The sequence below is a fragment of the Acinonyx jubatus genome, chromosome B1 (genome assembly GCF_027475565.1).
Source record: "Acinonyx jubatus isolate Ajub_Pintada_27869175 chromosome B1, VMU_Ajub_asm_v1.0, whole genome shotgun sequence".
Classification (NCBI taxonomy): domain Eukaryota; kingdom Metazoa; phylum Chordata; class Mammalia; order Carnivora; family Felidae; genus Acinonyx; species Acinonyx jubatus.
In genome coordinates this window covers 6,235,862-6,521,368 of record NC_069382.1, presented here as the reverse complement: position 1 = coordinate 6,521,368, position 285,507 = coordinate 6,235,862, and the positions used below count along the sequence as shown (strand labels likewise).

Below are 285,507 nucleotides of genomic sequence, written 5' to 3'. Positions count from 1 at the left end.
TGATCTTAGATGTCTAAAGAGAGATAGTATCTACAGAATTTTAAGGGGATGAGGCCAGCTCCCATGTCACTATGTGGAGAACTCACCAGAACCCAGAGTTGGAGGAGAGAGGGTGAAGCCAAGCAGATTGTGTGGTGAGTTCCACAGGCAAGCAGCCGATTCCTCTTGTTCTCCTCTTCTTCCAGTGTCCCAGACTTCTCCGTTTCTTCTCAAGACAAATACCTGGTTGACTTCCCTTTTATACTGGGAAAAACCCTTAGTAAACCTATTCAAGGGCAACATTCCAGGGTCACACCCTGACTGACTAGATCCTAAACAGCTGCAGCCTGTGGGACACACCCTGTTCGATTTGATTGGATTCTCCACACTCATACAAAATTGCAGCCCTCACACTAAGTCAGAGAGACGAGACATAAGGACACCTTGAAATGGTGCTATTAGAGCATCCATTCATTCCTTGACTCATTCCTAAGTATTTTGGAGTGCATTCTGTGTACCGAGAAACACTGTATGTCTTGGAAATGAAGCACAGCATCAGACACAGTGGGATTCTACAGACACGAAACTGGGGGGGAATATGGACTGAAAAACAAAATTTTTAAAAATGATTCCTTGACTGCTGGCCGCTGGCCACATACTTTCAAGAGCATATTAACAATTTATTAATTATCCAAAGAAAATGGGGAACACAATTTTAGACATTGTTTCTTGGTTAGTGGGGAAATAAACAAGAGTGTTACTACATAATGGAATAGAGTAAATAATTTTGTTTCCATGTCATTCACAGTTGATTTACACATTTGAGTGGAATGCTTACAGTTGTAGAGATAAGCTCTTCTGGCTTAGAACTCCCTAAATTTCCAAGAGGAAATAATCAAACTGGAGGATACAGTAAGTATTCCATTGCATCTAAGGACATTTTGTCTCTTTCTCCAAAAATGCCCGGCAGTCCTGGTAAGCCACACACTCCAGTTCCTTCTTCCATGCTCACCGAAGAGCATGTCCCACCTCTGGCATTACCATGCAGTCTCCACTGACCCTCCTTTCACATTCTTCAGATGCTGTATAAACGAGCTCACAAATGAAACAGGTAATTTTACCACTAGATTTAACATTGTCCTACACTTTCGCTCCCCTCCCTCAGAACAGCAGAGGAATGACTTTTAATCTCAGGTAATTTATTCCTGCACTTGTGTTTGGTACCTATTCTTTCCTGCTGTGTCATGAATTTTGTGCTATAATTTAAAGCGTATACACTTTATTTGAAAGTACTCCTTCTCAATTCCATCCATTCTCTGAGCAATTCAACAACTTGTGGCATCATTCAGCCTGAAATTTCAATTGGAAAAAAAAAAAAAAAAAGAACAAGAACAACAAGCGCTCCTGGCTGGCTCAGTCAGTTAAGTGTCCAACTTTGGCTCAGGTCATGATCTCAGTTTGTGGGTTCGAGCCCCTCATCAGGCTCTGTGCTAACAGTTCAGAGCCTGGAGCCTGCTTCAGATCCTGTCTCCCTCTCTCTCTGCCCTTCCCTGCTTGCATGCTCTCTCTCTCTTTCTCCCTCTCTCTCTCAAAAAATAAATAAACATTAAAAAATTTAAAGAAGAAAACAAACAACAACAAAAATAAACTTCCAATTCCATTTACTTCCAACTGCTTCTCTCTCTCATCTTGTAATCCAAGGTGAGGAAGCATCTACTAACTGACTTTTCTCCTTGTCCCACACCAATCTGATTTTCTGTCCATATCAATTTATGGACATCTTTCTTGCTGACAATTCAAACGTTCTAATCAACAAAAAGGATGTCAAGGCATATCATCAGTCTTTATGTTATTTTCCTTTCTTTTTTTTTTAATTTTTGAATTTTATTTAAATCCACGTTAGTTAACATATATTGTAATAATGATTTCAGGAGTAGAATTTAGTGCTTCATCACTTACATACAACATCCAGTGCTCATCCCAACAAGTGCACTCCTTACGGCCCATCACCCATTTATCCCAACCCCCACCCACCTCCACAACAGCAACTCTCAGTTCTCTGTATTTGAAAGCCTCTTAGGGTTTCCCTCCCTCTGTTTTTCTTATTTTTCCTTCCCTTCCTCTATGTTCATCTGTTGTGTTTCTTAAATTCCACATATAAGTGAAATAATAGGATACTTATCTTTCTCTAAATGACTTATTTCACTTAGCATAATGCACTCTGGTTCCATCCGCATTGTTGCAAATGGCAAGATTCCATTCTTTTTCATCACCGAGTAGTTTTCCATTGTATATATACACGTCTTCTTTATCCATTTGTCAGTCGATGGACATTTGGGCTCTTTCCATAATTTGGCTATTGTTGATATTTATGTTATTTCCAACTTCAGCACAGTTGGATCCCTTCTGTGTGTAAGCCCTATCTTCCCTGGAATCGTTTTACTGTTGCCACAGGTTAGGTTCTCAGAGAACAGACAGGACAGAGTTCAATGTGCTGGGTGTTTACTAGGCAGTGATCTCGAGAGGAACATCTCTGGAAAGGCTGAGGAGAGAGAAGTCTAGCCTTACAGCATCAGCCCGACCGCACAGGTTGCTGTAGAACTAGCAGGGCCCTCATACTTGGCCTCAACTAAAACAAAGTGGCCAGACCTAGGTATTCCCCACCTCCATCATTCACCGCTGGTCAGTCACTCTGGGGGCTGGGGGACTTGAGGCAGGTGGCTCTTGGCAGCTGAGTAAACCCCCGCACCTGCCGATAGTTCAAGTCCTCCAGGATGCCTGCTCATGGCTCCTACCATCCCGTGTCACCCCTGCAGATCAGAGTAATAAGAATGATGCCCTACAATAACTGGTCCAGACAGGAAAATCTAGATGTCTGAGATCTATGGGTCTGGTAAGGACAGATATCAGGGATAGCAGCTAGAATACAAGGGTTGACAGGACCCTGGGAGATTAATCTCTGTCCTGGTGGTACTTCCACCAGCTGGGTGTGGACTAAGCCCCTGCGTTCCTGGCATGGAGGCACACCCTACCATCCAGCTGTCCTCGATCCTGAAAGGTGGTTTTTCAGGGTTCTGTACCAAGGCCCCTCTACATTTGCCCATAAGACTGTTCTTCCATGGTTGACACAGGATGACTCAAGCGCTCCCCTGGCTTGGCTCTCTATTGTGGCACATATTTCATTGTTAAATCTAGAGCGCTGACTCCAACTACCCCATGAGAACTGCTATCATTACCATGTCACTCAGAGAAAGCTGCCTTCTGATCTCCCCTCTCCTTAGGCTCATGATTATCATTAACATAATAATATAATCCCCTGGTTATGATCATTATCATGATTGTTATTGTCATTCATCATTACTTTCATTATTACTTTTCTTCCTGCGAATTATTTTTGTAGTTGTTAATATACAAGCTTCAACAGAGTTTCTCCACAGGAAAGCAATTCCTGCTATACCACATAGGATTTATTTTTCTGAGGAGCATCCTTAAATATTCCAAGTCAGCCTCCAGAAGTAGGATCAACCCTTGATACCATGGAAGCCTCTGGAAGGGCATCCTTGGCACACTTCTTCTGATAAAATTTAATATCCCCTCTACAGCCCACCGGCTGCTTGTGCCAGCGTAGAAGCCCCAGAACGTTGTTCTTGGACCAACAGAACTGCCACAAAATTCTTTTAGTCAAATCGGGGCCCCACAACCACTCTCACCTTCTGGGAAAGAAGGGAGATGGTGTCTCCACCCACGGGAACGTCCACAAAAGCTCCTATATCTGATCTAGAGCCCTGGAACCACCATAGGTAAACATGGAGGTGCAAGAATGGCTTCCTAGGCCAGACTGAGGCTCTGGATAACTTCTAAGTCCAGGATAGGCTGGTGCAGTACTGGAAGACACTTTGGAGACTGGGAGCTGCCATTCTGCACAACCCGCAAGTTTTCTAAGTCTTCATGGACAGTAATCTTTCCAAAAAAAAAAAACATTTGGTGGACCCACATAGATTCTGGCTGGTGACAAGAAAGGTCTTCCAACACGATACCTGAGCTCCCTTTGGAAAATGATCCTTCACATTCCAGAAAACTAAATGTCCCACATTCCTTGACTCACTTGATGTTACTCTGGAAGCAAAGTGGATACTTGGAAAGAATTTCATCTGAAGTTGGAAACTGTCAAGTCAATCTGTCCAGAAATGGAACAATGATAATGAGAGAGGAGGAGAAAGTGCTGAAATGTGTGTCTATCCAATAAGGAAGGGAGGGGGAGGGGGAAGGCTGTGCTGAGTGGTCTCTCTGAAGAAGAGTGACCACACCCTAAGACCTTTAAATGAATCTCAAGTTTGTAGCTAATTGGATGACCTGTTCCTAGTCGGCTGGGTGGGGCAAGCTGTAAAGGGCTAAAGAGAGGGCCACAGCTATCATTCAGAGACTGGCCTCTTTTTTTTAAAATTTTTTTAGTGTTTATTTTTGAGACAGAGAGACACAGAGCATGAACAGGGGAGGGTCAAAGAAAGAGAGAGGGAGACAAAGAATCCAAAACAACTCCAAGCTCCAAGCTGTCAGCACAGAGCTCGACGAGGGGCTCGAACTCACAGACAGTGAGATCATGACCTGAGCTGGAGCCAGAAGCTCAACTGACTGAGCCACCCAGGCGCCCCTGAGACTGGCCTCTTGATAGAACCATCGCTGTGCAATGTGAGGCTCCACATGGGAGATCTTGTAAAAGCTGTTTCTGGAGACATGGAGACTACCTCTTCCATGGAAACCTCATGTAAATGCTCAAGTCTGTCTGTCCAGAGAGGGAGCAATGGAAATGAGGGAGGTGGAGAAAGTGGTGAAACCTGTGTGTGCCTCTTGAGGGGGGAGGGGCAGGAGGAAGGCTGGGCTGAGTCGCCTGTCTGCAGAAGAGTGACCACACCCTAAGACCCCTCGTCCAACTCCAGCTGGTAGCTGATTGGATGACGTGGTCCTAGTCAGGTGGGTGGGGCGAGCTTTACGAGGGCTGAGGAGAGGGCCACAGCCATCATTCTGAGACTGGCCTCCTGAGAGAAGCATCGCTCTGCAACGTGAGGCTCCACGTTTCAGGAGACATGGAGACGCCCTCTTCCCACTGCCGAGAGGAGTCTCAGTTCCATGTCTTTCCAAACCTCAAACCTTGCGGATCAAAAACGGGTGGTGCTGAAGGCCACGGAGGACCCACTCTGCCTGAGAAGCCGTCACCGTCATCGCACACACCCTGCGACCTGCCTAACGGTTGGGCTCCCACGTCGACGGGTCTGCCCCCCGCAAAGAAACCTGTGAGTTGGAGGAGACCTTCTGTGGTTGGGGCTGGCCTGCAGAACCTGGGGAACACGTGCTATGCGAATGCGGCCCTGCAGTGTCTGACGTACACACCACCCCTCGCCAGCTACATGCTGTCCCAGGAGCACTCCCGAAGCTGTGGGAGGCAGCCATTCTGCGTGCTGTGTGCTCTGCAGGCTCACGTGACCCGGGCCCTCTGCCGTCCGGGAGACGTGATCCGGCCTCCGCCAAAACTGCTCGCTGCCTTCCACACACACAGGCAGGAGGATGCCCATGAGTTTCTGATGTTCACTCTGGATGCTATGCAGCAAGCGTGTTTGCGTGAGGACAAGCCTTCAGAGCCTCAGGCTCAGGACGCCACCCTCATCCGGCAAATCTTTGGGGGGTACTGGAGGTCTCAAATCCAGTGTCTCCACTGCCAGGGTGTCTCCAGCACTTTGGACCCTTACCTGGACATTAGCCTGGATATCAGGGCAGCTCAGAGTGTGAGCCAAGCTTTGCAACACTTGGTGAAGCCCGAACAGTTGGATGGTGAAAATGCCTATCGTTGTAGTACTTGTCTCGACAAGGTACCTGCTTCCAAGACGTTGACTTTGCACACTTGCTCCAAGGTCCTGATGCTGGTATTGAAACGATTCTGCCATTTCACGGGCAGCAAACTGGCTAAGGAAGTGCAATATCCTGAGCGCCTTGACATGCGACGCTACGCGTCTGGGCAGGACGGGGGGTCGCTGACTTATGTGCTCTATGCCGTGCTGGTGCACGCGGGCTGGAATTGTCACAGCGGACATTACTTCTGTTACATCAAAGCTGGGAACGGCCAGTGGTACAAAATGGACGATGCGAAGGTGACCGCCAGTGATGCGACGTCTGCCCTGAGCCAACACGCCTATGTCCTCTTTTACATCCAGAAGAGTGAATTGGAAAGAGAGCGTGCGAGTGAGCCAGGTGCTGGGGAATCCACATGCCTCCAGGCTGACCACGCAGGCACGGCTGCGGCCCAAGGGGGGCCTGAAACCGACCCCAACATCGAGGTGCCACAATTGGAGGATCACGTGGAAGAGACACCACTGCCAGCAACCACGTTAGACCAGTGGAGATTCCTCCAAGAAAGCCACCGTCCCAAGTCTGAATTCAACCTCAGGAAACTAGAATTTGCTCTTCCCCCCGACGCAGTCCTAATTCACCAGTCCAAATACAGAGATGAGATGGGAAAGGATCACCGTGAACCAAGCATCTACCGGCTCAACAGTTCAGCCAGGGACATCCCACCTCAGAGGGCAACGGCCATTCACCAAGTCCCTTGTCTCACCGGCAGAGCCAGAGCTACCAAGAGGAAGAACAAGAAGGGACAGAGGTCTCAGGAAGCAGTGCAGGGATCCCACTACAGGCTTTGAGATACATGCCTGCCCACGTGCACACTCACCCACCCTCACTACTCACTCACTCACTCACTCACAGTCCCTTTGTAGGCCATATTTTGTGTGTTGTAGGTGGGTGTGATCGGGACATGTGGAGGGACCATGAATCTGGCTGTATTCACAGGATATGGCATTCATTTTGGCCTGGAGATTCTTGAGCTCTAAGGCTGGCTTTCCATAATGATATTATTGGAGAGATTTGGAGGATTATGCTGGGTATTTGGAGGATTTCTCCCCTCCATGACACAGAGGAGAATTGGGGGCCAATCAGAGCTGAAAGGGATGTAGGGAGTGGTCAGTCAGGCCTGAAGAGTAGAAAAAAGGCTAAGCACCTGAAGTTCGTGAGAAAATGCCTGACATTCAAGTTCCCATCAATGAATTCCTTACTCTCTGTTTATTTTTAAAGCACATTTGTTCCTATGAGTTCCTATTAGTTCCTAGTGTGTAATATCTAGTATCTAGTACCTAGTGATGACTTCATAGGGTCTAGAATTGAGGAGCAACAAGGTGATAGGATAGATGGGATTAAAGTGCCTAAGAGGTCACATGACCTTGGCCAAGTATAACAGTCTGGGAAGGAAGGAAGTGTCCCTCACTGACCGGCCCTCGGGCATGCCGGATGCTGAGTCTCCTCCACTGGAGTCCGCCTGCCACACGCCATTCTGGATGTCTCCTGACACACAGGAGGAGCATATTTGCATTTCAGGTGGGTTGGGACGATTTGGGCCTCACACAAGCTGGCAGAGAAATAGGACAGGGAAGAAATGGGGGTTGTGGTGTGCCTCTACTCACGAAGTGAAGGACTCTTTAGTGTTGAAGAGGATTCTGAGGCAGAGACTGAGGAAAGGGATGGCTCTCAATGTTCCTGAGGACATGAGGTTCAGATTCCAAAGGAACTGGACCCCAGAGTCTGATTGGTGTGGGGGCATGCGGGAGCAGCGACAGCACCCTGCTCCATTTCACCATGGGGTCTGAAAGCCTAAAAAATTCACTCCGAGTTCACCAGAGTTTTGATATTCATTTCCCATGGTTTACAAGGAAATTCAGAGTGGGGACCTGGAAAGAAACCATAAATAAAAGAGTTCAGATATTCACTTTGGAAGATTCCAATCTAGCAGAAGGGATACTAGGTTTTTGGAATTGATTTTGTATTTGAAAATGGCTTCCTTTTATGTCAAATGGGCAGTTCCGTTTTTTGAGAGTCAAGCATACTTGTGTATGTTGGGGCAGTATTTCTCGTGTAAGTCAGGGCTGTATTTCCTGTGGTTTTCATACCAGAGTACATTTGAAAGACTTCATGAAAGTCTCTCCATGGAGTCACTCAAGACCATCTCCCCTGCCTTTCCTAAGGCTTTCCTGCTGGGGATGGGTCCTCAGTAGACTGTGTAGAACATGCAGGAAGGAGAGGTCATGCAGGCTGAAGACTGTATTTGACCTGGAGGTCATGACGCCCCCTCATGCCTGTTGGGAGAAGGGGTACATGAAAGAGTCAAGTATCTATGTGAATATGACTCTTCTTTCTCTTTTGACTCAGGAAATCCAAAAATCCCTATCCGTGGAAGGCTGACCTGACCCTCTAAGGAGTGGGGCAGATGGCAGGAGGTCACACCAAGCAAGAATTTTACAGACCCTTGAATGCCCCAAAATGGAAGAGGCAACACAGGGTATCCATGGTGTGCAGGACTCCCAGGCCAGTGGAGGAAGATCCTAGGGTAAGTGGATCCTTGGAGGTGTGGTGAAGCAGCGGGGCGGGGGGGGGGGGGTGAGCCACTATTCTGGAGATGGGGATTGCACATGACAAGCTCTGTGTCCTTCTGTCAGTTATCCTTTCCTAGCCAAGGATGGTCTGCATTGGAATTTCCCCAGCAGGCTCATTAGGATCTTCAGATCTGCGGATCAAACTTACTTGTACATAGGTCAGGTCTAGGCTGGTGTTTGTCCAAATCTTTCCATGTGGCTCATTTCTATTCAGTCTGAAATCTCCAATGGTCCCTCCCCCCACAGAGGTTCAGACATATTAAATATCCTGGAGCTCACGAGTCGTATATGATGTACCCTGTCCAAAACCCATCTCCCACTCCCAGAATATGTCCTTCTCTGTCACAGAGTCTAAGTCTAAAGTTCTCTTTTGTCCAGCAAAAAGAGGACACAGGATTAAACAAAGAGATGGCTAATCTCCGGGCAAAGATAAGAGCCCCAAATCAGGGTTCTTGCCGCTCATTTATTAAGATCAGAAGGCTTACAAACATGATGGGCATGCACAAAGAGACCAAGAAACTGTGAACATTAACTTGGGGATGTGAGGGAAAATGGGGGTTTTGAAGATATACAGTGTTTGGGGTTTGGGTCAGTATTAAACAAAATCCTGGCCCCGGGCAGATAGGCAGACGATTGTTAAGGGCAGACAGGAGGCGCTGTGCCTGTTTATCTTTGTCAGCTTAGGTGATGAGACAGGGAGAATAGCCTCAGGGTTAACAAGGCACCTTTTCTTTTTTTTTTTTTTTTTTTTTATCCATCTCCTCTCCAGGCTGCTTGGCCTACAGCGCAGCATCCATAGTCCAATTCACTAGTTTACCTAACTTGGCCCTTTCCTCCTGTGAAAGCAGCTTTTCTGCTATAGAACTAATTGGGGGGCATTTTTGCCCTGCATGCCTGATCTTGCTTACCTCATATAATTTTGTATTGGGAGCCTTTGCACCCGTTCCTAATTTGGGCCTTTGTCCCTCCCTCTCTATTCTGGGGACTCTGCACCCACTTTCTATTTTGGGTGCCTTTGCACCTCCCTATTCTTGGGGTGCCAATCTGGTTTACCCAAACTCAGGTGTTTGGGTGAGCATTCTATGGCTTTGAATTTCTTTATGCCTTGTTAACCCATTGGTGTAAGCCCAGGGGATTCCTAAGCTTATCCCCCACACTTCTCATGTTCTTTACACTTGGATTTTGGTTCCTGCTCATTCACTGAGTCTCTCCACCTTCCCTCACACAGGTAAAGTGTAAGAACTGCAGAGCCTTTGGGCACAAAGCATCAAGCAGCTGGTGCACCATGAGACACTGGGATGGGCCCCGGGCCCCCCAGGCCTGAGACTCCAGGAAAATGAGGGAGAATCTGGAACCAAGGAGAATGTGGAAGACAGGCAATGCAGCTCCTTCTACTTCCCAAGTTTTGTCGTGTAGACGAGAAGGTCAGTGGAGGAAGGTGCTGTTCCAGAGATTCCCCAGGAGACGCCCAGGAAGGCAGCAGCGAACCTGGAGGGAATCCACAGAACCCTGTGACTATGAGAGGGTGAGTGTCCCCTGTTCCTGCTCTTCTTTTTTCCCTGGGACAGGGGTGGGCTTCATTGCCCTCCTGGGAGCAGAGGGGTTTCAACACTGACCAAGGTGATTTCTCTGGGAGTCCTTTTCACCCAGTTCCCCTGGGTGTCCATGCTTTTGCAGGATCCCTTGTATGTGTGCTAACAGTGTGGCTAGTGGGGGAGGGCGGTGAGAACACTATATCAGGAAACTCTTGCAACACCCAGAGGCCTCTCTGGAAGACCATGTATCTTTCTTTGTGACACATACTCCCAAATTGGCCATGGAACTCAGTGGCCCCCACTGCAAACCTCCACCTGCAGGATGCCTGTACTTTCCTGGAAGCATGAATGGACGTGCTTGTCCACTTCGGGAGGCAGGCACGATGCACAACCTTTCTGGTCCATCGCTCCGGTGGAATCAAAGCATCAAGGGGCTACTGCCCAGTGTTTCTTCCTGATCAGCACTGAGCTGGAAGTCCTCATCCTTTGTCAGTAGAATCCTTTCCTGTCTCTCCCAGTTGTTTGCAATGGACTGAGGTCTTGGCGTTTCTGTTTCTTTGCTGTGCTTGTCGTGCATGTGTCCTTGGTGGGGAGGAAGGACTCATGGCCGTTGTCTGTGTGTTGTGTGTTCCCACAGCATCCGCACAGGCCAATGCCCGTGTACACCACCAAGAGGGTGTCCGTGCTGGAGCCGCACGTCCCGGCTGAGCCTCCTAGCAGGACGCCTGACACGACACAGCTGTCCCTGTCGGCTGCTCCTCTCGGGAGACCTGCGGCGAGCACCTTCCCGCCTGCAGGCCGACAGGATGCCCAGCAAGTGGGGACCCCTGCCCCACCTGCCCGGCCTGCCCCGGCACACCAACGCTCTGCCCGGGATCCAGGCCTCGGTGTCCAGCTGAGACAACACCGGCCCCGATGTGCCTCCCTTGAACGTCTCCAGACTGTCTCTAGGGGGCAGGGCACTGGCCATGCCCAGGCACCAGCCAAGCATCCTGAGGTGAGCTCTGATCCTCCTCCAACCCGTTTGGCTCCGAGTCCCCAGCCCCACATCCAGACATCAGGCAAGAGATGGGCCCCGCTTCCTGACGACACGTGCCAGAACCCTCGAAAGAAACCACGATGGACCCCCTTTCATCAACCCCACAAGAGCACAGGACGCCCCCGTGTGGGGCTTTGCCAGAGTCGGTGTCGTCCAGAAAGGAGAAGTGCATGTGGTCTCAAGGGGGCACCCCACGTGCTCAGGAAGTCACCTGCCTTGGTGCAAAGCATGAGCCTCCAGCCTCCCCGCCCCCAACCTCAATTGGACACTCTCCAGGCGTGCACCGTGGCCCTGTGTCCACGCTGTCCACAGGCACCCAGCCAGCCCATGGGAATGGTCTTCAGCCGCCTGGACAAAGGCAGCTGGAACTCCAGGTTCATAGCAGCTCCCTGTCTGGCACCTCCCGAGACGCCAGCCCCCACTGGTCAGGTCCCTCCCATCACACACCAGTCTGAAGAAGGCTGTGTGCATCCGATTGAGTGTCCTATTTGATCACCTGCCGCTTTCATCATCCTCAGATGAGTGTGATTGGCAGTGAGACACCTCATGGCCTTGGAATCTTGACCTCCAACTCAGTGACCCTGAGGAGATGACTGTTCAATTGAAAATAGGTTTCAGGTATGGCATATGGTGCATCAGCAATTCCCCTGTTGGGCTTGATGTACAAAATTGGAGCCCTGGTCATACTTGGATGTCACACTTGTGTCGTGTGTATACATACATCCCTTCTCCCAATGCAGAACACACTTTTTCTTTAGGTAATATATGTTATTTTTCACATGATACTTATCAACGTGGATGTAAAGTTTATTTTATGTAAATACATATTTAAGAAACTTAGTGAAATTAAATAATAAGTTATAAGCCTCACTGTAAATATAACCTATGAAATTACATGCGTTTGGTTTGCAAATGTGCAATTTGGGGATTCTGAATAAAGGATCCAACTGTTTCCTTTGCAAATTCAAAGCAGAGATTAATTCGGTAGACTCTGTGAGGTAGTTTTGTGCCAATTGTACTGGGGAATATATTACCCGCTTTCTTCATTTTCGTTATTAAATGTTATCATGAAGCTATGTTTCCTTTTTTCACATTTAATAAAATTTTTCCAAATAGGACATAAGGTGCATTAGTTTTTTTCTCAGCTTTGAACATTATTTTTAATTATTTACTTTGTCAAAGCTTAATTAACTGTCAGGAAAGAGGAGCTTGATAGGACCTAGGTCTGCTTCGACTTTCAGAACCTCAGGCAAACCCAGCTGTAGTGTGTAAATACATGCTTATTAGAATCATTTTTGTGTGATTGGGCACCTGGGTAGCTCAGCCAGTTAAGCGTCCGACTCCTGATTTCAGGTCATGATCTCAGAGCTCATGAATTCAAGCCCGGTGTCTGGCTCTGCACTGTCAGGGCAGAGCCTGCTTGGGATTCTCTCTCTCTCCTTCCCGCTCTGCCCCTCCCCCACTCCCCCCCCCCCCGGTCTCCCCGAAGATAAAATAAATGAACTATAAAAATATTTCTATGTGATCCTGTGTACCTCCAATATGCACTGGGCAGGCTCAGTCTGTCTTTGGCCCATAATGGGATCCGTTGGTGAGGCTTCATGTATGCATATGCCGGAACCCTATGACAAGAGATGCACATATTGGCTGCCTTTTGGAGGCCTGGCTTGTGATTTACTGCCCTCCATAGGATTTTGTGACACAGCAATATTTGACAGGCTGGGCAGGTGCTGGTCAAAATATCACCTTAGGAACAGGCTATCTTTCTTCTCTCCCTCAGGGCAAACTCTGAGGAGGACCCAGGGAAATCCCATAGGTGTGTAGAGAGGAATCCTCCCTTAGGAAGAGCATACACCTGCTCCTTCCCCCTACAGAGCGTTCTTTGGGGAATGCTCCCCTCTCTCTCTCTGCAGATCTGTGCAGCCAGAAGGCAGAGCAACTAGCTGTTGGCCATCCAATGTCACTTAAACCAGGAAGGAAGTACAGGAGTCACAGGGTGAGCCCCACCCAAAACACCATCCACGCAGACTCTGTGTGACTTGAGTCAGAGGCTGTTGTTCCCTTTCCCCGGCCCCTGACTCAGGCCCTGCCCACTGCCCCATTACTGTCTCATTCCTTCTGACAAAAGCATAATAATCGGGCTCTTTTTCTAATATTCATTTTATTCAGGTCATGCGGTTGCTCTTTTACATTGTTAACCTCACTCCCCTTTTGCAATGCATTTAACTGTGGATAATAGTATCAATGTTGTAAGTCTTCTCTGGGGGTTCTACATATGAAATGTCTAATATCTTCGGTAAGGCATCATGGAGGGTCAACTACTATGCCAAATATTTTTGACTTTATGACATGCACGGAAACTGTGTTAGATGATATTAATAGGTTATCTGATATCATCCATCACAAACAGATGCATTGAGAGGCATCAAGAATTCTCATTGGACTAGGGGGAGGGCCTCCAAGTGCAATGCCGTCGGCAGTCTGGATGGTTTCCCTCCTTGAAGATTGGCGTGTATTGGACGTCGTGTGCACTTTTCATTTGGCCTTTCCTATCTTCTCCAGGAGGCTGCTCCTGTGGCCTCTGCCCACTGCCCTCAAGGCATGGCCCTCTCCCAGCCTGGTGCCATCCAGCGCTGCCCACATCTTCCCCCGCCCCCAGCCTGGCCTCACCCAATGGCATGGGACCACTGCCCCACCCTTACTGGCAGCATTCTTACCCCTGCCCCACCCATCACCACACCCTTCCCAATTCTCATCCTCTCAACTCCCAGTTGGTCTCACCTCACAACCAGCCCATCCCTTCACCGTACCAGCCTGGCACCAGCCACTCTCAGGACCACTCCCCAAGGAGAATAGACCAGATTCTTGGGGGGGGGGTGGTTAGTGGGGGCCAGAGAAGAAGCACACCTTTCACTTTTCTTAAAATATCCATTGGCATGCACCAAGCTTGGACCTGTTTTTTCAATGATTATATATTCCATTGGGTTTTCACCTTTTCCTATAAAATTGTTGGGTTTTCAATGGAGTTTTAGACAGTACTATCTTTGGCATTATTAGAATGAGGTCACAGTTTGCTCTCCTCCGTGTAGTGACCTCAGCCAGTCTATCCCAGGCCTTCCTGGAGCACGAAGCTGACCCACCTCTGAGGACTAGACTTTTGCTCTGTCTGAATGCTTTGGTACTGACATGTGGGTGCTTCCTGGGGCTTGAGTCAGCCCGCCTCCGTACTTGAATGACACCCCAGCTTGTCTTGGTCTCCAGATCTCAGAATGGCCCAGAATCTTCCAAGTGGGTAGTCAGGATGGGGAATTGTCTCAAAAGGACCATTCTACCACCTGTTTCCTCATGTCTATGTGTCATCTATCTGTGTGTCTATCATGTATCTTCCTGTCTTCATCGGGTCTCTATTATCTATCTATGGAGTGTATTTCTGTTATTGAAATTGTATCTGTTATTTGCCATACTTTGTGCGTGATGTATAAATTCAAATGCCTTTGAGATGCAGGTGGGTGACATCCATAAATGTTTAGTTTTCTAAGTATATTCTACATATATTTTAATTTCATGTTTCTCATCATCTTTGTAGCCTGGACTCTTTGACAGATTATCTTCATTGTGAACATAGAATATAGCTTATTCTTTTACCCATTTTTGCTTTCTCCTTCAGAATATTTTGTTTCACCTATGGATTAGAGCCATGTCCAGGATCTACTGTGTAGTAAATACATGATTTCAATTTAAACTAATGAAAGATGAAGTGTTCGCCATTTTCAGGCATACTTTTAAGGACACCTGTGCTCTCACATGAACAGGTGAAAACACGGTCATACTGCCTTCTTTGGAGCCTCATTAATACCCTTATGAATTGGAGGGTGAAATCTGTGAATTAAGATTTCCTTGAGAAATCCAGTTTAGGTGGCAGGATTTGTCAAGACCAAATAACACTGTTCCTATTGCCAGAATTGCTCCAACATCACCCCACGTGAGGCCACCTACTGGTTTTCCCATATGCAATCTCATTTGCTAATTGTCAACATTTTAAAAAATTTAACATCTTGACTTAACTGGATTTATATTTTGAAATAAAAGTTCCTGGAATGTCTGGAAAACATATCATCACCAGTGGCCTGAGCAGCGCAGGTTCTCTATTTTAGCTCAGAGTCCAGGGTCCAGTACAGCCAAAATTAAGAGTCATAATGAGGGAATCTAGACCCACCCACCAGACCTTCTGTAAATGTTCATGGTCGCCTTTATGGCCCACGAAATGCTCAGGCTGCAGTGCAAGGCATGGAGACTCTGACCTGCCAGCCTGAGCAAGTGCCCAATGCCAGGTCCTCCTGAAGACTATGCAATGCCCGTGCTGGCCAGCGGCGCCCCCTGCTGGACAGAGAGCAGTGTGCAAGACTCCCTCTTGTGACCTCCCACACGGATTACAAAGCCAGGGGTGTGGACTTCCTCAGGTGTGGGTGGAACACGTGACACAAGGCCACCCAGGAAGAGCTGGTCCTAGTCATCTGGGGAGCTGACTGGATGCTTATGGAGGCCATCATGAGATCCAGATCAAATATTGTGTGTGTGTGTGTGTGTGTGTGTGTGTGTGTGGTTGCGTGTGTGATATACGGATTTTAATCCAGGAAGAGAAAGTTGGATCCCAAAATTTCTACAGGATGACCTAGCATGGTTACTTTCTGCGGCTTCCCTTCATGGCTCAGATGCACATACACTGTTTGTATTCTACCCATGATTCTGCCCAATCTAGAATCAAATCCACAGGAAAAATAGATTTCACGTGTTAATGTCTTTTGAGATCTAACATCCAGTTAGCCCTGTTGAGCTCTTTCAGTGAGAAAGTGCCATGTAATCACTTGTATGTGGAATAAAAAACAAAACAGAAGAACACAGGGCAAGGGAAGAATAAATAAAATAAGATAAAATCACAGAGGGAGGCAAGCCATAGGAGACTCTTCAAAAAATTTTGTTTTTTGTGTATTTGAGAGAGAGAGAGAGAGAGAGAGAGAGAGAGAGAGAGATACAGAGCATGACCAGGGGAGTGGCAGAGAGAGGCATGCACACAGAATCCAGAGCAGGCTCCAGGCTCTTAGCTGTCATCACAGCACCGGACACAGGGCTTGAAGTCTCAAACCCTGAGATCATGAGCTGACTGAATCAGAGTCCTAACCGACTGAGACACCTACGTGTCCCAGGAGAACCCTTAAGTGTAGAGAAGAAAGTGAGGGTTGCTAGAGGGGAGGAGTGGGTGCGCTCCATTTGCAACAGGTGTTATGGAGGGCCCCTGTGGGGGTTGGCAGTGGGTGTTACATGTAAGGGACGAAGCCCTAAATTCCACCCCTGAAACCAAGACTACACTCACTGTTAACTAAATTTGATTTAAATTTTGAAAATGGAGGGGGGACTGGGTGCCTCAGTCGGTTGAGTGTCCAACCTCAGCTCAGGTCAGGATCTCATGGTTCGTGGGGTTGAGCTCCACGTTAGGCTCTGTGCTGACAGCTCAGAGCCTGGAGCTGCTTTGGATTCTGTGTTTCTCTCTCTCTGCCCCTCCCATGCTCATACTCTGTCTCTGTTTTTGTGTGTATGTCTCTCTCTGTTTATTTAAACGTTTTATTTCACGTTTAAAACATGAAAACAACACACCAATAAATTTTAAAAGTAGATTAAGAAAAAGTATTTTTCCTCTATCGGCTCTGATATTTGAACATCCAGAATTCAATATGATTTGCTGTACAAAATTCACATACTGACATTAGTTCCCACTAAGTGTGGTGTGTATGTTTAATGCAGACTGGAAACAACAACAACAACAACAGCAACAACAGGCTTTACCCTGTCAGTGCCATTGGCAAACGACCAGAGATCTCCTATATGGCCCCCCTCCCCTAGGGGGAATTGAAGGATCATGCACTAATTCCCATTCAACAGTGTATTTAGTGAGTCTCGCTCCTAAGAAATACAGGTGTGACTGAGAGCATCCATCCATACCCTGACCTGAAATACCACATTGTTGCCTCGGTTTCCACTTGAGACTCTTTTCTGAGGTGTACAACCAAGGACCAAGATTGCAATGCAACTGAGCAGAAATCCCTGAGCCTCCTCCCTTGTGGAGGAGATTGTCCGATGGGGGGATGGTGGTCAACTCTGCGGAACAAGGTAGAGCTGCTTGGTGGCTCAGCAAGAAGAGGTGAAAGAAGGTTCCTTTCCCCCATTTGCTCTGCAGCCTCATGGGAGGGGGATTGTTAAGGGAACCTCATCTAATGAACATGGGCCAGGAAGGCTCCACCCACCCGTCTCCAGAGACATGAGCATTTATTTGCTCCTTGCCATTTCCAGGCAATTAGCCAATGTTCACATGAACATGTGGAGACTTTACAAAATACATTATGTATACAAGGAAACACTTTGCACAGTTATGAATTCGTGTTTCCTTCTGCTCCTCTCCTTCCGACACAAGACATTCCTGAAAAGGCTGTCTGCTCCCACGTAGAGCTAGAGTTCTTCCAGTTTCCTGGTCATTTGCCACTCCTCCGTGTGGAAGCCCTGAGATTGTTTCAAACTCCTTCCCCTGCCGGTGCATGTTTGGATATCACCGAGAGTCCCCACACGCACATGTTTGGGCACATGTACTTTACCAATACACAGAGTAGGGAATGGGACCGTGAGTCCCAGGCATTTTCACAGGGACTCCCGGTGCTCTGCCTTGTTTCCACCTTCATGCCTCATTGACCACTTCCTCTGACCCTTTCAGGCTCTGAGAGTGCCCAATGATCCTCGGTGCTGATGGAGGGGAGAAACCTTCCAAATAAATACCCAGCATAATCCACACCTCTCAAATAACATCATTACAGCCAGCCAGCCTTAAAGCTTAGGATTCTCCAGGTCAACTGGAACGCCATACCCCATGAATACAGCCAGATTAATGTCCCTCCACATGTCCCGATCACACCCACCTACAACACACAAAATGTGGCCTACAAGGGACTGTGAGTGAGTGAGTGAGTAGTGAGTGAGGGTGGGTGAATGTGCACGTGGGCAGGCGTGTATCTCAAAGCCCGTAGTGGGATCCCTGCACTGCTTCCTGAGACCTCTGTCCCTTCTTGTTCTTCCTCTTGGTAGCTCTGGCTCTGCCGGTGAGACAAGGGACTTGGTGAATGGCCGTTGCCCTCTGAGGTGGGATGTCCCTGGCTGAACTGTTGAGCCGGTAGATGCTTGGTTCACGGTGATCCTTTCCCATCTCATCTCTGTATTTGGACTGGTGAATTAGGACTGCGTCGGGGGGAAGAGCAAATTCTAGTTTCCTGAGGTTGAATTCAGACTTGGGACGGTGGCTTTCTTGGAGGAATCTCCACTGGTCTAACGTGGTTGCTGGCAGTGGTGTCTCTTCCACGTGATCCTCCAATTGTGGCACCTCGATGTTGGGGTCGGTTTCAGGCCCCCCTTGGGCCGCAGCCGTGCCTGCGTGGTCAGCCTGGAGGCATGTGGATTCCCCAGCACCTGGCTCACTCGCACGCTCTCTTTCCAATTCACTCTTCTGGATGTAAAAGAGGACATAGGCGTGTTGGCTCAGGGCAGACGTCGCATCACTGGCGGTCACCTTCGCATCATCCATTTTGTACCACTGGCCGTTCCCAGCTTTGATGTAACAGAAGTAATGTCCGCTGTGACAATTCCAGCCCGCGTGCACCAGCACGGCATAGAGCACATAAGTCAGCGACCCCCCGTCCTGCCCAGACGCGTAGCGTCGCATGTCAAGGCGCTCAGGATATTGCACTTCCTTAGCCAGTTTGCTGCCCGTGAAATGGCAGAATCGTTTCAATACCAGCATCAGGACCTTGGAGCAAGTGTGCAAAGTCAACGTCTTGGAAGCAGGTACCTTGTCGAGACAAGTACTACAACGATAGGCATTTTCACCATCCAACTGTTCGGGCTTCACCAAGTGTTGCAAAGCTTGGCTCACACTCTGAGCTGCCGTGATATCCAGGCTAATGTCCAGGTAAGGGTCCAAAGTGCTGGAGACACCCTGGCAGTGGAGACACTGGATTTGAGACCTCCAGTACCCCCCAAAGATTTGCTGGATGAGGGTGGCGTCCTGAGCCTGAGGCTCTGAAGGCTTGTCCTCACGCAAACACGCTTGCTGCATAGCATCCAGAGTGAACATCAGAAACTCATGGGCATCTTCCTGCTGTGTGTGTGTGGAAGACAGGAATTAAAACCCAAGTGAGGATAGTTTCCTAGGACGTTGGCTGTAAAGGCTATATGTGCTGGACTGTCGCTTAAATCACGATAGATTTCTATCTTTATTGTTTCGGTCAATGTCCTCTACTAGCTACTTAAATTACATAGTCGGGTAATTGCCCCTTGTAAAACTTTTCCAGTATTTTTCATGGGTTAAAAACAGTAGTTTCTTGGCCTTCTCAGCAAGGCAAATTTGGTCCATATGCTGGCATCCATTTGTAGGCAAGGTACAATGGGGAAGTGGGGACACGTTAGCATCCCTCCGTTACAGACCCTTAGTTGGCTGGTTGGTGATATTAGCGATTTTGTTTGAGGTATGCCTTGGGTTGCTTTGACATGTCAGGAACCTCTGTCATATCCTGCATGTGGGACAGCACTCAGGATTCAGGGGGGGATCTTTGAGGTAATGGAAACATGGGAGGAGCATGGGAGCTTCTCTTTGATCCCCAATGACTCTCCCTTGGGATGCCTTTTAACCCACTGGAAAAAATTTGACTGCAAAATTTAGGAAAGGATGGATCTTCTGTAACACTGCATGGCCTTAGCAGGATCTAGCAGTTAGATCTCTTCCACAGGAAACAGGGCAAATGGGCTGAGGTACCATCAGGCACCATCAGTTCAATCTCCCACTCTCACGGTAAGGGAGCAAAGAGCACCCCCTTGGACTGCCTATTTCCTATTTCCCCACCAATGTTCCAGGTAAAAAAATTGACAATGGGGGAAAATTTGTCTTAAGTGGACCCAAGGGAAACATATTCTGTATTTGAACTAATTTAAGTTTGTTGGTTTAATTAAGATAGACCTGTCTTTAGAGTTATGAGCATTAAATATGAAACTGTTATTCTACCTAGGTTTCCTGAAGGTCAAATAAGCTCATGTTATCTCTGTTCCAATTTTTTAGCAAAAAGGTGACTTAAAGTAATGGTTGGAGTGTCTGGGTCGCTCAGTCAGTTAAGCGTCTGACTTCGGCTTAGGTCATGATCTCATGGTTTGTGGGTTTGAGCCCCGTGTCAGGCTCTGTGCTGACAGCTCAGAGCCTGGAGCCTGCTTCAGATTCTGTGTCTCCCTCTCTCTCTGCCCCTCCCCCACTCATGCTCTATCTCTCTCTGTCTCAAAAATAAATAAGTAAAGATTAAAATAATGGTTAATTTTGTCTGTCTCAAACTTTTCATGGGTAATTGTTAAGATAGCTTTCAAAGTCTTTGGTAACCTGAAACTTTAAAGTTTTGTTTGGTTGATAAATTAGGATTAAATTCATTGGACATGTGGGTCTTTTCCAAACAGAATGGAACGCTAAAACATTAATTACTGAAAGTAGGTTTGTGCTTTTAACTTACTGATGAGAAACCAGGACTATTTGGGTCTGTTAGTAAGCATGTGTGCTTAAATGATTCATAAATTTGCCATCTAAAGAATTCTAGTAACAGTTCACAATTGGTTACTACTATGCTTTCATTGGAGACTCAGGTGTCTAAGAGTTAAAATTCTGCTAAATGTAGCTAAGACTGATGGAAATAAGGGAAACAGCTCTGTATGTAAAAAAGTAGGAGATGTGTAAGAAAGATATAAGGGATGGAAGTACATTTTTGTTGAAGGTAAAAGAAAGTAATTTTGTCCTAAATCAGACTGGTTGTTTGAAGAAAAATAGCTTGGGACAAAATCTGAAGGCAAAAGAAAGTTGTAGAAGGTTCATGAGTGAAAATCTTTGGAAAGGAGTGTTATGTGTGGTCAGGATGGACGAAGGTTGCAATGAATGGGTTTTAAAAGTACACTGGTGTAAGATCTGCTTTTCTCTCTGTTCAAAATACAAAGTTTTCTTGGACTGTTGATCTGCTCTTGATATGAATAATGGAAACAAAGTTTTTTTTTCTTTTTTGTCTGCCAGGAACACCAAAGCTTTATGTTTCCTTTTTATCAGGTCTTTTATTGCTTAGTTAAAATTCCTCAATGGTAAAGGAACTAAGTTTTGCTAACAACCGTATAACCCTACATATTTGCTTTTGAGATTTTTTTTCCATCTTGGTTAAATAAATAATTTAAAGTTTTAAGATGTGTAATGATCTATGATCCTTTTTAGGATGTGTTTTATAACTTTCTAAGGTTTAACAAATTTCCCAGGATTCACAATGTAAATGAAGTCTTTGACCAATTAGGCCTCTTTTGGTATGCTAAGTTACTCTGGAAACACTGTCAAACAAATACTGGTATTGCTTGGGCAAATGCTGTAACTGCTCAGATTTAAATGCAATTCCTAAAGTTTTAATATGCTTTGGTAACAAGGTCTTCACTTGATATTCTGATTATTGAAGTGTTATGTGTCACAGAAATAACCGAATTTCCTTATCGATTGCAACATAATGAACTCTCATCAGATTGTTAACCATCTCCATTTCTGAGATTTTGTCATTTATAATTATTCTGATGCTCTTACAAAATCATCTTCAAGATTTATAAAAAGGCCTTTTAGGACAAAGACAGGTATTTAACATCTTTAAAATACTAAAACTAAAATGGGTGAGAATTTCCAGAAGTAAACAGTTGCGTTGAAACTGAACAAGAATTAGTCACATGGGACTAAACGAACTGAAGAAGATGGTCTTAGTTTTGCAGCTCTTGTTTTGAAGTATTGCTAGTTCTCTAATGTTTGCTCTTCTGGATTAAGGAAACTTTCTCTTAAGATACCCATGGTATACAAAAATAGGATAAAGTATTCATTTGTCAACAAACTAAAGCATCTAACTTTTCTCTCTACCTGAACCCTCTGAAATCCACAAACCCAATGAGTGTTCTTTCTTCCATGGCAATCATACTTATTTGCATAAGTTCAATAAGAATCTGTTCCTCTTGTAACAGGACACCATTAGAAATACTAGTTATTTTACCAAGGCTTTGACTGGAATGTCATGTTTGAAAGCTACATGCCTAGACTCAGATATGACTATACAGCTCTAAAGAACTGATACTGACCTTAGGAAACATGGAGCCATATAGCCCCTCAGAAATGTTGGCCTGATAGCTTGCTTACAGAGTTCCCAGCAGCCTTACCGGCTGAGTAAAGAATGTCAATTCCTGGCAAGTGCAGGAACCTCAGCATATCTTGGGGACCTTGAAAAGAGGAATTCGCCCAAATCAAGAGGCATTGCGGGCATGCCTTATGGCAATGACTTGGCTTGGCTTCTGTCCTGGAGAACCTCTAATAGTTCAGTCTAGAGATTCCTTATAAAAAGTTCCAGCAAAGCAAATTTTAAAATATCTATATGACCAATCGCTGTTCTTGCTGAACTTATGTAAATAATTAGGCCAAATTTATTAAACTGAACTTGTTTAACAAGCGAATTAGCCTTAATTTGGTTATCTCTGGAGATGAGGGTTCTTAGGTAGAAAAAGACTGCCTCAATAATTGCATCTTTATGGATGTTAAATTCTAGTTCCGATTGTCTTTAAATGTTGTTTGCCTAAACTAGACAACTTGAGGTAAACTTCAGAAAAATTGTCACAAATAGCATAGGTATAGACAATCTTCTTGATGGTTATTCTGTGGGGATAGTAACAGGACCCCATGGGTATATTACTTAAACAACTGGAAAGGGGATGGATTCCCCCAACAATTGTATATAAAAAGACTTTTCTCACTGTAGTGAGATAGATAAAGACTATAGTGCTTTATTAAATCATTCACTTGAGGCTAGATTAATTCATAAATCTCTAAATATGCAAACCATATCCTCCCTAAACCTGAACTGACAGTTCCTAGAAACCCACTCCATAAAAACCCAAAGACTTCGTTTATTTAAAAGAGTGACATTCTAATACAGAAGGGAACTAACTCCAAAATGGAAGGGCCCCTACCGGGTCGTATTAAATACTCCCATTGCGGTAAAGATAGAGGGGCGCTCTTCATGGGTTCCTATATCTAAAATAAAACCTGTACCCCCTTCACAAAAAAAAAATCAATGAGCAGACAAATGTGCCTTCTCATTCTTGTGAGTGTCACACTTCTCTTATGATGGTGGTACCTTTCCTTTTCATTCTCCTTCCTCCAATTTATACTAACAATTCCTTTCTATAATGGACACAGCATTATGCCAAACTATAAAATCAGACAGCTTGCTGGAGATGTGCGGTTTTGCCCATGTCAAGCGCATCTGAATTATCCTGGTGCGTTTCCCTTTTACAAGGTACTGATTGGCAACCTCTAGGTACTTATATGTCAAAAATAATATATAAAGATAACATGTTTGGGGATAAGTCTATCACTCATCAAAATGTTTCTTCTTGGCCCGTGATCAATAAGACTTGGCATTTACCAGGACATAACTGGACTTTTTCATACCCTCAAACTGTTAAGATAAGAACTGATTTTACAAATCCACAAGTTAATACCTGCCAGTGAGTGCCTAAGTTACAAAACCCTACTTATCACTGTACTGAGGATGGGATGTATCAAATTGGGGATGCATATTTATGGTTCACACCCACCATTGGTCGGCTCAGTCAAAAAGGCAATTTTATGCTGGAAACAAAGAAATCATACATATGATACCTGGACATATATATGATACAATATCCAGGGTAGCTATAGAAACGTGCTCCCAAACGGGCATACTTCAGGCTACCGACTGGCTTGCTACTGATTGAATAAAGCAACCTGGAATCAGATGGCTAGCCCCAAACGGAACCCACTGGATATGTGAAACTAACCTATGGCCCTGGCTTTCTCTGGGATAGGTAGGTCACTACCCCTTAGGATTTGCCTGGATTCATGGGTGCATTATTAAAACAATCACTGCCCCAGCTAACTTCCCAAATGTAAAACAAACATAGACACGATCTGTTTTCCAATGGTATGATCGTTTGGCATCCATTTTTGCTCCATCCGTGGGGTTAAAAAGTGTAATTTGGCATGTGAAAGCCCTTAACAAATACATCATAAGGGCACTCAGTGACTCACAAAATAGCATCTCCTTACTCAACACTGAAGTCGCACAGATGCGCAAAACAGTTCTACAAAATAGAATGGCATTAGATGTTTTGGCTGCTGCACAAGGTGGCATTTGTGCTCTCATAAAAACAATGCTGTGCATACATTCCAGATTACCGTGAAAGTATTTCTGGATTTCTAACCGACATGAATACTCAAATTGGTGCTTTAAACAATCCCTCTCTTTCTTTTAGTGATTGGTTAAACTCTTGAGTGGAGGCTTTTGTCAACTACCAAAGACTTTTATTAGGGCTTCTTTCTAGTTATGCTAATTATGCTTTGCTGTTTTCTCCCATGTCTCTCTGCCTGGTGCAAAGACTCTATCACTACGATAACTTCAAGCCAACGGATGATCCTTTCTATTCAAGGAGGATCATGTATGTTGTCCATGTTGGATTCAGCTGCCTCCACTTTTTGTAACGCCTCTATATGTTCCCCAGCTGATCAGTATTGACCCGTAGGTAGGGACAACTCTACAGCCCTAGTCAGCAAGAAGAAGCTACAGAAGAAGAGACCTTCCACCTTCAGCAACCTTAAAGATTTAAGGGTCAAAATTGTTCAGGGCGGAGATGATGACGGACCATCAGGCAAGCTGAGGGGGGAGCAAAAGTTAGCAACCCCCCCTAACCCAGGTGGGATGTGTGTGACATTCCTCAGGCACTCCTGGCTGCCCAAGGACAAAGGGAAGGAAAGAAAACAAGTGGCTAACTGAGAGAGATCACAGTCATACACGACCTGAGTGTCCACCAGTTTACAAATGTCTTGGTAAATTACAACATCACCCCTCCATAGCGATATGGGGAACAAAGGCAAGAAGGAAATGGCAGGTAAAATTAAATTTCCTCATAACCCACAGCCCACTGACAAATACTTGAGACAAATAAAGAGTAGAACATTTCTCCAGGAACACCCTACTGGCCTGATGTTAATGCCTTACTAGAGAGAAAACAACCTTAGCTGGATACTAGCAAGGCCTCTGTTATCCTAGGAGTTCTCGTTAGCACATCAAAGTCTCACTGAAGGCCTCCTTTTGACTTTACCTTCCCAACTTCATAGTACCTAAGGAGCCACTCTTCATGACCCCAGGGCGGCTCTTTCTGCCCATGGGGCCTGTCTCTGTGCTTTAATAAAATCACATTTTGCACCAAAGGCTTCTTCATGAATTCTTTCATTGCCATCAGCTCTGAACCCCACAAACACCCTCCCGTCACCCCCAAAACCTCATCACTATTACCTCTTCCATCAGACCCCTGGAGGTCCAGGTAACTTTATTTGCATATCAAGACTCTGGGCTGTTGGAATGCGAGCCTCTGTCAACCTACCAGCAGAGGGTGACAAAGGCCAGCATGGGAGCCTTACACTGCTTTTGGGAGGACCTAGAAAATGCTGAAGTTTCTGGAGTAGGGGGGCAGTCACCAGCCTGTGCCTTCCAGTGCTGCACCAGCCTTTTTCTGGAGCAAATAATGAGGGAGCATGAGGCAGGTTGAGGGGCAAAGCACAAGCTAGCACCCCCCACCCCCACCCCAGGCAGGATCTGTGTAATATTCCTGGGACATTCCCAGCTACCCAAGAACAAAAGGAAAGGGTTTGAGTGTTTGCCATGGTAATGTGGGAAACTAAGGCAAATGAAAAATTTAATTCCCTTACTGCCTACAGCCCATTGACAAGTCCTTGAAACTGGCAGAGTGACCTCCCTCTAGGAGCTCAGCTGCCTTGATGATGGCACTTTGCTGGGGCAAAAGAGAAGCTTAGCTTAACATTATCCCAATCTCAAAGATCCTGTAAGTCTACTTCCTTTATCTCAACTGCTCCAAGATATATGCTGGCAATCAGACTCCAAGCTTATTGCCCCCCCCCCCCCCCCGTAGACATCTGGAGGGTCTCATGAGTGAGGTTTTATTAAATGGTAGTAAGTGACATTTCCCTAGAACCAGCTAGTCCCTCAAGGCCCTGGAAACTTTGCTTCCAAAATGCCTTACAGACTTACTCTATCCCTGACCCCCTCTCAACCTGAGGATGTATAATGGGTTACCCATCACAACCCCATGCGGCTCTTCCTGCCCATGAGTCTTGTCCCATGTTTAATAAAATCACCTTTTTGCACCAAAGATGTCTTCAAGAATTCTTTTTTGGCTGTCAGCTCCAGACCCCATGAACCCCCCATCACTCAAAAACTTAAATCAATGAGGGGGCTTCAAACATTTCCAGGGACTCAGGCTGGCTAAGATTGCCCAGTGGTGGTTCCCTGACTCTGAGTTGAGGTAGAAAATTCTAAGGATACTCAGGCAAGCATCAACTCTTTCTCCAACCTCTCCAGGAAGGCAAGAGCTGTTCCTTGGCCCCCAAGTAGACTTAGAAAACATTTTGATGACTCTGACCATCCAAGAACAAAATCCCTATGTCTTCCAGCTCATCACAAGACTTATCTGGGCCTTTGGGAAATCGGTGGGGGGCAGGAGGGGGGGCTCGTAAATTTTATTAGAGACTCCGCCAGGTAATGGGAATGCTGGTTGCATCTCAAGTTTTAGCACTGTCATTTCGCAGGGTCTGAACTGAAGTAGACAATTCTGACAATACTTCAGCAGTGGGAAACTCTTAATCGTTTTCAGGAAGACAAGAGTCATCCCTGGGCTCCCAAATATTCTTAGAAAACTTTTGGTGGTTCTAGTAGACCAAGGATGCCTGGAAATTGCCCCAGCTTGCTATGTGGAGAGGGTTTCTAGGAAAAGGTTCAGAGGGAACACCAGGCCCAGCCCAATGTGAGAAAATGGAGCAGGAGCCTGGAGTAGATGAAAAGAGAAGATAGAGGTAGGTGGGGAGGAAACCTGAGATCCGTGCACAGGGCCAGTCAGTCCTGACTCTCAGGGTACACAAGGACAGCCCTGCCCCTGTCCTTACACCCTCAGAGTTCTGGCACATCAGTAGTCAGTGCTTACTTTATGATGATCGTCACACTGTTCAGAAAGTGCTACGGAATTCCTTTCCTGCCCAACTTTATATTCTCCCCAGGGCTCATTATTTTCTCATTTTTCATGTATCTGATTTTAGATGTACTCCTTTCTAATTCAATCCTAAACTTTCTGCCCATTGCCTGAACCTCGTCTTTAAAAGTTTATTCTGATCAGGTATGTCTATCAATCTCATCATCTTGTAGAACTATCTCCTGGAGATGTCTGAGGTGTCCCAATCAACGTTGTTGCCAGCTGTGTGTGTTGCTCACTGCCACATTGAGGGGGCCCTTCATTCTCTTCCTGGGATTCCCACAGGAGTGCTCTCCTGAGTCTCCTGTTCCCACGTTGTGTTGGTTCCCTATTGTCGCTGTCACAAATTACCATCAACTTAGTGTCTGAAAACAACAGAAATGTATTTCTTTTTTTACAGGTTTGGAGGCCTGAAGTCCAAAATGAGCCATTTTGATGGTTTCAGAGTGGCATCTCACAGGGGACACCCCTATTAAGGGATCTGTTTCTTACACACTCCTTTGTCTTATCTGATAAAAACACTTCCCTGCAGTGTTCACAGTTGGCCTTAGCCCTTTATAAATCCAGTGACTTTGCTGAGTGAAATGATAAATGGAGAAAATAGAGAAGTGATTTGTCAGAGTTGTGTCATTGAAGATCTGGTAGGATCCTTGAGAACAGAGACTGTACCTCATTTGTCCATATGTTCTCAATGCCCGGTACATAATAAACATCACCAGCACCAGCCCCCTCTTCATCCTTGTCCTCCCCTCCCCCCCACCCCCATTTGGAGTTACTGCCCTTAGTAATTAGGCACTATTGTTACCTCTGTGTCCACTCCCTACCCTTCAGCAAATCCTAAGGTTCCTGTTCTTCAAAACAAACAAATATCCTACTTCAAGTGTAGTAATATTGCTTATTTCTCCTTGAATATACTTGGCCAGGAGTTTTAGGTACTGGCTCTTCTCTTTTATGCTTTTGGTCATTTCCTTGGCTAAAAGCTGGCGCAGGCTGCGGTAAGGCATGTCTGGGCAGGATGGTTAAGATCTCTAGTCCCTGTTTCTACCCTGAATGTAGAAGGGCACACTCTGTTTGGGAGTCAGCTGGAATCTCCGTGTGCAGGTTCTGTTCAAAGAGACCAGGGTTGAAAGGGAACAAGGAGAGCCAAGGGTGGAATAAAGCTCTAGGGACAGAGTTGAGCCCGAACAATCAGCAGTATGGAGCTAGTTTTCTTAGACTCAGTTATCCTTACAAGTAGGTCCCTATCACTCCCCTTTGCCTGCATCCAAGAGCTTTATCATGGCTCTGTCATGCCATTATCTTAGAATCCTTAACTCTTGGAGAACATAAGCAGAGGAGGCTTGGAGACAAAAAATGATTAGGAAAATGCCCCATTTTCTGTGACTCAGACCCTGTTCAGTTTCAGTGATGAGGCACAGATGGTTCTAGACACCGGGAAAGCCTTTGACCGCTCTTCATTTCTAAGTCCGTCTTTACACAACCTAGGATGTGGTGCACACAATCTGAAGAGGTTATTCAGAGGTGAGACAACCACAGTTCTCTCAGATATCCACTTTCCCACGGGGCCCCTTTTCGGTGTGCTCTGCATGTAGGTAGTGGGGCTTTTGTCCTGTGTGTAGGATTGTCTCAAGCACTCAGATTCTCAAACTTATCAGGTCTTACCTAAGTTTGTTTGATCCGTGGGGAGACTTGGTTGGAAAAAGAAGAGAATGGCATAAGAAAATGACAGTAGTCCTCATGGGTGAAGGTGTCCATACAGACAGTGGAAAATGGCTTCATTTCAGTCAGCAGCTCACTAGGACCAGTAGGACAGATCAGTTTGGATAATGAGGACATTTCAATACCTCCATGAGGACACCTAGGGACATAGGTGTCCCTTGAGAGCAGAATGGCCTTCAGAGGAGGACAGAGGGTCCTTGTTATTTTGGATGCTCAGTTACCCAGAATGATGAAAATGGGAATTATTGAATGGGGAAAAAAATGTCAAATGGGAACATAAGCTACCAATACATTGGCAATAGAATGGAACAAAAGTCCTTCAGTTCAGTCATAGTGATTTAGGCTAGATTGATGAAGCAATTGGTCTGAATAGTGACGACAGGGTATTTTGCCTGTGAACTTGTTCCAGACTCTACTAACTCAGGTCATACTCAATCATCCTACCCTGAGCTCTCCTCAGGCCTCCCATGAGGCACAGAAACTGCCATGTTGTATGTTACTTTGCTGGACATATATTCATCTTCCCATTAAAGCCTGACCTTCTGTTCCCCTAGTTGAGCAAGGAGGTGAAGATTTTGTTTAGTTCCTCTCAATGTCTCCTTTTCAAAAAGTACATCACAGTGAAATACCACTGGACCTGAAGGCAAGGCTTCTGGATTTGAGTTTTGAAGCTCCATCTTGGTTTCTAACTAGAGGTGTGGGACACAGAACAAGGGCCATCTTTGAATCTTGGATGCTCCTCTGGTCAATGATCTGTAGTTGCCAAACTTCACTACATAGCAGACTTGATTGGAAAAGTGATTTTAAAAATTCAAATTCTTAGCTTAAGAGTTCCCAATACGGGGGCACCTGGGTGGCTCAGTCAGTTAAGCGTCCAACTTCAGCTCAGGTCATGATCTCACAGTTTGTGAGTTCGAGCCCTGCATTGGGCTCTGTGCTGACAGCTCAGAGCCTAGAGCCTGCTTTGGATTCTGTGTCTCCCTCTCTGTCCCTCTCTCTCTCTTTCTCTCTCTCTCTCTCTCTCTCTCTCTCTCTCTCAAAAGTAAGTAAACATTAAAGAAAAAATTAAGAGTTCCCAATATGAAAGCATTAAAGTGAGGACAGACCTCTGAATATTCAAAAATATTCTAGGTAACTAGAATCAGTGTGGTTCTGGAAACATCGACTTACATTATCTCCAAGGGCACTTCTAGCTGTAATATTTTCATGCTCTCACAATTCAAGTGTGACACTTACACTTAGTTTTATGGTTGAATGACACAGCTGGGGTATGCGTGTGCACGTGTCTGCATGCATGCACACATATGCAGCAGGAAACATGGAACTACTCCTCATCCCGTGCAAAACCCAATCCCCAAATTCTAGGTAACTGAGAACAATGTCAGTGAAAAGACAGGGGTGAAGAAATGTCACAACACATTTGCACATATTAGTGAGTTATCTATGTAGATTTATGTAATGAGTAAATTGGGTGATTTGTGAGGGAACCTAAGTGCTCCCGAGGAAGCTGTTTTTAGCCTGAGTGTCTGGGTAAATGGTAACAATATTTACCAAGATCTAGAATAGTGAATGAAGATCAGTTTTGGGAAGAAAGTGATAAATTGCAACGAAAACAAGTTCCTTTGGGGTGCCTACCAGAAATCCAGTTGGGGAAAACCAATGCCCTAAAAAACTTTAGCAAGATGTTAGAGTTTGAAATATAGTGTAGGATTTTTGTCAGACAAGGCCCATTCGGACAACAGAAATCATACTGGATATTCAAAACAGGAAATTTAATGCAGGAAATTGGTTACACAGGTGGTGGGTGGCTGAAAAGGCACAGAGATTAACAACTACAGGCCCAGAAGAGCAGAAGGGAAAGGGGTTATAAGGGGCAGGAGCTGGAAATCCTGCGGTAAGCAGCCTACAGCTGGAGACCGGATGTGTGAGTACGGGACACCTACATCTGAGCTGGTGCTCAGACCTCTTAAGTGGGGAGCAGCACGTGGGTGTGGCTTAAGACTTGAGGAAGGAGGGCTCCGTGTTTGGGGCTCAGACAAACAGGGTGGAGGCAACCTGTAGCCAGGGTTCACACTTCTGAGAAGGAGACATAGCCAAACAGGGGCGTGGAGAGCCAGGGTACACGGCAAAGCTGGTCGTGGCTCAACTGGTCTTCTTAACTACCAAGGGGACAGACCCTGGGTGCTGCTGGTCCTTTCAAGAGATCTTGTCCGGCTGCTGAGAAAGCCGAAAGAAGCGGGCACCTGGAGCCAACCATCTGCTGCTGTTGGGGTGCAGGTGGCTGGAGCAGGAAATGGAAGCAGGTGTCTTCACCTTTCGCCTTCATTTCCCGTCTACTGCCAATGCGCTGACAGGAAGCCAGCTGGCCACGGGGTCTGGCAGATGCAGCGTGCAGGGTGTCCACACACTGCCCTAGAGTGCAACACAGAAGAGGGGCTTGGAGCCTGGAAATGCTGGTAAGCAGACGGTGCCGTGGCAGTAGGTGAGACCTTGAACCACGGGAGCATGTGGGATTATTTAGACAGAACGTATAACAAGGTGGATGAAACCAGGGTGCGTGCAAGCCCAGCAAAGAGGGAACAAAGGAGAGCCAGGGAGGAAGAGAAAGAAAACAGCCGAATGCTTAGGTCCTCATGGGCAGAGGAGACAGAAATGAAGGAGACAGACCTCATTGTGAAATGTTTGTGAAAGAACCCAGATTGAATGAATGCTGGCCGTGGGTCACTGGGGTTGGCCCTGGAATCTTTACTAAGAGGACGGTGGCCAGGACGTGTCTGAGAGGTCACTGGCTCCTTATTACGAGAAATCCCAGCGGCATGAAGATGGCAGAGGACATTTCTGTAAGTCGAGAAGCAAAGAGGGAGACCATATGCACACTACGGTTCATTTTGCAAGGAAAGGGAGAAAAAAGGAAGGAAAGGGGGAAGAGATCTAAGTACATTTAGGTCCTGAAAGGCAGTTAGTTTTATCTGAGACTGTGGGAAAGAATTTTGGGGAAAAGCCCAGGACCTGAGCAAGTTCCTCTGATTACAACAGACAGCTTTATCTGCCCGCTCGTCTCTTACGTAGCTTTCAGATAAAAAAATTCAGCCGATTAACCATAAAGGTATGTAGCAGCACCAGAACACTTTTTTTAAAAACACATTTTTATTTCTTATTTTACAGCTTTTTACAAATTGTCTTGTCCCAGGACATCGTGTTTTATTTTGCTCTCTTATTTGCGTCTCTGCAGGAAGCAGGCCTTCATCGAATAGGTAAGAAAACTCTCCAGAGCAGAGCTGAGGGGATTTGTTTCTTCTCTTCTGGAAGGGTGTGCTGTAAATCTGTGATGAAAACAACCTGTGAACTGTATCTTTCTCTGCCCGAAAGCGGGGACTCCAAATTTTGGCAAATCAGGGCAGAGGCAAACCTCAGTTTACCATTACCATCAGCCCCAAAAGCAAAGATCTCAGGGTCACAGAAGGAATTTTGCAAAGTGTCTAATTTTTCTGCAGCTGATTTCAGCTGCTTCCTCCACCAGCTGCTCACTGAGCTGCTAAAAGGTGTTCCAGCCGGGGCACCTGGGTAGCTCAGTGGGTTGAGCGTCCGACTTCAGCTCAGGTCATGATCTCACAATTGGTGGGTTCAAGCCCCGCGTCAGGCTCTGTACTGACAGCTCAGAGCCTAGAGCCTGCTTCAGATTCTGTGTCTCCCTCTCTCTCTGACCCTCCTCTGCTCATGCATGCACATGTGCTCGCTCTCTCTCTCAAGAATAAACATTTTAAAAAAGTTAAAAAAAAAAGATTTAAAAGCTGTTTCAGCCATAGGCTTCTGTCCTCATCTGGCACACCATTTAGTACACATGCTAAGAACACAGGACCAAAAAGCCAAAGTCTAGATATGGCTATAACTAACCTAGTACCTGTGGGATCTTCCTGGGCCTTTACCTCCTCATCTGTAATAAGAGCGTTGAATTAGATTATCTCTAGGCACCTGGGACTTGAATAGGCCACGACAGGATCAATTCTCGCGGCAAGTGGCCAGAAGGAAGATGCTACCCAATCTTTGGCCAACCTGAACTTTGACACGGGCCAGTTTCTTTGGGTCACTTCATGTCCCAGATTGGACAGAGTGTGGAGGACATTCTAGCAACTCTTACCTGTGAAGGAGACAGAGGGGTACTTGTCAGCAGTGCTGCGAAGGCAGCCATAATTGGTGTCCAGCAGGTGGTCTATTCACTAGGTGGTTGACTCTTCTTATAGCACGGATCCCAGAGTCTGAACAGCAAAAGCCAGGGTCACACATGTGTCTGAAGCCAGGACTGTCACTTCAGAACCCATCTGAACCATGGTCCCACCTTTCCATTCTATCTGTTTTACCTGTTCATTCACTCCCTCACTGACTTCATCAGTCAATAAAATAGTGAATGGGCCCTATGCCAGCAAGTGGGGGTGCAAAGGTGAACAAGACTCAGTGCCTTCCCTCAGGAAGCTCAGGGCCTAGGGCGGGCATTTCCCTGCAGTGTCAGAAGCAGGACTGATGGCTTCATTCAAAGAATGCAAACTTTAGAGGGCAAGAGAAAACCCAGAGCTTTGCCGCACGGAGCTCACAGCCAGAGTATCTTCGCCTCTCTTTTTTTGCAGCTGCGGCTTGGCTCGTACTTGTTCTTCCTTTTTCTTCAACAGAGTGGTGTCAGTTCAGTTCTACAGCCCCCAATCTTAACCTCAAAGGAAAGGCACTTGGCTTCACGGTGACCGTCCGGTTTCAGACAACGTGGCTCTCTGTGCATCCCTCCGCTAGCTAAGTGAAGAAAGCAAGACTTCAGTTATCCAGGAATCTGTGACCAGAAAGCAACATGACATCACCTGGGCCTCACCCACAATTCCCCATTAGTGAATCTCCTGCAGACACAAAGTATAAATCTAGAGGTCAGAAAAAACAGATGCCTCCTGAACGGCTTCATTGGAGTTCAGACTCGCTGCACAATACACACAGGGTCCTTACTTGATATTCACTTCCCTCTGCCACAATCATTTCTAGGATATCTAGAAGCAGAGTATTTCTTCCTGGGAGGGAGACAGTACACTTTCTAATCCCAATAAACAGTCCTTGCCAATAAATGATCTTTTTTCATGTCTCCAAAATCAATAGGCTCCGATATACAGTGAAAGGTAAAGACTGTGCTGTTTACACTGTAGGCAGACCGATGAGAGACCAAATGCACTGTTGTGCGGTTGTGGACAATTTTAGGTGCAAAGTTAAAGAAACATGGTGCTGGTCCACACTGTAAAAAACATCAATGGAATAATGGATTTAACTCTGGCAGGCAAATTTAGAGTGGCCTCAGCCGTGGCTTTTCCTTCGGAGCAAAGAGTAAGCTGAGGAGAGTAAAAATATTTTGAGAGGAATGAATGAAGAAATTTCTTGTGGTGTGGGTTCTCAGGAGAAGTGATAGAAGGAACTGGCAGTTGCTCTCAAAAGAACTTATTCTTGGAAAGTACAGCATTGGGAGAGGGGGAACAGACTACACATTAGCTGCCATACAACTGAGACACTGCCATGCGGAAGAGACACTGACACCATGCCCAGTTAGGATGCAGACCAATGGAAAGGAATTGCACGGCCTTAGATTTCTGTTCACAGTTAGAGGAAATTTTTTCAATAGTCCCATGCTGAACCGGGAATAGTCTGAGTTACAGAACAACTGAAATTATTCACGCTTCTGGGCAATCAACTAACATGGAATACATATCAGGGCAGATCATAAGAACAGGAATGATGATAAGAACAGTGACATCAAAACAATAGCAACAGTGAACTTTCTCAGAGAACAGAGGGCGTGCCTGGCTTTGTTTAAGCGGTTTATACGGAGGGATTGTTAAACTTTCCTCAAGCAGTTAGTTTTCTCCTTCAGACAATGAGTAATGGATCCTCTGGTTTTTAGCCGGACACGTGGATACTTAGCATAAGGAGTCAGCTCCTGGCCCTGTGTCCCTGTATGGCCACATGGATGAGTTTGGACCAATGGCTGGTTCTGTGCAATGTCTTTGACCATGCTCTTGACTTGCTTTTCAGCCCTTTCCATTAGAACATCTTTAGAACCAGATAAAACAGTCCCATGTTTAGGATGCAAGGTTGACCTTCCTCTCTGGTCTCAAAATGACTTAATAGAGAAGAACCTTCCTTCTACCCACACTGGTCAACTTACCTATTTTTGGACTTTTACATGAGAAACAAATAAACTATCCTTTTTCATTTACTATCTTTTTAAGTTTCTTTGTTAAAACAAGTTAGCCTCTACTCGAATATAACAAATGTCTTAATATTTTATATTTTTAAATATATTTTAAATGTTTATTTATTTATTGGGGGGGGGAGGAGAGAGAGCAAGCAGGGAGGGGTTGAGAGAGAGGGAGGGAGAGAATCCCAAGCAGGCTCTGCACTGTCAGCGCAGAGCCTGACATAGGACTTAAACCTAAGAACCATGAGATCATTACCTGAGCCAAGACCAAGAGTTGGACACTCAACCAACTTAGCCACCAAGGTGCCTTGAAAAATGCCTTAATCTTTAAAACCATCCTATTGTTATTACCATTTATAGAAAGAAAATTGAAGCACAAGAGTTCATACAGTTTATAAGGATTGGAACTGAGATCCAACCTCCAATGTCTTGGCATGATAGTCTGTTGTTACCTCTTGTATTGACCATTGAACTCACATCCAGCTCTAAGATTCTGTGTAGTTGTGATGGTGGTGGTGGTGGTCCCAACTGGAGCCCATCCTGTGCTTATTGTTAGGATTCAAATGTGTCTGAGCTGAATCTGAAGACAGGGAGCCCTTAATTAATGAGTCAGAGGCCTGATGATCGGGGATGGAGAAGACAGCTTAACATGTGTTTCTCTACTTAGATCCATTGTCTGACTTCTGAAGAAAGAGAGTGGGGCAGAAGCTAAGTAAGTGATTTGATTAAGTGAGACTTTGAAACATGAGGGCATGTTTTTATGCCTGTTTTCAAAAGTGCAATGTAAATACCACATCCCAGGAAGCCCCTCCTGATTCTCCAGTTAGAAAACCAAGCTTCTCTTTGTCATCTGTATCTCTTATGGCACTTATGAGAACTGTTTTGTACTATAGCTATTTGTGTATCTTCCTGTCTCATCCATTCACCTATTTACACATTTGAAATTTATCAAATCGCCTATTTATTATTCTGGACAACCTACTTTTGACCAACACAGAAATAATAAAATAATAAACTTCAAGCAAATTAAGGGTGAAGACCATGCTCTATTACATTTTTGATCTCCATTTTACTTACTTTTGATATAATGCCCAAACAATTTCTCATTAAGTGGTAGGAACACATTTCATATCTATTGGTTTGGTAGGCTTACTGAGGCCTGATTGTGTAATAGTTAAGTGTAGAAATCCAGGAACCATGAAGAACAGTGTTTCACAATACATAGGGAGTCCCCATTAGAAATGACTTCATAACAGGAGGAATGAAAGACAGTTGAGAAAGGATGGATATAAACATTTTTTAGGGAGAGTCTTGGCTGTACCTGAGCAAAAAGAAAATATTTCAAAGGTGTCAAAGATTGAAAAGCAAACTAATCAAGATGCTACTTGTTTAAATGATATATTTTCTCACATCAGTATGTGAGAACTAGAAAGAAATTCTAAATAATCTAAGATTAGGAGATTTGGACCAACTAGTAAGACATAAAAAAACAGACTAAGAACCTTTTGAGTTTAGTTGCATTTAGGTTACAAAAGCTATACTTCTCTAAATTAACAAATGTGTTTGGACTTTGCCTCTGAAATTTCCTCTCATTTTAGAGCAATCACTTTGACATATGCTAAAGCTGTGCTAAATATTACAGAAGAAGGAAAGATCTAAACATAAAGAGAAGTCTGAAACCCCTTGGTGGAGCTTTTAGGGAAATTAACCAGATACTTCTCTGTTTGGAGTTAGTCTGGCTCTGTATGGTCCCATTGTTTTTTTGTCTAAACTCAAGAAAAGATTTCCAGGGGTGCCTGAATGGTTCAGTCAGTTAAGCGTCTGCCTCTAGATTTTGGCTCAGGTCATAATCCCAGGGTCATATGATCGACCCCCGCCTCAGGCTCCATGCCGAGCATGTAGCCTGCTTACACTGTTGGTGGGAAAGCAAACTGGTGCAGTCGCTCTGGAAAACAGTGTGGAGGTTCCTCAAAAAATTAAAAATAGAACTACCCTACACCCAGCAATAGCATTACTAGGAATTTATCCAAAGGATACAGGAGTGCTGATGCACAGGGGCACATGTACCCCAATGTTTTTAGCAGCACTTTCAACAGTAGCCAAATCATGGAGAGTCCAAATGTCCATCAGCTGATGAACGGATAAAGAAGATGTGGTTTATATACACAAGGGAATACTACTTGGCAATGAGAAAGAATGAAATCCTGTCATTTGCAGCAACGTGGATGGAACTGGAGGGTATTATGCGAAGTGAAATAAGTCAGTCTGAGAAACACAGATAACATATGTTTCCACTCATATGTGGAACTTGAGAAACTTAACAGAAGACCATGGGGGAAGGGAAGGGGAAAAAGTAGTTTCAAACAGAGAGGGAGGCAAACCATAAGAGACTCTTAAATACAGAGAACAAACTGAGGGTTGATGGGGGGATGGAGGAGGGGGGAAGGGGAAAATGGATGATAGACATTGAGGAAGGCACTTGTTGGGATGAGCACTGGGTGTTGTATGTAAGTAATAAATCACAGGAATCTACCCCCGAAGCCAAGAGCACTGTATACATTGTATGCTAGCTAACTTGACAATAAACTATATTTAAAAGAAAAAAAAAAAGATTCTCTCTCTCCCTCTGCCCCGCTCCCCTACTCTCTCTCTCTCTCTGTCAAATAAAATAAAATAAAAATAAGAAATAAAATGAAAGATTTCCAATAACTGGTTTGTCCCGGGACCTTTTAAGAACACAGGAATGAGTCATACATATTTCTAAACCCTCAGCTTTCTTCTTAAAAGACAGATTGCCACCCTTACATCTATTAGGATTCCCTTTTACCTGAGAAAATGCCAGCAAGGAGAATGAGAGCAGCAAAAATTAAGAAAAAGATTCTCATGACTCCAGACATCAGTGGAGAGAGGACAAAGGAGGGACAGTTGGTAAAATCCAGCTCTTTTACCAAGAGAAGTTGATTAAACCAAGTTCTACAGCTCCGAAAGGGCTGGAAATCAACTTTGGTTTGTAATGTTCATTAGGAAGAAACTATTTTTTCATGCTCTACTGAATAGCGTGTGGGCCTCTGGGTCAGGTATTACCTAAATGAGGTTTACAGGAGAGTAAAGCAAACAACCTGTCCTCCAGCCCAGATCCCTCCAGCCTATGTCTCTGCCTAGATGTCTCTTTTTTCCCTCAAGCCCCATCTCGGGTACCTTCCCTTCCAGAAGATCTATAGTCCCCATTCCTTTTCTTCTTCTCTAAGATATTACACACAACTTACTCTCTTATAAGAGGACCTAGCTGTTATTAATGGGTGCCTGGTATAATTGCTTTTCCAAAATTATAGTACATGAAAATTTTTTTATCTGGCCAATTCAACTATAAACTCCACAGATGAAAACCACTCTCCCTCCATCCTTTCCTTTCCATTCACTCTTCATGACAGAGCTTTGTAGCAGTAGATATTCAAAATATATGTTCTTTGACTTATTAATAGCTGTCTAGTTAGAAGAACTCATGAATAGTCAACTAATTAATGTAGATATTATCAAATGTTCAAAGTTTTTCATCTTAAGATGATGATGATGATGATTTTAAGTAGGCCTCATACCCAACATGGAGCCCAACATGGGGCAGAAATCAAGACCTGAACTGAGATCAAGAGTCAGATACTTAACCAACTAAGCCACCCAGGGAACCCTGTAAGATATTATTAAGGATAAGGGCATTATGATTAAATATGACCATATCTCATATGTTATGGGAATAGCTTTCATTCAACAAATACGGGTTGGAGAACTACCAGGTATATTTATATGTTACTAAAAAATTTGAACTTTATCCTAAAATCAAAGGAAAGTTATTGAAGGATTTTAGGTAGGGGAGTTACTTGAAAGATTAAAACTCGAATGAGTAATTCCATTTTGAATAAAGCAGAGTGAGCTTCTAACAGGTGGACCCTCCCACCGATAACAAGTAAAACTCGGGGGGAACAAAACAAAACGAAATAAACCCACAAAAAAACTACCCAAAGAATATGAAAGTTGAAATAAATACAGGCATATTTTGGATAAAAGTCAAAAGTTGGAAATATGGAACAGCCCAGAGTATGTTCTCTCTGACTGCAGGGTGGCATGGAGAGGCTAAAACAAAACAAACAAGATATCCACCCTCTTTCTAAACTTAGAACACAAAGATAGAGCTAAGGGAGAAGCACCACAGCTTCTGGAAATGAAAACCCAGAAAAGGGAGCTTAGGTTCTATATGTGAACTCTGCCCATAACTCTTGCTAACCCCTGAACCACGCATTCACCTTGTTAAGATAAAATGAAACAAACACGCAAACACCCCTGAGATCTGAGCCGCTGCCCATTACAGATGAGGTGATATTTGCAAATTGAGTTTAATAGAGTCGCTTTCCTGTCAAATCAAAACATCAGCATTCTTCAGAAGATGTACCAGTCTTCAGATCCTTTTCAACACAACATTCACAGCGTCCTGGACATCAATCTTGTTGAAATAATCAGACAAGACCTTAATATATCCATTTTAACACACTCGAAGTAGTAAAGAAAACACACATGCAATCAATTTGAACTCAGGAAGTCTCATTAGAGAACAGAAAATATAAAAAAAAAATTTGATACTAAAAAATACAATATCTGAACAAAATTAACTGAATAGATTTGATAGCACCGAAAATATGACAGGATCAAGAGTCACTGAATCAATAAAAACTATGCAATCTGTAGATCAGAGAGAAAAAAAGATTGAGAGAAATAGGCCTTCAAGGGTCTGATGGATAACATCAAAATCTAAAGCAGACAGGTCATTGGAGTCCCAGAATGAGGAGAGAACCGTAATGGGGTAAAAAGTACTTCAAGGAAATAATGGCTGAAAATTCCCAAATGCGGTGAAAGACACAAAATGACAAAACCAGGAAGCTCAGCGAATTGCAAGTAACATAAAAACCATGCTTAGGCACAACACAGTCAAACTTCTGAAATCCAAAAAAAGGGAGAGAATCGTGAAAGCATCCAGAGAAAAGTAACACTTGAGTTCAGGGAAACCGCAATTGAATTACCATCAGCTTCTCCTCAGAAACGAAAGAGGTAAGTAAGGTGGGGGGGGGGGGGGCACACCCTGCTGTGCTGAAGGAAAACAAGCAGAAGCTGCCTGCCCCAAATTCCACCTGCAGGAAGAACTCCTTTAAAAGGGGAAGATAGAATAAACATATTTTCAGGGCGAAGAAAACTGAAAGTTTTCTCTACCAGAGATTCCCTAAAGGAAGTTCTTCAGGCTGAAGGTAAATGCAAGAAGGAAACTTGATTTTCAAGGAGAATAAAAAACATCAGAAATGATAAATATCAGAGGTGCCTGGGTGGTTCAGTCGGTGAAGCAGCTGACTCTTGATTCAGCTCAGGTCATGATTTCATGGTTTGTGAGTTCGAGCCCCGCGCTGAGCTCTGTGCTGACAGCTCGGAGCCTAGAGCCTGCTTTGGATTCTGTCTTCCTCTCTCTCTGCCCCTCCCCTGCTCACACTCTGTCTCTCTCTCTCTCTCTCTCAAAAATAAATAAACATTAAAAAATTTTTTTAATAAAAATAAATTGGAAGTTTATAACAATAACCCATTTAGGAAATTTCCTAATATTTGAAAATAAAAAAAACATAATTCTAAATTATGTATGCATCAAAGAACAAATTAGAAAACATTTCACATTGCACATAAAGAAATACCAATATATCTGAGTGCCTGGGTGGCTCAGTTGGTTAAGTGTCTGGCTCTTGATTTCAGCTCAAATCATGATCTCATAGTTCGTGAGTTCCCCACCCACATCTGGCTCTGCACTGGCAGTGTGGAGCCTGCTTGGAATTCTCTCTCTCTCCCTCTCTCTCTGCCCTTCCTCCACTCATACACTCTCTCTCTCAAAATAAATAAACTAAAAAAAAAAAAAAAACCCAAAAAACAATATGTCAAGTTTTGTGGGACCCAGCAAAAGAATCACAGAAATATGTGTCCAAATGCTTATTTTAAACAATGAAAAATGTCTACACTTATGACTTAAAATTTCATTTAAAAAATTTTAAAAATGGAGAACAAGGGGAGCCCAAGTACATAGAATGAATGAAAGAGCAAATCCTATAGACATTAAAATGTTTGGAACAGATCCAAGGAAACAGGGTACCCTTCGTGGGACTAGTCAGCTCTTGAAGTTTTAGCTTCCTAAATTGGAAGATTAGTTCACTGATTTGGGATCTTTCCTCTTTTTAAATGGAGACATTTGCAACTATAAATTTTCCTCTAAGCATTCCTTTAGCTGCATCCCCTAAGTCTTGTTTTGCTTTGTTTTCAATTTTCATTCACCTAATATTTTCTAATTTCTCTTTCGATTTCTTCTTTGACCCATTGCTGATGTAGGCGCATGTTGTTCATTTCCACATCTTTGTGACTTTCCCAAGTTTTCTCTTGTTATTCCTTTTTGGTCAGAGAGTATACTTGGTATGATTTCAATCCTTTGAAATCATTGAGGCTGGATTTTTGGCTTACCATATGGCCTATTCTGCAGATATTTTGGAAGAACGTCTACAGAACGTCTCATGGGACCTTGAGAAGAATGTGTATTTTGCTGTTGTTGGGTGGAGTGTGCCATAGATGTCCAACTGGTTCACAGTGTCTTCAGATCTATTTCCTTATTAAATATTAAAGTCCTCCAATATTTTTGTTGAATTATCGGTTTCTCCCTGCGATGTGTGAGTTCTCACTTCGTGTATTTTGTGACTCCTGTGAGGTTTATATACACTTATAATTGTCATGTTGACTCATGAGGCTTTGACTCATCTACCATTGTACAAAGTTCTCTTGCCTTTGGCTATATCTTTTTCCATCCGTTTTGATCTCTTTAGTTCCTTGAATCTAAACTGTGTCTCTGGCACACAGCATAGAGTTGCATCTTCTTTACATACTCCATTCTGCTAGGTTCTAACTGGAGTGTTTAGCCCATTTGCATTTAATGCCATAATTGATGAGGTAAGATTTACATCTGCCATTTGCTATTTGTTTTCTAAACGTTATGCCTCTTTCCCCCCTCTGTTCCTGCATTACTGACTACTTTTGTGTTAAACAGATATTTCCTGAGGTACCATTTGAATTCCCTGTCATTTATCTTGCAATCCATGTTTGAGTAATATTATAAATGACTTGGGGGTTGCAATTAATTTTAAACAATCTAGTTTGTTTACAACCACCCACCGCCTGGGTGGTTCAGTTGGTTAAGTGTCTGACTTCAGCTCAGGTCATGATCTCTGGGTTCATGGGTTGGAGTCCCACATCGGGCTCTCTGCTCAGAGCCTGGAGCCTGCTTGGATTCTGTGTCTCCCTCTCTTCCCCTACCCTGCTCACTCTCTCTCTCTTTCAAACATAAATAAACTTTAAACAATCTAGTTTGGATCAATACTAATTTGATTCCAATGGTGAACAAAAACGTTATTCTGTGAAGCTTGGTTTTCTCCCCCTTTCTTTTGTTCTGATTAGAAAGAAATTGGAGTTTTGAAGGATGAGAGCCTCTCACTGGCCTTGAAGGAGAAACTGCTGTTCTATGGGAAGAGCCATTGGGCAGGAAAAAGAAGGCGGCCTCGGCTCACTCAGGACAGCCTGATGCTGACAGCCTGCAAGACAACAGCCACCCACCCCAGGCCTAGGACCCCAAGTGACAGAATTTTCCCAGCAGCCCCAGGGGTGTGCGAGTAGATCTCTTGCCTTGGATTAGATCCAAATCTGGGCCAACACCATGCTGTCAGTCTTGTGAAACCCTGAGCAGGGAGTCTAGCTACCCTGTGCCCAGACTTTGGACCCATGGAAGCCTGAGAGATAACGTGTGCTATTTAAGCTGCTAACTTTTGTGGTGCTTTGTTGTACAGTGAAAGAAACGGATACCGCAATGTTCCAAGATAAATCTCCTTTTGGAAAGCATATTTCTGTGTTCTTTCAAGGCTCCCGTGTGGCCCACGGCATTCTACTGTGTCCTGAATGGTTGATATTGTTTCTGGTCCATCTTATGAACTTATCTTAAACCTAACCTCCCAGGTCTCTATCTTAAACCACTTACTACGGTTCCCTTGCTCTAGCAGGCCACATTAATTGGGAATTTTCCCTTTAGGATGGTTTCAGCCCAGTGACCTTGAGTAGCATTCACTGGGTCTGTGGAAGCCACGCCCCTTTGCCCTCCCTAATCTCGTGAGTGCAGTCCACTCCAGTGCTGACTTTTCTGTCCTGCCATGGTGCACAACTCCAGTCGGAGCTCTTTGCCTGTAGACACTTTGAAGTGTGGGCACCTGGGAGAGGCAGCCACTGCTGGAGAGGTGGGGGAGAGAACCCCTTCCTCCCATCCACCATTCTCCCACCAAGGAGAGACCAAAAGATGTACTGGAGTGCAAAATGACCAATCATACGATGGTAGCTCAAACATTAAGCAAAATACTGTTCGTCTCACATGTAAAAACTGAGTGATCAAATTTGAGTAGCTGCTCATAAGGATGAATAATTTTGACCTTTATTGTATGAAGCTACAAATTTTATTTCATGAGGCAAAAAGTTATATAGTCAAACATCCATGCTTAGTCTAGGCTAAGCATTTTAAGTCAATCTCTGGCATTTTCATTTATAGGCAAGAAAAGAAGTGAGAAGTTGGTGCCACAGACATTAATTGAGTAAGTATGAGTTGCCTAAAAAATACACCATAAGTTCTAGAAGTAAAGAATGACAATGTATTGATATACCAAGAAATGACGTGGATAATTTCTTGTATTCTATACAATTATAAGTCCACTGACACAAATGCGATGCCCTTTCTGTTTCTCTATTTTGTTAAAATTGGTACACATAGATAGATACACAGAACATGACGGGGGTATACACGTCCGTTTCTGGCTCCCAGGCTATGACCTTGAGGAAGTGACAGCTTCTCTGGGTCTCAATTTCTTCAAATATAAATAGAGATAATAAAATCTACTTCATAAGGTTATATTGAGTTCTCTGAGGAAAGTATGGGGGAAATACTCACAAATGACAAGGTACTCCACAAATTTGTAGTGGTAGTATCTGATTAGGCTCTTAGGAACCTTCGAATCTTGATTTTAAAATCAATAAAAAATAAGCAAAGAAACAAAACAAGGGGAGAAAGAAACCGGAATGATTCTGAGACTCACTCACGGTGTTACTTGGGTAAAGCCACCCAATTTCTCTTGCCCTTCTTTGAAAGTCCAGGCCCGCTTCCAAGACTGGAGGAGGGCCCATCGGGTTCAGCTGACCTTCCGTCGGCAACAGAAAAAGTTCAGCTTGCAATGTCCAACAGGCTTCTCATCCTCAGCACACATCTTCCTGCACTTGCCCCGGCCGAGCCTGCACGGCTCACAAGCAGCAAAGTCACCTACGCCAGAAAGATCTGCTGACACACCTGTCCAGGGACTCCCTGGACGTGGGGAGAACATCAAAGGCCACCCAAATAAGGGAGGGTTTATATGGTCATAAAGAGTGTTTTTAAGAGCCAGCCCTGATTTTTCAAAGAGCTCTGCTTTTCTCAGGATGGATATGGGGAGACTTAATTTTGAAGCAAGAGGTCGGCACATTCTTTGTTCTTTGTGTGTTTATAACCTGGCCTGTGTCACAAGTAAGCACAGTGGGGCCAAGTGTCGTGTATATTACAGAAGCATAAAAATACATACCTGATACTTCTGTAAAGGTTACAGGATAAAGATTAGAGGGTTATCTTGTGGTTTGAAAAGATCCTTGAAGGTAGAGGTGAAGTTCGGTGCGGTTTTTTTTGGGGGGTCTGGAAATGGTGTGTGTCCTCTGCAAACTGCCTGATCTCAACTTTCTCATTTGTCAAATGAACATTCTAGAAACACTGGTCTACACTGTAAATTCTTTTAGTGGTCAAATGGAGTAATTCATGTGAGAACATTTTGCCAAACACTATTTAGTCAATTAGCTGTTTTTTGCTGTTGTTACTTTAAGCAAAAGCTGTTTTACATGATCACAAAAAAAATTTTTCAGGATAACTTTCATGGACCAGGGAGGTAGTGCCTTAGCCAGCCAAGAGTCCTTTATTTGCTGGTCTGGTTCTCCAGTGGCAACCTTTATGTTGCAAACCCTTATTTTCCTTCCTGTTAACTACCTTCTTGTCAGTAACCCAGAGCTACATGGAACCTTACAGGTTGGTCTCACTACGACAACCACTCACTGGGCTCCTTGACAGCTTATTTCCCCATCCTCAGTGGCTATTTAGGATTTTATGTTCCCTGTCTCATCAAAGAAGACGTTTCCTCCCTCTCCTTCCCTCTCACATCATGGCTCAGTGACATGCCCAGAGTTGGTCCATTCCTGGACTGCGTTATATCACCTTGATGCTGGATCTCCTCAGGTTGCCCACCTAATTTCTGAACACCAACCCAAGAGCTGTTTGTGCTCATGCTAATTGCTGCTTGCTTTGTGCTGAAGCTTGCCAGGGGGCATGGGGATGGATGTGATTATTCAGTTGGTTCTACGAAGTCCACCATTAGAGTCAGATCTGTTCCTCAGGCTTCTCTCTAGTAAAGCCCAAGTCCGCATCACATGTCTCTTCTGCCAGACGTAGTGCACTCATCACAACTTGTGATAAGAATTCCTACTGGCTCTGAAACAAAGCCCCCGATGACTTTTATTCCAACCCGCTTTGATTGGGGGCAAGGGCAGACACAAGCTAACATTCTACTGAAGGCTTCCTGAGAACACTGAAAAACCAGTGCCCTGCTTCCTCGCCACACAATTCAACTCCTTGTTCATGTCTAGCTGCTGATTTTATCATTTTCTTCTTCTGAGTTCCGATCTTCTTCCTTACCTGGAAACTTCTGGGTGAGCAGCCATCCACCTTGTTTTCCCAGCTTATGTGAGTTCCACCCGTCTTCACTCAGATGATGCCCCAGCCCGTTTTACCTCCTGAGCCTTGCATTACCGAGGCAGGGAGGAATCAGCGTTTTCAGCCCTGGAACCAGGTAGGATATGGACTTATGTTGTGTTTCTAATCTGACCTACGCTTCGGAATGCCAGGGAGAGTCTCTAGATGCCCATTTGCTGCCAAATTAGAACACCCATTCTCCTGCTAACCTGCTCTGGCTGTGTTTATATGCAGGGCTTACAAGCAATGGGCGGAGTGATTATTTATGACAGCATCTGCTCTTTTCAGGCAGGGTGTGGTCTGACCATTCAGTGCCTTGCCGTCTGTTGAGGATTTTGTATGCCACCTCTGCTCAAGGCTATTGCTGGGTGCTTTCCTACCTGGTTGGGAATCACAGAATTCAGACTTTGTGACTCTGGCATCCTGAGTTGGAAGCCTAGCTTACCACTTGTCATTCTGTCACCCGGGGACAATTATTTAACGTCTCATTCATGTCCCAGCTTCATCGTCTTGTATAAGACAGCAGTTACAATATCACCCACATCCTAGGGACGTTTTGAAGGTTAAATGACATAATCCACATAAAGTTAATAGACTGCCTGGTGCACGGGAACTGCTCAGTGATGAGTAGAACCTTAATTGTTTCTCACTCCAAAATGCTGTCTAAACACTTTTAAATTCTGTTTGCAATTGTCTGGAGATATTTCTTTCGGTTCTGTTTATAATATGCATTCTTCCTGCAGAAGATAAGTATACAAAGAGATCAGGGGGTGCTTCAATGGGCACAGCTCTTCTGTATTGGCGGTGAGATTTCACCACTCCTTTATTTGATCCTTCTGAGACCAGTAGCATAGGCTGGGACACCTCTTACTGGGTTTAGGGGCAGAGCCTGTAAGACGTGGGTGAGCATGTTCTCAGAGCAGTGCTTCTTGGCCGGTACAAGCCTGATCCTGTAACCTCGCTTTCATTAGCACCACAAGCTAATGACAATAGGTCATTACCAGGTGCAAATCTCTGTAGCCAAAATTCCAATTCAGTAACTAAGAGATTTCCCTGCGAGATAACAAACCCAGATATGATGCTGGCTACAAGAGGCAGAAATCTGGGGTTTCAGGCAACTCGATTCTTCTGATTATTTCTATCACACCTTGCCTCCAGAAGTCAGAGGGAGCTGACAGGTCAGAGGTCTTAAAAGTAGAAATTACACACAGGGGATTCAACTTACCTCCTGGAAGTGGCTTGGAATACTCGAGTCCTGCCTGGCACCCTAAATTCAAAATAGCACATTTTGGATTTTAAAGTCAGTGCAGGAAATAACACTGTACAAAACAACATTCCTGGCTCCACACATCTGCTGTCAAAGGTCAGCAGATCACAGAGGCTGTATCTTTATTCTATTTCTGAAGGCTAGTACTCTGGGTAACCAGTAAGAAGTTTAATAAAAAGGTTGTGGGTAGGTGGGAGAGGGAATTGTAGTTTGCTGAGAAAATGCCACTGTAGATTCAAGAAATTCTCGTGAGGACCTCAGTGGGGAGCTGACTGTTAATCTCGATTTTACGGTGGCCCACAGAAGAACCATCAGGCTTTAAGAGCTGCCCCCATCACAATCCCATCCATTTGCAATTACCTGATGGAAACTGGGCGAAAATGAAGAAAAAGGCAAAGACAACATAAGACATCTTCCCGGTCAGGGTCATTTCTGGGGAAGACTCTTCGGAGCAGAGGTCTGGGACCTCTGCAAGAGGACAGGAGGCTCACTTATATTTGAAAGTAATGGGGAATACACTTGGTCAATGAAGTGAATCAATAAAGAAAGCACATTGACATGCTCCATTTCCTAGGATCAAGGACTGACATGATGGGAGGACCTGTATTCTGGGAATTCTGGCTGGGGCAGTGGAAGGAACACGAGGCCAGGAGCTGGAAAACCAGGAGCCACGCACTGATCCTACTGATGCAGGATGTAGGAGCCTGCTAGCCCCCCTTCTCTCTCCCAGCTCCATTGTCTCTTCCATTGACTAAGGAGCACCCATAGTGATTGACAGATGCAACATGCCCAGAGCTGGTCCTTTCCTGAGCTGCGTTCCATCATCTTGAGGCTGGATCTTCTCAGGTTGCCCACCTAACTTCTGAGCACCAACCCAAGAACTGTTTGTGTTCATGCTAATTGCTGCTTGCTTTGTGCTGAAGCTTGCTGGGGGGATGGGGATGGCTGTGCCTATCCACTTGGTTCTTTGAAGCCCATAGCTCCTCTGCCAGTCTCTTAGGGTTGTTGTCAAGCTGTAGGGATGAGGATATGGATGTGCTTGGAACATAGGGAAGTGCTTGGAAAGAAGCCTGGTGCCCTGTAAGAAAAGCCCAAGCAATGTGCACTGTTACTGCCCTGGTTTTCATTTGTACTACCTTCACACAAGAAAGGGGGGTGGTTAATCTCAATTTTATGGTGGTCTGGGAGAAAAGGGGGGGGTGGTAGTCATTTTACCAACTTAGCTCTGAATCCCCGAGCCTGTGACAATGTCAACTAGCAGCCCAAAGGCAGAATTTCCACATCCTTTTCATTCATCAAGAACACAGGTATCAAAATTACTACTTATATCCCTGCACCCCCAAATAAGTCCCATCCTGTTGTCCATGTTTCTGCAAGGCTCTGTTCTTCATCTTGGGAATGCAAAATAGGATAACTGAACGAGGCAGGCTGAGGTCAGACAGAGCGGGTTAGCAGATGTATGACCTTGGGCAGGTGGCTTACTTTGTTGAACTTGTCTCATCTTACAATGGGGATGGAATAAAGGTACCTACTTCATAGGATATTTAAAAGGACTCACTGAAATGAGTATTAAGTGGCTATCAGAGTGTCTGGCTATTATTACCAGCCTTACATTCACATGTCTGTCTATCCTGCTTTGTGTCCAACTTTTATGTAAATTCTTTTTCAACTACACCAACTCACAGTGAACTTTTTCTGGCCTGGAAAGTGCAGCCATGCTGATATCTGCACGTTTGTTTCTGTGGCCTTCAAACAAGGCAGCTTCATGAACATAAGGCAATACGTAGGTACTAGGGGATGAGAGCTGAGGCTAACAGCCTCAGCCTTCAGCTTCCAGGCATTTTTAATAACCTGGAGCCAGGCCAAGTGTGAGGAGGGCAGCTGCACACCCCTGTTCTCACCTTGGGGTTTAATGCTCAGCACTCACTGTATTACAATTCTTAATAATTTTATCTTTGAATATGTGCTCTGTAAATCAAATCTGGTCGGAATAGGAGCAAGTCTGGGAACTTAGAGCCTCAGTCCCCATATGATCTGCCTTCCTTCCCCTCCCTTCTTGGGGGTTCCTGGCCCCCGGCCCTGGGGGCCCCACCCAACCTCCTCCTTTCATATCCCTCCCAGAAACACTGCCACCACCGACCCCCAGCTCGTACTGAGTGGAGATGTATCTAGAGATGGGATGGCAGTGTCTTAGGGCCCAGCATGCCATCAAACCCTCCCGTGCCATGACCGTGTCGTGGTGTAGGTGGGCAACCTGGCAGGAGCAGACCTCTCTCCAGCCTCCAATTCAATAAGGATTGCTTGCAGAAGATATTGACATATCCTTGAGAGTTGCCCGGCCACCATGGATGGCAGTGGCAGGCTCATGGGGGAAACACCTGGCTTGACTCTCTCTGGAGCAAGACACGCCGGTCCAGCAGTGGCTGATTGTGGACCACACACGTATGCGCAGTGGCAATGTGGGCATCCCCAGGCAGTGTGAGCATCTGCAAGTGTCCTTCAAGTATCTTTGTGCCTGGGAGATTGTGACATTAAATAGCAAAGAAGCATTACTATAACAGATCGAGAGAACTAGATACCTTTAATGGCGCCTTTTTCCTACTTCTTGAACATGGGCCCTTGCACGTTATGTAGCTGATCTTGACCTGCAGTGAACTTCTAGTCTTAGGAAAACAAGATGACTCTAGAAACTTTCAAATTAAAGGGCTAGTCCTTGTCATGGGGATTGCATGGCCTCCTTGCTCCATCATGAGGCCAGAGATGCCCCTATAGAGTGGTCCCTACCATGCTCACTTCTGTAGCTCAAAGCCTCCTGCTCCAAACTCAAATCCTTCCATATCCAATTGCTTTGCATATGGTACAAATCATCATTTGTTTAGCCATTTAGAGCCTACCTGCTTTGCACACCCCCACAAAAGTGCCCCCAACATCTGCTAACATAGATAAGACAAATCCCAGAGCTGTAAGACTCCAAATTGCTGACAGCCTTCTAGGGCTTTGACCCCAAGACTTCTCACCTTGCTGGTGAGAGGTATCATCTAGACTCATGAGCCCCTTTCTGGCACCCCTCTCCCCTGGGAGTTCCATGGCCCTTTGGGGTGGGCGCCTCATGCTACCTTCTCTGGGAGGCCCATCCCCTCATGCAACCCTGTCCACGTACCACCTGATTAACACCTCTCATGATTCTACCTCTTCCCTGAGCAGCCCTCAAACCCTGGGACTCACCACATCCTTGGAATTCACCCACTCAAAGTTATCTGCCCTCCTCACAGTGAGGTGTGAGTAGGACACATCTTAGCTCTTACAACGTTGCACGTCCCTTGGGAGAGTTAGTTGGCTATTTGTGAGTGCTCAGACAAAATCACATATGCCATGCTCTGAATGTCTGTGCCCCCCCAACATTCATGTTGAAACCTAATCCTCACGGTGATGATGTTTGGAGATGAGCCTTTGGGATGTGATTAGGTCATGAGAACGGAGCCCTCATGAATGGAATTAACACCTTTATAAAAGGGGCCCCTGAGAGCTCCCTGTCCCCATCCCCCAAAGGAGGACACAGTGAGAAGTTAGCCATCTGCAACCCAGAAGAGGGTCCTCACCAGCACCCGGCCATGCTGGTGCCCGGTCTTGTATTGCAGCTTCCAGAACTGTGATAAATGTTGTTTATAAGCTACTGAGTCTGGGGTGTTTGGTTATAGCAGCTCAAAGAGACGGAGACACCATATGCTGAGAGGAAGACAAAGAATCCCAAGCAGGATCCGTGCTGCCAGCCCAGAGCCTGATGCAGGGCTCGATCTCACAAACCATGAGATCATGACCTGAGGAGAAATCAAGAGTCTGACACTTAACCAACTGAGCCACTCAGGCTCTCCTAAATTTTTTTAAGTGAGGATTGGAAGGGAATAGAAAAAATTTGTATATTCAGCCTATCATTCTTTTTTTTTTTAATGTTTTATTTATTTTTCAGAGCAAGAGAGAGACAGAGTATGAGAGGGGAGGGGCAGAGAGAGAGGGAGACACAGAATCCAAAGCAGACTCCAAGCTCTGAGCTGTCAGCACAGAGCCTGACGCAGGGCTTGAATCCACAAACTATGAGATCATGACCTGAGCCGAAGTCTGACACTTAACTGATGAGCCACCCAGGTGACTCTCAACCTATCATTCTTCACTGGATTTTTCATATAATATATAATCAACACACACACACACACACGTACCCATACATGCACACACCTCACAAAAATCTCATGGTGACTGAGGCTAAGGATACATGGAACATTCCCGCATAGTTATTTTAAGCAAATTGTTTAATTTAGAATAATTTAGAAAATGTGCACAGTGGAGAGTTCTCACATACCCCTCCCCCAGCTGCCGCTGATGTTAACATTCATGCTAATAATTATTAATAGTATGACCACGATGCGTTTGTCAAAACCAAGAAATTATCATTGGTATGTCATATTCCTACTGACTAACCTACAGATTTCAAGTTTGTCTGAGGTTTTCTCAACCAGACTGGGGTTTGGGGTCTGGGAGAAGAATAACACAGGGTTGAGGCTCCTCACCTTGTCCCTCGTGTCAGGGGAATGTGCTGGGGACATGCCTGGCCACCCCTGATGTTAAACCTGGCCACTCATTTAAGATGCCAGCTTTGTCCGCGCTAAAGGGACGCTCTTGCCTCCCCACATTCTTTGGAATTAATCGCCTTCATTCAAGTTGGAGGACTCAAGCCTCACCTCCTGGAGGGAGGTGTCTACTGGGACCATCTGCAATTCTTCTGTTAAAAATGTGTCCCTTTTATCACAGTTATTTGTGTGTTCAATCATTTATTGACATTACTATGGCAGGAGGAAGTAAATTGATGGTCTTATCCAGGTCACATTCACAAACCATGTTTTCAGTTACACAGCAAGCATTTGGTTGCTTTTCAGGAGTTTGTGATTATTCTAATAATATTTTAAGATATTTCAATTTTCAGTAGCAATAATAATAGGGAGAATGATGATGAGGGAGGCTCATCTCCCTAATGTCACATTAAAGAGAGGTATTTCCCAACAGGGAAGAATTAGAGTGGGTAATTCAGGCCTTTCTCTCCATCCACTTAGCTGATTTACTTCAGATTAGGAAAAAGAGGTAATCAAATTAGTGGCAGCCTGTGGTCAGAGTGTATGGATATTTGATGTATCTATAGTCTTAATCAAATATCAAATATCCCATATGCTCATAACTATCCAGGGAGCTGTTTGCAGATTAAATAAGATGATGTATATAGTATTTAAAGTATCAGCACTTTTTAAAAAATAAACAATAAAACATATGTTTCAGTAAAGCACTTGCTGAATGTACACAGCTCACAAATATTGGAGCTGGAATTCAGACCCCACTGACTCCATCATGATATTATGTAATTACTCTGATTTTACATATGAGTAAACCAAAGCTATTAAGGAGCATAGTCAGGATTAGAAATCCAAACTGCCAGATTCCAGATCTTTCTTCCTACTGGTGCATATATCTGCCCCTGATCATCAAGGCACCCTCTACTCTGTCTTCCCTTCTTCCCCATTGTCCTTCTTAGGAACTTTCCAGTATCAGAAAAGCAGTGAGCTGCGGACTGAGTGACACCCACTGAGATGTGGGCTCGGCTTGGCAAAGCATGGAAACGTCCTCATTTCTGGCATGCCTCGCTGATCAAGATGTTCTCTGGTCTAGAGAAATGTATAAATGTGGGTGTTTGCTGCTCTTTTATCAGGGACGCTGTGCTGATCTCTCAAGACCCTTCGAGACATGAGGACATTCCTCTTTCTCTTTGCTGTTCTCTTCCTTTTGGCCCCAGGTAAAATGAACGTCTTTGTAGGGAAGGTTCTAGAGGTGGTGGCCCAGAGAAAGAGTCTGCTTCAGTGAGCACCTTGGTGTGGTCAGCCTGGTGGCCCTGCAGGGGAGCATTTACTATGGGAGGTGACCCCCTTAATGTCTCTTCTATAAATCCATTGCATTTTCCCTGATTGTCTAAGATGGGGTATCACGGGGTTGTGGAAATAAGGATATGCCAGGAAAGATGCCCTTTGGTCCCCAGCTCCATGCTCACTAACAAAAACAAAAAATTGGGGAAAAAACGTAAAAGCTAGGGTTGGCATCTGTGGATCTTGTAAAAAATAGTCGTGATAGATATGAGACAGGTAAGAAAGAGAGCCAGAAAAAGGCAAAAAGGGACGAGGAAAGGGACGGAGCTCGGACACCGCGTTCACGCCGGCCATGGCGCAGGTCAAACGTACGTGTCAAACTGCTGCACCTTCGTCACAACACCATGAAGCTGGGCACTTGTGACGAACACTTCACACCACAAAATGCATGCGGTTCGCCAATGCCAGGACCTTTAAGAAAACTCTGTCCTACTTCGAATTTAGTGATTTCAGACCAACACTTCAGGCTTGGAAGGTTTGCTTTATAGATATTTTTCAGATGCAGAAACTGAGCCTCAGATGGGCTAGGCGGCTTCTCAAAGTCACACAGATAAGCGGGAATGAAGCCAGGACCTGAGAGTTCACAGCAGGACTCCTGCCACATCCTCTGGCTTCCAGGAACCTCTAGTGGCTCCAGTCAGATCTTCCTCAAAATAAAATCCAAGACTAAACTCATCCCAGTTTCCAGAGAGCTAGAGAAAGGGCTTTTCAGAGCCTGCAACGAGTCCAAATTGTGCCAGATGCTATAGATGTCTCCTTAGGAGGCTCAGAATTCTCACACCAGCTGTATGCGTTGCTGGTCTGTTTTGCAGTGAGCCTGTGTGGTTCGATTCTGTGCCAAGTGCACCGGGATCCAGGACCTACGGTGAGCTGTTCATTCCACTGACCTCGATGTACACATTGGAAACTGACCAAGGCCCCCTTTTCAGATCAGTCAGGTTTATTATATAATTTAGTTAACACAACATAAAATAAGGCAATATAAAATTATATAAGCAAATGGAACTGACCTATTAATATGCATTTGCGCGCGCACACACACACACACACACACACACACACACACACACAGTTACATTAACCTCTAGATGGGTGTGTGTGATGATCCATCCGAATCCTTGTAGACACAGATGCTCTCTCTTTGCAGAGGCTCTCTCTTTCTGGACCATCACTGTTAACTGGATATAATACAAGGACCCTTGTGAAGAGTGAGGTCCAGTGCCTCCAGCCTGGGATGACCTTACAATATTAGGAGGGGGGATAGAGTACTGTCGCCTGCAGTGGGGGCCAAAGTTCACTGAGCTTTGAAACACCGGAGTATTGATACTTATGAACTTATATGCAGATGCTAGAAATGATTAGTACACATGTTAATACCAATCCGCCTGGTTTTAGTTTTACATATATGTGAATTAGTCACCTTTGTTTGTCGACATTAATTTCAACTTGTGTACATCTGATGCCTGTCCTTAAATATACCTGGATTAGGTAATCTAAAATGTTGATTCCAGTAAGATGTCTGTCTCTCCTTAATTTGAAGCGGGCTGCTCTTAGGACGGCTACTGATAAAGTACTAAGGCCAAAGCCACTATATTCTGCACAGAATAGACAAGAGGAGTCCTGGGGAATCACTCCCAACACATGCCCCTACTGGCCCTTGAACACGTTTTATGAAATGTGGCAAAGAAATCTGATGAGCCTTTCTAGGCAATCTTTTCCCTTCCACCCACAAGAGTAAACTTTTCCCTTTCTATATATTTATCCCTGTTTATTACTCCAATCGTGGGCCATGTCCCCAGCCTCAGACCTGCTCAATTCTCAGGGTGTAACACTTGGACAGCGAGTTGGGGAGTTACCTGCCCTGGAGGGGTTTACAAGGACAAGGTGGTCATTACATACCGCTAACAGATTCTGATAAAAGAACAATAGCTTCTGCTTCCCAAAGCCCCCACAGCCTAACCCCAAATGTCAAGACAAATGTATTCTTCCTGGTCGTTAACCCCCTAAAACAAAAAGACAGAAAAATTGGAGAGAAAATATCTCCGTACCATCTCATCTACTGGCAGGATGAGACCACGGCAGCTTGTAAAGAAATCTTTCCTAACTAGTTACAAGACTGTAGCTGGTAACTGGATGTATCTGAGAGGAGAATTAATCCCAGTGGCTCCTTCCCTTCCATAGCCAGGAACGCGTTTTTTGACGAGAAATGCTCCAAGCTTCAAGGGAGGTGCGTGAATTCTTGTCAGAAAAATGAAGAACTTGTTGCTCTCTGCCAGAAGTCTCTGAAATGCTGCCTGACCCTCCAGCCATGTTGGAAGAACACAAATGATTAAATCTGAAGGCTCTGGCATTCCAGAGTGACATAAATGACCTCATTTTGTCTTCTTTTTACTCTGGTCTCTTCAGTGAGAAGACACCTCAATAAAAATAAATGACTATCTTTTATCAATTTGTCAAGTGCTTCACTTAGAAAGGAAATGTGAGTAGTTAACCCTGATGGTCCCTGCCTACTTGCCTTCTTTTTCTATAATTTTTTGGTAAGGGAACTTTCCCCAAATGATCTGATATTTCTTTTTAAAGGGGACTGCTAAAGACTATACATCAACAAACCTCTCACTTGCCCTCAGGCAGTCAGCCCCAACCACCTGTTGAGACAGATGATAGATAAATGGGTAAGTGGAGAAATGAACATATTAAGGATAAGTTGATAGATAAATTTACTTATTAAGGATTCTCATGTGTCATACACATATATAAGTTAATCATTTTGACTCCATGGCTTTAATTGGAGACAATTACTGGATCCAGGTCTCCGAATGACTTTCTATTATTTGCCAAATCACTTTCTGACTCTAAGCTTTCATATTACCCAGTTCAAGTAAGGATTCCTGGTCATGTTCCCCAGGCCTAAGATCCAGCCTTGGTTCCCTGTTGGGTCAGAAATCTTGCCTTATTTCCCTCTTGATTCCCCAAGGTCAACGCACTTAATCCTGTTGAAGCAACAACCTTTCTTTATGACATTTTTCTGTTTTGAGATAATTACAGAGTCATGCACAGTTGTAAAATATAATACAGATACATCTCTACCGTTTAATGCAGTTTTCCTAATAGCACAACCAGAGGGCAATACAATACGAACACCAGATACTGACACGGATACAAAACAAGTCCATCACCACAGAGATCCCTGCCCCCACCCACGCCCGCCATGTTGCCCTTTCAGGGCCACACCCTCTTCCCTCCTGCGTCCGCCTCCACTTTAATTCCGGGTACTACTTATCTGCTCTCCACTTCTACAACTTGTTATTCAGGAACGTCATATAAATGGAATCCTACAGGAGTACTTGGGTGGCTCAATCAGTTCAGCGACCGACTTAGTTTCCGCTCAGGTCATGATCTCGCGGTTTGTGAGCTCAAGCCCGGCTTCAGGCTCTGCACTGACAGTGAGGAGCCTGTTTGGGATTCTCTCTCTCCTTCTCTGTCTTCCCCTCCCCTGCTTACATGCGCTTTCTGTGTCCCTCAAGATAAATGAATTTAAAAATAAAATAAATGGAATCCTACAGTAGGTAACTTCTGGGGGACTTTTCACTCACTGTAGTGGTCTGGAGACTCTCCATGTTTGGTGCGTGTCTCAGTAGGTCTTCCCTTTTTGTCCCTGCATGGTAGTCCACCGGGTGGATGTACCAGGATTCATTGAACCATTCACCTGCTGGAGGACAGCCGGGTTCTTTCCAGTTTGGTACTATGACAAGTAAAGGTGTTGTAAACTTTTACGTTTGTAGATGTTTGAGCAAACACAACTTGTCATTACTCTGAGACGAGTGTCCCAACATGCACTTGCCAAGTCATATGGTTGCAGGTTTAGTTTTTACAAAAGAATGCCAAACTGTTTCCCAGAGTAGCTGTACCGTTTTTACACTCCCACCAGGAATGTAAGCGTGACCTAGCTTATCCACACCCTAGCTAGCATCTGCTGCAAACAGTTGCCACGATTTTTTTGTTTTTGTCATCAACAGCTTATATGTCATTTTAGTTTGACTTTCTCTAAAATCTCATGATGTTTAACACCTTATCCTGTGTTTTTTGTTTTTGCCATCTTTGTACCTTCAGTGAAATGGATGGCTCACACTTGTTTTTTTTCTTGTTTTCACTGTTGAGCTCTGAGAGTCCTTGATATATTCTTGATATGGGTCATGTGTTGGATATGCAATTTCCAAATATTTTCCCCCCAATATACATTGCATTTTTAACCTCTTAATAGATCTTTTGAGCAGCAATTTTTTTTAACTTTGTGAAGTCCAGCTTCTTTCTATGGATCATAGTTTCTTTGGGAGTCAAGTCTCAGATCTTTTTGTGTAGTCTTAGATGATTTTCTCCTATGTGCTTTTCTAAAAGTTTAATGGTTTCACAGTTACACTTAAATCCATGAACCATTTTGAGTTAATTTCTCTAAAAGCTGTTAAGATGGTCAATGTTGTTCTCATTTGTTTTTGCTGTGGGTGTTCAGTTGCTCCAGCATTTGTTCAAAAGGCTGTCTTTTCTCCATTGGATTACTGTTGCAACCTTGTCAAACATTAGAAACTTAGGTCCAAACAAACTCCTACCTGGAATGTTTATAGCACCTTTGTTTATAATCACCCCAAACCGGGAGCAACCAAGATGTCCCTCAGTAGGTGGGCTGAGAACAAACTGTGATTCATCCAACTAATGGAATATTATTCAGGAATAAAAAACAGGTAAGCTGTCAAGTCACCAAAAGACACAGAATAACCTTAAGTGCATATTGCTGTGTGAAAGAAGCCAGTCTAAAAAGGTTATAGACAGCATGATTCCATGTATGTGGCATTCTGGAAAGGGGAAAACTAGGGATCGTGAAAAGAAGTGATCTTTTGCCCCGGTTGCCAGGGGGTTGGCCGGGGGCAAAACACATGGAATGTGCTAGGGCAGAATATCAAACTTCTGCATGATGCTCTGCCTTTGTTAAACCCTGAGAACCATGCAGCCCAAAGGGTGAACTAAAGTTCACTGTGCAAATTAACAGAGTTAATTGGAAGTCAGGGCTACCCCAGGGTGAAATGCAGAACTATCTAATTGTATCATAAATGTATAAAACAACTTTCCTGCAGGCCAGGGGGAAGGGAATGCTGGCCTGGGTAACATGGGCAGTTACAAAAGAAGTCTATAATCTAGTACAATGCACAAGAGCATGGCACTCTAGCCGATGATGTATTTGTTAGGTAACACAAGCTTAGCAATTCAGATCTTGCTATGCACTTATAGCCGGAACTGAACAATTAAATACCGGGCTTGCAGATGTGGGAGCCAGGTTTGGAGAGGGAGTTTATAGATAAGCAGGGAAAAGGTTAGAATGACCCACCTGGGGATGGATGACAGGTGGAGACCTGGCTTGCATACAGATGGTTACATATACAAATATTTATTGGTGTGTGTGTGTGTGTGTGTGTGTGTGTTATTAAACAAATATGTACGTCCTTGCTCTGTCAGCTTAGAGGTCCTGGAAGCAAGAACATTCCAGCAACTATGAGCACACCTGGCACTCAAATACTGGTTTTTAATTCCATTCACCAATGGAAGGAGTCAGGGATCCTTGGAGAAGTGGGTGATTCTAAGACTGGAGCAGAGAACGTACAAGATAAACCCAGAGCAACTTTGTAGTGCCAGAACATGTGGAAGAACTTCAAACAAACAATGGCACAGTGTGCCAAAAGAACACAAAAATTGAATTAATTTAGGGAAAAAGAAATTAAGTAGTGTTGGTATAAAATAGATATCCATGAGTATATAATAAATATTCATGATCAGGACTCCACCATACTGAAAGAAACACCAGTCTGTTCCTGGCTGGTGTCCCTGCAATGTGACCTTCACAAATACGTCCTAGGGTGTCCCATTCATTTGAGCGAGGAAGCTGGGTGGGCTGGTGTAGGGGGCGTGTCCTTCCTCCAGATAAAGCTTTAGTAAAATCATTTTCCTGGGAGAGTCAGCTCTTGTTGTAGAAAACTCTCTGGACACATTTCACATAATTACTTCCCCTTTTGCTTGCCAGGGCCACCGGGGATTACTTCTTGGCTTTTCACCGTGATTACCTCATGGGCGTCCTGGAGTTAAAACCCAGGAAGCAGTGGGGTCCCTTCCCCTGTGGCCCTCAGTTGTTTGGTTCAGGCTTGCCCTCACTCATCCTCTGGAAATTTGTCAACGTGACCACAGTGTTCCTACCCTTTTAAGGCTCCAGAGGCTTCTGCCCCAGGTTAGCCCATCTCCGCTGTGACTCTCTCCAAATTTGGGAGCGGTGGTTTGCCCTGTGACCTAAGTTCTCTGATGGGTCCAAGAAAAATCATCGATTTTCAGTTTGTTCAGACTTTTTCTTACCTTAAGGGTGGGAGTGGAGACTTTCAGGTTTTTCACATGTAGCAGCTGAAATCAAAGTCCCAGGGTTCAGCCCAGTGAGCCCGGTGGGTATCTCCTCTCCTCTGTCTGTTCCGCTCTCCCCTGCTCATGTCGCTTCTGCTTTATGCTCGTCCTCTCTGTCCCAACGTTCACTCAACAGGTGGTTGGTTTTTAAGCACATGTTGGGCACTGGGCAAGCCCGTAATTTGTGAATGGAACATGAACATCGTCTCCCACTTGGTGAACTTAGAATTCAATCAGGAAGACCAAGTCACTGAAAACATCATGTAATTACAACTTGGGAAAGATGTCGTGAAGGAATAAAAAACTTCCAGGGCACTTGGGCACATGGGAAGAACAGGGAGAGATCCCCCAACGTTGTGACATGGAGATTCCAGGAGGTCATTCGTGGGAGGAGAGGGGAGTATTCCAGGGAGAAGAGCGTTGGGCCCTGAACGGAGGCCAGTGCTGCTCGAAGCTCATGGTAAAGGGCTTGCTTGGATTCAACCAAAAAGTGATAGCAGGGATTTTATTGTAGGGATTTTGAGAAGAGATGTGACAAGAGCCAATTAATGTTTAATTTTAATGTTTAAAATTCTCTTCTCATCTGGAAAAGAATCAGATGGTGGGGTCCATCAGCTAGGAGAGCAGAGGGAGGAGGTGGCTTGGGAAGTCTGTTCCACCAGGGTTCCAGGGTATTCTCTCAAGTCAGTTCAGTCACTATCCCCTCGAAACCACTGCCAAAGCCCCGCCTCCTGGTCTTCAGGCATGATAATCGCACTGATTTATTCTGTTCTTTAGTGAGAAATGAATTTGACACAGACAAGATATGCGGCTATGGGACCGCCCGCTGCCGGAGGCGCTGTAAAACAGGGGAATTCTTCATCGGAACTTGCCCCAACATCTACCCCTGCTGTCTGAAAACGCGGAATGCCAACCGACCCATTCCTCTGACGTTCTGAAACCCGGTGGGGCCGGGTCCTTGCAGCAGCCGAAACTCTGAGCCTTCACTTCCTGAGTCCCCTCACGGCTGGAACGTTCCCAGTGGCTGCAGCTAATCCAATTACGCTAAAACCTTGGATTGCGAGTAACTTGTTCCTGAGTGTTCCACAAGATGAGCAAATATTTCTAATAAATTTTAACTTGATAAACGAGTGAGGTCTTGTAATACAAGTAGTACATGACGCCCAATGTCACATGATCACAGCTGAGCCAATGGTCCTTGAAATTCGCTTTGATATGCAAGTGCTTTGGATGACAAGCCTGTTTGTGGAACAAATTATGCTCGCAAACCAAGGTTTTACTGTCACAAGAATTTGCTAAGTGCCTTCACTCAGTGGAGAGCATGTGGGGGAGCCTCAAAATGGCCTTGCATAGTTGGGATAAGGGAGAAAGCAAAGTGGGTTAAGTGAGTGTTTCAACATAACAGCCAAACCAAAAAGTACAGCTAATCAGCCACAAGCCTAAGTGAACTTCTTTTATTTTTTTTTTTTTAGTTTTTTTTTTTAATGTTTATTTATTTTTGAGAGAGAGAGAGACTGCACGAGCAGGGGAGGGACAGAGAGAGAGGGAGTCACGGAATCTGAAGCAGGCTCCAGGCTCCGAGCTGTCAGCACAGAGCCTGATGCCGGGCTCAAACTCACAAACCCTGAGATCATGACCTGAGCCAAAGTCGGACACTTAACCGACTAGCCACCCAGGTGCCCCCTAAGTGAACTTCTTTTATATTTTTGGCCTGAACTGCATCAGCTGAGCTTGCTAGCATGAGTTTTCTCTTCTGATCAGTTTTGCTCAGCAGTTAGTAATGTCTTTTATTAATTAAAACAGGAAAGAAATCAATATTAAGTGCAATTCATTTAGCAAATACTCTAATTCAAGGCATAGACCTCCAGGGAGCAACACTAAAGAAATGTTATGTGACGACAAGGGACTGGCCCACATGGATGTCTGTGGAGGGTCACATCCTGCAGACACGGCACAGAGCTGATCTGCCCCCCCACCCCCACAGACCCACTGTCCTGAAATCTGGTAAGGAAAGGGGAGCCCTAAAACATTTGACTTCTCTTTTCCTTCCAAATGTTAGCCCAGCTAATAAATGAATGATAACAAAGAATGATAACATCAAGAGAATATCACTATTTTGCAAACCCCTAGGGAAATAATGACCTAGCCTGTGAATGTCAAGAGCCCCACTCAAATAAACAACAATGGGGCACCTGGGATGCCTGGGTGGCTCAGTTGGTTAAGTGTCTGACGTCAGCTCAGGTCATGATCTCACAGTCCATAAGTTTGAGCCACGTGTTGGGCTCTGTGCTGACAGCTCAGAGCCTGGAGCCTGCTTAGGATTCTGTGTCTCCCTCTCTCTCTGCCCCTCCCCTGCTCATGTTCTGTCTCAAAAATAAATAAAAACATTAAAAAAAATTTTTTTTAATAATAAAAAAAAAGAATAGGGGCACCTGGGTGGCTCAGTTGGTTAAGCGTCCAACTCTTGGTTTAAGCTCAGGTCATGATCTCACGGTTTGTGAGTTCAAGCCCTGCATCAGGCTCTGTGCTAACAGTGCAGAGCCTGCTTGGGCTTCTCTCTCTCTCCCTCTCTCTGCCCCTCCCCTACTTGCTCTGTCTCTCTCAAAATAAATAAACTTAAAAAAGTTATTACAAGACGAGAAAACTCAGACTCAATCACATTTTTTTAAAAGCAGAATTGAATTGGACCCAATGGCATCAATAATTTCTGAGGAAAAGACAAGAATGAAAAGAGGAGGGAAAAATGAAGAGTCAGATGAATTAAAATCAAAATGGGGAGGACACAGAGATGAAGGAGAAGCAGAGGAAGCCAAGGAACACGGGGAGAAAAGAACAGAAACGAAATCTGGAATGACTTTGGAACGACCCACACAACTTCAGGAAATGACAGTTGTGAAAAATCAGGCCATCCCTGAAATGCCTGACGTTTTTCTGCCTGATTTTTTACACTGAAATAAATACACTCAGAAGCCAGGGTAGAAGCCGGACGACAGCCATATTTATGTCACCATTTCGATGCGCACCAGCGCTTTAATAGACTCTTGAGGAAGTTGGTTTTTTGTGTTAATGACGTTTGTTCTCTCTTTCCTCCTTCTGCTCCTCTTCTCTCTGTTCCGTCCTCTCTTAGTCACCAAACCCACCCAGGGCATTCAGGCATACTTTTCACTTCCTGAGGAAAATGGCTCCCATGTTTGTTCCGCTGCCCGTGGGAAAATAACACACTGACTGTCCTCGGTGCCGGAGACACCGTTCCGGATTTCAGCTCTTCCCACCTACAGGCCCCCGCCCTGCAACTCAGGGCTATAAAGGGAGCCCTGCTGCCAGCCCCGGGACCTCCTTAGACAGCTGTCCCCTTGGTGACATGAAGCCATCCGTCTCTGTATTCCCCAGCTTCCTCCTTGTGGCTCTGCTCTTTCCAGGTAAATGGGAAATGTGACCTCGTCCTGGGGACTCAGTCTCTCTAAAACGGTCATCTCCAGGCGGGGCGTGAGACACTAAGCCCACAGGTGCATTTCCTGGTGGGGTTCTCGGGCAGCAGTCTCTTGATGGGTTTTTCAGTGACCCCTTGAATGTGCTGATGGCCCTGGCTCCCCAGCAGATAGTGTCCTGACCCTGACCACACTTCCTCAGCCTTTTAATATTCACCTGCTCCTTACAGAGAAGGCAGCCTGCGTCATAAATGATCCTAACTGTTAGGGAGTCTCACTCAACAACTATATTGGGGCACACTCATTGGGGATGCTCATTGGCTCCCAGGTGGCCTCCACTGCCAGCCCTCTTCAGTCCTCACTCACGTCTCCTTCTCCTCTCTCTCTCCCTTTCTCTCTCCCTCTCCTTCTCTCTCTCTTCCTTTCTTTCTCCCTCTCCTTCTCTCTTTCAGTCTATCTCTCATACTCCCTCTCTCCCTCCCCCCCTACACACACACACACACACACACACACACACACAATGTGCCCTGTTTCCAACCCATTCCATGCCATTCTCTATTTGCTCACTCTCTTTACAGCTTTACTGAGGTACACTTATTATACCAAAAAAACCCACACATAGTTAATGTAACAGTTTGATGAGTTTGGACATTTGCAAACACTCCTAGTACCATCACTATAGCCAAGGTAAGAGCCACCCGCAACCCCTCCCAAAGTTTTCTTCTGTCCCTTTATGGTGGTGTTTTTTTGTGATGAGAACACTTAAAAGATCTATCCTCTGAACAAACTTTGAAGTGCACAATACCATACTGCTACCTGTAGGCACGGTGCTTCACAGCAGATCTCTGGACTGCGGCCATGTTACAGGACTGAAACTCTGTACCCATTGAGCAGCAGGGACTCCCAGTCTCCCCCCGACCCTCCATTTTACCCACCCCCTAGAGTAAAGGACCTCATCCTCATGGGTCCTCTCAAAAGAGAGAGAGTTCTAAAAATGCTGCATATTTACTCGGACACAGGACTATCCGGAGCCAGAAATGAGGACCTTCAAGGCACTGAGAGTCCCAGAGAACCCAGGGAAGAGTCTCCTGGACAAGGAACAAACGAGTCTCATTTGCTACACCACCAAGAGAAACGCCACATCTTACCGCATACTCCCCCTTATGAGGGTAGGTGACTCCAGGAATGTTCAGTGAATGAAGAGATGGGAAGGGGTCTGTGCCTGTGGGGTAGGGGAGGGCTTCACCCAAACCTGAGACCTGGAGGATATGACATTGAGCAAGACACCCTCGTGCCTGCTCCCTTGGCCTTGAGTTCCTTCAATCTAGGCATTTGCTGAATACCTGCGAAGAGGGCGGGGTGACCTGTGAGCTCACAGGGAATGCCCCAGGGTGGGGTGTGCGGAGGATGGGGCACTGGTCTGAGGAACACAGGCATGACAAAGCCAAAGAGCCCTCAGCCGCCTTTCTGGTCGGTCCTCAACCCCCACGTGGAGCCTGAAAGCAATCTGGAAGGACCTAGAGAAGACCGTCATTTCTAAGATGCTTCCTTAGTCCCAAACTCTTTCCTGAGGCTGAGTCAGGGAACAAGAGGCTGGACGCTCGGTGGACAAGAGCAGGGAACACATGAGGGTGTTGGCAGACGGAAGCCAGGAATTCAGATCCTGCGACATTATTCCCTACATCGTCCTCTCCTCTCTTCAATCCCTTTGGAGGGGGCTCTGGGCTCCCAGGGGACTCACTCCCAGGTTCTCCTCCCAAGGGAAGGTGAAAAGACAAAATGGTGCTTGCACAACAACATAAACAACACAAGGTGTGTGTCACTTATCCTAACTGTAGATCTATGACACAGGGTCATTCCCATTTGATTCATGAGGGCATTGGGGAGATTGGTCCACATTTGTCCAAAATAACGTGTCTAAGATCGTGCGGCTGGCAAATGGCAGTCAAGAGTGGAAACTTCAAGAATATAAGCAAGACTTCCAGGGCTGTTGTCCAGGAAGAGGTCTCAGTCCACTCCCTTTAAGACATACCTGTTTCTTTCTCCCCGATACCCTGCACTCTCTTCCTGCCTACGTTTCTCCATGTGCATCACTCTTGAATTTTTACTTGCCTTCCCCACCTGTGATTTCTGTCCTTAGTGCGCAGCCTCCCTATGTTCAGACTGGCCCTGATGTGCATCTGCTCCATCCCAGTGCCACACACAGAGTGCAACCTTGTGACCGGGCATCACTGACCACTGCCATCTCATTCCCCAATTCAGAGAAGAAGCAATGAAGACAGAGAATTTCCTCCATAATAAGTATTTTTGCAATACAATTTTCCGAAGCATTTTTATTTTCCTACTGTTTTTTCTACTTCCTATTGCATTTGAGTCTACTGGAGAAATACTCTTTATGAAGAAAATTCTCTCCCTAATGGCTTCTCCTCTGAATTGGGGAAGGACTCTCGTTACTTCCTGTATTAACATTATACCTCGATCTGTGTCTAGAAATGCAGTATCTCAAAAGTACACCTGAAAAATAAACAACTAAGAGAATACACCCTAAAATGCTCACCCAGCTGTACAAGTCTGTGCTGGTCTGGCACTATGCTGGGTTAACCCACATTTTCCACCATTACACCGCTGTGGTCCCCAAGCCATGCGGTGACTCCTAGAAAATGCTCTGCTCTTTCGTGTCCTTGCACAACCCTGTGGAGCACATCTAGCTTTAGTTCAAGACCCCATTTCGACGCTACATTTAACATCCATTTAAATTTGATAATCTCTGTGACCTTATTTGGCTGTTCTCTATGTTCCCAAATCACTCTGTGCAGACTCGACTGTGGATGGATTATACTGAATTTAAATATGTGGTTATATGTTTGTTTCCCGGCTGATTCAGAGAATGTCCCCCTCCCCTGACCCTGTTATGGCACACTAAAATGTCCTACATCATTCAGCCTTGAAGGAATGAGCAAGTGAGCTAATTTACCGAGTGAATAAACATCTGTAGGGCCCCCCATCTGTTCAATTTTTGTCTTTCTCTCTTTCTAAGACTACCCCCTTTCTCTCTCAAAAGTTATTAAATTTCCGTATATAACGGCATGTTTAACAAAGTACAAAAATAGGATTTTCAGCTGGGATTCAAGGTACTAGGGGGTCAGGAGGCAGACCACTCTGCACAGAGGAGGTAACCAAAATGCAGCGACACAAGCCTTAAATCCTAGGGTGACTGGCACATGGAGAGGCCCCTCCTTCTCCAGAGGGCAAGGGCTGGGGGTCTTGCTCCCAAATGGAGCCATGGGTTTCTTTTTTTTTTTTTAATGTTTACTTATTTTTTGAGAGAGAGACAGAGAGAGAGACACAGAGAGAGAGACAGAGAGAGAGCTGGGGAAGGACAGAGAGAGAGAGAGAGAGAGAGAGAGACAGAGAGAGAGAGAGAGAGAGACAGAATCTGAAGCAGGCTCCAGGCTCCAAACTGTCAGGCACAGAGCCTGACCCAGGACTCAAATTCACGAGTGTGAATGGGGGAAGGCTCAGAGAGAGAGAGGGAGAGAGAGAATCCCAAGCAGGCTCCATGCTGTCAGTGCAGAGCCCGATGGAGGGCTCAAACTCACGAACCGTGAGATCATGACCTGAGCCGAAAACCAGAGCCAGGTGCTTATCTGACTGAGGCACCCAGGTGCCCCACTTTCTCTTCCTAACACTTGCCCCTTGCCTTTTCTATCAATCGTCTTCATAATATATAATTTAAGACAAAAATTCATCTTTACTAACTGCAGGGCTTGAACCGTAGAGTGAGGGAGCAAGTTCACATTCCTCAAGTAAACTGGCACATCTCAGAGGCACAAGACAGTCTTCCAGGCACTTCCCCAGAATGAGGCGGAACTAGAAGTCATTTTCACTTTCAAAATCTGCCCTTGGCTACCTCTCATCTCCCTTACAGAGAAGGCTCAGCCCGAACCCACCCTCCTCGCAGGACCATCCCACTGAAGTCTGCACTTGGGAGGGCTGTGTCACTCGTCAGTGAGCCTCGCAGAGCCCTTCAGTGTCCCCTTGCATAACATCCTACATTGTTGAAAGTGGAACATTTGTATCATGATACATCTCTTACCGTGTCTCTTTCCAACTGCCTCTGACCCGGCAGCTTGTTTCTCAGGGAGAGTAGAGGCGGCTTTCAAGCCAGAATCAAGGATCTGATCTGTACACTCTCAGGCTGACTACAGGGAACTGTGAGCGCTCACATACAAAAGAAACCTGTTTCCTACCTACGGGCAACCTCCGCCGTGTCCCTTTGGACTCAGATGATCCCTGTTCGAGTCTTGAGATGGTCTTAAGAGGCTAATGTCGGATCTCTGTTTATACAGAACCGAACCGGATTTCAAAGTGGTCAACTGCAAGAAAAGTGAAGGCTACTGTCAAGAATACTGTAATTATATGGAAACACAAGTGGGTTACTGCTTTAAAAAGAAATACACCTGCTGTTTACATCAGAACTGAACTTGCTGACACAGAAGCCAGAGTTTGGTCCCCTCGCCGGCTCTCTGGGTCCTGTCCCTAACGCAGACACAGGGGTTTTTGGAGAAAGGACCGAGCATGGGCTAGCTGAGGTGTTGTCATCTGAGCTGGAGAGTTTCGACATGTTATTCTAACTAAAAGAGAGATGAAAACCCACTACGCCTGCCCTTAGAGAAAGTGACTTAGCCTGACGTGGACAAAATCCTCAAAAATCAACAGTTTTTGCTGGTAGATGTGGATGTAATAAACTTTCACAAGAAAGAATTCAAGTCATTCCTTCTCTTGTTTAAAAAAAAATTTTTTTTTTGAGGGGGCGCCCGGGTGGCTCAGTCGGTTAAGCCATGACTTCATCTCAGGTCATGATCTCACGGTTCGTGGGTTCGAGCCCCGCATAGGGCTCTGTGCTGACAGCTCGGAGCCTGGAGCCTGCTTCAGGTTCTGTGTCTCCCTGTCTGTCCCTCCCCTGCTCTCGCTCTGTTTCTCTCTCAAAAATAAACATTAAAAAGAAATTAAAAATAAAATAAAAATAAAAATGTTTTTTGAGGAGCGCCTGCGTGGCTCAGTCAGTTAAGCATCTGACTCTTAATTTTGGCTCAGGTCATGATATCATGGTTCATGATTCCAGCCCTGCATCGGGCTCAGCCCTGACAATGCAGAGACTGCTTGGGATTCTCTCTCCCTCTTTCTACCCGTTACCCCCTCTCAAAAAATAAATAAATAAACATTAAAAAAAGAGAGAAGGGGCGCCTGGGTGGCTCAGTTGGTTAAGCGTCCAACTCTCGATTTTGGCTCAGGTCATGATCTCATGGTTCCATGAGTTCAAATCCCACATCAGGCTCTGCGCTGACAGCTTGGAGCCTGGAGCCTGCTTCAGATTCTGGGTCTCCCTCTCTCTGCCCCTCCCTTGCTCATGATCACTCTCTCTCTCTTTTTCAAAATTAAACATTAAAATTTTTTTTAAAAAAGAGAAAAATATTTTTGAGTACCTATTTTGTTCCTGGGCACTGAGAAATGTAACAAATTGGAAACATGAATATGTGAGGAGAAACACAGCCAAATAAACTTAAAAAATAAAATGCCACACATTTTATCATGTGAATATATCCAAGGCAATATATGGAGCAGATAAATATAAGAGATTTAAGAAAGGATTCCTGGGGAAATTCAAGCAGGGTTTTGGAGGATGAGTAGGAGTTTGTTAAGCAAAAGAGAGAGGCAGAGATTCCCAGGCAAGGGGTACAGTTTGCAGAGAGGCATGAAGATGTGAAAGAATGGTTTGCTAAGCAAATGGTGAGAAGTTCAGCATCACTATGAGACGGATTCATTACAAGTCTCAAATGAGGAGCGTGCAGGAAAATGGTGAGAAGTTGTCAAAGAAAATAAATATGATGCTCCAGATCTCAGCTGCTAAACAAGAGGGGGTTATCAGGTACCTCCAGAGGAGTGACACCATCATTGTTTCAATTTTAGAATGTTCCTTCTAATGAAAGACTTGGGGGTAGATTAGAAATGCATGAGACCAGAAGCAGGAATACCAGGTAAGGGCTGATGGCAACTGTGGACGTCCAGAACAGCCATTCAGTGACCAAGGTGGAGATAATGGCTAGGAAGGGGAAAGAAATGGGTCCCCGATGATGTGGGGTTCTCAGGTTTGGTGACAGAGAAGAAGGAAGGGCATGGGACAGAAAAGAACGGTTAACTGAGGCAGCTCGCACAGGACAAGAGAGAGCAGGAGGGACATGGACAGGACCAGGTTGGCTCTGGACATGTTGTACTGGATCAGGCATTCAGGACACCCCACAGGGGCTTGAAGGGACCAATGCGGATTCCGGGAGAGGCAGGGAGACAAGAAATCCGAGTGGAAGGCTTGCAAACCTTCGTGAGGGGGCAGCTTTCGGGGCAGCAGAAGGACCTGACTGAGTGATGCTAACAGTTCAGGGAGGCACAGAATGGGGGAACCACCTCAGCACTTGGCGGGGGCTCTGGGAGGGGACGTGAGACAGCGTGGGTCTAGAAGATGAGCACGGGAAAGGGGGTGAGTCGTCCTGCAAAGGAAGGTGGGCCCGGACAACAAGCAGGGACCCCGGAACAAAGGCAAGGATGCCTCTGCCTCCACGTTGTCTCCGTTCCGTCCGGTTGAGGGACAGGGGCCGGAGATGGGACTCCACTAGGAACGCAGCCTCGGGTATTTAATGCCAGCGTCTCCTAAGCAGTGAGAGCAAAGATTTACTCAAGGAGCCTTTCATTTTTGCCTTTGGTGTAAGAGTCAGAATAGTGATTAAGTATGAAATCGAGAAGGAGGGAAGGTGTATGTGTGAGGAGTTTGTAAAGGAAACAGAATGTTGGGGTGGCTGAGAGGGAGATAGGGAGCGTTGGCGCCCTCCCTGCAAATACACGTCTAGCGTGTCACCTTTCTCCTTAAATCTCTCTACTGGGGCCGCTGTTTCCATTCACTCATTCACTCATTCATTCATTCACTTATCCATTCACTCATTCACTCACTTATCCATTCATTCACTCATCCATCCATTAGTTCGTTCACTCATCCATTTGTTCACTCATCCATTCATTAATTCGTTCCCTCATCCATTAATTCATTCACTCACTCACTCACTCACTCGTCCATTCAACACATATCTAGTAAGCATCCACAGCAGCCCAGGCATTGTTTTGGGTACCAGAAGTCCAGCGATGAACAAAATCTCTGCCCACACTCTACCAAGAGGGACAGACAATAAGCATGACAGGTGAGTAAAATGTATGATGTATTAAAGTGATAAATGACGTGGAATAAGAAAAATCCAGGAAGGGATGACACCTTGTCAGGCAGGGGCTTGGGGCTGGGTGCGGGAGGTGGGGGAGCCTCCCTGGGTACAGACAGAGAGTGGCGGGGGGTCGGGGGGCAGGCCCTCTGCATTTGGCGGGTGGAAGGCATCCCAGGGGGAAGAGAGGACAGTGCCAGTGCCCCAGGGAGGCAAGGTGCTGTATGTGTTTGTGGAGCAGCAGGACGAGGCCAGTGTGACTGCAGCAAAGGGAACTAGGGAGCTACAGTCAGCTGTGAGGCCAGAGTGGTAGCATTGTTAGGTAATGAACCCAGGGATCCCAGCAAGATTTGGGCTTTCTCTTTGAGGAAGATAGGAGGCCATCTGCAGTTTGCTTCTTCGTGTTTCTGTACTTATAAGAGCATTTTATTAACACCACTGGGAATAAAGGGTCAGCGTCAGACCTGGGCTTTCCTGGGAAAATGAACTTACAACTCTCTTCAATCTCATGAGATGAAAATGTGCAAACAGTATTTTCTGTCCCCTTCGGTTGAGTGAAAGTCACCCTGCATGAAAATCTACTGTGTCCTGGGAGTCTACTGCCTGTGCCCACTGCTGGTGGCTCAGAGTACATTTGTTATGACCTTTCCAAATTTTCATTTGTCACGTGGGCATTGGTGGATGGCAGGAGTCCCCACGCCTGGTCCTTTACCCTTGGTCCTCACTGGGATTCTGCTCCGGGGGCTTCTAATCATTCCCCGAATAATGGGAACTTAAAAAAAAAATCTCTACTCGCTAGATTCATAGTGAGGCAATAGCAGAATTTGCCATGAAATATGTCTAAGTGGTGATTATTTTTGGGCTTAAGGTGACTATTAGTAAACTGTTTATAACCCATGTTATAAAATTTTGAATCCATCATCTTCTACACCTTTCTTTACCTTTTATGAGTCAAGAGTCCTCTCTGCTCATCACAAGGAAAAACCCATTTTATTCCTTTTCTATCTCCTTTTTTTGGGTGGGGGGGGGGAGTTGTCTATAGGAGATGATGGATGTTAACTAAACTTGTGGTAATTATTTTATGGCATATGCAAGTCAGATCATTATGCTGTACACCTTAAATTTACACAGTGCTCTGTATCACTTATGTCTCAAAACTAGAAAGAGGGAGAAAAAAAGATCATCATTTCTGATGTCAATGATATCTCAATAAAACATGAAAACAAAGAAAGGAGATGCTATGTCCTCAAAAAAAATCCTTTGGAGCACTTGGGAGGCTCCGTCAGTTGAGTGTCCAACTTCAGCTCAGGTCATGATCTCGGTTCATGAGTTCAAGCCCCCCGTGGGGCTCTGTGCTGACAGCTCAGAGCCCAGAGCCCGCTTTGGATTCCGTGTCTCCTTCTGTCTCTGCCCCTCCCCTGCTCGCACTCTGTCTCTCTCTTTCAAAAATAAATAAACATTAAAAAATTAAAAAAAAATCCTTTGCGAGATTGTTGTGTCTGGGTTCCAGCTGGGTTACGATAAAGATTCCACAGCTCATGTAGACCACTGAATTCCCAGTGGTGCATAGAGTGGCACATAGATCTCCTCCCAGAATGCTGCTTTTCCAGACTTCTTTCTGGATAAATGCATTCCATACTTAATTCACACACAGACACACTCACACGAGGCTGATACTCAGGCACAGGGCATGTATGGTGAAAACTAGTACTTACATACAAACCCGGAAGCATTGCCATTGACTCAATGACTCAGTTATTCTGCTTCTCAGAAACAACTGACTCTTCAATGGGTGCAAAGTTATAGTTATGCAAAATGAGTAAGTCCTAAAGATCTGCTGTACAACATTGTGCCTGTGGTTAAAATACTGTATTGTGCACTTAAACATTTCTTAATAGGAGTAAGTCTCATGGTGAGTGTTCTTATCTCAGTTGAGAAAAGGTAATTGTTCTCAAGAAATAACAAAAATCTTTTGAGAAATTTTTTAAATCAATCTAAATTTCAAACTAGAGCACTTATCAAACTACGGTATATCTACTTAAGGGATGTTATATATCCCTTAGGTATAATAAACATAAAAGCAAATAAAAAACATAAAATGCATAAGATAAAGATTTCAAGGCAATTTTCTATCTTGGAAAATACAAGATACAAATTTTCATATATCTGATGTAAAATTAATTAGCCAAAGTATGTCTGAAAGAAAAAAAAAGATTTTAGGTTCCAATGTGAAGATTATTGGAGATTTTTAATTACTTTATCTTTGAAAATACCCCGTCAAGGGGCGCCTGGGTGGCTCAGTCAGTTAAGCGTCCGACTTCAGCTCAGGTCACGATCTCGCGGTCCGTGAGTTTGAGCCCCGCGTCGGGCTCTGGGCTGATGGCTCAGAGCCTGGAGCCTGCTTCCGATTCTGTGTCTCCCTCTCTCTCTGCCCCTCCCCCGTTCATGCTCTGTCTCTCTCTGTCCCAAAAATAAATAAACGTTAAAAAAAATTTTTTTAATAAAAAAAATTAAAAAAATAAAATGAAATACCCCGTCAAGTTACTGCATAATTCTTAAATTTTAAATATGCATTCAAAAAGACAAATAAATGTGCCTAAGGATAAATATGTATGTATATAAACAAAGGCATACTTTGACTGTAGGCAAAGACGTTGCATCAAGAAAGTCCTAAATCTAACATAAGAAAGAACTTCTGGGTATTAAGACTATAAAACATTCAAGCATGTTACCCAAAGAGATCTTGGGATTCAGAAGAATAAGGTCACAACTGATATTTTTCTACCAAGTGCGGTAATTTTTACAGTCCCCCTTGGAGACAACGAATGGGCCCCGTGGCCCCTCAAGGCAAGTTCCAGTCAGCAGCTCTGTCAGTTACGCTTGCTTTGTTCTTTTCACAGAAGTCTGCTTAATGCAGGACCCTGAGGATGGGAGGCTTTATGGACACCAGCTGTACCCCTGGTGGGAAGAGACCCGTTAGCCAGAAATTGCTTTAGGTCCTTACAGGGCCAGTCATACCACGCCTGGCTGCCTCCATGTCTGCCCTCCACGCCCACCTTCCACACACAGTGTCCTGCCTCCCACTGCACCTCCGGACCTTCCGAGAGCTTTGATCCCTGTCCATCCATCCCCCGGGGTGACCCTTCGTGGAGGAATCTATTTTCTCCTCCATACCCCTGGTCTGCTGGGGTGGGGGCCAGGTAGACAGGCTCAGTCAATCAAATCCCCATTTCGCTCCCTTGACTTTAATAACAGCCACACCTAGTTTTTTCTACCTGTCCACGCGGGTGGTGGTCACTACACCTTGCAGGTTTGGACTGACTCAGTTTATCTCTTGGGTTACAGGAAAGTACCTTACTGGACCCAGGGAGTCCCCTTGTTGTAAAAACAAAAATTAAAATTAGTATGTCCAAATGAAGGGAAACTGAGATCATTAACACCGTGTCTGCCTCTTTCTTGATAGATCAAAACAATTCCCGGAGGTCAGATGACTAACATTAGCATTACCTATGAGGACAGCAGGGATAGCGCTGTATCCTGGCGGCAGGGAAATGACATCAAACCCAGGTGGGAGGCAGAGGGGTCTGAAAAAATGTCTCTGTTAGGTCTAAATGCATCTCTCGTGCTCTACCGACTGAGCCAGCCAGGCAGTGGACGCTGCAGTTAGGCATGAGGCTTTCAGGAGAGCAGGGAAGTGTCAGCCTGTTTTCCCCCTTCTGTCTGCTTCCTATGGACCCCCTCTGTGATTTGCCTCCACTCTGCTCTTCTTTTCTCTGGGGGCTCTGAGAACATCCTTCGAGAAGTCACTGCTGCCTCCTACCTATCTATCCAAGGCACCTGTAACGGGCACGTTATGATTCCTATTTCATTTAAGACAAAATAAGCATAGAAAGTTAAGTGATCCAGCCCAAATGGCGATCAGACAACATATCCAGGTTGCTAACCGAGTTCGCTTCAAGCCAGAAAAGTCCAAGTGTGGGCTTTCTTTTTTTGTCTTACACGACACTGACATTTCTAAGAGAACACACCTTTGTTTCTCAGAATGTCTTCTTGGCCACAACCTCAGAAAGATGGACACTGGCCAGGACAGGGGCTCAAGCTCTGGGGAAAGGCACTTTCCTTGCAAAGGCATGTGACTCTGTGAGCCCCAGATGCCAACAGACGTGGGTGTGCGAGCAGAGGAAGTCACATTCACCAGGAATGCTGATACTTGGGTTCTAGTCCCGACTCTAGTCAATAATTGTGTTGACGCTTTGTGCAACTCCTGATGAGTACAGGGGGCAAACATGTCCTTCTAAACCCAAGCTCTTTGTGACAATCAATGAACTGTATTTTTAAGAACAAAAGTTAAAATTAGAATGTTCACATGAAGGGAAACCGAGAGCTATTTCTGTAAGTTACTCAAGTACAGTACCTCAGTAGACAAAGACATGATTGCAGGAGGTTGGTCTCTCTCCTGTGATGAATTTATGATGGGCCTGGAAAAGAAAAAAAGACCTATGAAGTCAACAAGAGGAGAGTTTGGTGTAGGACTCTGGGAAAATGACAAATGTTCTCCCTGTCTTAGCCAAGGATCTGAGATTGTTAGCTGCACAGAGGGCTCTAATATAGAGGATCATAGGAAGTAAGTAAATAATTGATTTAGGACAATGGAAATAAATCCCCAAAGGGGTTGCTAGTGCCACAAGGAAAGGAGGCTGGTGATGCTGATCAATCATCTTTTCTCTTTATTTGAAGCTACAGGAATAAAGACAAAAGGAAGACTCGTGAGGAAGAGCCCATGAGGATTCTTGGATAAGAGGAAGTCAGTGGGTAGATCACTTCAAGGGGACACTGTGGTAAGAATCATTAACCAAAGAATAAGAACAATTACCCCAGCCCAAATCGGGTGGTGGAGACCCCACTTATTTTTTCCCTTGGTCTAAACCCAAGGGCTGGGTTGACATTCAAGTGGTTGGAAACCAGGCACTTGGTGAGGCCTCTGATGAACAGTGATCCCAAATCAGACAATCAAGACACTCCCCTATTGCTTTTAGGGGAGCATGAGATGATCCCACTGGGATAGTGGAGGCTGAAAATTCGGTTTTATATCTCCAGGAATAAAAAGGAGGACATGAATCACAGTACATGATTAAACAGACACATGGAGAGGAAGAAATGCTTCTATAAAGGTAAGGAGCCTGTCTGGTCCAAGGAAACAATAAGTACAAACATAAGTACAACTTTGAGAGGGGAAGGTAAATCAGCCAACTGCTATCTGCTCTTTGCTAGGGGATGGAACTTCTGGAATCCACAGAATTGCAAAGACATAGTCTTGACCTTTAAAGGGCACAGCCATGCTTTGGCCCCCAGGACATATGAACGTGGGTCTGAACACAGCAAATTGAAAGGAAGACACTGACATCTGCCATTCTTCTTGGGGAAAAAAAAGGCAAAGTAGTATGGAAACAAACGTAAATTTTATCATCTTTTCAGGACCAGCATTTGGATGAAGTATTTTCTGACTCCCTGAATATTTCAGGGTGATTTTCTCCTTTTCCCACGCAAGATAATCAGCCATGAAACCAAATCCTTTCAACACAATTTTTCCCTTAAAATCTCAAAGGTGTCTTTCCCCGTCTGACATCTAGTGTGGACTAAAATACATGAGGCAGGTCTGTTTTTGTTCTTTTGTAGGATGCCTGCTTTTTTGTAATTTTTTTTCCTTTATTCCTCAAACATTTTATTTAAATACTGCAATTCTCATTTCATCTGAAAAATTTGTAAGCCCTACTAACTGGCTTATTCTGATAATTTTCTAATTCATAAACAATTTTAAAATTGTATTTTAACATTAGTTCTTTTAAAGAAGGGGAAGGTGGGTGGGGGGATGGGACAAATAGGTAAAGGAATTAAGAGTTCACTTATCACGATGAACATATGGGATTGCTGAATCACCTGTACACGAAACTATTATAACACTATATGTTAACTATACTGGAATTAAAATATTTTTAAATAAAAATATCAAGAATTTTTTTTTTAATTTTAAAAATAAAGCTATGAAAAGTGGTGAACCATATGGTCAAAATCAATTGTAAATGTACTGAGGCAGGAAAGAACTTGACAATGAGACACTAACAATTGTTAGGGAATAAAACATTGAGCCCAGGGCTAAGCAAGCATGCAATAATAATTCAGTAAGAGTCACTTCATTCTGCTGGTTTCCCCCATACATTTCTCACTAAAAATTAATTTGCCTTTAAAAATCTTTTAATCAGGGGTGCCTGTGGCTCAATCGGTTAGGCGTCTGACTCTTGGTTTTGGCTCAGGTCATGATCTCATGGTTCATGAGTTTGAACCCCATGTAGGCTCCATGCTGACAGAACAGATCCTGCTTGGGATTCTCTCTCTCTCTCTCTCTCTCTCTCTCTCTCTCTCTCTCTGCCCCTCTCCTGCTTGTGTGCTCTGTCTCTCGCAAAAATAAACATTAAAAACATAAGTTAAAAAATTTTTAATTATATTGTCATAAGAACACTTCACATGCCTCTCAACAAATTTTAAGAGTACATTAATGTTGACTCTAGGTATAACGTTGTACAGCAGATCTCTAGAGTTGATTTATCGTGCTTAACTAAAACTTCATACCTATTGATCATTAATTAACCCCCATTTCTCCCTCCCTCCAACCTCCCATAGTTACCATTCCACATAATTTCTTCTTTGAAAAATTTCTGTTTTCCTTTCAGGGATCACATAGCCATGAGGTCGGCCCATTTGCCTTTCTGTGGTGCCTCATCTCCTCTGATAGCTTTCCTGCCTGTGTCTTTTTTCCCCCTCTGCCTGGAAAGCCAACTCACATTTGACTCTCACACCATTAATTCAACTTCCAAAGTATCAACTTTGCGTCACCACCATAAACTATTCTTTACTCTTCCAATTCATTTTTTTTTTCATCTTAGCCTGCCATTCTATTTCACCTTGTTTGGTCCCTAGAGACCCTTGCTTCTAATTAGTAGATGCTAAGGCTTTTTGTTTTTTTTTTTTTTTCAATATATGAGACAGAAATGTCATCTGATTCCTGCAGTGAATCTTTTCCTGAAACGGCTGTCTTGCTTAGTCTTCCCAATAATATTCCCATATCTTTATTTTGTAGTTTTATTTCTTACACTTTGTGTTGACTTCAATTCTCTCTCTCCTGGAAAACGTGTGAATTCATTCAACAGCAATTCACTGAGTTTCTATTGTATGACAACGCCGTTCTAGGTCCTAAAAATAAAGAACCAACCACACAAAACCTTGCCTGAATGAAGCTTACACTCTCATGGGATAAATAAGTCAATGCAAAGAGTAAACAGCATCACTCACTATTCGAGAGCAGTGGAACCCTATTTCAGAGTCACCTGGATGGCAGATGGATGGGATTCCTGGCCGAATTCTATCTAGTACTTTGTTTCGTGAAATAGACTGAAATGGTAAATCAAAACTCTACGACTCGTCAGGAAGCAACACCACTTTGCCATGGTTATCATTATTATTATTATTATTATTATTATTATTATTATTATTGTTATTATTATTTTCAGTGGCCATCCTAGTGCATGGGAAGTGGTGTCTCTGTGGTTCGGATTGCGTTTCCCTAATGATTAATGACAGTGAGCATTTTCCACGTGTTTGTTGGACATTCGCACTTTCCTCTCTGGAGAAATGTTTATTCGAGTTCTCTGCCCATTTTTATATTTGATGGTTTGTCTAATCATTGTGCAATTGTATCAAGGTTTTTTTTTTTAATAGATAAAAATGTTTTACCACTTTCAAATGTTTTCAAACCCATGAGTAACTTTCATCTGTCCTTAAGGCCATCTTCTATAATGTGGGTACCATGCACGCCAGAATAATTATCTTCTGTATTGGGACAAACTGACCTTCACTTCCTTTCAACCCTGTGATTATAAGAACCAATGAGCCTATGACCAGATTAATGAGATTGTTCAATGAGCTTGATTTTCTAGTTGGTCTTCTGTTGGAATGGCATGCCTGATTCTCCAACGCTATTCACGAAATTCTTCCTTAGAGGTTGCATCCGAGTCTGTGACTTGGAAAAAACAGATCTACATATAAAGGAAAAGGTGGGTAATAAACTCTGATACCATTCATTTATTTCTCTCCAAAATGAGCTAACTGTCCAACATAGCTCATAAAAGTTCCGAACTATACAGAAAACAATTTCCAAACTATAATTTCACGGCAATTTTAAAGCTGGCCGGGCTGCTAGAAAAAATATACCATACACGTACCTTAAATCTTTTCTAAATCAGGTAAACCTCAACAGCAAAAAGAAAACATACTTTTCATGGTTTCACCTACCAAGGTGACTTTTAAAAAATGACCCATACATTTGGATATATACATGATAGAATCTGTATTAAACAGTAATTCTTGTATCTTGTAGCTACACTTTGTCCATCCACAGAGGTGGATTCAGAATTACAATCATTCATTGGAAGTCTTCAACTTAGCCTGTGTTCTTAGTGTGGAAGCCAGTCTTCTCAAGGGTCAAATTGAGATGCTTGTGCTTTTTTTTACAATGGGAAAATCCAGAGATGTGTTCAGAACAAATGCTCCAGAGAAAAAGTATTACAGATTTTGACAGATTTCTTATTTATGTTTGACCCTCACACATACCCATCTTGGTATCTCTTTCATGATTGCTTCATTCAGTCAGCTATAGGGTGACCCTTTTGTTGGCAAAGAGAGAAAAGGACCTTTTAGTTCCCAAATAATTCCTCCTTAACTCCTATTTTCATAGGTGTTTTTACAAGGTACAGAAAGTCCAGTGAATCAGGGTATCCTTTGTCAGGACCCACTATACTGTCTTTGCTTAATCTTTCTAGTTCTGGAATGTCCAAAGTGACCTCCGGGTCCTCACCTCTTCTGTGCACCTGCATGGCTCACTGGTACCCTTGCTCACGTCCAGAAGTCCCAGGCCACCACCTGACTTCTCGTCAAAATCCATTTTCTGAGTAAGATGCATGTTCAGATATTGTGGTGAATGGCTTAAGTCAGGTGGGAGGCCACCTAAAAGAAATCATACATGCAGCTATTATAAAAAAATCAGGAAACTCTCCACACACCTAGTTAAAAAAAATCTCCAAGGTACATCATATAGAAAAGGCAAGTGCAGAGTAAAAAGTATAGTCTGTCACGATGTTTATCCAAGAAGGGGCATATAGACGCATCTCTGTTTATGCATACATGCAACATCTCTGGAAGGGTGGAGAAGAAACTGGTAACGGCTGTCATGAAAGCCTGGGAGGGGGGAGAAGATGGGAAGACTTCATTTTCATTTCTTGGTAAGTGAATTTTAAGGGAAATAAACCCAAGTGATACTGGGACCTAAGTCAAGTAGGTGCAGAATGAGTGGTTGCAGGGATGCCTGGGGTGGGGGTGGGGGGGTCGGCACGGGGCTCAGTCAGTTAAGAGTCCGACTTCAGTTCAGGTCATGGTCTTGTAGTTGGTGAGTTCAAGCCCCGCGTCAGGCTCTGTGCCGACAGCTCAGAGCCTGGAGCCTGCTTCGGATTCTGTGACTCCCTCTCTCTCTGCCCCTCCCCCATTCACACTCTATCTTTCTCTCTCTCTGTCAAAAATCAATGAACATTAAAAAACGTTTTTTTTTAATGTTGAGGATTCCAAAAAGCATTAAAAAGAAAAAAAGAATTAGTAGCTGCGGTAACTGGACATTTTAGCATCATCAGTTACAAAAAGCTGTGTGGAGAGCTGCCCTTCAGGGCCGCCTCTAATGCCATCCTCCTTATAAAGACTCCCCTCAGGTGAGGCACAGCCTCCCCGCACAGGCCAGTACAGCCATCTGCAGTGGGGGGAGTCCCTGTGTCTCCTGCTAGGCTGCCCCCTCTTTTTTTTAAGTTTATTTGTTTGAGAGAGAGAGAGAGAGAGAGAGAGAGAGAAAGGGGAGGAGGGAGGGGCAGAGAGAGAGAGAGACGGAGAGAGAGAATCCCAGGCAGGCCCCGTGCTGTTGGCGCACAGCCACAGCCCGATGCGGGGCTGGAACTCACAAACCTTGAGATCATGACCCGAGCCTGTATCAAGAGTCAGATGCTTAACCGACTGAGCCCCCCGGGTGCCCCTAGGCTGCTTGCTCTTCAAGTCAAGACAGCTTCACGGAATGAGAAAAGAGTCTACCCTCTTTACCCAGGGTAGACAACTTCCCGACTTTTAATACATCAGTTAGACTTGCCCCATTTAAAACAACAATACCGTACGTGGTATCTGGCTTAATTTTTTTTCATTCAGCACGTTTGTGAGGCACATCCATGTTGTAATCATCTGTGGCTGTTGTATGCTCGTCGCTGTGAGGGAATGCAGTATTTGCTTTATTCCTGCGCTGTAATACACTATTTGGGTTGTCTTCTGTCGACAGTTGCAATGACGAGGCTACACTGAACGCTCTCGTACGTGTCTCTCGGTGCACACCGGGCTGCGTCTGTTGGGGATACGCCTGGGAGTGCATTCGTGTGTCCAACTCACGCGTCCATACCGCCCAGACAAAGGCTTCTCAAAGGCAGGAAACGTGTTCGCACATCCCTACCTCTGTCACCCGGCGCAGCACCTGCTGCCTAGTAACCGCTCGCCACTGGTGATTCTCTTTCCAGGGCACCCTCGGTGTACCAGGTCATTGGTCAAGCCCCGCTTCTCCCAATACCAAGAAGCCTGTCTATTTTTAGGCAGAAAGGAAGAGTATCCAGTACCCTCTGCCCACAGCTTTACTCAGTAGACCAGATAAATGTGCTCATTCCTGATAAGCATTGTTCCCCCAAACCTATAAATGTCCCATTTTTGTGTCCTCTCCCCTCCACTCCGCTGTTTCATCGGCTTTGCTTTCCTGCACAGAAGAGGTGGGAGAGCCGAGGGAACCTCAGAACATGAAGGTCCTCTTTCTTTTTGCTGTTCTCTTCTATCTGGTCCAAGTTAACTCAGGTAAGTGTCTCCTGGCCAGTGCAGAAGGCTGCTCCAGGCTAGTAGAGGGGACCGGGGAAGGTAGGGCAGGAATCCCATGGATGAGTGTCCGTGTGGAGGGCTGGTGTGTCGGTGGGTTGTTAATGGGTGCAGGTGCGCCCCCTGGGGCTCAGCTCTGGATGTTTGGATCCTCCCTGCACAATACGGGTCCTATCACACAAGACAAAGGGGCACCTTTGCTCTGATACGAACTGGAAGCATTCACTGCAGTCTGGGGAAGGTTTCCAGAAGGAAATGACAGCCACATGAATTCACAGCTGGAAGGGACTGTGGATCTTCTGTCGCAGGACTGCACTCCACAGGGAGGGGAACGTGAGCACCCAGGAAAGCCACAGCGTGTGGCTGTGCCCTCACCAGCTACGGTCTGGGCCACCACTCACACCCATGCCAGTGTCCCTCCTGCTTCCCCGGGGGCCTGTTCTCCATGAGGACACTGACACAGAGCTGGTCAAGCACACACTCCTGGGAGAAATAATCAGTTCTGGAGCAAGTGAGACTAGAATGCACATCTCCAGCTCCCTAGGCTCATGGTTCTACTAACCCTCACTGATGTGGGGCCCCTCTCTTCACCACGACAGAGCTGAGGCGACACGGGGTCGTGGGGTGGGCCCCCGTTGTTGCTGAGATATTGCACCAGGCTGATTTGTAAATCGTGCAACACTGTGGGCATGTTGTGGGTTTTGTTTGGTTTTTTTAGTCATGACAAGTAGTATCTAATAAGAACTTTCCTTCAACCACTCGTTCCCAAATAAGAAGCGCTTCCTTTTTTTTTTTATTGAGATACAATTGATACGTGATGAGATGTAAGTTTCGGGTGTACAGTACAATGAGTCCTTGTTTATATATGTTGTGAAATGACCACCACCAGAAACCTAGTTAACGTCCCTCACCGCACACACTTACAATTTGTTTTTCTTGTGACAAAGAGAAAAAAACTTTCCATACGGGGTGGTGGTGCTGGATGTACAAGTTCACAAGTCGTGGTGAAGAAAAAGGCTTTTTTTCCTTTTTTTCATTGGAAAATACGAAACTAAAAACGGGGCCACAGCTGAGCATCAGAACTATTCTGCTCTTCCGAGAGGCCAAGACCCATGCCTCCATTATTCCACTCCGTTTTCTGAAGGTTCCTTTCCTTTCTCCAAATGTGCTAATTCCTATCTGTCACCAGGAAGCTTCAGAGCCCTTTTATAAGAATAGAGGATAAAACACACACCCTCCTGGAAACATTCCGAGGTGTAGGTAGACTGTTCCTGTTTTAAAGCTAAGAAACCAAAACTCCATTAAACTGCCATTTGTCCAAAGACACTTCACTTTGGAAAAATACAGTAAATATTCAGGGTTGGGCTGTGGGCTGGGGTATTCTTTTATTCTCTGGCTTATATGAATTCCGTGTCTATTCTATTTATCACTAGGGGATATTCCACCTGGAATTAGAGATGTTATCTGCCTTACACAACACGGAACCTGCAGACTTTTTTTCTGCCATTTTTGGTGAGAAAAAGGCTGAGATCTGCTCCAATCCCTGGAACAGGTGCTGTGTACCAAGTACAGAGGCAGAAATAAGTAATAAACCAGAGATGGTTGGCAAAAAAAGAGAACCCTGAGACCTCATGTGTCAGCTTCTGGAATGCAGGAGGGCTCTTGAAGTATCTCAAGGGCTCAGAAGAATGTGTGGCTTATCAAAGGTGCTCAATAAAAGTTTGTTGAATGAATCCAGCAGCAAGGGTGAAGGTCTGATAAAAGAATTTTCCTAAAATCTTGTCACTTTACCTTCTCTTGTTTTTTTCTTAAAGAGTCTCAGAAATTTGTCCTAACATACCTCCTGCTTCTCTTCCCGGGAGTGTCTCTCATTGACCCACAGACCAGGGTGAACCAGAAACCATGCTCCAAACTGATCTCATCCTCAGAGGGACAGGAATGCAGTCAACCTACTGGCCTCTTTCCCACCAAAGGCCATGTGCCTTCTCATCAAACCCAGCACCTGCCTCAACTTACGCATTCCCAGGCCCTGACAAGCCTCATCCTCTTCTCCTAATCTCAAGTAATAATCACAACAGGAGATATGTAAATAGGAGTTTAGTTTGCAAGAACTAAACTCAACACTTACCTTTAGGTTATCCCACTTGATTAACCAACAACCTTACGGAGTTACGTATGAGCAGCTCCATTTGGGGGATGGAAGGGAAATGAAAGCCAGAAGGTTAAGCAGATTGCCCAGGTCGGCATTTCCTAAGAGGGATTCTGACATGCCCAGCCCAGCAAACGCTCACTGCGCCGTGTTACTTCTAAAGAACCTATTTCTGAGCACCTGCGGCAAGGTAGAGCTTCTGTCCGCGAAGATTCCTACAACTCACAGCCCTTCGCTCTTCTCTGGATCCTGCTCACACGCGTTGTCTATACCACATCTCTGAGCCAGCCATCCGGAGAGTAGTGACTATTAATTACAGGCAGGAAATGTCAGAAGATAATAAAGACAAATGTGCTGGTGTAGGAGACCCTGTGCCAAGCTTTTCCAGACTAATAGCTTAACAAGTTCCCTTGTTTGGGATTTCCTGCTCACAGCCTGAATCCAGTCTGCTCATGAATACACAGAACTTGAAGAGTCGCCTGGAAAATAAACTTAGGGGTTCCTGTCTCGATTCCCCGGTCAAGTTCCCATGAACATTTCATGTAATGCCTCGGGCCTCTCCCCAGGCTCTTCTAAACTCACCAGACAGACTTGTAGGAACCTCTCTTGACTACAGGCATCTCTTGACTCAGGGGGGACTGCAGCCCCCTTCCTCCCCAGGGGGCTGAGGACCTTTTCCAGGCCTGGTGTCAATGCCTGCCTAGGAAGGATGTGGACTCCACAGTTAGATTTTGCTCCCGTGAAACACAGCAAAGCTTCATGCTTCAGAAGACGCACTCTGCCAAGAGCACCATCACTCTGTGCCCAAAACTTGGCCACCAGAGAGCACCCAAATAATAAATACATAAATGAAGGAACGGGCCAGTGCCCAGAACGCTGGGGAACTGGGGTCTGGTTCCACCCCACGCACTGAGCAAGTACCATTAGCCAGCTAGTTTCTTTTCTTGGTCCCCTTTCCCTCAAAAATAAAATGAGGGAGCTGCCCATAGACCTCTGAGACCCCATCACATCTCACCTGTGTCTGAGGGTAGAATTGTTACTTCACCCATGATCCTGGGGTGCAGGGTCTCCATCAAGTGAAGCAAGGACAGAGGACCCACCTCCCCTAACTTCCTCTGCAGTATTGTCACCGCAGAGCCTGATGGGAACCCACAGACGAGTCCAGGACTGGCCAGCAGGGGGATTGCCCAAAGCCCTAAACCAGGCTGTTAACATTTTCCTAATGGAAACATTTTCTAGTGAACATTGGGCCTGGTCTGGCCTTCGGTGTGAAAAATGTTATCTTTGCTTTTTTTTTTTTTTAATTTATTTATTTTGAGAGAGAGAGAGAGAGAGAGAGAGAGAAAGCCCCAGAAGGGGAGGAGCACAGAGAGGGGGAGAGAGAATCCCAAGCAGGCTCTGCATCCTCAGCGTGGAGCCCCAGGTGGGCCTCTGAAATGTTGAACAAACTGCCTCATCTCCGCGGTACTTTTTGAAATTGCCCAGTTGTACACGTTCCTAAAGAGCTCTGGAATCGTTCTAAGATGATGTGAACCCCCACCAAACGCTATTTCACAAAGCCAGAACCGGCCTTGGCAAGGCGGGCAGCCTGTCGATACCAGGACTGACCGCTAGAGGGCGCGCCGCTGCCGCCCTCAAGGCGAGAGCAAACCCGGTTTTGATCAGGGGTCTGAGCTGCTCCAACAAAGCAGCAGGTGGGAATCCAACCCCGGCTGAGAACAAAGGGAGCCTGGATTACCAACACTTCTAGCCTGCATTTCTTGGCATTAAGTAATTATAGTGCCTCATGCATTTCTGCCCTAGAGTGCCACTGCAGGTCTGTGGGAGGCCTGCTCCGAGACTGCCTCCCCCAGGGTTTATAGGAGCCACTCAGGTAGGACTGTAAGTGCACATACAAATAGAAAGGGGTGCTGGACTTCACTGCATCCTGCCTCTGGGTCCCAGATCTATTGCAACCTGGGGATTCACCTGCCCCGGCCTTGCTCTGAGGCACCTGCATCACAGAGCCAGGGGCAGCCTAAAGGAGGCGTGGGCAGACCCAAGACATTGGCATGCCTTTTCTCTTGGTGAAACTGGTGTTGGAAGCATGAACCCTCTACCCACACAAGGGGGAACTGAGTTTCCTGGTGGTTGGGGGCCCCAGGGAGCCAGCGGAAGGCAGAGGGACCAGCCTGTGTTGAACAGGGTCCAGTGTTTTATACTTGGCAGGTTTTTTTTGTGTTTTTTTTTTTTTTTTTTTTTTTTGAGAGGGGAGAGAGAGAGTGTGAGCAGGGTAGGGGGAAGGAGGGGGTGGGAGAGAGAGGGAGAGGGAGAGGGAGGGAGTGGGAGGGAGAGGGAGAAGGAGGGAGAGGGAGAGAGAGGGAGGGAAGGAGGGAGGGAGAGGGAGAGGGAGAGGGAGAGGGAGAGGGAGAGGGAGAGAGAATCTTAAGCAGGCTCCAAGCTCCACGCCAGGCACAGAGCCTGGATAAATGAATCCACGTCTCCAACACAGGTCATCTTCCGTCCACTGCCACCATCCTTTCTGATCCATGGGCTGAACATGGGGCCACCAGGGGACCTGGACACCCACTGTGTTGCCACACGCTCCTCAGAGCCTGAAGTCTGCATCCTTGCCTTTTATCACCCCCCCCCCCCCCCGCCCCAGCTGGGGAGTGGCAAAGCCCTCACTGGCCCTGGAGCACGCTACATCACACATGTCCCCCTGGGGGGCAGCAGGAGTAAAGCAGCAGACTCCTGGATCCTGAGTCTTCACAAGGAGCATTTGCCTACTGTCCCCTGTCCTTCGGTCATAGAATCTTAGACAAGAGATGGTGCCCAAGAGATCGTTTAACAAAAACCACGTCCTCTGAAAGGCAGCATGCTGGCATGGAAAGACTACGGAATGAAGAATCAAGACAGCTGAGCTTGGTTTAGTTCAAGATATAGGCAGACTCTGAGCTCACCTCCTCCATGGAACACACCAAATTAATGTTGGGACCTGGAACAGATCCTTCTGCCTTGGGCACAGAAAAAAAAAATAAAAAAGAAGAAGGAGAAGAAGGAGGAGAAGGAGGAGAAGGAGAGGAAGAAGAAGAAGAAGCAGCAGAAGCAGCAGCAGCAGCAGCAGCAGCAGCAGCAGCCATGGTTTAAAACAGCAACTAGCAGGGCCCCTGGGTGTCTCAGTCAGTTAAGTCACCCATTCTTGATTTCGGCTCACATTATGACCTCACAGTTTGTGAGTTCGAGCCCCATGTGGGGCTCTGTGCTGACAGCATGGAGCCTGCTTGGAATTCTGTCTCCTCCTCTCTCTACCCCTCCCCAGCTCACTCTCTCTCTCAAAATAAATAAATAAACATTAAAAAAAAAAAAGAGCCACTAGCATAGAAAAGCACTAGAACTCTGCCAAGCAGTGCAGATAAGCTGCAGAGAAAGGTGAGAAGATTGTCTTATCACTGCCTCTGGAGGTGAGAGACTGCCACCAGGTCTTGTGCTGTGACATTACCAAGCAGGGAGGGATGAGCATGCAAATGTCATTAAAAGTTTCTCAGACCAAACCCCCCATCCTCCCCCTGGGCAGAGTCAGGCAGCACAGCTCCTACGGAGTGATTATCTACCATCCAAATATCACCTCCAGGGGAGGCACTGCAACATAAAGGATGGAACGGGTTTTTACAGAACAAACAAGAACATCCTTTAAAATAGCCCTTTTGGAAAGCCACAGGCCATACAGTTAAACAATAGTGTTGCAATAGCTCAACATATTAACATTCCTCTTTGGGGACTGCCTTCGGAATCCTCCTCCAAAAAAAACTCAGAAAGAATCCAGTGCAGCACAATCATGAACTGAAGCAGCCAAGGAAACCCAAACCCCAGGGTTGGGGGGTGTCAGAAACCAGCCCGTGGTCCTGGGCTCCGTCCCTCACTGCCGGAGAAGGAAGCATCCGCCAGACTCAGACACCCTGAAAGGCAGGCACGTCTACAAAGCCACCGGTGCTTAACACGGCCAGACACCAGGTGAACCTGTGCTTTCCAGGCTTCCTCCTCGCGGGACACCCGGTACGCAGCACCTGCGGGTTATTCCCTAGATGACGACACAGGAGACCATCACGTGTCTCACCTACAGGAAACACGTGCCCGCCCCAGCTAAGTCTGAGAATTCACGCAGGGGAGGGGCCCGTCTGGGAGGTGGAGCTCACTCACCGCGGTCACCCAGACGAGGCCTCTGGGAGGGTACATAGAGCATCAGCTTGGGGCCGGGGGCATGCACGACTCGGGCTAGGTCTGCCTGGGATCCAGGTCCAGAATTCTAGTGCTAAATGCCAAGGAGGCCAGGTTTGTGCTCAAGGTCGGCCTGGCAGCACTTGGTGCTGGGTGCTCCCCGGGCTCCGGCTCCTGTGTTAAGTGCTTCACATGCTCTATCTCTGTTCATCTACCAGCAGGCGTCAGTGTGTTAATCAAACAGATGAGACGCTTACAGCTCAGAGGTGTGAAGCTACTCACCCAGAGCCACACAGCTCTAAGGGAGGAGGTTCTGCTCAGATCTGCCCGGGAGGCAGCAGGAGGAGGTAAATGCACCCCACTTGAAGGTCTCAGAGGCTTGCCTGAGGTCATGTAGCAAGTTGATGATGGGTTGATGGTGACCCTTTCCCCGCCCATTTTATAGGACGGAGGAAAGGATATCCTATAAAATATAGAGGAAGCAGCGTCCACACACTGTGTCCTTCTAGGGCTCCCTAACTTAATAAATAGTGATGTGAGGATCAGGGTGGCCGTAGCAGTGAAAACAGAAGACCACGCGTTACCAAGGGCCTTTTAGAGTCGACCCTCGAGATTACCCGGGTTTTAGAGAGGAAGAAACAGAAACTCGCCTGAGTGAAGACAAGAGCCCAAGACCACACAGCTAGCGACGGGGCGGGAAGGGACGGCAGCCCCTGCCTTGTCTCCTGCCCTTGGGGTGACTGTGAGGAAGGAGTCCGGGGCTCTGCCCGGGCTCCCGTATCTCTAGACGCGGGTAGAGGAGGAAGTGAGTCCTGGGCTTGACCCTGAACCGCCTCCCGCTCCCTGTCCCGTGGTAGCAGGAGGGCCCTCACCCTTCCACCCGAGCCCGGGGAGGTTCGATTCCGGTGTTCGTGGCTCTCCACTTGGAGCCCTGAACGGCGCTAGAGACGCGGAGACTGTGGCTCGAGCCGGCAGCAGAGGTCGTCGGAGGCCTTCTCTTACCTTGGGACCCCACGGGTGTGGGTGTCCGCTCTGCGGCTGGAGCAGTGCAGGGGGAGGGTGGGGCTGATCACAAGGACCACCCGCCAGGGCAGCCCAGGCAGGGCTGCAGCTCTAGGGCGCCACCTGGCGGGTAGGAGGGGCCAGCCGGGTGAGCAGGGGGATGGGGCCTCCCACAGCTCCGGAAGCAGAGGGAAGGCAGTGACAGGAAATGACAGGAATTGAATGAGAGAAGGTGTCAGGCGCACGGGGAGGAAGGAAACGGAGGACGGACCCACCTCGTGGCTTCTGGAAGGCGGACTGGACCAGCCCGTACTGGAAGGTGGGGCGGGCTCAGGGGCGCTGTCCCCATTCCCGCATCCAGCCGGCTCCTTCCCTGCAGCACAGGTGGGCCACCGGCTACCCAGGACCCTCAGGCTCCCACAGGGTGGCCCCCTGAAGGCAGGCGGATTGCTGGAGCTGACGAAGTCCTGGAAGACTTTCCCTCATGGCTGTGCTTCCCCGTCCTTCTTGCTCTCATGAGCAGCTGCCCCTCTCCACCATCCCCTGCAGGTGAGCCAAGCCCGCAGGTGCCAGCAGGACCGGGAGGAGTGGAGGCAGGGTAACCGAGGCACCAGGGATGCGAATTCACACGGTGCCCGGGAGCAGAGGCCAAGCCCTTTCCCAGCAGGCGGGGCCACGCGGGGCGGCGGGGAGGCTGGTGCCCGCCCAGAGCTCCGGGAATTCCCACCCGCCTGACCCACCCGGGGCAGAGTCACGGTGACTCACACACCCAGGTGTTCCGGGTGATGCTTCATGCTGGGTGTGGGGCCTGTCACAGGTGAGCTTGACTGAAGGAGCTGGAAAAGCCGCACATTTCACTTGATTCTTGTCACTGTCTTGCCCCAGGGAGGGCTGTGCAGATGGCCAGCAGTCACCAGGGGAGGTCTGTCCCCAAGGCAGGTGGGTGTCCGCACCCGCAAGAGATCATCTTCCTCTAGAGCTGTGCTTCCCAGCGCTGTGTCGGCAGCTTTTCAGACTTACTCACTGTGCCCCGGGCGCCCCCGGGAGCTGACTGGATCCCTGGCTGTTTCTGTGAAGGGACTGAGTGAAACCATTGTGCATTCAGAGCCGGGACCACCGCGGCCTCAAGCACGGGGGTCACGGCCGAGCCCTCCCAGCACACAGCTCTTCTGTGGCACGTGGCCCCTGCTGCCGTCACCTGCACGCAGTAGGTGATGTCCCCTCTCTACAGGCACACAGAGAGGGGTGGTCGTGGACCCAAGGACCCTCCCCTTCACTGACGGTCCTGCAAACTCCCTAACACTCTCGCACAGGATTTTTTACTGATGTTTCTGGAAATCTTACCAGCGAAGGGCAAAAAATTAAAGTCTGGCAAATGAATGTTTTCCCCAGATTCTAGAAGGAAAGTCCCTCTGCTTAGATCCTTTAAAGAGCTGGTCCTTCCCCAGTGTGTTCTTCCCTTTCCAGCCTCAGTCTCCTGCACCCAGGATGTCCTCCTTCGGCCCACCCTCATGCTCCCCTACAAGCCTACCTGCTCTCCACCCACCACCTCCTTCCATTCACTGAACACGCTGGAGCCACGCCCCAGCCCCCACCCCGGGCAGCTGGATGACAACCAGGAGTGTCTGGGAAGCTGGGAGGGGCTGGGATTTCCAGGGGTGGTGTGGGTGGTCCCACACCTCAGGCTTGCTTCGTGTGCACCTGCAGGGTGAGAGCTCACAAGCTATCTCCTGGGATCCTGAGCCAGTTAGATGGAATATCTGTGCAGGTCCCCAGGACAGATGTGAGGTTTTGACGACAGTGCAGCCTTCACTCAGAGTGAGGAAGGAAATAGTTCCCTAATTGCTAAGATGTTTCTCATTTCCAGAAGAGTCAGGAACTCGTTGTTCAACAAAGGAGCATTTGGTTTCTGTCCTGAGGCTTGCTGGGATCCTGAAGGAGCACTGCCACTCCCTTTGTGTCCCAGGAGGTAAAGCTAGATTCTTCCAGTGAAGATCCAATCAAATGGTCATGTCTTCCTGGAGCAGGTGAGGACAGTGGGCTGGAGAAGTTGGGAACTTCAAGAACAGCAAATAAAGTAGGGGATAGGAAAATGGTCAGCCGTCCAGTTTACTTGCCCATGTGGAAATAAAAATAGAAATAGGTTTCTCACACTAGAGAAAGAGATTTTCTCTTTGAAAGAGACTGTTTCCAAAGGATGAAGAAATGCCAATAACCATCTGTGAGCTCATACTTGTGTGGCAGATGGATAGAGCTGGAGGGATAAAAAAGAGAAGGTTGATTCATATCTCTGTTACATTATTCTTCATGAATCTTCCATGGATGTATCACTGCAGAGCTATGTGGCCAGGTTTTTTGACAGAAGCGGGGCTGGGTGTTCTGGTCATACTGTCCCCACGATAACCTTGGAGGCACCTGATGGCCGAAGAGGAAGGGTTTCCTGCCAGAAAATCCCCCTAGCTGGCTATAGGGGGTGGTCCTAAGAGTTAGAAACACCACAGCCTGTCAGGAAGAGACCTCTGATATGGAGAGACCCTGAGACACAAGACCACTGCATTGCCCTCAAAAGCTGAGGTAGAGAAACCATCAGGCAGGACACAGACACACAGTGATAAAAACCGAGAACACAGTAAGAGACAGATAATGGCAGACACAAGAACTCAGAGACAGAGATAAAAAGAGGCAGAGAGAAAGTGAGAGCAAAGCAGAGGACTGAACTCAATCCTCAGAAACAGGGAAAAGAGATGAGGAAAAGATATAGGTGTTAGGGGACGGTATTAGGAAAACACAGACAATTCCAGTTAGGCTGAAATGAAGGATATTATCAGGGTACACGTAATCGTTTTTGCTGGTTGAGAAAACGGGTGGCTTTGCAGTGGGTCTGCAGGCTGATACTTGGAGCGTCCACATCTCCCTGGGAAGAGGCCAATATTAACAGTCAGTAAAGTGACACTTTTAATAGAAACTTCAGGCAACCAAACAAGGCAGCCTGTGACACTGAGCACCAATTCTCTTGAAGAAAATCTAGTTCCAAAGAGGCTACAGAACCAATTGGACAGAAGCAAATGTCGCCCCTCCGGAAAGCAATGCACACCTTCCTGTGCACCCCACCCCCACCCCAGGGGCCTCTCCTGTTCATTATGAACACAATGGGCAGGTGGTCCCCAAATATCAGTCTCCGGGAGAATTAAAATCCAGGCCATCATCAAAGTTACTTTTCTAAAATACGTACTGTGTGTGAAACCATCTAGATATTTTTGTTAATTCCCCTCCCCCTCTCCCCCACCGTTTTTATAGTTTGTTGTTGGGTGGACAAGTTCCGTAGCTGGGTGTGCAGGTCTGAGCAGGTGTCGTGAGCTATGCGTATGTGTGCATAAGTAGCGTGCTAAAGCCAAGAGCTGGCCCCAGGCCAGAGTGTTTCTTAAAGCATATATCTTGTGAAATGCTTAAAACAAAACACAAATATGCCCTCAACACAAGGTAAGTTTTGAGTCATGGTAGTTCAAATCAGAGGGCACATACATCCATGTCTTAGACTGTTTTTCCTGAGCTGGTAATGCCTTGCACTCGAAAGAATGAGAATCCAAATGCAGGCAATATAGAAAAACAGAAACCATGGGTACAGCAACCGTGAGAGGGTGGAGAGGGAGGGGGCGGATGGAGAAAAGGAACGAGAATCAAGGGGTCACAGAGATTGGGTCAGAGATGAGTTCCACCAGGTAAGAGGGGGTAGTGAGGCCCTGCACGCAGTAGAAAAAGGGAACACTTTTCCAGCCGTTATGTATATGGAACTTAGGAAATGTAAGACAAGTGTAGCTTCTATCTGAGCTAGAGAGAATTCTGTGTGTGTGTGCGTGTGCGCGTGTGTGCGTGCACACGCGTGTGCATGGGAGCATGCAAAGTATGTTTTTCTGTAAAGGTTGTGGGAGGGAGGTGAGGTCTTCCAGATGTGTGACAGAGAGAGGGAAGAACCCAGGCTTTGTTGCAAAGCACTGGTACCCCCTGTCCAGGCTCTAAGCTGGGGCTTTCTTGAGGTCCATACAGCAGAACTTGTGGGTACAGACTATGACACAGCATTTCACAAAGGGCACAGGGAGCCAAAAAAGGGCCAGTGTCCTTGACTCAAAACATAACCTAAGGTAAAAGAAGACTTTTGCTCTGTTATAGGAAACATCTCAAGGCAAGCTCAGACATAAGTTAAGTGACTCCTTAAAGCCCATCCAAGCCAGGCATTTTGAAGAGGTGAGACAGGCCAGTGAACGATAATGAATTCAGGTTCTGATTTAGGGGGTTTGTATTCTGCGTAAAGGGGCAAGAGATCTTTGGATACACCTTGATGTTCCCATGTAGCCTTGTGGGCCCTAGTGGTTACATCATCGAATTTCTCTGGAGAAGTCAGGGATATGGATTTTTATACAGAATCTTTACTCCTTTAGATGTTGACAATTAATCGTCAGAATAAGTTGGGAGACTATATTTCACCCATGGGTTTCCAATTCATTCGATGCAGATATCACTGTGACTCAGTTCAATGAGCTATGAAGATTTAGATTTGTAATAACCTCAGAAATTCATGATTCCCATGCCCTTGGCAGGCAGAGGGGAAGTGGAGGGTTCAGATGGGTAAACAACTAACCTAAATTTGCACAAAGCCTGGCACCAGAGCACAGGTCTCCAAAGTCTTGTATTGTTTATACTGTACCGCACGGTGGTAGTTATCCATTGCACAACAGCACATGTCGAGTATCTGTGGGTTTCTGTGGGTTGTGGGAACTGTGCACAGTGTGGCTGGGTGCTTCTGGATCAGGACACTCAGGAAGTTGGGGTCAAGCTGTGAGTTCATCTGAAAGCTCATCAGAGAAGGATCCCCTTCTTCAGGCTCACTCACGTGGTTGTTGGTAGAAGTAGATTCCTTGAAAGCTGTGAGATTGAGGGTCTCTTGAGCTCCTCACTGGGTTGGCCAAAAGTTTCCCTCAGTTTCTTGCCAAAAGGGCCTCTCTGTAGGGCAGCTGTAAATATGGCACCTGGCTTCCCTCAAAGTCAGAGAGAAGAGGGCACCCCAAGTTCAATCCACAGTCTTTTTATAACCTGATCCCAGAAGTGGCATCCATCACTACTGCCTTATTCTGTGTGTTAGAAATGAGTCAACAAGGACAACCCACAAGGAAAGAGAAAGGATGACACAAGAGCATGAATTCTAGAAGGTAGGGAGGATTAGGGGCCTTCTGAGAGGCTGCCCACACCCTCATTGTCTCCCAAACGCATGCCAGGGGTCCACAAGCCATGGCCCACTGGCTAAATCCAGCTGCTACCTACCTGTTTTTGGAAATAAAAGTTTTATTGGAACAAAGCCACGCCCAGCTGTTCGCATGTTGCTTATGGTGGCTTTTGCCCCACACCTGCAGAGCTGAGCAACTACCACAGAAACTGTATGATCAGCAAAACCTAATATTTTTTTTGTACTTTATAGCCCTTCACAGAAAAAGTTTTCTGTTTCCTAGTGTATGCAAGCATAAAACCTTTTTTTAAATATGGAAGAAGAGATTGATAGATGCCAACGTCATCATTAGCTTGAATTTCTCTCGATGCCCTGGCATCGTAAATGCCGCGGTGAACACTTCCACGAGGCACCTATCTGGGAATTCTCCAAACAGAAGCAGTCCTGTAGTCTGGGTCAAGCCGATGTGAAGTATGGCTTCTGTCACTGGTCCTGTGGCATTCTTTTCCACCCCATGTATCAGCATACACCTTTCCATTGGAAACCCCACTCATGAAACCTTTGGCCAAAAACACGGATATAAAACATAGTTATGTGTAAGTGCTGAATCACTAAACTGTACACCCGAAACTAACATTACGCTGTGTGTTAACCAACTGGAATTGGTGTGTTAACCAACCACTTGAAAAACTCAAACAAACGTAGTGATAAGGACATCAAGTAGTAGAGTGGCATAGTCATAATTCAGCATAATCTGTGAACCTGACCGATCTGGGCTCCAAACTTGAATTTTACCAAGTTACTTCATTCCTCTTAGCCCCACTTTCCTTATCCTTAAAATCTAGATTGTAATACTGACCTCACACGTTTTTCTCACAGAAAGGCATGAAAGCACCAGTCACGGTGTTAAGCACAAATAACAGTTCGATAGATGCCAATCGTTATGTGTGAAAACATTTGATGGTTTCCCATCGCCTCTTGCAATAATTGCTAATAGATTTATTTCAAGTACCAGTTGTGATTAAATAATAGTGGCAGAAGTCCTATGTGTTTTTTTTTCTTTTTTCTTCTTCTTTTATCTTTTTTTTTTTTTTTTGTCAGCACAGAGCCTGACATGGGGCTCGAACTCACAAAACCTGGAGATTATGACCTGAGCCAAAACCAAGAGTTAGACGCTTAACCAACTGAGCCACCCAGGTGCCCCAGGAGTGCTATGTTTTTAAAAAAATTTCCGTTGGGTCCCACCTCTTGCCTTTGGGGACATCTCTTCCTCCACCCCAGCCCCCAACGCACTGAGGAGTTATAAGAGCCACCTACAACCTGAAAGTCCTTCCCGAGCCAGCGACCAGCAGACCGTGTAGGCTGGTGGCAAGGGTTGCTATATGATGAGTTTTCACTGGGGCTGAGCATGAAATGCAGTGAAAGAATCTGATTAGAGTGTAAAAGTATAAACAGAAAGTAATGCATCATCCACACTGCATTCCATTTGGAAAGAAAATATTGCTGTCAGATGGTAGGAGGGTAGGGTAGAGTCTTACATATGAATGTCTGTGTACTTATTCCCTTCCTGATTTTGCCCTCAGGAGCCGGGAGACTCATCCCTCACCATGTTAGCTGTGATTTTAGACTCTGGGAAAGTCACACGGCATCACCTCACTGCTCAGGCTCCAAATTCCTGAACCAGTTTCAACCTGCTAAAAGGGTCATCATCTCTAGAGCCTGGCTCTCTCTCCAGAACGCGTCTCCCTTAATTCTCTCTGCTCGCACTCAGGTCAACAGTGGCACCGATCACACTTCATTCTATGTGGAACAAATTTCTTGAGACAGATGCCAGGAAGCAATAAATTAGGGACCGATGGGTTGAGGGAATAGGAGGTCACATGAACATCGACCACCCATTTGAGAAATTCGGTAATGAATGAAAGAAGAGGTAAGGTAATGGTTTAAGGAGAAAAGAAGGGTCAAATACAGGTTATTTTTAAATAAAGAATTGACTGCAAGTGTGGACCATATGAAGGAGCCAGTGGAAAAGGAGAGGAAGAGAGTGGCATAAGAGAAAAAGGGTTTATGCAATAGTCTATGGCTAAAAGAGGTGGAATTCAGAGAACAGAGAAAGAAAGAGCCACGGAAGAGAGAAACCCTTCCTCTTAAACAAGGTAGAGAAGCCAGAATAGATGAAGATACAAAAATTCGAGGGAGAGTCTAGAACGTGGTGACCCGTTGAAGAGATGATTGGTCCCCGTGTCCTTCTACCCCCGTACGTTGAAACACTTGGTGAAAGAGAGAATGAATTTGTAGAGCCCTGTATGTCTTCTCCATTGTTTACTAAAAGTGTGCCCCCTGAACCGTCTGGGTGTTTTCTTAGGCAGAAAGGATATCATCCAGTCATCTAAACTGCCAGGAGGAATATGAGCAAAACCCAAACAAAACAAGAACACGCAGCATCCATGCAGAAGACATTTTTTTTTTCCCTTTGCTAGCAGGAGTCGATGTGGGAGCGTCCACAAGTGGGAAGAGCCCACCCGTCAAGCCCCAGCCTGAACATAAGGTGAAGGTGCATTCGGTGAGCCAGAGAACTTGCCTGCAGCGAACCTCCAGCACCACACGCAGGAGGTGCTGCGGGAGGGCTCACCTTTGGAAGCAACGTCACCTTCTGACTGTACTCTCCAGAGACATCCCACCGCACCACACAGTGCCTCTCATCTTTCCCGTTTTCTTCCTGTAATATTCTCAGACAGAGTCAGGTAAACCTGGCACTCACTCGTAGGAATTTCCATAGAGCCCCTGGGCAGAGAAAAGAAGCAGTGCTCTGCTGAGACCTTCCTCTGGACCGCGTCTGGTTTCTCGAGAACCACACTGTCACTGGGGTGTAGAGGAACAAGGGACCTGGGGAAGGTCCCCTGGGCATCAGGAGGCTCATCTCACAGTGGCTGAGCTCCCACAGCCATCACATGACACCATTTGCAAGTAGATGATGTAAATGGTTTCAACACGCAAGGTTTTTTGGGAGTCACCCCAGCCCATTGGCCCTATTGTATGCACGGCATTCTCCGCCCTTCCTCCCAGCCTTTATTGAAGGAGCTACGGGGTGGGTGGTCAGCACGTTTGAGACTTTAAATCTGAGATCTAGTCTTTCATGAATTCATGGCATGTCTGCCAAATCAAATGCAAAACTGTCCACATGCACATCCACTTGACTTTGACCAGACTAGACTATTCACTGCTCCCTAAACTTGCTCTATGCTTTGCTGCCTCTGTGGTGGCTCCTGGGGAGAAGAGTTGTGTCTGAGTCTCTGCTCCAGCCCATGAACCCGATGGAGTCTTGTGACTCCTGGTGAGTCCCTCAGGCCCAACTCTTATCCCTTCTTGGCACACCTCCCTTGCCTTTCTATCGATATCCCCCCTTTTTTCCTATAGTGGATGAAGTACAATATCAAATAAAGTGTTCACAATACAGGGGTGTTTGTAGGAAGCTACACAGTGTTTGTTCATGCCTGGGAGATGCAAAAATGCCAAGAAAACTTGTTGGCTGAAGATGATACAAAATATTTGTCCCCACCCGAGTGGTTTGGTGAAGACAAGTCAGTTAGCCTGTGTGAAATAAAGCCCGAGCTTCCCCTGGCCCACTTCCTGGCGGTGAGAAGTAGCTCTCTGACTTGGGTTTGGAGGGGAGACAGTAAAGCTGGAGGCAGAGCTCAGATGCCCTCAGGAGCTCTGCAAACGTATCAAGGCACAAAGCAGGGGAAATGAGACTTCATTCTAAGCTGACCTCCCTGGGGGCCTAATTCACTGGCAAAACAAAGTACCTCCGTGGATGGTCTCCAACTGGAGGCCTACAGTTTGCTACCTTTCTGGAAGGAAAGGTAACCTATGGTCACATAGTTGGGAAAAGGTTTTATTTTTCCTGGTTCCATGTTCACATTATTTTAGAATAATCAAGCTAAAATTGCAGCAATGAATTGGAATGCTAGAAACCACCTCACGTACACCTATTGTAAGGGTTAAATTGTAGTGTAGGGCTAACTCTTACCTTGAAAAATAACAGCTTTGTTCTGACACTGAAGGTCAAAAGATAACAGCCTTGCTTTTACTCTTGTAAATCAGGCTTTACTAATGAAGGAAACAAAAGTTCAAAGAAAAGAGCATCAAAGGCAAGGTCAAGGAGATCCGCTGGTTGTAACTTAGAGGCAGAGAGTCTAAAATAATCACCTCATTAGGCAACTGTTTCTAACTCATCTGGGAACTGTTTCTCTCTTTTGTTCCCAGGTAATGATAAAACGATGTGATCGGCTTTAAAAACTCTGTACTCTGGCTGTTCGGAGCCTCACTCTTATCCAGAGTGTTGGTCTGATTGGTCGGCCTTGCCTCTCATTGTAATAAACTTTGTTGTGACTGTCGCTGTGCCCGTAGCATTCTGTTTCAGGAGTCGTGTGGATGCAACACTATCATGGAAGCATACATGAACGTGAGAACCGTTAGGATGTCCTTGGAACCACAGTAGAGGGGACGGCCATCTTGCCAGCACAACCCAACAAAAAGCCCCTAGTAGCGTGCCAGAAAGAATTGGAGGTCAACCAATCACCGAGCCACAGTGCGACCTGACGCGAAAAAGGCCCACCCGGACCTAAACCCGGAACTGCTGCAGCTTAAAAACCCCACCCCACCACACCTGGGGGCGACTCCCCTGACTCCTCTCTCTCTCTCTCTCTCCCTGAGTCACAGAACCTCGCCCGAGACCTGAGTTCCCAAATAAAGCCTTTGACTGCTAAAATTTTTTAGCCTCTGACTCCTATCTTTACCCTGCCTTATGCCTGACCCTAACAAGAATGATCAAGAGACCACAACAAGTTGGCATCGACTCGCAACCCCATACCACCATCTCAAAGATGCAATCTATGCTCAATCTTGAGATGTGGCTGAGGTATACAGGAGGGCTGTGTATAAGCAAAGCGTTATTCTCACTGGTGACAATACAGTAATATCACAAGGAGAGGAATTAACAGAACTTTAATATTGTATGGTTTAGAGCATGGACTGTGAAGACCAACTAGACCAAGTCAAAGTCCAAGTAGAGACACTGAGATAAATGTAAGAATCTCAAATCGTGTGAATGTAATATAGATGGTTGGTCATAGAAGAGAGCTGAGAAGCCAAATGTATGATGAGTCACCTCAGTATTTGCAACAGCAGAAAGGCACTACTGTCCCTAGAGCCAGAGGGAACAAAGGAGGAAGGAGGTGATGTTCCCAAAGCCTGGATTATGGAGCACTCCACAGACGCTGGGGTCAGGGTGGACCTGCCTGGTGGAAGCTGGGACCAGGGATGAAGTGCCCTCCCATCTTCTGCTAAGGCATCCCTTTGGCCAATCCATATGGTACGTGGAGGGCAGGAGTTCCTGGAAAATGTATGCAGTTCCCTGCAGTTCATAGTATGGCCGTTTACTACGTGGGTGGGTTGAGGCAAGTCAACCTACCTCTCTGTGCCTCAGTGTCCTCAACTGTAAGACTGGGATAATGCCTTTCTTTGCCTGTGTAACTTATCCAACAGTGGTCATGACAAGATGAAAATGGCTATAAAGGACAGTGGCTGGCCCTCCATCTTAGACTGTGATAAGATAAAGAAAGGAGTGGATATTCTGGATTCCCTTGCTGGGAGCCCATGCCATAATCTTTAAGCTGCCTTAATATTGCTAACCATCCTCTCATTGGTTATTCTTCCTGTGGGCCACATGGGTGATACTTGAGTCCCATGGTGACTTTCAGTCAATCTCACAGCATGAACTCAGAGGCCTTTCACTGTGGACTAGCGGGACACACATTACTCTCTGTGCTTACTGCTGTGAGGTACGGAGATGCTCAGAGAACCAAGAAACCTGCTCAAGGAAACCCAAATAAGAAGTGAAAGGACTGATAGTTAAACCAGTAACTTCTCTCTTCAAACCCAGTGCTCTGCCCTCCACCTAGTGCTGCCTTCATACCCAAAACTTGCATCAACCACATCTCTGCTCCATATTTTCAAAATAGAATTTAAAAAAAAAACCAGATTAGTGGAAAGACTAATACAGAAGTTTAAGTAATTGACATCTCTCCTCCTCAACCTTATCAGCATTCGGAAACTTCTGTTAGAGGGAGAGAAAATCCGGCTTGTCCAGCACACCACTGTGTGGGGTCTACATTTCCAAGCTCTGTGACTTGAGGCCCTAGGGCCAGGGTGTGGCACCAGCTCCTTCTAGTGTGTCGGACACCACAGGCACATATTCATTATCCGGTGGGAGACGTGTAACTGCTAGTACTTGAGAGGCCAAAAGTACTTTTGACATTAAAAAAAAAAAAAGCCACAAAAAAGACAAACTGCAGTTACCAGCAGAGGAAAAGTGAAGAACCTTGTCTAACTCTTCTGGTGTTTGAATTTTTACCACAAACACGCATGACTTTCATAAACGTTCTCAAAATTCATTTGGTAGTGGGGAGGGTGCTACTGCCATAGCTCTTCCCCCAGGCCCCTGCTTCCAAATTAGCTGATGAGGAATAATGGCTTTCATTCCCAAAGAACCTCTTATAAAATAGTGGCATTGCCTCAGAAATGCCTTCCAGTCTTGGAAGGAACCAGTTAGACCAAGAGTTCACTGTAGAGGTCTGTGTTCCTTGTGGAAAAGTAAATCATTCCCGGTGACCTGATGCTCGGATGACTCTGGCCCTGCACCTGGGCTGAAAGCAGGTATTGCTTCTCTACAACACCCACCCCACCCTCCTTTTTATCCTGTGTAAGCCTGAGCAAGGCTGTCTGTACAGCCACCACCCACCCTGCCCCACACTCACTTCCTTCCCCATTTAAAAATATCTGCTTTGAAACTGGTGCAGCCACTCTGGAAAACAGTATGGAGTTTCCTCAAAAAATTAAAAACAGAACTACCCTACAACCCAGCAATTGCACTACTAGGTATTTATCCAAGGGATACAGATATGCTGTTTTGAAGGGGCACCTGCACCCCAATGTTTATAGCAGCACTATCAACAATAACCAAAGTATGGAAAGAGCCAAATGTCCATCGACGGATGAATGGATAAAGAATATATATATATATATATATATATATATATATATATATATATAATATATGAAATCTTGCCATTTGCAAGTACGTGGATGGAACTAGAGGGTATTATGCTAAGCAAAATTAGTCAGAGAAAGACAAATATCATATGACTTCACTCATATGAGGACTTCAAGAGACAAAACAGATGGATATAAGGAAAGGGAAGCAAAAACAATATCAAAACAGGGAGGGACACAAAACAGAAGAGACTTTTCAATATGGAGAACAAACAGAGGGTTACTGGAGGGGTTGTGGGAGGGGGGATGGGCTAAATGGGTAAGGGGCACTAAGGAATCTAGTCCTGAAATCTTTGTTGCACTATATGCTAACTTGGATGTAAATTAAAAAAAGAAAAGAAAAAATATTTTAAAAATAAAAATAAAAAGATGAAGTGTCTACAAGTCCAAACTGTTTTTAAATTATCTAAACCTGCCTTTTACTCTTTCTTCCACCTTTCCACAGCCCTGTGCTGGAGCCCTTACTATGACACTTATCAGAACTCCCCCGTCTATGGCTTATGTGACCCCAAGCACGTGGCACTTGTCTGTATCAATAGGAGGGGTTCAGAGTGTGTTTACAGAACCCGATGAGTGCGCCAAGATCCCAAATACACAGTCCCAGAACTAATATACCCCGGGACCTCAGTGGATCTGTTTTAAGTGCATTCACACAATGCAACAGCCAGGCAATGTCATGGTGACTTCAGGTCCCAATTAAACAGTCTATTGACAAATATAACCCACTGATGGATTCCTTAATATTTAAGTCTAATCATTAAAAAAAAAAAAGTTGGCCCTTTAGACATCAAATTAATATCCAGTAGAAATCACCTGATCTCTGGACTTCCTTGAATGCTCTTGAGCCATGAATAACTAGAAGTCTTAAATGTGCCTTCCCATGGCCCTCATTTGTATAGGGAGTGTCATCAACAAGGAAGAGGTGCCAGTCCACCGAATACATCATCCCAGCATTTTCCTTCTCTGAGGAGGGAAAATGAGACACCTTGACTCATGAATTTGACAGTTTTCAGATAATGATGACATGTAAGCCGTGTTTCACCCAAGTTATTGTCCTGCATCACACGCCAAGGAGCATAGGGTCAGGGACTCTGGAAAGTGCCCCATTTCTCCTCCCTCTCCTATCTGGAAGCTGATCCCATTCTATCTCAATTTCAGGCATACCTGTGCAGGCTTAGGATGTGACCCAACCTGAGTTTACACCTAGATTCTGAATATGTCCAAAGCTGGACTGCTTTGGTCCCGGGTGAGCTTCAGATTCACCCAGGGCTTTAAGAAGAAAGCTCATAAATACCACAGTGGGGACAAGGCAGCTCCAGACTACATGCCTTAGGACGGCTCCCAAGAGGAGGGGGTCTTTCCCACCCATATCTATAACCAGCTCTGAGCCAGACCTGGACCTGATGCCTAGAGGGCATCGGGATGGCTGTGTGCTCACATCAAATTTGCTTCACCCTTTAGGTTTGCAATTAACTTGGGGTGAGTGGGCGTGGTCTGTGGGGTAAGAGACACTGGCATGAAGCATCAGGAAACACGTCATATTGTCATCACTGTACTATTACAGGAATTGCAGCCGTTGCTTACTTGTACCTATGGCTGTGTCCTGCAATCCTTATAAAGTGGACGAACACACCTTCCCACCCAGTCTCAGTGTGCTGCGAAGCCTGCCGGCCATGAGAATCTATTATCTCCTCTTCGTGTTGCCCTTCCTGTTCTTGATGCCTGTTCCAGGTAAGATGGGTCGGGAGGTGAGCGGGTTGAAACAGTTGCAAAGAGGTCAGTCCCTCCCCATCCTCCAGGGAACTTTAGACCAAGGAGATTTGTTGTATGGGAACAGACGTCACCATTTTTTTTTCTGTTGAGAATCATCAGGGACCTTGAAGCAATTTTCTCAGTCTTTTCTGATCCACTCCTCAGAGACTACATTGCTCACAAAGACCACTCCTTCATGGAAAGATGGTTTTACTTGTTCATGAGACATAAAGAGAATGATACAAAAACCTTTAACACCAACAGGAAAGACTGATTTAATCTGAACTCAGAAGCACAGACTCCCAGTTACTAGCTTGCTGGTTCCAAGTAGAGTCTTTGGGCCTCTTGAGACCCAGGGGACCACGACCACCCCAGCCCTTCGGTGCTCCCAGTGGCCACGCCCCTTCCCCACGGCCACCTCGGTGGTCCTCGGCTGAGCTGTGGCCCAAAGAAGCCCAGGTGACTGGTTGCTTAGTCCTTCCCCTACTTTACTTCTCATTTTATAGAAAAAAAAAAAAGAAAGGGTAATAATAATAAAAAAAAGATACCCTAAAATAAAAGAAAAACAAACAAGATTGGAGTAATATTTTATTTAAAAAGGAAATTACAAATTGGCATCTACCAAATCCTAACCAGTATCTTTATACCATGTGTTTTCTCATTTCTTAATCGGAAGAAATGTGTATGTTCACCCCATGAGGTATACAACTAGGATTATAACTGAATTCACTTTCCAACTACCCGACCCTAAATAGAAGTGTATATTGAGGGCAGGAGAGGCGAGGGGGGGTGCGGGGGGGTTGGGGCTTGGGCGGGGGGGAATACAAGAAAGGTAGCAGACCAGTTATTTGGGGAATTCCAAAAGCCTTGTGCTTGGACCAAGCCTTCCATGTGTCCTGTTTTTTCGCTACAGGAAATGGAGGAATTATAAGCCTCCTGCAGAAGCAGTTTTGCAGTTTGAGAAGCGGCAGGTGCGCTCTGCTAACCTGCCTTCCAAAGGAGGAGCAAATCGGCCGATGCTCTCTCAGCGGCCGAAAGTGCTGCCGAAGAAAGAAATAAAAAATCCAGAAACGCTATGGGAGTGTTGTAAAGTGTTGTGAGATGCCTCCTGGAAGTTTGTAGAAGCAAAATCAAATTAAATATTTTTCTCAAAACAATTAGGAGCTTGATTATTTTTTTTAATTCTGGTTATTGTGGTCATTGTTACCAAACTGATAGCTTAGAAAGTGTTACTGGACTCACCTTTAATTCAAACACAGGAAAATTTGGAGGAATCCCCCAGGGGACCTGAGCTTATTTTCCAAGGGTTATCAGATTTGATTCCCTTTTTTGCAAATTATGTATCCCAGTGAAACTGGACTGCCTGTTTTCCCTGAAATATTTCCTTTGCCTTCCTGTCACCGGTGCCTCTGCGCTGGCATGCAATCACCCTTCTGCAAACTTCAACCCATCCTTCCCGCCCCCCACCCTAGGCCATTGCAGATCCTGCCTCCTTCTTAAAAAGAGTGCCTCTTTCCAGAAAGAATAGGAGATTTCCTCTGATTCACTGCAGGGTTCTGACCCAGTGCTCCTTCAGTGAATCTTGCTTGATCTCTGCGTCCTATACATTTGCATATTTCCAATCTCCGTATTTGGTTGCATCACTTTTTAAGGGCAAGGACCTTGTCTTACTCCTGTCTGGAACCTCATAAAGTGCCTGGAGCACAACAGCTGCTCAGACGGTTTAGTGAAGTACATTCCAGTGGCTTGAAGGTGCTATGGTTTGAACAGTGTTCTCCCGACGGATGGTTGGAACAGATGGTTCCAGGAGATGGAGAAGCAGGCCCATCTTCCCCATCACCAGCCCTATACAAAGGCAAGAGAACCCGGCTGTCAGGAAGAGGGGAGCAGACTCCTGCAGAGAAGAGTCTGAATCCCACTTCCCATCGAAAAAGGATGAACAGCTGTGGGAACTGCCCTCCTACAGGATGCAGCTGGGGAAGCAGACAGAGATGCCAGACTGCTGTTCCAGACGCTGGACAGTCAGCAGTGTGAGACCGTGGCTGTGGAGGCCGGTGAGAGTCTCCAGTCTCCTGCAGGAAGCAGGTTCCAGGCCAGAGCACAGGGAAGAAGAAGCCAAGCAGACCAGAGATGGATCAAAGTTCAGGCAGCCCAAGACCCCTGCATTCCTGGCATGGAGAACCGGAAAGGGGCATCTGGATGAGGACAGAGCTCCCAAGTGCAGAAGAGGACTGTCTTGAATCTCGGCTGGAGTGCCGGGCTCAGCACCTTGGGGTTAAATTTGGCAAGCTCAGAGGAAAACAAAAACACCCAACAGGGATTGGATGGACAATTCCAGGAACACACACCGGTCTGGAACACGTGCATTCCGACCAGCAGGGTGGAGAGAGTCCTCACAAAGGGATGGCATTTGTAGCCCTCCTCTGGAGCCCTAGTGTGAACTGTTCTGGAATTACTCTGGGTGGTAATGATATGTCAATGCAGGTGCACCAATTTGGCCAGATGTGGATGGGGAGGCTGTGCGAGTGTGAAGACAGGGGAGATGTGTGAAATCTCTGTACCTTCTGCTCAGTTTTCTATGAGCCTAAAACTGCTCTAAAAAATAAAGTCTATTTTAAAAATAAGGTAAAAATTTTTAAGCAACAAAAAGCTAACAAAATTTCTCACCAGAAAACCTGCACTATTAATTTTTTTTTCTTTAGGCAGAAGAATAATGCCAGATGGAAATTTGGCTCTACATGATCAGCTAAGATTCTATGTCAAATGAAGAGACTGTCGGCTCCTTAAAAAATAAGATAATAAGAAGGGCACCTGGGTGGCTCAGTCGGTTAAGCGGCCAACTTCGGCTCAGGTCGTGATCTTGGGGTTCATGGGTAAGCCCCGCATCGGGCTCTGTGCTGACAGCTCAGAGCCTGGAGCCTGCTTTGGATTCTGTGTCTCCCTCTCTCTCTGCCTTTACTCCACTCATGCTCTCTCTTTCTCTCTCCCAAAAATAAATAAATATTAAAAAAAAATTTTTAATATGATAAGATACATGCTGTCTATAAGAAACTTATGTGAGATATCAAATGGAAAGACAAAGATAGATTAAAAATAAAAGAATGGAAACAGGCTAAGGAAACATTGATCTAAAGAAAACAGAATTAACTATGTTGGCTAATTGCCTATAAATCAAAGTAGATTTTAGAAGAAGTATTACCAGGAATAAAAGGGGATATTTTTCCCAGTCATAAAGTGGTTAATTCACCAATAACATATATTACATAATATAATACTAAATTAGAATGCTCTTCATAACAAAATCCAAAAAGTCTTAAAAGAAAACTGATATAAAGGGGAGGAGAAATTGACACATTAGCAATTACTAGTAGATACTGTGACATTTCATTTATAGTGAAAAGAAAAAGCAGAAAAAAGTATCAGTAATAATATATAGAAGACATGAACAGTATCATGCAGTGTGACCTAACTGAAATTTATAGGACACTATGCAATAATCACAGAATCCTCTAAAATGTTATATAATACAGCCCATACTGGGCTATAACACAAGTCTTAAAAATCAAAACAATTTAAAATTATTCAATGTATACCATAGAGAGACACACACTGTGTCTGTCCACAGTAGAATTTACAAAGATGTCAGTAACTGAAAGATATCTGGAAAAATCCTCAAAAAATGTGGAAATTAATCAACATGCTTCTAGTGGGTAAAAAGAAGAAATCACATGGGAAGTTAGAAAATATTTTAAACCCATCAAGAATGAAAACAACGTACCAAAATTTGTGGGAATGTAGCTTAAACAGTGCTCAGAGAGAAATTTATAGCATCGAATGCTTTTAATATAGACATGACTAAAGCCCACAAATTAACAATGTGAATGAATTTCTACCCTAAGGAACTAGAACAAAGGGAGGTAAAACCAAAGTAAAAAGGATAAAGGTGAATAAAATGGACACATAGTAAAAAAAAATTTTTTTTTAATCTTCTCTTTGAGAAGATCGTAACATCATTAGCACCCAAAGTAGGTTCATGAAAGGGGGAAAGAAATAAAAGGAAATCACAAGATGCCTCCGATATACACACTCCCTTAAGGCAGACAGGAAAATGTGAAAGAACATTTGGGCATCTCCGGGTGATATGGACAGAGTCTCCACCAGATGACAGTAATTCACACCTTCATCATTACCTCCTGCAAGGTCAGGCCACAGCCTCCTTGATTTCTCTTAAATTTAAGATATGCTGGGGTGCCTGGGTGGCTCAGTTGGTGAAACGTCAGGCTTCAACTCAGGTCATGATCTCACAGTTCATGAGTTTGACCCTGTGCGGGGTTCTGTGCTGATAGCTGGGAGCCTGGAACCTGCTTCAGATTCTGTGTCTTCCTCTCTCTGCCCCTCCCCTGCCTGACTCTGTATCTCTCTCTCTCTCAAAACTAAATAAATATTGAAAAATTAAAAAAGGAAATAAGATATGCTGCCAAAAGCAGCTGTATATTCAATGCAATCACTATGTAAATTCCAATGGTCATTTGTACTTTTTCTTTGGAAAATGTCTATTTGGGTCCTTTGCCCATTTTTAAATCAGGTTATGTGTAATTTTACTATCAAGTTGTATGTTTTCCTTACAAATTTTGGATGTTAACTCCTTATCACATACGTGGTTTGCAAACATTCTTTCCCAACCTGTAGGCTGCCTTTTCCTTTTGTTGTTTCCTTTGTTCTGTGTGGTCATTAGACACATGAAATGATGCTCAATGTCACTAATCATCAGGAAAATGCAAAAACACAATGAGATATCTCCTCACACATGCTAAAATGGCTAGCATAAAAAAATAAAAACAGATGTTGGCAAGGATGTAGAGAAAAGGGAACTCTGGTTAACTATTGGTGGGAATGTAAATTGATATGGCCACTATGGAAAACAGTACATGGGTTCCAAGGAAGGAAAGGAAAGGAAAGGAAAGGAAAGGAAAGGAAAGGAAAGGAAAGGAAAGGAAAGGAAAGGAAAGGAAAGGAAAGGAAAGGAAAGCAGGAAGGAAGGAAGGAAGGAAGGATGGAAGGAAGGAAGGGAAAGAAAGAAAGAAAAGAAAGAAAAAGAAAAAGGAAGGAAGAAAAAGGAAGGAAGGAAGGAAGGAAGGAAGGAAGGAAGGAAGGAAGGATGGATGGAGGGAAGGAAGGAAGGAAGGAAGGAAGGAAGGAAGGCAGACTATGTGATCTAGCAATCCCACTTCTGAGTATATACTAAGGGAAACAAAACCAGGACCTTGAAGAGATATATGCACCCTTATACTCACTGCAGCATTATTTACAATAACCAAGATATGGAAACAACCTAAGTGTCCATCAATGGATAAATGGATAAAGAATTGTGATATACACACAATGGAATATTAACCAGCCATTAGAAAGAAGGAAATCCTGTCGTTTGAGACAACAGGGACAACAATGAAGGCAAAATGCTAAGTGAAATAAGGCAGACACAGAAAGGAAAAAGACCTGCATGTTGTCACTGATACATAGAATCTAAAAGAGTTGAATACGTAGAAGCAAAGGGTAGGATGGTGGTTACAGGGGCAGAGAGTTATGTAAGACAAATTGGTCTAGCGATCTTGTGTGTGGCATAGGAGTCTAGTTCATAATTTTATATCGAACCCTGGAAATTTGCTAAGAGAGTAGATTTCAGGTGCTCTCAGCATACACGGGAGATGGTAACTATGTGAGGAGATATGTTAATTAGCTTGACTGTAGCCATCATTTCTCTACATGCATATAGCAAATTTTCTATACCTTAAATATATACAATTTTTATTTTAAAAATTAATGGAAGAATAGACTGAGGAGTATGAAATGGTGTTAGTAAATACAGATTTCCCAGCTCACTGAAAAATATGGTCTGCAGCAGTCAGGTGTGTTTTTATGATCTGATGAATAATTCGGTCTTATTTCCAACTTTATCAAGTGAGTATTTTTTAAATCTTTTTTTTTTTCAACGTTTATTTATTTTTGGGACAGAGAGAGACAGAGCATGAACGGGGGAGGGGCAGAGAGAGAGGGAGACACAGAATCGGAAACAGGCTCCAGGCTCTGAGCCATCCGCCCAGAGCCTGACGCGGGGCTCGAACTCACGGACCGCGAGATCGTGACCTGGCTGAAGTCGGATGCTTAACCGACTGCGCCACCCAGGCGCCCCTCAAGTGAGTGTTTTTTAAAATATTTAACATTTATTTATTTTTGAGAGACAGAGCATGCGCAGGAGAGGGGCAGAGAGAGAGGGAGACACAGAATCCGAAGTAGGCTCCAGGCTCTGAGCTGTCAGCACAGAGCTCAGTGCAGGGCTCAAACCCATGAACCATGAGATCACGACCTGAGCCGAAGTTGGAGGCTTAACCAACTAAGCCACCCAGGCGCCCCTCAGGTAAGTATTAATGAGGAATTTGGTTGGCTCCAGCAAAGCTTTTGGAGATGTATGTAATATGGAGGAAAAGCAAAATAAACACCAAATGGATCTATGTTTTGAAAATAAAAGTTTAGTTTTTCATTAGGAAGCTGTATAGACACCATCAGGGACTCAGACCCATGAGAGGTTGAGAGAAAGAAAGGTCCTTTTCTCTACCTTCTGAGGTTCTTAGCTGGGACCTAGGAAAGTAAATTTGTCTGACAAAAAATAGATTGACCTAAGGGGACACCCGGGTGGCTCAGTCGGTTGAGTGCCTGATTTCATTTCAGCTTGAGTCATGATCTCATGGTTCATGGGATCAAGGCCTGCACTGGGAGACTGCTTGGGACTCTCTCTCTCCCTCCCTCTCTCTCTGCCCCTCCTCTGCTTTCTCTCTCTCTCAAAATAAATATAACTTAAAAAAAAGATTGACGTGAGAAAAATATAATTTATTAACATGTGGCATGTGCATACATGTGGGAGAAACTCAGTGATGAGTAACTGAGGGGAGATTAGAACCTGGGGCTTATAGAGCATCATAGCAGAGAACAATAATGCAGAGAAGTGACAAGACAAAGGCAAAGGACTTTAGGATTTTAGGGTGCAACGTGGGAAGGTAAGTAACTATGTTATGTTAACCAGGTTTGTTATGTGGGTGCCTCTCAGCTGTCTCTGGGCGGGTAAACGTCTAGAGTCCTCAGTACAAGTCTAGGCTTGCTTTCGGGCAAATGGTAGGGGAGAGCAGAGAGTTGTGGGTTTTTGTTTTGACATCTGCTATTTCTCAATTGCCTTCAGCTTAAAATAATCTTCATATCTAAGTGACATATTTGGGGTGGCATATTCTGACGTCCTACGGGGACAGACAAGGGCAGGAAAGGGATGCCAGAGGGACAGTCTGGAGGAGGAGGTGACGGAAAATGGGGGTCATGTCCTTTGCTAACTTTCTGTTTCTGGCAGTGACTCACACATCTGCTCCATCCATTGTTTCCAGCATTCACAAGACTTTGTCACATACAATGGCCTTTGGGGTTTGGGATCTGAGCAGATAAACAAGGCAAGTACCACACTGAGCCGGAAGGAGCTGGTGCAGGAACGCGGATCCAGACGTGGTGAGGGATGCTTGCAGCCTGAGATCAGGTACAGTATCAGTTGAGCACAAGCACCCTGGGAACCTAAGAAATACTGGAAAGGGATTTACCGACCCGCATTTCTGAGGGCTGGAGATTTTGGTGTGTGATTTGGATGCAAAAGGAAAGGCTGATGCCAGGAGGTTGGGGGATTTGGCTTTGTGTCAGTTACATGAACTTACTGGGATGTTACTTGCGGAGTGCTAAGCACGGTTCTGGACACAGAAAAGGGGGTTGGCGGATTGTAGCTATTGTATTACTCTCATTAACATTATCACGATGATTATCACGATGGTTACCAGATAAAGGAGTAAAAAATGCATGAGTTATTTAAAAGCTTTAAAGCTCTCTTTTCTCATCTTTTTAAAAAATTCTTAATATTTCTTTCTTTCTTTATTTAATTTCTTTATTTATTTTGAGAGAAAGAGACAGAGCACGAGCAGGGGAGGAGCAGAGAGAGGGAGACAGAGAATCTGAAGCAGGCACCAGGCTCTGAGCTGGTGAGCTCTGAGCTCTGACACGGGGCTCAAACCCAGGAGCCGTGAGGTCATGACCTAAGCCAAAGTCAGACGCTTAACCGACTGAGCCACCCAGGCACCCCTCTTTTCTCATCTTTTAGGATAGATATCCTATAGTGTTGTTACAACTATAGAGACCAGAGGAAACATATATTAATTTTAAAGACTGCAGTCAATTCTTTTTTACTGAGTCTGCTCAGCCACCTCTTACAGAATTGGCCCTAAAAAAAGAAAATCCTCCTTGGGATGGACACGGAAGGACGATGGAGGCATTATGTGTCTTGCGTGTGTAGAGTGGATGGTTGTGTAAATGAGCGAACAGAGATAGGAAGGAGCGCTCTACTGTTCCCACCAGAGGCCACTGCCAGGGCTCCAGGAAGCAGCTAGGAGGGGTGTGGCTCAGGTGTTCCAGAAGACAGGCAGGGCTCGTTCTTGAGTGGCCCCGTCATCTTTATTCCAGGAGGTCAAACTCAACTCCAGCCTATAACCAGGGCAGCAGAGCTGGTCTCAAATGATGTGGGAAAACCATTTGAAACAATTAATTGTTATCTGGCAACGTTGCCTCCACTCTGCTTCTGCACATGGCAAACTGTGTATTCCAGACATGCTCTGCCAGGCCCATGCCAGCTCCCACCAAGAGGTGCAGTCCGAGTCCCCCTGCCCTGGGACCCCTCAGGCCTTTGTGACTGTGTCAGCTGAGGGAGCTGTCAAAGCAGTGAGGGGCCACTGAGGGGGCCCTGAGGTCACAAAGCCACACCTGGCTTTCCCTTTCCCAGGACACACGCCATGGGAGTCCCAAGGCCCTGTGTGACAAGGCTGGCTGCAAAGTGTGGCTTGAGAGACCACGTGGAGAAACAGATGCCCAACAGGCTCCAGCTCCACCAGTCCCCTCAAGGAGCCTCCCAGCCCCGGTGCCAGGTGTGTGCACGAGCCACGAGATGGTTCCGACCTCATCTGCCTGCCAACTCGTGAGCATTTCTTAGCTCCAGACACCCAGCTGATCCTGCTTTATCTCTAGGACCATGAGAGAGAATGATGAAATAATAATTTCTGAAGTTTATTTATGTATTTTGAAAGAGAGAGTGCAAACAGGGGAGGGGCAGAGAGAGGGGGGGAGAGAGAATACTGAGCAGGCTCCATGCTGTCAGCACAGAGACAAACGTGGGGCTTGAACCCACAAACCACGAGATCACGACCTGGGCCAAAATCAAGAATCGAACACTCAGACAACAGAACCACCCAGGTGCCCCAAAATAACAACTTTTAAAAGAGCTAGGTTTGGGGCTGATTTGTTTTGCAGCAATAGATAACAGGACACCTCTCCTTCCCCTCTTTACACCCACATCCCAACCGTGTAATGCATCAATGGTGACATTTTTCCACTGTTTGCTGAGATGCCTCCATGTGGCCTCAGAATCTTTCTCAACACAGCCCTCCTGAAAGATTTGGTCATCGTGGCCAAACAACCAAGCTCTTTGATTTTCCAGGACTGGAAGGCCTTTCACTTATCTTCCAGCTATGACTTTCTTATTAATTAGACTGTCACCTTCCAAGCAAAGTGAGAAATTCACAAACTACAGGAAAACAGATCCTAACAGTGTTAATAAACACTAACAGAGAACATCTGTCATAAACTCATGCCTTCACGAATACTAAGCGGCAACAATGGGCCAGAAACTCTGATAGGCGGCAGGAATGGAGACAGATGGCTGTCAGCCAAGAAAGGTCTAATCTTATGATCAGCAGCATATTGTGTTGCATCTAAGCCTGCACTGTCTATTACAGCAGACACTAGCTGCAGGCAGCCACTTAAATATAAGCTTTAGTTAAAAGTTAACAGAATTTAAAATTCAGATCCTCAGTCATACCTGCTCAAATGCTCAGTGTGGCCAATGGCTGCCATGTTGGACCCCACAGATGTAGAATACTCCCATCATGGCAGAATGTCCTGTGGGACAGCACTGGTCCCACTGGTCTCATACCAATCCTCTCCCAGTGAGACACAACAGGGGGGCAGAGTTACAGAACATAAAGAATATGGAAACTCCATGTTCTTTTGCAGAAAGGCCTGCATCGTGCCCATGAATGCTTATATTTACACAGCATTTATAAGTTGGCATCCCACTTTCCCGACTTGGAGAAAAGCTTCCTTGAATGAGTGGTTTGGATTCTCAGTGCAAACCCTCTACTCCATTTCCTATGGGTTTTGTTGTTGTTTTTGTGAAGGTAACTTATGTCTTAAACTATGAAGTCTTAGTTTAGCACTTAAAAATTATATGTTGTGAGCATACAAGGTGTAGACCAAAGATCCAACACCTGGGTTTATTCAGTGAGCTACAGACAAAATAATGGAGGGGTGCCACCTTGTTGTAGATTGCACACACTTTTATATTTATTCACACAAAAGCCCATGATGCCTCTGCTAATGTCCCCTCTTCTGAGGGTCCCTGTGCTACTTGGTGCTTTCCCGACACATATGAAAGGGAGTGAAATCACACCCTCAGAATCGTCACCCCCATCCCCCAGAGCTTCATCACCTGATGGGGCCACATTAAGCTTTATCAATCTCTTCCTCATCCCCACAAAAATTACTCTGTGACAACTTGAAAGGGATCTTACAGATCATACTTTCAAACATTAATCTTAAAACCCTTCAGCAGCTTTCCTTACCCCAGGCATGAAATCAAAACCTGCATTTTTTTCCCCTATGTTCCCTGGCATTCAAGATTTCACTTGACTTCCAAAATCCTCATTCTACTTCTAGTTTAAATTTTTCATTTTTTGCTCCCAGTTCTGAATCACTGTTCATGAACAGCCACAAGCCTGTCCTCCTTTTCATCTCCTGGGCCACAGTTGTCATCTTGATCTAAAACCTCAGATGCCTTGGGTGCCTGGGTGGCTCAGTCGGTTAAATGTCCGACTTCAGCTCAGATCACAATCTCACAGCTTGTGGGCCTGAGTCCAGCATCGGGCTCTGTGTTGACAGCTCAGAGCCTGGAGCCTGCTTTGGATTCTGTGTCTCCCCCTCTCTCTGCCCCTCCCATGCTCATGCTCTGTCTCTGTCTCTCAATAATAAATAAACGTTAAAAAAAAAATTTTTTTTAAACCTCAGATGCCTCACATCCCTTTTATTCTTTATTTTCAGCCCGTTTTAGTATTGATTGGCCTTGGTCTGATTTTTTTTTAATGTTTATTTATTTTTGACAGAGAGAGAGACAGAGCATGAGCATGGGAGGGGCAGAGAGAGAGGGAGACACAGAACCCAAAGCAGGTTCCAGGCTCTGAGCTGCCAGCACTGAGCCTGACGCTGGGCTCGAACTCACAGAGTGTGAGATCATGACCTGAGCTGAAGTCGGATGCTTAACCGACTGAGCCACCCAGGTGTCCCATTGGTCTGATTTTAAATGTGATTTGGCTCTACTGTTTACCAGACTTTTATCATCTTCTTTGTGGGCATTTTCATTTTTTCTAAATTTTGAAGTTTTACCCTATAAAATCTATTAATGTTTTATTTAAGTCATAACATTCCTATGTGTCTTCTTAGGACTCTCACATGGGAGGAATACCTTTCTGGTTTCAGTAGCAAGAAGAGGGTGGCGTGTCTATGTGAATCATGAACTAATGGGCTCACGCTCCGGTCTAAAGCGAACCTTTCCATTTTGGTCCACTTCTTTCTCTTCCTTTCTCATGGATGACACTGTCCCCTGCTGTCCCTCTTGTCCCCTCTATTGAATCCATAAAAACTAAAAACAAACACACCATTTCTTTGACATTACGTCACTGATCAGCTGCTACTTCTTGTCTTTTCTTAGTTTCGCAGCAAAGCCCTTTGGAAGGAGTGTCTAGTCTGTCTCCACCTCCTTCCCTCCTCCTCTGGGGGCCTGACACCACTCAGGTCTGGCTCATGCCCCTCCTCTCACCAAATGGCTCCGGTCAATAAGGGATCACAATGCGTCCCACGTGATCTCGCTCAGCCCTCCCTTGGCGCGTTGTTGATCTGACCCCTAGTTATGCGGCAAAGGGCAGCTGCTCTTAGGCATCACTGCCTGGAAGGACAGGCAGCAGACAGCTTGGGAAGTGTGGAGGAGACAACTGGAAGGTAGATGGTGTTCAGGAGAGAGCAATCAGCGGCCAAAGAAGGGGTGGGAATTACGCATAATATTTAAAGAATTAATAAAAAGGATGGCTTTCAGTGTACAGGTGTAGGAGACAGGACAAAAGCTTTCAGCCTATCCTTTTCTTTTTCTTCTATTATTATTGCTATTATTAGTGTCATTATAAAAGTACTGTCACTGGGGCCAGTAAAAGTAAAAAGCCTCAGAGCTACTATGTAGATTTAAGTGTGACTTATTTACTTATTTATTTTTAATGTTTATTTATTTTTGACAGAGAGAGAGACAGAGCACGAGCAGGGGAGGGGCAGAGAGAGAGGGAGACATGGAATCCAAAGCAGGCTCCAGGCTCTGAGTTGTCAGCACAGAGCCCGACACTGGGCTGGAACTCACGGACTGAGAGATCATGACCTGAGCCAAAGTCGCTCAACCGACTGAGCCATCCAGGTGCCCCTATTTATTTATTTTTAATGTTTATTTATTTTTAAAAGAGAGAGAGCGTGGGCAAGGAAGGGGCAGAGAGAGAGAGAGAATCTGAAGCAGGCTCCAAGCTCGGAGCTGTCAACAGAGCCCAACGTGGGGCTGGAATCCATGAGCCGTGAGATCATGACCTGAGCTGAAGTTGGACACTTAACCGAACGAGCCACCCAGGCACCCCTAGTGTGACTTATTTAAACAGACTGCTACAAACACTCATCCTATTTTTAGGTCCATATCACTGAACTAACATAGATCTCTACTTGGTGAAAGGTTCAAATGCGGATCAAAGGATTCAAAAGCAGAACCATTTTATTGCTAAGTTGTTTTCTGGACACACACAAAATGTCAGAAGCAGATTTAGTTCTTTCAGATGGTGGAGAGGTGGGTCAGTGAAGGCCACTTTGGTGGCACCCAGTGAATGGGGACAGGAGTTGACGGATGTGCTCAGAAGAGATGCTCTAGGATAAGGGGAGTTAATGGGCCCTCATCAGACCCTCAGGTTATGCCTGGGCCAAAATATTAAAGAAGACACTCATTGGTACCCCAACCTTTTTCTAAAAAAGGATTTGACGTGATCTTAGTGTGATGGGGTTGGCGATGGTGGATCAATTTGTACCACCAAGAAGGGAAGCAAGAGAGCCCTCTTGGGTCTCCTCCCAGATTAATAATTATCTGTAATAATGATATCAGCATTAGCATAGGATTGTGAATGGTGTATGGCTAGAAGGGAAAGTGTGTTTCCCCTTAGTATAAAACCAGAAAAGCGTACTAATTAAGTTGATGGCATTACTTCCAAACGTACAGAGGGGTGTTATCTTGTAGTCATGGGCGAAGGATGAGAGGCAAAGATAAGCTGAGGTCTGAACAGTCTCTGTGACCCAGGAGCCCTTTGTGGTTGGCAATGTGCCCCTGGCTATTTCCAGAGCACCGAAGAGAGAGCATTGTACAGAGGACCATCAGCTTTGAGGCTTTTCCTAACTTTCAGCCAAGAAAAGTGCGCTTGTTAACAAAGAGGTTTTCTTAGAGGGAAAGTAGCAATATCCCTGATTGCCTGGGGCTGTCCCAGTTTATGCCTGTTGTCCTAGCATAATTTAGGAATAAATGCCTTGCATTCTAACGAGTGTCCCAGTATGGATGATGAATTATTTGACCAACTTGCTCAGGGAGCACCAGCCTGATGTGTGCCTCAATTTCCTTGTTGCTAGATGACAGTAATTTAGAAAAACTTTAAGCAGAACTCCTCAGTCATTCTCTCCCTCTCCCTCTTTGTCTCCCCTCGCACATACACACACACACACACACACACACACACACACACACACACTCACACTTGTTTATCTCCCTATAGCTACATTCCTTCATCTGGCAAATGCTGTCATGATTTCTTCAGCAGGAAAGACTGTAAAATGAGTTCAAAGAGCTCAAATCCAGGCTCTGTCACTAGCTGTACAACCAACCTGTATTTGTTTGCTTAAAGAAAATGTCTATCTCATATAGCAGTTGTGCGAACTAAGATATCATTTTTAAGATTCCTAGCACATAATAGTTATTCAAGAAAAATTTGTCCCATTCTTTTACAGGAGTAAAGGTCAAAGGAGGCTTCATATTATCTTATTTAATTATACAAACTTATTAAGCAATAGATGTGTTTAGTAAGTGAAATCCAGGGGCTCCTGGGTGACTCAGTCGGTTAAGCATCCAACTTCAGCTCAGGTCATGATCTCGCGGTCTGTTGGTTCGAACCCTGTGTCGGGGTCTGTGCTGACAGCTCAGAGCCTGGAGCCTGCTTCAGATTCTGTCTCCCTCTCTCTCTGCCCCTCCTCGTCGCGTGCTCTGTATCCCCTCCCCCCATCCCCACTTCAGAAAATAAACATTAAAAAAAATTTTAATTTAACAAGTGAAATCCAAAGAGGAACTGTGTGCATGTACCTAAAATTCCAGGTTCTTTCTCAAGACCGTCTTTCTTCCATGCCAAAAATGGCCAAAGTTTCACTACAAGCTTCTAGTTCCACAGGCTTAACAAAAGTACAATTTAATCAAAATGCAAGTTTTAAATTGCAGCCCTTTTCTGAGACATTCCAGATGTTGAAGGAAGGAAACTAATGTCTTGTGCTAGGAGAGTGGCACTCTGTCAGCATCAAGTGTACAGAAGGAGAAGCTGGAGCTTGAAAAGGTTATTTCAAGATCACTCAGCTAATAAGTGGCAGAGCAAAGACGGGACCCACCACTGTCCGACCCCAAAGCTCTTTAAATGTTACACAAAATTCCTTTTTGTTTCTATTTCCCCAAAGATTACTGCTTGCTTCAGAGTTTGAATGATCTCTCTGAGGTCTGCTCCCAGTAGCCAACTATCTTTTGATTCCCCTACAATAGTGACCAGTGGTAGATACGCAGAGCAGTCTGGTTCCCTGTGTCCCCTTCTGTGTCCGTCTGTCCTTTCTTCCTCTCTCTTTCTCCCTTATTTTCTCCCTCCATCCTGTTATTCATTCATCTATGTATTGGTTCTTCCATACAAGCACACATTCATTGACACATATACTCGACTGCCCTTTCTATACCAGCATACTGTTCAAGGACTTGTTACTTTAGAAGGACTTGTTACTTTAGAAGTTCACATTCAGTGAAAAAGACGTATAAACAATACGAAGCAAAACTAGGAAGGGGAAAGGGAAGAAATGGGGAGGAATTTCAATGTTTTACCTTGGATACTCAAGTCAGTACTACTCCTTTGCCACAAGGACACAGTGGTGCAGTATCTGTATTAAGAAATACTTTGGGGGAACAGCATGGAAGCTTTTTGTGTGTCTCATGTCTGTGAAATACAGCCAGACCAACACTAAACCATCCTACACACCTAGAAAACCGATTGGAGGATTAACACAACAGTCTGCACAACCTGAACCACAGAATTCAGTAGGTACTCGGAGTGGACAGGTGAACTTGGGGAGAGAGAAGCCGGTGGCAGGCAGGGAGCCGCCTTTGCAGGTGGAGAGAGGACTGAGACTGGGGCGGAGGAGAATACAGAAAAGCACCCCTCCCGAAAAGCAGCTGGAGAGAAAGTGGAAAATTGGAAACAGCCGCAGGGACTAAACTAAAAAGGGAGAAAGGAGAAAGGAGAGGGTTTAAATTCCATTAAGACTGTAAACAAGGGGAGCGCAAAGGCTGCAACTCCACAGCGCCATACCTGGCAGTGCTCTGGTGGGAAGGGCGAATCCCCAGGAACAGAGGGGGGTCTGCGAGGTTCTCAGGCCACACGGGGAAAAGCGGTTCCACTGCTGGAAGGGCATTTGGGAGAGACTGTTGAAGCCACCTGGTCCCAGCAGATCCCGGAAGTCAGCCACATTCGCTGGTGCTGGGTCAAGGTCGTTAAGGGTGAAGCCAGGTGTCAGATGTGTGTTGGGATTTTCCATAATCCCTGAGACGCTCACTGTCTCGCGAACTTTTTCTGGGACGGGCTGGCACCTGGCCGCAGTCTCGGGGCACCAACAGCAGCAGGGTCCAGCCGGCGTTCCTGGGGGCAGCCGATATTTGGCCACTGCTCTTTCGGCCATTGCCCGGTGAGAGCCTCTGGCAGAGGGGCAGAACGGGGCAAAGCCGCAGTCCTTCGGAAGTAAGGGGCCGGGGAAAACATCCGCATCTGAGACAAAACTCGGGAGAGAGGTACTGCCTGTGGCCTAGTCACGAAGAGTGAAAAAGTGGGAAGTGGACAAAAGCTGAAGGCAGAGGATGGCTGCACGATTGCTGATCTGGGAGAACAGACTGGGTGGCTGGGTGGCGCCATTTTTATCACTCCCGCGCATGCGCATACGCACCTACGGACCCTGCAACACTCCACCCCAGTAGGCTAGCAACACCATCTAGTGGAGAGCGGAGCCATTACACTGAGCCCCGCCCAACTGGGCCAACCTCCCTCTTCAAGAACACAAGTCTCACCGCCGGCTTAATTTATGGACTATAAAGAGCTACATAGACTGACTTCTAGAGGAAAACGAAGCAATTGCAGTCCTAATTCAATCTGTTAACAGTCCTACTTCATCTATTCAATTTTCTTTTCTTTTTTTTCTTTTTCCTTTTTCTCTTTTACAATTCTTTTTCCTTAAATACAGAAGGAGAATTCATTTTTATATTCAATTTTTATTAAAAATATCTTTCTTTAATTTTTATTACTATATTTTTTACTTTTGTGTAAGTTTTTTGAAATTCTACTTTACTTCCATCATTTTATTTTAGTCTACTCCAGTGTATTCACCTTTTCAAATTTTTCAAACAATTTCCTTTTTTCTTACTTTTTATTTTTTTCTCTTTTTCATTTCTTTTTCTTGAATGCAGAAAGAGAAAAACTTCATTTTTACTTTCAATTTCTATTAAAATATTTTTATTTAATTTTTATTACTATATTTTTTGCTTTTATGTAAATTTTTTCAAATGCTATTTTACTTCCATCATTTTATTTTCATCTACTACAATGTATTCCCTTTTTCAAATTTTCAAATGATTTCTTTTTTCTTTTTTAAATCTTTTTTCTCTTTTTCGTTTCTTTTCTTATTTCTTAAATACAGAAAAAGAAAAAGTTCATATTTATTTTTAATTTTTATTAAAAATATTTTTCTTTAATTTTTTTCTACTATATTCTTTACGTTTGTGTATATTTTTTCAAATTCTATTTTACCCCCATTATCTCATTTTAGTCTACTGCAGTGTATTCATTTTGTCAAATTCTCAAACGACTTCTGTTTTTCTTCTCTCCTCCCCTTTTTTTTTCTCTAATCTGTCAGACCATTTTCAACACCCAGACCAAAACATACGTAGGATCTAGCATCATCTATTTGATTTTTGTTTCTGTGTGTGTGTGTTTGATTTTTAATTTTAATATTTTTTAATTTTCTTTTTTTATTTCAATTTTTCTACCTGATTAATTCCTATTCTCCCTTCAAAATGACAAAACAAAGGAATTCACCCCAAAAGAAAGAGCACGAAGAAATGAAAGCCAGGGATTTAACCAACACAGATACAAGTAATACATCTGAACCAGGATTTAGAATCATTGATAATAAGAATACTAGCTGGAGTTGAAAATAGATTAGAATCCCTTTCTGCAGAGATAAAAGAAGTAAAAACTAGCCAGAATGAAACCAAAAATGCTATAACTGAGCTGCAATCATGGATGGATGCAGTGGTGGCAAGGATGGATGAGGCAGAATAGAGAATCAGCGATATAGAGGACAAACTTATAGAGAATAACAAAGCAGAAAAAATGAGGGAGATTAAGGCAAAAGAGCACAATTTAAGAACTAGGGAAATCAGTGACTCATTAAAAAGGAAGAACATCAGAATCATAGGGGTCCCAGAAGAGGAAGAGAGAGAAATAGGGGTAGAAGGGCTATGTGAGCAAATCATAGCAGAAAACTTTCCTAACCTGGGGAAAGACACACACATCAAAATCCAGGAAGCACAAAGGATCCCCATTAGATTCAACAAAAACCGACCATCAACAAGGCATATCATAGTCAAATTCACAAAATACTCAGGCAAGGAAAGAATCATGAAACCAGCAAGGGAAAAAAGTCACTAACATACAAGGGAAGACAGATCAGGTTTGCATCAGACCATCCACAGAAACCCGGCAGGCCACAAAGGAGTGGTGGGATATATTCATATATATGAATCAGAGTGCTGAATCAGAGAAATCTGCAGCCAAGAATTCTTTATCCAGCAAGGCTGTCATTCAAAATAGAAGAAGAGATAAAAAGTTTCCCAGACAAACAAAAATTAAAGGAGTTTGTGACCACTACACCAGCCCTGCAAGAAATTTTTAGGGGGACTTTCTGAGGGGAGAAAAGATGGAAAAAAAAATATATATACATATATATGTATATATATATGTATATATATATATATATATATATATATATATACCAAAAGCAACAAAAGCTTAGAAAGTACCAGAGAACACCGCCAGAAACTCCAACTCTACAAGCATTATAATGGCAATAAATTCATATCTTTCAGTACTCGCTCTAAACGTCAGTGGACTCAATGATCCCATCAAAACACATAGGGTAACAGAATGGATAAGAAAACAAGATCCATCTATATGCTGTTTACAAGAGACCCACTTGAGACCTAAAGACACCTTCAGATTGAAAATAAGGGGATGGAGAACCATCTATCATGCTAATGGTCAACAAAAGAAAGCTGGAGTAACCATACTTATATCAGACAATCTAGACTTTAAAATAAAGACTGTATCAAGAGATGCAGAAGGGCATTATATCATAATCAAGGGGTCTATCCACCAAGAAGACCTAACAATTATAAACATTTATGTGCCAAATGTGGAAGAACCCAAACATATAAATCAATTAATCACAAACATAAAGAAACTCATCGAGGGGCACCTGGGTGGCTCAGTCGGTTGAGCCTCCGACTTCGGCTCAGGTCACGGTCTCATGGTTCGTGAGTTCAAGCCCCACGTCAGGCTCTGTGCTGACAGCTCAGAGCCTGGAGCCTGCTTCAGATTCTGTGTCTCCCTCTCTCTCTGACCCTCCCCCATTCATGCTCTGTCTCTCTCTGTCTCAAAAATAAATAAACATTAAAAAAAAAGAAAGAAACTCATTGATAGTAATATCATAATAGTAGGAGACTTCGACACCCCACTCACAGCAATGGACAGATCATCTAATCCAAAAATCAATAAGAAAACAATGGCTTTGAATGACACACTGGACCAGATGGACTTAACAGATATATTCAGAACATTTCATCCTAAAGCAGCTGAATATACATTCTGCTCCAATGCACATGGAACATTCTCCAGAGTAGACCATACACTGGGACATAAATCAGCCCTAAGTAAGTACAAAAAGATCAAGATCATACCATGCATATTTCAGACCACATTGCGATGAAACTCAAAATCAACCACAAGACAAAATTTGGAAAGGTAACAAATACTTGGAGACTGAAGAACATCCTACTAAAGAACGAAAGGGCTAACCAAGCAGTTAAAGAGGAAATTAAAAAGTATATGGAAGTCCATGAACATGATAACACCACAACCCTAAACCTCTGGGATGCAGCAAAGGCGGTCATAAGAGGAAAGTATATAGCAATCCAGGCCTTCCTAAAGAAGGAAGAAAGATCTCAGATACACAACCTAACCTTACGCCTTAAGGAGCTGAAAAAAGAATAGCAAATAAAACCCAAAACCAGCAGAAGACAGGAGATAATAAAGATTAGAGCAGAAATTAATGCTGTCAAAACCAAAAAACAAAACAGTAGAACAGATCAATGAAACCAGAAGCTGGTTCTTTGAAAGAATTAACAAAATTGATAAATCCCTAGCCAGTTTGATCAAAAAGTAAAAGGAAAGGACCCAAATAAATAAAATCAAAAATGAAAGAGGAGAGATCACAACCTACACAGCAGAAATAAAAACAATAATAAGAGAATATTGTTAGCAATTATATGCCAATAAAATGGGTAATCTGGAAGAAATGGACAAATTCCTAGAAACATATGTACTACCAAAACTGAAACAGGAAGAAATAGAAAATTTGAACAGACCCATAACCAGTAAGGAAATCAAATTAGTAATGAAAAATCTGCCAAAAAACAAGAGTCCAGGGCCAGATGGCTTTCCAGGGGAATTCTACCAAACATTTAAGGAAGAATTAACATCTATTCTCTTGAAGCTGTTCCAAAAAATAGAAATGGAAGGAAAATTTCCAAACTCTTTCTATGAAGCCAGCATGACCTTGATTCCAAAACCAGACAGAGACCCCACTAAAAAGGAGAACTATAGACCAATTTCCCTGATGAACATGGATGTAAAAATCCTCAACAAGATATTAACCAACCGGATCCAACAATACATTAAAAAAATTATTCACCACAACCAAGTGGGATTTATACCTGGGATGCAGGTCTGGTTCAATATGCACAAAAAATCAACGTGATTCATCACATCAATAAAAGAAAGGACAAGAACCACAGGATCCTCTCAATCGATGCAGGGAAAGCATTTGACAAAATACAACATCTTTTCTTGATAAAAACCCTCAAGAAAGTAGGGATAGAAGGAGCATACCTCGAGATCATAAAAGCCATATAGGAACGACCCAACACTAATATCCTCCTCAATGGGGAAAAACTGACAGCTTTCCCTGTAAGGTCAAGAACAAGACAGGGATGTCCACTCTCACCACTGTTATTCAACATAGTATTGGAAGGCTTAGCCTCTGCAATCAGACAACACAAAGAAATAAAAGGCATCCAAATCAGCCAGGAGGAGGTCAAATGTTCACTCTTTGCACATGACATGACACTCTATATAGAAAACCCAAAAGATTCCACCAAAAAACTGCTAGAACTGATTCATGAATTCAGCAAAGTTGCAGGATACAAAATCAATGCACAGAAATTGGTTGCATTCCTATACACCAACAATGAAGTGACAGAAAGAGAAATCAAGGAATCGATCCCATTTACAGTTGCACAAAAAACCATAGAATACCTAGGAATACATCTAACTAAAGAGGGGAAAAATCTGTACACTGAAAAGTGTAGAAAGCTTATGAAAGAAATTGAAGAAGACACAAAAAAAATGGAAAACGATTCCATGCTCCAGATAGGAAGAACAAATATTGTTAAAACGTTGATACTACCCAAAGCAATCTACATATTCAATGCAATCCCTATCAAAGTAACACCAGCATTCTTCACAGAGCTAGAACAAATAATCCTAAAATTGGTATGGAACCAGAAAAGACCCTGAATAGCCAAAGCAATCTTGAAAAAGAAAACCAGAGCAGGAGGCATCACAATCCCAGACTTCAAGCTATACTACAAAGCTGTAATCATCCAGACAGTATGGTCCTGACAGAAGAACAGACACTCAGATCAATGGAACAGAATAGAGTGCCCAGAAATGGACCCACAAGTATATGGCCAACTAATCTTTGACAAAGCAGGGAAGAATATCCAATGGAATAGACAGTCTCTTCAACAAGCGGTGCTGGGAACACTGGACAGCGACAGGCAAAAGAATGAACCTGGACCACTTTCTGACACCATACACAAAAATAAACTCAAAATGGCTGAAAGACCTCAATGTACGACAGGAAGCCATCAAAATCCTCAAGGAGAAAGCAGGCAAAAACCTCTTTGATCTTGGCCGCAGCAACTTCTTATTCACGTCTCTGGAGGCAAGGGAAACAAAAGCAAAAATGGACTACTGGGACCTCATCAAAATAAAAACTTCTGCGCAGGAAGGAAACAATCAGCAAAACTAAAAGGCAACTGACAGAATGGGAGAAGATATTTGCAAATGACATATCAGATCAAGGGTTAGTATCCAAAATCTATAAAAAACTTATAAAACTCAACACCCAAAAGACAAATAATCCAGTGAAGAAATGGGCAAAAGACATGAAGAGACACTTCTCCAAGGAAGACATCCCGGTGGCCAACTGACACATGAAAAAATGCTCAACATCACTCATCATCAGGGAAATACAAATCAAAACCACTGGGAGATACCACCTCACACCTGTCAGAATGGCTAACATCAACAACTCAGGCAACAACACATGTTGGCGAGGATGCGGAGAAAGAGGATCTCTTTTGCATTGTTGGTGGCAATGCAAGCTGGTGCAGCCACTCTGGAAAACACTATGGAAGTTCCTCAGAAAACTAAAACTAGAACTATGCTACAACCCAGCAATTGCACCACTAGGCATTTACCCACGAGATACAGGTGTGCTGTTTCGAAGGGACACATGCACCCCCATGTTTATAGCAGCACTATCAACAATAGCTAAAGTATGGAAAGAGCCCAAATGTCCATCGATGGATGAATGGATAAAGAAGATGTGGTAGATATATATACAATGGAGTATTACTTGGCAATCAAAAACAATGAAATCTTGCCATTTGCAACTACATGGATGGAACTGGAGGGTATTATGCTAAGTGAAATTAGTCAGAGAAAGACAAAAATCATACGACTTCACTCATATGAGGACTGTAAGAGACAAAACAGATGAACATAAGGGAAGGGAAGCAAAAATAATATCAAAACAGGGAGGGGGACAAAACAGAAGAGACTCATAAATATGGAGAACAAACTGAGGGTTGCTGGAGGGGTTGTGGGAGCAGGGATGGGCTAAATGGGTAAGGGGCATTAAGGAATCTACTCCTGAAATCATTGTTTCACTATATGCTAACTAATTTGGATGTAAAGTTAAAATTAAATTTAAAAAAAGAAAGAGAAATACTTTGGGGACACCTGGGTGGCTCAGTCGGTTAATCGTCCGACTTCGGCTCAGGTCATGATCTCGCAGTTTGTGAGTTCGAGCCCCACGTCAGGCTCTATGCTGACAGCTCAACTATTGGAACCTCCTTTGGATTCTGTGTCTCCCCCTCTCTCTGCCCCTCCCATGCTTTTGCTCTGTCTCTCTCTCAATAATAAATAAACATTAAAAAATTTTAAAAAGAAATACTTTGGCCCCTAAAGTCTCATCTCATTTGATCTATGCAAGAACTTGGCATTGTAAGAGCTTGCCTGGCTAGAAGGGATCAACTCTATCTTTTAAATGGGTAGCAGAAAAAGAAATTATTTGGAGTAAGAAAGCAGAGATGATCATTTCCATTTACAATTCCTTCTCCTTTTTTAACTTCTAAAAAGGGAACCTCTCTTTGTATTCCTAAAGGAAAACTGACAGGTGTAAGAGACCTGCAATAAAGGTGAATGAGTAGATAGATGATTTGCTAAAAAAAAAATCCATGTTTTAGTGGTTTTGTTCTAAAGAAAAAAAAAAGGCACCAAACCTCAGAGTCCTAAGCAGAAATGGAAATCAACTAGAAAATGTTGACTTTTTGTAAAGGTCTTGCTTTTTACCAGGAGGAAATGGATCCATAACCATGTGTCCATGGATGAAACATTCTCAAGTCACACCCAGGCCTTAATGGGACATGTTTACTAGGAATAGAAGCTTTTTCTCTCTAGCTGAGCTTTCTACTCTTTCCCCAGGTCACCAGCCCCCACTGATGTGCACCGAAGAGACACCGTCAGACTTTGCGAGTTCCTCTTAGAATCCCAAGAGTTAATTTCCCATCATGAGGCTACTGTTCCTTCTCTTTCTCCTCCTTGTGTGTCTTATCCAGACGACATCAGGTAAGCTGTGGCTCCTGTTGGTAGGATGATATGACAGATGGCCTTGAAGAATAGGACCAAATTGATTCATAATCCAATGATGCATCGAAGTCTGTAACAACGGAGTAATTTCACAGCTGAAAGAAGCATACATATACCACACACTCCCTTTTACGAATAACGAAAAGGGAAATTTAAGAAAACTTCAAAGAGTTTCCCAAGATTGCTCTTAACTGGTTGATAGCAAGCCCATAACTAGTAATTGACGATAGATAATATTTACAGGGACTTTACAGCTTACAAATTATTTCCATGTGAATAACAACAACACTAATAATAATAGCAGATAATATTGATGCTTCCTCTTTACCAAACATCACAACAAAAACTTTTCATGTCCTGTCCCACGTGTACCTCCTAACACTATTTCTGGGTAGGTATTCCCTGTCTTGCAAATGAGATTAAGAAATGAAGTAACTTGTTCAAAGTCATTCAGATTGTATGTAGTGGAGCCTTTGACTCAAGCTCATGAGGGTTTGGTTCTAGACAATGTTTTCATTAAATATTCAACAATCCCAGGGAATACATTTACTTACTGCATTATACATAAACATCAAATACTTTTTACTTTGAGTGTGTCCCATGCAATATTTGGAATATACTTATGTATGTTATTTCAAAGTTGACTGGATGCCCTACATCTTACCTGGCACCCCAGTGCATATGTCAGCACGTGCTGCGTTATGCTGTGGTCTGAATCATGGCATCTGAAGAGTCATGGTTCAATTCTTACTCAAATGATACAAGCCCATCCTGGCCGCAGGGGTGCTCTGTTCACTGTCGCTGCTCAGACCTGAGGGAGCAGCCACCACCATGGATATTGCTGGTTGCTGGGTCAAAGAAAAGAGCTCTGAGGAATCTGACATTGTCGATGAAAGGCTCCAGCCCTAACAGGACACATCACTTCTGATTAAAATTTATTAACTGAGCAAGTCTTCTGGCGCCACCCCATCACACAAAAGATAAATCCTACTTTGGGTCAAGAAAATAGACAGACAGACCTGTTTGGTGAACAGCCTAATGGAGATAAACAGTTGGATGTAGATATATATACAGATGTAGATATGAATATACATTTGTATTTATATAAGTGATATTAATTATAAATATATATGAACACAACAGATTCACATACATTCATTCATATTTATTTATAAGTGTAGGTATTATGTACAATTTATAAATTACATATATATGTATGTGTGTGTATATATATATATATATATATATATATTTTTTTTTTTTTTTTTTTTTACCTTGCCTTCTTATGAAAAACTAGGAGAATCTATGCCTCCCAAAGGAAAACTATGGACCTGGGGGAACAAGAACCAGAAGCGAGGTCTCCTAATTCTGGACCCAGTATGCCTTCCATCACAGCACAGCGCTTTTAAAAGCCATCACCCCTGATGGAAATTCTTCTTACTCATAGCTTCCTGCTTGTCATTCTCTTTCTTGTTCCCTTGACTTTAGGCATCATTCAAATTCTCGCTACTCTCAAGTTGCTTCCTGAATTGCTATAGTCAACCAACTTGATGGCCTATCATTTTTTTTTTGCAGCTTAACTCACAGGAGCCCGAGAAGGCAGGTGCTCACTGCGTGCCATGGCGGTGCCGTTTAAAATGTCACAGTGCACAAAATGACCCTCATTGCATGGGAGATGGGAGGCAGAATATTCAGCACTGAGGATGCTCACTTTCTGTCCAAAGCTTTTTGTCTATTTTGTGCTATGTGCTTGTAAGATTTTGCCCTTTTGAAAAAGAGGACAGCTCCTTAGGAAGCTTTCATGAAGAACATGTAGAGTATATCCCTAATCTCAGAGCACAGCCAAGTCACTTGCTCTCCCTGATCTGAAGTTCCTTCATCTGAAAAAGAAAGACACTATAGTGCAGAAGTCAATAAGCGTTATTTGGTAAAGGACCAGGTAATAAATAAATCTTTTAGGCTTCTGGGCCATGAGGTCTGTCATGACAACTCATCTCTGCCACGAAAAGCAACCATAGACAATATCTAAATGAACGGGTGTGAATGTCTTCCTATTTATGGACACTAGAATTTGAGTTTCATATAATTTTCATATATCGTGAAGTAGTTTTCTTCTTCTGAAGTTTTGTCTACAGTTCAAAAAAAAAAAAGCGCAAAACCAACGATAGGCTGATAGGCCACGCTAAAGCAGGTAGAGGCCAGTTTTGTCCCTACAGACTGTAGGCTGCAGATCCTCGCTATACAAGATGGCTTCCTGTAGCTTTGGTTAAACATGCTTTCCTGTTTTGTTTCTTCTCACCTCTCCTTCTGTTATAGGGCATGAAAAAAGGGGGAAATCCCTTGAATGTAAAAAACTGGGTGGTGTCTGCAAGCACCAGAAAACCCACGGATGTTCCATCCTGCCTGCAGAATGCAAAAGTCGGAACAAACACTGCTGTAGAATCTAGCTGCGGCCGGAGGGTCTTCGGAGCCGCACAACAGACTCACCACCAATGACTTCTGCTGAATAAAAGCACCTGCACTCACGCGGGCCCTGTGTCGGCTCTTTGCAAGGCACGCTTAAGTGGCGGGTCATTGAACTGGTGGAGGGGAGGGGTTTGTGGGATTTAAGTTCTAAACTTGGTCCCCACCACTCGTTACCTCACTGACTTTGGACAAGGCCTTTCCTTTTCTGTGTCTCAGCTTCTGCACCTGTCACTATTCAAATGGTTCTACAAGCCACCTATAATCTGTGCATGTATGTCTATTCATCGATGGATTGAGAGTAAGAGCTTGAGGGGCATGTGTGTGTGTGTGTGCGCATGTGTGCTCATGCATATGTGTATGTATTGATGATATATAGGAAAAGTCGCTGAGGTTTTGTTCTCATTTTCATACCCCTTAAGGACTCTTGGGTACAAAGGAATGGCTCCCGTTAGTTATTGAAGAGCCAAGGATATAAATTAATCAGAAGGTCTAAAGGTGAAGAAAGATCAAAGTTGGTACCCAGGCATCAAGCCATGGAATTGGAACCCAGAGATTACAGAAACCAACCCATGGTTTCACAGAGAACCAAGACTTAGCAAGGTAGTGATTATTTTCTTCTCTCCAAAGATGCCTTTCCAAATACAGTAGTGGGATTCCTTTAGACTCATTTTCTTAGAACCCAAGGAATGGTTTTCTGCACAGAGAAGATTTGGAATGTGTAGCAGAATTCTGCTGATTGGAAGGGGACATACCACCGTCAGTAGTCACTATCTCCTGTTTTAAAACAGAATACAATTTGTCATTTGTTCTCTTAGTAACTTCCTTTTGGTAGCAAATCAAAGTTTCTGACACTGCTGCTGGGGACACAAAGTTGTAAGTCTACTTTGGAAGTTCATTTGGCGGTTTCTTGTAAAGTTGAACGTACCCTGGCCATACCACTCCTCAATCCCACTCCTGGGTATTTACCCAGCAGAAATGGAAACGTATGTTCTTACTAAAATCCTATATGCAAATGTTGATAGCAGCTTAATTTATGTTTGCCAAAAATGGGAAACAACACAGATGTCCTTCAACTAGTGGATTAACTGCAGTTCATCACAGAATGGAATACTATGCAGCAATAGAAGGGAACAAATGATTGATTCCTGCAAAAACATGAATGAACCTCATTCATGAGGTCTTCTACTGAGTTAGAGAAGCCAGATAGAAAGACTATAGGTTATTTTATTCCATCTATATAGCACTCTTGAGCAGCAAAACTATAGGGTGAGAAGCCAGATCTGCAGTGGCCAAGGGTTAGATGTTACAGGGGGGATGACAATCAGGTAGTATGAGGGAGTTGGGGGTGATAAGACTGTTCCCTATAGACATAAGGTAGTGGATACTTGACTCTGCATTTGAAAATCCCTTAGAATGTTACACCACAAAGTTTGATTTTTATTATATATAAATTTTAGGGGCACCTGGGTGGCTCAGTTAGTTAGGCGTCTGACTCTTGATTTTGGCTCAGGCCATGATCTCATGTTCAAGCCCCGAGTCAGGCTCTGTGCTGACAGCAAGGAATCTGCTTGGGATCCTCTCTCCCTCTCTCTCTGCACCCCTCCTACTGCTCCCGTGTGCACGTACATGGCGAGTACCCAAGGGAGACCTGAAAGAGCTCCCGGTGGCCAACCTGAAACAACTTCATTTAAAAAAAATGAAGTGTTGAATTATAACCCAAACATAAAACAAATAGCCATAGGACCATATTGGTGTGAGTCAGTCCCTCTTCCCCACCTCCATTTAACATTTTTTGACGTTTCCCTAAAGCTTCGAAGATAAAATTTCTTCAGGGTCTAAAGCCCTCTATCCATTGGCTGTACATTCTCTAGCTTCATTTCCTCACATTCTGGCTCTCAAACCACCTCCTAATATAACTCCAGGCCTGTTTGTACTATAGTGACCTTGAGTATCTTGCTCTGTGCACATTGGAACCCACACCACTTCTCCTTCAACTTCCCCTCACTGATTCTTACCCCATTTTTTTAAGACCCAGCTCATATATGGCATTCACTGGGAAGACATCTTTGAACCACCCAACTCGGCTATGATTTCCACATCTGTGAGTTTTCTTAGCAGAACATGCCTTGAATCCACACCCCCAGGCCCCAGTACACCAGTCCCTTTCCCAGTACAGAGTAGGTGCTGAGAAATACTAACAAAATAAAGGAATCCACGAATGAAGAAAATGGCATCATAAAGCCTCAGCCTTCAATTTAATCCTGGGTAGATACATGCAGCATGAATTCTTCAGGTCACTTAATTCAGGGTAGATTCATTAAACACGAATCCTTCCATTCACTTCATTCTTAAACAACAGAAGCTCCTTCCAGGGCAGAGCCCTGGCATACGAAAAATACAATTTCTTTTCCTCCTCAGGCATACGCTTGTATGTGAGTCACAGAAACGAGACATCTCACCGTGCCTATAGCCTGTAGAAAAAGCAGAAATGACTTATTCTTGGAAGAAAGACTCAAGCCCCCCATGCAGGGGAAGAAGTCATTCAGCCTTCCCTAGGGACCCCCAAACTTTATTGCTAAAGAATGTATATCGTCATCTGCACCGTCTCTTGTCTGCCTCGTGGCTCTGGCTTGCTTGTTACACAGGAGGACAATGTCAGTCTGTAAGAGCTTGTTAAGAACAGAAATTTTGCGATGTAATTTGGAGGCTGAGATAAAAGACTTCAAATACTCCTCCTGGGGTGACATTACCACAGAGCAGCAAGGGTGCCCCCCAGAGGTCTGTTATGGGATTGTCAATGTCCTTTGGAAGCGGTACCTTGATACTTGGGTTTTTCGAAAGATTTTTTTTCAGTGTTTGATTTTCAAGAGAGCACAAGTCGGGGAAGGGCAGAGAGAGATGGGGAACAGAGGATCCAAAGCAGGCTCTGCGCTGACAGCACAGACCCCGATGTGGGGCTGGAACTCATGAACCGGGAGGTCATGACCTGAGCCGAGGTCAGACGTGCAACCGACTGAGCTGCCCAGGCGCCCCTAAAACTTTGGTTTTTGTCTTCCTAGGACAGGATTTCACTGAGAATAAGATAATCCTACAGTCCCTAGTCTGAAGAAGGAAGATCTACATACGTCTTTGGTCAAATATAAAAATGTACTCACACAGTATGCTCCAAGGTGTTTAAGGAACGTGACGAGCCCTCAAGTTCACCCACAATTCCCAGGCTTAGAATACCTGTGTTCAGGTTTTATCAGATATGTCTTAAAACTAAAATTAAAGATTTAAAAATTCAAGTCCCTATAAGAAAGGACCCAGAATAATCAGGGGGCACTGGCTAAGGTAAGAGGTTTCCAGAAGAGGAACAAAAAAATCCTCCCTGACTTAAAGCCAGGCCTGAAGAAGTCTTCTTGTCCTGCCTCTTAAAAGATGAGAGAGAGAAAGCTTTCACTCAGCCCTGAGAAAGAAGGGCCCCCATGATCCCTATAGTCCAGCCTGCCCAGCATGGGTCACTAGCAGAAGTCAGCAACTTTGGAACCCAGGCTACAGATGTCATGGGGCCTAGTGACAGGGCCATGCACACCCTTTGTGGAAAAACTCAATGGTGGGTGGTAAGTTCTCTCCCTGATTTCTCCCCATTTGTGGGTCTCAGCCCTATTTCTACTTTCTTCAACCTGTCCCCTTCTACTCAGTAGTTAGAACTGAGCTGTCAGCAGAGAGCTTTCCTAAACCTGCTTATCATGGGTTCTTGCACCCTGACTTCATGCCACATGGTCGAGGCTATCACGAAAGGCCCCCTGCCCATCCTGTCTTCATCAGAGCAGCTGTCACCACAGCAGCTCTGACATTGAGGCCTCCCATCCCTGGAAACAGTTGTATCTCTTTACCCTAGTGCTGTAACCAAGAGTCATGCTGTTAGAAGTCCTGTAATTCTCTCCTTATTCTTCCCCCAAAGACGTTCCCTCACAGCCCACCATAATGTATTTTTTCTCTTCTCTGATTATGGGTGTCTGGGTGGCTCAGTTGTTTAAGCATTGGATTTGTGATCTCAGCTCAGGTCATGGGTTTATGGGTTTATGGGTTTGAGCCCCACGTTGGGCTCTGTGCCATCAGAGCCTTGCTTGGGATTCTGTCTCTCCCTCTCTCTGCCCCTCTCCTACTCACTCTGTCTTTGCCTCTCTCTGTCTCAAAATAAACACACTTAAAAAAAAAAAAAACAGCCCATTGAGGAAACGGAGGTTGGGTCACTACTCTGAGTGATGCACTGAAATCAGTCGTCATGCCCAGTGGGTCCACAGTCAACAGACTTTGTTGACCCAAAGCAAACAAAAGGAGGGCAGTGGCTGGGGGCACACAGCCCTCCCCAGTTCCTGTCCCCTGGTGCTCTGAAAGGCACAGAAGCCCCGAGCAGTAAGACACAGACATGGAATATTTGGGTGGATTTATTTATATAAAGATAGAATATTGGAGGAGGAGGAGAAAAGTAGTGACAGAGGATTTGGGGGGGGGACCACAAAGCACCACGTGGCTGTCTTTCTGGGGGAAGCAAGTTCAAACCCTCAGTGACCTGCCAAACCCTCATGATGCTCATCCACATAGGCCAATCTTCTCCCCCGCCCCCACCAAATCCAAGTAGCTGTAGTACTCTGTAAAGCACTTGAGCTGTTCAGTGATACTCAGCACTTCTGTGGTGTCAGGAATGAACACCAGGCAGGAAGTGAAGTGCCCCTCTCCCCCTCTCTTTATTCTTACCACCACTTGCTCAAGGTGTGGAGCAAAATACACTTCAAGTTTCTTCCAAAATGCCATGGTTCTAAATACATGAATTGCCTCCTTCTAGAAAACCTCTAAGGGTCCTCTTTGCCAGCCCTCACAGGCAGTCACTAAACGCAATACCCAGAGAATGAGGATGGTGAATTCTAGTTCAAACACACCTCGGCGGGTGGAGGCTTCAAGAAAGGAGAGCCTATTTGTATGAATGACATCAGATTGGACAAGAGAGCAGGTCCCAGTTTAAGGAGATGCCGAAGAGGGTTTACCTGGAGCTACATGCGAGATGAAGAAGACGACGAAGATGAGAAGGGAAAACAGTCTCATAGTGCCGAGTCAGTGGAGGCCTCCTCAGAAGCTCCTGGAAAGGAAAAGACAAATGGCAGGTGTAATAAGGTTGAATAAAAAGTAGTTTAAAGTCTCCTCATTTATAAGTCTGATCAGAGTGACTAAACACGGAAGAGAATGTCCATTGTGATCAGAGCACTGACAATGTCCACTCACTGGACAATGAACGCCCGTGAAATAAACAAGGGTAATGATTACCAATGTTCGGTGCAGAGCTGGGGGAATTTCTTTTGTGAGCGCTTGATGAATCAAGGCCTGAGGAAGAACAGTCATGGTAGTGGTCATAAAATCAAAACGGCTAGGATCGATGGAGAATTTACTCTATGAAAAACCTGGGGTGGTTTGTAGAATTTTTTTTCTCCAATTATTCTCATGGAACTAGTATAATCTGCTCCTTCAGCTCCGAGTACAAATACAGTCACACAAAGTCCTTATATTCTTCCACTAATCTCTCAAGTGCTCAGTAGAATGAAAACCATCACCTACGTCACCAGACTCTGTTCTCCCTGAAGAGGTGGTCCCTCTGTTCTCCAAAGAGCTGAAATCTAGGCTCTGCTCAGCCATGTCCTGTGTTCTTAATAAGGACTGGTCCTGTCTACTCTGACCAGTGAAAGTCTACTGTCCCAGTGATTACCCTGCTGATTCAGGTCCCTGACCCCGCCACAGTCATGTTTCATGACTGAGAAAACCTCGTGCTCTTGGCTCTTGTACTGCCAAGGAAACATAGTCCCAGTGTAGGGGAAAGCCAAGGGCTTTCCTTCTTAGCCACAGACCAAAGAAAAACAAGGTCTCTTCCCAAATTAGGCCCTTGCCTTGAAGCAGGGGATTTAGTGTAACCAACCTCTCAAATTTTATTTAACCTGCTGTTTATCTCCTCTGTTCCTGGGGTTTGGCTCAGCTGACCCTGACTCAGAATCTCGGGGAGCAGGGCATGACATTTCAGTTTTTCTTCACCCAGAAGATCTTGGGTTCCTCAAAAAACAATGATCTGCTGATTCTGAATGAACTGTTGTCTACAAAAATGTCCTCAGAAGTGGCAGATTTTTGTATCTTTCCCTCTTCTCCCTGGATCATAGTTGATATCTTACATTTATGTAATTGAGTAGAACCAATCAAGAAGACCATAATGAAGGGGATTATTATTGTCTTCCTGAAGCCAGAAGCAAAGTGGCCTTACTTCATGCAGGTACTAATATGATCCCTAAAAGTACACATGAGGATACTTAGAGATACTTGGTATATAGTGATAAAGTTTGTATGTGGTGAAATCAAAATGAGAGTCAGAAGTCTGGTTCCAGATTCTGAGTTCTTTACCACTGCGGGATAGTCCACTAGTCTCTTTACATAAGGACTGGCTCTTAGAATCCAGTAAAAATTATACATTTTAAAAGGATAATAAGTTGGCTAATAGTAACTTTCCATAGACTAGTGATCATTTAGAAATTAGGACTTAAAGATGTTTATGATCTTAACCCAGCCCATGTAAAAAATTCATTGTATAGGGGAAATGTGCAAGAATAAATAAGGATATTTTTATAAAGAGTAACAATGGTGACTTCCACTACCAGTTATTATTGTTTATAATGACACTGAAGCTTGGGGGCACCTGGGTGGCTCAGTTGGTTGAGTGTCCGACCCTTGATTTTGGTTCAGGTCATGACCTCACTGTTGTGAGATCTGGCCCCTCGTCAGGCTCTATGCTCACAGTATGCAGCCTACTTGGGATTTGCGCTCTCTCTCTCTCTCTCTCTCTCTCTCTCTCTGTGCCTTCCCCATTTGCACTTACTCTCTCTCAAAACAAATCAGTAAACTTAAAAAATAAAAATAAATAAATAAATAAATAAATAAATAAATAATGGTGAAGCTTGAAATATGAAGCATAGGCCCCAAACAGAAAAACAAAACAAAACAAAACAAAAAAACCCAGACATCCAAACAGAGAAGCCACCATGCAGACACTGACATTCAGTTCACAATAAAGATGGCTTTCATGTGAATGGTGACAGAGGGCGGTGGATAAATCATACAGAGTTGATTAACTATTCATTTGAAGGAAAACTATTTGATAAACTAAGTGGAGCATGAAAATAGATTATAACTTTTTTGTATGTATTTTTAGATTTTTCAGTGTTTCATAGAGAAAAAGTATGCATAGCTTATATAACAAAAAAATCAAAAGTCTTAATATTTATTATTGCAATTCCTAAAATTTCAGAGGACTAAATATGTTAGGGCTTTTAGAGTCATACTGAGTATGTCCCCCTAAAATTCATATGTTAAAGCTGAAGCCCCAGTGTGATGGTATTTGGGTGGCCTCTGGGAGGTGATCAGGTGTCTACAGAAGAGACCCCAGAGAACTCCCTTGTCCCTACCACCATGTGAGGATACAGCAAAAAGACAACCATCTGTGAACAGGACGTGGCCCCTTGCCCATGGAATCTGCCAGCATCTTGATCTTGGCCTTCCAGCCTCTAGAATGGTAAGAAATAAATACATACACTGTTGGTTACAAGCCACTTGGTCTATGGTATTCTTATAGCAGCCCAAATGAACTAAGACACATACCAAATACAAAATATGTAATAGACATATGATTGATGACACTCTTTAAAATCTGACCTGTGACAGTGAATCTGTAACCCTTTTCCTCTAATTAGTTTTTGCCAGATATCAATGGGTTCTGCAGGAGACTAAGGACCCCACTCATACCTGGCACCTCTGGAAAACTCTACTGTTGGCCCCATTTCTCCCGGAAGCTGATCCCTCATATTGTCTGACCATCTATCTTGAGAACACGAATTCAAGAGCCAGGTAACTGTAGAGAAAACACATGAGGACAAAGCAAATGTGGAGGAATCTTTGGAATCAAAATAATAGTTAATATGGTCTGTTGTAATATTTGTTGTCTCTAGGGTAGACAGAAAAGTTAAGAATGTCAATCTTGGGGTGCCTGGCTGGCTCAGTTGGTAGAGTATGTGACTCTTGATCTAGGGGTTGTGACTTTGAGCTCCACATTGGATGTTCAGATTACTTAAAAATAAAATCTTAAAAAAAAAAATGTCAGTCACTGCTAACCATATCCCTCTGATCATGGTAGAAATGGGGCAAATGTTTCCCTGAGTGTTTCCTGGGACATAACTGGAGCATCTCTGTGGTAACAGGTAGGTTCCTATAAATATTTCTCTGTGTCCTACCTGTTCAGTCTCCCAATTACTAGCAACTTCCATTCTTTGAGGAATAAATTTCTTTGCATGTACTCTTATTTCTAGTATTGTTAAGCGGAGTCAACTAAATGCACAGGTTAGCTTAGCATAACTTAAGTGGTGGATAACTGTGAACCAGAAGGCCAGAAAACTAATGATGGCTTTATCTCCTCCAAGAGTTTCTTACTGTAATTCTAGAGCGCATGGCATAGATTGTTGAGTCTGTGTCCCAGACTAAGAGCAAGCCAGTATTTCCACATGGATGTCTGCCCCAAAAGCATGATGCTATTGAGGTAGCACCTGTATCATCTTTGATGTGTTGAAAAATTTATTGTAGATCCTTCTGAGTGGCTAAGGGCGTCAATGGGTAAGATGAAGAGATGAGATGAGATGATGAGATGAGATGAGATGAGATTAAAAACATGATCTCAGGTGAGATTGAGCTCTGCATCTGGCTCCGTGCTGGACGGAGTCTACCTAAGGTTCTCTCTCTCCTTCTGCCCATGCCCCCAGGAAAAAAATTACAAGACCTAACAATTTCTAGGGATTTCCCAAGAGTGAGCACAAACTCAGACTTGGAATAACCAACTAAACTTCACAACAGACAGTCAGATCCAGAAAGACTGTTTTGCCACTCATGAACTTGCCTGTGGGGCCTTCCCTGCACACCCTCCCACATACCCAGGACTTCATATCCTTTTCCTGATTTTTTTTTTCAAATTTTGCACTTATAAATATTTAAAGTATCACATGTTTTTATTTCCATCTCCCCTGTTAGAATATAAGCACCACGAAGGTAGGAATGTTTTTTGTTTGGCTTACTGCTTAATAAATACGAGTTAAGGAAAATGAATGAATGAAAGTTGACATAATGGGTGAATTTTGTCCAAGTAGTCCAGCAATTCTGGCGGCCAAGTCAGAACCAGACGTTTTACCATGAAAAGGATAGTCGGAGATGCGACAACACAAACAGAACTCAGGTTGGGTGTTCCTGCCTCTTCTTTCTCTTCCCCCATGACAAAGAGTTCCACATGCCCCATTGGGGGTCCTTCCGTCCCCTCCCCTCCCCTGCCCTCCCCTCCAGGGTTCTAGTTCCTCTGTTACCAAGCCAGTCCTCCGTGCTTGAACCAAGAGCAAAAGGCATGCAAAAGCATGGAGTAGAGGCACAGGGCCGTGCTGGGGTTTTCCAGACAGCGCGTAAGACAGGGATGTCGGTGGGCCTGTGAATGGTGGGAGAGAGAGACTGGAAAGCAAAGAGGGTTTGCACCTCGTGGTGAAGAAATACAAATAAGGAGATGAGTTATGTATTTATTTATTTTTTTAATATATGAAATTTATTGTCAAATTGGTTTCCATACAACACCCAGTGCTCATCCCAAAAGGTGCCCTCCCCAATACCCATCACCCACCCTTCCCTCCCTCCCACCCCCCATCAACCCTCAATTTGTTCTCAGTTTTTAAGAGTCTCTTATGCTTTGGCTCTCTCCCACTCTAACCTCTTTTTTTTTTCCTTCCCCTCCCCCATGGGTTTCTGTTAAGTTTCTCAGGATCCACATAAGAGTGAAAACATATGGTATCTGTCTTTCTCTGTATGGCTTGTTTCACTTAGCATCACACTCTCCAGTTCCATCCACGTTGCTACCAAGGGCCATGTTTCATTCTTTCTTATTGCCACATTGTACTCCATTGCGTATATAAACCACAATTTCTTTATCCATTCATCAGTTGATGGACATTTAGGCTCTTTCCGTAATTTGGCTATTGTTGAGAGTGCTGCTATAAACATTGGGGTACAAGTCGGTTCCTAAATTCTCCTGGTGGTGGGAGACCATTTGACTACTGGACCCAGAACCATTATGATGGGGCACACTGTGGACTGATGTCACAGACACGAGGAATGTCCAAGTCCTGTGAGTCCTGTACGCAGACCGCGTGGGAAGCCAGTGCCCACTGAGAACACCCAGGAGGCTAACATTTGTACCTGGATCCGAATAGCTTTGCAGATGCTCATTTACAGCTGATAATAGTCTATTGTTCGTGTACACACTTGCACTGAATTTTCTTTAGTTGTTCAGTGACGGGGACCCGGTCATGTAGATGGCCCACACTGTTACTGACCATAGCTCCAGGCACACTCTTTTCTTTCCCATGTGACTCTTCCGGTTTTGGAAGAACGCTAGTAAAACTTCCCTCTCCTCTTTGTCCTCCAGCCTCCCGGGCACCTCGCACTACTTCCTGCCTCCTCTCCCCACACCCCCACCTCCAGGTTTGCTTTGTACATTGTAGAAAGCCACTCTGCAGAGGCAAGACAGTGACACCTGTCGTGGAGAGGTGACTTACGCAGGATACTACAGCAGACGTCATGCCCTGAACAAGAAAAGTGAACAAGGAAGACACAGAATAATCACAGCAATCCACACTAGAGCCTTCTGACCTGCACCTGACGCTCCTTTCTGGATGGTCTCCCTGTGCACCTGCGTGAACCACCACCACATGCTGGGTGCTGTGCTCCCTCGACAGTGTCCTCCCACTGGGCGGGTTGCCCACTGCACCGGCAGGTCCCAGGACAAAGCTCTGTCCTTGTATGGCCTCACCCCACGATGGGGGATCCTTTCCTATCCAGCCTCCCTGCAATTGTTAAGGAAACCATAACTTCCCTTTCAAGCAGACAGAGTACTGTAGACCAGCCAAAAGAAAAATCTTAGATTATGTTCTTTTACTGATGGTGTCATCTCGGGTCAGTTAAGTAACTCATCTGAGTGTGGTTTCTACATCAGCAAAGTGGGGCTGACAAACTGAAACACTCTAAGGATGACATATGTTCTGTGAATGAAGAGGCTGTGTGGGGCCCCTGAGTGGCTCAGTCGGTTAAGCACCCGACTCTTGGTTTCCACTCAGGTCGTGATCTCACAGCTTTGTGAGAGTTCGAGCCTCGCATTGGGCTCTGCGCTGGCAACACAGAGCCTGATCAATGTTCTCCCTCTCTCTCTGCCCCTCTCCTACCCTCTCTCTCTGCCTTAAAATAAACAAATAGAACTTAAAAAGAAAGAAAAAGCTTTGCAAAATGTAAAGCATAATAAAAATTTTATTCTTAAATTGTCTCCCTCTCCGACACCCCCTTCCCAAAAAACAACGATTTCCTTTAATCAATCCTAAAGATAAGATGACTGATTAGTTAGACCTGAACGTTGTTTGCTTTTATTCAGATGGGGGTGCCCTGCTTCGGACCCGGGGGTCAGGGCTTCTCGGCTGCTGCCCGCCCCCATAAGCCCTTCACTTTGCAGCAAACGGTGAACGCCCGGCAGGGCCCTCGGAAAGGCTCACAGTCTGGGGTCCCTTGCTTCAGGCAGATTCCACCACGCAGGTAACAGGGTCTTTCAAAGTTGAACGCCCTGGTGGCAGCTGGAAACGAAAAGGTGTTTGTATGAAGCCGCAGGTCTGGGGCAGGGGTGGGGGGCGTGCCAGGGACCTGGGGGGTGGGGGGAAGCCCTCGATTTCCCCGCTGGACATCTACAATGAGTGGTTCAGCTCCAAGGCCTTCCCCTCTCATTTTTCCATGAGACATCATGGTTGGTGACAACCACTGGATGGATGGTTCTTCCTGAGGTGGGGACAACTGGGCATTAACCAGAGGGTAACCTGTGCCACCGGTGCTCCTCACTGATCCCCCCACCCCCCGCCACCCCGCACCCATCCCCACCCTCACGGAACCATCTGAAGGAAGCCTCGCCCTTCAGAAGAAACTCAAGGCCACCACCATGACACGAGGGTCAAGCGGTCCCCAGGCGGAGCCTGTGTGAAGGATCTCTGTCTCCACACCAGGTGATACCAACACGTGAGCCAGCAGATTCTGTTTCCAATCATCCAGTTCATCCACAGGGAAGGGGAGGCAGGAGAAGACAGCTACCTAACCAGCCCTTTTAACAGGATGTTTGGAATTCCCTCCGAAGGAATTCTTAAACTTTGCAGAAAGTTATTTTGGGGTGTAGACATGGCCTCCGAGTAGCTCCCTGATACTTTACTCTTCAACTGTGGTTGACTGAGGGAAGGGAAACAACAAAATGACGCTAAGAACGGGCATCGTGCTTGGTATTTACCGGGCAGTACCTGGAAAATGATAAACACAGCAGCAAGGACCACCTGGAGAAGTCTCATGGTGACGGAGCTGAGGGTCCCAAAGGCCTGATGGTGAAAATCAGGAGGACAAGGTCAGAAGCCCAAGGTTCTGTGTCAGAGGAAGTCACGGCAGCCCAGGGGTTGGTGTCAAGATGAACTCCCTCTGCCCGAGGCCCCACTCCTCCATCGGCTCTGGCCCTTCTTGTTCCCTGAGCCCCCGCTGCTTGCCTCGTGTTTCTCTCCACATTTAGTTTGAGGCAGTGCTGTCTTTTTTCTTTTTTGCTAAGTTTTCTATTGTAATTCCAGCATAGTTAACATAGAGTGTGCTAGATTAGTTTCCAGTGTAAAATATATTCATCCAGCAATTCCATACCATACCCAATGGTCATCACAAGTGCAGCCTTAATCCCCAGCCCGTATTTCCCCCATCCCCCACCCACCTCCTCTCTGGTGACCATCAGTTTGTTCTCTGGAGTTAAGAGTCTCTTTCTTGGTTTGCCTCTCTCTTTCTTTTTTCCCTTTGCTTGTTTGTTTTGTTTCTTGAATTCTATATTATGAGTGAGATCATATGGTATTTGTCTTTCTCTGACTTATTTCACTTAGCATAACAGTCTCTGGTTCCACCCATGTTACTGCAAATGGCAAGGTTTCATTCTTTTTTGTGGTTGAATAATATTCCATTGTATATATACTCCCCGTATCTTCTTTAAAAATCCATTCGATGGACACTTGGGCTGCTTCCATATCTTGGCTAATGTAACTAGTGCTGCTATAAACATAGGGGTGCATGTATCCCTTTGAATTAGTGTTTTTCTATTTTTGATTAATGCCCAGCAGTGTAATTCCTGGATCGACGGGTAGTTGTTTTTAGAGGCACTGCTATCTGACCACATGGAGTGACGCTGGCGTCCAGGCAGTGCCGAAGCTATACCCCTGCAGGTGAGTGGTAGGGGCCGGCAGTCAAGCTGCTAGGAAAGGAGAATGAAGAGAGTTCTTCACAGGTAAGACAGTTCATTGAGGCAAGCTGATGGGATGGTCCAGTGCTCCTTACAGAAGATCCAGAATGGCAATGGATTAGCTATAATCTTTCTGGAGAATCCATGTTGAAGGAAGAAATAGGGGAAATGGGCACTGGGTGTCTCAGTCAGTTGGGCGTCTGACTTCGGTTCAGGTCATGATCTCACAGTTCATGGGTTCAAGCCCTGCATTGGGCTCTCTGCTGTCGGCATGGAGCCTGCTTGGGATGGTCTGTCCCCCTCTCTCTCTGCCCCTCCCTCACTGGCTCTCTCTCTCTCTCTCTCTCTCTCTCAAAATAAGTAATAAATTTTTTAAAAACTTAAAAAAATAGGGGGAAAATATGCCAAATTATTCCTAGGATTTGAATTTTATCCTTTATTTTCACTTCAGTTACTTTTCTGACATTAAAAAAAATACACTTTGGAAAATTGCAAATAATGTAAAAACTGGAAGGTTAAAAACAAACAAACAAACCCATAGCCCTACCTTTGAATTATAAATGCTGTTTACAATTCAGAGTACTTTTGTTCTTTTTCCTTGTGAATAAAATGATGTAAATACTAATTTTTACGTTTAAAATATAGAATCATACTTCATATAGGTGGGTTTCCCCCATGGTAAATATTATCTTGGAAATTCTTTAACATCTATTCAAATACATTTGCTTCACATATTTGGATGACTATACATGTATCTTTAGAAATTCACAGGATCTTCAACGTTTATATAAATGCCGATACATGGACAGTCAACTGCCTGCGTATTTCAAGTTTCATAGGTGTTGCCCAGCTGCCCACTCCAGAAACTGTTGTTACTACTTTATCCTCTTACTGACAACGTGCAAAAATATCTTTGGACTCTTGATCTTCTTATTGGTACTAGTTATTATCAATGTTTTCAATCTTTGCAAATCACATTAGTGAATAATAATACCTTCCCGTCTGTGGGCACCTGGTGGCTCAGTCAGTTAAGCGTCCGATTCTTGGTTGCGTCTCAGGTCATAATCTCATGGTTGGTGAGTTCGAGCCCCAGGTCAGGCTCTGTGCTGACTGCATAGGTCCTGCTTGGAATTCTCTCTCTCTCCCATTCTCTCTGCCCCTTGCTGCTTGTGCTCTCTCGCTAAATAAATAAACTTAAAATAATAATAATAATTATTATTATTCCTGCTTGCTTTAGTATATCTTGTTAAAATTATTTCTGAAAAAGTTGAGCATTTTTTAACAATGTTCATCGGTTATTTTTGTCTCTTGTTACCTGTCTATACACTTCACTTGGTTTTCTATTTTCCCATTCATCTGTTCTTACTGATTTCAGACAACTCTATAAATATTTAAGGTCACTCATCTTTTATCACGTGTGTTACAAAAACTGTTTCTGGCTTCCTTTTTGCCCTGTACCCACTCATCTAGTAGCCAGAATTCATGGCTACTCTTGAATGATTACTTTTTACTTCATTCATGTTTGGTTTTTCTTAAAGACAGGTTTTGTCTGTGTGTTTAGCTAATTATGTCTGTATTCCTGGTCAGGTCTGTCCTCGATTCTTTGGCGCAGAGGCAGAAGCTGTTCTGAAAAGCTGTGACAGACCCGAGTTCCCAGCAGTGACATGGAGACTCTTTTGTGCTCCACTCAGAAATGGGAATTTCCCGGGCTCACAGACATGCCCCCACTCTCTAGTCCTGTGCTGCCTCAGAGAAGAGGCACAAATTTGAGTTCATGTCTCTGTTCTCTTCGAACACGGAGGCTTGCACGGAAGAGAAACCAAACCACACATGATGGGAAGGTACGGACGATGACCAGACCCCTACCCTGATGTGACAGTACCTCGGGACACCCTGGAGAGAACAGATGGGGCATTTTGCATACTAGTCAGAGCACCTAAATCCTAACTTTAGCAGGTATCAAGTGCCCAGAAAGGCTCAGGTCGTGGGGTGGACTCCGTTCTTGTCCGCTCTCCTGCGTGTCTCTTCCTGTGCGGTGCTGCACGACGTTAACCGGCATTCCGTACGATGGAATATTACCCGTCCATGAAAAGAATGAAATCTCGCCATTTGCGATGATGTAGGTGGAACGAGAGAGTATAATGCTAGGCAAAATGAGGCAGTCAGAGAAAGAGAAACACCATATGATTTCACTCATGTGGAATTTCAGAAACAAAATAAATGAGCAAAGTGAAAAGAGAGGCAAACCAAGAAACAGACTCTTAACTACAGAGCAAACAGATGGTCACCAGAGGGGAGGTGGGCGGGGGGGGTGGGGGGGGTGGGGGGTGGGGAAATAGGTGATGGGGATTAAGGACGCCTTTGTGATGAGCACTGGGGATGCTATGGAAGTGATGAGTCACTATATTGTACACCTGAAACTAGTATTACATTGTATGTTAACTGGAATTTAAATAAAAACTTAAAGGGAAAAAAAATTATTTGCTTCTTTTCAGGGGTCAAGGGTCAACTGTATAAAAAAATTTTTTAATGTGGCATTAAAAAACAGAAAAAAAGAGTCAAGACTTCGCTTATAGTTCTTGCCAAGATTCACAGCCACTCTCAATGATTCACTTTTACAAAATAACTTTTCAACAATTTACTCAAGTTAAAAATAATTTTATTGCTTTGTTAACTGACACTGCATTGAAATGACAGGTTTTACTTAAGAAAAAATGGATAATTGAGTCTTTCTAAGAATAAGGTTTCAACTTACTAGTTTTTGCCTTTCTTCAACATAACTTTTTTAAGACCTTCAATACAGGTCTTCATCTAGATCCAGGACATTTCTTGTGACTTTATCTCTAGATATTTTATGGTTTTTCTTTCTATTTGAGTTATAATCTTCTCTCTTTGTATTTTATAATTGGCTACTATTTGCATAGAAAATGCTATTGATGATCTACAATAATTTTGTCACTGGCCCCCCCGGTTGGACTGTATTGGTCTTCTTGTGATTATTTCTCAATGGATTCTCAAGCATAAAATCATAAATCTATAATAATTATGATTTAACGCCTTTGATTCTGAGATACATATTTCTTATTTTCTCCTCTCATCGAATTGTATAGACTCACAATTACTGGAGCCTTCAGAGATCACTTCACCCAACCTACTTGCTTCACAGTGGGGGAGCTATGGTCAACCTAGAAGGTCAAGACAGTGTCACAGCCAAGCCTGCAGGAGATGCCTCCCGGTCACCACAATGCAAACTTTGTCCTATTTCCCCCATTTTCTTCTTTCTTGCTCTCTTTTTCCTCCCTTCCTGTGTTAAAGATCAGCTTCCTTAATACCCAACAACCTAACAAGATTTTTCAAAACTAGATTTAAAAAAAAAGTTTTTAAAAAATGGATGCTTCAGTAGTTAATTGTTACATGTGACCTCTTCCATGAAAACCTTTGGTTTTTGTTCCAGGACTTGATTACGAATTTCAACTCATGCATTAAGCACAGGCTGTGGTTTCAGCCCAGATGTCTTCTGGGCATCAGAAACCAGTGTGTGTCCAGTGAAGGAACTGAGAGTGTTTTAATGACAACATGATCATCCAGTGCTTGTGTGTCCCCCGGACTGACTCCACCACTCTCTGAGTGTCCAAAATTGAGCTGATTTAGTTTATATCAAGTTTTCCATTTGACTAGTGAGAGCCAGAGAAAATCCACTTTGGGTCAAGGAATTTGGGCTACCACTCTTTATAAGCCCTGAGAGCAATCTCTGGAGGATGTAGGAAATGGGAGAAAAACTGTCCAAAGTAAAGGTCATTGATATCTTTAAGGAAAGAAAGTAGAAATGAAGGGAAGGAGGGGAATAGAAGGAGACAGAAAGAGAGAGAGGGAGAGAGACAGGCAGAGAGGGAGAGAGAGATGAGTGTGTGTGGCAGAGAAAGAGAGAGAAAGAAAGAAAGATAGATAGATAGATAGATCACATGACTCTAGCAAAATTCTCCCTGAGTCTTGGGGCAGCAAATGCCCCGAGGTCTGTTCTCCCGGAAGGCGCCCTCGAGAAGGGCAGGCAGCAGAGCAGACGGCCCCAGGTCAGCACTTCTGTTCTCTTTTCTACGATGAGAAAACAAAATACTGGCTGCTGTGTTCTCAGCCCACTCCCTGGCCTGCGGAGGTCTGAGCTTACTGACAACATTCTGACAAGATGGTCTCACTGAATGAACTCTTTCTCTCTCTAGCTAGAAAAAAAAAAAAAAAAAAAAGAACTATCTTCTTGCCATCATGAACCAGCTGGATGTCCTATTACCTGTTGACCCATATTTCACCTAGGAGACCATGAAGTCTTGAAAATTCCAGACTGGGTCTGTTTACTCTGTCTCCTCAGTATAGAATCCTTCTGGATGAACCAGGCAGACAATAACTTTAGCCTCAGTAGGAGTAGGAAACTCCTTTCCCAAACCATAGACACTTGGAATTCATGTCTTTTCCCTGTGCTAATGGGTCACCTCTCTCCAGATGCTTCCCAGGCTCTCCTGAGCCTTCCCTTCTGGGCCTCTGAACCTCACACTTCACACAGGGGAATTAATTCACTCAGACAGGGGTCTCGCCGCCCACCACTCAGTACATTCCTGCTTCGAGGGAGAATCCAGGCAGGTGGCCTTCAAGCCCCCGATATCTTACTTTAGGTCAGTTTAAATGAACTATATCATCTTATACATGTAGATAGGTGGCTTTTGGTCTTCTGAGGCAGAGCTGTAAATATGAAAATGAACACCAGATGGGCCCAGTAACCAGTGACAAGCATCAAGCCCTCGCCAAGAGCAAAGCGTTATGCTACCTGCTCTCCGTGATCACTGCATTTCATCCTTAAGACAACCCTTAGAGGTAGGTTCTCACAATGACTGTGTTCTACAGATGAGGCAACAGGGCCACACAGTGGCCAAGCAGGAACTCAACTCAAGTCTGAGTCAAACCTATGCTCCTAGCTGCCATGCAAATTCACTTCATGGAGCCTAAATTCTTCCACAGAAATAGCTTCGGGTGTCTTAGGAATATGATGCAGAAAAATAAGTGGTACGTTGAGATTTGGGATGCTAGGTTCAAGTCCTGGCTCTGCCTCTGACTTATGAGTCACATCACATCGGTCCCTCACCTGCAAAATCACAGAACTGGGGTAGGTGACATCCCAAAGTCCCCCCCGCCTTGGCTCTGAGATGGGTGGTCCTAAGGCACTTGGGAGAGGTGTGCGTGTGCCCACGGGAAGGGAATCAAGTGTGAGTGGGAAGGTTAATGGGACCTTCTGCCTGATAATGAGGGAACTTGGTCGTGAACACACAGCCCTGTCCCAGATCCTCCCCAGTCTGCTCTCTGCCAAGCACTCACTCACCTCCTCTCCCTCCTGTGGGCAGCAGGGCAGCTTCCTCAGCCTCTTCTTCATTCTCCAGCACCTGTTCCTGGAGGTGCCCCTAATGGCCTGACCTCGTTCTGATCACATTGCGCTAGTGAACCAGAGAAACTGTTGAGTGGGCAACTTCCAGAGGAGCAGCTAGCCCTTGGCGGTCACCCAAGGGCTAGCGACAGGTTCTCCTATTAGCATTTGTAAATGTGGTTTCCCCAGTGGAGACTGACCAGCAAAAGTTTTAGGGAACAGAGAACTTAGCGCTGTCACTGCTTCTCAGGAAGGCCACGGGGAAGACACTTGCCTCCACCAAGAGCTGAGCAGGCGCCCTCCTTTAGGAGGCGTGAGGTGCGATGGAGGGTGCTGCCTTAGAGAGCATATTGCAAGAGGGGAAACTGAGGCTGTGAGAACTAGAAGACATGGAGCAGATGAGAAGAAGGAGGAGCAAACTTCTATGAAATTGTCAGACTTTGTTAGGACTAAGATGATAAACAAGTGGAAAAAGTAAGATCTCTGTGCAGAAGGGAAGAAATCAAAAGGAAATAGTGAAACATAGCAGAAGCAAAAAAGAAATGACACATGTTGAGGGGAGACAGATAATGAAACAAGGCATTAAACCACGACTAGACCAAAGCTTTAGCCATTGAATGAGCTGTAAAGTCAGTAAAGCTGTCCACCCAGGAAGAGTGAAGAGTTTTGCTGCCTTTGGTGTGTTCCTGTGTTTTCCAGTGTGGGGCAGGTGCTCCACAGGAGTACACTGGAAATAAGTGGACAAAAACAGTTTGGGTTGAAAACTACAAAAATCATTTGGGAATATTATTAAAAACTGCTCACTGCGGTACTTGGGTGGCTCAGTTGGTTACGCCTCCAGCTCTTGGTTTTGGCTCAGGTCTATCATCCTGTAGTTTGTGGGTTCGAGCTCTGCATCGGGCTCTGCACTGATAGGGTGGAGCCTGCTTGGAATGTTGTCTCTCCTAACCTCTCTGCCCCTTCTGCATTCATGCTTGCTCTCTCTCTGTCTCTCTCTCAAAATAAGTAAACCTAAAAAGAAAATGCTCATACACATGAAAAGATGCTCAACATCACTCATCATCAGGGAAATGCAAATCAAAACCACACTGAGATACCACCTCACACCGGTCAGAGTGGCTAAAATTAACAACTCAGGAAATAACAGATATCAGCAAGGATGTGCAGAAACGGGAACCCTCGTGCACTGTTGGTGGGAATGCAAACCGGTGCAGTCACTCTGGAAAACTGTGGGGAGGTTCCTCAAAAGATTAAAAATAGAACTACCCTATGACCCACCAACAGCACTACTAGGAATTTATCCAAAGGATACAGGAGTGCTGATTCATAGGGGTGCATGTACCCCAATGTTTATAGCAGCACTTTCAACAATAGCCAAATCATGGAAAGAGCCCAAATGTCCATCAATGAATGAATGGATAGAAAAGATGTGGTTTATATATACAATGGAATACTACTTGGTAATGACAAAGAATGAAATCTGGCCATTTGCAACAACATGGATGGAACTGGAGGATATTATGCTAAGTGAAATAAGTCAGTCAGATACATACACACACATACACATACACACACACACACACACACACACACACACACACATATGGGTCAAGTTTGAATTAACCAAGAGAAACACAAGCCAGAATACCTGGGTTATGGCTCCAGGGACACTCCCTGGGCAGGTAGCTTCTCAGCTCTGGGCCTTAGTGTCTCATCTTGAAAATGAGAGCACTGAATTGGAATTTCTGGGCAGATTCACAGGAGCAGCACAGCAATCAAGTGAGAGGAATTATAGAGAGACAGAAGTCAGTCAGGTGGGCACCCAGAGCCCTCACCAATTCTCAATTTCTCCCTCTCTCCTGGCCCCATTTCCAAGGACACAGTATGCTTGACTCAGCACCATTCATCAGGAAAACCAGTCCCTCTGCTCCTACAGTCTGCCAGTTACTTATCCAGAACCAGGGTACAAAATGAACAAAATACAATCTCAGAACACGAGAGGCCTTGGGCTCGATTAAACAGATGAACTCTGTCACAGTTCATGACTGTCAAGTGTAGTAAGCCCAAAGGGTCTCACAGGAAAGGACAGTTGTTGCTCTATGTTGTGGGGGTAGGGGCGTGGAAGGGAGAAATTGGCAAACCTTTTGCTATGGAGTTAACCCTTGATCTATGTCCTAAGAGATGAGTTGACATTTATGAGGCAGGCGCCGTGGTGAAGCTCATCCAGGAGAAAGCAAGATTCTGGGCAAAGATCTACAAGCATAGATTTATTTTTTTTTTTATTAAAAAATTTTTTTTAACATTTATTTATTTTTGAGACAGAGAGAGAGCAAGCATGAACAGGGGAGGGTCAGAGAAAGAGGGAGACGCAGGATCTGAAACAGGCTCCAGGCTCTGAGCTGTCAGCACAGAGCCCGACACGGGGCTCAAACCCACGGACCGTGAGATCATGACCTGAGCCGAAGTCGGACGCTTAACCGACTGGGCCACCCAGGCGCCCCTACAAGCATAGATTTAAATGTGAATTTGGGAAATCATAAATGAGTCCTTTGGCTGAGGTACAGGAAAAAGAAAATATTGTAGGATATATAGAATCAGATCTTGGATGGTTGAATTTGTCCATATGTAAAGAGAAGACATTGAAGGATTTTAAACAAGATGACACTGTCAAATATGCAATTTAGAAATAACTCAGTGGTAGTATGTAAGATGGATTCAGGAAGCCCAGGTAAAGGACTATTATCAACCAGAAACTTCTGTGGTTTTTTTTTTTAATTTTTATTTTTGAGAGAGATTGAGAGAGAGAGAGAAAGAGAGAGAGAAACACCACAAGTGGGGGAGGGGCAGAGAGAGAGAGGGAGACACGGAATCCGAAGCAGGCTCCAGGCTCTGAGCTGTCCGCACAGAGCTCAATGCAGGACTCAAACTCTGAACGGCGAGATTGTGACCTGAGCCGAAGCTGGACACTTAACCAACTGAGCCACCCAGGTACCCCGAAACTTCTGGTTTTAAAGTGGGAAAGTAAAGATGGTGATTCTCCCCTTCCTCTCTCAAGAACTCCCCAAAAGCAAAACAAAAGGTAAACAAGAAATAGAGATGTAAATTTTATTATCTGCAAAACTAGTAGATATGTATTACTCCAAAATAGTATAAATAATAATGAATTGTCATCAAATTCATGATGTGGCCAGATTAGAGGGAGACAAGAAAGGCTACCTGTGCATGCAGGCCCCAAAAAATGCTGCCAGAGCACAGTTCTGTAAATCATGCCTTTACCCTAAAAGACACACCAACAGTCCTTTACCTGAAACAGTGGGATCAGGTGAGTGGGCAGGTTGTGGGAGATTCTCTGAACCCAGACTGGCACCACACTTCAAAAAGGAGGAAGGAACATGTTGAATAAGGAATCACATGAGAGTCTATATTTGTAGGAAGCAGTCTGGTTATGAGGCAGCAGTAATGAGTCTGATTATAAGATGGCACATGGTATGTCATCCTGGTGGATTAGCCATTGAAAGATTGTATTCATTTCTATAATCTTGTGTCATAGGGAGGATTCCTGGTGCCCTGAAACCCACTTCTGTCTACTCCCTACAAAAGCCTCTTAAAAACAGATAGTCCAAGAATATTTCACCTGGACAAAGATGAGTCACCATCAAACAGAAACCAAACCTAACCTTTCCAAAGATATTACCCAAAAAAAATTTTTTTTAATGTTTATTTATTTTTGAGAGAGAGAGTCAGAGTGTGAGCGGCAGAGGGGCAGAGAGAGAGGGAGACACAGAATCCGAAGCAGGCTCCAGGCTCTGAGCCATCAGCACAGAGCCCGATGTGGGGCTCGAACTCACGAACCGTGAGATCATGACCTGAGCTGAAGTCGGATGCTCAACCGACTGAGCCACCCAGGCGCCCCCCAAAAAAATTTTTTAAGTGAGGAAGGAACAGGAGAAAAAAATGTTAAAATAGTAACCCCCAGCTGAAAATATCACCATGAAATGGATAAAAATTCTGACTTAGTGAGCACCATAACTTAATAAAGAAGACGAAGAAATTACTTGTTTCGAAACAGGGACAGAACACAAATCAGAGACACATTAACTCAGAAAAGGTATTTTGAGATAAGATAAGAAATCTGAGCTTATAGAACGAAGGTAGGAAGTGAAAGAAGGAAATAAAACCACAATAGAATGGAGGCACACAGAAGAGACAGCATAGTTTTGGAAAAAGAGCAGAGGACGATGGAACAGGATGGAGTACCATGGGTTAAATGTTATGGAAATACATCAGAGTTCATGTGGATGAGCAGGAAGAAATGACAGACATGGAAGAGAAAAGGGAGTTGGCATTCACATAATCAGTGCCTCTGAGAAGCAATTGGGAACACTTTAAGGATAAGATTTTAAAAAGGATTTTCAGCTGATAAGACTCCAGTCTACTAAACTGAAGTGGTATCCTAAGAAAATCTGACACAGAACAATCAATAACAAATTAATATCTCCATACAATTCCTGGATTTTTAATATAAAGAATATTCAGAATAGTAAGGTGAAACAATCAAGTTGCCAATATTATCAGGAAGGCCCAGACCTGTACAAAGGAGCCTTCAACACTACAAGATGGTGAGCAATTCCAGCAAAGTCCTCAAGAAGAGGAGATGTGAGCCCATACGGTTTTTTACTCAAACACTTGCCCTTCCATTATAAATGCAATGGGCATTTTTCAACACAAAAGGACTCAAGAAGGATAGCTACAGTGAGAAGCTCCACTTGGGAAAGTGTGCTGGAGGACTGAGTTCAGCCAAAGGCAAGAAGGATGCAGTGTAGGGTACAGGTGTTGGAGTGAACGGTGAGCTGGTGTAATGGAAGAACCATAGAAGAACACAGAGTGAGGACAGGTGTAGAACCCACTGCAAATGTTACAGAGGATGAAATGTGAAATTCTACAACTAGTGAATGATGGGAAGGAAGGCAAGGAAATGTCGGCTGATGCTCTCCCCCACCTCCCTGCTTTCATAGCTGGAAATCAGGAGACATCATGTAAACATGACGAATCAATGAACACACACCTAAGTGAAAGAAAAGTGATATTCTCAAGTAAAACTGGGTAGTAAAGGCTATAGTGAAAATTGGTAATTAGAGCATTGTGCACAATAGGGAACCAACAGAGAAGAAGGTTAATTGGTTTCTTTAAAATTACAGTGGAAAAAGAGGTCATTTACAATATTAACACAGAAAATATTTAGAAACTTAATAATGGATGTGTAAGAAGCATATGAATAAAATTTAAAATTTAGTGAGGACACAAAATAAGGTTTTTATAAATACAAAGGAATAGCATATTCAGAGATTTATAAATTCAATATAGAAATCAAAATTTCTTTCTCTTCCTTTCCTCTTTCTTTCTTTCTTTCTTTCTTTCTTTCTTTCGAGTGAGAGAGGGTGTACGTGAGCAGCGGAAAGGCAGAGAAAGAGAGAGAGAATATCAAGCAGGCTCCATGTTGTCAGCACATAGCCTGATGCAGGGCTCGATCCCAAGAACCATGACCTGAACCAAAATCAAGAGTTGGACGCTTAACCAACTGAGCCACCCAGGCTCCCCTAAGTCAAATTTTCTTAAATGTGATGTAATCTATCATCTACCTGTCTATCATCTATCATCCATCTAGTTAACTTACTATCTCATAAACCCAATAAAGAAAACCAAAAGGACTTTTATTAATTACCAAAATGGATTCACTCAGAGCAAATCCAAAATCTTTGCACATACAGCTCTGACTTGGCTGCTCTCCCCCTCCTCACCTGCTCCTGCCCCCTCCCACCCTGGGCCTTGGCACCCTCTTCTGGAATATACTTCCCCCACAGATGTGCATGGCCCCATACCCCTGACCTTGTTCCCTATTCTCCATTGCACTTAACATCTTATAAACTATTTGCATTCGTTTTCTAGAGCCGCCATCACAAAGTCCCACAGACTGGGTAACTTCAACGATAGGGATGTATTTCTCACAGTTCCGGAAGTTAGAAATCTAAAACCAAGGTGCCGTAAGATTGGTTTCTCCTGAGACCACTCTCTTTGTCTTGTAGATAGTCACCTTCTTGTGGGGTCCTCACATGGCCTTCTCTCTGTGTGCTCATATCTCTTCCTGTGGCCATATTTCCTCTCCTCATGAGGACACCACTCATAATGGGGTAGACCCACTCTATTGGCCTCATTTTAACTTAATCACCTTTTAAAGGCCCCATCTCCAAATACAGTCACATTCTGAGGTCCTGAGGGTTAGGATTTCAACATAAGCATTCTGGGGGATGCCATTCATCCCATAACACTATTTGATGATTTCCTCATCCATGCTTGTCTTCCTGTCTCCCTCTCTCCCACACACTGGGATGTAAGCTCTGTGATGGCAGGCACTTTTGTCCTTTTTGTTCTCTGCTGTATCCCCAGTGCTTAATACTGTGTTTGGAATATAGAGGAAACTAGAAACTGAATAAACATTTGTTGAAGAAATACATTTTTCCTTTTTTCTTAACTCATCCACAGAACTGCCGTGTAGTTAGATTTAAAGTTGTTACTGCTTTTTTTATTTGCATTTTTATATGCTGTCTTTGGTTTATTTCCCTTATAATAAAAAAAAATATTCTCTCAACGTTATTTTCAAAAGCCTCAGACCCCAAAATTTGGGGCTCAGAGTCATGCCATGCTGATCGCCAAACCAAGCCTCAAGATCACTCTCAGATCTTTTCCACTGTGTCTTGAAACCTGAGCCTTTCTTTACACCTGCCGGTTCATCTCTGGAAATGGTGGGTCTGGCCCCATCAGCAGTGCAGTGGCCAGGTCCCTGCATGCTGGAGAAACCAGACACTGACTTCCTGGATTGCCTGCCTCTTTCCAGAATTCTCCAGGGCTGTTGGAGCTGGAAAGATGCCATTACTTGGCATACCTGTAAGTCTAGCTTTGGCTAGGCCTGCTACTATCTCCGGTTGCCAGATATCCAAGTCTGATACCAGAGACTCTCTTTACCCACACACCTGCTGCTGGAGCCCACACAGTTATCAGAACAAAAGAAGCCTTCTTGATAGAGTGTGGAGGCAGGATATTTCTTCTGACAGTCTCCCTGAGAACTCCAGAGCCACAAGTGACCACCATCGGCTTCCTTCAGCGACATCATGAAGCTGGGAGAAAGTGAAGCAGACATGTCAGGAGCGGGACTATAAGCAATGTCATACCCAAGCTGGAGCGCCTGATGCTCCCCAGACACACCTGGAGGCCCGAGCCAGCAATGACTCATCTTCCCCTTCAAGGGTGCCCCTGATGTTTGCACATCTTTAAGACCTCGTTGGTGTGGGCAGGCCGAGGGTGTGGGGGTGGACAGTGCATTCCCCAGCTGCCTCAGCATGCCTCCAGGCTTCCTCTGGGCCTTCTTGGGCCAGGAGGGAGAGGTTGGGCCTGTGTGGGGAGAGGGGAGAGTGGCTCCCTCCAGAGCCCCCAATCCACACTGAACTCAGTGAGCACTTCTTGGAGAAGGCCAAGCTTCCCCAGAACAGAGTCATGCTAAAAACAAACAAACGAAACAACGTTGGCTGCTATAGTGACGCCAGAGTGGAGAGAGGATGAGGATGGGGAGAAGGGAGACTCTCTTGGCCTCTTACAGATGAGGGAGAGTCTACTCTCTGAAGCTGGGGGGCCCCTCCTGGAAAACGAGTCTTCCCGCCAGGTAGACTCTGAGCCTTCTGGAGCCAGAGAGTGCGCCCCAGAGCATATAATATATTTTACAGAGAGAGGGAGAGAGGGAAGCAATGTGAACAAAACCAAGCAGCTTTAAACATTAATTTGTCAGAAACAAATCTCCCCAGTCTCTGGTTTGCCCAGTCTTGGTAACTTTGGTGCGCTACCGATTAGTTTTATCATTAGCGTCATCATCTTACCTGGGTTTTATAACCATTTTCGTTAGTTTTTCAGAATTTTAAGTTTTTTTCCTGTTTTTTAAATCCCCCTTTGCCCTTTTATTGCTTTCATTTCCCTGTGCTAACTTTAATCAGAGCAATTTTTTAATTTATGTTTTTAATGTTTATTTTTGAGAGAAAGAGAGAGCAGGGGAGGGGCAGAGAGAGAGGGGGACAGAGGATCCGAAACAGACTCTGTGGTGACAGGAGAAAGCTCAACATAGGGCTCGAACCCACAAACTGTGAGATCATGACCTGAGCCAGAGTCAGATGCTTAACCAACTGACAGAGCAATTTTTTTTTAAAGATACAAACCAAACATCCAATAAAAGAAAATGCAGCAGATAAATCATCACTGGTCACAAAAGAGCATAAATAGTAAGATGGCACTTTTACTTAAGTATAATAAATATATACAAAACAGGTTCCAACAGAATATTCATGAAATAATAGTCCTCCTGGAAGGATTGGGTTACAGGTGGTTCTCAGGTTTCTCCTTCAATGTATATTTTCAGATTTCTTTCCTATGTTAAGCATGAATTGCTTTTGTGATAAGAAAAGAAATGGAAGAAATAAAACAAACAAGAAAAATGAAAAGAAGGATCTGAGATCGATTCGCGTTATGTTTAATATTTTAAGCCCAGTTGGGGCCGCTATGCCTACTCAGGCAGTATTTGCATAGCTTTTTGAATTTCGAAAATTACTAACAAAATAAATTTTCACATCATCCATTCCTAGGACTTTTTCTATGAAAACTGTATATGTAATTTATCAATTTCTAGAACATGTGTTTTTAAGATTTTTATTTTTTAAAGTAATCTCTCAATGTGGGACTCGAACTCACAACCCTGAAACCAGGAGTTGAACGATCCCCTCTATAAAAATGCTTTCTAAATCTCGTGCTGCTGGACATGAAGGCTGTTTCCAGACAGGAGAAGCAGGAAAACTGGGTTGTAGAAAAAGTGGATGTGGAAGGCCACACACTCCCCACTGGTATTTTGAGTGGGGCTCCCCTCACGCAAGCTTGCTCTGCCCCACCTGCTGTGTGCTGCACCCCACAATTGTGGGCACCCTCCAGCTCCTGCAAGGGGAAACAATATACCACCTGACACAGCCAGTCCTGAGACTGAATGACATCAGTCATCTAAAGTTGTCAGTCCATTGCCTAGAACGCAAGTTTAAACAATAGCTATTGTGAGTTAGGGGAGAAAAGTGCCCTCTAGGGACTATTTATTTTGACCTAAATGTTATTCCAAGCTACTCTTTATTTCCAGCACTTTGCTTTAGGACACATTAGCAACTTTTAATTTTTTTATTGTTTTTACAATGATATAACTTAATTCTGGGGGAACAGGGTGGGGGGGGAAGGGGGAGTGGAAGAGAGTTTAAAATGATTCAAGCTTTTTTAAAAAGTATAAAAGTTAGGAGAGTATGAAAAAGAGAGTGTAAGTGGACTGAAATCCCAATTAGATGTTTAACACCTTTCCAGACACAGAACATATTTATACACACATTTTCCGGGTGGTACCACAGAATATATGCTGATCAAGACCTGCTTTATTCATTCAATAACCAATCCAGGACAATTCTCCATGTAGATATGTAAATGTATGCATATACATTTAGATACATTACCATTTCTATGGCTGCAAGAAATTGCATCCTAAGACTATATCATGATTTATTTAATAACTCTCCTGACACATATTTACATTAGTTCCAACTTTCTATTGTTATGCGCAATAACATGATGAATATTTGGACATACTTTTTGTGAACTGTCCAGTATACTCCTTTGGATGAATTTCTAGAATTAGTATTGCTAAGTCAAATGGTATGCATATTATAAATATGTGTATAGTCAAAGGCTCCATAGGAAAATTTGCATGAATTCACAGTCCCACTGGGAGAGCATTAATGTTTGTCTTTCTCCATGTACCCGCCGCCATTAGGTCTTGTCAAGCTTTTCCAACTTACCCAGTCTAAATCTACAGAGGCTGAAAATTTTTTATAAATCAAATATTTCAATTTCTGTGTCTGCGGGTATAGCCTCTTGCCATACACACAAAACGTCCCAATCACAGTAGCAAATCAAGTCCCAAACCAAATTACACCACCACATCTAACGACAACCATAAAATCCATAAAATACCTACAACATGCATAAAATACATTTGCATAACTTGGATGGATAAAAGGATATAACTATCCTGCAGATAATAAAGAACACTTACGCGTCAGGGGCACAATTTCCTCGATGTTAAAGAGACATTATATTATAAACTACCTATTCCCTACATGAATATATAAATTTAATTCAATCCAATCAAAATCCAAATGAGTTTTCTGAAAACGGCTTGAGTGTCATTTCTTTTAGTTCATTGGGAACTAGATAGAACTATGACCCTAGCTAGGAGCATAATAAAAAGGAGGGTGATGAGGCTTGTCCTGATATATTTTAAAAGAATAGCTACCATACAGAAGTTAAACAGTGAGGAAGAGTGAAGAAAGAGGTGCTTTAGTGAAAACAAAAGGAATAGAATTTCAGCCACGTAGGTGAGAATTCAGCATTTGAAAGCAAAGGGGGAAATTCAGACATGTTAATCACTAGTTTAAGGAAACCGAGTAAACATCTGACCGGAAAAACAAAACGTGATTCCCAATGCATTTCTTCTATCAAAATAGACTCCAATTATCACAGAGGTTCAAATGTAAAGAAAAAAATCAATTAAAATACCTTTGTGATCTTGATATAGGGTAGATTGTTCTAAGAATGTCACAAATATCAGGAACCATAGAAAAAGACAGAGAAGGTGGACAACATAAAGTTTCAAACACTTCTTTAAAGCACATTTAAGCAGATTTTGAGCTGTTCTACCTGAAGCAAGCAGTGTCTGTGAGCACAGATATGAAGAAGGAAATAGACCAATATACAGAATAGGGGTGCCTGGGTAGTTCAGTTGGTTAAGCATCCAACTATTGGTTTCAGCTCAGGTCATGATCTCATGGTTTTGTGGGTTTGAGCCCCACGTCAGACTTCATGCTGACAGTGTGGAGCATGCTTGGGATTCTCTGTCTTCCTCTCTCTGTGCCTCCTTCCAAATGATATGCAGAACAGACCTAAGAACTCAGAAAGATGATTGCTGTGAGACTTTTTTTTTTTTTTTGAGAGTGAGAGAGAGAATGTGAATCTTACTCAGCTCCAGACTCCATGCTCACCTTGGGGCTGGGTCCCATGACCCTGGGATCATGACCTGAGCCTACATCTAGAGTGAGACACTCAATGGACTGAGACCTTCAGGCGCCCCGTGAGACTATCTTTATAGGGACACAGAACCCTACGCATCAAGAGAACAATAATGTATAATCATAATGAATTATTTAATTGTGCAAGAAAAAGTTGAATTAACATACAGTGGTGTCTATTTAAGAAGAAATTGAAATGAAACTGTAACCCATCCAGTTTTCCACACAAAAATGTTATGACTAAGTCTTTGAAATTCAATTCTCAGGGATAGACTTCCATCTATCCAAAAATCTTTAACATCCCAAATGATTTATTTCCTAATGTTTCTGGGAAGTCAAACGAATACAAATAGTGAATGAACCAAGAGCAGAGACCATACATCCTTTTATTTTGTTGTATCATTCTTAGTGTTACACAGAATTCTGGCATTTGAATAAAGATGCGTCATTGGAGGTATGTGAATTATGTTGAACTTCCTAAGCCCCAAGTCAGTATCTAGGGCCCACGCTAGGCTTCTGCCCACTGCTTATGATCCTGTCACACAGTAGAGTGACAAGGGCAGGTGTCATTTATACAATGTGGAACAGCAGCACTGGCCTGGCCGACTGCATAGCCTGTGGCCAGAACACCACCCTAATACATCTGTAGGGAGCCCTGCCTTTAGGGATTAGATCTAAGTACAACTCACAGAAGGATGGTGTGTGCAAGAACATCGCAGCTGGGGCACAAAGACCTCAAAAGTCTCCTAAAATGATGACAGAGCCTCCAGGGCTACCATCAGGATGCCACAGCTGTGCTAAGAACCTCACCACCATTATCTCTTGTAATCCTCAAATGATCCTGTGAAGGAGCTACCTTATCATAGACACACTATTGTCTGTATCCTTCTTTTGAGAATTTGGAAACCAAGAAACAGAAAGGTTGAGGGGCTTGCCCAGGGTCTCAAAGCTAGTACGCGACAGCACCGATTCTGATCATGTGGCTCACACTCCCTCTCCCCATAATGGGACCTGGCAGGTCAGCTCCCTTCTCTGAGCCTCAGCAGGGGTTATGGGACAACCCCTGGGGTCTTCTCCAATCCCCATGAGTAGATTCACACTCTGATCTGGCTTCCCACAGAAGTCTGGGGATGGGGCGCAGATCTAGTGTGGAGCCTGAACAGTCAGGAAGCCAGAAGTGTCAAGGAGAACGTCCCCTGCCACCTACACCGAGTTTATTATGATGCAAATAAGACTGCTCCTCTTTTATTTTGCCCAATAAAAATGTTTAGGAAAGATAAAGACAGTATGAATTCACCCAGGGACAAACCACTCACCTCGCTATAGCATCTTGGCTTGAAGACAGAAAGAGGCTACTTCACAAAGTAGATTGGGAAAAAATAGAAAAATTGCCTGCTTTCCACCTTGCAGGAAGTGTGCAGGCTGTCCAGGCTCTGACTTAGTCTCTCCCAGAATTGCTAATCTGCAGAGAACTCTCAGAATTAGGGTGTTGCCCTTGGTTTACCTAAATGAGACGTTACTAGGGTAGGGGAGGAACAGAGCAGAAATGGAGTTCTGGCAAGATGTTAATATACAGTTTCCCCCTGGGCAGGAATAGGTCACCAGGCAGCAGGTGACAACCACTGAGGACTTCTATACAGCCTGCCAAAAGTTCTCAGCCCCCACAGTGTCCTTGAATATTAAATTCTGAACCCCAAAGTCCATACAATACATTCGGGCACTGATCAAATATCATTCAAATGTCAATCTTTTCTGACAAGTTTCATTGCCTAGATAACCTTTCTCGAATTTAGGGTGCTAAAGACTGTCAATTTTGATTTTTTTTTTACATTTATTTATTTTTTGAGAGACAGGGCACAAGTGGAGGAGGGGCAGAGAGAGAAGGAGACACAGAATCTGAAGCAGGTTTTAGGCTCCGAGCTGTCAGCACATAGCCCTACGCAGGGCTCGAACTCACAGACTATGATATCATGACCTGAGCTGAAGTCAGACACTTAACCAACTGAGCCACTCAGGTGCCCCCAGATGGTCAATTTTGGAATGACTTACACATTCGTATCATCAGCTCCAGCCACCCCGCTGAACTCCAGTCTCGAGCACACCTTTTCTGATTACAGTCCTGAGAATCTCACTCCTGGTGCCTGAAAGTAAACTCCTGGCCCTGCGTCTCCCCAGCTCACCCCTCCCCTGGAGGCCACATCTCAGGCTATGAAGCCACCACTCCCACAGCTGGGCATGACCAAAAAATATTTTTCTAATGCCTCTCATCCCACGTTCTCCATCGGCAGGTGCCACTGCCTCTACCTGCAAAATAAACCCTGAATTGGACGTTTACCTGCCACTGCCATCACTTCTCACCTGGGCTGCCGTAATTACCGTCACTGCTCTCCGGGCTGACACTGGGGGCCACCGTTGCCCATCTCCCACACAGCAGGCACAGTGAGATCACATCACTTCCCTCCTCAAAACTTTAAAATGGTTTCCCATCCCTCTTCACATCTCAAGTAATTACCACAAGCTGTAGGGACTGTGAGACTGGCTCATAGCTACCTCTGGCCTCACCTCCCGCCTCTCTACTTCAGTTGCTCTGTTCCAGCCACACCGGCCACCAGGGTTTCCTCGAGGATACTCTTGTGGTCTACATTGTGTTCTCCTCAAATTCATATGTTGAAGTCCTAACTCCCAACACTTCATAATGTGACTACTTACAGTCTTTGAAGAGGGAATTAAGTTAAAATGAGGCCATCAGGATGGGTGCTAATCCAATATGGCTGGTGTCCTTCTAAGAGGAGATTAGGACACTGACACATCCAGAAGGAAAAGCATGTGCAGACTTGGGGGCAAGACGGTCGCCTACAAACCAAGGAGAGAGGCCTGGAGCAGATCCTTCCCTCAATGCTCCCAGAAGGAAACAGCCCTGTCAATACTGCAACCCAGACCTCCATCAGAACTTCAAGAAAATAAATTTCTGTTGTTTAAGCCCCCCAGTCTCTGGGACTTTGTTATGCAGCTCTGCTAGCTAATACAGATGCCGTCACCCAGGGGCCTCACCGCTCAATTCAGAGCACTGGCCTTGGCTTTGGACAAGAGCAAATTCTTCAGGAAGAGTCTATAGTCCAACAGCATGTGCAACGTGAAAGGGGTGCTGCTTAAGGGTGCCGCCTTTCCTGGAGTCGTGAAACATGCCCACACCACTACCACAGACTCTCCCAAAAATTCTCCCGGGGAAGTGCTGTCCTGCCTCCGTCCTCCTTACCCCCAAATGCTTTTCACAAGTTCTATAGTGACAGACAAACATTATTTAAGTCTTTAATCCAGAAATACCCGAGTTAGTCTACAAAGTACAATGGTTCTTGCAAGACAAACTTCCCAACTAGGTAGTAGAGTCTGTCCCTTATAGATGGGGAGGCTGGGACAGATCCCAGAACCACCAGGAGACACGATGAACAGGAATCAGTCATGGCTTGAACTGGGAGGTGAGAGAGAGAAAGCATCGATGGTGACTCATACCCAGGTGTGTGGTCACGTCCTCCATGAAGCCTGGGGCTTGGGGAAAGAGCTGGCAAGAGATCTGGGAAGTAAGGTGCTGGCTCCGTTTGGGGCATCCTACGTTAGAGCGGCCTGCGGACAAGGTGTAAATTACCAGTCATGTTGGAAGGAAGGACTGGGACCCTCCAGATGGGACCGGGTTTTGCTGGAGTTCCTGGACCACCCTGGGTGCCGAAATTTACACACCTTGTGCTGCAGGATGAAAGTCTCCCGTCCTTGACCACGTGTGCACAGTAGCGTCCCCCTAGACTTCCCTTCTCCCGCCTGCCAGCCAGCAGCCAAGTATTCATTTAGGGAGGAATTCTCCATATATTGACTTAAGTTCATTGGACCTTGGGGCGCCTGGGTGGCTCAGTCGTTTCAGGGTCTGATCTTGATTTCGGCTCAAGTCAAGATCTCACGGTTCGTGGGTTCGAGCCCCACATCGGGCTCTGTGCAGACAGCACCATGGAGCCTGCTTGGGATTCATTCTCTCCCCCTCCTTCTCTCTCTGCCCCTCCCCCGCTTACACACTCTCTCCCTCTCTTGCTCTCAAAATACACAAACTTTAAAAAAAAAATTCATGGGACCTTAAGCGCCATGTGCATGCACACCCAGGATCCTCTATCACATCATTCTGCTTGTTTCCTTCAGGACACTTGGCCGGCATCTGAAATGGTCCTGTTTATGTGTCTCCTTGTTCAGTCCTGTTTCCACAGCCTCCAACTTCTGTGAGGGCAGAGACGGTCCCAGCTGGGACCATCTACCTGCTCAAGGGACCACATCCCTGTTGAAATTCCACATTCATATTACATGGCTCTACCCTGCAATTCTGTTGAAATATGTCCCCCGGGCATCGTGGGCCAGCCCCACAAGCTTTTCAAGATAAAAGCAAGTCTAAAAACTTGAGGATTAAAGCCATTTAGCAATTCTCCATTCATTCCACTGAAGTTTGGACTCAAATGTTTAAAATTGTGAGCACAGACTAAGCCTTGTGTGTGAGGAGCCCCGATCTTCCAGAGCAGACAAGTGGATGGCACCATTCTGGGCTCAGAGCCCAGCTTTTCCTTCATTGCGTGCGCTTGAACAGATCACTGCATCTCTGTGCTTCTGTTTCCCTCCTCGTAAAAGGGAATCATATAGCACCTAGTTACTATTAGTAGTAACGAGTTACCACCATAGGGGGGTGGTGTTAGCACGGGTCTGGCACAGGGCAGGCAGAATGCTTGCGTTGAGTGTTTGTTACTGTCACTACTATGACATCATCATGGCTGCTGCCACCTGCTGTATTGCCTCGGACCCGGAGCTCCTCGAAGAACGTGTAAAGCCCACAAAGTCCCACGGCCGTTTTAACCAGAATTTGACTACTCATCCTTCTGTGGTTTTCTCTGCTGTCTCTGCCTTTAAGAGCTAAGTGGGAATAGCCCATTCCTGGGAAAGTCTCTACGGCCTCCGTCACCCACTGGAGAGAGTCCCAGGAGACGGCTGCCCTCAGCTACTTGTCCGGCACAGGGCTTTCCTCGGCCACGATTTCGGCCACCTCCACAAACCTTATGCTGCTGTTCCCTGGAGCAGAATGTGTGCCAGTCACAGCTTCCCCCTGAGCTCCAGCCCTTCCAAAGTGGGGGAACCAGGGGCAAATGAATAGTTGGTTTACATCCATGTTTTTAAAAGGTAGGTTTTATTATTATTCAGGAATGATGAGGTCAACTGATCAGGAGATGAGTGCCATCGTAAATAGAGTTTTATTACTATTCCCAAAAGGAAGAGGGCATCCCTTGTGCCATGAGGGGAGCAGGGCCAGTCAGTGGGCAGAGGTGCAGGGGACTGTGGGCACAGGTTTTTGTGGTGGTTCCCACGGGAAGGAGTGGGTGAGGTGGGCGACACAGGTTTAGGACTGGGTGGTCTGAATAACCGTGGGCTTCAGGACCCTCCTTGTCTGGCCCATAACCTGGGGTTAATACAGCAGGTGCACAGTGGCCCCGAGTGTGAGAGTCTGATGGTGGAGGTGGCTGGGCTGTGGGCTCTGGTCTGGTGGGCTCATACACGAAAGCGTTTGGAGTAGGGACAGACCCTCCAGGGTCAGCCAGGCCCCAGGTGTCCAAGCAGCAGACCCTCCTCTGTGTGAGGGCAGGAGACCACCCGCCTCACTTCAGCGGCTCACCAGCACGTGACAAACACAGCTTTCTCACCCTTCCCAGACTCCATGCTCGTGCTGCACAAGCGGGGACTCCTGCTTGCCGCCTGGGCGATGCCTCTGACTCTCTCTGCCTCTCACCTCTGGAGGTGAGCCACAAGGTCTGAGCCCAGTAAATGATTAAGCCCTTCTTTGTTCCCAGCGTTGACTCTTAGTCACTGTTTCAAGGAAATTTATGGAGTCCCTGAACTAGGCCAAGCACAAGACAGATCACATGTGCCTCCCTCCCTGTCTTGAGCCAGGGAACAGGGTTCGCTCTTCCTGGGGGGCTAATGCCCACTGTTGCACCAAAGGTCGTAGGGAACTATTATTGAAAAATAAACCGGGGCGCCTGGGTGGCTCAGTCGGTTAAGCGTCCAACTTCAGCTCGGGTCATGATCTCATGGTCTATGAGTTCGGGCCCCTCATCGGGCTCTGTGCTGACAGCTCAGAGCCTGGAGCCTGCTTCTGATTCTGTGTCTCCGTCTCTCTCTGCCCCTCTCCTGCTCATGCTCTGTCTCTGTCTCAAAAATAAATAAAAACATTTAAAAAAATTAAAAAAAGAAAGAAAAAGAAACCACAATAGAAGGCTGTGTGAGCTGACAGTTCAGAACTACTGGTAGTAAAATATAGGAACACACTGATCAGATTACGAAACGTAGGGTCTTTGCCTTGCTAGGGACTTGTCCTGACCTCACCGCCAGCTCATGAGCAGAATCCAGCCGGGTGGGTAGTGAATTGCAGAGAGTCGAAGGGGAAGCTCGGGGCTCCGTAGAGACATCCCATATCTTATGGCGATGTGGGTGACAGAGGTGAACGCATTTGTCAACTCATCCTACTGGACGTTCAGGATCTGTGCTTTTCATGTCCTGCAAATCATGCTTCAATCAAAACCTGGCAAATACAACGTGTAGCCTTTGTAAAAATGTCCGTTATGTCTAGAAGTTAAAAATGGATAAATAAAGAGGCCGGGAAGAGGTGGAGGAGGGGCGTCAAGGATCACTTCTACTGGACTTCTCGCCAAATTCTCCGCGAAGTTTCCTGCTATCTTTGCTCCGCCTGGCAGGACGTGCCTGTGCAGCCAGAACTCGTCAAGGTCCTTGGCACGTTCGCTTCAGACACCTCAGCCCGTCCGCCTGGGGCAGGAACACAGACCGGTGGTGGAGCCGTGCGTGTAGACGGCCCCGTGCAGCTCCCAGACCTCAAGCGCACGCTGCCAACGGGAGCGGAGGGGAAAGTGGCGTCTTGTGTCCTGACTTACCTGCCCAGAGTCATAGCTGAAGGTGATGACCTGTGGGCTGCCCCAGGGGCAGCCCAGCTGCAGTGGGCGGGCAGAGGTCAACGTCAAAGCCAAGGAGCCCCAGCCCCAGTCTCACGACACCAACTTTCACCTAAGCCGGATACTCCTGAATCAGCACAGGTGTGCTCTAGGCACCTGCTCCTGCCCGAGCCCCCCCCCCCCCGTGCCTTCTCCGGATATCCCCTGCTGGGATATTTCTGTAGATGAGCCCCCAGCAGTAAGCAAACAGAGAAAGCCCTCCCCCAAACGGGACAGGGTAAGAGCATTCCAGGACAGTAACACCACGAGTGCCTCCCCATTTCAAACAGCCCCTCCCTGTGTCATCTCATTTCCTTCCCTACACAAACGGAGAGGGAAATAGAGCCACGGGCACTGCTTCCCAGAAGACCGTAGGGTAACAGGGGAGGACTGGGGTCTCCCTGAAGCCCAGCGGCCAGCAGCTGTGGGGTTTCATTTGTTCCCTGCACACCCACCTCCTCCACGCACTCACCTCCCACCTCCCACTGGCACGTGGATCACAGGAGGTGACCCAGGTGGCTGTCCTGACTTGCCTGTACGCACTCGGTGCTACAGGATCACGATGCACATCACGGTCCGTCCCCAAGACCAGACAGGTCGAGGGCAAGCTATAGAAAGAGGAGGGAGAGAGGGAGGGAAGGGAGAGAAGCAAGAGCAATGAAAAGCTAACATCACTGTACTTTATACCCCACAATGTAAAATAATAAGAAAACCACTCGGCTTCGGCTCAGGTCACCATCCCACGCTGCCAGCACGGAGCCTGCTTGGGATTCTCTCTCTCCCTCTCTCTCTCTCTGCTCCTCCCTAACTCACACGCGCTCCTGTTCTCTCTCTCGCTCTCAAAATAAATAAATACACATTTTTTAAAAATAATAAGTCCCCAGGATTGTTCAAGGGACCTTCAGCGTGACCTGGAATACCAATGGGTAATCAGGAAGGTGTGTCCCCATAAGGGAATACGACTCTTGTAAGTGAGGTAGCTGCTCACATAAGCACACTCAAGGCTCCGGTATTATCTGTATTTGACAAATGAAAACAATTTTTATTGTTTTTGTATTACGACCTTCAAGGAGGTTTGGACCAAATCTCACCTGACGAAAATATGGAGCAAATTCAATGATTCCCAAGAATCCTTGGGTGGAAGAGGGGAGGATACGAGTGTGGGGTTTTCATGTTTATCAGAAGGGACATGAGTTTTTCTGGCTGCAGAACAATGAGAGAGGAAGGCCATCCCCCTGGTGATGGAGTGGCAGTGCGTCTCCCGCCACTAGGGTGCGACAGCACACCCCTCAAGCTGGGATCATTTACTCCTGGGAATGATGCTTTCTGGACACCAACCCAGGGATGCCAGATGGTTTACCACTGTGCCCACTAAAGAGAAAGTGATTTTGGAGAAAACAGAAGAATCCAAAACGCGAGGGAAACTTACATTGGAGAAAGGATGTTACCACATACACAAGGTGACATCCACCCCATCCTACCTGCCAACAGAACCCGGGGTCTGCCCTCCACCTCCCTCCTGGCAACCACATCCTTCAGAGCAACACTTCCCAGTCGCCCCCTGGTGAAAACACTTTCTTTTGAAGTGTGTGTGCCAACTCTTGATGTCCTTTGAAAACGTACAAATGATCAATCCTATTTCTATTATTAGATCCAACAGACATAAAAGAACATTTCAATTAATGTAAGTTCTTGCAATACATGTATTGTAATAACTTATTGCATGTATTGTTATTATTGCAATAAATATAATTTCAAAAATCAGAACAGAAATAACAAGAAAGAGAATGTCTCCACACACACATTGTTCGCTAGAAGTGAGTTTACAGGCCCTGAACATAGACAATCATTGTTCTGTTTGTAACATTCTGTACTTCCTCACCTGGGATTAAACAAAAATTATTAGTGACACAGTGATAACCCACAGGAAAGGCCTATAAATGTCTGGACACATCTGGAGTTAAAGTTTGCTCTTTTTTGGTTAATATTTACATTAATATGAGAATAGTTCTACTGTCAGTGAATACTCGAATCTAACTATTCTTAGGCTTTGTCTCAAAACACTGTTAAAAAAATGTCTCACGGGATTATTGACAGGAATGAAAGCAGGGGGTGTCAAAAATTAGCAAGCCGTCAGCAACCTCAGAATCTTCTTTCTTAACCTTTGTGCAAAATGAAGACAGTTATTCTGTATTTTTAGATGGCTTTAACCCTTCTGCATTTCCAACAATTAAAGGTTTGATTTGAATTATCTTTCCATGAAATAAATTGATTCTGGACCTGTATTTTCAATGCCCATATCTTATTTGAAGGAATTTAAAATTAGAATGCTCTACCTACACCATAGGCTGTTCAGTGATAACTCTTAGCCGTTGTGCAGTTAATTTATGAAAAACGTCATAACACTTGTTCTGTTCTTCCAGGCGTTTTACTTTAATTTTTGCCCTTTATTTTCATGCCGTCATGGTCTGAAAGTATTAAGATCATTAAAAAAACACTGCCTTTACGGTGCAGAAGCTTGTTATTTTGATGTAGTCCCAACAGTTTATTTTTGATTTTTTTCCCTCCTGCTTCAGGAGACATATCTAGAAAAATGTTGCTAACACCAATATCAGAGACATTACTGCCTGTGCTCTCTTCTAGGGTTTTTATGGTTTCAGGTCTTTAATCCATTTTTGAGTTTATGTTTGTGTAGAGTGAGAGAAAGTGGTCCAGTTACATTCTTTTGCATGTGGCTGGCCAGTTTTCCCAACGCCATTTCTTGAAGAGACTGTCTTTTTATGTTGGGCACTCTTTCCTGCTTTGTCAAAGATTAAGGAAACAATCAGCACAACTAAAAGACAACCTGCTGAATGGGAGAAGAGATTTGCAAATGACATATCCAATAAAGGGTTAGTATCCAAAATATATAAAGAACTTGTACAACTCAACACCGAAAAAACAATCCAATTAAAAAATGGGCAGAACAGAAGGTAGGGGGAGGATCCAAGATGGCTGAACAGCATGGAAGCTTTTTGTGTGTCTCACGCCCGTGAAATACAGCCAGACCAACACTAAACCATCCTACATATCTAGAAAACCGATTGGAGGATTAACACAACAATCTGCACGACCTGAACCACAGAATTCAGCAGGTATGCGGTGCAGACAGGTGAATTTGGGGAGCAAGAAGCCGCAAAAGGTAGAGAACCGCTTTTGAGGGCGGAGAGAGGACAGAGACTGGGGAGGCGGGAGAATACGGGTAAAGCACCCCTTCCCGAAAGCAGCTAGAGAGAAAGTGGAAAATTGGAAACAGCCACAGGGACTAAACTAAAAAGGGAGAAAGGAGAAAGGAGAGGGTTTAAATTCCATTAAGACTGTAAACAAGGGGAGCGCAAAGGCTGCAGCTCCACAGCTCCATACCTGGCAGTGCTCTGGTGGGAAGGGCGAATCCCCAGGAACAGAGTGGGTCTGCGAGGTTCTCGGGCCACACGGGGAAAAGCGGTTCCACTGCTGGAAGGGCATTTGGGAGAGACTGTTGAAGCCACCTGGTCCCAGCAGACCGCGGAAGGCGGCCACATTCGCCGGTGCTGGGTCAAGGTCATTAAGGGTGAAGCCAGGTGCCAGATGTGTGTTGGGATTTTCCATAATCCCTGAGACGCTGCTGCTACACTGTCTCGCGAACTTTTTCTGGGACGGGCTGGCACCTGGCCGCAGTCTCGGGGCACCAACAGCAGCAGGGTCCAGCGGGTGTTCCTGGGGGCAGCCGACATTCGGCCATTGCTCATTCGGCCATTGCTCGGTGAGAGCCTCTGGCAGAGGGGCGGAACGGGGCAAAGCCGCAGTCCTTCGGAAGTAAGGGGCCGGGGAAAACATCCGCATCTGAGACAAAACTCGGGAGAGAGGTACTGCCTGGGGCCTGGTCACGGAGAGTGGAAAAGCGGGGAGTGGACGAGAGCTGAAGACGGAGGACCAGTGCTGATCCGGGAGAACACACTGGGTAGCTGCATGGAGGCAGGGTCACCACTCCCGCGCATGCGCATGCCTACCTACAAGCGCCGCAACAATCCACCCCAGCAGGCTAGCAGCGCCACCTAGTGGAGAGCGGAGACGTTACACTGAGCCCCACCCCATTGGGCCAACTTCGCTCTTCAAGAACACAAGTCTCACCGCCGGCTTGATTTATGGACTATAAAGAGATACATAGACTGACTTCTAGGGGAAATGAAGCAATGTCAGTCCTAATTCAATCTATTAGCAGTCCTACTTCATCTATTCAATTTTCTTTCTTTTTTTCTTTTTCCTTTTTCTCTTTTACAATTCTTTTCTTTTTCTTGAATACAGAAAGAGAAATGATTCATTTTTATTTTCAATTTTTATTAAAAATATCTTTCTTTAATTTTTATTACTATATTTTTACTTTTCTGTAAATGTTTTCAAATTCTACTTTACTTCCATCATTTTATTTTAGTCTACTTCAGTGTATTCACCTTTTCAAATTTTCAAACAATTTCTTTTTTTCTTTTTCTTTTTTCTTTTTCATTTCTATTCTTTTTCTTGAATACAGAAAGAAAAACTTCATTTTTATTTCAATTTCTTTTAAAAATTTTATTTAATTTTTATTACTATATTTTTTATGTAAATGTTTTCAAATTCTATTTTGCTTCCATCATTTTATTTTAGTCTACTACAGTGTATTCACTTCCTCAAATTTTCAAACGATTTCTTTGTTTTTCTTTTTTATCTTTTTTATCTTTATTTCTTTTCTTTTTTAAATACAGAAAAAGAAAAATTCATATTTATTTTTAATTCTTCTTAAAATATTTTTCCTTAATTTTTTTCTACTACATTCTTTACTTTGTGTATATTTTTTCAAATTCTATTTTACCCCCATTATCTTATTTTAGTCTACCTCAGTGTATTCATTTTTTAAAATTCTCAAAGAAATTCCTTTGTTTTCCTTCCCCCCCCTTTCTTTTTCTCTAATCTGTCAAACCACTTTCAACACCCAGACCAAAACACACCTAGGATCTAGCATCATCTATTCGATTTGTGTGTGTGTATGTGTGTATTTAATTTTTAATTTTAATATTTTTCTATTTTAATTTTTTTAATTTCAATTTTTCTACCTGATTAATTCCTATTCTCCCTTCAAAATGACAAAACAAAGGAATTCACCCCAAAAGAAAGAGCACGAAGAAATGAAAGCCAGGGATTTAACCAACACAGATACAAGTAATACATCTGAACCAGGATTTAGAATCATTGATAATAAGAATACTAGCTGGAGTTGAAAATAGATTAGAATCCCTTTCTGCAGAGATAAAAGAAGTAAAAACTAGCCAGAATGAAACCAAAAATGCTATAACTGAGCTGCAATCATGGATGGATGCAGTGGTGGCAAGGATGGATGAGGCAGAATAGAGAATCAGCGATATAGAGGACAAACTTATAGAGAATAACAAAGCAGAAAAAATGAGGGAGATTAAGGCAAAAGAGCACAATTTAAGAACTAGGGAAATCAGTGACTCATTAAAAAGGAAGAACATCAGAATCATAGGGGTCCCAGAAGAGGAAGAGAGAGAAATAGGGGTAGAAGGGCTATGTGAGCAAATCATAGCAGAAAACTTTCCTAACCTGGGGAAAGACACACACATCAAAATCCAGGAAGCACAAAGGATCCCCATTAGATTCAACAAAAACCGACCATCAACAAGGCATATCATAGTCAAATTCACAAAATACTCAGGCAAGGAAAGAATCATGAAACCAGCAAGGGAAAAAAGTCACTAACATACAAGGGAAGACAGATCAGGTTTGCATCAGACCATCCACAGAAACCCGGCAGGCCACAAAGGAGTGGTGGGATATATTCATATATATGAATCAGAGTGCTGAATCAGAGAAATCTGCAGCCAAGAATTCTTTATCCAGCAAGGCTGTCATTCAAAATAGAAGAAGAGATAAAAAGTTTCCCAGACAAACAAAAATTAAAGGAGTTTGTGACCACTACACCAGCCCTGCAAGAAATTTTAAGGGGGACTTTCTGAGGGGAGAAAAGATGGAAATATATATATATATGTGTGTGTGTGTGTGTGTGTATATACCAAAAGCAACAAAAGATTAGAAAGTACCAGAGAACACCACCAGATACTCCAACTCTACAAGCATCATAATGGCAATAAATTCATATCTTTCAGTATTCACTCTAAACATCAATGGATGCAATGCTCCAATCAAAACACATAGGGTAACAGAATGGATAAGAAAACAAGATCCATCTATATGCTGGTTACAAGAGACCCACTTTAGACCTAAAGACACCTTCAGATTGAAAGCAAGGGGATGGAGAACCATCTATCATGCTAATGGTCAGCAAAAGAAACCTGGAGTAGTCATACTTATATCAGACAATCTGGACTTTAAAATAAAGACTGTATCAAGAGATGCAGAAGGGCATGATATCATAATCAAGGAGTCTATCTACCAAGCAGACCTAACAATTATAAACATTTATGTGCCAAATGTGGGAGAACCCAAATATATAAATCAATTAATCACAAACATAAAGGAACTCATCAATAGTAATACCATAATAGTAGGAGACTTCAACACCCCACTCACAGCAATGGATAGATCATCTAATCCAAAAATCAATAAGAAAACAATGGCTTTGAATGACACACTGGACCAGATGGACTTAACAGATATATTCAGAACATTTCATCCTAAAGCAGCTGAATATACATTCTGCTCCAGTGCACATGGAACATTTTCCAGAATAGACCATATACTGGGACACAAATCAGCCCTAAGTAAGTACAAAAAGATCAAGATCATACCGTGCATATTTCAGACCACATCGCTATGAAACTCAAAATCAACCACAAGACAAAATTTGGAAAGGTAACAAATACTGGGAGACTGAAGAACATCCTACTGAAGAATGAAAGGGCTAACCAAGCAGTTAAAGAGGAAATTAAAAAGTATATGGAAGTCCATGAACATGATAACACCACAACGCTAAGCCTCTGGGATGCAGCAAAGGCGGTCATAAGAGGAAAGTATATAGCAATCCAGGCCTTCCTAAAGAAGGAAGAGAGATCTCAGATACACAACCTAAGCTTACGCCTTAAGGAGCTGGAAAAAGAACAGCAAATAAAACCCAAAACCAGCAGAAGACAGGAGATAATAAAGATTAGAGCAGAAATTAATGCTATCAAAACCAAACCAAACCAAACCAAACCAAACCAAAACAAAACAAAACAGTAGAACACATCAAGGAAGCCAGAAGCTGGTTCTTTGAAAGAATTGATAAAATTGATAAACCACTAGCCAGTTTGATCAAGAAGAAAAAGGAAAGGACCCAAATACATAAAATCAAGAATGAAGGAGGAGTGGGGCGCCTGGGTGGCTCAGTCGGTTAAGCGTCCGACTTTGGCTCAGGTCATGATCTCACGGTCCGTGGGGTCGAGCCCCGCATCGGGCTCTGTGCTGACAGCTCAGAGCTTGGAGCCTGTTTCAGATTCTGTGTCTCCTTCTCTCTGTGACCCTCCCCCGTTCATGCTCTGTCTCTCTCTGTCTCAAAAATAAATAAACACTAAAAAAAAATTTTTTTTAAAAAAAGAATGAAAGAGGAGAGATCACAACCAACACAACAGAAATAAAAACAATAATAAGAGAATATTATGAGCAATTATATGCCAATAAAATGGACAATCTGGAAGAAATGGACAAATTCCTAGAAACATATGCACTACCAAAACTGAAACAGGAAGAAATAGAAAATTTGAACAGACCCATAACCAGTAAGGAAATCAAATTAGTAGTGAAAAATCTGCCAAAAAACAAGAGTCCAGGGCCAGATGGCTTTCCAGGGGAATTCTACCAAACATTTAAGGAAGAGTTAACACCTATTCTCTTGAAACTGTTCCAAAAAATAGAAATGGAAGGAAAACTTCCAAACTCTTTCTATGAAGCCAGCATGATCTTGATTCCAAAGCCAGACAGAGACCCCACTAAAAAGGAGAACTATAGACCAATTTCCCTGATGAACATGGATGCAAAACTCCTCAACAAGATATTAGCCAACTGGATACAACAATACATTAAAAAAATTATTCACCACGACCAAGTGGGATTTGTACATGGCACACAGAACTGATTCAATATCAGGAAAACAATCATGTGATACATCATATCAATAAAAGAAAGGACAAGAACCACATGACCCTCTGAATAGATGCAGAGAAAGCATTTGACAAAATACAGCATCCTTTCTTGATAAAAACCCTCAAGAAAGTAGGGATAGAAGGAGCATACCTCAAGATCATAAAAGCCATATAGGAATGACCCAACACTATTATCATCCTCAATGGGGAAAAACTGACAGCTTTCCCCGTAAGGTCAGGAACAAGACAGGGATGTCCACTCTCACCACTGTTATTCAACATAGTATTGGAAGGCTTAGCCTCTGCAATCAGACAACACAAAGAAATAAAAGGCATCCACATCAGCCAGGAGGAGGTCAAACTTTCACTCTTCACAGATGACATGATACTCTATATGGAAAACCCAAAAGATTCCACCAAAAAACTGCTAGAACTGATTCATGAATTCAGCAAAGTTGCAGGATACAAAAGCAATGCACAGAAATTGGTTGCATTCCTATACACCAACAGCGAAGCGACAGAAAGAGAAATCAAGGAACTGATCCCATTTACAGTTGCACCAAAACCCATAAAATACCTAGGAATAAATCTAACCAAAGAGGTGAAAAATCTCTACACTGAAAACTATAGAAAGCTTATGAAAGAAATTGAAGAAGACACAAAGAAATGGAAAAATATTCCAAGCTCCTGGATAGGAAGAACAAATATTGTTAAAATGTCAATACTACCCAAAGCAATCTACATATTCAATGCAATCCCTATCAAAGTAACACCAGCATTCTTCACAGAGCTAGAACAAATAATCCTAAAATTGGTATGGAGCCAGAAAAGACTCCAAATAGCCAAAGCAATCTTGAAAAAGAAAACCAAAGCAGGAGGCATCACAATCCCAGACTTCAAACTATACTACAAAGCTGTAATCATCCAGACAATATGGTCCTGGTACAAGAACAGACACTCAGATCAATGGAACAGAATAGAGAACCCAGAAATGGACCCACAAGCATATGGCCAACTAATCTTTGACAGAGCAGGAAAGAATATCCAATGGAATAAAGACAGTCTGTTCAGGAAGTGGTGCTGGGAAAACTGGATAGCGACTTGCAGAAGAATGAACCTGGACCACTTTCTGACACCATACACAAAAATAAACTCAAAATGGATGAAAGACCTCAATGTACAACAGGAAGCCATCAAAATCCTGAAGGGGAAAGCAGGCAAAAACCTCTTTGATCTTGCCCACAGCAACTTCTTACTCAACACGTCTCTGGAGGCAAGGGAAGCAAACAAAAGCAAAAATGAACTACTGGGACCTCATCAAAATAAAAAGCTTCTGTGCAGGAAGGAAACAATCAGCAAAACTAACAGGCAACCGACAGAATGGGAGAAGATTTTTGCAAATGGCATATCAGATCAAAGGTTAGTATCCAAAATCTATAAAGAATTTATCAAACTCAACACCCAAAAAACAAATAATCCAGTGAAGAAATGGGCGAAAGACATGAATAGACACTTCTCCAAGGAAGACATCCACATGGCCAACAAAGACATGAAAAAATGCTCAACATCACTCATCATCAGGGAAATACAAATCAAAACCACCATGAGATTCCACCTGACACCTATCAGAATGGCTAACATCAACAACTCAGGCAACAACACATGTTGGCGAGGATGTGGAGAAAGAGGATCTCTTTTGCATTGTTGGTGGCAATGCAAGCTGGTGTGGCCACTCTGGAAAAAAGTATGGAGGTTCCTCAAAAAACTAAAACTAGAACTACCCTACAACCCAGCAATTGCACTACTAGGCATTTACCCACGAGATACAGGTGTTTCAAGGGATACATGCACCCCCATGTTTATAGCAGCACTATTGACAATAGCCAAAGTATGGAAAGAGCCCAAATGTCCACTGATGGATGAATGGATAAAGAAGATGTGGTATATATATACAACGGAGTGTTACTCGGCAATCAAAAATAATGAAATCTTGCCATTTGCAACTACATGGATAGAACGGGAGGGTATTATGCTAAGTGAAATGAGTCAGTCAGAGAAAGACAAAAGTCATATGACTTCACTCATATGAGGACTTTAAGAGACAAAACAGATGAACATAAGGGAAGGGAAAAAAAAATAATATAAAAACCGGGAGGGGGACAAAACAGAAGAGACTCATAAATATGGAGAACAAACTGAGGGTTGCTGGAGGGGTTGTGGGAGGGGGATGGGCTAAATGGGTAAGGGGGATTAAAGAATCTACTTCTGAAATCATTGTTTCACTATATGCTAACTAATTTGGATGTAAATTTTAAAAATTTAAAAATAAAATTTAAAAATAAATTTTAAAAAATAGGAAGAACACATGAACAGACATTTCTCCAAAGAAGACATCCAGATGGCCAACAGACATGTGAAAAGATGCTCAACATCACTCATCATCAGGGAAATACAAATCAAAACCACAATGAGGTATCACTCAGAGGTGATACCTCTGCTGGTGGGAATGCAAACTGGTGCAGCCACTCTGGAGAACAGTATGGAGGCTCCTCAAAAAGTTAAAAAGAGAACTACCCTATCCATAATCTAGTAATCACACTACTGGGTATTTATCCCAAAACTACAAAACACTAATTCAAAGGGATACGCGCACCTCTATGCTTATAGCAGCACTATTTACAATAGCCAAGATACGGAAGCAGCCCAAGTGTCCATTGGTAGATGAATGGATTAAGAAGATGTGGTATAGAATGAAATCACGCCATTTCCAACAACATGGACCGAACTAGAGAGTAGCATACTGAGTGAAATAAGTCAGTCAGAGATCACAAATATCATATGATCTAACTCATATGTGTAATTTAAGAAACAAAACAAACAAAGGAAAAACAGAGAGAGAGGGACAAACCAAGAAACAGACTGGTCACCAGAGGGGAGGTGGCAGGGGGATGGGGGAAATAGGTGATGGGGATTCAGGAGTGCACTTGCTGTGATGAGCACTGGGTGACGTATGGAAGTGTTGAATCACTGTATCGTACATCTGAAACTAATATTATGTTGTATGTTAACTATACTGGATTAAAAAAAAACACTGCATATATCAAGCAAATAAGCAACTCTGACTGATCAACTGGCAGTATGAAAATAATGTGACTTGGGTGCTTGGCTAGCTCAGTCGGTTAAGCCTTTGACTTCGACTCAGGTTATGATATCACGGCTTGTGAGTTCAAGCCCTGCGTCGAGCTCTGTGCTGACAACTCGGAGCCTGGAGCCTGCTTCAGATTCTGTGTCTCCCTGTCTCTCTGCCCCTCCCCCCCCTCCCCCACCCTGGCCCGCACTCTGTCTCTCTCTCTCCCTCTAAAATGAATAAACATTAAAACTTAAAAAAAATAATGTGACTACATTTATTTTTTCACCTACGGAAAATTTAAGTGTTCCATTGGTTCAATGTTTTTGGCAGAACTTTTCCTCTTGAAAGCTGTAATTTGTACACAGTTGTTGATAATCATCTTTTAGATTCTCAAAACCTAAACTCCTTGGCTGCCTGGTCCCTGGCAGGCACTGATTTAGAGCACAGGGAATACTTGATAAAGAAACAATTGGGTCTGTGGACTCTGGATGGGTTGGTTTGTACAGGACCCATATACTTGGGGGACTCATTTGTTCACTCTAGGAATTGGCTAGCCCTGGGAGTCTCTCCAGGATCAGGATCTTGAATGCTGGAGCATCAAGAAGACAAGAAGTAAGAAAACATAGTCACTAGAGTTTGAGTAAACACGGTCTCAGCTCAAATGCTCACAGTGGGGGCCACTGTATTACCTTTCCATCCTGTGTCCTTCTGCTTGTTTGGGGCTTCGTTGACAGAGTCACTTGTCTTCTTCCTCATTCCCTAGGTGTTTGCTGAGCCCCTGGGATGGGCAAGGTCAATCGGGGCTCCTGAGAGGGGGGCCAATACCTGCCTCCTGAGAGCTTTTGCAGGTGGCCACAGGAGCTTGAGCGGTTCCAGAACGGTCTGGTGCGTGCTTAAAGGGCGTATGGGCAAGTTTCTAGGAGCGGCCCCCTAGAAGTGGCAGCAGGCTGAATTCTGAAGGATATGGAGTTGAGTTGGGGGTGTGCCTTATACACATAAACAGGGGCTGCAGGCCAGTTTGGAAGGCGCGACAGGCGGGGTGTGTGAGATCAGCTGAAGTTTTTCCCGAAGTCCGAGATCCTCTCACTGCCCAGATGGAGTAAACAGGGATGTTTTCCGTCAAGGACTGGGGTGCTGAGTTGAAACCCTTACTTCCCTATTTTCTCCACTGCAGTAAAAAACCGTCTTTTTGATTAAAAAAAGGAAATGTATCAGGATCTATCCTGTACCAGGGACTGCCTGAGCCACTGATGATACCCCGATGGGCAAGAAAGTCAAGCTTCCTGCCCTCTGGGAGCTTACGCTTTTGACGGGAAGGGGAAGCCACCAATAGAACAAGAAGCCTTTGCCCTGTGGGATGCACACTCAGGTGGAGAGATGAGCAGTTAAGCAGTTAAACATGGAAAGGTCTAAAATAAGCAAACTAAAATGGAGTTGTAGGTACAGACACAAACTGCCAAAAAAACCAAAGCAGGTCAAAGGAACAGAAAGTGGTGAGGATGAGTCATCCCTGAGGTTTCTGATGTGACGCGTCGGGACAGGCAGGGCTGCGGGGCCGTGGGGCGCTTTATCAGTTCCGGGAGGGGTCAGGACAGGCGCACCCACGTCCGAGTGAGGAGGGGCTGGTGCACAGAGAGGTGCGGGCAGACCAGCACCATGGAGGTTAAGGCGCGTGCCGTGGTTCACGGGCTTGGCAAACCCACTCGAGAGAGGGAAGGGTAGGTGATGGGATCCAAGACAAAAGGCCGGGCCTGAGCGTGTACCGTCTTGACGGCCATAAGCTGTTTTTCTAGGCATCATGAAAAGTCCTTGGTGAGTCATAAACAGGGGAATTGCATGCTCTGATTGACACCCCAGAAAAATCACTTTGATTGCTGGTTGAAGAGGGGGTTGAAGAGAGAAAGGAGGGAAGCAGGTGACCAGATAGGAGGCTGTGCAGCCGACCAACAGGAAGATGACACTTGTACCCAGATCCTTCCCCAGAGACAGGAAGACATGTTTGCCGAGCATGGGAATCACAGCCATGATACCACACATCAGCGAGCAGCAGGGCCCAGGTCAGAGATCTTATTCTAGAATGTTCCCTTTACACCATCCCTTCCAAAGCTTCCTCTTTCTGGCCTTTACCTCAAGATGAGTAGGTGAAAGTCAGTGGTCCACACTTGGTGGCCCATGTTCAGTGGCCTATGTTAGGTGGCCCATGTTTGTGGCCCATGTGTGATGGTCCACGGTCAGTGTCCCATGTTCATGGGCTCGTGTTTGGTGGTCTGTGTTTAGCAGTCCATGTTTGGTGGTCCACATTCAGTGGCCCGTGTTCACTGGTCTGCTTCAGTGGTCCGTGTTCAGTGGCTCACGTGTCACCCTTAGAAGTGAGCTGAGGGGCACCTGGGTGGCTCAGTCAGTTAAGCATCTGACTCTCGGTTTCAGCTCAGGTCATGATTTCATGGTTTGTGGGTTTGAACCTACCACAGAGCCTGCTTGGGATTCTCTCTCTCTCTCTCTCTCTCTCTCTCTCTGCCCCTCCCTAACTCGTGCACACAATCTCACTTTGTCTTTCTCTCTCTCTCTCTAAAAATAAGTATATAAACTTAAAAAAAAGAAAAGTGAACTGAGAATCAGAGACATCACTGAAACGTACTCTCATAGAAATATACAAACAATGGTAGATTTGGAGGGGGCTGACTAGAGTTTGTCTTCTTAAAAATTTTCAAGTCCTATTCCCAAGTCAGAATTTATAGAATTTTGGTCAAGTGGTGTGATTTGTAGTAACAAAACAACAAGTTCACAGATTCTGTTTCTGGTTAATTTGTTCTGTGAAGGGGGTTGGTTAAGAAAGCAATTTTTAAAACTATGTTCCCAGAAGTCTTTGTGGTGAAGAGAGATAAAGTTGAAGTTTTTAACAGAGATTATTAGACTCAAACATAGGCTTCTACACAACTCTTTCACTATTTTTAAAAAGTTAACGCATGGTTCGAAATTAACAGTAAAATGTGCACATATTACAGTATTGCAATATGGCTGATACATTATGAGCATCGTAGCAATATCTTTCTCTCTACTCATCTTGATCTAAACATTCTTCCAGAGGCAGAAGCAGGAACCTAACAGGGCGGCTTATCTTACCATTAGCTGCACGTATGTCCATCCCCCTGACGATTTTACTGATTTATGAATTCGCACAGTGCCTAACAGACGACGCAGTACCTAGGAGTTTCTAGTAAACATTCATGAACCATCGATTTGACCGAAAAGATAGCTTGAGTTTACAGCAGAATTCGAGCCAAGACTGAAGACTCAACAGCTCCACACCTTGTGACCTCGATGTAGCCTTTCAAGCATTCAGCCAGTCCCAATTCTGCTGGCAAGTCCTTTGCCGGCTGTTTTTGAAACTATGTTCCTATTCCCTGGATCACTGGTAATCCGCAAATAGCTCTCAGGTATGCCAGAGGGATTTAAAAAACATTATTTCAAGTTCTACCAGAACTATTGAAATGATAGCAGTCTTGGCAATTTTATTTCTACCTTTCATGAAATGATATGGTTATTATTATTATTTTTTTTGAGAGAGAGAGAGAGAGAGAGAACAGGGGAAGTTCAGAGAAGAGGGAGAGAGAAAGAATCCCAAGCAGGCTCCGCACTGTCCACACAGAGCCCAATGCGGGGCTCTCACTCATGAACCTGGAGCTCATGACCTGAGTCAAAGCCAAGAGCCAGATACTCAACCGACTGAGCCGCCCACGTGCCCCGAAACAATATGGTTTCAACTGGTTTTTACTCAGTGCTGTTTGGATTATGTGTTCTGAAATCCAATGAAAAAAGATATTCAAAGCACCCAGGGCACCAATGACCCCGGACACCCCTCTCCTCTTCCCCGTGGCCTCCCCCCTTTGCAGTAACTTCTCATGGTGGCTTCACCCTCTCTACCACTCCCTCAGGAGCGTGTGTCATACAGCCCAGTACCCTGGGGATTTGGCCATTTGCAAATTCTGGAAAGATCCGCAGGGTGTGTGATGGTGTGGGTAATGGAGGTCTGAGTAGAAGGGGGTGTTTGGAGGCCACCGTGCCCACAGGAGGGGGGACAACTGGGAGGAGCAAGGGCCATGGAATGAGTGGGGTCCAGCTGCGCAGGTGTCTCAGTCCAGCTGTGGATCAGGAACTACTTTTGTTTGACAGCTAAGCCGTATCTCACCCTCAGCCATGCACATTCAGTGCTTTACTGAGCACCTAGCATATAAAAAACACCCAACAGGTACAAACTCTCACGGGGTGAATAAGTTCTGAGATCTAATGCAGGCATGGTGACTGCAGTTACTAATACCGTACTGCAGAGCTGAAATGTGCTAAGAGGATGGGTCTTAAATGTTCTCCCCTCACTCACGAAAGGTAACTATGTGAGGTGATGGAGGTGTGTTCATGGATCGCGGTGATCACAGTGTATACATGTATTAAATCAGCATCGTGCCCCTTAAAGAAAAGAAAGGAGGTGGCTCAGTCGGTTAAGCGGCCAACTTCGGCTCAGGTCATGATCTCGTGGTCTGTGAGTTTGAGCCCCGCGTCGGGCTCTGTGCTGACAGCTCAGAGCCTAGAGCCCATTTCAGATTCTGTGTCTCCCTCTCTCTGACCCTCCCCCATTCATGGTCTGTCTCTCTCTGTCTCAAAAATAAATAAACGTTTAAAAAAAATTTTTTTTTTTAAAGAAAAGAAAGGAAATAGGGTGTGGTCCTCGCCTTCCAGGAGCTCCCACACGTATCCCCCAGCCTCTGTCTGGAAAGCTTTCTCTTAATACGGGAGTCTCGCCTGCTGTCTCCACCAGGAGAGAGGCTTCCTGGCTGAGTTCACGCTTCCTGCAAGGGGGAGATGTGAAAGGCACTCACCCCATTACAGCTGCCCTGGGTGCAGGCCGTGGAGCAGATAGCCCACAATTTGCATTGAGTAAAACATTTACCCTTATCTTCTGCCACCTGCCCTTGGGCAGAACAGGCACTGTTTTACAGTTAAGGGAAATAAGAGTGGGGCACGTAAGTCATAGGCTCCAGGTCACACATCTAGTAATTAGTGACTCAGGGTCTGGCTCTCATTTTCCCGAACACCAAAGCCCAGGGTTCTTGCCGTGTGGCACCTCAAGCCTGGCCAAGTGGACAGCGATGGCCAGATGCCACAACCAGCAGCCTGCCAGGCCATCTTCCCTCAGTCGCACAGGCCAGGGAGGATGTGCGACCCCTTCCCCCACACCCTCCACGCACCCCCAAGAGCTCTACCCTCCTGACAACATTGGAAACTCCCACCAATGGACGTCAGATTCCTTCTGTTCCATTTCTGGGAATTTTGACCGGGGCCGAGCAGAAGCCAGGAATGCTCGGCACGCCTGCAGCAGGAGTTAGCCCTGCTTACACCCACAGCTGCACCTTGGACACTCAACTCACAGGGTCCTTGAGGGCAGATGCCCACTGGGGGTGGCAGGAGATGAAGGAAGGGGTATCCTGGGCCCGAAAAACGTGGGGCTCCATCCAATCATCCTTCCTCTCCCCCAGGCCCTCCGCGTCCGCTACGTACCTGCCCAAGCCCGAGTCTCGTTTCCGGAGGTATCCTCTCAGCCAGCCATAGCATCTGCCCCAGGCCCCGTCCCGTCCTGCCTTGTAGCTCAGAGGCCAGGCTTTGCACAAGGCACCGCAGGGGTGCAGGACCGGGGGCCTGCGGACATGGTGAAGCAGACAGCGTGGCAAAGCTGGGGAAAGAGGGAATGACCGGCGTGCACGTGTGCATGCGTGTGTACGTGTGCTCACCTATGTGCACGTGGGTGCTCATGTGTATGCCTGTGTGCACGTGCCTGCGTGTGCGTGCACGTGTATGACATTGCTAACCAGTAATCGAGCGACCCCTTCCCCCAAGCCCTCACAGAGCTCTCTCATCCTGTTCAGGTTTCAGCCGAAATGCTGCCTCCTCAGAGACACCTTCCCTGGCCAGTCCGCTGAACTAACTCCTCCACATTCTGATGCTGCTTAATTTCTTTCACACACAGATCCTTTACCTGCACATCTCTCACACAGACACATGCACACACACGGGTGCATACGCCCCGTTTGTGTTTGCTGTCCGCAGTTGATCTCATCCACTGAAATAAAGGACAAGGGACCCTGGTTGTCCTGGAATCTGAGTTGAATCAGAAGACAGCAGGGGGGAATGTTTATAGCAGCACTATCAACAACAGCCAAAGTATGGAAAGAGCCCAAATGTCCATCGCTGGATGAATGGATAAAGAAGATGTGATTTATATATACAACAGAGTATTACTCGGCAATCAAAAAGAATGAAATCTTGCCATTTGCAACCACGTGGATGGAACTAGAGGGTATTGTGCTAAGTGAAATTAGTCAGAGAAAGACAAATATCGTAAGACTTCACTCTTATGAGGACGTTAAGACACAGAACAGATGAACATAAGGGAAGGGAAGCAAAAATAATATAAAAACAGGGAGAGGGACAAAACATAAGAGACTCTTACATATGGAGAACAAACAGAGGGTTACTGGAGGGGGTGTGGGAGGGGGGATGGGCTAAATGGGTAAGGGGCATTAAGGAATCTACTGCTGAAATCATTCTTGCACCATATGCTAACTAACTTGGATGGAAATTTAAAAAAATAAAATTCAAAAAAGAAAGAAAGACAGCAGTGGGGGGGGCGCCTGGTGGCTCAGTTGGTTGAGCATCCAACTTCAGCTCAGGTCATGATCTCGCGGTTTGTGAGTTTGAGCCCCGCGTTGGGTTCTATGCTGACGGCTCGGAGCCTGGAGCCTGCTTCGGATTCTGTGTCTCCCTCGCTCTCTGCCCCTCCTCCGCTTGGACTCTGTCTCTCTCTCTCTCAAAAAGAAACAAACATTAAAGAAAAAAATTAAAAATAAATAAAATAAATGAATAAATAAGTAGATAAATAACTAAAGAGAAGACAGCAGGGACTCCTCTTGTACAAACGGGGAGGAGCTGGCACAGTGTCCCCACAAGGCCACAGCCACCATCACAGAAACTTCTGTCACTGCTGCAGCCCGAGCCATGGGGCTGGAGACGACACGCTCACACTCACGGGGAGCCTGAGAAACCTCCAGTCTCCCTCTGTGTCACTCTCACCCCTCAAAGCCCCCAGGCAATCCCCACAGTGAAAAACCCAGACCTAGGCCACCCACGAAGGAGCCACAGACAGCCCGCCCCTCCAGCTCCCCGCTGATGCCCCAGCCAAAGAGGGTCTCAGACACAATGAGGGTGATCCATCAATGTCTTTGAATGAATGGACCAACTAATAAGGAACCAGTGACACTCAGATTGATTAAAAGGCACTTGGGGGCACCTGGCCAGCTCAGTGGGTTCAGCATCTGACTCTTGGTTGCGGCTCAGGTCACAATGTCATGGTTCATGGGTTCAAGCCCTGCATCAGGCTCTGCACTGCCAGCGTGGAGCCTGCTTGGGATTCGCTCTCTCTCTCTCTCTCTCTCTCTCTCTCTCTGCCCCTCTTCCACTCATGCTCTCTATCTCTCAAAATAAATAAATAAACTTTAAAAAGGCAGTCTGCTTGGGATTCTGTCTCTCTCTCTCCCCCTCCTCCTCTCATGCTATCTCTTAAATAACCTTTTAAAAAAGGCACTGGGAAATTAGAAGAATATGATTTCCAACAACCAAAAATTGTGTTTGGCTATTTAAGAGCAACGCACGGCGTATCCGTGTAAGTGGGAAAGCTCATTGTTAACTCGGTGTGCACCATTTCCGAGCAGCGGAGAACATCACAATGCAGGTAACCACGTTTATCTGTGGAGGCTGGTTGTCGCTCATGACTTGGGAACTAGAGCAGGACTGTCTTGCATCCACTTCCCGCAGCCCTTACCTCACCGTGTGTGGGCAGACCTTGTTTACGGTCTCGGCCACCTGCAGGGGCCGCTGCCCCGGGCGGGGCCTGCAGGGCAAGTCTAAGAACGCAGATGCAGCCAGCACAGAGCCGGGGCTCCGCAAGGGCTGAGTGAGTAAAAAGGAAGAAATCTGTGCGTGGTCTGCTCCATTATAACCAGCCTTGATAAGGTCGAGCCCACGACACCCCCAGCTGTTTCCACTGATGGTACAATGAATACACAGGGCCACGCCGGGGGCTGACAGCAGGTAACATGCTCGTAGCACAGCGCTGAACCAGAATGATACCTTTACTCCTTAGAGCAGAGGTTCTCAGCCGGCAGTCATCTGCCCCCTGAAAGGCAGTGGACAATCCTGGGGACATTTTTGACTGTCCTGAGGGTGCCGCTGGCATCTAGCGAGGGATCCTGCTCAATGTCCCACAATGCACAGGGCAGCCCCCCCACGACAGAGGACTGTCCGGTCTGAGATGCCCACTATGCCGAGGGTGTGAGATGCTGCCTTAAAGCAAAGGGTTCAAGCCCAAGACCTTAGACCAAGACCCACCTTTGGACAGCTTCCTCTCTGTGGGTCCCCCCAACTGGTGGCCCAGCGCAGGTGTGGTGTGGCCTGTTGGGGGTGAGGAGGTCAGGGGTAGGAGGACGGTGCAGGAAGCGGGGTTCAGCCAGTCTGGCCAGCTTTTTCTGGGACCACAAGCCCTGAGGACGAAAAGAAAACTTGAGTGCTGACTGGAGGAAAGTCCCAGCCGACTCTGCCCGCCTTCATCTGGAAGAAAAAAGCCTCCACTTCTCCCAGAGACAGGCCAAAACACAGCTCCTCCAGCACGAGGCAGTCGCTCCAGCCCCTTCTTCCACCCTGTTTCCTCACTCGGAAAGTGGAGGGGCACCCGGGCGGCTCAGTCGGTTAAGACTCTTGATTTCGGCTCAGGTCGTGATCTCGCGGTTCATGAGTTCGAGCCCCACGTCAGGGCAGATAGCGCAGAACCTGCTTGGGATTCTCGATTCCCCTTCTCTCTCTGCCCCCTCCCCTGCTCACGCTATCTGTCAAAAATAAATAAACATTAAGGGGGCGCCTGGGTGGCTCAGTCGGTTAAGTGTCCGACTTCAGCTCCGGTCATGATCTCGCAATCTGTAAGTTCGAGCCCCACGTCGGGCTCTGTGCTGACAGCTCAGAGCCTGGAGCCTGCTTCAGCTTCTGTGTCTCCCTCTCTCTTTGCCCCTCCCCCACTCATGTTGTCTCTCTCTCTCTCTCTCTCTCTCTCTCAAATAAATAAACGTTAAAAAAATAAGAAAATGGAAATTTAACAGTGTGTCTGTGCAGCATGGGAACGAAAACGGATTTGAAAGCCCTTTGAACGTTGCAGTGGGTTACACAACGCAAATCGACCCACCCAGCTTTCTAGTTGCTTGAAAACCCTCCCAGACCCAGGCCCCCTCCGGGGGGACATGGGCCCTTCCTGTGCCCGCCATGGCTTGTTGCAGCGGTGGAGGCTGTGGAAGGTACTGGAAGGGCTCACAAGGCTCCTTCCTCAGGAGTCAGAGGGGAGGCTTGCAGGGTCACGGGAAAGGCTGTGCAAACGTATAGGTGAATCGTAAAGTGAGGACAGCCACGGAAACCCTCCATAATCATGTCAAGTAACAAAAGCAATTCACTGAATAAGGTGTAGCATGATCACACTGGTGTGAGGAAAAGAACAAAAAGGAAATCTGCGTGTGTGTGCACACATAAGTCAGTGTAGAGAAAAAAGCCAAGAGCCTAAGAAAGAAAATTACCGAACGTTCACAGCATTTATCTCTGGGAAAGAGAAGGAAGCTTGCAAGGGCAGGTAGTGAATAAATCTTGCCATTATGCATTCTGTACACTTTTATTGTTTGCTTATTTTACAAGCACAGCAGCATGGATTATTATAAAATTTTTAATGTTTAAAAAAAATCAAAAACCTTTTATGGGCTGGGTTCAGCTATGTTTAACCACGTATTAACATTAGCAAATCCTACGATCACACACAAACGAAAACAATGTAGACGTGGTATTTGCATTTGATATATCAGCACACTTGTTGTGCACTGAGGATAAATAACAATTATCCAAAGCGAAGAATGAGGGCAGACGGCTTCCTGAAAGTCACTCCAGTTCCAGTGCCCTGACCTTCTGAGCCCAGTGCTTGGAACCCCAAAATGGGGGCTCTCGATGGCCTGAGATACAATGAATCCAACCAACCTCAACTCAAGAGAGCCCGGTGGGGGCCACCCCCTGGGCAGATAATAGAAATCCAAACTCCATTCAGGTTAAGTCTCCACCTTCAAGGAAGGTGAGGGGGCAAGATACCTACACAAAGAATAGAAGCAGTAAGACCCACCGGCCCGGAGTGCCAGGCACTGTTCTAATTCTGTAAGATCATGTATTTCCTACCACAATCTGAGGCAGTAGGTATTGTTATTGCCACCAGTTTACAAATGGGGAAACTGAGGCATAGAAGGTAAGTTGCCCGAAGCCCCCCCCCCCCCAGTTCCTTTGGGAGGGCAGTAGGAGTTTGGACTCCTGAGTCTATGGGCGCACTATGCCGTGCTGTACTGGTGGGTCCAGGATGGAGGCAGGAGGCATGACCAGAACATGAGTGTGATGCACAGACTCTCCGGAAAAAGGTGACCCATTCCGGATTACAGACCCCTAGCAGAGCAGAGGTAAAGGACTTTAGAAATCAAATGACCCAAACTCACCTTTGTTAAAGAACTTTTTATAGTATTTATTTCTAAGAGACGGGGGCGGCGGGGGGAGACACAGAATCTGAAGCAGGCTCCAATGCTCCGAGCTGTCAGCACAGAGCCGGATGTGGGGCTCGAACTCACCAACTGCGAGATTGTGACCTGAGCTGAAGTTGGACGCTCAATCGACTGAGCCACAGAGGCGCCCCCAAACTCGCCTCTTAATAAGCAGGACACCAAGGCCCAGGAAGGGACTCAGTGTGATCCTGGTTGGGGAACCCAGCTTGGTTTTCTGGAAAGCAGTAAGGGCCCAGCAGCACCCGCCTGTGGAGACAACAGAGTTTGCCATGACTGGATGGCCTGGCTTGGAGCCAGTGTGCTCGCAGCCGGGGGTCAATGTTGTACTGAGGCACAGGGACCCACATCCCACATTCAGCACCGAGCCTGGCCTTTCACAGCCTACCGGACAGGGAAGCAGCTTTGTGTGGGGGCAGGCTGGGGTACTGGGGGGGAGGGGGTAGTGCACCCCCAATTTGTCCTGCTAAGACAACTGCTCTGTCACCACTCTGAAACACTGCACTCTCGACACTGTTAAAACGTAAAACCTGCTTTGGTTCTGAACACTTAGCAAAGAAGGTGGATCGTGAAGTCCACAGATGCAGGTGGAACAGATGTGCAGAGACACGGTGCAAGGAGACCTGCCTCCTGTGGGTGCTGGTGCCCAGCTCGGAGGGGCTCGCCCTGACTCCAGCCTGGGCGGCGTGAGGTCCGTGAGCAGAGGCCACACTCTGCCTCCACGTCACCAACCTGGCGGCGACCCCAGGAGCCACGTATCCTGCACAAAGACCACTCCTTCTCATCCTCGGATTCTTTCTTCTTGCCCCACTGTTCCTGGGCACCTCTTCCCCACTTGCCATGTCCTGATCTGCGTAGTTCTTGACCGTCTCTCCCTATCCTTGGGAATCATTGGACCAGAAGACTCAGCAGCCATTCGACCCAGGAACTGTGATGTCCCAGGTAAGTCAGCTTAACGTGGTTGAACCTGTTTCCTCATCTAGAAAATGGGGACTTGGGTATAATGGACCTACTGTACTCATTTCACGGGGCTGACGTGATCATCACACAAGTGTGGGGTCGGCCGAGCATTACAAGCTTTACACACTGTGCGAACGTACCAGGCCAGGATGACTGATGGCGGGTAGGAGGCATCCAGAACAAACAAGTGGTTACCCAATGGGATATTTTTCCCAAGCTAGAGTCGGTGGAATACCTCATTCACTGTGGTAACACTCCACCCCGTATGAGGTCTCACGCGAGGCCCTAACGATCAGTTGCCAGGTGGATGCGTACAAGAGCAAACACGGAACCAGTTAAGGATGGATGCATTTCCAACCGCCAAGTGGCCACTGCGCTTTTATTATGTGCCAACTGTTGTCACGGGCTTAGTTTCTGTGAAACTCAAAGCCTAACTGTTCTAATATGAAGGGGATAAACAACTTTAATTCAAGGCAGAGAAAGAACAGTACTGTGGGGGAGGCCCCACGTGCAAAAAACAGCTTCAAAAGGAGGAAGGTGTTACAGCTATTGGGAGGTCGAGAAAGGTTCACGAGCCTCGAAGGATGCACAGAATTTTAGCCCATGTCACTAGGAAGGGTCTCCCAGGCCCAAGGGAAGCAGGTGGGGAGGGGAGCAGTGACAGCATAGCACAGATGGGACTGCAGGGGAGAAATGAAAGATGCTCCAGGGAAGCCTGCTTCAATCCAAAGAATGGATGTCTCCAAATATCTGCTAAGGATTGTAGACTTTCTCTTAGGACAGGAAAGAGGACATGAGGTTCTTCCAGGCATTGACCTGCTCAATTGGCTCCTTTTGCAGGAGGAGCAGTTAATTATGGCTTAAATTCACGATTCCTTGGGGCCCCTGGGTGGCTCAGTTGGTTAAGTGTCCGACTCTTTGTTTCGGCTCAGGTCACGATCTCACAGTTCATGGGTTCGAGTCCCATACTGGGCTCTGTGCTGACAGTGCAGAGCCTGGTTGGGATTCTCTCTCTCCCTCTCTCTCAGCCCCTCCCATGCTCATCCTCTCTCTCTCTTCCTGTCTCTCTCTCAAAATAAATAAACTTAAATTCATGATTCCTTGCCCAAAGCTAACTTACTGCTGCCTGTTATAGATGCTCTGTCTTCCACTCAAACAGGTCGTTGGCCTCTGAAACCTATGCATCAGCATCTATTTGACGGGATTAACCGGGACCGTACATATGTTTTGGGAATTAACAGTGACAATAGCTATGCGAGTCCTTGGCTTGGAGACGCATCTTTTTTGTCCAAGGGATCACAGCAACCTTCCTTCTCTGGTAGGGACTTCTTTGCAATACAAACACACCTGCAGTGAGAAAATGCATTCCAGAATTATCTAACTGGAGAAGATGCCATCTGACAGACCAGGAACTCCAGAGGTGGGAAGCAGTGGCTTGCCAAGCCACATGGCCAGTCTCCCACAGACCCGAGACCAGAGTCAGGGTCTCCTCCCTCCTGCCACTGGCTCCCAAAAACTGAACACCAGACGGGGACTAAAAGTACTTGAGGTATTTGTCTGCAGCAGAAGAGGCTGGCCCCCCATGTTAATCCTCAGTCTCCCATCCCCTAAAAGTCCAGAGCACAAGTGTTGAGCATATTGGCCAACTCCTCAAGATTCCTGTTGTTCCTGTTGTTGGCTTGCAGGGAGAGCAGGGAGTCAGGCACAAGGTCAAGGAACCTACCTTGTGCCAACAGGACTTTGCCTCAACTCTGTTGACAGCTATATCCCTTCAACCTACCACACCTGAATGCACAGCCGGGGTGAGTTGTCGCATGGCTTTTGAGCATTGTGCAGATTTGGAAATAAAGACTCAGAGAACTCGAACAATTAGACCAAGGACACGTAGCCGGTAACCGCCCCTTAGCTCAGTTTCCTGTTTCTCCATCAGCCGTTGCCCAACGTATGCACCACGCTCCTTGTACATCGTCTTTACCAGTGTTAACTAGTTACTCCTGGGTTGCTGGAATCAATGGACACTCTTTCAGTCTTACCAAACACTTTCTTCCTGAAGGCGCTTCTTCCCTTGGCTTTCATGATACCACACTCCTCTGGTTTTGTCCTCTCTGAATGTTCTCTCTCATTGTTTTTGGCTGGCTGATCCAACTCTACTAGACCATAAACACGGAAGTCTCTCACGGATTTTTTTTTTTTTTTTTTGACCCCTCTGCTTTCTCTCTGCACCCTTGCTCTGGGGAATTATGTGCACACCTTGGACCTCAATTATCAGTTCAGGGCTGATGACTTCTCCATGGGAGTGGCCAGCTTATACCTGAACTCTGGACTTAGATATCCCTGCTTGGATGGCACCCATGCCTCTCAAACTCCACTTATTCAGAGCTTAAGTCTTCATCTGCATTTCATCCTTGCACATGGCAGCCCCATCCACCTGGGGTAATATCTGCCTAACTCTCTCTCTCCCTTGGTCCCCACACCCAAACAAACTTTTGATTCCTCCTCTTATGTAGCTCTTAAGCCTTCCGTTTCTCACCATCCTCACCACCACCTAATCCTCTTATGCTGGATTCATACAACCAGTATGAGTAGGAGACCTCAGACCCAGCCTGGAGCCTCTCCTAGGGAAGATGCTGATTGTTAATACTGGTTAAATATGTAAATCAAATAATGTCTAGTCTACTCAAGCCCTCTTTTTCTATGAAAAGGGAACTGTTCGTCCCCTCAAGGTCTACTTCATAAGGTTCCCATAAAAATGGAAATGAGATTAAGTGTTCCTCAACTTAAAAAATGCCACTAAATGTAAGATTCACATTTCTTTACCTACTTTTCAGTGGAAGGCGGGAGACCACATTCCTTGTTATCATTATTATTTAGTACCCTTTACAATTTCATAGAAATTTTATATCAACAGAATTATTATTAACTCAAATAACTATATTAACTATAACTTCAAGATGCTAAAATGAAAAGGTGTACATTGACAAATCTAAGAAATCCATTAAGATGTGTGACAACACAGAGCAAACAGCATTGCATGATTGGTGGTTATTGGGGGGAGCAGATTAAAAAGACAGATCCTAGACTTACTGTTGGCAATTCTAATTCAGGGGCTGTTTTGTAAATAAAGATGCTCCAGGGGCGCCTGGGTGGCGCAGTCGGTTAAGCGTCCGACTTCAGCCAGGTCACGATCTCGCGGTGCGTGAGTTCGAGCCCCGCGTCAGGCTCTGGGCTGATGGCTCAGAGCCTGGAACCTGCTTCCGATTCTGTGTCTCCCTCTCTCTCTGCCCCTCCCCCGTTCATGCTCTGTCTCTCTCTGTCCCAAAAATAAAAAAAAACAAAAAAACAAAAAAAACGTTGAAAAAAAATAAAGATGCTCCAGTTATTCAGAAGGGGTGTCCAGTTTGGAACTGGTCACTAAAAAAACCCATAAAATCCACTCCGTTCTTTTACTAGAGAGGAAACTAAGAATGGTAGGTAGCCTATAATTTGTCCCAGGTCACACGGACAGTCAGTCGGTCGTACCTAAGCTCTGACTCAGGATTGGCCTCCTACCTCTTTATCCCCCGGGGCTTCCTACCAGACCATACTGCCTCCTTCTGGCTCCAGCTCAGGCTTTCCCAGATCCTGATGACTCTGACAGTTCCAGACTTCTGCATCATTATCTTTTCTCAAGAAGGTAAGTCTGTGTACAAACCACCCATGGGAAGAGCTGGCTACAGCCGGAGATGGTCTAGGGGATTTCTGTTGGGGACTGACAGTTTGCACACACAAAACCGGTCTTACTTCCTTTAGGGTCTAGTAACTCTTTTGCTTCACATACCAAAATAAACTCCCCTTGAGTTTCCGGTATGCCTCCAATTGCCTCCACTTTCAAACAAGGCTAACACTAAAAATCAGCCCGGCAGGCATTCAGCGACAGGTGGGTGTGGCTGGCTTTAGTGTGAAAGAGAGGCAAGTCCCCATAAACCCAGGATCTCTCCGTGTGTTCAGATTCGGAGATTCTGGAAACAAAGACCACCTGCAAAGGCGAACAGAGACTAGCTGGACCCTCTGGGCAGCACCAGCCACCCTAACCAGGCCAGAGGGGCCAGATCCCGGTGTCCAGACACAGACACATGAGCAAAACCACCAACGGTCCCCATTTCACCAAAGTCTTAGGGTTCTGAACACACGCCTCCACTCGGCACTTAGTTTCTGCATGTGTGAAACATCGGATTGTGTTGAGCTGGATTCATTCGGTCTCTCCTTTCCTCATTCCCCGAAACCCTTTACCACACAGAAGCTCATTCCCCAGGCCTGACACAGAGAGTGGATATATCTGGGTTGTTCTGGCTGAAGTGGTCACAAGGTCCAGAGTGCAGGTCTTGGTTTCCGGGAGAGCCCTGAAGTCTCCATGGAACATGTGAACTCTGCGGAGGCGATGCTCTCGTTCCTTCCCCCTCAGCTGTCATGGGGCTACGATTCTCGCTGGCAGTACGTGGCGGTTCTGGGCATAACTGTGAAAAGCTGGCATCCACGCAGGGCTCTGCCTTCAGTCCCATGCCCGAGCACAGGCTTACAGCTGCCTGAGGGGATGCAATTGGCCGTGACCATAAATGTTACCTTCATGAAGTGTGTTTACATTCTAGTGAGGGGCACTGCCCAACCTTCAGTTCTGACAGACGAGGTAACCCGTTCGGGGAGGGTTACTGGCAGCTGGGGGGCAGGTCAAGGACATTCCTTGACCTACTAAGTATGGGAAGAGAGTGTGAGTGGAGAGAAGAGAGGAAGGTCCTTAGTTAGAGATTTTCCTAGACTGTAGAACTAGTATTGATTTTATTTCTTCAGAGCGCACTGAAACTTCACTCAGCCTTACAAAGGAGACTCTGACACCCGCCATGGCATGGGTGAACCCTGAGGAGTTATAAACACCGTGTGATTGCCCTCACATGTAGTACAGAGTGGTCTGACTCATACAGACAGAACGTGGAATGGAGGTTTCCGGAGGCTGGGGTGGGGAGAAGGGGAAGTGAGTGTTTAACGGGCACAGAGTTCCACTTTGGAAAGATGGATAGTTCTGGGTACGGATGGTGGTGGTGGTTGCACAACAGTGCGAATACACTTAATGTGCTGTGCATTCAAAAATGGTTAATTATTTGTACCTTACCACAACTTTCAGAAGTAAGTATTTTTTCAAAAGTATTCCACTGTAGGGACACCTGGCGGTGGGGGGGGGGGGGGGCTCACTTGGTTGGGCATCCGACTCTTGATCTCAGCGTAGGTCATGATCTCACGGTTGCTGGGTTTGAGCACTGCATCAGGCTCTGTGCTGACAGTGTGGAGCCTGCTTGGGATTCTCTCCCTCCCTCTTTCCCTGTCCTCCCCCTGCTCATGTTCTCTCTCTCCCTCTCAAAAATAAATTTTTTTTAAAAAGTATTCCACTGGGGCGCCTGGGTGGCTCAGTCGGTTAAGCGGCCGACTTCGGCTCAGGTCATGATCTCGCGGTCCATGAGTTCAAGCCCCGCGTCGGGCTCTGTGCTGACAGCTCAGAGCCTGGAGCCTGTTTCGGATTCTGTGTCTCCCTCTCTCTGACCCTCCCCCGTTCATGCTCTGTCTTTCTCTGTCTCAAAAATAAATAAACGTTAAAAAAAAAAATTAAAAAAAAATAAAAAGGTATTCCACTATCGATGGAACACAGATATATTATAAATGCATTATAAAAATGAAGTTGATCCAATGATATTGAAAAACGTCCCAGTGAAAATTGGAAATAAAGCAAGCCGCAAAGCAGTATCACAGCATGGTGCCTTTAAAAATACACGTGTGTCTGACGACGTGCGTGAATAGATGGCTGTACGGGTGCACAGGAAAATGTCACAGACTGAGAGAAACCACACTGATGGCGAGCCATTCCAACATCTGTGGGAAGTAGAATTCAAGGTGACTTTCATTTTCTGCTGATATGCGTCAGTATTGTTTTAGCTTTTCACAGCACGTATATTGTTTGTGGAAAGGAAGCCAACAGCAGGGAAGACGGCTGTGCAAGCACCCCCCACGCAGTCCACTCCGCCTGGGTTCAATCCTGGGCCCATCCCTCATGAACTGTCGATTATTCTGTGCCAGTCTGGCTGTCTCATCCAGGGAAATGGGGACAGCCATGTGCTCGTAACACAAAGAGGAGAAGCCAGAGCTGTGCTGAGGGTACTGCAGAATCGGACATCCGGCCAGATTTCCCTCGAAATGCCATTCTGAATTCTAGAGCATCTATCAATGCCCCCCTTCAAATGAGAGAGTGGCTGCTTAAATTGCACGTATTTTAAATAAGATTCTTCATAACAAATTTCAGTTAGTACCATAGGTAGGTATATTTATTTTAAAGAACTTAAGTAAAACTGCTAAATGGAAAAAAAAAGAAAGAAAAAGCAAGAGCTGTCTGAAATATCACTTACCGAACATCGTCAGTTACTGAACACCCCCTCCCCCGCCCTAATCTGTCCATTACTTTCTCCCCTTGACTGTAGGAGGGTGCAGAGGGACAGCTAAATGCAACATCCACATCCACCTAGAGGCTCAGAATTGACATCCGGTCTGTCTAACTCGGGGGCTGATTCAACCCCCTTCGTGGCCTCTCGTGGCTCTGCAGACTAGACACTTGCTCAGGTGTGAAAGACCCCACCTGTAGGTGGCCTGGGGGGGTTTGCTCAGTCAGGCTCTCTCCGGACTCAGAGCAGCCCCCACATACTCAGCCGAGACCCGACCTCGGAGGAGCGCTGAGCTGGGCCTGAATCAGTTCACCCCCACGATGAAAGGCCAAGTCTCATCTGATCTTGGCAGGTGAGCCCCAAGGCAGGTGCTACCCAGCACCGCCCCTCCCCACCTGCCTCCCCTCACCTCTGCACCCGGGTCTCAGGCCCCCAAGGTGTGACCAGCACCTGACACAAAGAGTCCTGCCTCTGGACAGCGGCCAGCAAGGCGGCCTAGGAGACACGTCCTAGAGACCAGCGGCCAAGGACGTGACCTCGGCAGACCACGGTCAAGGTCTGGTCCACGTGAGAGGGCCAGGGAAAGGGCTAGAAAGTGTGCCCGCTGCTTCTGGGATGCACACAGCCACAAAGCAGAAGGTAGCATACATTAGCCGAACAATCACAGAGAATAAATATGCACAGAATGAATACAGGCAGGGTTGGCTCACGGCCTGGCCCTTCAAGCCGCCTTCCCCTCCCCACAGGTAAATACCATTAACGCTGGAGCTTTTTTTTTTTTTTAGGTCCTGGGCTTTTTGCTTTGTATTTAAATATGTGAGTGTGTGTGTGTGCAAGCATGCACGTGCACACACACGCGCGCACACACACACACATAGATTTTTCTTTCTTCCCCACAGAAAGGTCCTTAAATCTGAGGCTCCTCCTTGAAAATAACCTGACTCATGCTTCTCTGTCCTAAAATGCGTTACGATTACCATTCTCTAGAAAGCAAGAGCAATGGAGAGGGTGCCCTCCGGAAGAGGCCTGAGGCTGTCAACCTGAGGCCTTGAGTTTGTTTTGGGGACAGAGTAGAATGGAAAGGGACTGCCATTAGGATGCAGAGAGGGAACCTGATACAGGTGCCAGGAGGGAGCAAGCTGGGGGTGGGGGCGGAAGGAATGGGGCCCTGGAGGAAATGAAGGTTAACCAAACAGCCAAGGCTGGACGCTTAAAACAGCAAACATTCACCTGTCCTAGTTCTGGAGGCAGGACATCCGAGATCAAGGTGCAGGCAGGTTCGGATGATCCCTTTCTTCTCTGTGCTCACCTGGCGCTGAGAGAAGAGAGAGGTCTCCCTCTTCCCCTTCTCATAAGACCACCGGTCCCAGGGGATCAGGCCCCACCCTCATGACTTTATTAACCCTCATCACCTCCTTTTTGAAAAAAATTTTTTTAACGTTTATTTATTTTTGAGACACAGAGAGACAGAGTACAAACGGGGGAGGGGCAGAGAGAGAGGGAGACACAGAATCGGAAGCAGGCTCCAGGCTCCGAGCCATCAGCCCAGAGCCCGACGCGGGGCTCAAACTCACGAACTGTGAGATCGTGACCTGAGCCGAAGTCAGACGCTTAACCGACTGAGCCACCCAGGCGCCCCTACCCTCATCACCTCCTTAAAGGCCCCTCTCCAAATACAACCACATTGGAGTTAGGGCCTCGGCATAGGAATTTGGCGAGGACACAATTCAGTCCTTAGCAACACTACTATGTTCATTCATTTCTTCCAAACAGTGACTGGGTATGTATGGCAGATAGATAGCGGAGCCCCCCGGGAGGAGAGGTAATGGGGTTTCCACTCAGTCCCTCCCCCAGATTTCACTGAGTTGGGTGGGGGTAGTGACAAGTCTGTAAAGTACATCATGGGGAAGGAGGTGTGAGGGAGCAGCTCAGAGGCCCCCAGCCATGTTTAGAGCCAAGAGCAGAAGTCAGGGAGGGCTTTTCGGAGGAGGTGACGGGGAACATGAACACAGCTCACTGACGGGAGCCCCCAGAGAGCTGGGCACGATCTTCGCCCCTCCAGTGCTCAGCTCATAGTTATGTAATAAATACTGTTGAAATGCAACCAAGTGCATCTTTGATGAGGAATGATCCAGACACCCACATAAAGTGTGTGGATCAGCCCGGTGCCTGTGAGCTTGTCACTAAATGTAGCTGTTCTTACACTCCTTGCACCCTGTATGGGGCATCCCTCTGCCAGTGGAAACACCACAAGCACCAGCGCACCTGACCCCTAGGAGCCCTGTTCCAATCTCTCTAGCTCATGACTGGGGAAACGCAAGCCAAGACAGAGCGTCCCGGCTGGCAGGTGCCAGGCCCACCTGGCTCTAAACACAGAGAACAGATGGGAGAGACACACGAAGGGCCGGACCTCACCAGGAACGGTGGCCTTGCCCCCAGCCTGGAGCTTCCTGACGGTCACGGGAAATGGGAAACAGGAAGGCAGAGACTCACTGCAAACACAGACACCTGCATCTCACCTGCACACACTCCGACATACCCCCAGCCAAACAGAGCCAGGGAGCCAGGTTCTCTCCCCATTTTGTCCTCTGGGACCCCTCATCCTTTCAAACAGATGGACCGCTCCAATTTCCTGCCTCTTCTTTCTTCTTCTTCTTCCTCTTTTTCTCCTTCTTCTTCTTTTTCTTCTGCTGCTGCTGCTGCATTTTTTTAGCGCGGGCCAGGGGCTGTGTGGCTGCTCTCCCATTTCCAACGCCCTCTCCCCTGACCTGAGGCTCTCTGGTGGCGGTGCCTTCTCATCGTGGCTACTTGGGACCCTGCCGCTGGGGGCTTCCCGCCGAACGGCGAACACCGTAAACACAAAAAAGGACCAAAAACATTGAAAGCCAGTGTTGACACAGGGCCAAGGGTAAAAGAACAGAGCTTCAACCCTCAGGTGCCAGAAATAAAGTAGAAACTGAGCCAGGGGTGAAGGAACATTGCTTCCGCGGGAAGCAGACAGATAACGGACGCAGATTGGACCCCGGGGGCTGGAGGAATGTCAGTGCCCACATCAGGCAGGACGGACGTCGCAGATACCTACCTGGCTGCAGCCCCCTAGAACAAGTCCGGGGCTTGCTCTCACAGCCTCGCCGGATGGCAAACCCAGTGGACGCCCTGTGATGCTTGCTTCTCCTACGAAGTTTGCTGCATTAGGCAGCCCCCTCCCTCCTCTGAAAGGATCCCTCCCCTGACCTCCACCCCCTCTCTCATGGTTTTCTTTCATACTCCCTTAAATGTCAGTCTTCTCCGGGATTTGTTAAAAGCCTTCTTTCCCTACAGGTTTCATTCACTACCATGGCCACCTTTACCATTTCCATGCAAATCACCCGCCTTCCAAAACCCCATGCCCGCCTCTTTGCCACAAGGCACCACAGCCTACTCACCTCCGTGAATGCCTGGGAAATTGCTCCCTTGAACCCCTGGGTGAGGGAGCCGGGGTATGAACACCCCGGCTCTCACATCCCCTAGCCTGGGAACCCTGGGCCTTGTCCTCCCAAGACCGCCTACACAATCCAGCTCCGAGCATCCCCTGTGGCCTCAATATCACACATTTGAGAGGCTGTCCTGCCTCCTCCACATCATTTCTCCCCCACCTTACTAATATTCTTGACATTTCCCAGTCACTACGTTTGCTCATGCCTCCTAGAAAACCTCACACTCCAACATTTATTCAACCACCCTTTCCCCGAAGCAACTGCACCTCCTGCACCTCCTGCTTACTCCATCTCGGGATATGACGTCACCTGTTATCTAAGTTTCTGTCCGTTCCTCTTCACGACCTCAGCAAAGACCTCAATTCCGCCACCAGCCTCTCGTCTTCCCAAGTCCAGTCCTGCCCTCCTCCACCCATCTCCCACACTTCCCTCGGGCTATTTCTAGAATGCCAGCTCCTCCACTCATTTCCAGAGATTCAAATCTTCCAAAGCCTCCCTCTCGCTAAGGAGAAACCCCAAACTGTTCAGTGTTACATTTAAAAACCGAAATGCGCGTCCGCACACCTCGAGCGCTGTCCTGGCCCATCCCACGCCTGCCAACGCATCCCCAGCGGAGTACCTCTCCGGGGTTGTCACACCATCTGTCTGCTCCCCTGTCTTCCCAGCTGGGCTTATGCAGCAAGCCTCCATAAAACCTGTTCCTCCCTGTGCCCCAACCCCCTGAACATCGCCTGGTGCATCACGGGAACTGGGTTCATGCACCTGACTCAGCCAATGAAAGAATCAATAAACTTGAGTGTAACGAACACTTGCGTATGTTTTTATTCACCCAACACCTTGGCCCATCTGAGTGTTTAGGGAGCTGTAACTTCAGAGCTTAATAGGAGGCAAAAACGCCCCTCGGCAGGTGCTGAGTGTGTGACGATCTTGCTTTCCCAGACTCCCTTGCAGCTGGCCCTGTGAGCAAGGCTCTCCCACCCGGACCCGGGGCAGCTGGGACACTGGGACCAAGGGTGGGGCTCAGGATGAGAAGGGCAGGGAAGGGGGCTCCTGCTGCCAAACCCTCATCTGCCCATCCTTCCGTTTCTGTGTGCCTCTGTTTCTCTCTTCTTTTTTTGTCTCTGTCTCTTTCTGACCTTTTTATTTACCTCTTTATGTTAACTCTCTGTCATGGTTTCTCCCCTCCTTTTCTCTCTCTTAATTTCTCTGTCTCTCTCAGTCTCTGTCTCTGACAGTCGGTGCATGCATGTATCTCTCTGTCCTTCTCTCTGGCAGGGCTACCGTGGAAGTATCTGGAAGGTCGTGCTTAGGTACAGACTGTGCTCTGCGGTGGCGGCCACAGTGAAGGCCAGTTCCTGGTGTCTCATGCACAGCGGCCACAGCACAGGGCCCTCATTGACCGGTTGTGCAGCACAGTCTGGACAGTGTTCTGGAAGCTGAGCTGTAGGCTGGTTCTCCAGGACCCCCCATCGACGATCCTGTGACCTACCCAATATCCTCTTAAGAAACTCCTCTCTTATTTAGGGGTGCCTGGGTGGCTCAGTTGGTTGAGCATCCGACTTTGGCTTAGGTCATGATCTCACAGTTTGTGACTTCGAGCCCCGCTCTGGGTTCTGTGCTGACAGCTCAGAGCCTGGAGCCTGCTCGGGATTCTGTCTCCCTCTCTCTCTCTCTGCCCTTCCCCTCTCCCTCAAAAATAAACAAACATTAAAAAAAGAAGAAGAAACTCGTCTCTTGCTTAAACAGCCAAAGCTGATTGTGTTGCCCAGATAAGAACATTGACCAAGAGGAAAAGCTTTGACCATTAGGAAAGCTGCTTACAGAATTATGAAAAGTCCTAATAAATAAAACATGTAAAAAATCTTTACAATTGATGAGAACTCGAGAGAGCCTTCGATATTTGCTGACACAACACCCCCAGTGTGACAGCTGAAAGACTGGGTTTCCAATCCTTGCAGCTCAGGAAGACTCGGCCCAGTCTGGAAACCAGGCCTTCTGACCCCAAGCTGCCATACCACTTCCTCGGAAGCCGTGGTCAAGCACTTCCGGGCAACATATGTCCAGTTGGAAAAAGGAAAGGCTGGACTTGATAAGACGCTCCACATCGTCTGTCATCAGGGAAATGCCAATCAAAACAAGGACACCCCACTGCACACCTGTGAGAATGGCCAGAATCTGGAAGCACTGAGAACACCAAATGCTGGGGACGACGTGGAGAAACACGAACTCTCGCTCACTGCCGGTGGGGATGCAAACTGTGCAGCCCCTTTGGAAGACAGTTTGGCAATTTCTCACACATTAAACATGCTCTTACCATGTGACCCGGCAACTGCACTCCTTGATATGCGCACAAAGGATTTGAGGACTTATCCCCACACGAAAACCTGACCCAGATGTTTACAGCAGTTTTGTGCCTAACTGCCAAAGCTTGGAAGCCATCAAGGTGTCCTCCAGTAAGTGAACGGATAAGGAAACCGTGGTTCATCCAGACAATGGGATATTATTCAGCGCTGAAAAGACATGCTCTAGGAAGCCATGAGAAGACACGGAGGAACCTTAAATGCCTATCACAAGTGAAAGAGGCCAATCGGAAAAGACTACAGTCTGTTTCCACCTCTGTGACATTCTGGAAAAGGCAAAACTATGGAGACAGGAAAGAGATCAGTGGTTGCCAGAGGGGAGAGGGGGGAGGGAGGGATGAATAGATGGGGCACGGAGGACATTTAGGGCAGAGAGACTGCTCTGCATGACACTGTAGTGGTGAATACATGTGTCCAAGCCCACAGAATGTATGACACCCACAGTGAACGTTAATGCTACGGACCTGGGGCGATAATGATATGTAGATTTAAGCTCATCAATTGTAACATATGTTCCCTCTGGTGGAGGATGCTGATGGGGGGAGGTTGTGGGGAGCGGTCAGAGAGTATACGGGAAATCTCTGTTCCTTCTCCTAAATTTGGCTGTATACCTACATCTGCTCTAAAAAAAAATAAAGTCTTAATAAAAATATACTGTTTCAGTGATAGAAGAGGCCCATAGATTACAAAAGATTTGAGAGACACAAGGGGAGGGGAGGGGAGGGGAGGGGAGGGGAGGGGAGGGGAGGGGAGGGGAGGGGAGGGAAGGGAGAAGGAAGGGAGACAGACATTGGTTACTTAAGGAGAACGCTCACAGCAGAAGCAGAGAATTGAGAAAGCAGCCTTGGCCTGTTGGAAAGTCCACCCCTGTAGGCTAAATGAAAAGCAACCAGCTCAGCTTTGATCAGAAAAGAGGGTGATGTCTGGGGCCATCTGACAGGGAACACAGCTCAGCTACATACACTCGCCCCGGCTGGTGGCTTAGTGTCCCCTGAGGCCGCTTGTTCGGGCCCTGGGAGCCGCTCCAGCGGGGCCGCTAGCCTGAGCTGCCTTCTCCGGGAACCCCATCAGCATTGTCCAGCCTCAAAACCAAACAGAACTGGCCAGAGGAGCCAACCCCAGGTTTCCAGGCTGAAGGCTGAATCCGGTCGCAGCTAGATGGAGAAAAGTGGGTCCACGTGACTCGCAGCCTACTTGGGGCAAATGGCACCAGGGGTTATTTATTAGAATTTCACTCTGTGGGTTGCGACACCACCCTTCAGATCGCCCATGTGATTGTGCAACCCTCTGCCCTATAAATACAGACACTCCCGCCTCTGGAAGCCTCTGTCAGCTCGGCCTCCGAGGAGCCTCCTTGGCCAGGCATCCGGGCCCAACCTGCCGGCCGCCATGAAGGCTCTCTGCTTCCTGCTGCTGGCGTTGTGCCTCCTCTCCCGCCTGGCCCCAGGTGAGCTTTGGGACACCCTCGCCCTGGGCCAGGAAGCAGGGGCTGAGTTCGGAGGACAGCTGTCCTTGTGTCCCAGGGGATGGAGGGACGGAAAAGCATCCCCAAGGTTGAGCGGCCAGCTTGGGCAGGTGGCAACGGGCAGGCCTGCTGAGCCTGGGGCTGGGGGCCACCCCCGGGAGTGACAGACTCAGGTCTCCCCCAGTGACTGTGGCTTGGGGGTGGGGGGCTCTTTGCTGTCGGTGCTTGGCAGGGATGTGGGGCTGGTCTCGGGGAGCTGCAGCATCTCCCAGCCCCGTGTTTGCCTTGGACATCTAGGAAGTCTGCCGTGTGGAAGGGGACCACCCACTCCACCAGCAACGTGGCTCCCCGCACTGAGGGGCCAGCTCCCTATCCAGCTGAGGGTGGGGCAGGCTGCCACCCCGGCTCACCCCGGTCACTGGGTAGGGCCTCCCAGATGCCACGGCCAGAAGATGCCAGTTCCTCCGGGTCAAAACAGCAGTGCACCTGCTGTAAGAGGAGGCAGTGCAGCCAACTGGGGGACATGTCTTATCCTGGCCCCGCCACTCCCTCACTGAGTGGCCTTGAGCAACCCATGCATGCTGGGCCTCAGTTTCCCCATCTGCAAAACGAGTGGGCCACTGCAGGTAGCCCTTAGAGCACCAAAGCTCCGGAATTCTCTCAAAGATCAGATTGTGCTTCTCTGCAGGGCATTACATAGACGTGGCTTCTCCAAACGTGACTCAGTCCCCCATCTGAAAACTGGGTCCAAAATATTCTAAGGCAGACTTTGAGTGTTTCCAGCCGGGATCTATCGGAGGGGTGGGGAAATCAACCTAATGAGTTGCCACCACATTTTTTCAAAAGAACAGAAAATACTAGTGCACGCCACACAGCGCGCATCCGTGCCGTTTCGCCGTCCTCTTACTCCCGCGGGTGTGTGAATGTGTGTGTTTGTTCTCGGTGGCCGTGCAAAATCGCTTACTGTGGTTCAGTGCCAACTCAGAAAAGTTGGAAAGCCACTAGGTTAACCCGAAGAGTTATCAATCACTCTGTCACCTCTAAATATGATTTAAGCATGTCATTCAAAACACAGAATATAAAAGTGTTTCCAAGGCTGTGCAGGAACAACCGGACCTAGCAGTTAGACAAATGGTGGCGAACAGGACTGAACACTTAGCGTATGCAGGATTCACTCAGACTCCCCGGGGGATCTACCCCGCGCTGCCCTCCCGACAGCACGTAAAGCCCGTCTGCACAGCCCTGCCAGGAAATGGATTCTCAGTATGGGGACGGGACTAAGTTTACGGTCTGAAGGTTGCTCAGTGGAGCTCCTGGAACGTGCTGCTCGGGTCCCAGCCTCACACAGTGACTCACCCTGAGCCCTCACGTGGGATCGGTTCACTCCCTTTTCTGGGAAAGCCAGTAGGTTCATCTAGTCACACAGGGGGAAACCGAGGCCCACGTGCCCCGAGGCGAATGACAGTTGTGGAGTCACTGCAGGAAACCATGACTTGACAGTCTCTTTTAGTTTTTTTTTTCTTTTTTTTTTTTTAACGTTTATTTATTTTTGAGACAGAGACAGAGCATGAATGGGGGAGGGGCAGAGAGAGAGGGAGACACAGGATCTGAAACAGGCTCCAGGCTCTGAGCCATCAGCACAGAGCCCGACGCGGGGCTCGAACTCACGGACCGCGAGATCGTGACCTGAGCCGAAGTCGGACGCCTAACCGACTGAGCCACCCAGGCGCCCCTCTTTTAGCAGTTTTTAATCTCTATCAGAAAAAAAAAAATCATTTCTTCCTCTTATCTTCTACAAATCTTACGTCTTATTCCTGGGAGCACAGAATGATGTCAAAATGTCAAGGCAACCCGGGTCCCTGATCAGCTGGACGAGAACCCAGCCAAGGGGTACAGAAATCAGGGGAGTCTGAGGCTGTCTGCTCACCAATTCAGTGACTATTTAGTTAACAGCTACTGTGTGCCAGCATTGTCCCGGAAAACACAGCCCTCGATGTCATGGCCTTACATTGTAGAAGCAGAGCATGACAAGAAACCCAATTTTATAATTAATTGTCTGATTACCATTGTGTTGTGAAATGCCATTAAGTACAGGGTGGTAACAGAACACGTCACAGTGGGAGCTGACCTGGTCTTGAGGGGCCAGGCAGGGTTTCTTGAGCAAGCAGAGATGGGAAGGAAAGATGGAGGTCACTTTGGTGTTCACGGTATTTAAAAAAAAAAAAAAAAATACATATATATATATAACTATATATATATAACTTCCTTCTAGACATTAAAAACGCAGGATGTGTTGCATAAAATTCAGACTTTTATCTTCTCTTAAAAACACACAAAAAATGAGGGGCGCCTGAGTGGCTCAGTCAGTTAACCATCCGACTTTGACTCAGGTCATGATCTCACGGTTCGTGAGTTCAGCCCCGAGTGGGGTACTGAGCTGACAGTGCAGAGCCTGCTTGGGATTCTCTCTCTCTCTGCCCTTCCCCACTCATGCTTGCTCTCTCTTTATATATATAAATATGTATATAAATAAACTTTAAAAACACACACACAGAATGAGGCCACATTCCCACATAGCACCAGGGAGCTGCAGCCATGGTGGCTGCTGTCCCAGATGGACACTTGTGTCCACATCACCACAGACCCTACTACTCCCTATCGCCTCCCCTCAGATCACTGCACCGACATCTAGCACCTCGCCTGGCTGCCGTGCATGTCCGGGTCCACAGTCCTGAGGGAAATACACTGGTAAAAGGTGAAAGGGCAGGTGGGACTAAGGACAAGCTGGACAGAAAGGAAATCAGGTGGGAAGGCCCACAGAGGAAGAGAAACAGAAACCCCAAAGCTGTCTTTTAACTTAGTGCTTCGCCCAGGCCCCTGTGGGGAAGGAAGAATCATTATCCTTGTTTTGTGGATACATGGCTTGGCCAGACTCACACAGGGCTGGTGACAGGCCGAGGGAGGACTACAACCCAGGCCATCGGCACTGCCCGCCCTCGGGGCCCAGGGTGTCAGCACAGAGAGGAGTCACAGGGACAAGAGGCTCTGGGGCCTCATTGAGTGAGGCCTTCAATGGCAGGAAACCACCTGGGTGTGGACGAGCCCCAGGGACTTTTCAGCCGAGACAGTGAAGGAATCAGAAATGGCGTCTTCAGAGGCTGTGTTCACAGCGTGGACGCTGGTCAGGGGACAGCCGCACAGACACAGAGATGCAGACAGGACCTTCTCTCGTAGCTGCGCCTTTGTCCCAGGTGGTCAGCCCATTACTATAGCAACACTAACCAAGCCCCCTGACAGAGGCACGGGCCACTCCTCGATACCCCTCCTTCCTGTCCCTCTGAGACACGGCTGGCACTCCCGGAGGTCTGGGCCTCGGTTTTCACCATCTTTGAAATGATGGTTTAGGCAAAATGACTCCCAGCTCCCTCATTCCGTGACCCTCGGTCTCTGCCCTGCCTTGCCCACACCTGAGCATCGCACTCTGCGATCCCCACCCCAACCTGCTTGCCCGAATTCCTTCCACCTGTCTGACCTCTGGCGACAGCCACCAGGAATGTGCGTGCTATGGCCTCTGGGTCCTATCCAGAAAAACACGCTCCCCAGTGCCTCAGACAGAAGGGCCCTGTGGCCTCCAAACCAGGCTTTGCAGAAGCCACCTGGTCAGTGCCTCGCGGGAAACTTAGCTGTCCTCACAGAATGTCACACGTGGCTCTTCACAGCTGGAACATGCAGTTCTACGAATATCATCTCACTACATGTCCCAGCAGAAAATAGCAAGTATTTGACTTCAGTTGAGGCTCCAAACCCCATAGTCTTTCCACAGGCTTCCCAAAGACCTCTGGATGCATCACCAGGCACAAGGATCGATCTTTTCAAAGTTTTTTTTTAATTTTAACGTTTTATTTATTTTTGAGACACAGAGAGACAGAGCATGAGCAGGGGAGGGGCAGAGAGAGAGGGAGACACAGAATCGGAAACAGGCTCCAGGCTCCGAGCTGCCGGCACAGAGCCCGACGCGGGGCTCGAACTCATGAGCCGCGAGATCACGACCTGAGCCGAAGTCGGCGCTCAAGTGACTGAGCCACCCACGCGCCCCACAAGGATCGATCTTAAGAATAATCTAGACAGAGGGCTCGTGGGTGGCTCAGGTGGTTGAGCATCCAACGCTTGACTTCAGCTCAGGTCATGATCCCAGAGTCTTGAGATCGAGCCCCATGCTGGGTTCTGTGCTGAACATGGAACTTGTGTAAGATTCTGTCTCTCTCTCTCTCCCCCCCCCCACCCCGCCTCTCCCCCCTCCCTCTCTCCCTCTGCCTCTCTCCCCTGCTCACATCCTCTCTGTCTAAAATGAAAAAAGTAAAAAATTTAAAAAAAGAATAATTTAGACAGGAATTGAGTTAAAACTTCTCACGCACTTATAAGAGGCTTTGCTGATTTCCAAAGTGTGAGTTGGCGAGCAGGGAGGTCATGAGCTACTTGTCTGAAGACGACAGTCTCTGGTCTGCAGTTATGTATGCTCCAGTTCACTCTGGAGTTTTGTTATTTGTTTTGCAGGAGTGGCTTGTGTATTTCATTTTGTCCCCAGATACCTTGCAAGTGAAGTCTGACCCTTTCTAGCCCCTGAACAGCACCAGACTCCTACGCTGACAAGCAGCCTCTCTTTCAGTGCCCCACCTGCTCGTGGGCAGGCCTCCCCCTGACACGACCCCCACCCGACCACCTTGTCCTGACCGGGGAAGGCCCAAAGCTGACTTGCTGAGGCCCAGAGGGCTCCCATCAGCCGATCTCCCAGTCTCGCTCACTCCCCACCACCGTGTCCCTGTACGCCTCCCCGTAGGCATGGGGCTCTGCCGTCGGGTGTTGCGAAAATCCAGACTGCATTCTTTAGCTCCGTGTATCTGTACGTATGTTTGCTCCTCAAGCAGCTCAGGCTGATTGGTCACGTAGGTGGTGTTCTGGCTCCTGACTTTCTTCAAGCCTGGCCTTTTCCTGCACATTCCACAGTGTGGTGCCAGCCCGAGACGGGGGCGCGGATCCTGGCACACGGCAAACGTGGGCCTTGTCTTTTCTGAAACGCTTATCACGTTGGCGATTTGCTCTCGCCTCCGCCTGGTGGTTCTTTAGCCCAAGAATTGTATAGTTATTTATTCAACAGTTTTGCCTTCCAACGGTGTTCCAAAGCCTCACCTGGGGCTCTAATTAACACAAAGGAAACCTTCGTGCCCTTGCTTCAGAGCAGAAGGGCACAGAGCGAGCTCCGTTCTCAGCAGCCTGACAGCCGCACTCCCATGCTCGGATTCTCTCCCCTCTCTGTCTCGCATTCCCTGAAAGGCTCTTCAGGAAATGTTATTTTCATGGCTCTTCTATGCAAGGTCTAAAGATCCCCTTCTGCGTTTATCTCCTTTATGATCCGTCCCGCCTACTCTCCCTTGAACCATCAGCCTGTCACCTGCGCAGGTTATATTGCCTGTTGGCAGCGTGGAAAGTTGGGGTTCCTGTTTGAGGCAGATTTATTTTCTGATGACTCTCAAACTTCAGCCTCTCCGGTGCTCGCTGCCCCGACCGTTCCTTCCTCCCTCTTGTTTTCTTCCGTGCCTGACCCATGCGTGGCCACATATTTCCCAGTTAGTCTCCTGCCTTTATTACCCCCTGACTAGCTGCCGTTGCGTTTAGGTGGGATTAGGGACGATCCAGCTGTAACTGGCTTAAACGTGTGCACATCTGAACGAGTCCCCATTTCTGCCTCAAGCACAGAAGCCGGCCCAAACCCGCTTTCTCTCCTTCTCACCCCTCATTCTTACCTGGAAGGGGGCTGTCCCTCTTCCACATTCCTCTGGTTCCGGGCGCTCCAGCGGGCTGCCACGGGGTGTGCTGGGTTGCATTCCTCAGGCTGCTCCGTGAGGACCCAGGTGGGAATGAGCACCAAGTTCAGGGAAGAGTTGGTGCCCTTGGGGAAGGGGAGAAGAGCAGGCTGAGTTATCTGCGGAGCTCACGGGCAGGGAAGGGGACCAGCGCAGGGACAGGAGAGGGCACTGGCGGCTGCATGTGGAGCAGGACGTGAGCAGCTCTGGGAGTATGCAGAGACCTCTTCAGAAGCAGCTGTTCCTTTTTTCCCTGCAAAATAGGACATGCATCCAGAAAAGTGCAAAAGCATGAAGTACAACCTAATGAACTATTATACACAAGCAGCCTGTAACCAGGGTTTTAGTCAAGAAGTGGGGCTTGGCCGGCGCCCAAGAAATACCCCTCCAGCCTTCCGGGTCACCCACCCTTTGCGCCTTCCCCCAGCGGTAATCATTGCTTGACTTTTATGGCAATGACTTCCTTTATTTCTTACACTTTTACCTTGTCAACACTCCGTGCTGAATAATACAGCTTGGGTGGTGCCTGCCTTTCAATTGGAGATGCCAAGAGATAGGGGACATTGTGTGTCATAGGATATGCACAGGGGCGCCCGGGGGGGCTCAGTTGGTTAAGCATCTGCCTCTTGATTTCGGCTCAGGTTATAATCTCATGGTCCGTGGGATCGAACCCCACGTTGGGCTCTGTGCTGAGAGCAAGGAGCCTGCTTGGAATTCTCCCTCTCCCTCTCTCTTTGCCTCTCCCCTGCTTGCACCCATGCTCGCTCTCTCTCTCTCTCTCTCAAAATAAATTAAAAAAGAAAAAGCATCTTCCAAAAAAAACAGGATATGCACATATTCGATGCGATGGATGCCGCACTGCTCTCCGGGGAATGACAGTTCCCACTGCTCCGTATCCACGCCAACAATCATTTTTAAATTATAACAGTCTGCTGACTGTAGTGGTAGCTCGGAGTTTTAATTTGCATTTTCCCAATAAATAACAAGTTGAGCACTTTTGTATACAGTTATAGCCATGTGGATATCTTTTGTGATATGTGAAACTACGTGTCTATGTTTCCTATAGATTACCTGTCCTTTCTTAGTGATTTGTAGCAGTTCTTTGTACATTCTGCATGGGAGCCCTTTGTCAGCTGTAAGCATTACAAATCTCTACTGCTCTCTTGTGCTTTGATTTGTCTCCTAATGGAAACTTTCCTTACATAGACGTTTATATCATTATCACAATGTGGCTAAATGTGTCATATCTTGTCCTTTATGGTTAATGCTTTTTGTATCTTTTTTTTTTTAATTTTTACTTATTTTTGACAGAGAGAAAGACACACAGCATGAGCAGGGGGAGGGGCAGAGAGAGAGGGAGACAGAATCTAAAGCAGGCTGCAGGCTCTGAGCTGTCAGCACAGAGCCCGACGCAGGGCTCAAACCACAGACTGCGAGATCATGACCTGAGCTGAAGTCGGACGCTCAACCGACTGAGCCACCCAGACGCCCCAATGCTTTTCGAATCTTAAGAAATCTTTCTTGGGGCTCCTGGGTGGCTCAGTCAGTTCAGCACCTGACTCTTGATTTCGGCTCAGGTCACGAACCCAGGGTCGTGGCATTGAGCCCTGCGTTGGCTCAGTGCTGAGTGTGGAGCCTCCTTGTGATTCTCTCTCTCTCCCTTTCTCTCTGCCCCTCCCCTGCTCATGCTCACTCTCTCTCAAAATAAAAAATTTAAAAAGGAAAAAAATAAGTCTTTCTTTACCCCCAAAACATGAAGAAAGTCTACAACATTGTTTTCTGAAGGCTCATTATGTTTCCTTTTTCATTTAGACTTCTAATCCATCTGTCAGTGGTTTTTATCTTTTTAATATTCTGATTTTTTTAGAGAGAGAGAGAGAGAAAGCATGCATGTGCATGCATGCACAAATTGGGGAGGGGGCAGAAGGAGGGAGAGAGAATCCCAAGCAGGCTCCACACCCGGCTCAGAGCCCACGGGGCTCCCTGTCTCACTACCGTGAGATCAGGACCTGAGCTGAAATCAAGAGTCGGATACTTAACCAAGTGAGCCACCCAGGTGCTCCCATCTGGCCATTATTTTAATGTGTGAGTTAACGGCAAAGTTGTGTGTTTTGTTGTTGTTTTTTTTTTCAGTATGAATATCCAATTGTCCTGGAACCACCTCTAAGGAGACCATGTCCCCCGCACTGTTCTCCTGAGCCACTGTTGGTCTACGTCAATCCTCTGTATATGCATGGGTCCCTCTCTATGCTCTGCATTCTGTTCCATTTGTGTTTGTCCTTGTGTTACCACCACACAGTCTAATTACAGTGGGTCTATAATTAGTCTTGAAATCCAGTAAAGCAAGTCCTCCTACCTTCTCCAAGAGTGATTTGGCTATTCTTGGTCCCTCTGAATTTCCACATGAATTTCAGTAAGTTTGTCAAGTTTCATTGAAAGAATCTCTTGGGATTTTCATGATATTGAGTTAAATCTGCTGATTAGGAGCACTTGAGTGGTTCAGTCGGTTAATCATCTGACTTCGGCTCAGTCATGATCTCACAGCTTGCGAGTTTCAGCCCCGTGTCCGGCTCTGTGCTGACAGCTCAGAGCCTCAAGCCTGCTTCAGATTCTGTGTCTCCCTCTCTCTCTGCCCCTCCCCTGCTAGCGCTCTGTCTCTGTCTCTCAAAGTAGTAAATAAACATTTAAAAAAATCTGCAGATTAATTTGGGGGAATTAACCTGTGAAAAATAATTAATCTTCCAGTGCTTAAACATAGAATTTCCACTTCTTCTGTTCTTCTTTAACTTATCAAAAAAATATCGCATTCTTTTTTTTAATATTATATTTTTTATATACAGAAGTACTGCATTTTCTTAGATTTACAACTACACACCTGATATTTCAATATAGTGATTTATTTTAATTTCATTTAATTTGTTGGTTGCTAATACAAAGAAGTAAAGTTGGGTTTTTTTTGTATGTATTGATATCATATAAAGCAAACTAGTTACACTTGTTAATTCCTTTTGGACTATCTACCTATAATCAGAATGCCTGCAAATGGTGACAATTTTATTTTTTTCCCAACCTTTATACCATTTGTTTTTGTTTTCTCTTCTGTTAGTCCCCTGGCGAGTACCTCAAGTACAACAACATTCAATGCAACTGACGACAGTGACTATGCTGGCCTTGTTGGCCATCTCACATGAAAAGTTTTCAATGTTTGACCGTTAAGAGTACTGCTTGTTGTAGACTTCTCCAGATACTCTTAATGAGATTCGGGAAGTTCCCTCCAGGGTTATCTGTTAAAAATTTTTATCACAAATCAATGTTGAATTTTTCCAACGCTTTCTGCATCTGTTGGGGTGATTATATGATTTTCTCCTTTAATTGTTAATAGGCATTGACTGATCTTCAAATGTTAAATGAAAGCTTGAATTTGTGAAATTAACTGAGCCTGGTTTTATCCTGTTTGCTGCTACTCTATAGAGGATCTGTGCCTCTCTACTGATCAGGGAGATTGAACCATAGTTTTGCTTTCCTTTCCCTGAATTCTTGACCTTTATAGACAGTGGCATTAAGATCACGTTGACCTCACATCAGGAATGGCAAATGTTCTCTTTTGTGATTCTGAAAAACAGTGCGTCGTGTAGATGTTATTCTTATTGTTTGGTAGAATTTGCTAATGAAGCCATTTTGGCCTAGAGTCTCATTCATGGACCCAACAGCTTTGATAGCTATGAAACTATTCATATTTTCTAATTCCCATTTATTTCAGTAAGTTATATTTTTCTAAGAACCTTTCTATCTCAAGAAAAAAAGACTTTTCTATTTCAACTCAATTTTCAAGCTTGTTCAAACTAGTATTCCATTTTTCTATATGAACAGAAAAATATTTCTAATTTTTCTATTTCAACTAAATATTCAAGTTGTAAAGCTCATACTACTTTTAATTTTTTATGTTAATAGAATATGTTCCCCTGGCTTTCCTTCCTGTCTGCTCCCAATCTTGACAAGGTAATTCTTTCCTGTTAGCTCTAAAATTTGAAAACCAATGGTCCAGTAATGCTCATTCTTTACTGAACATTAAATTCACCTAAGGAATTATTTCTTCTTTTAATGCCAGTACATAAACTCCATCCCGGGACAATTAAGTCAATAGTTTTAAGTAGATCTCGGCTGATTTCATGGGTATGCAGCATGGAGAACCACTGGTTTATGCTACAATTTCTCAGCCGTAGTGCTATTGACGTTTTGGGCCTGAGAATTCTCTGTTATGACGGCTGCTCTGTGCATCGCACGTATCTGGCAGCACTTCTGGCCTCCACCCACTAGATACCTAAACATCCGCCCTGCATCCCCCACAGATGTGACAACCAGCAATGTCCCCAAACATTGCCAAATATCCAGTCACCAGACAACCATGATTCCAGACCAGATGAGGTAGCTGTAACAGGGATATGGATTAAATAAGAGGACAATTTCAACCGGTATGAAAACTATCTTTCCAATAAGCAGAGACACATGACATCAGAATGGACTGTTCCCCAGAGTCATGATGGCCTGTTGTGTTAGCTCGAGTGGTGGCCATAATAAAATAGCACAGTGTGGGCTCCTTTAAGAGAGGTAATGAATTCCCTCACAGCTCTGGAGGCTAGAAGTTCAAGTTCAAGGTGTCAGCAGGTTTGGTGAAACCTCTCTCCTTGGCTCACAGATGGCCGCCTACTCTTGTGTCCTCACAAGGCCTTTTCTCTTTGAGTATATATCCCTTTATATATCCAAACGTCCTCTTCCTACAAGGACACCTGCCATATTGGATTAGAACTACTTTTATGACCTCATCTAACATTAATAACCTGTCAAAAGGCCCTACCTCCAAATACAGTCACATTCTGAGGCACTGGGTAGTTAGGACATCAACATACTCATTCTGGTGGCGGGGACACAATTCAATTCACAACACCTATCAACGAAGGCATGCAAAACAATGGCCTGATAGTCACTTATCCAGGATATCGTAGGGCGGCTTTGTTCTCTGTTAGATAGAATATGAGACTAGTCTAGAGACCTTGTGATTACGAGATTCTGGGATACTGGGAAGAAGGCAGAATAGATTCCAACTGGGCAAAACAGGGAAAGCATTATAGCACAGCTGTACTTCCGATGCTAAGGTGAGCCAACCTGCTGCCCCAGGCCCAGGGAGGAGAGAGGGCAGCCATCCAGGCTCTGCACATGGGCACCTGCCATGGAAGGACCACAGACTTCAGCAGAGATGGTGACAGGAAAGACGGTGGAGCAGGGAATCGGTTCGGAGAGGATGGTATAACTAGGCAGCATGGGAATGGGGGCACAGACAGGAATGCTCATGGGGTTAGAAGTGAGTTTCAGCGTTCCTGAAACATGAGGCGTGTATTTGGGCAACAGTATGACATGGTAGAATACTTTATGTGGGGACTAACTTGAATCCCTTGCACACCTCAAAGCTCTCAAGGAAACCCTACTCAGAACCCTACTGCTCATCACCGGCTGGCACAGACCTCAGACGGACGACGCTCTGCAGGTGTCTTATTTCCTGGGCAGCCCCGGAGACACACGGAGTGCAAAGTTCTTGGAAGAGAGAACCCGTGGAACTGCTTTGCAAAGAGTTGCTTTACCTAATGTTCTGAAGTCACTGTGGCCACAAGCCATGAGTCTCAAGTGTTTTCTCTCCCTTCTTACAGGTGCTGCCTTTCTCACGGGTCTCGGCCAGCGGTCTGACCACTACATATGTGCCAGGAAAGGAGGAACCTGTAACTTTTCTCCATGCCCACTTTTTACCAGGATCGATGGCACCTGCTATGGTGGAAAGGCCAAGTGCTGCATGCGCTGACTCTGGCCTGGGAGCGATGGACAAAGCATGCGGAAGTCAAGTGAAGTCTTTGTAACCGCTATTTTAATAAAAGAAGACTTTTTTTTTTTTTTTAAAGCATCCCTCCTTCAGACCAAAATGAATCTTGTGTCTCCTTCTGGAAGACGTTGAGAAAGTAAGGGGGTTAGGAGAGCGGAGCTGGGCCAGGCCACGGAGCCTGCCCAGTACAAGAATGGGAGATGCTGACCACAGCATTTTATCACCAAACCAACAGGCGGGCAATGAGACCCAGGACACGTGAGGAGGAAATGCTGCAGAGGAAAGCTTCCCTGATCCTAGAAGCAACTCAACGTCATCCCAAAGTCAACGTCTTAGCAGCCTGGCCAGGGAAACGGCCCCTGTGCAGAGCCCGGATGGCTGCCTTCTCTCCTCCCTGGGCCTGGGGCAGCGGGTTGGTTCACCTTAGCACTGGAGACCCTGTGTCATGAGGACAAAGCTCCTCCCGTAACTTCCACTCTCGTGCCCAGACTCCCGCTCCACAACCACACCACCTGGCCGCACACTGCCACCAAGAGCATCTTATGGCCACAACGTCTCATCTCACTCCCTTGGCCTGTAGACACCTGTTGGTGAGGGAGATGGGTCGCTCTCCCTTTTTTCCAATAAATTTTTTACCACTCTTGACAACGCACTGTGGTCTCCTTATCTGACAACAATCTCATTCTCCACGTCAATACGTTATAAGCACAAATGAAAATCAAACATTGTAAAAACATTATGAAACCAGAGGCAGGTTTCGGCAGAACAGCCCTTGTTTGTGAGGGAAAGGAGGAGGGGAGGCTCACCGGTGTTGTGGACATTAGCCTCCTCTGGGCCTTCTCTGTGACACACAAGCAATACATGGTCAAGGACCCCAGGACATCTGGGCCTCTCCCTTTCATGAAAAGCTAATAATCCAGAGGCATTCCATTTTGAAAAGAAACCTCAGGCCTGCCGTCAGCTTCCCTCTTCCAGATACGGAAGCCCCCCGCCCCCCAGCAGCATTTCTCTGGGTGTTAAATCAAAGACGATTCCCGGAGGAGCCTTCCCACTTAGGGCGGCCGATGTTTGGGTTTCCCAAGACCCAGGTCCTCAGGCGGAAAAAAAAGCCCACATGCTGGGTTTACCTTACATTCTTTGGTTTACAAGGTTGTGGTAATTTTGCCTGCCCTGCCAGGAGCTCAAGTGACCAAAAGCACATGCTTGGGGATCCCCAGCCACAGAGAGGGAGGGGACCGTCTTGGGCAAGAGGATGCCACCGTCCCCAGAAACCAGAAAAACTAACAGGATTCCTGCAGCCCATTCACCCCTAAGACATGTGGTCCCAGGGCTTCCATAACTATGTGGGTAGCAGTCCTGACTGCACATTTAAAAAATATATTCATTTATTTATTTTGAGAGCATGAGTAGGGGAGGGCAGAGACAGAGGAAGAGAGAGACAATCCCAAGCAGGCTCCATTCAGTCCGCACAGAGCCTACTGCGGGGCTCAAACTCACGAACCATGAGATTATGACCTGAGCCGAAAGCAGGAGTCAGATGCCTAACCCACTGAGCCACCCGGGCGCCCCATGACTGCACATTTTAAGAGACTGACGCTGACGACATTCTCATCTGCTCTCTGCACCCCTCCACTCCGCGTTTCCCCCCTCCATCCAAAGGTCCTCTGAGCACATGCACTCACCTGCCCCCGTGTGCCCAGGACATTTGCAGGCTTGGAGCTTACAGAGTGGCCAGAACCCTCCAGACCCGGCGCTCCTGCGATGAGGCCCTTGCTGCTTCTAGCTCCCCCACCTTAGCAGGACCACAGAAGCTTCCCGCCTCTCCCTCCGTCTCCCCCCACGAATGATGCACACTCCTCGCCCTTCTCACCACTACACCCACCGGTGCAGCACCCCCCTCTGATAAGACTCAAATGCAAACAATATCGGCTGAGCCATCCTTGAAGAAAGATGGTTCTAGAGTTAAGGGGCTGTGTACGGTTGTCTACAATCCATTTTACTTCTGAACAGTTGCAAGGACCAATTTCTGGCCCCTAGGATGGCATTTGCGTCGATGAAAAGGAAGCATTGATGTGAATGAGCTCAACAACAGTCCCAGGCCCAGCTTTATTACCGTGGCTGTCCTTAAGGGATTACTGAGTCATGGTCCTCGATAGCCGGTCAACATGCTGACTCCAAGTGGGGCATGTCCACTGAACTAGACTGGTTTTGCACAGTTACCCTTCTAAGGAATCTCTCCCACCTCCTAATTACTTTTGCCCTTCAGGGTGCCGTGGTAGATAGAAACCTAGCTTACGCTCAGTGCGTCTGCTCACGAGACCATGGTGACAACGCAGAGGGCACTGTGACTGGCATGTCAACGTGAAATAGTTGGGGAGGGCCTTTATCATCTCTGCAGTGTTTGGGCAAAGCTGGACACCGCAACCCATATCCTGGGAAAAGGGTGCAACGTATCACTAGGGCATCTTGTCAACCAGCCCGGACACACACGGGAGCTGTCAGCATCTACCTTGGTCACAGAGGTATTTCAGAGAAAGGGGGGATGTCACCTACCATCTAAAACACACCCTAGCTTTGCTTCAGCTTTTTGAAAAAAATGTTTATTTGCTTATTTTCGAGACACCGAGAGAGAGGGAGACAGAGAATCGCAAGCAGGTTCTGCCCTGTCAGGGCAGAGCCCACACGGGGCTCGATCCCATGAACCGTGAGATCATGACCTGAGACGAAATCAAGAGTCGGATGCTTCACCGACTGAGCCACCCAGGCGCCCCTGCTTCGGCGTTTGATAGTAAAATCATACGGTCTCATACAGAAAGCAATGTGGCATCGTGATTTCTGTGGCTCATGGGCCCATAAGGCATGTCACCAAATGCAGCAGAGAGATGTGTCATGGAATTAGAATGAACCAAAGAAGCATTCTCGCTTCAACGGGCACTAATACATGTTAGCCATTCATGATTTCGTCATAGGTTTCCCCGAAAGGGGTCTCCTGCAATAGTCCAGTACTCCAAGCTTTTCTCTGATAAAAATGAACGAACAGGAAACAACAGGAACTCTTCATGCACATGGGGGTCTTCAGAGTAAAGGTGTCTGTATCAATCAGGGTTCTTCAGAGAAACAGAACCAACAGGATGTGTGTATAAATATGGAGTGAGATTTACTTCAAGGAATTGGCTCGCACAATTGTGGACACTTTGTAAGCCCCAAATCTAATGGGGCCAGCCAACAGGCTGGAGATGTAGAAAAGAGTTTCAGTTCAAGTCCAAAGGCTGTCTGCTGGCAGAGGTCCTTCTTTCTTGGGGTAGGTCAGTCTGGTTTAGGAAGGCCTTCACCTGATTGGATGAGGCCCACCCACATTAAGGAAGGCAATCTGCTATACTCAAAGTCCACTGATTTAAATGTGTTACATATACGTTATTTTCTGCCTATTATGTTTTGATATCTATAAAAAATGAAAAACAACAAACAGAAAAACCTTCTTGGTGGGGAAGACTGCCCCTCCCAGGGCTAGCTGACTCTTAGAGAGAGCAAAGCCCCAGCCAGGAGCATCCTGCCATGTGTAAAATAACCCATCCAGAGCCACACTCCTCTGTCCGGCCCATGCACCCAAGGAGGCAACATTCTTCCACCTCTGTCGTCCCAGGGCAAGGTCCCAGGCTACCGGAGTCTACCCCTCCAGCCTGAAGCCTTCCGAAATCATTCAAACAAGCCAGTTTCAAACGGTGAATCCTGCCCTGCTTTGCCTTACCCTCTGAAACTCCAGTGAAAGCAGGGGCCTAACCCCTCCTGCCCTTCTGTATTCTGCCTCCTGGCCATGCAGGCGTCTCCACGGGCCGCCTCACAGTGCGCTGTGCCTCCATCTCTAGGACCCGCGAGTGTCATAAACCTTGTGTCCTGGAGCCTCTTCTCAGTCTCCCTGTGACTGCACTTGACTGATCATCTCGGGGAAGACGACCAAACACTCAGGGTCAAGAACGGCACATCCAGTCACAGCCCGGAGGGGACTCAGGAGGTGCCCCACGATGGCCTGGCTGGCTGACTGGCCACCCCCAATGGGCTCTGCCCTCTGCGAAGGCTCAGTGGCTGCTGGTGTTCCATGAGCTGCTCTGCTCTGCGCTGCCTCTTTGGGGCACTGACAAGGCTTCTGGCCTGAAATCGGGGATCTCCTCCTGGAATTCGGCCCCGCTTCCAGCCAGTCCTGGCTCAGCGGGAGGGGAGAGGTCCGCCTGCCCTCCCCCATGAGGCTCACACCACAGGCTACCACTATCACAGAGGCTCCCCCGGAGGGAGGGGCTCCCCTGCCGGCTCCCTGGGGGTCAGGTGCTGTGAGCTGATCTGTAGGCGGATGAGGGCCGGGTGCCCGTGACATTGCTCAAGTGGATGAGCACGGCGTTCACGTTCATCCTCCTCGTGTTCTTCCTAGCCAGTGAGGGGTGTTCCTTCAAGGGAAGCCCCGCCACCCGCAGGGCCCCAGGAGGGTCGACGCTGCTGCAGCCCCTTCTCCTCTGCATGTCCTGTCGCTGCTGCACTTTGTATCCCGATCCCACGGGCCGTCACGGGTCCCTTGGGGCTGTGGCTCGGCATTCAACAAAAAAGGGAAAGGAGAAAGAATATTTCGTTCCACGCCCCCTAGAATACCTGCAGAGTCTTGCTGGCTGAGGAAATTTGCCCCCAGGGTAGATACAAGGACTCAATGAGAAAGCTGTGCATAACGCCGACTCAGCGCGACAGAAATCTCATTTCCTCTTGTCTTGCTCTTGGAGGTGCAGCTTCGAGGAGGGAGACACGTCATCTTGTCCAGGGGTCAGTGGTGAGGAGCCTGGCTGGCCATCTGCACGTGGCCCTCCGTCACCTCATCCATCTGGGTCACTATCGAGCTGGTTTTTCTGCTTGTGTGGGTTCAAGCGCCTCCATCCGTGACAAGGAGTCTGACTCAGGGCTGAATCAGAATATCTGAGCAGGAAGAGAGAAGGTTCCCGCAGGGGGAGACTCAGAAGATCACAGCTAGAGCCATCGGAGTCGAAAGTGAAAAAGACCTCGCAAGCCATTCGTGGTGGGGAATGGGAAGGAGACAATGGTCTGGGCCCCTCTCCACCCCCTCCCGGGCCCTTATTCTTCTTCCTTTAAGATCATGCCCAACATGCTAATTAAAGCATGAAATGCTTATGAAAATTCACCCAGCAAACTATCACTGGTTTGACTGAAACATCTCAACGTATCAGGTCACAAACCAAAAGCCGCTAATGGTGTCTCAGTCCCATTCCATCACGTTTGGGAAACTTCCAGTTATTAAAGAATGTCCTCTGGTTATTAAGGCGTAGGCTCATCTATTTTCAAACTTCAGTCTCACATCCTGTTGGACGTTCCTGGGCCCCTTTCTTCCTCATACTTGGTCCCCTGGATGGGGGTGGGGTGCATTACGTTTGCTCTTCCAGAAGAACACACTTGATTATCAGCCGGGTTTCTGGTCCACTTCCGACACCGGCTGCTCACCTGTGCTACAGCTGTCTGGCTTCCCCCTTCTGCTGGGCTGCACTTGCTGGTTCTCCAGCGGACCCCAAGGAGCTTCCCCTACCCTGCCCCCTCCCGCCCCTCCACCCCACCCCCCCCCCCCCCCCCCGGCATGGGGCTCAGGCTCCAACTCTTCCCACCAGCCCCCATCTTTGCTATCGTGTCACCCAGTAAGTGGCCTGCTAGAGAAAGGCAACCGGGTGACCTAAGTCCAGCCATTTCCAGTGTCCCTGCCAGAAACGCCCGGATCCTTGAATGTAAACGGCAGGTATGAGGAGCGCCCCGCCAGCACAGCACCACGCGCTCCCTCCCTCGTCTGTCCCCCGTGTCCTCTCCACGCCCCCCTGGCAGGGGCACCCTCTTCAGGCATAACTCCGTGACGCCGCAGCTGCGGACGCTGCACCTGCGGACGCCGCTGCCTCACCTGCCGAAAGGGAGCAGCACACGGTGGAGGTCTGCGCCCCCTTCCCCCCACCCCGGGGATGGGGGAGGGTAAGACAGCGCAGCTCCGCAAAGGCTCATCCCGGGGACGTCCCAAAGCGAGCAAGAAACGTTTTAAGCATTTCCTTAAAACACGGTGGCCGGTGGCGATGCAGGGAAAGGAGAAACCGAGGGCAAGAGTGATTGCGTAAGACGCAGTTGGGACTCACCTTCCCTTTCCTCTCCGCTCGCCAGTGAACAGCCCTGCCGCCACCCGGCCAAGAAAGAAGCAGAAGCCAAACTCTCAGCGAGGCTGGACATCCCCGCGCCTCCGGGACCGCCTCCAGCGGCTGCTCTTTAGCGGCTTCCCGAAAGCCCCATCGGAACCCTCCCGCGTGACCACCCAGAGGAAACCGCCTCATTCGCAATTCTCTCTTCCACCACATTTTTAAGGCAGGAAGCTGTAGGTCTCTAGCTCTGCCCATGAACTCACCGTGCAATTCTGAGTGCGGACCTGCATCTCACCAGAGGAAGCGGAAACCTGCAGGACCTCCTTCTGCAAGGGACCCAGGGGCCCGGATGAGGACTTTGCCCTCTTGGGCGTCATCTAGCGGCACTCAGTGTAACGGGGGCTACCCCTCCAACAGCATCGTCCGGCGCTGGGATTTTCTCAATGCCTCAAAGCCAAAGTTCTGAATAACCGACTCTCCATGATCTAATTTCCAAAACCAATCCGCTGAATACGATTTCCCCTAATTACACGTTTTGGCATAAGTTTAAATTGTCTCGAACAATTCATCAGAGTCCTTTCGCCACAAGGCAAAGGAGGATAAGAGTGGGACTAAGGGCAGTCAGAGAAAGACAAAAATCATATGACTTCACTCATATGAGGACTTTAAGAGACAAAACAGATGAACATAAGGGAAGGGAAATAAAAATAATATAAACACAGGGAGGGAGACAAAACAGAAGAGACTTAGAAATATGGAGAACAAACTGACGGTTAATGGGAGGGGTTGTGGGAGGGGGGATGGGCTAAATGGGTAAGGGGCACTAAGGAATCTGCTCCTGAAATCTTTGTTACACTATATGCTGACTAATTTGGATGTAAATTTTAAAAAATAAAAAATAAATTAAAAAAAAAGAGTGGGACTAAGGGGTCAAGGACTAGGATGGGGGTGGGATGACAGGTCAGGGACTAGGATGGGGGTAGGGTGACAGGTCAGGGATCAGGACTGGGGACACAGGATGGTAGATTAGACACTAGCAGGAACACAAGAACAGAAGCGGGAGCACATGCAGAGCAGAGGCAGACGAGACACACAGCACTGGAGTCCGGAACTTCATTAAGGAGAGGATCACAAACTGACCTAGGAAACAGACACGTGAGTGTCTGAATGAACCATGAAGCAGAGACTGGGGGAAAACTATAGCAACAAAACTACTACGGTGAAGACACATGGTACACCTAAAAGTTTCACAGGTGAGACTGAACGACTGGGAATAAGAGCCTTCAAGGTGACAGGTGAATTCAGGCACGATGTCTTCCATACAGATCTAAACACCTCTTGAGGAATGGGGACCCAACCAGCTCCTGGAGATCCCTGTGCATCAAAAATCCCAGGTGACTGTACTGATCACCGTGGGCTGCAACAGCAAACGTCTGCACATCTCAGTGTCTTAGCGGAGCCAGAGGTCTGTGTGCACCTGGCTATGCGGCCTCTTCCCCGGGAGGCAGGCTGGTTCCACGCATCTCTCATCCGAGACGCACGGGTCCCGGCCGGTGGCCGCCGCTGGCACGCTCTCCTCATGGAAGCTGAGTGCCGAGGGGCTGAGCTGAGACATGACTCAGTCACTTCGTCCCCGTTGGCATCCGGTCAGGCCCTGAGTCAGCAGACGGGATTGTAAACTGCATCGATTGAGAGGCATTGCAGAGCATGGCTAAGAGAAGGCATGTTAGAGCATGTATTAGCCATGATTTTCATCTTCTCTACCCAGATACTTTGATGCTGGGGCCTTGATCACCCTGTAGGGACCCCCCTCCCAGAGCTGGCCATTTCCTAGGGATGGCAAACAATTGCCCGTGGACTTTTCTAGTGCAAACCACCCAGTCCAGATCCCACACCCCAACCACCTCCTCCATCAGGCTCTCACACCCCAGGCCACTCTCCACCTGCCCTACAACCCCAGGACAGGGGCCAGACAAGGAGGGGCGGCCCCAAGCCCGGGAGGCCGCCGGTTGTTCAGACTCCCCAGTCCTAAACCTGCATCCCTTGCCTCATCTGCTCCTTCCCATGGAAACCCCAATAAAGAGCCATGCCCACAGTCCCCTGTGCCTTCTGCCCGCTCTCTGGCCCTGCTCCCCACCCCAAATGTTCCCAAGTGGTATACCCTTCCTCATGGGATCGGTGAACAACAAACTATCTTTTCAATGGCAACAGTCTCCTGATCTGTTGGCCTCATTGCATCTCAAATTTTCTATCAATTCACTGTATTTTGAGGCAAGGAACAACCTCATCTACCAGAGCATCTGTTGAATCAGGCTGTCCTTAGGCCCATGTCTGGGAGTACAGACAGCATTAAACTCCCCTCAATGATTCAGGGTGAGGCACGTGCCTCAAAAACGGATCCATGGCCAACACGACACCCGGAGAAGCCAAGCGAAACCCTGGCTTTTTTTTCCTCCCGGATGTTAGTTAATGTTAGTTTGTTATTAACACGTCCAGTGGAAACTGCACCTACGAATTCCACCACCTTGTTTGCTAGCTCTTACAAAATAGTAGACCACGGCAATTTGTTTAGACCCCAGAAACAGACACCAGTGATGGAATCGCCCATTTATGGGTTCCTAGAGGGCAGTGGCCAAGCCATGCACTTTTCCCTCACTTTCCCAAGGTCCCATGAACCTCACTGCACGGTATAAGAGACTGCACCTGCTTCCCCTGGGGGACACGGCCTGGTGTGTGGGAACAGAGGGGCACGGCCATTGCTCCCAACACACGCCATGCCCTGCAGACCTGCAGATCCCAGAGGGGGTGTTTCCAAATTCACCCACAGCAAAGCACACCCGTGAGCTTGGGCCCAGCCTCTGTGACCTCTCACACCTTTCTCTGCTCATAGTGGCAATTTGTGACCTAAAATTCGAGAAGACAGGATCAAAGAAGAGAAAGCACACCCCCGCCCCCTCGGTCCTTCATTTAGGACACAGGTGGCTTTTCTCCATGCTCATGCTCTGTTCTAAGTGTCACACACTTACCAAGTGGAGCTGTGGGTTCCTCCACTTACAGGGAGACCGTGTGTAAGCACAACTCTGTGATGTGGAGAAAGGTGGAAACCATGCACATTTCTCAGCATTTACTCTCTCCCACTGGGTTTGAGGTGTTTCATGTCCTCTCCTGCTGTGACCATATAATCAGATTTTCTACAAATCTGCAATCCAGACTGTCCCATCTGTGGATCCTAGGAAGAGATACCTTAAGAGCAAGGCAGATGGGGTTAGTTTCTTATGCATAGTTAGCTCAAGGCAGCAACCAACCTAGGAGCTGTCTTAATGCCATTAGAGTTTGAACACAGTGTCTATCGAATCCACACTGGGTACTTTAACAAAGAGAATTTAATGTGGGGAACTGGCTAAATGAACTGGGAGAAATGGAAAAGCCAAAAAGGCACAGCAGCTCCCACCCCAAGGACTGGGAGAAGAGAGAGAGCTCGGGACTCTCAGAAACTATAAAGAGCCCCACACGGCCAACACTGCCACTCTGGTGCCTCGTACGGTGCCATGTGCTGGTGCTGGGGATGCTGCACCTCCCACTTCTTCATGGAGAAAGTAGCAAAGTCATATGGCGGAAAGGTGGGCACCTGAACATGGAAGGAATCTGTGGTTGCCGTTTCCAGTCTAACACAAAAGGGTCAGATGCAGGGTAGGGCATTTACACATTAGCAATACACAATCCTCCAGTTTCAGAGATTTCTGCACGACCCCATGCCCACTCACCATCTGTCATCCCATCGCTATCATTTGGGGTGGGAACTGCTATTTTCTGACTGAAGGCTAGCCTCCAGGGACAATAAAACTTTTCTCCATGATGTTTTCCACTTTTCCGTTCGACCCCCCCCCCCCCCACGAAGCTTCAAGGAAGGACACATTAACTGTGGCTCTTATTCAAACTGCTGCTGTCCCAGGAGACGTACCCTCCTTCAAACTTCTAAGTCATTGGATTCTTTTTGTAATGTACAAAATATAGGATACATGTATATCCCTCAAATAATACCTGGGAATTAAGGAAAAAAATTTTTTTTCTAAACATGAAATGAAGAAAGTATGGAATACCAGAATGATCTCTCCCCAACCATAAACACTCTCTACCCCCAACACTAATTTCTATACCTGATTTCAATTTTATATTCCTCTTCTAGTAGAGGACAGTCCTGCTTCCAACGTGTACAAATAGCAACATACTGCCTCTTCAGGAAAACCAGAAAAAGGAGGATCTGGGAACTGGAGGTGAATAAAAGGAGAGGCTGTAGTAGACAAAAGGGACTTTTGTCAGTGAGGTTTTGGGGAAAATGAAGCTGAAGGAATGAAAACCCAGGCTTTAGAATTGCCCCCTTGTATCAGCTTCGAGGGAAGACAGTTCAAGAGGTTTACAGGAGGTTGTGATCTCCGGTACCGCAGCTGAGTCTCTGAAGCGGGGAGACACCTAGAGTGTAGAATTTGCAGTTGTGATGAGAAAACCAGACACGCACTAACAAGTGAATGGAAGCGGCTGTGGTAGGACCGGGAGCCTCTTAGGACAAACAAGCATGATCTTCACTGAAACAAAGCATTTCATGACAATCAGTGGAGCCGTAGGGAAGAACCCAAGAGGTCTTTGTGGCTTCAGTGGCTTTAGTTTGGCAAATAAGTATCACAGTAGGTAATCACTGTAGGTCTCCTTGCTTTGTAGATTCACTGGGTGGTCCAACTCCATGCTTCCCCTTCAAGATGGTAAGTTCTTCCACTGGGGCTTTTCCTACTACAGGGCTTTTGGAGGGAAGGGGGCAGTAGTCCATCGAATTAAACCGGTGTGATCAGTACAGCAAGATCCTACGGAAGTGGCAAACGTGTCCTTGACTCAAGAATGGTGGCTGGAGAACTCCCCCCAGAATAAATAGAAGGAATAGTTTGGCTAATTGCCTGCTTTAGGCGTTAAAGACCCCAAATTCATCATCACCACCAGCATGCCTGAATACCACTTCTTCCATAAATTATACTGTAAACAGCACACGGATATAGGTGGACTGACGCAGCTTTCCCTCCTGCGCATTGCAATCGTGGTTAAACCTCAAGCCCATCTGGAAAAAGTGTGAGGACAGAGATGAATTTGAGGGCGAGATGCAGAGGAAGATGCCAGTTAACATCCCCTGTGAAATTTCAAAAAGACCAATTAACGCCTCCAATCCAACGCCATCCACACAAACGCACTCTGACTAGTGGTTAACAGGGCTGTCCTTCAGCGGCCCCCGGAGGCCGTGACCAGTTTAACCGTCTCGTGACCAGCCTACCTGCAGTCACATCGACCACGAAGTACCCTCCAGGGCCCCTCACCAAGTCTGGGCAACGGCAGAGAAACGCTGCTGCCCCTATGGAGAGGCCTGATCTGATTTGTGCTTGCCCACCCAGACACCAGAAAACTCAGTGCCGCCGCGCCTGGCTAGCAGCCAGGGAGGAACCGGCACGGACCCCGAGCCCCTCCCGCCCCCCGCCGTCGGTTCTGGGGCCGGAAGCCTCCCCGGCTCGGGGGGCGGGCAGGGGAAGGGGCGGGGGCCAGGAGGCGGCCCGGGCGACACCGAGGATGCACGCGGGGGCCCTGGGGCTCTCGGCCCTGCTGCAGGCGGCCGAGGAGAGCGCGCGTGAGTGCCCACCCCGCGCACCCCTCCTGCCCCCCGACCCTTCCGGACTCCCGCGCCACCCCTGCCGCGGCGGGTAGCCTGCCCCGGGCCCGCGCTCAGGTCTGCGAGCAGGTGGCACCCCGCCCCCGCCCCTAGGTGGGACCCCGCGTATGCACGCCCCCCCCCCCCCGCCGGAGCCTGGGCACGTGCATTCCGCCCTTCCCTCCGCAAAAGCCCTTCTGAACTCAGCGGGGGCTGAGGCGCGAGCTGTGCCGTGCGCGGGCCTGATCGCGCCCGACTCTCCCGGGCCCGGGCCGGCCTGGGGGTCTCGGCAGCGGGGGAGGCGTCCGCGTGGCCCCGGGGGACAGGGGGTCCGCCGCGGGGTGCAGGACCGGGCCAGACGCGGCCTGCTGGGGGCAGACGGTCCCGCCACGCAAGATGGCAACACCGTTTAGCGCCTTTGCAGTTTGAACTTGTAACTCTTTCGGCGCCGCGGAGGAGGCCCCGCCCACTTCCGCCAGGCTCCGGGCAGAGGCTTCAGCGGGGAGGCGTGGGGTTTAATGGGGCCCCGGCCTCCAGACCCCAGGAGCCCCGCGCCCTTCGCAGCACGCACGCGTTTGGTGACCCCGGCCCGCTCCGGCTCTCGGCCTTCCCCTTGGGAGCGAGTTGTTGCCTCCGGGTCGGCGGGGTCTCAGCTTGAACCGCTGCCCCTGTGGGTCCCTCTGTGGCGTCCCCGCTGCGCTGTTTCAAAGGCTCCTTGGCCACGCACCCGGGAGGAGCCCGAGTGAGGGCTGCTGCAAATGTCCCGGGTCTAGCGCCGCGACAAGCAGGCATCAGACACAGGACCCCCATGTCAGTACCCACCCTCGGTGGTCCCGCAGTTGGTCCCTCCTTCCCGCCCAGCCAGGAACAAACTAGGGCCACAGCATTGCTGGACCTAGGCAGGGCGGTGACTCCTCCTGAGACCCAGAGACTTTGTACCGGAGACCCTGTTTGCCTCGGTGGGACGAGGGGGTGGGGAGCAGGAAGCCCAGGGTGGTCGCAACTCCCAGACAGAGCCTGGGGGGGTGGGGGGGGGGCAGGGAATAGCCGCTCTGCCCCCTCGGTCCAGACCTGCAGGGTCCTGTCTGGACCTGGGGCAATTCCACTACAGTTCACAGCATTATGTGCCCATAAATCCATCTTAAACTTTAATATTGGAAAACGCAAGCAATGATCATATAAAATGATTATAGTGAATTAGTGCATCTACTAGCCCTGGAAGCTTCAAGCACCACCACCGCCCCCCCAACTTCATTGACTGAGACTGCAGATCGCAACCTAGATTTGTCTAACTCTCCTCTGTTACTCTACCCTAGCATCCTCAAATATTAAAAAAAATAAATCCCCAAAGAGGAGGATTCGCATTTAAAAAAAAATTTTTTTTTTAATGTTTATTTTTGAAGGAGAGAGAGAAAGCATGAATGGAAGAGGGGCAGAGAGCAAGGAAGACACAGAATCCCAAGCAGACTCCAGGCTCTGAGCTGTCAAGAGCCCCAGGTGTGGCTTGAACTCATGAGCAGTGAGATCATGACTGAGTCAAAGATGCTTAACGACTGAGCCACCCAGGTGCCCTGAGGATTAGCACTTTTTAATGCACATAGTAGGGGCCAAGTATTTGGTGTGTGCTGTCCTATGCAACCCAACAGCCCCTCTGTATGACCATGTGTCTGATCTCTTGGGTCCGCTGGAACTTCCTGGTGCCCTCACTCCACCTCACGCCTGTCCAGAACTCTGGCAGGCTCTGCCGGCTCCTGGGCTGGGCCGAGTGGAGAGCCCTTTGAGTTTTGGGGATGCAGGGTTGGCGGTCATTCGTTCTTCCTCCAACCTTCCATTCACCCTCGTCTTTCCTCTTTCATCTGCAGGCCTCTGCTCCGTGGTTTACTACTTCATCACGGGACAGCCCCTCTGGGGGTGGCTGGCCCTTTCTGTGCTGCTGCCTGGCTTCTTGGTCCAGGGCCTGAGCTATCTGTGGTTCCGAGCAGATGGACATCAAGGTCATTGCTTATTGGTCATGCTACACCTCCTTCAGCTCGGCGTGTGGAAGCGGTAAGAACAGGCAGCCTCCTTTCACCTCTGGAGCCTGATTTCATACATGCAGTAGGAGCAGACATTTTCTGTCCTTAGGGTCGTAAAAGTTCAGGGCTGGGAAAATGCTCAAGGCCACCGCTTTGAACCCTTGCTCTGATACGGGCATCCCCTCTTCCAGCTGGCCCTTCCTTGAGCATCTCTATCATCAGAGGGCTCCTTCCAGAAGCAGCTGTGACTCTTTGAAAGCTTTTTCTTTGCTTTGGCTGAATTCTGTCTTGCTCTTGTTTCCATTTGTTGGTCAAGGCTTTGGAGCCGTAGAAAGTGACTGGCTTCAGGAAGTTGCATTTAAGCCCCTACTACCTTAGGTGAGGAAGGTGATGTAGATTTAACCACAGACTAGGCAGTAGGACTGGCCTCGTTACGTTTGCATCAAGGCTTCATTTCAGGATGAAGCCATTTGGGAGCTAGTTTTTTGTTTTTGTTTTTTCCCACACAAAAAAGCAGCCTCAGTGGACCTAGTTAGTGCCCAATAGCCTTACCTGTGGTTCACCTCTGCAGGTAAGATACTGTTTTCCCTGGGAGTACCTCGATACCTGGAGGGTCAGGAGAGATCTGGCAGGGAGTTTAGGTAAATGGCAAATTTCAGCTCTTAGCCACCTCATAATCCCATAGCTGCCAGGAATTTTTTTAAAAACGGGAGATGGGGGGGCGCCTGGGTGGCTCAGTCGGTTAAGCATCCGACTTCAGCTCAGGTCACGATCTCGCGGTCTGTGAATTCGAGCCCCGCGTCGGGCTCTGGGCTGATGGCTCAGAGCCTGGAGCCTGCTTCCGATTCTGTATCTTTCTCTCTCTCTGCGCCTCCCCCGTTCATGCTCTGTCTCTCTCTGTCTCAAAAAAATAAATAAATGTTAAAAAAAAAAAACGGGAGATGGGGCTCCTGGGTGGCTCAGAAGGTTAAGCATCTGACTCTTGATCTCAGCTCAGGTTATGATCTCATGGTTCGTGGGTTCAAGCCCAGCATCGGGCTGTATGCTGACAGCACGGATTCTGTCTTTCCCTCTCTTTGCCCCTTCCTCTCTCTCCTTCTCTCTCCCAAAATAAATAAACTTTTTTTTTTATTTTTTTTTCAACGTTTATTTATTTTTGGGACAGAGAGAGACAGAGCATGAACGGGGGAGGGGCAGAGAGGGAGGGAGACACAGAATCGGAAACAGGCTCCAGGCTCTGAGCCATCAGCCCAGAGCTTGACGCGGGGCTCGAACCCACGGACCGCGAGATCATGACCTGGCTGAAGTCGGACGCTTAACCGACTGCGCCACCCAGGCGCCCCGTAAATAAACTTTTTTAAAAAGAGAGAAAAGTTCGGGGATCATACCAGTGAAGCCATGCATCTCAAGTGTTCATTAAGCTATAGACACCAAGGATTGGAAGGGTATTCAGGAAGTCAGTGCGAGTTTGAGATCTTGGGCTGTGCTTCTGGAGGCTGTGGGTGGTTTATGCCTTCAGCCTTCCCCCAAGGCTTTCTCTGGAGGAGCTGAAATAAGTTTTCTGATTTCTCTGCTGAGTCTGAAGAGGGAATGATTCCTCATATGGAAATCAGTCTCAGAAAGGAATGACTCCTTTCCACCCAGTGCAGAATCTCGAATAGGACATAGCGGGTGCTTCTAGTAAGGACATTAAGCAACTGCCCCAAATTTCACTGGGCTGCTCACAGCTGGAGCCCTCCGTCTCTGAAGGCACCAGAAGCACATTTGCGGCCACAGCAGTTTTGCCCAAAGCTGGGCCTTTGTGTTCAAGGCCTTTGTGCTGGGCACCATCCACCATAGTGGGTATTTTCAGCGCCTTCCCTCAGCCCAGCCTGGTAAGAAACCCGTTAAGGGCTGCGGTGCCCTGTAGGTCCTCACGTATGTGACCTTGAGGTTAGATAACCGAACATTTGATAATTCAAAAGGAGAGTTCAGTGAATGCCAGTCACTTGAGAGAAGCTTCCAGAATAATTGCCCGATAAATCTGCCTTCTGGGGCTGTGTGGGGACCCTTGGGCCCATCCAATCCAGTGCTTTCTTCAGGGATGGGGCTGGGTCAGGCCCATGACACTCTGCTGGTGTCGCCTGCGATTCTGGATTCTTTTCTCCCCCATGCTCCCTCAACATTTCGTAAGTGGTGCTAAGAGTTTCTGGTACACACTAGTGTTTTTAAACACTAAAATGGAGGGCGCCTGGGTGGTGCAGTCGGTTAAGCGTCCGACTTCAGCCAGGTCACGATCTCGCGGTCCGTGGGTTCGAGCCCCGCGTCAGGCTCTGGGCTGATGGCTCAGAGCCTGGAGCCTGTTTCCGACTCTGTGTCTCCCTCTCTCTCTGCCCCTCCCCCGTTCATGCTCTGTCTCTCTCTGTCCCAAAAATAAATAAAAAACATTGGAAAAAAAAATTTTTTTTTTAAACACTAAAATGGATAAGGGAAGAGAGTCATGAAAGTGAGACCTCAGGAGAGACAACTTGTCATCTGTATCTCTTTTTATTTAAAAAAAAGTAAGTTTAAAGGGAATTTTTAAAAACCCACATAATTTACAAGGACAAAATAAAAAGACATGAGAAAAGCCAGGAAGAGGAAGGATAATGCTAGAAAACATGACAGAGTGAAAACGGACAGTTGTTCACGGTGAGCCACAAATTTGACTCCCTGTCTTATAAACAGCCCGTGCAAGCAGAAGCTATGAGGTTTGCCGTGTTTCCGAGATCCAAACACAAACAGAAATCCACCTCCATAGAAGAAAGCTTCGAAAGTAGAAGTAGAAAGCAGCCATTCTGCATCTCATCCTGGATGGGCCTGTTGGGTTTCCAGAGAGAAAGCTGGGTGAGGTGGGGTCCTTATTCTAAGTCTACCCTAAATTTTGCAAGACTGTCTTAAAGCCTGTGAAGAAGCCTTTCAAGAAAAAGTGCAGTTTTCCAAAGCACCTGTAGGGGGAGCCAAAACAATTGCATTTGGCACAATCCTGACTGGCCTTTAAGAATGGATCACACTTTAAGTGACTTTATAACCTAATGCAGAAGAATCTGCTAAGAACAGGAAAACTAAGAAAACACAAACCTCTTGAAGCAAAGTAGCTTATGAAAAATACAAGAGATTAAAACATATATGTATTTTTTTTATTCCAAATGATATATACTATATTGATGTGAAGTCGGATTCTATTCAAGTGACCTGACATTTGTGACCCTTTGTTTAAACAAAATCAGCCACTTTTCTCCATTTAGCTTTTACATTTCCACTATAATGATACATGTTGCGGACATCTTTTTTAAAAAATGTTTAAGCCTGTGAATCCATTTGGAACCTCAGCATGAAACAATGGAGGACTGTGTAACTCATCCCAACCTTAGGACCTGTCCTGGCTTAGAAATTTTTCTTTAGCGGAAGCTACAAGTTCTTAAAAGGGAAGTTGAGGTGAATTTTAAGGTTACGTCTATTTAAAAGTATGTAAAATACAGCCATGCTCAACCTCCCTCGTCATCAGGGAAACGGGAATCAAAACCGCCATGAGGTACCGCATCACACCTGTCACGATGGCTAAAATTAACACAGGAAACAACATGTGTCAGTGAGGATGTGGAGAAAGGAGAACCCTCTTGTGCTGCTGGTGGGAACGTAGACCAGAGCGGCCACTCTGGAGAACAGCATGGATTTTCCTCAACAAGTTCAACAGGATTACCGTGTGGTCCAGCAATTGTACTTCTGGGTATTTCCCTAGGAAATTGAACTCCAAGGAGTTGAACGCAAGGTCTGGAAAAGATATTTGCATGCCCATGTTCATGGCAACATTATTCGCAATTGCTAAAACAGGAAGGACCACCAAGCAAAGCAAGTCAGCAGATGAATGGCTGAGTGGAATGTGGTTTACACACCTGATGGAGTATTATTTAGTCCCTAAAAAGAAGGAAATTCTTCAGTGCTACAACATGGATGGGTCTTGAGGACTTTATGCTAAGTAAAATCAGGCAGTCCCCAAAGGGTAAATAGTGTGTAATCTACTTATATGAGGCATGTAGAGTAGTCAATCTCATAGAGACGGAAAGTCGAATCGTGTTGCCAGGGGCCGGGGGAGAGGAGGGCATGGGGAGGTTAGTGTTTAATGGGTGCAGAGTGTCCGTTTTACAAGATAAAAAGGTTCTGAGGGTGGATGGTGGTGATGGTTGCTCAGCATTATGAATTACTACAAATTATTAATGATCTATCAAATTATAGTGTTAAATTCTATTACTTTAATCATTTAAAAAAACTTTTTAATGTTTATTTATTTTTGAGAGAGAGAGAATGAAAGCAGGGGAGGGGCAGAGAGAGTGGGGGAGACAGAGGATCCAAAGTGGTCTCTGTGCTGACAGGAGAGAGCCAGATGCGGGGCTTGAACTCACGAACCATGAGATCATGACCCGAGCCAAAGTTAGACACTTAACCGACTGAGCCACCAGGCGCCTCATATATTAATTATTAATACCACTGAACTGTACAGTTAAAATGGTTAAGATGGCAAGTTTTATGTGTATTTTACCCCAATTTAAAAAAAGATTTAAAAGAAATATAGCCATAGCCATGACCTCAAGCTGCTCGCTATCTCAGGTTTAACATTGCCAAAAAGTGTGCAAGTGGAGAGAAGTGTGCGTACTCTTCGAGCTTGTAGGCCTGTGACAGACTATTCTGGATGAGGTGGATATGTATGACTTTCTACTTAAGCTGTTAGTGAGGACAGAGCACAGCTTGCTGGGAAACTTCATTCCCAAGGCCTGCGTTAGCTGAACTACTACTGTCTTTCCAAAGGTCAGTTTAAAGCGTTTGTTCCTAACGCAACTAGAAATCTCACACCATCACCAACACAGCTCGACCCGCCCAGTATGCATTTGTTCACACTCGGTGACGTGTGTGACGAAAGGGTCTAGACACCCATGGTTGAGATGGGGTCTCTGAGGCCTGGCTGGGGACACAACCAAAAGCCGGGAACTCAGAAGAACAGAGAGAAGGTGTTCGCAGCCCTGGGGGCAGCCTGGGGGATTCGCAGCCCTGGGGGCAGCCTGGGGGAGGCTCCCGCGGTAGCAGTGGTTGTCGGCCGGTTGGGCACCAGCCACGGATCATCACCGGGAACTCCTTAAAAACCCAGTCGTCCATCTGTGCCCGGACAGCAGACTGTCTGTGATTCTCCAAACGCACCTGTTTAGCCAGAAAATCTGAGCCTGGAGCCCAGCAACTGTACTGAAACAGGCCTCCAGGTGACTAGAGCTCAAGTTTGAGAACCGGGTGCTGGCGAGGGAGCCCTAGTGTCAGGGCCGAGGAGGTGGCCGACCCAATCCGCCTGGACGCGGAGGCCCGGCCCACCCAGCAGACAGCTTCCAAGGCACATGGAGAGGCAGAAGGGCTCGCTCAGATGCTGTGCTTGGTCAACTAGCACTTTGCCATAATGTGAGCACAGGCAAGAATTTTCTAGATGGGAGACCGATTGGGCTGGGTCCCGCAGGGACTTGTCACTAGGGAAGGAATTTGGGTTCTACCCTCCAGGCATCTGAGACCCATTGGAAAGGTGTAAGCAAAGGACACACACGGTCAAATGAGGCACTTAGGGAGATGGCTGTGGGGACAGTAAAGGCAAGGGGACATGCTGGGGAGAGACCAAAGGCCGGCAGGCTGCGGGAAATCCGGGCAAGAGCGAGGGGGACCCAGATGGAGGCATCAACCCCAGGGACGGAATGTGACGGGAGCTACTGACCAGTCCTCTTCCTGCCCACGGCCGCCCCCACCTGGCCTCCACTCTGACCCTGGGCATCCCCGACGGCTTTCCAGTGATCTCAGTCTGACTTCCAGACTCTGTGCTGGCATCCAGATCCCCGTTCAGAACACCAGGTGGACTGCATTCCCCCTGGCTGCTCTTTATTTCTTAGAAACGAAACCCAAACCCTCAGCTAGACCAGAAGAGGCTCCTGCTGGCTGGCCCCTGCCTCACTGCTCCCCTCATGCAGCCGCCCTTTCAGGGGCCCTCTTCGGCCCACCAGCCCCACAAACGCTCTCTTAGACCCCGCTCCCCAGCTGCTTGTCCAAGGTGCGTGCACCGCTCCTTTCCTGAGAGCCCTCTCTGACCACGTCCCCGGTCCCTGGACTGGTTCCAACACGATCCACCATTCACACTGCTCATTTCCACATGATTTTCTTCCGGCTTAAACGTTCCAGGCGCACGTGGCTTCTTTCCCCGGCTGAGCCTTGGGCTTCTAGAGAACATCTTTCCTTTCCTTTTGTGCCTCCTGTTAGCTCCAGCAGGTGGTGAAAGCCCAATGAAAATGCTCCTTGAACTAGTGAAGGCTTCGGGGACAGATGATTCAGCACTGAAAGGGAAGCTATAATCCCCTGATGTTTACAGTTGTGGCTTTCTTTGTTGTTGTTTTTCTTACCATTGTGTTCCTGTCAGAGGTCACAGCTTCAAAGGCGCAGTAAGAAATCAGTCCGATCCAGGATTCCCAATCATGAAAAAGGAAAACTTTTCCTTAAGCATCTCTCCTGGGCCCTCAGGACCGTGAATAAGGCTGTTTCAAAGAGGACCCCCATCGGCCCTGACCGTGGACATGTTGGCCAGAGATGACAGGGAGGCTTGTGGCCTGCGGCCAGCGCCCCAGGGAGCTCCTTGGGTGATGTGAAGGTGTGTCATGCTCTGAGCTAGGAGCAGGTAAATTGAAATGACTTCCGGTTTTTCTGAACTCGGACAAGACAGGCTCGCGTCCCTCTAGAGTTGGTGGACACCTGCTACAGTCAGGTGTAGTGATCTCCCTTGTTCCTGCTCATGAGGGAGGGACACTGGTGCGCGGGGGAGACCCTTGTGTGGAAGCCCAGAGTCCACGGCGCCCGGTGGTAAAGGATGGTGATCCGTATCAGCTTGCAGACAGCTTTCGTAACAGGGCATTGTCGGCAGAGGTTTCTGAGACGGGTTTATGGAAAACAGGAACGGGCGCGTTTCCTAATTTATTTTCTTCTGTGTTGGTTGCTTTTCGTGCACCGTAGGAAGGTCGCCCAGCCTGGGGGAGCCAGTGTGTCCCCAGGGCCTGTGACCGCGGAGTCTTGCGGACCGCTGGAGACTGGCCTCCCCTTCCTGCTGTCCTCTGGGCCAGGCCCGACTCCTGGGACCAGGCAGTTGGCGGTCGGAGGTCTCCAGACCCGCAGCGTCCTGTTAGCTTTGTGCACTTGATGTTGGCCGCTCCTTTCGAAAGCTTGCCCTCCTCGCTTCCTGCTTCTCTCCTCCCAGCCTGGCCTGCCTTCTTCTTCTCGTGCAGGCCTCTCAGTGGGAACGGTCCCCAGGGTTCTGTCCTTGGGCCACTGCTGTCTGTGTGCCTCTGTGTGCCGTGTCCCCGTCCTCAGATGCCTCCTGTCTGAGGACGGCATATCCTCCCGGCCCGTCGGGCGTCCCCCCGGAAACTCTGGCTTGTTTCTGTCCGGAACCCGCCGTGCGGCAGCTCCCTTGTCCGTCACCAGGTCCCCGGCCACCCCCCAGATCTCCTCCATCTGCTCCCTGCTTCCCACCCCTGTTCTCTGTTCTCACTCAAGCCTGCAGCTGTTATTGCTGGGACTAGTAGACGAGCGGTCTTCCTGATCTTTCTTTCTGCAGCTCACACGACACCTACACACGTACGTGTAAGGGCCTGGAAGGGTGGCTTACAACAGACACCTGTCTCCTCAGTCCCGGAGGCTGCAAACCCAAGATCAAGTTGTCCGCACATTCGGCTCGTGGTGAGGGCCGGCTTCCTGGCTCGCGGTCGTCTTGCTGTGTGTGCTCACGTGGCCTGGCCCCGGTGCATGTGAGCAGAGGCTCAGAGAGTGGTCGCTGTTCCTCTTTTCATGAGGGCACTCCTCCCATCATGGAGGCCACCTCAGCACCTCACTGAAAACTAATTACCTCCCGGAGGCCCCACCTCCTAAAACCATCACACTGGGGGCTAGAACTTCAGCCTAGGGATTCTGGAAGGACACAGACATTCAGTCCATCACATACACACAGGAACACGGTCAGCCATACTCCAAACACCACACACACAGGTCTGCCAAGTCCTTTTTCCAGGGCAAAATCCAAACCCCATGACCTGAAATTCAGGGCCTGAGCTACCTCGCAGGGCCACCAGAGCCCCACCTTCCCGTCACCTTCCAGGCGTCTCTCTTGCCTGGTCCCCAGCGAAGCACCCCCCCCACACACACCGTCCTTCCTTATTCAGCTCTGTGCCTGTCTCAGTTTCAGAGGCGCACAAAGTTCCACGTTCTGTGAGGACGAGGACGAGAGTTCTCTCATTTCTTTATGCTCTAAAGCAAGGACAGCATGGTGTCTTGCAATATGCATTTGTTGGATGAATTAATTCCCATCCCAGCAGGTCCTGGGGTGGAAGACGCAGGCCGGGGTTAGCTCCACGCCTCGCAGGGCTCTGAGCAGTCCCCAGCCAGCCTGTAGGGTCCAGGCTCCCATCATGCCACCCCGCCCTCCCGTGAAGAGCAATCACCCACTGTGGCACCTGAGTGAGACCTGCCCGCTTCAGCGTGGTGTTCTCTAGAATGCCGCATGGGAGGGGCGCCTCCGTGGCTCAGTCGGTCAAGCGTCCGACTCAGGATTTTGGGTCATCATGTCTTGGTTTGTGAGTTCAAGCCCCGCGTCGGGCTCTGTTCTGAGGGTGCCGAACCTGCTTGGATTCTGTCTCCCTCTCTCCCTGCCCCTCCCCTGCTCATGCTCACTCGCTGTCTCTCAAAAAAATATACACATGTATTAAAACAAAATTTAGGATGCTGTATATGATAGGCCAGAAAAGGGGGTGAGGCATCCTGTTAAAGCTGTCACAGTCTGACTCTGCACCCCGAGCCCTCGCTCATCCTTAGGCACTGGGACGCCGTGTCCACTGCTCTACAGAAGGAGCGGGAAGCCTCCAGCCGAGGCCAGCTGCTGCTGCAGGAGGCCGACCTGTCTGCCCTCCGCCTCCTGGAAGCCCTCCTGCAGACCGGGCCCCACCTGCTCCTCCAGACGCATGTTTTCCTCGCCTCGGACTTCACAGATGTTGTGCCAGGTGAGACACATCCAACCCCGAGTGCAGACCCCCCGAGACTTCCCCAGGGGAGTTACAACGGATGCCTTACTTAGAAAAAACTTGCAACCCAAGATCGGCCCCTGCTTGGGAGGATTAGGGCCGCCCATGCTCCCTGGCATGAGATGGCAGCTAAAACAGGTGGCTGTTTGAGGTTGGCTTCCTTCGTGGGGTCAGTCCACAAGGCAGAAATTGCGCGAAGTCACATGACCCAGACGTGCCTTGGGAAGGAACCACACGCTGCTCCTCAGGGGCATCAGTGCCTCAGCGTCTCCCGTATCCTCAGGCCCTGGCCTAGCTTGACACAGCCAGAGGCCTAACCGTCCAAGAACAGGTCTGGCCCACGAAATGTCACCAGTGTCACCAGTCAACGTTTTCTGTGGCGTCGGCTCTCTCTCTCTCTCTTTTTCTCCTGGTCACTTCTTGATTCTCTGCCAGCCTCCTCCTCCTCCTCCCTCTTTGCCGAGCGCCCACATTTGTATGTGCTCATACGAAGTACCTAAAACTCAAGACTGTGCCGTCCTTCCGTCCATCTTTATCATGGGGCCTGGCACGATTTGTGTTCTGGCTTTATTTCTCTAACCCCCCACATGAAGGAACACTGGCTACAAGAAAACACTCCCCACACGTGTCGCGCACGCCTGTCACGCTGCCAAAAGCTGGGACCAGAGAGAGTTTTCCCAGCAAAGTACGTTGAGGATGGAGCTCCCTGCTCAGGAATTCTCCTACAGCTGCTTCGTTACCAACAGAGCTCGGACGGAGGGCTGCAAGGGTCAGTGGCCCGGGCTCTTTTCTTAAAGGGCTTAGGAAGGGCCCGAGGAGAAAGCACGCACTGGGCTGTGCAGAGGAACCAGAGGAACCGCCTCCCGCGCGTCCTCATTTCTTCCTGGGCATGTGTGCTCGTGTCTGTGCACAGAGTTGCCGCGCTCCCCGCCCATCCGGGTGCTGGGTTCGGGATGCCCCGTGAGCAGCCGGGCTGTATGGGGACGTGAGACGGCCCACAAATACTGTTGTTGTCCGCTTGCCTTCCAGGCGTGAGCGCCCTGTGCTCCTGGTCCGCACTGTCCTGGGCCCTGGTGTGCTATGCCTGCTTCATGGGCTTCGTGAAGCCGGGTCACGTCTTCACACCGTGGGCCGCCCTGCTCTGCCAGCAGCTCTGGAGGATGGGCATGGTGGGAGCCCGCGTCCTGAGTCTGGTTCTCTTCTTCGGAGCTCACCACGTCTGGGTTTTAGTGTTTGGAGGTAAGCAGGGAAAATGCTGTGGCTGGCTGTTGCTGTGTGTAACAGACCACCCCGGAACATAATGCCTTTTGGTTTTTTAAATTTTTTTTGGATGCATTTTGTTTTATCCCCCACCATTTGTTTTTATTTATTTATTTATTTATTTATTTATTTATTTTTTAATTTAAATCCAAGTTAACATGTAGTGTAATAATGATTTCAGGAATAGAATTTCGTGATTCATCACTTACATATAAAGAACTTAATGCCTTAAAGTAACCATTCACGACCATCATCCCCAGTTCTGGGGGGCCCCGCTGGGCACCTGGGGGGTTCTTGCTCAGGGGGGGGCCTCAGGTGGGTGCTGTAGGATTCATAACGAGGCTCCACTGGGCTGGCCGCACAGACGGTGGTCTCGCTCCCACGGTGGGTGCCCGCGTGCCCTTTCTCTCCAGCAGAGCGGCCTGGGCTGTGGACAGGGTGGCGGTTCCAAGAGAAAGCAGAGGGAAGCTGCCAGTCCCCTTAAGACCGGCCGGGCGCTGGATCAGCATGGCTTCTGCTGTATTCTGCCCGTCAAAGTAGTCATGGCCAGCCTAGAGTCAAGAGCACGGAGGAGTAGACTTCACCCCCCGTGAGGGTACGGGGAGGGGGCCGCATATGGCGCTTCTCTCTGGAGACACATTCCCATGGCTTAGATAGCCCAGTCTTCAGCCCGGCCAGCTCCAGACCACAGCTGCAGCCGCTGTGAGAGCTCCTCGAAAGACCATGTCCTGTACCACGCCTGAGATCTTTTCTGTAGAAAAACCGGAGGGAGGCATAGGGTCCCACTTGTCCTGACCTAACACAAAAATGTACAGTGCCCAGCTTTTGACAGCCCTCCGTTTCTTCTGAATGCTGATTTTGGACATCTCCTCTGTTTCAAATAGGGCATCTCCACTGAGCCCACCTGTCACCCCCCGCCCTCAGTCTAGGTACGTGGATGTGAGAGTGACTATGGGGTCTGCCTGACCCTGCGGGAGCCCTGCGGGGGTCTCGGTGTCCCCACCAAGCAGAGGTATCTCTTCTGGCCATCAGGCAATGTACTCTGTAAGAAGGAACAGTGTACTCATGTTTTAAGAGAACAGGAGACACTGACAGATATTTACACTGAAGCCTGGAACAAACATTAATACACCTGTTGGCAGGAAGGAGAAATTTTTGAAAGAAATTGTGCTCCTAAAGAGAGATGAGCTTTTTTATTCATTTTTTTTAAAACAAATTCAGCTCAAACTTCAGTAAGATATTATTCATCTTAAAATAGGGGAATAAAAATTATAGCTGGACCACATACAGATCTTTCCTTTGGATGCAAATGTTTTCAGCTCTTGAACTAGTAAACAATAGTGAGCCAGGGGTGCCTGGGTGGCTCATCAGTTGGTTAAGCAGCCAACTATGGCTCAGGCCCTGATCTCACAGTTCCTGAGTTCAAGCCCCTATCAGGTGAGCACGAGACCCACTTCTGTCTCTCTCTCCCTCTCTCTGCCTCTCACTCACTTGCACCCTCTCTCAAAAAAAAAAAAAAATAGTGAGCCATGAGGTTCGTAACAGCCTCCTTAGGCACCTCCTGGAACTGGAAGAGAGTCAGTACATAGTGTTTGGGAAGTGTCCTTGAAGCTAGCCTTTGTGTGCTTGTCCCCAAATTAGTTCAACTACCTTTCATGAGGATCAGATGAGATACTATGGGCAAAGAGAAAAGCTGCTGGTTTTCTGTGCCCTGTGAATCTCTCCTGGGTTTTGATCTCTCCTCTGGGATGCTGAGTCAGCTGTGGTCAGGACAGAGAGGATGGCTCCGAGCCCCGGGTCTCCATGTCTGTGCCCCTCCCCCTCCCCAGGTCCCCTCCGGGACCCTGACTTCCACGGCCTGCCTCCCTCCAGGTGCCCACTGGCTGGTGATGACCTTCTGGCTTGTGGCACAGCAGAGTGACATCATCGACAGCACCTGCCATTGGAGACTCTTCAACCTGCTCGTGGGGGCCGCGTACATCCTCTGCTACCTCAACTTCTGGGACAGCCCTTCCAGAAACCGGATGGCCATGTTCTATACGGCAAGTGGGGCAATGATGGCTTTCTTTACTGCTAATGTTACAAATTTCATATGTATAGAGTGCGTGCAGGTGTAAGTGTGTGCATGCAGGCGTGTGTGTACTTGTGCACGCACATCTATTGAAGGAGGAATAGCTTGGTCTTAGGAAAAATTCTAAAAGGAATCACTATCGTGACAGTGGCAGGCTCTATAAATCGCAATCTGACCTCCGGTTTTTCCTACGTGATTAATGTGGTAAGAACTGTGTTTTTTGGACACTGTCTACATCTGATAACTATAATCACAGCTCACCTATGTCAATGTCATATACACAGCGTCCTAGTAGCTCTGTCATTACTGAGTTCCAGGCGTGTTCCTAGGATGGTGGGAAAACCACGACGGTGACAGAATGCCTGTCATTGGGCTGCTTCTAGCCCAGTAGGGGGGATGGGCTCCATTCCCAAATAACTGAACGACGAGGCAGAATGTGGGTAAATCCCGGAAGACCAGCGGTCTGAACTCACGAGTATGGTGGGGATCACTTCCTGTCGGATGAGCAGAGGCGCCCTTTCTAGAAGGTGGAAGTTTAGCTGCATTGCAAAGAGCAATGGAGAGAAAATGCGGCCAGCGCCTCAGAGCACCGGTTTTGGAATCAGGCACTTTCTGTGGGACCGTGGTTCGCCATTTACTGTCACCAACCCACTTGGCCAAGGATTGAAACGCCCTGAGTCTGTTTTTCCATCGCACATTAGGAGCAAGGTCTCTCAGCGTGGCTGTGATAATTTTATAAGATCCACCCACTTCTCAGGGCCCCCAGTGAAGATTAAATACATAACCTGGCACCGAATAACCAACACGTCGTGGCCATTATTGATGATAGAAAGGGAAAGAGACTTTCAGGGGAGCAGACCCTCTAGGACGGAGCTGTGAGCAGACGGAAGGTGTCCAGGAGACAGCGGTGGTGTGGTCACCTCCTGCTATTAGGGGAGCCCCGAACGGCTTATCAGCCCTGCAGGCTACGGGGTCCACAGACGGTGAGGATGCGTGGTGCTGGACAAGTTATAGAGCCGCTCCAGGCCTCGACCTCCCCGTCTGAGAACCAGGAATAACGGTACCCATGTCGCTGTGCGGGAAGAGGGCGGGTGTGCAGAGCAGTCCATGCCCCTGTGGGTGTGGCCGATAAGCTGGAAGCATCCAGAGAGAGGTCACTTTCGTGGCTGTGTCACAGTCACACCTTCGCCAGCCTAGCCCCTAGAGTCTGAGAGACTGCTACGTAAGGAAGGGAAAGGAAAACTCGGTCCTTCCCAGCCCACTTACTTACTCTGTCACTGGGCCCGCGGACAAGGGCAATTAAGCGGGAAAGACAGAAGGTGCACAGTCCTGAGGTGCACATGTATTTATTGTCCAGCCCTCTTGCTCTGCCTCACAGACCTCTGCAGGCTTATCACAGCTAGGGACTCCACCCACGGAGGTGACCAGGCACGTCCAGGGCTACAGGCTGGCCAGCGAGGTTGCCCAGGCCGCGCCCTGATCCCTGGGCGTCTGGTCCCAGCCTCCTGCCAACACCCCTCAAATGTCAGGCCTGCCATCTGTCCTTTCTTGGACCGCCTTCCCCAACAGGCGCCTTCCTGGGAAAGAGACATGGGTCCTGGCCCCCACAGAATGTCACTCCTTTGGGGTAAAATGCAGTGTCGGCAAAGAGAATGTTAATGCTGCCTCCTTGTCTGTTGTTATTCCAAAAGCCAAAAGAGTACAGAGTACTTGGAAGTCCACTTGCTAAGGGGGGGTGGGCCTAGGGGCTTGGGGTAGCTCTGGTTTTCAATGGCTAATGGCTTTGCTTAAATCATGGAAAGCTGTCTCCAAGGTCAAAGCAGGAACTTCTACAATTCTTCTCTCATTGATTCGCTCAACAAGAGTACGAAGCATTTGTAATCTTGTAGGTTCTGTGCCACGATGTGTTCCTGTCCCCGTGACCTCCTGTTCTCATCTTCCAACCCTGGGAATCGTAACGGAATCCTTAGGAATAGCTAACGGTTTGGGCAGGATCATCCTGTACCAGGCACTGTTCTAAGCTCATTAACTGTCTTTATTTCTCACAGCGCCAGATGAACCGAAACCCATTTTACAGATGCAGAAACTGAGGCATAGAATGGCCAGGCATCTAGTCAGACAGAGGCAGGATTCAAATCCAGCTGGTCTGCTGCTACAAGGCCAGCTGTGGCCGGGCAGGGCAGCCAGGAGCATTTGAGCTGGAAAGGCCTCGGGCCTCTGTGCGACCCCTTCTCAGCCTGGGCGATGGTCACATGTGCTCAGGGAGCCTCTTCGAGGTGGATTCCCAGGTGCCTTGTCAGCGATTCCAGCCAACAGGTGTGAGTGGGGCCCTGGAATCAGCGTTTGAGAAGCCGCATCACGTGGTGCTGATGTTCGGTGTCATCGAGAACCATTCACCTTAACTTCTCCCTCACAAGGTGGAAGCCGGTCCCTGGGTGACATGTGATGGGGAAGCCAGGTTTGCCCTGGTTCACGTGTCATCGATTCGCTCACCTGAGCCTGCACACGCGGCTTCCTCCGTGCGCCAGAAATGGATTCAGATGCCGGGGTGTGCAAAAGTCAACTCTCAGCGGCCAGAGACACAGACCCGTGAACGCAACCACGGGGGCCAGAGAAATGACGTTACCAGACCCCCTCAGGAGTACAGAGGCTGAGAGAGGAATGCCAGAGAGGCTGTACAAGAGGTGACCTTCGAGCCGGGTCTCGGGAGATGAACGTGGCCTGAAGAAAAGGCGGTGAGGGCTCAGGAGCATTTGAGGCAAATGCGACAGAAGCAAAATACAGTGTCAGGGACATACGTATGGTGGTGTGGAAGAAACTAGTTAATGCAGCGAGGGGCGCCTGGGGGGCTCCGTCGGTTAAGCGTCCGACTCTGGCTCAGGGCATGATCTCACTGTTTGTGAGTTCGAGCCCCGCGTCGGGCTCTGTGGGGACAGCTCGGAGCCTGGAGCCTGCTTTGGATTCTGTGTCTCCCTCTCTCTCTGCCCCTCCCCTGCTCGTGCTCTCTCTCTCTCTCCAAAATAAATCAATATTTTTAAAAATTAAAAAGTAAATAAAGGCAACGAAAATAGAGCTAATGAAGTCCACCGCAACAGGGAAGAGGGTCCAGCATGAACCCACCTCAGTCCGTTTGTGCGGACGCGACTGCGCATTTTAAAGGGAAGATGGGGACACGGAGGGGCCGTTTGAGCAGGGTCAGGGGAAAGGAAATTTATCAAAGGTGGGAGAGAGGTGGTTAATGGGACTGTGACATCTGGTTTTCTGGTTGGCGTTTATCTGGCGGAGGCGCCCACTTCTCGTATCTGGATGACAGAAAGCTGTAGTTCATGCAAGTTAGAGTGAGCCCCGCCCTGCCCCCATGCCCCCGGGGGGCCTGGAGGGTGATCTTGAATGTTCAAGGCTCAAAGAAACCGCCCTTCTGGATTGCAGACGATTTACACCTCAGAGACACAGACAAAGGATTTGTATGCTGAAGCTTGCTTGCTTGCTTGCTTTTTTTTTTAATTTGAGAGAGACAGAGCCAGCCTGAGCAGGGGAGGGGCAGAGAAAAAGAGAGAGAGAGAGAGAGAGAGAGAGAGAGAGAGAGAGAGAGAATCCCAAGCAGGCTCCACACTGTCAGCTCAGAGCCTGAGGCGGGGCTTGAATTCACAAAACAGTAGGATCACGACCGAAGCCGAAAACAAGAGCCAGACGCTCAACCGACTGAGCCACCCAGGCGCCCCTGCACTTACAAGCTTTATAAAGCAACAGGTCCAAGAGGGGGTTCAGGGGCTACCGGCCTTTCACCAGATTTCAGCTGGAACGAAGAGGAAGTCTTCCAAGCAGCATTGCTTCCTTGGGCAGAAACGGGACTAGGGCCAAGGTCCTCACCCTTGGGACACAGCCTTGAGGGGCTAGGAACTGTGTTAGTGTTCGTTCAGGTCTCTGAACATGTGTGTTGGGGGGAGGCGGGGGGAGGGGAGCAGTGATGGACAGAAGCATTTGTTCTACGTGTCTGCAACTTTCATCGGCCCAGCTTGAGGCCTGGTCAAGGAGAGGGCTTAGAGATGCGGATCTGCGTCAGGTTTGGTCAAGGAGAGAGTCTATGTCAGCGGAATGGTATCATATCAGTCAGGGTTCTCCAGAGAAACAGAACCAGGAGGACATGCAGAGACACATAAGAGGAGATTTATTATGGGGATTGGCGTACGCAATTTTGGAGGCTGAGATAGGACACGGTATGCCTTCTAGAAGCCAGAGAACCAGGAAAATGTTGTGTAATTCAGTCTGAGTCCAGAGGACCGAGCACTGGGAGCTCCCACGTCCCGGGACAGGAGGTCAGCTCAAGAAGATGGAGGATTTACTCTTCCTCCATTTTGTCTTCTATTGGGATCCCCCCCCCCGACAGATTGCATGGGGCCCACCTGCACTGCTGAGGGTCCTGGTCTTTACTCAGTGTACTGATTCAAATGCTAACCTCTTCTGGAAACGCCCTCACGGACACACTCCGGAATACTGTTTTACCGTCCGGGCATCCAGACAGCATCCAGGCAGGCTGGCCCATCACATCTGCCATTACGGTCTCCTGTAATGGCCATCACATCTCCCACCATGCGGTGGGAACCGCATGTTGGAGGGTTACTCTGGAAAGGAAACTTCGGGATGTGCTATAAACAGAATCACCCACACTGTCAGGGAATGGGGTCTCGATGGCCCTGGGTTGAGATGGGGCTGTCTCGAGGTGTGTTGGGGGAGATGACAAGGTCTGCTCTGTAGGTGAAACAGATCGCCCGGCAGCGGTGTGGACGAGTGATTGTGGACAGGGAACAAAGGACCCGGACAGGAAACCATAGGACCCGGATAGGTAGTGACAGGATCACAACTAAGAAGGTGGCAGTGAGGATAGGTAAAACGGCAATGAATTTGAGACAGACATAAGAATTTGGCTCCACAGACCAGATAGCTGATGAGACGTGGTTAATGTAAGGAGCAGAGAGAGACAGACCCCACGGTCTGTGGACTGGGCTGGTGGGTAATGTCATTCAATGCTGCAATATGCCTGCTGGACCTTTGAAACACTGCTGCCCAGAGCCTAAAGGCCTGGGGAGAGTGGGCATTCTTAGGATTGTTAAGTAGCTCTTAATAACATTTTTAGTTCTTTCCATATTTGACTTTCCTGGAGTTAAAATGGGGCCCATGAATGAGCATGGCAAAGATTCCTAAGACTTTTGGGCCTACCAGTATTAGAATTTCTTAATTTCTTAATGCCTCCTGTATAGTATGGGAATGTATCATCTTCTAATTATGTCCAGTTTGTTTACTTATTTTAAGAAATACATTTAATATATATTATATAAATATATTTAATATATAATATATAATATATAAAGAATATATAATATATAAAGAAATATATTTAATATATAATATATAATATATAAAAACTGGCAACCAAAGTTAAGAAGCGAGCCTGGATGGGGGGGTACAAAGAGCCTTCTGCAAGAGCGGCCGCCATTTTGGACCGCAGAGGAAGGCTTTCCTTGCTGTTCCCTTGGGCCACAGGCCAAATTTACCTCTAAAGAGGCAAATAATTGAACAAACAATACTAACACTCTTATCAAAGTTTGTGACCTAGCGTACTGGAATTCGATGGCACTATGAGCTCTGCGGATACTTTTATTTATTGCGCGATAAAACTCAGATACACATGCACTTAGCGTGAGAACATGAAATGTATAAAACTGGAAATAAAAGTCTCCTCCCTCAGCCCACCTGACTCAGCGGAGGGAGCCACCGTGGCCACGTGGGCTATGCCCTTACCTTGCACGTGCACTTACGATTCTGCAGACATTTTAATGAGCTGCATTGAAAACAGGGAGAATTCCCCCTTTGCCAGAGAAGCTCTCTCAGACCTTGACCCTGCTTCTGTTGGGAGGGGGTGGCCCGGTCAGCCGTGGGGACCCCAGTGGACATTGAGGACAGAGGCTCCAACACTGAAGGACACTGCTGCAGAGTTTAGGGTGAGCGTCCCCAAGGCCACGTGCACCTGACTTTCGGTGCTGACTCTACCTTTCGGTCCCACAGATTATGCTGCTGGAGAACATCGTCCTTTTGCTGTTGGCCACTGACTTTCTCCAGGGGGCCTCCCGGACCAGCCTGTGGACCATAGCTGGAGTCTTGTCTGGATTTCTGATTGGTAAGGCCCCACGTTGCCCTCTCGTACCCTCCCTCCCCGCCCCCAACTTTTTTCTTTACCATAAACTGACTCCAAGGGCAGGAAGTGATGCTCAGGAGCGTGAGGTGGAGACCAAGGAGTGGAGCTCACTGTGTCTCCGGTTGTGCCCCCACCAGGGCCCCAGACACTGAATGCGGCCTTCATCCGGAACCCGAGAAAATCCGGACCCACACCGTGTACTTCTATCAAAAATGACTCGTGGGCGGGGCCTCCTCCCCAGGCTTCTGGCTGGGGTCCAGCACGTGACTTCCCTCTCCTTTCCACCTCAGCATCCCAGCATCGGGGAGCAGAGCAGGGATCCCCAACATGACGCCCCATGCTGTATGCCAACAGGAACCCTAGGACGTGGGTGCTGAGTTACCCCCAATTCAGAGCTGAGCAGCGTGGCACAGAGGAAGTTAAATAATGTGCCGTAAGATCAGACACAGTGTAGGTGGCAGAGCTGGGACTCACACCCTACTCCCATCTGGCGTCTACACGGTGCCTGGCAGTTTCAGATCATCAGCTTGGTTTTGTGAATGAGTGTATGACTCAGAGCACGCCGTGCCTGCCGCGTTAACCTGGCTTCACAGATGGCCGTGAGCTGGAAAGGGAGTTCCTGTCTGCTCTTGGGAAGTGAAAATAAAGGAGGGAGGGAGGAAAGGTGTTTTCATTCTCAGCGTGGTGACCCAGGGCACAGTGACTGGGGAGCTGGGGACAAGGGTCAGCCCCGGGGCTCAGACAGAGACACCTGCCGATCCTTCTCCCCCTCTTTCCGGAGCTGCCCAAACCCCTGACTCCCAAGTGGCCCCGGAGGGCGTCCTCAGTGGGAGGATGGTGAGTGAGCTCTAGTCAAAGGCACACAGGTTTTATAAACCGTTTTGTTTTTTAATGTATGTTTATTAATTTATTTATTTTTGAGAGAGAGAGTGCAAGCAGGGGAGGGACAGAAAGCAAGGGAGACACAGATCAAGCAGGCTCCAGGCTCTGAGCTCTCAGCACAGAGCCCGACGCGGGGCTCGAACTCACGAACTGTGAGATCATGACCTGAGGCGAAGTCAGACGCTCAACCGACTGAGCCAGCCAAAGGCACACAGGCTTTGAAGCTGGCAGCGCTGGGTCACATCTTGAGCGCCCTTGACCAACATTTATTGAGCTCCTACTGTATGCCAGCCTGGGGCCGCAACCCAGAACCCTGTGCATGACATGGCCTGGCCAAAAGGCTACCCATGAAACGTGTACTTTGGACTTGGCTGATGAGGGGACTTACTTCCCCTTTCTGACCTTGGGTGGCTCATCATAAAAGAAGGGTGACCTCTCCCCCACCAGCATCGTGAGAACTCAGAATAGCGGGTAGAAATGGGTTGAGGGGTGCCCACGGCAGAGCCAACACTCACCCCACGGGAATGCTGTCTCCGTTCCCCTGCAGGAGGCCCGCTTTGTTACCCCCCCCACGCCTCATCCCCCAGAAGTCCTCAGGGAGAATCCACGGGACCACATGTCAGCCCCACCTCCACCCCCAGCTCCATCACCCTGCTGTCTGCCAGCCCCTCCAGGGCTTTGACCCCCCGCTCCGGCTTCAGACTTCTTGCTGTTTATAATGAGTGCCCTGAAACCGGGCGCTTGATGTAGTACAACAGGAAACTGGAAATAACGTGGGAGGCTACTGGAATGCTCTGCTAAAGAAATTATTGCCGTCGTCAACACTTCTGATCAAAATAAATCGCACTGACAACAGTGTGATTAAGATGTTTATGCACAGAGGAAGTGTTGCTGCTGCTCATGGAAATTCCTTGATACGGGCTCCTTGATGGCTGTGGTCAGCCTTTCCTTGGGGCTTGTTTTTGAGGTTATCCTGACCACCCCCTCCTCGAGCGTTGGAGTCCGTCAGCCGGCATGTGGATGGTTTTGCCTTCTGAGTATTTGTTCCAGTCACTTGAAAGTGAAATGAGCATTTCTACGAGACACCTCACACGCAGCACAAACACACATAACACACTCGCGTGTCCCCCCCACCCCCCCCCATCTAGGGTGCCTCGAGAAAGAAGTCATAGAATCAATAGGTTATTGACTTGGCTATTAGGATTTTCAGTTTAGGAATATTTGCAGCTTGCGGAAGCCAGAGCCTACTTAAATGCCCCCAAAATATCCAGATCTGATTCTCCAGCAAGAGATCACGTTTGAGATCCCAATTATATTCCTCTGTCCAGAATTCCAGACTCTGGAATTCTCAAGCCGTGGGGAGGATACAGGACTTCAAAGAACATGACCTTGTGTTCCTCTTTTTCTTCTTTTCTAGGCAGTATCTCGCTGGTAGTTTATTACAGCCTGCTACACCCTAAGTCCACAGACATCTGGCAGGGCTTTGTGACAGAGGTCCGTGGCACTGCAGTGGGTGATAGAGCGGAGAGAGAATCTTCTCCCCGGGCCTCGGCCACAGCTGGAGAGAGGCCAGGGAGCCCGGGGGACAGTTGTGAGTTAACACATCTGGGTAGGGCCCCTAGCCCACAGTGGGGACCCCCAGAGGCTGGGCTGGAAAGCCAGATCGTTCAGGAAGATTCCTTCCTCGGTCACCATCACTGGCTGTTGGTGAAACTTGCCCTCAAAACAGGAGATGTGTCTAAGATCAACGCAGCCTTCAGAAAAGACGGTGCTGGCTTCTTCGGTCCCCCTGAGTGGGGACTGAGCCAACACTGCAACCATCAGATGACGCCCAGGTTTTCCCAGAAGGAGCTCGCGTCGTCACCCCACGACCCCCTCTCCTCAGACAAGTTCTGTGAGTCTCAAGTTGTCCGGAAAGCAGAGGCCGACCTGCTGGACACCTCAAGCTACGTCTCTTTGGCCGGCGACAATACAGACGAAGCTCCTGGCTGGCGGTGGTCAGCTGCACCCAGGGAGGGCAGCCCCAGGGAAGGAGCTGAGGCAGTTTCTCCGCTGCAAGGCAGGGGTGCAGGTGACCGGACAGGAGGGGCAGGACAGGAGAGCTCCACCCTGTACTTTAGTGCCACGGCCGAGGGGGCCACGTCCCCACAGTGGGAAGCCGGGCAGGCGACTTTGCAGACACCCCTGTCTGGGAGGAGTTCGGAGCCCTCCCCTCGGCCGGCCACTCGGCCCTTCCCTGCCACCATGGCCAGCATTAGCCCGATCCTGGGCCCGGGCCGCACCGGCAGCTTCCGCCCCAGCACAGGCTTGCCCGGCAGAGCCCTGGGCGGCTCAGAGCGTGGGGGACAGCAGGAGCACATGGGGGACCCAAATCTTCCCACCATTGCGGGGACACGGATGGCATTACCAGAGGTGAGTCTGAGGCCCGCAGACGAGCCTTGCCTCACATCCACCCCCAAGTGTGAGCCTGCCCACGGGGACTGCGGCGGGAGGGCCCGGCCGAGGACCATGCCAAGTTTCTCCATGTGACCGCAGTCCCGGCGGCCAGGGCGACAGGCGGCCGAGTCACGCTGGTCCCTGGGCTTTGAGATTTGAGACCGGAGAATCCCAGTTCTACCTCTGCCCTCCGTGTATCCCCCGGACCTGTTTGCACAACTGAAGCATGAACGAACTGGACCAGATTATTGGCGAGCTCCCCCGCAAACACCACTTACACACATGTGCACAGAACACACTTTCCTGTCACGCTGTGGGAGCGGGGCAAGGGGCTTCCCGGCAAAATCGCCCGCTTCCTTTTACCAACAATATGATCCCGATTTTTAAATTTAATTTAACCTTAGTTTTGTTGCTGTGGCTTCCACGAAAGTCAAAGGGAAAGAAAGCCCAGGGTTCCGTTTCATTGTGAGTTCTCGTTACAGTTTGCCTCTGCTGACACGAGGGGATGATCAGTCCCTTAAAAATGTATTCTCCCTGTATCAGTTTACGGACCTCCATGATTAGATAATGCAAGCCCTTTCTGGAAGCAGATGAGAAAGCTGTGCTTCTCATCATCAACATAGCGGAAGAATGCAAATGCCATCCTGAGATTCCTTTGGCAGAAAAAAAAAATGCTACGTTCGTTGCTGACCCTGCAGACCCCCGCCCCGCAGGCCGGCCAGCCAGCAGCCCGGACCTCACACTCCATTTCGTCTACCCCCACACTTTGCTCCCTCCTCCGTTCCACGGGGGACACTACCTGTGGTCTGGACTCGCCGGGCGAGAAGTGTGGCCGCTGTCCATTTCCTTCTCTATTTCTTTCTCTTCTTCCCCTAAACTGGGCTCTTTGTAGACAGGCATTCACGTCATTTCTGCAAGCCTTCCTTCAGAGCTGGTGTAAAAAGTGCAGGCATAGGGGCCCCTGGGGGACTCAGTCAGTTAAGCCTCTGACTCTTGCTTTCAGCTCAGGTCGTGATCTCACGGTCTGTGGGATGGAGCCCCGAGTCGGGCTCTGCACTGACAGCACAGAGCCTGCTTGGGATTCTCTCTCTCCCTCTCTCTCTGCCCCTCCCCCGCTTTCTCTCTCTCTCTCTCTCTCTCTCTCAAAATAAAATAAACATTAAAAAAACAAGTTTAAAACTTAAAAAAAAAAATTTTAAGTGCATTCATAAGCCACCGAAGCAGAAGGCGGTCCCCACATGTTTGCATGTGGTCCTTTCTACCTTCACAAACACCTCTGGGTTCAGGGACAGTATTCAAGCCCCAAAGAGGAAGTGTGGCGAGCTGTCGGACCGTCAGTGACCCTGTTGCTGACTGCGTATTCCAGTGGGACGTAGCAGACGGTGGCTCAGATCTCCTGGTACAACAGGTAACGACAAGGGACCTGAGGCCACCGCCTGGCGGGAGAGTGTCCAAGAAACACCACAGCTGGACAGTAGCTCCAGCCACGCAGACAGGTGGTGCTGAGGACCACTGCAATGGGGGAAAGAGAGAAGTCTACAACTGGGCTCAGCTCCAGATGCAGCACGGGTAAGTGGGAACCGAGAGTCCAGGAGCAGGGGAGAGGTCAGTGGACGGAAATGTACTGAGGAAGCCCGAGACGTAAGGGAAGGTTCTGACTCACGCAGCCAAACATGCCTCCTACTGGAGGCAGGCCGGGCCGTCAGACTCCGCCTGGGGGTGGCAGGGTCTGCGGAATCTGACCATCTACATACAGAAGGTGGTCAGACATGGAGCATTTGGAGGATTCTTGCTAAAACCAGACACAGCAGAGAGAAACACGCAGGCAGGCCTAGGTGAAAGGCTGATGGGAGGCTGAGTAGGGTTTGGTCAAGGACGGTGTGCATTGCAGCATCGGCGACTGCTCAGGACGATAAAAGGCGCTTTCCGAGCCGGGACTCTGGCCTCCCCCTCCCGTGCCAAGGTCTCGCCCAGGACCGGGTGCCCACACTACCTTGCAGACGTGGTTACGAGGCACAGGGGTCTGCTTCACTGCACTTCTCGTCTTTGTGTTTGGCACAAGTGTGACACTTTCAGAGGGAAGGGCCCAAGCCCTTCAGGTCAAGAGCATCAGGGGCCACCTGGAATTGAACCAGCTGAGCTCACGACCCCTCACATCGAGGGGGAGTGCACCCTATGGGGGCGGCTCAGTAAGAGGTGGGAGAAGGGGCCCAGGGGACGGGGGCTTTTGTCTCCCGCCACCGTCCGCACATGGCCTCGTCTGAGGCTAATCTTGTACGAGATCGTTGGTTTCCAGCAGAACACGTGGCCTGACTGTGGGTGCCAGACGGGCTCCCAGATGCCAGAGGCTGACCTTTTCTCACTGGAATATTAGTAGTAGCTTTACAGCTGCTTGCTAAGCTAAGCATTATATACTGGATCTGTTCTATCCACACCACTGCCTCCGTAAACGGCCATCATCCAGAACATCAAAACTCGTGTGTGTCCCTCCCATAATATTTGCTCCAAGAGCATTTATGTCGGCAGTTGCACCCGCCTGGCTGGCTTTCTGGATTTCTTCCTTCTTATCACATGAAACCACACCGGATGCGACAAACCACATAGGATCTGTAAACACCACGGACCGGACAAACACTACCTTCACTGCTGTTTCTAAAAAGCAGGGAAAGCCGAGCCATCCAGGACCTGCTGGAAACTGGGGAGGATTCCCACGTTTCTACAGTGATTGTCAGCTGCTTGCAGTAGCCTCTCTAATTCACCTGTTGGCTCTGGTGAGGCCTGGCGGCGGGACGAATGGTTCCCAGCAAGGACTCGTAAACACCTGTGAAGGGGAATTGAATTTCTAGGTTTTTCCGGGATGACTAAGGGTTTTACTTCTCATGAACATAGCCTTTGAGTAGCCATTTTGGTTTTGCTTTTCTATTATTTTACTTTTAAAGTAGTCTTTATACCCAGCGTGGTCCTCGAACTCACGACCCCGAGCTCAAGGCCTACATGCTCTACCGACTGAGCCAGCCAGGTGCTCACTGAATAGCCACTTTGGACGTGGGTGTTTGTAAAACCGTTGCCCACCCCCTGCCTCGTTAGCAGAAGACCCAGACCTTCTCAGAAACTGACGTCCTCTCTTATGCTCGCGTGGGGTAATGGGTAGTCCAGCAATGGGACTGTTTGCAGCGATGTGGGCTAGAGTTCCAGAAACCGAGGAGGAATGGGGGAGCAGCCCGGCTTGCTGCTTCTGCCCCCGAGGGGACACCCAGGCGAGCACTCCAGCTTCAGCCAGTCTGTCCGGTCCGCACCGTGGGCTCTGTGCCGTGGTGACTGGGAGGAAAGGAGTGCCTGGGCCTGGTTCTCCTACCCTCACTGCCTTGGTCAGACCTGTGCTGAGGACGGGGACCCAATGCCGTCTACAGAAGTTGAATTTTTGTCGCTCCCGTAGTTACAAGCTACGGCCATTGTAAATACATCTCCTCTCCGTGTCTTCCTCACCCTCATACGAGAGGAGAAGAAAACAATTATTTCTATCTACCTAGTTGCTTAGATTCTGGGCTGATGGTTACTATCTCTCTGTGATCTTTGCTGGCATAAAGTTAATTCTCTGAAGGTACTTCTATTACAAAGGAGAAAAAAATTGCGGCACCTGGGTGGCTGAGTCGGGTAAGCGATGAACATTCGGTTTCAGCTCTGGTCATGATCTCACAGTTCGTGGGTTCAAGCCCCCCGTTGGGCTTTGCTCTGTCGATGCAGAGCCTGCTTGGGATTCTCTTTCTCTCTCTCAGAATAAATAAACTTAAAAAAAAAAAAGAAAAGAAAAAAGTTGTAACAGATGTTAACTAGACTCGCAGTGATCATTTTGTAATATATGCAAACATCAAATCATTATGATGTACACCTGAAACTAATGTACGTCAGCTATACCTCAACTTAAAAAGGCATAAAAGTTAGAGTGAAAGTCTTACGTCTCCTGCGCTCCTATGAGATCAGAAGGGAGCCTAGAACCAAGAAAATTCCTGGGTATGTCACAGCTGCTTCGTGACTTGCACGGAACTGCACCACTGGAGTAGAATCAGATGTGATGAGATTAGGTGAAGTTCCTTCTTTCAAAGCAGGGCCAAAGGAACAGCTCAGGGGCCAGAGACCGCAAACACTTTTCACTCGGGGGTCTGCGGTCATCCACGGGGTTCTGCTTCAGGCTGCCGGTCAAAGTGACATGTGCTCTGCATCCCAGGGGACAGGAGCGGCGGACGTGCAAAATTTCCATAGGGGCTGGTGGACACGTGCCATGGGCCAGTCCGTCCACGCTCTGTGGCTCAACAAGTCACGTGGCCATGACCTACTTCCGTGGGGCAGGGATACCATGAAAGTCCATCACCGCCGCAGGCCGCTGCCCTCCCCTCACTGGCACCCTGTCCCTCCGTCCCACGGCCCCTGACGTCAGGGCTGCGGGCTTTACCACAGCAGGAAGGGTTAGTGCGCATCTAACAAGGCTCTGAACTTACAAATCCAGAAACATTATCACGTCCCGAAGCCTCAGCGTTTATGACTGCAGACAGAGGGCTGATGTCATGTCTTGACGTACCTTTCTCTAAGTCAAGAGAGAGGTTTGATGCTTCCTTTCAACTACAGACTCGTCAGTGGGGTTCCTTGACCGATGGTTCTGGCTCTTGCGTTGGCCACTTTTGCCTTAGTTTTGATTCTGTATTCCTTCCTTTTGACCCCAGACCGCTGACCAGTTCCTTTTTGTTGTTGTTGTTTTAAATGCTTATTTATTGATTTCTGAGACAGAGACCATGAGCGAGGGAGGGGCAGAGAGAGAGAGAAAATCCCATCATCCCATGCAGCCTCCATACTGTCAGCACAGAGCCCAATGCGAGGCTAGAACTCACGAACTGTGAGGTCATGACCTGAGCAGAAATCAAGAGTCAGACACTTAACTGATTGAGCTCCCCCAGGAGCCCCGCTTACCAGTTCCTAATAGCGCTTTTCACGGCCCTTGGAAAGGCAACCAGAGCCACCTGAGAGAAGATCCAGAAAGAGAGGCCCTTGGGGAGGGGCTCAGTTAGGGAACCCCAGCTCCCCAGATGGCCTCCCAGTTCCTTCTCTCCTGTGTCCTTTTCCTCTTCCAACAGAGAGAAGAAGTGTTTGCAGGCCCATCTAGAGCCTGTGGACAGGCTTGCGGCAGGGGGACCCTGGGCAGCAGCCTCCTGGGGCGCCTAAACACCCGTGAAATCCCTCACTCTGCTTATGCCTCCAGAAGACCAGAGGATAGGTTCACCTCTGAAACTGTGAGCCAGAACAGCAGTTTGCTTCGTTTTTCAGGTGACATTCTGCCACGCCAGCCATGACATTTCTACATTCCTTTTGAGCTGTTTCCTGAACACATTCTCAAGCTAAATGCTGATTATACTGAGGCATTTTAAGCATCAAGAAAGGATTTTCCTTGAAACCTCAGTCTGGCTGCTCTCTTTAAAATAGGCTATTACTTTTCTTTTCTCCTGAATTTAATTAAAGTTTTCATACCATTTAGGATGACCAAGTATCCTGGTTCCCCTAGGGCTGGAGGGATTTTATTTAGGGCTAACACCAAATTGTCCCAGGCCGATGGGGATGGCTGGTCACCCTAATACCTGTCAGCCCTGTTCACTTTTTGTACTTTATTGTAACCACAAATTCAGAGAGGAGAGAAAATACTCCCTGGTTAAAAATTAGGAAATTGTCTAAGTTTCCTGACGTAAGTTTCTATACCCACTAAAACTCTATCCCCTGCCCTCATCAGTCTTGCAAAAATCAATCTAATGCCCCCCCCCCCTTGCCAATCATGACTGCCACAGTCAATATAATCACTAGCTTCAAGCTATAGCGATGTCAGCTATATCAGTGTTAGAGATCCTGCTGTAAAGTCAAAGCTATAATCCGGATTTTAAGTTAACGTCCCTCAGGGAGGAAATCTCCCATGGAAAAATACCATGGAAAAATCCGTGACTTTGACCACACAGATACATTCATTACGGCAAGACTATAATCACAACTTTGCCCGCCAGGGTTTCCATTATCAACAGGGTCTGAATCTTGGTGGAGCACAATTCTTTCCAGCTGGAGTAAACCATGGACAGGTTTTCGGCCCATTGGGGATTTTTTTGATTTGTTTACAAATTGGCAAGGCTGGGGGTGGTGGTGCAGGGAAGAGCAGGAGGATGAGGCTGGGAACGGAATACACACTATGGGCTTTCGTTCTTAGTGTATTCTTTAAACTGAAACTAAGAAAACACAAAAACCAACCAACCGAGGTCAGTTAAGGATGTCATTTAGACCTGATACTTTTGGCTTTAAAGGCAACACTTTGTCTTTAACTTTAAAAGATGGAGTGTTTGATAAAAGAACAGAGATTTTCTTTTTTTTTCTTGTACCTGAAGCTTAGTCAACCACAGATAGGAGCTTTGGCTCTCTCTGCCTTGAGGGAAGCCACGTGACGGGGAGACCTTGTGGGAGATTCCATCCGGGTTCTCTCTGGATTCTTTTTCTAGCCCATTCTCTGACTGTTTGTAAACCACTCGATCTCCCCTGAGCCTCAGGTTCCTGTCCTGTAAGGGTGCTGTAAGTTGGCCTGGCTCGGTTATAGGATTCTTATTCACACCCACCACGGCAAGGGTGAAGCGTCTTGCCCAAGTGACCGTAGCCTTCTGTTCTTTTCCATTCCTCATGCTGATGGCCTCTGAAGAGCCGCAGTCCGAGAGGCATCCTGTGCAGCCAGGGGTCCACTGTTTCCTGAGACCACGGCCGATGGAGGCACCTTCACCCCCTGTTCTGAATATTGACTCATCCCAAAGCAAATGTGTCATGGATCGTGAAGAAGAGTGAAGCTTGTTTTCTCTAAAAAGTTTCATAGTAATCACTCCAAAGCCATAAAATTGTTTGGGGTCAACTTCCTATGGTCTTCTGACCTTGTTTGACGTGAGAGGCAAAAATCTCATCTGTGGTTGAAGAGTGGAGCAGAGAGACCCTTCTCAGGCCCTGTGGGTTCACAGGGTGACAACATGGCCCTGGTGAAATGACCAGGGCACAAAATGGGAATCCCCCAAAGTGTCAGATTGCTGCGTTCCCTCTCATCACCAGGACTTCTGGGAATCGTGAAGGGAACCAATTCTAGTCGTTGATCGTGCATCTGTTTGCTTTAATCACAGCCACCGTGAAGGGGCACCTGGGTGGCTCCATCAGTTAAGCGTCCGACTCCGGCCCATGATCTCATGGTTCTTGAGTTTTGTGCTGACAGCTCGGAGCCGGGAGCCTGCTTCAGGTCTGTGTCTCCCTCTCTCTGTGCCCCTCCCCGGCTCATGCTCTCTCTCTCAAAAATAAATAAGCATTAAAAAAAATTTAAATCACAGCCATTTTGAAGTGGACGATAAAAAGAAAGTTTTACTTGTATTAGGACCCCACTCACCATTCTCAAATGTCTGAAGAATTTGGAGGTCAATATATATTTTTCCCCAGCGGCCAAGAAGTAATGTGATTAATTTGAGTAATGGAGTTAGGTGGGCAAGGGTCCAGGTTGAATTTTGTCAGGCTACGAAAACTTTCAGCGTTTTGAGTCATTCATTTTAAACACCTGTCAGCTAAAAGCTCAATGTGGCTTACTTTTGACCTGGTTTTTAAATAAATGGCCAAATGCCTTCGTCTCTCACTTATGACAACACTCACCCACACCCACGAGTTCCAAGGAGCCGGTGCTGAGTAGGAATGAACAGCTCGCTGGCAGGTTAAGGCCCTGAGCGGCTGGGGACCTGGCTGGCTTTCCCGATGGAGACATTCCCCGGGGGCAATTTGAATAGGCCGATATTATGAGCGGAGCACACTTCACACTCATGTTTTAATTGAGCACCTGATGCCATTGTAATGTCGCCTAATTCCCAGTTGTGGGCAGAGCGTAGAGAAACTGAGAGTACTTGAAGCTGGGATTTCAAGCGGCCCCCTGAGCCCCCAGCTGCAGGCGCGCTCGCCGTGTGGCGCAGGGCCGCGTGGGCCCGGCAGGTGGCGCTGTTGCCCCTCTATCCCGACGGGGACTCGGCGTCCCGGTAGTCCAGCCTGGGGGGGGGGGGGGGGGGGCGGTGTCGTATCCAGTTCTCCACCTCCTGTCCTATTTCAGGTGTAAGCTTGGGTGGTTGATTTATCAGTTCGTTACTCTCGGTCACACACACAAACACCCCACGGGGACTGTACCCCGAGCTTGTGAACGCTTGGCACAGACAGCGCCTTCTGCTTTTCTCAGCAAGCTGGGGACCTGTCCTGGTTCAAGTCGTGTGCTTAAGGGTTTATTGAGATAGGGACGTGTTCAAATGCGGTTATACATTCCCCTTAAAGGAATATGACGACTCTCCAATTTCAATAGCAAGTGCCCTTAACTTGGAAGTCAGCATTCGTGAGATATCCAGCAAGTGTCTTTTTATTTTTTTAAATCCAAGTTATTTAACATACAGTGTAATAATGATTTCAGGAGTAGAATCCAGTGACTCCTTGCTCACATATAACACCCAGTGCTCATCCCAACAAGTGCCCTTCTCAGTGTCCATTACCCATTCAGACCTTCCCCACCCCCCACCTCCCCTCCAGCAACCCTATTTGTTCTCTATATTTGAGTCTCTTATGCTTTGCCTTCCTCTCCGTTATTTTATTTTTCCTTCCCCTGTGTTCATCTGTTTTCCTTAAATTCCACATATGAGTGAATCGTATGTTACTTCTCTTTCTCTGACTTCTTTCGCTTAGCATATAATACACTCTAGTTCCATCCACGTTATTGCAAATGGCAGGACTTCATCCTTTTTGATCGTCGAGTAGTAGTATCCCATCGTGTGTATGCACCACATCTTCTTTATCCACTCGTCTGTCGATGGATATTTGGGCTCTTTCCATACTTTGGTTATTGTCGATAGCGCTGCTATAAACATTGGGGTGCATGTGCCCCTTGAATCAGCACACCTGCATCCTTTGGATAAATACCTAGAAGTGCAATTTCCAGCAAGCACTTTATTCATGAAGCTAAGCATGCCGGTCCTTGAGACTGGACCGTATACATAATAGCTGTTCGCACTTCAGATGACAGGGCCACATGGGCTGCTTTTTATCATGGGGACCTATGGGTCAGGATCCCATCGCTACTGCCATTCAGGGGGAAAAAAATATTTTCTGTGTCTCTTTAGAGACAGTGGATCCTGGATGTGCCAGCAGTTCTGTGCTGGTTCTGGCTCTGATGTTCAGTACAAATTCCATGGATCTAGGGAGTGCTTTTCATTTCTATGAGATGAAAATTATGCTCTCCTTAGACAATGGACTAATACTCAGCACTGAAGGGAAATGACCTATCAAGCCGTGACCAGACAAGGAGGAACCTTAAGCGCAAATCACTAAGCGAAAGAAGCCAATCTGAAAAGGCTATGTACTGAATGATTCCAACTATATGACCTTCTAGAAAAGGCGAAAGAACGGAGACAGTAAGAGCAGTGGTTGCCAGGGGCTGGGTAGGGAAGCGTTAGAAGGCAGAGCACAGAGAACTGGTAGGGCAGTGGGACTATTCTGAATGATACCGTCTGGTGCATGCATGTCCTTCTACAGTTGTCGAACCCCACGGAATGCACAACACCAAGAGTGAGCCCTGGCGTGAACTATGGACTCTGGGTGATGATGGTGGATCCGTGCAGGTTCATCAACCATAACCGGTACAGGGGTGAGGGAGCACTCTGTACTGTCCCCTCAATGTTACTGTGAATCTAAAACTGCTCTAACAAGCAGCCTATTTTTTTTTAAAGCCTGTTAATTATGCTCTCTTCTCAGTGATGGACCAAAACTTAATTCTTATCAAAAGATTTAATCAAGCACCTCTACGCACCAGGGGCCGGAAACATAAGGTCTGACTCTTGGATATTGGAACCCGGTCGGAGGAAGGGGCAGAGGCTTGCTCTGAAGATCAGATGTGGCCCCTCCATGGGTAGTTCAGCACACTTTGTAACTCGTTCCTGGTGCTTTGCCAGTGGGAGCTTGGAACCTGTGGATTGTTTGAGGAGAATCCTGGATGAGTAGGGTGCAATCCTGAAAGGTCCTCAAGACCCACACCACCCTCCCTGGGGGGAAGGGGGCAAATCCCTCAAAGTCTAGTCTGGTCGTTAGAATATCGGCATTCAGTCGGTCTCCCTGGGTTTGAATCCCTGCTCCCTTCCTCGTGAGGTCCGTGACGTCAGCAGCTTCCCCTTTCTGTGGAAAGCATCCCTCTCTCTAAAACAAGGGTGCCAGTAACAGCCTACATATTAGGACTGTGTGTAGAATCAAGTAGGATAAGACCCAGAGAGCTTTCAGCCAAGTATTTGGCCCAGATTAAAAACACAGCATTTAGCGTACATTATTTTTCCGGGTGAAGAGAAGTGAGTAAGCCATGAACTCATTATCTTCGTGACTATGTGTAGTTACACATCTTTTCTCTGAGATATTTGAAGTCCCTCAAAACTTGCAATACCCACTTGGCAACTTTGTGGGCCTCGTGCAGGGACCAGGACCACACCAAGCCTCCATTCTGTGTCTTGTGGGGGTCACTGTCAACCATCTGGCAGGCGTGTTCAGACTTTCCTAAGACAAATGTGAAAATCCTACGGGGTCTTTGTGGACCAAAGGTAAAGTCAAGGAGCAGATCTCATAGAACTGTCTCCTGGAAAAAAAAAAAAAAGGTTACAGTGCTGTGGGTTTTTTCTTTTTCTTTTTCTCTGGTTCAGAGAGTTCCTGACATGCTTCTTCTTGTTTTTCTTCATACTTTGGGAGCAGCAGAAATGACACACAGCCCCTCCACAATCACGGGGCGCTATCCACTGGACCGTGATATATTTACTGAGAAATTTTTAATAAATAAACCACAGCCGTGAACCCATGTGCCCTTATAAACTAGCCGTTTCTCATGGGGAGAGTTCAGGAGTTTTTATGGAGCAATACCACATTCTCATGAGAATTTTATTAGAAATCAGAGACTTGAAATCCATCAAGCAGGAAATTTATGAGGTTACATGGGAACCATCCTTGCATTGTGTCATTCTGGGTTAATTTACTTCTTCATATTATGTTGATTTACTTTGTAAATTTCAGCCATGAACGTTGTTCTGAATTCCTCAGCAAATTCAAGCCAGCTAATTGATTTCTTGAACTTTTCACTTTCCATTTTTGTCCTTAAAACAAGATGGATAATTATTGACCGTCTACATAAGAAAACCCCCAAATCTGTGGGAAATGCATACTTCTGGTCAGAAACGTGTCCAAGCAGGTCTTTTCAAATGCCAAGGAATAAACAGAGCTTAGTGGAAAACATTTTTATAGCCACATGCAATTCTTTACGTCTCTAACTTTTCCGCTCAATAGTTTCTTCAAATAACTTTTTTTAAAATTGTGTTTTGCAAAGTACCCAGTTAAAGTTTCACTTACAAAAAATAATAATAATAATAATAAATAATTAATTAATTAAAGTAAAACAACTTGTTTATCATCATGTAACCCACGTTGGAAAATAGCCCAAACCCAGAATAGATGTTTGTGCCGGTGAAGTGGAGAGGAAGTGTTCTAAACAAGTGTTTCGTCTGGGCCCTGTTCCAGTATTTCATTAATTGTCGTGTTAATGGTGTGAGGAAGGAGGCCAGGCCAGCACTGACCTTGAGCGGAGTCGCGAAAATGACTGAGTGGCATAGAGAACAGTCTTCCGTTAACCAGCTGACCCCTTTGCTGACATTTGAGCCTGACTCCTGGGTGACATCCCAAAACTAGCTAATTCCTCTTAATCTCTAAATTTAATTCTTAAATCGTAACTGTGTTTTCCCAGCAGACACTTGCTTGGGGACTTAAAGTTTACTGAGCTGTCTCCATGGCATGGTTGTTTTGTTTTAACCTTTTCTACCTATCCATTACCCAAAAGCTCCTAGCCACCTATTTTAGAAAAAATATCCACAAGGAAACAATGCAAGAAACCACTCTGCTTGCTTGGCTTCATGTTTCTTGGTGTCAGAGAATACCAGCTGGTCTGTCCCAGCTCAGGCCTTCTTTGGACTAATGGAACGTCGTCGTGCTTCCAAAAAGCAATTAATCATTGTCGACAGCTAATCTTTCCTGAGCGCTGCCCGTGTGAGAGGCTCTGAGCTACATTATATGTATTAGCACATTTACCGCTGGAAACTCTCTCAAAGTAGGTCCTATTAATCTCCCAATTCCCAGATGAAGAGCTTGAGGCTCAGGTTGGTGAAGCAGTCTCTCCGTGATCACACGAACAGGTATGGCTCTTACTTACCCCACTGAGCCCACTGTAGCAGACAGGACAGACGTGCTCTGCCTGCGGGAAGCTCTCATCCTCATTTCAGAAATAAGGAACTCGGGAACGAGGCCCATACTCAGTTCTGGTGGTGGCTGTCGTGTGTCTGTCACTGCGTTGGGGAAAAGATGCCCTGATGGCCAATGAGCACAGGACAAGACCCTCCACATCGTCTGTCATCAGGGAAATGCGACTATGAACACCCCACTGCACACCTGTGAGAACGGCCAGAATCTGGAAGCACTGAGAACACCAAATGCTGGGGACGACGTGGAGAAACAGGAACTCTAGCTCACAGCCGGTGGGGATGCAAACTGCGCAGCCCCTTTGGAAGACAGTTTGGCAATTTCTTACACATTAAACATGCTCTTACCGTGTGACCTGGCAATGGGTATTTACCCAAAGGACTTAAAAACTTATGTCCACGCATACCTCCGCACATGGAGGTGGACAGGAGCCTTATAACTGCCAAAACTTGGATGCAATCAAGATACCCGTTAGTAGGTGATGGATAAGCAGGTCCATCCAGACAAATGAAACAGCATTAAGTGCTGAAAAGAAACGAGCTCCCAAAGCATGAGAACACGGAGGAAACTTAAAGACGTGTTACTAAGTGAAAGAAGCCAATGTGAAAAGGCTACACACTGTATCATTCCAACTATCTGACATTCTAGAAAAGGCAAAACTATGGAGACAGTAAGAAGATTTGCAGCTGGGGGAAGGGAGGCACAGAGGGCTTTTTAGGGCAGTGAAAAGGCTCTGTGTGATATCACAATGGTGTATACGTGTTGTTTGACACTTGTGCAAACCCACAGAATGCACAACACCAAGAATGAATGCTGATATGGACTACGGATTCTGGGTGATAATGACGCGCCAATCAATGGAAGTTCATCGATCACAACAACTGTACCACTGTGGTTCAGGATGTGGATATTGGGGGGAGGCCGAGTGAGGGGGACAGGGCCTACGTGGGAAACCTCTCCACCTTCCATTCAATTTTGCTATGATTGAATGGAATCAAGCAATGTCTCATTGCTCTAAAAAGATGAACTCCATTAAAAAACATAACACGAGGAAACAAAAATGTCCTGATGGCTCAGGAGCAGGGCACTTTGAAGCAGGGCTGCACCCTACGAAGAAACATAAAAACAAATCAAAATGACAATGATATGGAGGTCATGTCCTACGGGGTAACAAAGAGAGCGGGTAATACAACGGAGAGCAGCAGAGAGACTTCCTGGTGGAGGAGGCCCCGAGGGGCAGGAGGGTGTGTCGGACTGAGGGCCAGGCACGGAGGCAAAGGGAATGCCCGGACCAGAGCCGCTCACTCCGCCTGTGGTCCTTGCCTTGAGGGTTTTGCCTCTAGATTCCTCTCCCTCCCCTCCTCCGGCCTCATTTTATGACAATTGTTAACAAATTGGTTTGCTCCACCTCCGGGAAAGCCGTGTTTGGCGAAGGACCAAGGAAAACGCCCACCGAATAGAAACCGGTGTCTCACCGAGGGCGCCCAGGAAAGTGCCACGGGCGACCATTTGTCTTCAGCCAGCGCCCACAGAAGCAGACTCCCTGGGCCCTCCCAGGGGTCGGAGGCCCCGGGGACATTGTGCTGCAGGTGGCCCGCAGAGGCGGGGCCGTAAGAAGGACTAACAGGTCTCGGCTGGGCCTGCTTCCCTTTCGCCTCGTTTGGGACCCGGGACGTTTTCAGCATCACACAGGCACACCGAGGGAAGTCTTCCAGCCCCGGGAGAAACGTCAGCTCCGGGAGGAGCTCCAGGGGGCACACCCCCCAGATTAGAGGCAGTCCAGGGTGGGTGCTGCAGGGGGGCCAGCGGGCAGCGTGGTGTATCCCCGGGGCCCTGACTGCTGCCCCAGCCTCCTCCACATCCTCACCCCCAGCCGGGCAGACCGCTGCTCCGGCCGAGACCTGGACGCTCGCGTTACACCTCACATCCAGACAGGCTCCCCACGGGTACCCTCACTGCAGACGGCCCCCCACGGGCCCCGTTACCACGTGCACTGGGAAGGTGACCCCATTTCCACGGATTCCTGCTTTCAGCCAACTGTCCTGTTGGGGGCTGCCCTGATGAGGGCTGCGGGCGCATTCTTTCTGCCTAGAGAGAGTTCTGGAACATTTGAAAAGGCTCTGGCTCAACAAGCGGCAAAAGGTTACAGAGGCTGAGCACTGGTCTTGCAGTGTCTTCAGCAACAGGTGCTGACTCAGCATAGGATGGCTGGTTTCTCCCGCACAGCAATGACCCCACTGGTCTCTGCCCTTTCCACCCAGAAGACTGAGCTGAAGGCAGGACGCGGGTCAAAGCCACTGCACGGACCGATTCGGATCACACAGAAAGCAGCTTCCTCACTGAGCGGGGGCAGAAACACTGGCCAGAGGGCAGCGGTGATGACACGCTCCCGACTGAAAATGAAGCGAACTTCTTAAATGTGTTTTCTGTTCCGCGAGGGACCCCTGTTGCGCACTCAGAGGAGCGGGTTTCGGAAGCATCCACAGGGGAACCCGGGCGGCTCAGTCGGTTAGGCATCCGACTCTTGATTTTGGCTCAGGTCATGATCTTAAGGTCTGTGAGACAAGCCTGCATCGGGCTCTGCACTGACAGCACCCGCTTCTAATCCCCAGGGCTTAGAACCATGCCCGGAATACCCTAGGTGCTCAATACATGTTTCCTAAACAGATCGACTTTTTTAGTGCCTTCGACTCTGCAGTGAAATGGTGATGAGACCTAGGCTCTTCCTCTTTTTCATGAAGAACCCAAAATGAGGGAGGCCTCCAGACCCCGGGGAGAAAGCCCCTGACACTGACTGCAGGTCCCCGTGGCTCGAGGGAGTGTGCACCTGCTGCCGAGGGCACCGGGCCCCTCCCTCCTCATCCGGCCATCACAGCCCGCTGATACGGACTGGGAAGTGCCGGACAGGGAATGGCAACTGTGAACCTTATTCTGGAGCCCTAGCAACCATTCTCTAGGCCTCCTGGAGAAAAGCAGCAGAGCAGGCAACCAACTTCACTATAAACTCACCCTCTTGATTCCAAGTGAGGATCTTTGTGCTTTCTTGAAAATGCTGGACTCCCCGCCCCTCAGTCCCTGTGACGCTGGCCACGCCATTTACCCCAACACCTTCCTCTGGAGGGAACACAGAACGTACTTGTGAGGAACCCCCTTGAGTCCCAGGTCTTCCCACCATAAAGGGTTTGAATTGTCCCTCCTCCTTACAAAAACCCATCTCCCCCTCTGGTGCTTCACCCCTTCCTGCTCCCTCCTGCCCTTCCTCCACAAGTGACCTGCTTCTCTCTCTCTAGATGCCTCCTCCCCTAAGGTCCCAAGCGCATCTGAGTGTTCTCCACTGAGAAGGACTGCCCTACACCCTTCTCTCGCCCCACTCCCTCCTCGACTCCCCCCTTCTCCACCCCCATGCCTCACCCCCTGGGGCTCAACCCCAGCCTCTGCGTCCATTGCCAGCGCTCTCCCAGACTGTGGCAGCCGCCACCAGCACACAGGCTGTGTCTGATCTAGACGAGATCTCAGCTCTCCTTGCTAGGCTGAAGGGTGAGTACAGGTGACACTCTCCTCCCAGAGTCACAGGAGTGAAGGCGGGCTCGGGATCAGAGCCCTGAACTACTTTCCCATTCGGAGCTCCCCTCTCCCACGCCCCTCCCCACCCCAGGACCACCTAACAACGCGCTCTCTCCCTCACCCACAGCTTGGCTGGTCCCCCTCCTTCCGCTCCTACTTGGGCTGATTTTCTGCACCGGCCCCAGGGCTGCCCTGCGAGCTGGGACACTTCTTCACTCCCCACAAGCCGCCCTGGGTCAGTGCCTCCCACCCCTACACTTCATCCCTGGACGTGACGCCCTGGCCCCTTCTCTTCCACAATGCAGTGAAGGGCACAGGCTCCCTGCTTCCACTTTGGGGGCTTGCTTTTGAAATGGGGAGTCCTTCCTGCAGGAATCGTGAAAGCAGTGCACACAGACCTCCCCAGTGTGTCTCCAACAGTGCGGAAAAGGGCTGAGGCAAAAGACATTTTGAAATAACTTAGCATCCAATCATTGGTTTGTTCATATTCATAGCATTCTTTAAACAGCATACAGTTTTCCTTCGGGAGGGCCAGGGCCGGTCAGTAAGCCTATCAATTCCATCGTTCTGGCTCCCTTCTAAAGTTAAAGAGGCCCTATAGGTTTGTCCCGTAGAAAAGGTAACAGATGCACTAGAATCCAGTTGACAGTTAGGGTCAAGATTCCTCCAGAAGCAGGGCGCCTGGGCGGCTGGGCCGGTTAAGCGTCAGACTCTTGACTTCAGCTCAGGTCACGATCTTGCAATTTGGGAGTTCAAGCCCCGCACTGGGCTCTGCACTAGCGGTGTGGAACCTGCTTGGGATTCTCCCTCTCTCTTTTTCCCCCACCCCTCTAAAATAAATAAATAAACTTTTAAAAAAGTAAAAAAAAAAAAAAGATTCTTCCAGAAGCAATTACTCTGGTCCTTACCACCTTTTCATTCATTCACTCATTCACTCTTCATTTTTCCTTTAGTTATTTAACCAGTTCTCTTTCAGTGAGGTTGATTTCTGTCTGGATGCAGCACTGACACCCATGCAGACACCTTGGATAGCCTCTGTCTGGAGAGCTAGTCAGAGAAGTCCTTTCTTCCTTTCCTTTCCCACCCATCTCCGGGTCAGTCCTTAGGCAGTAAAAGGAAACGCCAATTCTAGGACATGTTTACAGCATCCTAATAAGAGAAACCACAACACTTTGTGCCACACCGTATAACGAGGCTGTTTGCAATACTGTCTCTGGGACACTTAGCAATTTTCAAGATACTCTCTTTGTGCTTTTCCCATCCCACAGAAAGATGCTATTTTTATTTGAAAATTGATGTAATGTCTACTACAAAGGTGGGGAGGAAAATAAAATACATCATTGATCGGGAGGCCTCCATGTGGGGGTGGGGAGGAGCAGACAAATGCAAAGCAAAGTTCTTAGCTCTCGACTCAAGCCATCCTGCTGATGGCTGTGGCCAGGTCACCGACCTGGGGCCTCAGTCTCCTCATCTGTCGAGTGGGTCTAACCTAACAGCTGCTGTGCAGGGACATCATGGAAGTAAAGTGCCTACCGTGGAGTCTGGCATTTCAGACTCATAATAAATGCCAGTGACAAAAACAAAACAAAACATCGCAAAGAACAAAAGAAAGAAACTTGGTTGAACTACTGTGGCAGCGAAACTCGTGCTGCACATCAGCTTCTCCCCTTCCACGGCCCCCTGCCCCCACAGCATGGCGGGCTCCAGTTCCAACCACCACCAGCCCTCATGGCCCCCCTCATACAGGTCAAGAAAGGGCTCCCCGATCTGGGTTGGGTTGGACTCCCTCTTTCCCAGACGCCTGCTGCGAAATACCACTCACACAGCCGTGCCCGGTGACCCTCCCACCACAACCCTGCTTTGTCACACACAAGACCGGTGTCCATGCCTCCTCAGCGCCCTCGATGGATCTGGATACTCAATTCTCCCATCAACCGGTCTCACGCTGGGCAGGTGGAGCCCCATTTTCCTCCACGCCCCAGTTTAAAAGCCCCTGTGGGGCCCGGAACCTCAGCCAGACATCCACACACATGCACCTTGGACTCCTTCTCACAAAATCCAAGGCAGACATGCCCCTGGCAGAGGCGCGGGCTTCCGCTGGAACAGGCTGGCTGGGAGGGAGCACCTCAGGAAGAACGGTATCAGCTGGGAGCCCTGGAGGAGAGGCTGTCGAGGAGCCCGCCCAAAGCAGGTGGCGGGAGCGGCCCGGAAGCAATTACTCTGAGCTCCACGGACGCAGGAGGCATCTCAAGTAAGTGTTAGTGCAGGTGTGGACCCTTTCCTCGCGCCTTTCCAACAGCCCCTCAATGTGCATCCTGCCCTGTGGCCACCAAAGCTCTTAGGTGTAGTGCTGTGTGGCCGCTCTTTTCGCAGTGTCTTGGGAGTTCTTGTCAATTCGTCTTGGCCCGGAAAATGGAAAGCTGGAGCAGTGGAACCCCATCACATGGCCCCTGGTGGGGCATGGGGCTGGTGTACAAGGAAAAACTTCGCATGGCCAAGATGGGGGTGGTTCTTGGCTTGAACTCAAGGGGAGCGTTCATGAATCTCCCTGGGGGACGGGAAGAGGAGACTGGGGCAATCAGAACTTCTCCCTCAGTTATGGGGTCTTTTGGGAGGCGGTGGGGGTGTGGCAGAGGGCTACCTTATACAGGCTATAGGGACTAGAACCACCTAGAATCAGGTCGTGGCTGTCTGTGACATTAAATCATAATCGCAGCTATAGTTTACTGACCCAAGCACTGTGCTAAGCACATACATGCCTCGTCTCAATTTACTTCAGTTCATCGTAGTGTCCTCATTTTCTAGATAATGAAACTGCTGTTTAGGGAAAACAAGGGATTCATCCAATGTCCTAAACTGGTAGTTGTCAGAGTCACAAACAGAACCTAGCTCCGTCTGACCATTTGCCCCTCTTTCCTCACCAACCCCACGCACCTCCTCATGGCCCCCTGTCACCCCATTTTCCCCAGACACACGCACGGCCCTCTGCAAAGCCTCATCACCCACTGACGATGCACACATTCACTTCCCTGCACAAGGTCCCAGATGGCCTGCACCTCCTCTTGGCTTTACTTATCATGCCGTACTGATTCTTTAAAACACTCTGAGGGATCCTGCCAGCCCCAGCTGAAGCTGCCTGGTGCCCACAAATGGACCGGCTCACCTGCAAGCATTGGCTTCCGATGATGCTGCCTACACTGGCAAAGAGCGTTAGACCCAGCCTGTCACAAGGCTATGCTTCAAACAAAGGCTGTATTAGATGTGTAAATATTTGGGAAATTGGAAAGTTGAGATTTTAGACAAAGATTCGGTCATCTGCATCCCCAAAAAATGCTTAGATACAAAGTGGTTTCAATGCAATCTATTCTCCTTATGATAGTCATTAGGGCTTTGTACAAATGTTCTGGTTCTCCTCTCCTTTCGGTCACATGGAACTATGTCCCTTTTGACGTAAAGCATGGCCATGTACGTGCTCTGCCCCGTGAAATGCAAAAGCATCTGATGTGTGTCACTTCTAGGTGGCAGTTTCAAGTTGCCGTGTCTCCATCTACTTTCCCTTTCCTGGTGCAGCGATCATGGGAACACGTGTTCCAATGGGGCCCCCATAAGTCCAGACCCCTAAGGAATTTCCAAAAGCAGGGACACCTGCCAGTCCGGCCAGACAGGCAGACTGAGCAAGAAAAAACTTTTAGTCCTAAGTTCTGAGAGTTTTTGTCTTTCGTTGTTGTCTGTTACCATAATAACCTAGCCCGCCTGACTAATACCATCCTATCAGCACTTTTCATAAAAGAAGGAGCCAGGAAGTGGGATGGCAGAGAGGAGGAGGAAAGAGGGGGGACAGGAGGTAGAGAGGGCACCTTGAGAGGGAGGAGGGCACTCCTGACATCACATGTCATGTTCTCTGTTGTGAGTCAGTAAAACATAAGAGCTACTTGGGGTATTAAAACAAAGGATCCAGGGGCACCTGGGTGGCTCAGTCATTTGAGTGTCCAACTCTTGATTTCCGCTCAGTTCATGATCTCAGGGTTCTCATGATCTCCCTACATTGGGCTCTGTGCTAACAACATGGAGCCTGCTTGGGATTCTCTCTCTCCCCTTCTCTGCTCCTCCCCAGCTCCCACACACCCTCTCTCTCAAAATAAATAAACTTAGAAAACATAAAAAGTAAAATAATATTAAATTAAAGATACATGTCATTTGGTCCGTAATGACACCTCAATGTGGCACTGGGCAGCAGAGCTTTGCAGAGGTTATTTCTTGATCAAATTTATGTCAGTTAAGAAACTTAAGCTGTACAGATTTTCAATTCTGGATGATGAAAAACTTCCGGAGAGGGCTATGAAGCCATGGGAAGACCTCGGGGAATCTTAAATGCATATCACCAAGGGAAAGAAGTCAATCTGGAAAGACTACATACTGAATGATTCCAACTATATAACATTCTGGAAAAAGCAAAACTATGGAAAGAGTGAGAAGGTCAGAGGTTTCCAGGGGTAGAAGGAGGAATGAATAGGTGCAATACAGGGGAGTCTTAGACCAGTAAAAACACCCTGTATGATATTATAATGATGGATATATATCATTATGCCCTTGTTCAAACCCATAAAGTGTGCAACGGCCAGAGTGAACTCTAACGTAAACTGTGGACTCGCCGTGATTGTGACATGTCACTGTAGGTCCATCAGTTGTAGCCAATGCCCCACTCTGGTGGGGGTGATGGTAATGGGGGAGGCAGTGCACGTGGCAGGGCAGAGGGTACATGGGAGTTTAGTGCCCTCCGCTCAATTTTGCTGTGAACCTAAAACTGCTCTAAAACATAATGTCTATTGAAAAGGGGAAAACAAGTTCTACTTAAAAGGGGAAAATAGTGACGTTGACACAGAATGTATTTAATGCCGCTGAACTACATGGTTAGACGCGGTCTAAAGGGAACTCATGCAACTCAATAGCAAAGAAAAAATCTGATTTAAACATGGGCAGGGGCACCTGGGCAGCTCAGTCGGTTAAGTGCCTGACTCTTGATTTTGGCTCAGGTCATGATCTCACAGTGTATAAGACCAAGCCCCATGTCAGGCTCATGCTGTGAGCACAGAGACTGCTTGTGATTCTCTCTCTCCCTCTCTCTCTCTCTGCCCCTCCTGTGTGTGCACTGTTTCTCTTTCAAAATAAATAAACTTTAAAAAGTTAAATAAAAATGGGCAGAGATCTGAATAGACATTTTTTCCAAAGAAGACATACAGATGGCCAACAAGCACGTGAAAAGACGCTCAACAGCCCCCCACAGCAGTCAGAATGGCTAGGATCAAAAAGACAAGAAATCACAAGTATTGGTGAGGGTGTGGAGAAAAGAGAACCCGTGTGCCCTGCTGGTGGGAATGCAAACTGGTGTAGCCACCCTGGAACACAGTCTGGAGGTTCCTCAAAACATTGAAAATAGAACTACCCTATGATCCAGTAATCCACTTCTGGGTATTTATCCAAATATTAATCAGCCATACAACAAAAGAGATCCTGCCGTTTGCAACAACAAGGATATAATGCTAAATACATAAATACAAATGATCAGTCAAGAGAACTGTATCCTACACTCTACACACATAATACACGGTTAAGATTTAAAGAAAGGCGCACACCTAAGTATTCATTGACATCACCTGTCTCTGCATCAAACCTCCATCTGGTTTCCCAGTGTCGTGTTTATTACGCATCTCAGTGGGGACGGAGGGGAGCCATTTGAATGTACTGACAGCACGTTCAGAGGACACAACACAACGAGAAAACAGATCTGGGCCGCCTTCAGGGCACATTTGAGGAGTATGACCAAGACCTCGAGGAGGACAGTCACCATACAATGCAGTTTCCTGCAGCCAAGTGCAAGGTGCATTGACTCAGGACCTTGACTTTGCCAAGAGGGACAAAGCAGAATGTGACAGGGGAGCTGGAGATGCCTGGGAGGCAGCCACGCAGTGATCAATGGTGCATCTCTGCTGGGTGGTGGGGAGGAAAGCTAGGAAAGGCACTCCAGGGAAGGACTGCAGGTCCCCAGGTCCCCAGCGTCAGGAGACGGCAGGAATGGGGGCACTGGAGGAAGCAAGCCCCAGAGCAAGAACATGACGGCTGAAATGTGCAGTAGTGGGCGTTGAGATTCTGGAGGGATGGCTCTGAGGGTGTGACCGGCATGAATGTCTGAGCTGGAAGGCAGACACCATTGAGAAGAAAGAGGTGAGGGACCGCGAGTTCTCCTTGAGGAGCACTCACTACAGTGGGTAACAATGTAGTCATTCATCTGTGGACTCCGACTCCTATACTCATGTATAACTAGACTGTTAGCCCCTCCAGGGCGGAGAAAGGCTGTCTGACTGGTAGTAAACTAGGTTGGCTTCTGAGATGTAGGAGGAGTTGGCTAAGTTTTCGACTGAGCTCAGTTAAACAAAAAGCCAGATGGCGGGCAGGCACTGGCTTCTCATGGTTGTTCCAGAGCGAACTACCCATGCGTAGTGCTTCTCCCATTGCAGAGCCATAAGAATAGTTATTTCATGCTGGGGGTGAGTTAAGACATCGGGAGGAAGGCTGCCTTTAGAAATCTGTCTGCTGGACAAGATGGCTCCCAGCTGGCTGGGCCACACCACTCTTCTCCCTGGCTTTCCACGGCCTGGTCAGGGGCAGGTGAACAGACAGAAACACAAAGGGAAGTGCGTGTCATGAAGGGAGAGAGCAGGGAAGCGCAGATCCCTGTGGGGTGTAAGTGTGAGCTGGTGTGAGAGAGGGAGCTCATGTGAGTGCACATGGATGTGTTCAGGTGTGAGTGCGTGTGTTTGAGTGTTAGATGTGTGCTGGGGCATGTGTGTTCAAGCGTGGACACGTGTGTTCGGGTGTGAACACGTGTTTGAGTCGTTAGGATTGTGAGCGTGCTCAGTTGTAAGCGCGTGTGTTTGAGTGTGAGTGTGTTCAGGTGTGAGCGCGCGCGTTTGCCTGTGTTGGTTGTGTGTTGGGGGTGTGAATGTGTTTGGGTGTGAGCGTGTGTTTGCTGGTTGTGTCGGTATGAGTGTGTTCGGGGGTGCGAGCACGCACATGTGAGTGTGTGTTGTGGTGTGAGCGTGCGCCACAGGGACGGGTCAAAGGGCAGTGGTGGTGAGGGAGGAGGGACTGACGGAGGAAGAAAGGCAGGGCCAGCCCAAGTGCGGAATGTCACTAGAGCGGACGGACAAGAGGGAAGGGAATGCCCTCACGGCCCACAAACATCCAAGAGGCATCAACAGCAGGAAAGGAACTGACTTTGCCAGCAGGTGGAGAGGGAAGCGCGAGTAGGGGGTGTGATTAGGAAGAGGAAACGCAGTGGCCTGTCGGGAAGACTTCCCGGTGGCATCACACTGTGGACTCGGGGCACCGCGGCTGGTCTAGAGCTGCCCTCCTGGGGCCCCGCGAGGTGGGAAGGGCCAGAGCCCCAGGGGGGGTGGGGGGACATGGTGGGCACGGCCCAGATGCCGGAGTGGGGGCAACGCCAGGCAGGTGCTCAGGGAGGTGGTCACCTGCCAGTGTGCGGACAGAGGGTGACCCCGGGGTCCCCGCCTGTGGGCTGCACCCTGAACCTGGAAGGGGAGTCCCTGTGGCCCACCCGGCTCACCTCCCGCCTGCCAGCGAGCACCGGGTGGGTGGCTCTTGATCTCTTGAAAAAAAACAGGGTCATTTCCTGAAACAAAACCAGGTGAACTGAGCCAAGTCAGCCGGTAATTCCTACCCCTTGCAGCTGGCCTCAGCGCCAATGTGGAAAACTACTAGGCTGCAGAAAACTTTCCCGTAGTGAAGCTTTCAGATTTGATATATAAAACTGGACAGGGGATGCCGGAGAGGCTGGTCACCCCATGCACCTGCACCCAGCTGCCATCTCCTGGACAGAGAACTCTGCTTACGACGGCCATGGTGATCCTGCCTGTGTTTTTTGTCCTTTTTTGGTCCCATGAGCCAAAGTAAGTTTTAGGGGAAAAGGCATGATTTATAAATGGCAACTCTAGAGTAGTAACCACACATGATGATGAATGACAAGGAGGAAGTGCCCTAGGGCACGCAGGCGTGGGGAAGAGCGAGGTCTTAGGACAGATAAAGGCAGCCAAGAGGTAGAAACCACCAAGGCGGTGCGGGGGAATGTGGTGCGGCCATACCCCATACCAGGGAACATCAATGAGTCTCCAAACAAGGAAAGGGATCCTGTCACCGCCAACAGCACAGATGAGTCCTGGGGACGTTATGCGAGGTCAAACGAGCCAGTCACTTAAGGGTAAAAGCCGTGTGACCTGACCGCACTCACGTGAGGCCCCTAGAGGAGCCAAACTGATAGAGACAGAAAATAGAGTGGACGCTTCCAGGGCCTGGGGAGTTAGGATTTCACGCGGACAGAGTTTCAGTCTGGGAAGACGAGAAAGTTCTGGAGGCTGGATGGCTGAATAACAATGGGAATGCGCTTAATGCCACTGAACTGTACCCTTAAAAATGGTTAGGATGGTAAATTTGTGTATTTTTTACCATAATTTTGACAAGTCAATAAGGAAAAAAAGAGAGGTAGGCTGTTGTTAGCAGTCTTTTGCAGAGGCCAACATTCCCAGGGCATTTACGACAGGGAGCAGGCCTGTGCCAGGCTCAACGTGGGGTCCACCGCCCAGGTTCAACACGCCCCACTCCCTGGATGGCCTCCTCCAGGGGTGTGCGGACCATATGGTCCTCGGTTCGAAACCCCCAACCCAGGTAACGGAGCAAAGAGGAAGGCACCGGAAGCTTTATTATTATTATTATTAACTATATATTATATTATATATTATTTATAATTTAGTAGTAGTAGTAGTCTTTTTTATTAGTAGTGTTATTAGTATCAGCAAGGGGCACCTGGGTGGCTCAGTTAGCTAAGGGTCTGACTTCAGCTCAGGTCATGATCTCACAGTTCATGAATTTGGGCCCCACATCAGGCTCTGTGCCGACAGCTCAGAGCCTGGAGCCTGCTTCGGATTCTGTGTCTCCCTCTCTCTCTGCCCCTCCCCTGCTCACACTCTGTCTCTCTCTCTCTCCAAAATAAATAAACATTAAAAAAAAAAGAGTATCAGCAAGATGCTGACTGGCAGTCATTATAATAAAAGCCACCGCCATTGAGGGCCTACTCTGTGTCAGGTGCTTTATACACATGTTTAGTATTCAAAGCAAGCCAGTGAAGTAGGTATTCTTAGCTCCCATATTAGGTTACAGGCTGAACCATTTCCCTGAAATACGTATGTCGAAGTCCAACATCTAGTCCCTCAGAATGTGACCTGATTTGGCGATAGAGTCTTCACAGAGGTGATCAAGTTAAAATGAGGTCATTGGAGCAGGCCCTGATTGATACGACCGGTTAAACTGCTTCCTAGGACTGCCTTACCAAAATACCACGGCGAAGCCTGGGGGCTTAAACAATGAAAATGTATTCCTCAGAGTTCTGGAAGCTGCAAGTGCAAGATCAAGGTTCTGGCTGATTTGGTTTCTAGCAAGGCTGTCTTCCTGGCTTGCAGAGAGCTGCCTTCTTGCTGTGTGCTCACACGGCCTTTCTCTGCGTGGGTGTGTGCGTGCATGCGTGTTTGTGTGTGGAGAGGCAGAGAGAAAGAGAAAGTGTGCTCTCCCGTGTCCCTTCTTACAAGGACACTACTCCTACTTGTTTTCTGAGACCAGGGAGCACAGCCAGATGCATGCAGAAGTGGTGCAGAGATTCCCCACAATCCAGAATACAGCCTAAGTCAAGTGCACCTGCTTCTCAGGGTTCACCCTCATGTTATAGGAATCCACAAAGAGGATTCGATGGGGTTGTTTGCTCCCATTCAACATGGCGGACCCGTATCAGGTGGAAACTCACACCAAGCCCAATGGAACTCAATTGGTCTTCTTCTAGGTTTGTGCCATGGTGTGGTTGCCACTGACCTAGTCCCTTAGTCCCTTACCCCTGGTGTCCCTGTGGGTCTTCTGTTACTCCCAACACACACAGTACAATCCGCAACAGCTTTGTAGGGGGACACCTATTGCCATCACCATTCTTAAAAAGCAACAGGCATGTAAGGTTTTTTGAGACTTTTCCAGAAGTCTGTAGGAAACAGACTAATTCCTCCTGTACCCACACTGATGTATTTGCCGGATCTCTCCTTCAGATAAGTGGGAGCATTTGACATATATTCCCCAACATACTGAAAGTTTTTTCTCACAGTTTCCACAAACCTTTTGCTATCCTAACCTTACCAACATATCAGCCCTTCCCCTACTACATACTCATACATACATGAGTGAATATGTAGATACTATTCACTTAGTATTTACACATCCAGCGTTGTATAACAAACCTTCATATTCCGGGGTTTTATTCCTCACACGCTAACCCTGTTAGCTTCTATTGCCTCATTTTACAGATGAATACCCAGAAACCGGAAAGGAAGAATATCTCAAGACCATACAGTTGGTAAATACCCTTGAGGGCAGCCTGGTGTCCGTGCAAAGGCTAATTCCTACTCATCCTCTGAGCAGGGGCCCTGGTACGAACGAGGAACACCCACACTACCAGTGCGTTCCAACTTGAGTCGAATGGCTGTGGTCGGGGAAAATTCTAGTCATGTCAGACGGACTTTCACGTTTAAAACAGGGTCAGTGCTCCTGGTGGTCAGACTCTAGGGAAATGGACTAGGAAATGCTTCTGACGTCATGAGACACGAAAGACTCCAGGACTCTGATCTCTCCCAGCGGATGCAGGTTTTCCATGTGGAAAGAAAGCAGTCACCTCAGATTGGTCAGTGGCCAGTGGGAACCATCCCCAGAGCACGGCAGACGTCACACATGGAAAATCGGCCTGCATCGTTTTGTCCAGTCGCGGGAAGGGCATCCTTGAATGACTCCGCGGGCCAGAGGTATGGAGCAATGGGCTTCTACCCGGTCCCAAGGGGGGGCCTTGCAATTTAATGACAACCCACAATTGTAAATTTCCTTTAGTTCATTTGCTTGTTTACGTTTAGGAAGAATTTTTTTTAATGGAAAACCCAGCCAAAAAGGAAAATACAACTTGGGGTTTTTTTGTTTGGTTTTAGCCTAAAGACGATGGTTTTCCAGTCACAGGAAAACATACCAGCTTAACATTTGCACTGATTTCTTTGGACTTCTTTCAACGAGTTATACTGTTTTCAGGTAGCAAATACTTATCAAGCACTTGTTACATGTGTCAGACATAATGCAGCGCTGCACCTGATCCCTCCAACAACCCAGCAGGGAGGGAACTGTTCACCTCTTCCCCATGCTGCTGATGAGGCCAGCAAAACTTGGAGACACTCTTGCCCAGAGCCGGAGGTCCACGCTTACGTCACCACAGGACACGGGAGTGGAACTCCACACCTCGTAACTTTCCTGTCTATGCCAGCTTCATTCAACCTGGAAATAAGCACATTTTAATAGCAACCCTAAGAATTATGATCTGTTGCAGATTATATGTGGGCCCCTAACCCTGTTTTAGTTATATTCCATAATGCTCTTCTTCCCAAGACCTTCTTCACACCTCACCGTGTGCTTTCTAGGGCATGATTCTCCACTGTTCTGTGAAAACACAGGCGCGACTGCACGGGGGATGGCTGAGGCTTATCTCCTCCAAGTCCCCTGCCTCTGAAAACCCCATCCATCACAGGACTCAAAGGCCAGGCTCTCTACGATTCTCCTCTTTGCAGCTGTCTGAACCTGTCCCTTTGCTTTATATTTCCAGTGAATATCTTACCCCTGGTGTCCAAAGAGAAAGCAGAAATACCTATTTCTAGGTATCTTGTACAGTCCACCACATGTCAGCAGGACCCAAACCGGTTGTCTTTGCAACAACCAGTCTCCTCCTGAGAGATGAAAGCCTGTGCCACCCCAAGGCGGCCACTGTATCCTCAGAGGAAGAGCTGGCCCAGGTCACTGGTGCGTGAGATTATGAACGTGGGTGGCTGTGGCAGAAAATATGGGGCGGCCACACACAGGCCAACTCCTGCTTACCACTGGGAGCCATTGCCCCTTGTCCACACAGACTGGCTCAGATTCACCTGGCAGGTGTTCAAGGCAGAGTTTCTGGGATCCTCTCAGACCTGCTGACCCGGCCTCTGGAGGATGGACCTAGGTGATTTAGTGACCAGAGCATCAGGGACGCTAACCCCATCGTCTCCCCGCAGTGTGCAGGGCTCTGCGCAGAGCTAGGCCGATGGGAAACTCTGGCTCTGTTCTGGCAGCAGCTGGGAGGCAGGACGGAACCCGGAGGGATGTGGGATGCGGGCAGACACAAATCCCCGCAGGTCAAGCCCGGGCCTTGCACCCACAGCTTCTCTGTAAAGTAGGTCCCAAGGCAGAACCGAAGACCCGGGCCCACTGGGTCTACAGTGCTGTCCCCACCCAAGTGGGGGGCTGAGGCAGGACCGGTTTCCGTTAACAAAGACACCTGCCCGTAACTTCGATTTGCTCTGTGCATCTTTGGATTTGAACTCCTGGCTGAGGGACGTGGATAAACGTCTACTTTATCTAATTCCCAGCTCATACGCAGCCTCAAGCGGCCAATAGCCACAGGGACGCCTCTCTGCGCCGCACCAGCTGGGGCCCGACCCAGGGGAGTGTGTGACCGCCCCCCCCCCCCTTCCCGGGAGGGCCGCGGGAGAGAAGCCAGAAGGGCCGTCAAATCTAGAAAAGATTTGCAGAAAACGCGCCAAATACAAACGCACCAAATCTGGACGCGGGTCTGGGAAACAATATGGCGCCGAAATAATGCGTGGGGCACCGGAAGTGGAGTGTTCTCGGTGAAAATCAGCACAGCTCCACCCCCACCCTGCAAAGTGCACGCGAACCCGGGCGCCCCGAGCGGGGCCCGTGAGACCCGCAGCTATCTGTCCCAGGACGGCATCGGAAGTTGCTACTGGGTCTTGTTTTGCACCCGGGCATTTCGGGCCGCAGCGCCCCCCCGCAGGAAGCCCCGAGCTGCTTGTGACTCTGGGGTCCCTGGAGGGCTCGGGCGCGGTGTTTACGAGGCTAGCTGTAAATCCCTCAGAGCCGGAGCCCGCCCGGGGTCGCCACCTTCCTCGTGCAAACCGTGCAGACCTTGCAGACCGTCCTTCCGGGCGCGCTGCTGTGACTTTCCAGCGGGGCCGCGCTGAGCGGGCGGCGGGGCTCCAGCGGGCTGTGCCCCTAACAAGCTCCGCCCACCGGGAAAACCAGCAAGGCCTGGAGTCCAGGATCAAGAAAGCACGTTTCAGCTGCTCTGCACTTCACTTTGATCGCCTTTTGATAGTGGTTTTCTTATCACATAAAGGAAGAGGCTTTTCCTCGCCCCCTAAAATACCACCGGTTTGTTCTGGGCTGCCTCCAGAGTAGAACCTGTCGAAACCATCACACCCTAAGGTTAAGCAACAACCTGCGAGGTTGCTTGGGGCCTGCGGGGTGGTTGGATCCCTGAGGTGGCAGCTCATTCATTCGCCTCCTCGTTGGGGGGCATCCTCCTATGCGCAGAGCTGTGGCCAGATGCTTCCAGAGAGCGGCGCCAAAGCCCCGCTCCCCTCCAGGGGTCCCCACCCCACCTGGAAGCCACACAGACCGTGTCTCCGTCCGCCCGCTCTGCTGCTGTAACAAAATGCCTCAGACTGGAGGCCTGAACAGCAGACGTGTTTCTCAGCTGTGGAGGCTGCAAGTCTGAGGTCAAGGTGCCAGCAGGTCAGGTGTCTGGGGAAGTCCTGCAGCCTGGTTCACAGGCAGTGTCTTCTTGCTGTGTCCTCACATGATGGAGAAAGCCAGCTCTGGTCTCTTCCTCTGTTTACCAGGTTGCCAATTCCATCCCTTGACCCCATCCTCATGACTTCTTCTAACCTAATCACCTTTCAAGGGGACCACCTCCAAATGCCATCACATTGGGGGTTAGGGTGTTAACATTAAATTTAGGGGGGACACATTCAGTCCATAGCAAACTGGTCATGGGGTTTAACAAGGAGTGATAGTGTTAAAGAGGGGCTAGTCAGCTCAGCTTAGGGAAGACAAACCCCTGAGTTGGGTTTTGAGAGATGTGTAGGAGTTTGTCAAGGATGAAGTAAGTAGCAGACCAAGGGAAAGGGAATCCCAGCCAAGGATTTAGGCGGTAGCAATTTTTCTTAATTGTTCATAGAGTAAAACAATGGACAAATCCATCCAATAAATCACTCCTCCACAAAGCATTTAACTCACTCAAAGGGGTGTCCCTCGTGAACAGCATTGAGAAGTGAGTCCGTATAGAATCTCCAGAGCAACCATTCCACTGTAATGGACCTTAAGAGATCTCCAGACGGATGGACAAGTATTGAGTTACTTTCAGAACGTCAACAATAAGAGGTATTTAGATCTCAGTGATTTGGGATGGCAGGGAGATATAAAAGCCTCGGTCAAGGCCATCTCAACTTGCCTCTGTCTGGTGCAGGTTCACTGTATACGGGATGTGGCTGGAGAGCTATCCTGAACTGGTAATTAAATACAGGTGTGGAGGGGGACACCGAGAGGCAGGCCAGTCAGAGGGAAAGCATGCTGCTTTTCTTTTCTCTTCTTTTTTTTTTAAATGTTTTTATTTACTATTAAGAGAGAAAGAGAGAATGTGAGCAGGGGAGAGGCAGACAGAGCGGGGAGAGAGCTGACAGCACAGAGGCCGAGGTGGGGCTTGAACTCATGAATTGTGAGATCATGACCTGAGCTGAAGACAGTTGCTTAACCGACTGAGCCACCCAGGTGCCCTAATGTTCCTTTTCTGCTACCACACATACATTGTAGGTGTGAGCGCCACCTGTAGACAGTGAGGCCTCTGAGGTGGAGAGGATCTCTCTTTGAACTCTGTATCAGTCAGCTCCGGCTGCCGTAACAAAGACCACTGACTGGGGGCTTAACCAACAGGAATTTACTTGCTCACAGTCCTGAAAGCTGGTGTGTAGATGCCATCTTCTTGCTGTGTCCTCACATGGTCCCCCCTCTGTGCACACACACATCCCTGGGCTCTCTTTCAATTCTTTTTTTTAAAAATTTTTTTAAATGTTTATTTTTTGAGAGAGAAAGCCAGAGCATGAGTGGGGGAGGGGCAGAAAGAGAGGGAGACACAGAATCTGAAGCAGCTCCAGGCTCTGAGCTGTCAGCAGAGAGCCCGACTCGGGGGGCTCGAACCCACAAACTGCGAGATCATGACCTGAGCCAAAGTCGGACGCTTAACCGACTGAGCCACCCAGGCGCCCCTCTCTTTCAATTCTTATAAGGACCCTGGTCAGATTTGATTAAGGCCCAATTCTAACGACCTCATTTTACCTCCCTCATCTCTTTCAAGACCGTATCTGCAAACACAGTCACATTCTGAGGTCCTGGGGTCAAGACTTCAACATATGGCTTTGGGAGGACACAGTTCAGTCCATAACAGCTCCATGATTCCAGACCCACCTGGCACGTTGCAGAGGGGAGTGTTGACACATATTCATTCACTCAACCCAACGTCCTTTTGCGTCCACGGCACTCCCGTCGGCCCTAGAAAAATGGGCTAACTTGTCAACAGTGGATTTACATAGACTAAACAGCAACAGGCACTTCGAGGGCAGAAAAGGATCCATGAACTGGGCTGGGCTGGGCATTTGAGCGTGTCCGAGTGCTCCGGAAGGAGGTGGTCAGGAGCTCCTCTGTGCACAGCTCCCTCCTGGGGAAATGCCTGTCTGGTGTCCCACCTGCTGCTCATCCCCTGGGTTTCACCCTGACCGTCCGCACAGAATAACACCGCCCTGCAGACAGATGCCCCAGCCAGAGTGGATAGGGACAGACTCACTGTCTCCCCCTGCCATCGCCACCAACCAATCTTGGCCCTGGTGCCACCGGTGGCAAAAACAGACAGAGCCAACTGCTTGCTCACTGACCACACTTGCTTTCTTAGTCGCCCATGCAACACCCCCACCGCAGGAGCCTGCCTGAAGGGACCGAAGCCATGAAAAGCAGAGAGGCACCGAAAGACAATGTGGACGGCACAGCCCATCCTTTCTGGTTGAGTTGGGACAGCGAGGTCGTGCTTGTCCAAGCCACAACTCCCCCGAAGGAAGATGTTGTGCAAGCAGAAGAACAAGTAGAAAGCAGGAAGAACCGGCACCAGGAAGCATCAGCTGTTCTCTGGGGCCAAGTTCAGTCCTGCCCGGCAGGTGCACTCTGCGGGCAGGAGAAGGTGGGCCCGTGTTTCTCCGCCAGCTGCATACGGGTTATAATGCAGATCACCTCGCCCGCGCCCGCTCTGCGGGCAGAGTACAAACCCACATGTGCAAACAGCTTCTCAGTTAGCTGTCGGTAGTTCCATAGCTGAGAGCGAGCTTGTGGATTAACTGTACTTTTGCACAGACGCGAGAAATGACCCAGCGCAGCAGATGCCTTGCCCGGCTGCATGAAGATGGGGGCAGGCCCGCCTCTCCTCACTTCCAGGCGGTGGTGTTTCTTGAGGCCTCCTCTGAGGCCCTGGGGAGTGTGGGGAAAGCCCTGGTTGTGGGGTCCTGGCCCAGCCGCTCGCTCTTCCAGTAACTTTGGATGCATTATGTAGCCTGTGGCTTCGTTCACCTCAGCGGTGGAAGCGGGATGAACTTCTGTGTCCTAAGGGTTTTGTAAGGAGCGAGCAGGATGAGACCCCCAAATGCCAGCCCAGGGCTGGCAGGTGTGGGCGTGGTCTGGTGTGGAGTCATCTCCTTATGTTTTATCTGTCCTGTTGTCCAGGCGGCCCTCCCCTCCCCACGCCCCTGCTGGTGTTATTGTCCCGTGCATGTTCTGTCCATCCACAGATGCCAAGCCTTTCCTCACGTATTCTGCTTGCCTGAACCCCCCCCCCCCCCGCCCCGGTTATCTGCCCTCTGAGGCTCGTGGGTTCAAGTGTCGGCAGCTCTTTGTGACAGTTCTGTGGCGAAGGGCATGTCTCCTCCCAGCTCCGAGGCCTCCTTGGCTGTGAGCTCCCGCTGTGAGGAGGCAGAAAACGTGTAAACACCTACCGTGCAGGGGCGCCTGGGTGGCTCAGTTGGTAAAGCGCCTGCCTCTTGGTTTTGGCTCAGGTCACCGTCTCAAAGTTTCACGAGTTCGAGCCCCATGTCAGGCTGTGCGCTGACAGCGGGGAGCCTGCTTGGGATTCTCTCTCTCCCCCATCTCCCTGCCCCTCCTCCACCCATGCTCTCTGTCTCTCTCAAATCATAAAAATAAATAAACTTAAAAATAAAACACCTGTGCAGTGGGCGCCCGAGATACGATAACTGACATTTGGTGGTGTTACTACTCAAGTGCAGCTCAGGGTCCATCTGTTCTACGAACCCTGATTTCCCCCTGGAAATTAGAAGCCGTTAGACGCACTTGGACCCTTAGCAGGTGTCTGGTCATTTCCTGGGCTGGTCACGGGCCACCCCCCTCCCCCCCCCCCCCCCCCCCGCTGGGCTGTGCTCTAGGTGCAGAGACGGTGCCCAGCCGGTACAGGTGGCCGCACTTTGGAAGCGGGAGGACACTGCTCCTCTGGGTCACGACAGGCAGGATTCACGACAGCACTCGGTGGCTGGGCTGTCACTTGTCACGGCAGCCAGAGCGGCGCCGGATGAAGCTTCGCTACCCTTTCCAGCGGCTTACAATCTGGTGAGGACGCAACAGCGCTGTTCGTCCTGTGACTCGGGAAGATGCCAGACACTCACCTTCAAACTGGCAGGAGTCTGGCTGAGGTTGTCCCTCGGGAGGGGACAGGGACAAGGCCCAAAGCTCCAGATGTCAAGGATTAAGCATAGCATGGTAATGTCCCTGTGCCTTCCTCTCAAGGTTAACACAAATATCCACATAGGCCCTGAGGGAAACCAGCCTGGAGGTGGGGAGGGCAGCTGTGGCCGTGCCCATGAGGCCTGGGGCCTGCACAGACCGGTGCCCTCTGCAGCCCGCCTTCCGGAACATTCCTGCTGGCACTCGGCCGCTGGGAGCCCTCTAGCTCCAAGCTAGAGTCCAAGCTTTGGTCGCCAAGGTCGGGGTCCCCGCTGCTCCGGGGATGGCAGACACCCTGTCATGTGGGACTAACAGTCAGGGGACCCTGGTCCCGTCCCCTCAGAGGAGGTGACTCTCCACTCTGGCCTCAGCCTCCTCATCTCAATGTCACTGCCTAGCTCCCAGATGTGGGGCTCCGGCCTCTGGAGCAGGGCCTGCCTGTCGTGTGGGCGCGGCCGGGTGGTGGGCAGGGAAGAACAGGTTTTCCAGGCCCGCAGGAACGCCCAGAGGCCTGTCTGCCTTGCATGTGTGCAACGGCCTGGGGTGGCGGCCTCAACCGAGTGGGGGACTGAGAGCCCATCTGACCAAGGCACCGATCCAGAGCCCCTCTTGCCGGTTCACTGACCCGTCGGAGCCACTTAGGACATTGCAGATGCTGTTCCTAAGGGCTCCGAGGGTCCCCGGGCCTCATGACCTCGAAGAGAACGCAGCCCGAGAGGGGGAGACGGGCCAGACAAGAGTGGGCGGGCCCGGCGCTGGGTAGACGCTGTGGGTTTGCACTTGGCCTGCAGGACAACACAGCCTGCCCCGTGGGCTCCTTTTCTGGCACGCGTGGCCGTGGAAGAGGCTGAGATGAGGTCCTTGAGGTTGGGAACAGGGAGAGAAGATGCCAGCGACACTCCCTGTGGCTTCCCCTGTCTTTGGGCGGTGCAGGATGTGAGGCTGTCCACCTGGAGAGCGTGACTTCTCCCCAGAGGTCTTTGTCCCCCTTCCTGAAGCACTTTGCTGCCATTAAGTGGCCACCAGGGGGTGGCAGACAATTGTGGCAAAGACTTGGATACACACCTGACTTGAGTCCCAGGTCCGTGAATGCACAGCGGCCACACCACTCCCCACGCGGCCGGTCCAGAGAGGCTTTGAAGTGTGAAAACCCACAGTGTGTTTGATCCCGTCTATTAACCAGGTGTCCTCGGCGTTTGTGTGTTCATAGCGTCAAAGGTTTATGGTTTCAGGGGCAGCTTTCTCTTTATAGTCCTATGGGGGAGACCTTGTCCCGTCCCCAGCCTCAGCAGACATGTGTCGTGTTCTAGAGCAAATGTCAGGCATCTCTAAGGACTCAGCTCTGCTTTGGGATGATATTTTTATATACTTATTTTTTTAAGTTTGTTTATTTGTTTGTTTGTTTTTTTTGAGAGAGAGAGAGAGAGAGGGAGAGAGAGAGAAAATCCC

General features: G+C 47.1%; 9 protein-coding genes, 5 long non-coding RNA genes and 2 pseudogenes across 35 annotated transcripts; 10 read left to right on the top strand and 6 right to left on the bottom strand.

Moving 5' to 3' along the window:
- Positions 1 to 5,063: 5,063 nt before the first annotated feature.
- LOC128314302 (ubiquitin carboxyl-terminal hydrolase 17-like protein 6) lies at positions 5,064 to 6,704 on the top strand. The gene has a single exon (XM_053216239.1). It carries the CDS (start codon positions 5,064 to 5,066, stop codon positions 6,669 to 6,671), a length of 1,608 nt encoding a protein of 535 aa, XP_053072214.1. The 3' UTR covers positions 6,672 to 6,704.
- An 11,380-nt stretch (positions 6,705 to 18,084) lies between these two features.
- Positions 18,085 to 19,227, bottom strand: LOC128314206 (ubiquitin carboxyl-terminal hydrolase 17-like protein 13; the record flags this gene model as incomplete). The annotated part of the gene is made up of 1 exon (XM_053216139.1): positions 18,085 to 19,227. A coding segment is annotated over one exon (1,143 nt), but the record flags the coding sequence as incomplete, so codon positions are not given.
- A 14,313-nt stretch (positions 19,228 to 33,540) lies between these two features.
- Positions 33,541 to 38,082, bottom strand: LOC106981991 (beta-defensin 107A-like; annotated as a pseudogene).
- Positions 38,083 to 44,459: 6,377 nt separating this feature from the next.
- Positions 44,460 to 54,370, bottom strand: LOC113596521 (beta-defensin 105-like). The gene is made up of 3 exons (XM_027049957.2): positions 47,721 to 54,370; positions 47,319 to 47,360; positions 44,460 to 44,587 (listed from the first exon to the last, which is right to left on the bottom strand). The coding sequence occupies exons 1-3, from the start codon at positions 47,788 to 47,790 to the stop codon at positions 44,460 to 44,462; spliced, it is 240 nt and encodes a 79-aa protein (XP_026905758.1). The 5' UTR covers positions 47,791 to 54,370.
- Positions 53,148 to 55,753, top strand: LOC106981997 (beta-defensin 106A-like). Its single transcript, XM_027049954.2, has 2 exons — positions 53,148 to 53,260; positions 55,473 to 55,753. Exons 1-2 carry the CDS (start codon positions 53,148 to 53,150, stop codon positions 55,654 to 55,656), a joined length of 297 nt encoding a protein of 98 aa, XP_026905755.2. The 3' UTR covers positions 55,657 to 55,753.
- A 6,740-nt stretch (positions 55,754 to 62,493) lies between these two features.
- On the top strand, positions 62,494 to 67,930 carry LOC106981995 (sperm-associated antigen 11B). Its single transcript, XM_015080151.3, has 3 exons — positions 62,494 to 63,174; positions 64,203 to 64,356; positions 67,533 to 67,930. Exons 1-3 carry the CDS (start codon positions 63,117 to 63,119, stop codon positions 67,663 to 67,665), a joined length of 345 nt encoding a protein of 114 aa, XP_014935637.1. The 5' UTR covers positions 62,494 to 63,116; the 3' UTR covers positions 67,666 to 67,930.
- Positions 66,638 to 91,867, bottom strand: LOC113596522 (uncharacterized). 3 transcript variants are annotated; one of them, XR_008295795.1, is made up of 4 exons: positions 89,061 to 91,867; positions 79,354 to 79,502; positions 74,641 to 74,923; positions 66,638 to 67,559 (listed from the first exon to the last, which is right to left on the bottom strand). It is a non-coding gene; the product is annotated as an uncharacterized LOC113596522 (long non-coding RNA). The 3 variants fall into 3 exon arrangements; XR_003417275.2 differs by lacking the exon at positions 66,638 to 67,559 and having other exon boundaries at positions 67,976 to 74,771; positions 74,860 to 74,923; positions 89,061 to 91,865; XR_008295794.1 differs by lacking the exon at positions 66,638 to 67,559 and having other exon boundaries at positions 67,976 to 74,923; positions 89,061 to 91,863.
- LOC113596520 (sperm-associated antigen 11A-like) lies at positions 81,256 to 83,181 on the top strand (annotated as a pseudogene).
- Positions 88,356 to 98,752, top strand: LOC128314301 (uncharacterized). Its single transcript, XR_008295796.1, has 3 exons — positions 88,356 to 89,334; positions 90,653 to 90,812; positions 96,487 to 98,752. It is a non-coding gene; the product is annotated as an uncharacterized LOC128314301 (long non-coding RNA).
- A 3,914-nt stretch (positions 98,753 to 102,666) lies between these two features.
- Positions 102,667 to 104,025, top strand: LOC106981998 (beta-defensin 103A). Its single transcript, XM_015080153.3, has 2 exons — positions 102,667 to 102,847; positions 103,782 to 104,025. Exons 1-2 carry the CDS (start codon positions 102,709 to 102,711, stop codon positions 103,925 to 103,927), a joined length of 285 nt encoding a protein of 94 aa, XP_014935639.2. The 5' UTR covers positions 102,667 to 102,708; the 3' UTR covers positions 103,928 to 104,025.
- A 22,553-nt stretch (positions 104,026 to 126,578) lies between these two features.
- LOC128314300 (uncharacterized) lies at positions 126,579 to 129,263 on the top strand. The gene is made up of 2 exons (XR_008295793.1): positions 126,579 to 126,717; positions 129,055 to 129,263. It is a non-coding gene; the product is annotated as an uncharacterized LOC128314300 (long non-coding RNA).
- Positions 129,264 to 134,283: 5,020 nt separating this feature from the next.
- LOC113596536 (uncharacterized) lies at positions 134,284 to 221,726 on the bottom strand. Of its 15 annotated transcripts, XM_053216237.1 has the most exons (7): positions 221,031 to 221,095; positions 220,767 to 220,811; positions 208,677 to 208,822; positions 185,923 to 186,074; positions 183,040 to 183,211; positions 141,614 to 141,698; positions 140,585 to 140,918 (listed from the first exon to the last, which is right to left on the bottom strand). In XM_053216237.1, exons 3-7 carry the CDS (start codon positions 208,755 to 208,757, stop codon positions 140,752 to 140,754), a joined length of 657 nt encoding a protein of 218 aa, XP_053072212.1. In that variant the 5' UTR covers positions 208,758 to 208,822; positions 220,767 to 220,811; positions 221,031 to 221,095; the 3' UTR covers positions 140,585 to 140,751. The 15 variants fall into 15 exon arrangements, 7 of the variants coding, with proteins under 7 accessions (XP_053072212.1, XP_053072210.1, XP_053072213.1 ...); XM_053216235.1 differs by having other exon boundaries at positions 208,677 to 208,989; positions 220,767 to 221,726; XM_053216238.1 differs by lacking the exon at positions 220,767 to 220,811 and having other exon boundaries at positions 221,030 to 221,121.
- On the top strand, positions 163,877 to 165,050 carry LOC113596539 (uncharacterized). The gene is made up of 2 exons (XR_003417294.2): positions 163,877 to 164,386; positions 164,914 to 165,050. It is a non-coding gene; the product is annotated as an uncharacterized LOC113596539 (long non-coding RNA).
- On the top strand, positions 202,685 to 215,253 carry DEFB1 (defensin beta 1). The gene is made up of 2 exons (XM_015080156.3): positions 202,685 to 202,857; positions 214,439 to 215,253. The coding sequence occupies exons 1-2, from the start codon at positions 202,800 to 202,802 to the stop codon at positions 214,585 to 214,587; spliced, it is 207 nt and encodes a 68-aa protein (XP_014935642.1). The 5' UTR covers positions 202,685 to 202,799; the 3' UTR covers positions 214,588 to 215,253.
- Positions 221,727 to 225,861: 4,135 nt separating the features above from the next.
- On the top strand, positions 225,862 to 251,547 carry XKR5 (XK related 5). Of its 5 annotated transcripts, none has more exons than XM_053216228.1 (8): positions 225,862 to 226,428; positions 228,312 to 228,495; positions 237,360 to 237,544; positions 238,595 to 238,804; positions 240,698 to 240,867; positions 246,960 to 247,071; positions 249,389 to 250,383; positions 250,507 to 251,547. In XM_053216228.1, the coding sequence occupies exons 1-8, from the start codon at positions 226,161 to 226,163 to the stop codon at positions 250,564 to 250,566; spliced, it is 2,184 nt and encodes a 727-aa protein (XP_053072203.1). In that variant the 5' UTR covers positions 225,862 to 226,160; the 3' UTR covers positions 250,567 to 251,547. The 5 variants fall into 5 exon arrangements, with proteins under 5 accessions (XP_053072203.1, XP_026905778.1, XP_053072204.1 ...); XM_053216229.1 differs by adding an exon at positions 227,853 to 227,946 and having other exon boundaries at positions 226,338 to 226,428; positions 249,389 to 251,547; XM_027049977.2 differs by having other exon boundaries at positions 225,867 to 226,428; positions 249,389 to 251,547.
- Positions 251,548 to 254,224: 2,677 nt separating this feature from the next.
- On the bottom strand, positions 254,225 to 283,160 carry LOC113596530 (uncharacterized). 2 transcript variants are annotated; one of them, XR_008295783.1, is made up of 5 exons: positions 279,042 to 283,160; positions 277,592 to 277,734; positions 262,942 to 263,051; positions 262,706 to 262,838; positions 254,225 to 261,091 (listed from the first exon to the last, which is right to left on the bottom strand). It is a non-coding gene; the product is annotated as an uncharacterized LOC113596530 (long non-coding RNA). The 2 variants fall into 2 exon arrangements; XR_008295782.1 differs by having other exon boundaries at positions 262,706 to 263,051.
- Between the last annotated feature and the right edge of the window lie 2,347 nt (positions 283,161 to 285,507).

Excerpts from the sequence above, each read along its gene's own strand:
- DEFB1 (XM_015080156.3), top strand. The coding sequence starts at position 202,800 with ATGAAGGCTCTCTGCTTCCTGCTGCTGGCGTTGTGCCTCCTCTCCCGC. Across the intron at positions 202,858-214,438 it reads CCTCTCCCGCCTGGCCCCAG|GTGCTGCCTTTCTCACGGGT; the intron begins GTGAGCTTTGGG and ends CCCTTCTTACAG.
- LOC113596536 (XM_053216232.1), bottom strand. The coding sequence starts at position 221,021 with ATGGGCAGAGCTAGAGACCTACAGCTTCCTGCCTTAAAAATGTGGTGG. Across the intron at positions 186,075-220,766 it reads GAGCGGAGAGGAAAGGGAAG|GGCTTGTGGTCCCAGAAAAA; the intron begins GTGAGTCCCAAC and ends TTTCGTCCTCAG. Across the intron at positions 183,212-185,922 it reads AGAGAGGAAGCTGTCCAAAG|CTTTGCCACGCTGTCTGCTT; the intron begins GTGGGTCTTGGT and ends CTCTTTCCCCAG.
- LOC128314302 (XM_053216239.1), top strand. The coding sequence starts at position 5,064 with ATGGAGACGCCCTCTTCCCACTGCCGAGAGGAGTCTCAGTTCCATGTC.
- LOC106981998 (XM_015080153.3), top strand. The coding sequence starts at position 102,709 with ATGGCTGTGTCCTGCAATCCTTATAAAGTGGACGAACACACCTTCCCA. Across the intron at positions 102,848-103,781 it reads GTTCTTGATGCCTGTTCCAG|GAAATGGAGGAATTATAAGC; the intron begins GTAAGATGGGTC and ends TTTTCGCTACAG.
- XKR5 (XM_027049977.2), top strand. The coding sequence starts at position 226,161 with ATGGAGAGGCCTGATCTGATTTGTGCTTGCCCACCCAGACACCAGAAA. Across the intron at positions 226,429-228,311 it reads GGCGGCCGAGGAGAGCGCGC|GCCTCTGCTCCGTGGTTTAC; the intron begins GTGAGTGCCCAC and ends TTTCATCTGCAG. Across the intron at positions 247,072-249,388 it reads CTTGTCTGGATTTCTGATTG|GCAGTATCTCGCTGGTAGTT; the intron begins GTAAGGCCCCAC and ends CTTCTTTTCTAG.
- LOC106981995 (XM_015080151.3), top strand. The coding sequence starts at position 63,117 with ATGAAGCCATCCGTCTCTGTATTCCCCAGCTTCCTCCTTGTGGCTCTG. Across the intron at positions 63,175-64,202 it reads TGTGGCTCTGCTCTTTCCAG|GACTATCCGGAGCCAGAAAT; the intron begins GTAAATGGGAAA and ends ACTCGGACACAG. Across the intron at positions 64,357-67,532 it reads ACTCCCCCTTATGAGGGTAG|AACCGAACCGGATTTCAAAG; the intron begins GTGACTCCAGGA and ends CTGTTTATACAG.
- LOC106981997 (XM_027049954.2), top strand. The coding sequence starts at position 53,148 with ATGAGGACATTCCTCTTTCTCTTTGCTGTTCTCTTCCTTTTGGCCCCA. Across the intron at positions 53,261-55,472 it reads CAGAGAAAGAGTCTGCTTCA|AATTAATCCCAGTGGCTCCT; the intron begins GTGAGCACCTTG and ends ATCTGAGAGGAG.
- LOC113596521 (XM_027049957.2), bottom strand. The coding sequence starts at position 47,790 with ATGACCCTGACCGGGAAGATGTCTTATGTTGTCTTTGCCTTTTTCTTC. Across the intron at positions 47,361-47,720 it reads TTTCGCCCAGTTTCCATCAG|GGTGCCAGGCAGGACTCGAG; the intron begins GTAATTGCAAAT and ends TTTTGAATTTAG. Across the intron at positions 44,588-47,318 it reads TTCCAAGCCACTTCCAGGAG|GTGACTTTGCTGCTTGTGAG; the intron begins GTAAGTTGAATC and ends TTTCTGGCGTAG.